The 288,358-nt window shown below is 40.7% G+C and overlaps 1 protein-coding gene across 1 annotated transcript; it reads left to right on the forward strand.

The window, feature by feature from the left end:
* The first annotated feature begins 216,932 nt into the window (after nucleotides 1-216,932).
* On the forward strand, nucleotides 216,933-221,933 carry LOC139199112 (protein phosphatase 1 regulatory subunit 29-like). The gene is made up of 4 exons (XM_070828128.1): nucleotides 216,933-217,136; nucleotides 218,198-218,347; nucleotides 218,929-219,908; nucleotides 220,373-221,933. The coding sequence occupies exons 1-4, from the start codon at nucleotides 216,933-216,935 to the stop codon at nucleotides 221,931-221,933; spliced, it is 2,895 nt and encodes a 964-aa protein (XP_070684229.1).
* The last annotated feature ends 66,425 nt before the right edge of the window (nucleotides 221,934-288,358 follow it).

Below are 288,358 nucleotides of genomic sequence, written 5' to 3' on the forward strand. Positions count from 1 at the left end.
GTGAGTATTATTCATCTAATGACACGAAGCCATCGTGTTTGAGTGATTATAAGCGCGGCTGGATGTTTGTTTGTTGATGATGTGTTGCTAAGTTAGTGAGTTGCTGGTTGTCTTTTTGACCATGTTAGCTGTGCTGTCATTATATTAGCTACGTGGCTACGCTAGTTACGGCCTGCTTAATGCCTGGATACTGTTGTGATGTGTGTATTTGATCAACAATGCTGCTTATTAATGCAGATATTTTTCACTGTATTGTAACTGCAGTTTGACAAGATTCCCAGTAAGCTTTATGGGATTTCTTCATCTGTGTCCTGAAGTTTTTTAGGAGTGTTTGGAAACAGTCCATGACGTTGTACTTCATGAAATGGCCACCAAGAAAACAGCCAAACCTGAGAAATCTTATTAAGTCTCTCTTTTGAGAATCCCAAATGATTTTAAGAGCTAATCTGACTTCAGTGTGCATGGTTGTAGTACTTGTTGTGAAAAGTAGTGTTTCACTGTAAGGCTTCATACTTCACCTCTCCTCCTGCCAGGCTTCACTCTTTTTGACCAAGTTAGAATCTCGTGGCTTCATTTGGCAACAGACAAATGGAGGTAAATTCAAGCTTTCTAAACATTCATCTGGAAACCTGACCAACACCACAGATCGGCACAGTATCCCGAAGAATTACGTCCATTTTGAATGACTCTGCACCTCATGATGTACCTTGAGTGCCAGTCGAGTAGTGAGCTCCTTATGTAACAAGGTGGAAGGAAGTGGCTGCTGTGCTATGGAATCCGATTTGTTTCAAAAGTTTCAAGCAAAACTTATTAAAAGTCAATCAAAATAAATGGATTTTTAAAGTTTTTAAAGTTTTTTTTAGTTTTTTAAAAAACAGCATACAGTGATTAGTACTTACTTTAATCTTGAAGCAGTTGCTTGTACGCCCCCCTATGCTTCCTCTTCATGCATGCCTTGCATGGCGAATGAAAGACTCTTTCTCCCGCTTGGTGATTAGAAAAAGGTCAAAAGACTTTATAGATCCCCAGGAGTCAATTCAAGCAAACAGGGGAACAACCTCAAAAACTCAACAGCCAATAGGAACGCGCCCTTGAAAGAGCCCGCCCACATGATAGGGTTGTGTCAAAACTCAAACAAAGAATCTGGCAGCACCAACGAAAAAGCCAGAAGTGTAACCAAAAGAGAGAGAGGGCGAGAGCAAAACTACATCCTTGAACAAAATAAAAGACAGAGTTATTTGTTTTCAAGAGACATTTTTTATTTTGAAGGTTATAATTTTTTGCTTGAGTTCATTTTTTTCTCTCTCAAATCCATTTATTTTGATTGACTTTTAATAAGTTTTGCTTGAAACTTTTGAAACAAATCTGATTCCATACTATGCCACACCTTCACCATTGGTATTTGTTGCTGTCACTATAATATGTCATATATCTTTCCCCTTACTAATACCAGCAGTGCCATGTACAGGTAGAAAGCAAGACAAATGTCGGCATTGGACATAAATGCATTTTGTCTTTGACTGTATTCCGAAATGTGTAATGGTACAATGAGGGAAGAAAACCAACAAATGAAACTAGAACCATAAGATATCGCAAGATTGTTTGATTGACAGGTATTCTTTGGGTAGTGCCGTGTAAAACGCATCACACCATTAAGCACTGAAATACAGTAAAACACAATGAAGTGACAGCTACTTCATACTGCATTGTGTTTTTTTTGCTACTGTTATGTGCTTAATCAGCAATGATTTCTTTAGTCGGCTCACTTTTAATTTACATTTCTAATTACGCCATCTCCATAATTAATCCAATATGCAGTTTAATGAAGTTATGCAAATTAGAATAAGTGGTGGATAATTTGTCCGATGGTTTTGGATTCTAGTGTACTCAAATAGTAAACACTGATTCCATTTTGCAGACAGTGTGTTGGAGAAACTTACGATAACATGTGATACGGAAAATTTGGTGCAACTCGTGTTTTTTTTTTTTAAACAAATCAAAACCTGAAAGAAGAAAAAATAAAAAAAGAGGTGACTTAATTTGAATATTTTAGCTCAAAGGTGTGCGTCAGTCACCGAGAAGAAAGATGAGCCAAATAAAGCCATCAGCTGTCGTCAGGACTCTTTGAAGTGAAGGGGGACGAACATACATCTTCGTCTAATGATAACACACATGCACACACACACGACCAGTTTCCCCTGGGGATGCTGTGTTTATTGTCTACATTCTCATCTAATGATGGTTTGTGTATTGCTGATGCCAAATCAACAAGCTGAATACATTATTTACTTGCAAACAATCTCACAAACATAGTGCAAAACCTCTCACCAATAACAAAACTTCATTTGGTTGGATGACTTTTGTCTATTCCCTAAAAGCTGCATTAGCTGAAAATAGACCAGTAAACTTGGTGTCACTCTTCTCTTAACATTCATCTCTGTGACGTGGTCCGGCTGGAATTTAAAATTATTATGCAAAGAGATTTTTATGTAATCAGAAGTAATGTGTGATAGATGTGCTCTGCGGCTGAAACACCAGGTGCTTTGTAACTGTCAGTGTATTGGGAATGAATTAAACTGCCGTTATATACCAGATTAATGATTTCTCTCAGAGTAAGAAATGAAACTGAAAACAATAAGGGTAATGTATTCGCTCCTCAGCTATTAAAGATAAAGGAGTTCTGTCAATTTGTAATTATGATTGCTGTCCATCATTTTGATATTTTGGTTGCCAAAGGAACATTCGTAATGAGTTTTGTGTCCCACTGCCATCCTTCGGCCTACAATGCATGTACATGCTGAGTGGTATAATATGGACATACATGCTTTTAATGCCATAGCACGTTCACCTAATGCATTTTGAGTACAGTCCACTTCCGTGTCCACCTCCACGACCCTGAAAAGGATCAAGCAGATATAGGAAAATGAATGGACGTCATAGTACACGTGCAGGAGAATGTTTTTTTCTTGTAAATGCAGCTTGTGTGCGAACCCTCTGCTTTATCTGTGACTTGCAGCAAAGTCACGGTTCTGTTGAAGCCGCCTTACTGACTGCCAAATTTACTTCACAGTTAACGGGAGAAATACCTTCGATAATATTAAATAATGCACTCTGCTCACTGAGTACAAATTAGAATGGTGTTCGTATGTTTACTGGTGCTGCAGTTAGTTGGTGATGACTGTGTCAGGACGGAGGAGGGAAACATTACCTTTTATTGGCCACTAATACGGAAATGTTTTGTGGTAATGGCTTTTTATAAATGCCCACAAACCAGGAGCAAATTAAACATTTTAAATTGTTCACACTCTCTCGAGTGAAATAAAAAAAAAAAGCCTAAATGCTTCTAAATTTAGAAAAGATGTTTGCTTGTTTGTAGCTGCTTGTTGAAGTTTTTCAGGGTTTTACATCCTCATACGAATAAACCATGTCAGAGACAGAAAGCCGATGGAATGATAGTGTTGCTCTGTGCCTGCTGGATTTGTAAACTGGCCAATGTGTCTTAACAAGTTGACCACAACAACTGTTTTGTCTAAATGTGAAAGTGTCAATACTTGTTGCAAGTGGCCACTTCGGGTCACGTTCACGCACACAGAGTACAAAGAAAATGCTAGTGTTGCATTACATGTGTGGACTTCTTCTCTGAAGCGTTAGAGAGAGAGAGTTGGTTTGGGATTACTAACTCAAAACAGTGGATTTCATATTTTAGGAAACATTATGATCAGTTTCAGGTTCACACTTGTATCTCTTTCACAATGTAAGACTACGGGAAAAAGAGTTTTGGGGCCCAAATGACGCCAAATGGCCATTGTCTTTAAAGCCTGGTGCACTTCCCAATGCGTTTCCCCATCTCTTCGATTGGCCAAGAAACATGCTAATGCTGTACGAAGCCATATGATCAACAGATACCTGCGTGTGACATCACAAGCGAGGCCAAAAACTAAACAGAGCGTTTTTTACACATATTTACGGAAAAGGGAGGAAGAAAGAAAGAGAGTAGACACACCGGAGATGCATGTTTATGTTGAAAAAACCATTAAAAAGTGCATAATTGCATAGTAAAATAAGAAGTGTTGTGCTCAGTTGACTGTGTTACAAAGTGAGATTAACTGGATAACAGAGTTCACCTGAAGTTTACCATTAAAACAGAGCTTTTCACAGGGGTCCATCACTATGGTAACCTATTCTGTATGTTAGGCCATGTTAATTTGAGAGGATTACATCAAATTATGTGAACAGCCCACATGGTGACCGATGGAAAAAATGGAGTCGTCATTGAAGTTCAGAAGTTCTGTATTTAGAAGCAATTAGGAGCAAAAGAATGACTTTGCTTTCCATGATAATAGTCAGAGACAGACTGTAAGAAATGTTGGAAGCAGACCCATTAGCTCATACTGGTTTTAAAATAGGGCTTCTAACAAACACCAGGAAGTTATTGACCACAATTATCAATAATGAATGGCTGCATAGTAATTGTGGAAATGCTTTTATTCGAGGCAGGATTCCCGACAGTGGTGGATTCAGCCTCCACTGTTTTAAACTCATATTTCATCCCAGCAGATCAGGGGAACGTGAGGCAACTTTGAGAATGAAAAACCTTCACTGACTGAGATGATGCCCACTTGCAGCACCTTCATTTACAAAATGTGTCTGAAAAGTAGCAAGGGGAGTCCAAGCAGCACTTCAGTAAGAGAAGAATGAGAAAAAAATAAGGCATCTATTTATGACCTACTACCAGCACTTGTACAATTTTATCATTGCATTATTCTCTGATGTCTTTGCCTCTCACTCTTCTATTGACAGACCCTGCGATGACCTAGTTTCCCCACAGGGACTGACACTTATTTTATATCAAATATCCTCTTGATCTATCGATTCTACAAGCTGAAGGTATTTGGTGGTACATATATCTCTATAAAACCATAAATATTACTCCACACAGGCTGTGGGAAAGCAGTTTGTATCTCAGCTGCTAGATCAGCTCCTTTTAGCAGATTTCTACAAGTTGAGAGGCTCGTGAGAACATTTTTGGTACAACTTTTGTGTTACCTTACGTTTAGTAAAGCACTTTTTACTATGTTAGACAAACAAATGTGTGTCGCCTGATGTGCAGGGATGGCTCAACAAAAAACGCAACACTCTTGGGCAGAGTCAGCAGTGTAACCTGGAAGTTAAACTACTAAATGTCTCAGGAGTCAACGGGAGCTTTGGAAAAATGTTCGTTATTTTGCATGTAAAAAGTTGTTTCTAATTTGCTTTTTTGGAATCGACTGTTTTTGGTTCAACCTGACTACCAACCAAGGCGTCTTTCTCATCTCTCCCTACCAACTCCAGCTTTCTGTACTTTTACGAGAGCCACTTGGCTGAGCTGGCATCATTGTCACCTCCACAGAGGCCAGCCATCTCCAGCCTCCTCGCCTCCCTGTCTGCACCTCTTGCTGGGTTTAAGAGTTTAAAAAACACTTCAGTGACTCTCACTTACTCTCCCCCAGAGCAGGCGAGGAGATTGTCTGTAGATCTTTCAGGCAGACACAAATCGGGCAAACTGCAGCGAGGCAAAATAAGAGAATTATCTCTTGCTGGTATTTTTGCGAGGTGGATTTCGAGGAGGTGAGCAGGAGATTGCAGCATGTTTAATCTGTGGCTGACTGTGTTTGAGGCGCTTGGCTTGAGAATGTGTATTTTCAACTTTCATTCATCCATTCTTGGTCTTTCCCAGGGACTCTTTTGCTCTTGTCTTGATATTTATACAGATATACATAACAGGTTAGTCAAATATTGGGCCTGCTTTTCAAAATAAAATACATCTCAAACTGTTGACAAGAATCTCCAAATCCAATTTTATCATCCAAAAGTTTGGGATCTTCTTATTGTCTTTTGGGGATTACAACTACAGACTGTAACTCTGTTACCGCTGTATAATTCTCTTCATCTGTGTCTCTATGCTCACCATTGGCTGTAGAGCAACTTCTAACAAAAACAACACGAGTTGGAGCAAAAGTGTTTGATCAGTTGGCCGAAGCTGCTCGAGTATGGCTCGGTGTGTCAGTACTCGGGCAATACATGTGTCGGCTGCATCTTTTGATCGAGGTGTCCCTTGAAATGGAACACAGCCATTTGCAGCTCTGATCTTCCCAGAGCAGCCACAATCCAACTGGTGGTCAGAGGACAGTTGCAAGGGAGGAAATGTGGTTACTCAATCTTGTAAACTGTCACATTTCCTGAGGTGATGCAACGATTCCAGCCAGTCAGTCAGTTTTGATTGTTTATTGCAAGTGCATCCACTTACAAAAATCTAACTCTATGGGTGTCGGCCAGGGCTGTTTGAAATTAACCTGAGTTACGTTTCAAGTCGGTCGAGACAAATTCTAGCCCCGTCTCAAGTCTTGTCAAAGCAAGTGTAAGTCACGCGTGTGCTATTTGTTCTGGTGTAACTTTTTCTTTTTTTAAACTAACTTTTTTTACCTGAATGTGCATCTATCAGTTTGTGTGAATGTGTGTGTGTGTGTGTGTAGTAATCCCCGGTGGTGTGCAGACTGTTGTGCTCTATTCAATAGTGGCTGAGTCCAGTTCATTTCTCTAGCTGTCTATTTGCAGGGCAGTCAATGAGGTGCACTCCCAACCGTCTCAGTGTCCCAAACACCTAACCTTGTCATCCATCTACCTGACACACACTCCTGTCTTTTTTTTTAAAACCTTCATTTATCCAGGGAGGGTTTGCTGAGCCTGCATCCTGCTTTCCAGCTACACCCTGTTACACACCCACCCAGGTCAGGTATTCCCTGTCTGAGAGCTCTCTCAGATTTTGCTTGACTGAACTGGGCCCGTGTAGTGATGAGGGCGAGTATGAGGGCATTCATTACAATATGCACTTATGTCTTAAACTACCCACTGAGCCTTTCGGCAGCAGAATGTATAATGCAGCTCAGAATGCTGAGGAAAAAACAAGACCAGGAAAGTTGCAGTGTTGCATTTGGAGTCAGAAGGAAAACCAGGGATTGTGATGTTGGCAATCACGAGTATTTGTAATTATGTTTTGGGTCAAATGGGACATAATGGTGTCATGAGCAGAGATTGGGACGGACATTGTGGAGAATCAGATGTAGAGAAGGGAATGTGTTGCAGCAACTAGAAGGTGGAAATTAAAGGTGTGGAGTGGGGAGGGATGGAGTAGTGACAGGAATAGTGATCCTGAAGCACAAGTTGAAAGAAGTTATCACAGAGAACAAAACACGAGGAACTAACTTCACACGAACATCTAGAGGATAAACTCAAAGAAGGAGCCGGGGACGTGAATCTACCAGAGCAGTTGCATCAATGATCTGGCGATGAGTGGAAGGAGGGCCGGGACAGAAATAGCGATGAGCTAATGGACGGCAGGTGTGTGAGCAGAAGGAGATGCCGAGCTCAATGAAACCAGGTTTGCGGGTAGACTTGGAGACCGGAGCTGGCAGACTGAGGAGTGCAGTAACAACACACTACCACAATGAATGAATGAATGAAGAAAGAAAAATGCTGAACTTGTATGAGATGGTGGTGAGGTTTTTTTCCCTGCTCATTCACAAGATGCCAACGTTCTGATTTTAGTATAATGATGACAATGACTAGATCAGTACTGGATTAGCTTTAAGCTAACTCTGGTACGTCAAATAAGTAACATTTATGTTCAATATTGTACATGGTTCCTTACAAATAAAATAAATAGAATGGAAATGATTATAATCCTTGAAAACGACGCATCATATCTCTCAACTGTGAAAACTAACAACCCAGATTTGAGCAGACTTGATTGGTCCTCCTCATGCCCAAATCACAATGAGCTAAACAACAGTAACACGTGTCCTAACTTGACATTTACATTGAGAATCTTGGCATTTGAGTAGAAGCAGTGACAACTGTAACACACTCAGTAGCAAACAGGGAGTGTTTGTGGCAGCAGTTTTAACTTTCCAGTTGGGATTTAAATGCTAAATCATGGTGGTAAAGTGCTGGTGACATATATCCAGCCATCCGTCCATCCATTATTTTAGCAATTCTCGCTTATCCTAGTGGCTGGAGCCAAATTCCCGGTTGACATTGGGCGAGACGCAGAGTACACATTGGACAGGTTGCCATTTGATCACAAGGCTGACACATATAGCCGAGCAACCATTCACACATAAGGGCTATTTCGAGTCGCCAATTTAACCCAACCTGCATGTTTCATGTTTGTGGAATGAGGGAGGAAGCCACAGCACGCACAAGAAAACCCACGCAGGCACGTGGAGAGCATGCAAACTTCACACAGAGAGGCTTCAGCCACCTGGCACGTTCAAGCCCAGAACCTTCTTGTGCTACAATCCTAACCACCGCGTGTGTTACTTCTTTTTTTAAGACTCTGCCAGGTTGACAGGTTGTAAGGTCACTTTTGAGGCTGTAGATTGTGGTATTGTTGTTATTGTACAGGTGTCGCTGTTTGTGTCTGACTCATGTATACAACAATTTCAACAGCACTAGAAGGCAAAGTGTGTATGTACTAAAAACCACTTACTTCTTCCCCAGGCCTCTGATAGATTTTTGCACATGTCCCCGTGCTTGTATAGGGTGCAGACACTGAGGTAATCCTCACTGATGGAAAAACAGTCACTCTCACAAAGCCCTCTGTCTGCCCGCTGAGCGTGTGATGAGATAGCGAAGAGATTGCCAGGGATATTTGGAAAATTTTCCTCCACTTTGACAAAGAAAGGACACCAAGGAGTACATACAAAGAAATAAAGGTGACAGGTGGCTCTTGCTACAGTCTGACACCACTGGAAAAATTACTCATTTAGCACTACAGTCGTCCCATATGCGACACTGGAGGTCAGGCTGTGATGTTTCATTTACCACATGGGATATCTTGGGTGATATCTCCAGCAGCACTGCTCTGTGGAAGTCGCCTGGAAGTTCGGTAAACTTTGGTACTGTTCTGCAAAATCTGAAAAATTAGACTTCTTTGCTCTTTTTAGATTCAAATGTCTCATCGGCTGCAGGATAGATTGGGATGAAGATCCTCTTTTTCCTCTGGTTTTCACTCATTTGGTGAAATACAATAACATCTGAGGGACCGGCCCAAAGTTTTGTACAGACGGTTTCTAGACTTGTAATGACTTTGGTGATCTCTTTGACTCTTTTGGTTCACAGTGAAATCTCTCAACAACCACTGGATGGTCATCATAGATTGGGTGCATACATGCACATGCACATGCATAGTTAACCTTTTGAATATTATCTGCTGACATTGGGCATGTTAGCATTGTCACCGATAGCAGGCTCATGTTAACATTTAACTAAAAGCACCTCTGTGCCTAAGTGCTGCCTCACAGAGCTGCTAGCATGTCTCTGGACAGTAAGTGCTGCACCTCATTACCCCCAAAAGTATTCCCATTCCAGCCCAATGCACGTCACACAAAGCATTAAAATAAAACATCAGCTCATCGAGCTTCCCCTTTACATCTCCATTCTGGTCTAAACATCAGTCAAAAATATCACATACAAGGACGAGCATAAAAAAGGAAGAACAAGGAACAGAAATTAATGAGATCACTGTCATCCTATAATCCTTCTGCTGCATTTCCCAGTGCTCCATCTCTTAGATATACTTCAGAGAGACACATATTTACAAGGATAAAACTAAAACATGGTGTGTTTAATACGGATAAATGCATTAAAAAAATTAGAAGACGGAGAACAAAACCAAGACAAAAAAGGAGAGGTGGTGGGAGTGAGTGTTGTTATTTAGTTAAATGCATATGGATTTATTTGTATTTTTTCTAACTCAGACATGATACTACTGACAACAATGGACTGACTTTGTCAAAACCTGGAGGGGTGGTGGGATGATGCATTGTGTTATGGCCTCTTGCTTTTAAAAATAATTCGAGATCATGCATTTTGACCTCGTTAACAGCCTTGAGAGGCCGTAATAACTTCAAGTGGCTGTCTGATTTGAATAAAGCTTGGAGGGATGATGGATCTTGTTGTTCTTCAGCCCAAGGGGTTGATGCATAATCTGTGTGGGACGAGATGTTTACATACTGAACATCTATCTATCTATCTATCTATCTATCTATCTATCTATCTATCTATCTATCTATCTATCTATCTATCTATCTATCTATCTATCTATCTATCTATCTATCTATCTATCTATCTATCTATCTATCTATCTATCTATCTATCTATCTAGAAATCATCATGTATTATTGATGATCATTTCCATCTAGCAAAGAGCCCTAAAGAAAGTAGAGAAAAACAAGCCTGGTGCACACAGCGACAGCACGAGACGGAGCAAAGAGGATTTTATAAATCACACTCCCATGGTACTTCATTCAGCCTTCTCTCATTGGGTCAAAGGTCAACTTAACATCTCTCCAGTGCTTAACTTTGGCGTGATGCGGCCAATGAAAACCCTTTCCCTATCACGGTTCACTAAACGCCCACATTTATTGTGCTTACAGGGCAAAGGGCAAACGTGTGGCGGGCAGGAAGACTTTTAAATGCATTAGATGCTGCAGAGAACCATCTCTATCAGCGACGCCAGAGCAGTTGATAAAAGTAAGAAATCCAAAGCCCACAAGACAACTTCGAGCCACCGATCAAACCAAGAATGGTAATGGATAAGGACCACGGCTTGATTTAACAATTTAAACAGAAAGAATGTGAAGTAAATAAGTAAACAGCCCAGAGAGAGGAGAGAGAGAGAGACTTTCCTTAAACAAACATAGACACGCACATATGGACAAAGCCAGACATAAAAAGAAAAAAGACACCGTCCCTTTACATTAAAATGGTGTTTATTTAAGTGTAGCTCTGCTCTGTGCCCAAATTTATATTCCCCTAAAATACGGGATCGCAGTGCATCTCTGCCTCAATTTCACAGCAGAGAGGAACATAATGAAATCTCCTCTATTTATGTGGATGGTTTCTCTGTTGCTGCTTCTTTCAAATTGTGAAACAACTGTTTAAAATCATTTCACGGAATTACAAAGAACGAAATGAGCTCACCTAGTTGCCTTGCAATGAACAGAGATCAGAATGTTTTGTGATCTAATTATTGGAAATCACAAGCGTGCATTAAGTCGGCAAGAGGATAAACATTCGGGACTACACGTGCGATGTATGCACACATTATACTGTCTGACGTTTATATATATATATATATATATATATATATATAACATATATTCAGCTCTGTCTTATTCTAATATGCTCATCCAGACTGAGATGGAGGAAACATAAATCCAACATCATGTCTACCTGAATCACATTCACTGTTAGTATCTAATGTCGTCACTCTGCATGTACGCACACAGCTGCTGTATTCAGCGAGCTGAACACACTCCAGTAAAGGTTCAGGGTTCCATAAACAAAGACACTAGTAGTACATTAAAGAGACTGAATATTTATAACTCCCATGAGTCAAAGTAAAGAGTAACTGAACAGTTAGCTACAGTGTGTAGAAATGTTGATTAGCAGCACATTAGACCTAAAAAAAAAACAAACAGGTAGTCTGATAATTTGCAGTAAAACTAAATGAACAACAATCACAAAACAGCTATGATAAACAGTCTCTACTTGTTCAGCGCCTTTCTAGTCTTTTCGACCACTCCAAGTGCTTTTACATCACATTCATATTCTCTCGTCATTCTTACAGGAGGAATGGTTGGAAAGTTGGATGATCACTGATGGATTTTTTTCACGCTCAAGGACACTGTGACATGTGGAGCGGATCAATCTTCTGATTGATGGACGACGATCCACAGCCACGTGATCCGTCGGTATTCTAATAAAAGAGCGCCTACAGATTGTGCTCCAACAAAAGTATTTTTTGGAGTAAATAAAAGCCTGTCAGTTAAACTGCAAACTGCAGTTGTTGGCAGAAATCTTTGACACCACAGACCACAGCCTGCTTCCTGCGCCCCACTTCTTGTTAGGTTTGGGGAAAGTTTGTGCTTTGTTGATATTGGAAAACTCAGCTCATGCCTCAAGTCGTCATTGACTTTTTCAGTCAGACCATGATCTAAATATAGCTATAGCTATAGATCCTAAAATATAGCAAGTACTTTCAGTTGTCTAAATATAACCGTTTTAAACATTCATCGTGCTTTAATTGCCAAGAGTAGATACTGCAAATGAAGCTCTAACTAATGTTATGTGAGCCTAAAACTTGAGAGGCAGATGTTATTTCACACTTTATATACATGTGCTATATATTATTGCAGCCACTGTGTGTTTTGGACAACATATTGTAGTCTACAGGATACCAAGTTCTCAAAATCAGGCACAAAAATGTCACAAAAACTATGAAATCTGGGACATTTTTGACACTGGTTCTTGTTTATTTAATGCATTATTCAACATTCTTAAACAAATGCCCTGAAGACCTAAATACCTCCGTGGAGAATGGACTGTACTTCTCTTATTTCTATGGATCACTGGCTAAACGTAGAAGATGTAGCAGAACTTTGAGATGTTTCCAGCAGCTAGTTTGAAGCAGCAAAAGTTTATAAAACTCCAGCAAAATAAGACACGTACATGTACACACCATCTTAAATGTAGGTCCTGAGTCTGTTTTCCTCTTGCTGTAGCACTCACTGTTTGTATGTTTTAACATTTTAATTATCTGTAGTTAGTATTCAGCATCTGAAAAAGAACATAGAAACATTAACATTAGGTCTTATTGTCATCACACCAGTGAATTTAAGAGTATTCTCTGTTCATTATTGCCTTTTTGCATCCGAATCTTGTTACATTTTGATCTTTCGTGTTGATTTCCTGTTGTTTCACTAGTTTCCAGAATTCATCCTGAGTACAGGCTATCTATCTATGGCTTTATAAGATGTGTTAAAAAGTAAATGAACACTTCCAATAGACCTTTCTCAACTCTGTCCGTCTTTGAGCATGTTTCATGCGTCAGCCCACAGCTACCATATGGGCCGGCGCCCCATCCCTCTCCTCCACTCTGCTTTCATTTATCAGCACTCAGACAGGAAGTGCTGGGAAATTGCCCCCATCACTAGACAAATGTAGAGGCCATGAAACTCCTCTCCAGCCTTATTGCTCACCTAAAACAAACAAATGTAAGGCAATTACACTCCAATTAGTCCATATATCATGACAGATGGGTCCACATAAAAGCCAAATTTAAACTGTAACAAGTAGTGAAGCTGACACACGGAGCAGGGCCCACTGAATGCTGCAGGTGCTGCGCAAAATTACAGTTGTGTGCAGGGTTCACCATTCATTTTATGTCTTGCAGTGTTCTTTTGTGTTTTTTTTTTTATGTTTTAAGGTCAACAACCAGCAGACGAGTTCATGGAAGACATGTTTTTCATTAACCTTCCTCTGATTGCCCATTACTCGCTGTCTAGTAAGCCTCCAGATTTTTGTGGTCTTTAATTTGTGCTGATGACTGCCTTATTGCCTAAAACGTTCACATTTTAAAGATGCATTTAGGAAATCCTGTTATCTTCACACCAAGCCAGCTGTTGTCCGTGTTCTACACCAGTTACGAGCAAGACAAAATCTTGTTGCACCGAGTAAACAGCAATTCTTGACTCAATTCTTGAAAACAGAATAATGTCCCAGATTGTGTTGTTAGTTTTTGAGGTGAAAACAAACAAACAAACAAAGATTTACTTATTTGGGGAATCTATTTTCATTCTTCCGAATTACACCGAATCTGGGCCTTTTTGCCACAGAGATGCATAGGACTCGTTTATTGGACATAGATTTAGTGACCTTTAATTAAGTCAGGCTGGAGTTGCAGTAAATAACAAAATACACTTGGGGCAAATAAACTTATTTGATTCAACCAAATAAGAACACATTAGTGCAAAGAGTGCAGGGCAAGTTTTGATAATTCACTCAGTTTAGGTGAAGGTCTGCTCACCCAAATGACTAAAACTGTCCACGGTGAGGATTTAACCTGAATATGTGCAACACCGTCTCTGACAAAATACTTAATCGCTGTAGTGGGGTTGCAGCAATTACTGGACTGAAGAGTCTGGGATATAAAATTAACTAATGACTCCTCACTGACTCTGCGTACACCGTTGCTAGCTCTCATGAAGTCCAGAGCAACTAGCAATCCAATTCGAGAGTATTACTTAATAATCCCCGCTCTCAGTGTCAGCTGGATGACCTGGTGGGAAGCTCAGGAGAGCTCTTGGTGCAGGCAACGTGGAGGAAAGTTCAATAATACTCATTTGCATACACTTCCAACATTGTGATGACACAAAGCCGGTTGAATATCCCTTTAATTTGTTCTTGTTTATGGCAGTTGTGATTAAATAAGCTTTATCAGGAGCATGTGCCATCTGAGCACACTGTCAACTAAAATATTAAGGCTCTTAAAATTAGAGTTTAAAATCACAGGATCGGTTGTTTGACAGGGTCACAACAGCAGCTAATGATGATAATTAGACTTAGTGGTTGATTTTGCACTTCAGGTTCAAATCACCTAACAGTTTTGTAATTGCAAAAACAACTTTCATGCAGAGTCTTTAGGGCTTTAGAGGCCCTGAGGACCTAATGTCCCTGGGCAGCTGCCCACTTTGCCTGGTTGGTAATCCAGCTTTGTTTGCAGCAGAAACATCACACACAGAGAACTAAGAACCGGGGAAACAGAACCCAAAGTATCTGCGTGTCTTCCAGCGGAGATAAATGGAGAAAATGTCTTTTTTTTTTTTTCTGGCATGTGTTATCTAACTGAGCTGATTGTTCTCCATCAACATGCTGAGTTCAAATTAGCGCAGTTTTACAATGGCGACAATTCGCTGTTAATAATTAGCTCCCTGTGATTAAAAGTGTGATGGTATTCAGTAAAGTGTCGCTGCTACAGGACGACTTCATGATGAGGAGGAGAGGAGTGAGTGAAGGGGGGTGTGGAGGAGAGGAGTAAGTGGGGGGGGGGGTGTGGAGGTGAGGTGCTCCATCACTGGGTTAGGACACTGGGGGAAAGAAAATGACTGACCTCTCTCTCTTTGCCCCAAAATACTCATGCACAAATTACGCAGGACCAAATCAATACCCCATGCTGACCGGCAATGACGTCAGCTGCACAGCTGGATCTCCCCCTTTTCTCTAAGTGCCTGTCTTTGCTTGTGTGTGTGTGTGTGTGGGTGAGATAGAGGGACAGATAGAGAGAGCTTGCCTCCCTGCCCCATCGCACGGGCGCGCACTTTTGAGGCGCGTTGCTACGTGCTCAGATTGGGAAGCAGCTGCGCGCGGCTGTGTGGGAAGGCAATAAGTTGCACGAGTGATGGAGGAGGTTATGGAGGGGGGGGGGGGGGGGGGGGGGGGGGAGATATAGACCGGCGAGTGGCTTCCCATTTTCCCCGGAACTAAACATTATGTAATTACCACCTCTGGAGACACGAGCACCCTCCCATGATTCTTAATATCTCCAGATTGGAGCCAATAGGACGCTCTGCTTTCATCTACAAGTGCCGGTGTGGTTAGATGAAGCCAGACACGGAGCTGTAAGTCTATATAAAAGAGACCTGAAGCTGGTGTAAAAGTAAAAGCAGAGATATATATAAATATATATATATAATACACATAAGACAGGAGGAGCTTATTATGATGATGTGCACAGAGATAAAAATAGCACAATTAACACAAGGTCGCCAGAAACTCTACTGAGAATCACAGATGCATGAAGTCCCGGTGGGAATATCCTGTGATATTTAAATCGGGCTTGCTTTGGCATTTCCAACAAGCTCACCAGACATTTTTCAAATCCTGATCTCTGATGAAAATGTAACGCAAAGGCGTTTTTATTTTCCCTTTCAGTGCGTCCTGCAGGTTTCTGTCACTCATATGAAATCGGGAGCGGCTGTTGCCCCGATTCAACATCTCCCCTCTGTCGGACTGAGCCACCCCCCCCCCCCCCCCACACACACACACACACCCACCCACCCACCACTCTCTGTCTCTCTCTCTCTCTTCCATCAGCCCGCCTCTGTCTCTCGTCCCTCCTCTTGCGTACCCTCTCTCTCTCTCTCTCTCTCTCTCTCTCTCTCTCTCTCTCTCTGCTGGAACGCACGGACCTCCGCCGCTGTCCAGGGATAATACTCTCGCTTTCTCCGCCTGTGCCGCTGCAGAACGGACCGTAAAGCTGCACGCCGCTTCTTTCCTCCTGCCAGACCGAGATCCGGTACGAGGTAAGACAAGTCACCCCTCGCCGTGCTGTGTCCAAGCTGCGCTCAGCTGTCAGTGCTTGGTGAGGTGATGGGTGATGGGTGGTGGTGGTGGTTGTGGGGGGGAGAGTGGGCTGCTGCACTTGTGTGGGATCACTGACACACGCATGCTGCCACGTTGAGTGGTTGTGGTCCGTGGATCTCAAGGAGATGTGGTGTAACACTCACCTGGTCCTCCTCCAGCAGCTCAGCCACCGGGAGAGTCTGTCCCGGATCGTTGTTGTGGAGGGTCCACTCCTCGTGCTCCTCATGTACTCCTCCTTTGAGTAGAGGGTGAAGTGAGGAGAGAAAAAGGAAGGGGAAGAGAGGAAGGGTGGAGAACTGAGCAAATTGTTGCTGGCGCGACTTATTGACTAGTGGAGCCCTCCACCCTCAGTAGATGGCTAAAGGGCACTTTTCTAATTATCGCTGCACAGCGTGTATCTTCTTTTACATCGTGGTGGGCAGGACAGCTGTTGGGGTGATCAGGCGGACCCCCCCGGTCTGTAGCAGCCGCCTGCGGATCAGGAGATCCCGGGCTGATGCGCCCGGAGTGGGAAGGTGGTGCTGGAGTTGCTCGGTGCCAAACACGGAGGAGGCAGCTGCTGCTTGTGTGTGTGCGCGCAGCGGTGATCTCTGCATGGGTGTGTGTGTGTGTGTGTGTGTGTGTGTGTGTGTGTAGTCAATGCCATCATCACAGAGTCGTGTGTGTTGAGAGAGAGAGAGAGAGACAGGCTGAGATAGTGTGCAGCAGAGATCGATGGAAAAAAGCTTCGTGCGTATGTTGCGCGCGCGCGCACATGAGTGCCTGTGTGCGAGTTATCAATTTCCATATCAAAGTGGTTGTTTCGATAAATTTTGCATTAGTAAGGCTGGGGGAGAGAGAGCAAGGCTGTTTGGTCTCTTTTAATCCTCCAACACAAACCTCATTCGGCAGCAGCAGCGTGCGCGTTTGGAGACGAGAGAATAGAAAAGAGAGATGAGAGAGACATGGAAAGAGAGATAGAGGGCAGATGAGAAAGCTAAAGAGGAGAGGGGGGTGAGAGAGATGAGAGAGAGAGAGAGGGAGAGATGGCGTCTTACACCAGCGCTTTCTGGCAGTGGTTTGATTTATCGCCTCTCCAATGCGCACTGACGCACAAAGCTGCGGGTCCCCCGCTCCTACTCGCTGTCATCTCACCGACTGATCAGGATTATCTCGGACTGACGGTCGTCCACCCATCTGGCCACCGGGAACACACCCTCACACAGACAAGAGACCCCGTTACAGCCCTCCACCTCCGCCCCACCTCCCCAGTTATTACCGGGCAGCCCCACAGACCAAACACACGGTCAGACGTGACGGATGGTTGCCGCCGTGAAAGCAATCATGACTGATGCGCTGTGACAAGCGAGCCAATGGACATCCAGCCTTGATGTGTTTTGATCCCAATGAGATTTCCTCTCCGCCTCCCAGCCGCGAACACAAGTTAGATAAATTGGTTTATGCATCTCATTGTGATGGTCCGTGCATGACTCACTTGGCCGTGCAGTGCCGTGCCGTGCCGGGATAGTGGAGGCCAGAGAAGCGCTGCAAGCTGCTGGAATGAGCGCCAAGTTATATTGGGCTCTTAGGAAACATTAGGACAGGACAGGACTGAGCTCTACTGTTTATCATCATCATCATCACATCTGTTTTGTTCATCCTCTTCATCACCATCATCACTTATACCTGCTCACCACCATCTTTATCATTTCTAATGTTATCATATCATCATCATCATCATCATCGTCTCTTCTGTTTTTATCACCTTCCTCACAATCATCCATCTTTATTGGTATCTCTGTTATCATCGACACCACCAGCACCACAATCTTCATCTTTATTACTGCCACCATCATCATCATCATCATCACCACTATCAATGTCAAAATGTCAAGATGGATTTCTACACTGATATCTTCATCATCATCATCATCATCATCAGGATTGCTTTCATCATTGGCATTCTCCTTCTCTTTCTCCTCCTCGTCCTCTTCTTCTTCTTCATCTTCTCCTTCTCCATTATCACTGTAACCATCATCATCATCATCATCACCATTTTATCAATATCAAAGCTGCCTCTTTTCTATATGACCATCACATCACACTGTTCCCCACCCCTTTGTGTTCCGTGTAAACACACCCCTACATCTGCCTTCAGGATCACGATCATCACCCTTTTGGGCTCATAAAAAGATTCTGATTAGATTTAAACTTGTGGACATTTCATGTTCCTTCAAAGCAGACCTCCGCTGCTCTCTAGCGATGTTAGATTCACGAACAAATTGCTCCTGTGAGTGGCTCTTCAAGAGTAACGAGTTAACTCGATTCGGAGGTAGCGAACCAAAAGAGTTTGTGAGTCAGTTCAGTGGCGGCAGGCGAACGAAACGAACCGATCCTCTCATTAGTGCTGCTCCGCTCTCCTACGCGGCTTTGAAATACGACAAAGTATCAGCAGGCAGAAGTCTATTAATGCCCATGGGCCTGAGATCTCGGTCATAGATCTTCTGTGGGGGCCACAGGTGAACAGGTCTTAGGCTGGAGTCAGACACGTGTAGATGCTCACACACACACATGTGCGAACACACTCTCACACACACATGTTGGCAAAAATGCAACTGTATTCAACACAGGTTTAACTACAGCAGGTTTGTTACCATGGTTTTAGGCTGGCCTGCACTGAAATAACCCACCAAAAAGAATATAAATCAATACGAACATATGAAATTTTACTCTCCAATAATGTGTCTTATCATAACTGTGAAGCTACAATGTGGTGCTGAAGGGAATGAGCAATGGATTGAATATAGGGTCCCCTAAGGGCCACAGCTGGTCCAATGAAAATGTGAGAAGGGTGGGATCAGAGAAACAAGAATTAAAAAAGAGATGGATAGGAAGGGAGAGGAAGAGGGGAGGAAGAGGGGAGATGAGAGGGGAGAAGCTGAGAGCGCACTGTGGAACGCTGTAAGACCTGCAGATAGAGCGTTCAAAGCCAAATTCAATACTTAATACTAAAAACAAAACAAAGCTGCCAAAACCAGTGTGCTAATACGTATCACTGATGGACAGAGACTTAGAATTGGCACTTAAATAAAGGGGACCCTGGGAAAATTCCTTTTGAAGTGACACAAAGTCCTATTATGTGGACTAAAGGAGAAAAACCAGCATGCAATTTGTGGCCACTTTGAGGCTGTGGTCTTTAGCGTGGTCAATAAAGACATTCAGGAATGGGTTCTATCTGTGATCTGTTTGCAATATCAGTAAGTATCATTAAATGAAAAGATTCATTTTGGTGTGGTGAGTAACTTTTAAAGCAATTAGCATCAGCTCAGCTTAATGTAACTACAGTTTAGCACATGGAGCTCATACATGCTATAGAAAGAATAATCACGTCTGATGTGTCTGGATATCAAGCTGTGATGATTTCTGGCTTTAACAGCAAAGTGTTATTCAACATGAGCAGCCAAGCAGTTAGCTACAGAGCGAACGCAGCATTTTAAAAAGGCTGTTTATGTTCTGCATTCGTAGCTCCTGCGCTTACGCTTTTATTTCTTTCCTACATCTCTGTCCTTTAGAAAACAGCCTCGCTTTTCTGGTCCACTTTTCTTTGTCTCGATATCAAAAGGTGTAGTTAAAGTGGTTGCCGTGTTTAGCTGTTATTAATCCAAGCTGAAGACTTTCTGCTGCTGCTCTCCACCAGCAAACGTCCAGCATCAAGTGTTTGCTTAAGAGGAAAGAACAGAAAGTGTTGGCTTAGTCATGAGTTACATGATTGCCAGTATATGCCTCAATAGAAATCTAGATTTGGACAGTTTTCTGCTTTGATGTCAGCAGACCACAGTTTTAAATGAACCACTGAAGGCTGAAAACACTAAAAAACCCAGTAATTTAAATGTATTTCTTAAAGAGCAGTGGATGGCTTCACTCAGGTGGTTTGCAAACACTTTGGTACAACTTGTAAGCCACCATCTTACAGATGCAACGCAGGGCTCGATAACTCACACGAGCATGAGCACAGATAAATAGCCTTCAGCGGGCCACCATCACTAATCAGGAGAAGAGCTGAAGGGCGAATCAATATTGATTTCACTCCTCACCTCCAACAAGCTGCAATGTCTGACCAGAACAGAAATGGAACTGGACTCGTGAACACATGTAAACTACGCTGTTGCAATGTTTGGGATAAATCTGGCACATCTGGCACAGTATGAACAGAAGGAGAGGCTTTCATACAGCGGTGGCAACATCAGCCTAAAATGACGGTCAAGTTTATTCTGTCTGTGAATCCAGATGTCAAACAATGTCTTTCTCCCTGAAATCAAAGTTACTTTTCAAGTGCTTGGACACATCTTCCCTCTCACCAACCTTTAAAAGGTGGGTTGGACAAACCTATTTACATATTACAACATAAACCGAAGGACTGAGCTTAAGAAACAGTTTTTTGAAGCAAGGCGTGTTGTTGTAGTTAAAAGTGAACTTTACAGGAGGTTGTAGTTGTTTGAATCAAGTTTTATTGGAACTATTTCTTTGGTAGAAAGTAATTCCAATAAAAACTATTGACAGAGAGGTTTTTCAGTGCCGTAACTGAGATTTGATTGACCTTCATTACACTGGAGACCAAAACTATCTGGGTGGTTGGATACAAGATGAGACGCTCTAAATGGGAAAACATGTTTTTATATGATTCTAGTGAACTTAACCCTTTAAGTGGTCAAAACGTCGCCACTTTCACACCAATACACACACACATTATAAATAAAGAAGTCCTTCCTGAGCTGTTAACCTGCATTTCTGCCTGCATGCTGGGATCAACTGCGGCACCCCTGATCTTTGGGAGGAATATGTGGAAATAGAAAATGGAATGAGAGATGGAAAAGATGACGAGTAGAAATGATTAATAATGAACTTTCCTGTCCTTTTGTGAGCGTATGACGTGTGTGTGTGTGTGTGTGTGTGTGTGTGAAAGCCAGTGTGTGAATCTGGAAAATGACACTTCTCTATCTGTATAGTAGTCTGTGTTTTCCTCATTTTCATTCGTCTCCTCTGTTTCCCTCAACACAAATTTCAGAAGGATGGAGAGAGTAATGGAGGACGGTGAGGGAGAATGATGTTTTCCAATGTTAACTCGGCTGTTTGTCTGCAACAATAATGCCAGCAACAGGGAGGACAAATCTTATCACCTCCCAAATGTTTATTTTCTGCCATTGTGAAATGCCAGACTGTGGCTGGTGGTGATAAGTTAGTAAAGAAAAAAACATTTGGCTGCTTCTTTTTTTTTTTTTTTAGATGAATACAAAAAGGAGGAGAGGGGAGATGGGAAGTGAGGAAGAGGGATACCCTTAGGGAAGGAGAGAAAGAGTTTCAGCCTTGTAGAGTTGTTATAAGGTGGTGTTGGTATTCACAAACTGCTACGGGCCTCTGTGGAGATCTGGAGATTATTATACAGAATCTGAACAATAAGCATGGCTGTCTCAGAAAAGATGTGTTCACACGGGAACTGGATGGATCTGTAACCCACTTACAGTTAGGCTGATGGCCAGTAGAAATGTTAGAGGCTACAAAAGTAGGAATTTGAATGGAGCTCATCAGTTTGAATGAACCAAAGTAGAAAATCTTGAAAGGGTTTGTTGAGAAAGTCACTCCGACGCATTCTTTTCCTTCTATATTCATCACTGTAGTGCCGCTAAGCAAGGCACTTCACCACTAAATGCCTGTGGCTGAGCTGGAATGCTGCCATATATGAATATATAGTGCTTTATAATTATGACAGAGGGTGTTACTGTACAAAGCTTTTGTTCTGTTTAGTGCTGAAGGCAAATTGTTGGACTAAATGACACATGGAGATAATTATACATGATTTAATTACATGAAATCAGTTCATGAGTTCTGAAATCATGTACACTTACATCAGTTAACTGAATAATCCTCCACAATTCACCAGCAGCTTGGTCAAAGTCCTGTAGATTGTCGCAGCCACGGCTGCTCTCCTGTAGGATTTATTGCCCGTATCTGTCTAAGTCCTGTAGATTTCATACTTTCTATATTACACATGCCATTTTAAGAGATACAGGGGACATAAAATGTAGTGTTCAAACCACACATAAATTCACAGTATATGGTTAGGATATATAATATCTGTGGAGTGTGTCAACATCACACAGACAGCATGACTCCTGAGTAAGTATTATAAATAAAACACTTGAAATAGACGATAGATGATTAATAAAAGACCATGAAATGCTGTTAAAACTCTGAGTTAAGATTATATCTGTCAAAATGTAAGACACTTCTCTCAGCTACATAACTCCTTAAACCTGAAGCAGCTTTAACAGTCCAAACTCATTTTAAATCATTAAACAACCTAATTTACTCCCTAAAAGTTAAAAAGCAAGTCCTGATCGTTTTAAATGCTCCTCATTATATTCTCATATTCATGATTATATGGTTGAGCTAAATTAAAGGGATATTGAAGTTGTCTGTCCTCAAAGATGAAACAATTGAATTGGCTATTTTAATTTGTATAAACAAAGTTTATAAATTTAAAATTAAGTACATTTTAAAGCGAAAGTGTTTTTTTAAATTGAAATTCGACTGGTCGCTCTCACGTTGTGTCGTACAGTGATACAGCAGGTGTGTATTTCACAGTATCCTGCACACTGCAGTTTGGGATGGAGATGGCCAAGAAATCTTTAATGTTCTTCATTCTAGGTGTGTCGTACAGAATAGCCTGCAGAAAGACTGAAAGTTTTCCGCTGTGAGTTCCTCTCAGGGTAAAACTTGTTTATGGCGACGGCAGCTGAATCCATTGGGAGTTGATGATGTGTTGAATAAAGTCGTTTCTTGGCTTCTGGACTCTTCACTTTTTCTTCGACGTACACACAAACACATGCACACCACCTCTCTGTTCTGTTTTTTTTTTTTTCAGTAATGCTGTTTTGTACAGTTTATTTCGTTGACTGAAACTTGGTAATCTTCTGTTGCCTTGGGTACTGATTGAAAAACTGAAAGAAAAAAGTTGAAGCAAATGAAAAACAGATAAAAATGCAAATCACAGCAGACTAATAAAATGAAAGGACCTGCATTTAGAGCTGAAGAAAAGCAATTTGGAATAAGTAACTTATTCTCATTCAGTCTTTGCACCCAAAACCTTTTTTTTTACACACCTTGTTTGTTCTCACTTTGTTGTAGGTTTCAGAGCACACAAAACACATCCAGCCTGTTTAGAAATCCCTATTACTGGAATTATCTTGCATCTGTTCTGAATTAGTATTTTCTTGACTCCTATACAGTTTTGAAACACAAAGCGTTTGTGTCTCAGACGGCCCCGAGTAACATCTGATGCTGGAAAGACAGAAGAACTAGAGTTTTAATGATAATTCGGCTCGGTGATGAAGTCAAAGGAGCAGTACAGGTTCTGCAAGAGTGCTGTGAAAAATGTGAAATGCTTTAAAGAACAAGATTTCTATTTTTCTTCATAGAATACCTTAATTCTCTTTGCCTAATGTTCAAGACCTTTCAAGCACATCTGAAGTGGTATGAATCTGTCTCTGCCAAGCACAGGCCTACTTCTCTTTTTTTCTGTAGATTAGTTAAATGATTTTCTTTCAGGACGGCAAAGAAGCAGACTAAACATGTCAACAACAAATTTAGATAGATAGAAGACAGGGGCAGAGGTAGAGTTCATGTTTTTATCTATACAAGTGCTTCAAAAGTGCTGAATTCGCGAAGAAGTGCCCACAAGTGCATTTCACTGCGCCTATCCTGCAAGTCTGACAAAGTATCTTCAACAGAAATGTTGTGTCTCTCAGCCAGCGAGTTAGAAGGCAAGTTCCTGTAATTTCTGTAGTCTGATGAGAGAGCAAAACTAGATTTTCCCCAAACGATCCTTTTTGAAGCTGCAGCCAAAGCACATCAGTTGTTCAACAAAGTAAGCGGCACAAAGTGGGACTTTTTCCGTGGTTACAAAGCACAAAGCAAAGCATTTCTTTACAGGAGTGGGTTGCCCAACGAGTCTCTAAATTCCCTCTCAGAACCTCACATGCCTGTAGATCCCCAAAAGCCCCACTGGAAAGTGGCACTAATCGCTTTTTACTTTTATCTCTGTATTCTCCCATCTTTAGTCCTGCGCCCAGGTACACTCAGCGGGGCAGCAGCTTGGATGTTTAAATATGGAGGACTTTAAGTGCGTCTGCAGTGATACAGCTTGCTTGAAAGTGCGCTTTTCCACACCTTAGATCTTAAAAAATTCAGGTTGATGTGGCGCACTGGTGTGTGTGTCACAGTCTCAGGTCGTGTTTATCAAATGTCTCAGACTCAGGAACAACAACGTACTGCAGAGTGGCTTTAAGCTGTCACAATGCAGAAAACGTGATTCTTGCCAGAGAGTCTGTTTGAGTACTCCTGTGAGAAATGCTTCAGCTCTGCTCCTTTGCCATGTTTCCCACGTCTTTGCGGCCGCTTTTCATTGAGGCAGATCAACAAAAAAAACAAGCCCCTCTTACCACAGACTACAGAATTCTTATGTTTGGCATTTTGGCCGTTGCCATCTTGGTATTGAAACCAGAAGTGACGTTCAACTCTGTGAAGATCCTGCCTCAGATTGGTTAGGTTTAGGCATGACCCATCTCTGACTGGTTAGCCTAAAGCATGTCCTGCTTTATCATCTGTTGTACTCAAACTAGGAATTTACAAAATTAATATCATGTATCGAAGGAGACTTCAAACCAACAATCGAGACCCTAAACTCATTAGGATAATGTTTGAGGTAATAAATCAAGCGAGAAGTTGGATCATTTTCTCATAGACCTCCACACTTTTTGGAGCCAATGGAGTCACCCCCTGCTGGTCATTATAAATAATGCAGTTCTTCTTCTATACAGTCTAACTCGTGTGGTCTTGTGTCCTAATATAATAATACAATTATCCACAATGCTTCTAGATGACCAATGATTTGAAAGTAATTCCAAACAGTGACGTTCAGAGATTATCTAAAGGGCACCAGTAAGAATTTAAAAAAGGCAATTTGGCAAACGAGCTTAAACGTAAGTAGCACTTTTGCTCAGAAGGTCAAAAGAGAGGTTGTTGCACTCTGATTCCAAATGTCCTGGCATTAACATACATGTTTCCTTATCCAGATAATATATTCAGATCACATGTTAATGCCAGGTGTAAATGAAGTGAAGTCTAAGGCACTTAAGGGCTTGGGTGAATGACGCTTGAGATGTTTTGCATAAATTGATTCCACAAATGACTTATACAATGTCAGTAGAAGCATTAGAGTTTCCTCTACTTCTAAATAACGTCTACTATGATTATCATACTACTTCTACAACTGTTGGTTCTAAAGTAACAGCTCATCTAACTCTTTTTTTTTAGTTTATTTGATTACCCTTGCTATTGTGTTTATGTTGACTTATTCACTTAATACATGCCTCTCTTTGTCTTGTAGTTCATAGTCTTCTCTTTCGGGGTGAAATGTTTTTAGTCATTTCACATGCACATGTTGTATTTTCTGTTTTCTTTTGTGTCTTTCTTTTTTTCTGCTTACTTTTAGAAACATCTAAATCAATAGTTCGGAAAATCCAGTCAGCACACATGTAAAGACTGGACTGGCAAATAATTCAAGTTATCCTTTCGAATCCCACAATGCATGATTATCTTTTCTCCTGTTCAAGCAAGGATTAGCCCAATGAATTATTATTATTATTATAATATGCTAAAAAGAAACATCATGTCTGCACACTGAAAGCTCTGCTAAAAACTTTTCAGTTCGTACACTTTTGCTCTTCGGTGCAAACAACTACATTTCATTTACTATTCATTCCTCTCATTCAGACAAATGCTCGCCTGCAGGCAGACCTGAGCAGATACAGTGCTGTGTAATTACATTTTGAATAGCTGAAGAACAGGAGGCGTACTTTATTTATCTGATCGTAGTCTGGCTCAGTGGATGTTTTACAGAGAAAAACAATTCCCGCTTTCCTCACAAGAGCTTGTTGAGAGTGAAACATGATTGGCCTTTACTTGAACTGTCTGATCTTAGTACACAGTGATTGGATGATTCACAGGAAAACACCAGTTTCCAGTTTGACTCTTCAGCTTGTGGATAACAAAGTCTCATTAGTTTCCACCCCGTTTATGTGTTTGCCACGTCATATTTTGGCCATACATTTTGACCAGTCACTTCTTTTGCGCTAATTGGGTTAAAATGTGTTCCAATTCTAGGTGGCAGTCACAAGACAATAACCTCTGATATATGCCACACACACTGGTCACTTCTTCTTGAAAAAGAATAAAGTCAGGAAAGAATTTGAGAGAAATGTAATCAGTTTTTTCTCTTCTGCTGTCACAGTGCTAAAACGAACCAAGTAGAAAAGGTCTGGCTACGGAAGACTAACCTTATCTTGCAAATGAAGTGTCTACCACTGTTCAGCTCTGTGTGAAGATAACTCAGGAACCATTTCCTTTACTGCTCCTCACTCTAATTCAGACAGATACTGTTAAGCCTGCAGGGACACCTGGAAAAGATTGTAACTAATTACCTGTCGAACACTTCAAAAATCAAAATGAGCGATGTGTCCGCATTTGAAGCTATTTATGTGTCTGGTAATAAATGGATCATGACTACCTCAGGCATTTGACATGAGATGGGAAGCAGGTGAGAAGCCTTGTGTGTAATGACATACATCACGGAAGCCTTTACAAGTGGTGCTCCTTGATTTCATGGTACTGTATTTTTTACTGTGCTACCTGCACTGATCTCAATTTTGTATCTGCATTTTTTTTTTCCCGCTGCAGCAGTGGCCCAATTTCCCAACAGAGATCATTAAACATTCATTCGATCAAATCTAAGAACCATGTAAGCCAGAATTGGACATTTTCTGCTAAGCCACTGAACTTCTTGTGGTATATTCTATCCAAATTATTTAGGGTGTTGATGTCTTGTGTCTTCTGAGTGTAATTAAGGATAGACGCATGCTGCTCCACTGGGGCCTGTGGCCTTAAAGACTTCATGTTCACATACAAAGAGTGTAGTGATTCCTACAGTAACAGTTCTCATTTCATTGATCAGAAGGAAGCATCTCTATGTGGTAAACCATCTGTACTGCCTCGCTCTTGGTTACGGTGACGGTGCCTGTGGTAAATATGGGGCAATGTAATTTAGAGTTTCGTTATGGTAATGAGAGGACAGAAGGAGATCATTTTCATTTGTGTGTTATCAGAGCCGGCTCTTGGCATAGGCCATATAGGCGGTCGCCTAGAGTGCCACCTGCTGGAGGGGCGATGCTGCAAGCCCTGAAAAAACCAAAAAAAAAACAATTAAAACAATAAATAAAATAAGATAAATAACAGTAATAATTTGCATCCTGACTGGCGCCCTTTCCTCGTGCTCTGTCTGTCTGTTCCTCGTGCCCACCCGTCACCTTTTGACAGACGTCAACAACTTATATTTGTCATCATGAAAAGGCCAAGCCCAAGCCCTCAGGTGCGAAAAAGAGGTCCCAGTGTAGAGGTGTGTCGTCTTTTCTAACTTTAAAAAAAAATGCTGTTTGACTTTTCATCTGTGCAGCTAAAGGCTAAGTTGAAATAAAGCAAAGTTGCCTAATAGTTCTACTGTAGCTACTGCAGCTACTGTGGAACTATATAATTCTAGTGCAACCTCTTTTATTTTAGTAATGCATCATCACAACTAGATAATGATTCATGTTATGTTGAACACATCCAGTAGTAGTCTGTCTGCTGCAGCTCCATGTTTTGCTTGGACTGTACATCCTAGTTTTATGTTGTCTTGTTTGCACACTCTGCTTCTATAAGGCCCGTTGTTACCAAGTATTCACTGACCGTAGCACCATCTCCATTTATGTTGTTGAAAACAGATTTGGGACTGACTTTGAGTTAAACCTACACTGCAACTTTTGTATTCTGTTTTTATATTATATTGCACTATTTTGTATTGTTTGAACGTAGCACCTTTTTATTGTTCACATTGTGGGAGCTGTCAGGACTTTCTAAATATTTGCACAAAACCTGAACAGGAACTCTGGTTTTATTTCATTATTTTTTTATTGTTATTTTATGTTATTGTAGTGTGTGTTTGTTTGTGCGTTGGTGTGTTAACAATTAAATCTTTAAGGTCTGTCATACGGCTGTTGTCCATTAATGACTGGGGTGGAGTGTGCGTGCGGAGGGGTGGGGGCGCCAAACCATAATCTCGCTATAGGGCACCAAAATGGCTAGAGCCGGCTCAGTGTGTTATATTAGTGACCTTATAGGGACATTTAGCTGTTCTCACGCTCGCATTATGGGGATCACCCATCATCACCCATCTGGGGGCAAACAGTGTAATCCTCACATTTTAAGGTTGAGAATGGGTTATGAGCTAAAGCCGACATTAAGTTCTGGTTGAGTTTAGAAAGAATTGGGTTAGACAAAGGGCATATAGTTAAGGTTAAGGCAGCCTACAGGAAATTAATGCAAGCCTTCACAATCAATATGTCCTTGTGAGCACATAGCATCCTTCATATTGACAAAAACGTGTGTGTGTGTGTGTGTGTGTGTGTGTGTGCGTGCGCACAATGGGTTGGCGAGAGAGTAATTATAGCCAAAGCAAATCTATAAATATGAATTTCGTTTAGATTTAACAGAGGTGTAAACCAGACTTTAAAATGAGCCAATTTATTTAGGGGGCCTGAGGGGCCTAAATGTGAGTTTGTTAACACTGAGATAGTGTACTGAGTTAAGTTATCTGACAAGTTGGCATACGTGCTGAAATATGGAAATTCAATGCAGAGTAATCTTTGTCGAAATTCAATCTGAATGAAAAGTAGTTGTGGAGCTGCGTGGCTCAGTAGAGCCTAAATGGACTCATCGTGAGAGGATTACAGCTTGAGACGTAAAGGTAGAAAGGACATTGCGGGATATATTGCACAACACCAAGCTTATTGGATGCAGATTATCTAGGGGGTTCAGGGTTTCTGTGCCAACCTGTTGAAGCTCATTACTCGGCTGAGTCACTGCCAACTGTGATTTTGATTTGAGCAAAGCTGCTACGCACAACATCAGCATCATTATGAGCATAATGTACAATACAGTCTGTACTGTGGTTGAAAATCGCTGGTGTGCAGCTTTGTGTCCGATGTGCTGTTGTACTGTTCCTCTGTTGCTGATTTATACAAGTTATGGTAATTGATCATGTGGCCTTATCACCTGTCTGTGTTGGCCCGTTGTTTTTAAGTATAATGTTCATTAATCCCAACACATTGTCTTTAAACACCGAAACATCATTCTTTGGATTACACAGCTGAAGGGAGCCATCACGGATGTCAGCCACCACTGCCCAAGTTCAAATGACCTCAACCCAATATCCAACCCCTCTGCAAAGCACAAAAAATCTGCAGTTTGACGACTGTCTTTCATTTCTGTAGGGCTGGATATTTTGACAATTTAACTTCCAGTTTTAGAGCAGATTTTACTTACTTTCAAATGTCAAAATGAAACCTCCACCGTAAATGTCAGTTTTTGGTGTCAGAATTGAAGAACAAAGGGCTTTCCTCTACTGCTGGTATTTTGCAATGAGTTCACGAATCAAACAGATAGAAATCCATCGTAGAGAAAGTAGACAGAGAAATATCTAACACTGGACCAAACGTTTGGAGTGAAAATGGAGACTGCTATCATGGTTATGTCCTTCTGTCTACAAACCGGTTAGCTGATTGGTTGATTAGAATAATTTCTGTTGAAAACAAGTTCACCAATCCACTGCGAAGACTTCATTGAAAGTCATGCTACATGGTCAAACGTATGAGGACGCCTAAACATTACACCCTTTTTTAACATCTCATTCCAAAATGATCGGCAATAATCATCTACTAAAACTATAACTCCACTCTACTGGGAAGGCTTCACACATTATGGAGCCAGGCTCCCTGGGTTGCAGTCGGCAGGTCAGTCAGTTAGTCCAAAGGTGTTAAATGGGGCTGAGTTCAGGCCGGTCAAGTTCTTCTACACCATCGGGAATAAAAGGTTAAAATAAAATTGTGTACTAACTTTCTGAAAGTGAATAAAACCTAAAGAAAATAAGATTTAAGCATTTTGAAATTCCAAAATTATTCTTTACCTGTGACACTTTTTACTTTCTTGTTGTTTTTCAATAATATCATACTGCTAATCTGTTAGTCACACTCCTATTGTTAGTGCTGTAGTCACTGCTAGTATGTTGGTTACTGTTTGTGTTGTCTAACCCTAACCCTAGCCTGGGTCTGTTCGAGGTTTCTTCCCGTTAAAGGGGAGTTCTTCCTCCACTGTTGCTCAGTATAATATAATATCTGATGCTGCTCATGTGGGAATTCTTGAATCCTTAATTTTGAATTCATGAATCGTTGGGTCTCTCTCTAATTAAAGAGTTTGGTCTAGACCTGCTCTTCATGTAAAGCGTCTTGAGATAACGCTGTTGTGAATTGGCGCTATATAAATAAAGATTGATTGATTGATTTCTTTAGCTCAACATACAGAAGTGGCTTTAAACACCAAGCAGTCACGCACTCTCACTTACACCAAGGCACTATGACAAGGCTCAAGAAAGCAGAGAGGGAATTCATAAAAAACTCTTTCATAGAAAAATACACTCTTTGCAACGCAGTTAGCTATTGAGTTTAAGTGACCTTGACAGGTGACTCTGTGTAATTCACATCTCACCTTCCTTGTCTGTGGTTTAATTCAGTCGACGGGTAGCTCAGAGCGAAAGCATGAAGGAATCCAGAAATGCTTTCACTCTGCCTTTTTACTGAAGAATGAAGCGATGGAGTGCTGAAAGGGACTGTTTACATGTGTGTGGGACTGTGTGAACATGCGTGTGTGTGTGTGTGTGTGTGTGTGTGTGTGTGTGTGTGTGTGTGCATGTGTGTGCATTAGATAATGATTCCCTGTCTATTCTGTCAGGATGTTATCTCCTCAAATGGGCCTTTTCTTCGTTGTGGTGCATTTAAAGCTCTCAGGTACAATCAGCCTGATACACCATAACTCATGACATGTCTGTGCATGTGTGTGTGTGTGTGTGTGTGTGTGTGTGTGTGTGTGTGTGTGTGTGTGTGTGTGTGTAGCCCTAATGAGACACAGCAGGCTAATTCCTAAGCAGGAAGTTGATGATGCAAAGGGATAGGAGACCAAAACTCTGCTCAACAAATCCCAAAGCCCAAAAATACATCAAAATTTGCAGCATCTCTCTGTCTTTTTCTTTCTTTTTAATCTATTTCTGCGTGTGTCTATGTGAGAAGCCATGAATGTTTACCAAAGCCGTTCATTCTTCTGATCTGTACTTGGCCTCACCTCAGCTCAGCAGGTGTCTCAGCCGGTCTGAACATGCTTCTCGATACATCTCAGCTGCAGAAACATCTCTGCTGTTATAATTCAGCAGACAAAGATCGGCTTAGCGATGAGATTGCTTTTTAGAGGTTGGGTCCCTGAGTGTTTATATTCTCTGCAGAGCTAGATAATCACCATGGTTGACTAACTCAGGCACATTGGCAGTTATCATGAATGTGCTCACACTGCTGCCTGATGTCATACTCAATCTGAAAGTAATAAATAACCCGTGATTTCCATAGGAATGAATTTCAGTCGTACTGCTACACTATTATTAAATGATGGAACACAGTGGGGATGCATCATGCACCCTAATCAAGAAAGCATTTGGGGTTTTTGATGTTCTAAAAATGCAGATTTGACTAAATCGAAAATAAACAGGTTTTTAAAATGAACTGCGGGAGCTTCTTACTTTGTACCCACAAATTCACGCTACTGCAACAATTCGACTATGAGACTGACAGTAGGCTAAAGCTCCTTGGATTGAATTGGCGAATCGTTTTGATTATTTGGGGCCACACCAAATAAGGTGTTCTCACACCTTGCTGACCAGGCACGTAGTGGTTTGAAGTTTGAGGACTTCATTATTCCTGTCACATCCTGACAGATCTGTATCGCTTTATACTGATGGCACCAAAATGGATGAAAGAGGTGAAAGATCTAATGCTGCAAAAACCATCTTGTTTTGGAATATTCATTAAATTGCCAGTTTGACACCAGTTGCACATCAGACACTATGTGACTGTGACTCAAGAGAGTATTGGAACAAACAAAACAAGTGAAATCTTACCTACTTAAAGTATGGCATAGGTATTGACATACCAACGCCTATTTTTGGGATTCAAGGGTTTACTGGGAATTGTGTTAAAAGCAAAAACTGACCAGTGTCTGGTTCTATGCTTATGCGTGTGATAGTTTAAAGAAGGCACTCAACAAGGAAAATCACCTCCAAATTTAATTTCCAAATGAACTTGTTTTTATTGAACTTTGTCTTGATAATGAGAGACAACAGCTAAATCTGCTGTTGTCAGCTGAGTGAAGCTGCTCTGGGCATCAAAACCTGAACACTGCGGAGTGAAGGTAAGCTGTGTGGTTGGAGAAACCCAAGTTCCATTTATATCAGATTAGAATTTGGAGAAAGTGGCCATGAAACACACTGTTTGGTAGCAATTCGTAGGTAACAGTAGTTAGTAGTACTCAGTGGCACACATTGAGGCACCAGTGAGCTCCATGCTGCTGGTTGGATGGTCGAACAGTGTCTGGAAACCTCCTCCTCTACAATTTTCTTTGTCCGACGATAACTCTCAATTTATAAAAGCAACAATCCGACAAGCATGCCCACAGATGTTTGAGAAAAATAAGCAGGGTTGGAGTTTCTCACTCAAGCTCCCTGTTTTCATTCTTTACGCCACTTACACTACGACTACTCCGACAATCCATCACTGTGAATGCCTTACAGGAAAGATTGTTCAAAAGTGTGCACCATTATTCTCAGGTGTAAACAACTGTTACATCTCACTCTGGTCTATGATGGCAGGGTTACCGGCTTGGTTAGCCAGCACGTCATATGAGCTTGTTCCTTTTTTCCTTTGGGCCACTCATACCCAGTGAAAGAAGGTTTACATGGCATGGCATTACTAGACTTAATTGGTTACAGTTTAGAAAGACTAGGAGAAAGCTACATAGAACATCACGATAAGTTCAGCCAGTTGGCACAAGGAGGTCAGAGGCTTAGTGTCAGCTTTAGTAAGGTAGACAGCAATTAGGGTTATTGACAGTGGATAAAGAGAGAGGACAGGATCCAGTATTGACTGTGTGTATTTGTGTGTGTGTGTGTGCTTGCTTGTGTTTAGTATTGTGTGACAGTTATTTTATTTGTCATGGTAGTAAATATTGAATCGCAGCTTTGCCGCTGTATATAGCATCCTGTGTGCATCTAACCATACACACACCTGTGAGTACAGTTTATAGTTTCTTGCATTTGTGTGCATTCGCTGACTCAAACTCAGGCATCAAACTCACCGGCACAGTTTCCTGTGACCTCGACTATTTCATGCGACATTTTCTGTTACAAACGCGCAATTAATCTATTTTTTAAAACCCCATTTTTAGCCGTCTGGGTTTGTCTTCACGTTGTTTTCTTCTCCAGTTTGAAAGGTGTGGAGCCTTGCTTTCATTCCAGCTACTTGTCAAGAGTGAGTGTGGAGTGTTTATCAGACCAAAACAGTCTCCTGTCATTTACTTAAAAGCCAAATCCATCATCCAAAAATAAGCTGAAGTCTGTCCTCCATTGGGAACTGACACATGAGAATGAGAACTGCTTTTTATGGTGAAATTATCCGACAGAGCTGTCGATCAAGAAGGAAGATGATGTGTGAGAGCTTAAGATGAGTTGAGAATGTTCTTTTAATCTTGACATGATTAAAGTAAAAACGTACTTACATAAAAAAGCGTGGTGGGATTTAGTTAAATATAAACTATAAAACTCATTGTAGCTTTACACAACAGCTTTTTTATATCAATGAGTCATTTATTTTGAATAGTGAGTCTTAAAAGTCCTCCATCGAGGTGTAGGTCAGCTGGAAGGCACTAATTGTTGGCTTGGCGGACTGATCCCAGGCTCACTTTCCTTGAGCAAAACACTGAACTCATAAATGCACCAGGTATATGAAGGGGAAAGAAATTAGTTTAGTAGTTGAGTTTAAATGTTCTTACTCCATTGGAGGATTTTTGCCACTTTGTAAAAGAACAGTAGACATTCACAGCTCAATAATTTACTTGAAAAGATGATTTGTGCACTGTGCCCTTGGTAATCAAAGCTGAAGAAAGACGTGGGAAGGATTTTATTTTGTCAATTCAGAGTAAAACCTATATTCAAGAGAGAACTGACCACTCTCTCAGCATTATATTGTATTATCTATGGAGGAAATGTTATAGCAATACGGGAGTCAAAACCGACACGCTCACAAAGCCAAAGGCTGAGTGAACTAATAGGAGTGGAAATCAAATTAAAGAATGGTTGTCATGGACAAATTACACTTTGTTTTCTTTAATCCCATTTCACATATCATAAAAACTGTTTTATTGTACGTAGTGACATCCCCTTACTTTTTAGAATTAATCTATCTACATAGCATCACTGACACAAAGCTCGTTGGACTCATTTTTAAAGTTTTAAGTCAAGCACACTGAATTTGTAAAATCCATGTGAGGTTTGATATGGATATCCTAGCGCCACATTGGGAGGTGGTTTATGGATTTTGATCATTTTCTCAGTTTCCTCGCTGTGAACTAAATTAGCTCAGTGCTGAACACACCACTGCCTCAAGAAACCACAAAATGGTGCCTCGTTTCTGCTGCTTTTATCCAGTTCCTCAGCCAAGCCGACCGCTTTAGTGGTTTGGACTGGACTGCTGGGGAAGTAAGGTTCAATGTGAAGCCTGGTTTCTGCTTTTTGCCCACAGGTTCCCTCGCTGAGGCTGAGAAAGCAGCAACTTTCCTCTTCACTATCGGCTGCCGCTGTGGCACTTTGACACAAAATGGCGCCCTGTCATGCAGCGTTCACACGTTTACCAACAGCTAACAGTTTCAGTGTTAAATCCTGCTAGGACTGTGATAGACATGACAGCCACTGGAGGTAGAGGTCTGGACAGACACAACACCGTGACCCAAACACTGACCACACCAGGCCCCCCCACAGCCCTGAACCAAAGATAGACAGAGGAAGGAATAATACACACTTGCTATAATGTCTATTAGGATTATACAGAATAACGCTAAAACACAACAGCCTTCAAATAGTCAATGAACTGTTACATGTTTAGTGGCAGCTTCAATGCAAATATTTCCATCAACTACCCACACATGGCACTACATAATCTAATAATAATAATAATTATAAACCATCTGCCTCATCTGTTGATCTATATCATATCGTTCCTGTACCACAGTTTTTAAACATGAAACACATCCCTGTGTTTTTTCCTTGTCTATCAGTAAGAAATGACTTCTAACCCTGGCATTGGATGGATGAATGTCTCTAGTGGACAGATCTCACAAGGTCAGAATGCACAACACTGAAGCCTTCATTCAATCATCAAGGTTTTAGAGAATCTCCCCCTTTAGCAGGTTTTCGTCTTACTTTCAGCATTGATTACTGCTGGAGCTTATCACCCTGGCTAATGCAACAAACGGCCTGTTATCTGTCTCTCTTTCTCTTGCTGCTGGACACAACAGTTGTTACAATGGACAAAGATAATAATTGCAGCCAGAGAGCGAGTGAATGAGCAAGACGGAAACAATTACTAATGAATTGCATTTGATAATATCCACATCTGAATCAGACTTGAGCGTTAGGCTGTACGCAACAACAAGCCTGACCTGAAACCTGAAATCAGCTGGGGTCAGACGGGAAAACTGAGAACTGTTCTAGACTGTAACACAATCAGTGTTTATACTGGCTTTGAAAATGTTTTACGAGGAGGAGTCTGCTGAGCCTCGGGGGAAACACTTAACTACTGGAGCTTTCAACCACATCTCATGGTCCTTATCAGCGGCTTAAGCTTGGTCACTTATCATGGAGATGTGAATGAAGTTCCAAACTTACTGTAAGTCGGCGATGACAGCAAGGCAAAGTCCCTCCGATGATGAGGAAGTGGTTGAAAGCTCCAGAGAAGGTTTGAGTAAAGATCATTATGTCAACGTCATTACGTCTGTAACTACCACAGAATCATGCGTCTATGGGCTGCATGTAGGGAAGTATGCACGGGGGGGGTTACTCAGGGTTGTTTGTTGGGTTGGTTCTTTTATACTTTTATGTCGTACTTGTAGTAGTTTAGTTTGTTTTGTTGTTGTTGTTGTTGGAATCGATCTCCTGACTGACGCTCAGGTCTGCAGGACTCATCGAGATCCCGATCGAGCGTCTCCATCCTCCAGCTGTACTTCTTTTGTTACTGATGCTAATCCAGAAAAAAAAACCATCTATTGCTTCTCTTTAGCTATGCCCTCTCTCAGCCCCTTCTGTCTTCACCGGGCCTCAGGATGGAGTAACTCCCGTTTTGCTCCACCCACTGAGGTTTAACTCATCGAGCTTATCTCTGCCTCCAGACAAGCTCTGCCTCTAAAGTTTGTTGAATTCAAACCCCGGCGTGTGGCATACGTGCGAGTGTGCCTGCACGCACACAAACAAACAAACACTGACATATGGAATCATTTTCCTGATTGCAGTTCATTCTGCCATCTTCCACTCTTTGTTTGCTAAAATCCACAGTAGCCTATATTCTGGAAGAGGCTTCCGCTGTTCTTGGCAATCAGCAAACTGGCTCCATTTAGGAAGTGATATTCCACCACAGCTTGTGCCTCCAGGTGCCAATCAGTGATTTAGCTGAGCAGTGGGCAAAATAGTCTATCACGGTCATGGAGAAGCCAAGTGGTAATCATCTCTGACAGCATCTGATCCGGGTCGGCTGAACGTCATCCAGCATTCATAGTGAGTTAGACCAAATTCTCATCAGCTATTTTAGGCATTAAGTTTTGTTTATTTTACACATACATCCCAAACAGAGTTTTAAGTCCAAGTAGAAATATAAACTGTGTGAGTAGGGCCACGATTATGTCCACAGTGTCATGATTAAATGCATGGAATTAATAAGAAATGAGCTGAATGAAGTCAAATGAATAAAATAGGGTAACATGAGTCACTTCATACCTGTAATCTTGCAGAGGCTGTATGTCTGTTTCCATAGTAACGCTTACTTTACACCAGTAGAGTCACGACCTCCACCTGCGTATTCGATGTAGTGACGCTAAAGTAAAGAGCATTACTTTATTCCTATGATCTCAGTACCCGGCCGCTGACAGCACTGTTTCATTTTCTGTCTCCACCTCAAGAACTTGATACTTTTTATGACTCTCTGTGGTTATTTGAGACACCTGCATGAGTTCAAGGAGACAATTCAAGGAGGAGATTAGATCAATATTCAGACTGTATCAGCACTCAATCTCCATTTTTCTGATTTCTTAGCAGCTCTCGTAGACAAAAGAGACGAATCTGGAGAATCTGAAGGGTACTCTTCACAAATGATTATAATTCTGATCTAGGTATTATGCTTGTCGATCACAGACAGTCCGTGGTCTGCAAAAATCAAGGCAGGTTACCACGGGCAGTCTACGTACACTATGGTGTGCTGGGGTCCAGGATTCATATTCTCTTTGCTCACTCTTTGCTTTTAATGAATCTTAATGCAATTTTATCCTCCAAGATCGTTTACAGTGGAAATCTTGACTCATTGTGTTGTGCTGTACATCATTAATCTGCTAAAGTCCAGACAGAAATGTCTCAACAACTGTTTGATGGATGACATTTTGTACCCACGTCCATGTCCCTCTCAGGATGAATAATAATAATAATAATAACATGTGATGACAGATCCTCTGACTATTCAGCTGATCATCATCAGGTCAGATTTTTGATCTTAAATACAAACACAACTGTACTTTGCGTCTAGTGATTAGCAAATATCAGCATACTAACATACCATAATTAAGATGGTGAACAATGAAAACCCTGTTAACACTGCTAACCTCAGCATGATGACACTGTTACTGTGAGCATACTGATGTTAGAGCTTCGCTCAAAGCACCACTGTACCTACAGCTTCACTGCCACTATAGCAGGGCTGTAGACTCCTGGGCCTGTATGAAGTTATTTTTAGGATTTCAAAAGACTTGATTCTATTTCTCACTCATCTTCAGATACCGAGCATGGTCATTACTACCTTCAATAAGGAGTTCAACAGGTGCAGTGTGTAGAGAGGTCCTGCTTTCTTTCTTTCTCTTTCTTTCTCCTCAGTAAATTAAGTCAGGATTGGTCTAATTTCAAGACTTTGACCCCTGTTTCCCCTCAAACACAGAAAGTATACCACACCATAAGGTTATTGTGCAAAGGGATCATCCGACAGAAGACAGGGTCAGATGTATTTGTTATGCTGCCGGTGAGTGGAGGATCGAGCTGTGTTGAAAACACCTAGAGGGCAGTGGAGTTTATTATATTTTTGGAGCTGTCCATGGTGCTGAACAAGGATCAAGGCAAGCCGAAGCCCGTCAGCAGATCTGTGCTCTGAATACCACAATGCTACATAGAAATAGACAGAAAAAGAAATAGAAAAGAAAGAAAGTACTTTTTCATCCAGGCCTTCTCTTTAGCTCTATCCACAGGTTGTAATTTGATGTGTATTGGAGCACACTGTTGAATAGTATCAACAATTTCGTTGTATTTTCTCTGTTTTGGCTTCTCTGAAAATAAGTAATTTCTTTACAGTGTCATACAATGTGGCTCATTCCTGAGGCAAATTCTTAAGACTGTGATTTATTTAGTTCTGTGTGTTGCTGAACAGAATAAAGAGTTTGGTAAGTTGGCGAGCTCTCACGTTCAAGGAAAATTGCTCGAGGCTGGATGACGTCAGTTTGTGTGCTTTTGGAAGTGTTTGTAGCCAGCTGGGGACTTTTTCATGGTCAAACAGATTTAGTTTGGAGGTCTCTGTGTTTCAGGTGTATCCCTCTGCTATTTACTTTTCATCTCAAGAAGCTATTTAAAGTAAAAGTGTCTTTTCTACACATATTTTATCAACGCCTCTTTACTAGGGAGGTGTTAGTAGGGAGGGTGGTGGGTTTTCAGAACATTTACATTTAACATTTTGCTCTGAAACTATAAAAATACTGTCTAGAATGTATATAAAGAGTGAAGAGCAGTGGAAATAGCATTAGTGATTAGAAAAGTCTGACATTTTTATTTATTATTCATTTTCTGTGAGGATAAAGCCCAGTTTAAGAGCCACAGAGCCAACTTAGATAGGGACCATCCATTCAAAGCACAAGTCCAATGTTTTCATTTAATGTCCGATTCCCAGGCCTGTCTATGTGGAGTCAGTATATGTTCTGCTCATAGATGCCCTGCTTTCCACCCACAGTCCAAACACACTCCAACTCAGGTGGACTTGAGACTTCTAACTAGCCCACGGGGATGATTGTGAATGTCTGCATGTCTGTGTTAGCGCTGTGATGGACTGGTGGCCTGTCCAAAGTGTCTCTCTGCATTTCACCAAATAGGCTTTAGCTGCCCAAGACCCTTAAAAAAAAAAGAATAAGTTGGAAGAGAGTATGAATAAATGGAGGGTGATGTTTTGAAAAGTTTCCCAGCGAAGTGGAGCGTTCACAGCTGAGTGTGAATGTGTCTCTGTCCGAGGTGCTGAAAATCTTCACGGCCAGATGAGCTCAGCTTTGCAGACATCTGTCCACGGTGCTGAAATCTGGCAATGAGCTCTCAGCCACGAGCCGCTCAGCCACAGATGTGACCGGTCACAGCATGAACATGGAAGTCATAAAGGCCTGCATTTAAAAAAAAAAATACTCTTTAAGAAGAACTGAAACTTTTTGGCAATTAAAGTGTGACTTTAGCTCTTTACAGCGACAGTAAAAATGTTCTACATCGTGTGCTGAACGCTGTTATTGTATTAGATAATCTATGCGCTGCTGTTATGATATTTCTGTAAAGGAGACTTTGCCAGCTGCCATTACTAACATGGCAGGAAGGTGACTCTATTATTATAACTAGACATTCATATTTGTAAATCAAAGCAAAAATGCTTTGCTTTGGAGTTGAGTAGATATAATCTATAGTAAATGGGTTAAAATAGAGAAAACTACTGGCATGGTCATTTAATGTAATAACCCTTTTGGAGTCATATGATTCAAAGTAAACAAAAAATGACATTCAAGCAAATGAGCTAAAAAATTGGGTTTCAGCGGTTTTTCAATAAGCACGGCTCATTTTCAATTCGTCAACATCCACTGATGTGTTTGTGAGACCGGACGCCCCTGCCTGCTCTTATAACGAAAAAGCCCTGTGGATAAATGCATCAGTGAAATGCCTAAAGAAGGTTAATGTTCCAATGCATTTCTTTATCCTGTGACGGCCCAAATCTTCCAACGCAATCTCAACCATTACAACCACGTCCCCGACGGAAGAGCGGCCCAGCGTTTTCACAGCCACTTTCCAAAAACATCCAGTTTAAATGCCGTTTCAATTATTCAAGGCCTTGCCTGGGAAGGATCTGTGGGGTATGTGTGTTTGTGTTTGTGGGGTTGATACATTTATGATGAAGGAAACAAATATTTCTGTCCTGTCGGGTTAAATCTTCCTGTCCTGTCCTCTCCTCTCCATCCTTTCTGCTTCTCTCAGCCTTTGTTCTAGTTTGAAGCACATTGGGTGCCACTGTTATCCATCTAAGGGCAGATATACTACCAGTGTGTGTGCACTTGTGTGTATATGAGTGTGTGATAAATGAGCAGGAACAATGCCTTAGACAGTAATTGTGGCTTTGTCTCAGACTTTGTGTTCTACACATGCACAAGTTTCTTTTGTTTGCATCTAGGCCTTTTAGTTTTTTTGCGTTTCCAAGTGAATGTGTGATGGTTTGCATCACTGCAACTGTGTGTCTGTGCGTGCGTGTGTGTGTGTGTCCATGCATGTGTGTGTGTTTGCATATAGCTGTGTCTACATGGCTGTATGCTCCTGCTCCATCTTCACTGTCTGTGAGTCCCTGCTAAATCACAGATAGCCATAGCGATACCGTTATTAAGGTGATCCTCATATTCTGCCAGATGCAGCTAATATCTGAAGTGTACCTTTGTGTGTGTGTGTGTTAATGTGTGTTAATGTGTGTGTGCAGTGCAAGTGATTTTGTTGAGGAACTACAGGGTCATAAATGCAGCCATTTTGCTTTCTTGGAGTGTGTGTATGGATGTGTGTTGTCTTGGGGAGGGCTTTAAGCACTTAAATTGAATTCTGTATTCTTTGCAAGTATGCTTCAGCCTAAATGAAGTGAAAGCACACACACACACACACACACACACACACACACACACACACACACACACACACACACACACACACACACACACACACACACACACACACACACACACACACACACACATATCGAAGTACTGACATGTTTTCTCAGTACTGCAAGATGGCAAATTTGTTGCTCCTGAATTCACATTCAGCAGGAGCGTGTGCTCAGCAGTGTGCGGCTTGCTAAATATTCAGTGCTAAACACTTTATTATTGGTCTGCTAGCTCATCTGTACCTGCCAAGGATGTACACATGAAAATCAACTGAGAAGAGTGAAGCTTTAGGCTCTGCTGAAGCCGCACTTGGCATTTAAAAGGAAAGCCTGCCCTGTCAGAGTGTTGAACAGCTGTTGAAATACCTGATGTCGTGTTTTCAGTTTTATTCATTTTGATTGTCTTATATTCTCTATTTTTTTCAAGCATTGTGTTACAAGTAAATAATTCTTTGGAGCAACTCGTCATCTGGGACTAGGTGGTGTTTTATTATCTTTATCACTGGTTCATTAAGGATTATTCTGTTGGCCCTTGCAACAATCGAAGCAGTGACTTTCCATCCGATGATAGTACATTTCTTAAAGACTTGATTGTTGACGCTTCTGCATGACGCTGTTCCTTACAGTGATGTGGTTATTTCAGGTCTGACAACAGCCCTCTTACATGTGGTTGAGTGCCTGTGAGACACACAGGGAGAATACAGGCATATTGTATAACCGTCACGACCAGACGCACACACAAAGAGACGGACTCAAATGCTCGACGGAAGGCAAACAGGTGGTGAAAAGGTGCAGTTTATCATTGAACAAGATCAACAAAGACAAGGCACCAAAAACAAACTCAATCCAAAAAAATACTTGAGACAAATACTAACACTGACACAAGATGATCTGGCACAGGACAGGGGAAGACGCAGACTATATACACACCAGGGAGGGGGGGCACAGGTGGAAAAGATCAGGGCGGGGCCTGAACGAGAGGGACAGCAAAACAGGAAATACAAAACACAGGAACTTTAACAAACAAAACAGTTGTACCACAGTAAGGGAACTCTGATTTGTTGCAGCTTATGTGTTTGTTGGTGTTAAATAGTCGGATGAGATCTTAGTGTTTTTGGTTTAAAATCAGGATTTTTGCTCCCGTTTGATAAGTCCGAAAAAGGACTGCATACTTACATTCTGTGACACTGTTTTGCCAACATGTGGCAAATGGGATATGGATATTGGTGATTTCCAATAAATCGTATAGGGATTCATAAAGATTGTTGAATGTTGAATGCTTTTTCAGTTTTTACCTGCGTACTTCAGCAAAGTGAACCCCCCACTGGATTCCCTTCTTTCTCTGCACCTGTCAAAGCTAAATCCAACATTTGCCGGCATTTTAATCAATGCGGCTCTCGGCTGCAAGATGCTCATCTGTCTCAACCAGTGACGTGTTTACTTTGGCTCTCAGCTGTTTGGATTCCTGCTGGGCAGGTGGAATTGAGGCTTTGCATGGGGATATCCACAAGAGCTGGTGGGAATCTACAATATGTGAGTGCTGTACAGTGCTGCAATCTGGGGTGATGGAGTCTTAGTGGAAGTTGCAGGTATGTTCACCCTCAGGGATTCATTTGATTAAACATTTTATGAGGCATCTAGCTTAATGAAGCTTTAACTATCTGTCATAAAAGGCATTTCTTTGGCAAAGAAGGAGCTTTATTTACTTGTGGAGGAGCCACGTTTTCACTCTCTCTATTTCAGTCTTGGCTTCTTTATCTCTGTCTTTCCATTTACTTCTTTTTCTTTCTTCTCTCTGTTCATTTGATTTGTCTTCCCTTCGTAGAGGACGATACTAACTGCTGTCTGACATTTACACTGTTTTGACAGGGACAACACCGAAGCACGCACACACACTAACACAAAACAACAACACCCAACACACAGAGCTGTCATGGTCTTATCTCAGGTATGTAATTGATAGAGACAAATTCAGAGCCATAGACGGACAACGTTAGTGACACTAAGGCAAGCGCACACACTGAATACAGAGTAGGTTTCACCTCTATGCCGGGGTGCGTGTGTTTATGTGTGTACTTCCTGACATCCTGCATTAAGCATGAGGCCAGGTCTTGGGCACACAGAGATGTGTGAGTCACACTGATTAGTCAGTCTTGCACCAGTCTGTGAATAAAGCCAAGCCTTTGCCTAGTTTGTATGCTGTGTGTGTGTGTGTGTGTGTGTGGGCTTGTGTATGATGGGCAGGTAGAGTATTAGCCTGCAAGGAGCTAGGTCCTTGTTAGCAGGCATCTGGCAGGTAGGTAGATCTAGAGTGACAGAAAGGTTCACGGCATTCACACACACACACACACACACACACACACACACACAGCATCTTATACTCCCTTGACTTTCTTGCTTGAATGCAGAACTAACATACTGACGGGTGGACATAGTCTAACCTATACGCATTCAAAGGTGTTGCTATGCTAGATGGATAGATAGATGTACTGGGATGTGAATCATTTTCATACGTTCCATCTTTCTGCTGGGATTTTACACATTTGTTTGTATTTATGATATTAGTATTGAATTAAATGAGACAAATCCAATGTAATGTTGCAGGGTCAGTCACATGCGGTGCAGAAGTGACAGGAGTCACACCCGACTGCAACACTGGAGAGCTTTTTAGCATCAGCATTGTTGCATTGTATTTATTATAGCTGTTAGCAGCTGTTTCTATGAAAAATGCTCTGATAAACCTGCTGTATACTATCTGCTGGCTGGTGAAGATAGCTGCATGTATAGTGAGAAAGAAGAGTGTCAAAGGTGAAGGTTATTAAATGATACCTCTGCCATGCAAACTATCTGTTTTTGTCACTAAAAATAACTTTACACCCTGATTTCAAGGTCTAATTATGACAGCGTATCCAGGAGTACAGTTTTGGCCATTCATGTGTGCATTAGCATTTATGCTGACAAGTGATGGTGCACTGCAGCGTTGACTTTTTTGCCTTTGAAGGAATGCAACAGTGGAACCAGATATTCACACATTATTTTGCTTGTGACACCATGCCATCTGTGCCCATTAGAAACTGCAACATTCCCTCGCAGGCCTCGCAGGAATAGTGGTGGAGGCAAGAGGGTGACCCAGCCAAGTTCTGTGTCTGAGTGTGAAGACTTCCCCTGGAGTTCAGTCTCACTGCCAGTGCCCTGTCTGGCTCTGCGTCTCCGTGGGCCTCAGAAGGAAAGACAATAAGGGACTTTGGAGACAGAAAAGCAGAAAAATGATGCAGTTTTCTGAACTTATTCTGCTTTTCTATTTGAAGAATATTGTGATGTAGTTTGGGATTGCCAAGCTGTTAATTCAAATCCTAGCAGACATCTATGTACATTGTATGCATCAGCATGAATGTTGGTGATGTTTACAGCAAAGTGTGGTACATAAATTATACTTACTAGAAGGCACCAAACGAAGGTACTAAAGGCAATACAAAGCACTCAAACCTGCATTAACTGATTTTTAAGCCACCTTTGGGCACAGCAACTACCTGCAAACTCAATATTGACATACAGTCATGTTATAAGGTTCAGTCTCATATGTCAAGTTGCTTATCCAGCAAAAATAAACAAGATTAGGATTTATCTGGAGTCTTGTTTGTGGCCACTTAATGAATACTTCAACATTCAATCCTATTTAGTCATTTAGCTTTAGCTGCTAAATCTCCACTACTGTATGTTTTTTTTGTTTTTTTGTTGTTGTTGCTGAGAACAGTTACCTACTGTGGCTGGAAATGAGTTTCATAAGAGCTGTGAGACCGAACTAAAAAAGTACAGTGCACAGAGTGGGTGATAATGTAACTACGACACCTATTACAGTGCACATAGTGATTTTTGATATAGAAAAAGTGATTACAGCAGCTACAGTCTAATGTAATAGTCCGTGTTGCTGTGTACAACACAGTCTACTTTGTCTCAGTGCGGAGCTAACAAACCAAAAGGTGAACATAAACCAACCAATACCACTGCATAGACCGATACCACTGCTTAGTTGGTGGTGTAACTACAAACTTGACATTGAATCAGGTTCCATACTCTCACTGTGTGATTTACTGTTGGGGATGTAGCTTGTTTATTTTAGATTTCCTGGGGCACCAGTGCTTTAGGGTATTTTTTTATACTTTCTGTTTTAGTCTTAAGCGCCCTCCACTTTCACAGCTGCATGTAGAATTTTAATGCGGGTGGCCACAAAGGAAAACTGAACCCCTAACCCTGGCGGTGTTAGAGACGTGCTCTATCAATTAAGCTACACCGAGAATAAAGCCCCCCGATCTCCGCCATTCAGTATGCTGCAAAACAGGTCGACATTCGGTTCTGTTTTAACAGGTGCTCTCGTCCTGTGGTTCAGATGTGGCTGCTTACATGTCAGTAGGTGACGTTTTGTGAGATAATTAATTCAACATCAGTCAGAAGGCCGGTCTCTGAAGGTCCGATGTAAAGGGAGGTACCCAGGTGCTAAAAAGTAGAGCCACAAACACCCCTTCCTTCTGTCAAGCCTGGTTTTTCACTGTTGGGATCATTTTATTTCTCATTTCTTTGTGAAAATGCATGACTGAAGCACAATTTCACTACTCAAACTCTGGTTTCATTACTATTATTTTAGTTGATATTATGTTTACATTGTGCTTACTTCTATATTAATCTGTGTTAAATAGAAATTACAAATTAACTTACACAAAGCAAACCTTGTGTGGGGGGGTATCCAGCGAGCTCTGGTTAGTTTCTCCAGCTTCTGACAAAGTATTATAATGGTACTCCTGAGTGTAACCATCTGTGTGTTTTGTTAACTTACCTACACAATGCACAGAAAGTGGGAGGAATGGTGGATCAGAAGAGGCTCACAGAGCTACATCGCCTGTTGTAATCAAATTAGTTTAATTAACTGCAATTTTGAAAGTTGGTTAATTGGAAGTAATTTAATTAAAAATGTCCAGCGGTCACATTTTTCCAGTTTCTCAAGTGTAAGGATCTGAAGTTTTTGTTTTATATCATTGTAAGTTGAATATCTTCCGTTTTTGAAGATGTTATCTTTTCACAAATTTTGTGACTCAAGGCTGAAAGGATTATTGATGGATCAATAGTTTAATCAGATAGTTGCAATCTTAAATTCGTGCTGTCACATTGCAGGATAAATGGTAACTCTCTTTTGTGTGCTTAGAAGGGGCTCAGCAAACTGCTCTCTACGGCAATCAAATAACAAGGTAGCAATATGAGCAACAATAGTTGTTTTGAGAGCTAGAAATCACTAGGAATTATCTGTCATCTGGATGGTTTGACAGGATAAATGAGAGTTTTACAGTGTATTTCTTCTCTGTGAAATGTTTGTCTGCACTTCTATTGCAGAGGTTGATGCAGGAAAAGGGGATTACAATTGGTGCCATTCTACTACAACAGTTAAATTTGATTTAGTCCAGAGAATGAGCAGCCAGATCTTTATGTCTTCATATGTTATCTGCCACTTCTGTCGCACCCTTATTGAAATATCTGTAATCATTTTGTCTTCCTACACAGCTTTGGCACAGTTGTAGCACTTTTATGGCTCTTAACTGTACTTCCTCTGTGCTTTCAATCCCCGTTCAATCAGCTTTGAATGTGTATACCATGGTTACCCTTCCTCTGTCCTCTGTCACACTCATAGTAGACTCTCACAACCAAGAAACTGCAAGTATGGATCCAAGGATTAGAAAACGTACGCCTCATATCTCTCACTTATCTCTCTCTCTTTTGAAACAGTATACATATGAATAGTCATACAGTGGAAACCATTTAAAGTGATCAAGGTTAGCGTGATAAACCTCTTATATGGATCAAAAATGTTGCTTATCGTAATCAAATTCATTCATTTGCGGCCTTTTTATATATGGCAACATATGGAAATATGATAAACAGTCATTCATAGCCAGGTCTATAGAACATGTGGAGAGAGAACACCACCTTGGCATCTAGTTTTTCCCACCATGACAACTGATTTCGCTGCTCTAGATCCCCTCGACATCCACGCAGATGTTTTGAGTTATTATATAATTATGGACTAATTTCTCAGGCTCCCAACGCTTGGAGCTATGATGGGAATTCGCTAAGGTCATAACTTTCACTCTCTCAAAGGTGTGACCAAATGTGCTGGAAAGCCACAGAGAGCTCAATCAGAAGCATACATACATATATACACACAGCCATCAGTGGTGCCTTCACACAAGCTTGAGAGCACCACACAAAGGCCTCCAGTTATTCATCTCTATGGCCCAATGGGAGAAACCCCCCCCCCCGCCAGTGAACAAAGCATTTCGCCATTCGGCCTATTCAGCTTTAAAAACTCCACACAGTCAGGTCAGTGGTCAGTGATTGTGTCGGGGTGTTTAAATAACATCCATTAGGTTAGCAGTGGATATTTTCCAGTCATTCAAAACTGCATGAATTCTCTTAAGTTTGAAATGTACATACTTCTCCATGTTTGTATATAGGAATCAAACATTACCTATAAAAGTAAGTTTGGCAGTTTTCACAGCTTGAAAGTTATGCTTCAGCTTGTGACGCTACAGTGACTTCCTGTCAACATAGCTGATTGGTTTTGATTGGACGGTGCTGCATATTTAGTTTCCTCTCAACCGCTTTGTATATGACATACGTTTCAAATGAAGCTGTACTACCCAAGACGTTTCTCAAGTTGTATTAACTTGTATGATATCAGCTAGTAGTTACAAAGAACCGTACACAAAAACGTAGTGACGGATTTATAAGTAGCTTGCTGAACCAAAGATAATGGATGACACTTGCAAGCCTCCTCAAGTTGCCCTCGAGCAAGACAGTGAACCCTAGATTGTATGATAGCTTGTTATCATTGAGTTGTGTGTGTGTGTGTGTGTGTGTGTGTGTGTGTGAATAGATGAATGTTGTAATGTTGTAAAAACAAAATAGCAGAAATGCACTCAGTGTAGTAAAGTGCAGGAAAAAACAAATCAAGTTAATAAAACATAGGCAAAATAATAAAAGGCAGAGAGCTGAAAACAAATAAGAATAGAAAATAAATGAAGTAAAATGACAAAACAAAGATCACGTCTTTTTGGTGAATTATGTTTTATGTTTTGGTCTCACAGCTGCAACAGCTCAGTCTCCTTCAGACTTTTTGTTCACTTTGGGAGGACGTCTAAGAGGCTTCAGACATCTTGAGGTACAGTACGGGGACTTCTGGGGGAGTTCAGTGATAAATGCTGGAGCTCTGCCATGGGAGTCCTTGTAGGTGATTAAAAAAGCAATCTTAAAATCAATTCTAAAACGTACTTGGAGCTGGTGTTACAAGGCTAACACAGGAGCAACACAAGCTGACTGTTGGGTCTTAGTTAAATACTATCTGCTCGCTCTTGTCTTGAATCTTAAACAAGATAAAGATCATTTAAAGATGCCCCCCCCCCCCACCAGTACTGCAGCCATCTAAGAGAGATGTGAGGAAGCCTCTGAGGTCTTTCTCTGTGCCTGTAAAGATAGACTCATATAGATCTTATACTGTGATACTGGACTGGAAAAGTGATTGCTTTTCTTTGGCCTTTGAGTGTTTTTAGCTCATTTCTTGTATTGGTTGCATTTGACTTTCTCCCATTGTGGAAACCACGTGTGAAAGATGTGATGGTGAGTTTTTTGTTTTGTTTTTTTTTAACATTTCATTGTGAAGGAGGTTTTTTCTACCCCAGGAAATGACACAGACATCACCTACTACATCTGCTGAGTCACTGCTATAAGTCAAAAATCCCATCAAGACTGGATAGATTATGGTCAGTTTGTGCAACAACCCGGGGAATTTCTTACTTACTTTCCCTACGAATGAAAATATTTTTCACACACACACACACACACACACACACACACACACATATTCTGGCATCATCAGCATGCATAAGCTAGGATCTGTATAGATCGCTTGAAATGCAAAATTGATGCAAGCGCACCCTCAGATGCCTACATGACTGTATTTGTAATTTGTCTTCACATTTGCAGCATGCCACTTCTAATACATCATGGCTTTTTTTCCTCTTCACTTTCTTTTTACTCACTCACACACACACACACACACACACACTCGCTGCACACACCTGTGTCACCCAGAACATCTGCCGTGTTACAATGTTCACTCTCTTATCCACGGAGCTGATGATAAATGTCTGATTCCATGGTTTGAGAGGCAGCACTGAGCCTTTTGGGAGGACATTGTGCGATTTAAAAAGCCGCAAGCCAAATAACAGGATGTAACACCTCATAATCTCTGACTCTATTTCAGTTTGGTTCACTTTGACATGATTTATTGGCATGAAAGTAAAGAATAATGCTGGCAAGACATCAGGGTAAAAAATGAAAATTTTCACACCATGTCCCCATTTCCCTTCTTGTTTTTGTGTGTGTGTGTGTTTATGTGCAAAAGAAAAAAAAAATCACTGACTCCGTCTAGCAGCTATCTGAATAAAGACTGAGTTCACTGGAGAGAGACAGGATGAGAATTGGTTTATGTGTGAAACTGAGACCATTTTTGTTTGTCATTCTATATGTGTGTGTGTGTGTGTGTGTGTTTATGACAGTAAGGGCAGAGAGCAGAAATTCCATTAACAGTATGACTTTGTGGAGGGAAAATGAAATAGTTTCTTAAAGGCCTTGTTATCGAGTCCAGCCGGACAATTACCATTTTCCTCCCAAAACTGCCTCCCAACATCCCTCCACCTTGCTGCCCCCTCTCTCTCTCCCCAGTTCCCTTCATCCGCTCTCTACCTCCATCCCAGTACCACCCCTTCCCTCCCCTCCTCCCTCTTTATTCTCGTTCAATTTAACTATAAGTATCCTCTCTCTCATCTTCTCAACTCTATCTCTTCCCTCCATTTTTCTGCTACACTTCCTCTCCTCTCCTCTCCTCCCAGTCTCCTCCCTTTGCTCCTCTCGCTCTCCACATTTGTCTTTCCCAACATTGCCCTTAATTTAATTTTCTGCACCATTAATACTAAGCTACGGCCTTATCGGTCTGATTTGCAGCCAACTCTGAAAGAAGAAGGCAAGTTTTATTTTCGGGGTCCTCTCCTTAAATCAAAATGGTGGCCCAGCAGGCTGATGGGAGGGAGAATCTGATGGATGATGGCACAGACAGAAAAAAATCGGCAAATATAAGCTTTGCCCAAAGGAGAGGACACACATATTCGTATACACTCGCTGACACTGCTAAGCAAGGTTCTGGCTGAAAAGAGCACTGGTAATTGACAGTGCAGGGTGCAACATCCATCCTTCCATGAACTCCCAACTACAGCCCGTCTATAACAACCTCTCCCTCGCCGAGCGACTGGCTTGGTTCTGCTGCTTTAACTGAAATGGGATTTCGTGATGGAGAGACAGACAGTAGATATCAAAAGCCTGCACATCAGTTTCCAGCGAAGGCAACTTCGATTCCTGCATTATTTGGAATATAAGTAGTCCAATTAAATCCAAAGTCCAATTTAAAAAGTTTTGCATACCCATCTTAGTGCTATATCATCCAACATGAGAAGTTTTAATGTGTAGTAACAGCAAAACTGGGCAGAAGTCTACAGTGGACTCACACATAGCGATGCCATGAAGCTATCATGCAAATTAAAAGCACATTAAAACACCAGAAAAATGTTGGGTGTTTTACGAAAGAGAGACAACTCTGCACTTCTTACATCCTACATACTAGTGTAAAACTTCTATGGCCAAGAAAGTTGATCACGGAGATTCATCCTTCCAATGGTGGACGTTTTTGATTATGTTTAACAGGCACAAACATTGTCAGATGTACCTCAGTATTTACATGTATATGTAATCCCCTTTCCTACGTTACATGTATTTACATTACGTCTAAACTTTGTAACGCTGTTACAAATATCGACTGACTGTCACCAGTAGAAATAAAAGTGACACTAACATGTTGGGTTACATGATAACGCTGACACTAACATGATAGGTTACATAGTAAAGCTGACACTAACATGTTAGGTTACATAGATAAGCTGACACTAACATGTTAGGTTGCATAGTAAAGCTGACACTAACATGTTAGGTTACATAGTTAAACTGACACTAACATGTTAGGTTACATAGATAAGCTGACACTAACATGTTAGGTTACATAGTTAAACTGACACTAACATGTTAGGTTACATAGATAAGCTGACACTAACATGTTAGGTTACATAGTTAAACTGACACTAACATGTTAGGTTACATAGTTAAACTGACACTAACATGTTAGGTTACATAGATAAGCTGACACTAACATGTTAGGTTACATAGATAAACTGACACTAACATGTTAGGTTACATGATAAAGCTGACACTAACATGTTAGGTTACATAGTTAAACTGACACTAACATGTTAGGTTACATAGTAAAGCTGACACTAACATGTTAGGTTACATAGTTAAGGTGACACTGACATGTTAGGTTACATAGTAAAGCTGACACTAACATGTTAGGTTACATAGTTAAGCTGACACTAACATGTTAGGTTACATAGTAAAGCTGACACCAACATGTTAGGTTACATAGTTAAGCTGACACTAACATGTTAGATTACATGATAACGCTGACACCAACATGTTAGGTTACATAGTTAAGCTGACACTGACATGTTAGGTTACATGATAAAGCTGACACTAACATGTTAGGTTACATAGTTAAGGTGACACTGACATGTTAGGTTACATAGTAAAGCTGACACTAACATGTTAGGTTACATAGTTAAGGTGACACTGACATGTTAGGTTACATAGTAAAGCTGACACTAACATGTTAGGTTACATAGTTAAGCTGACACTAACATGTTAGGTTACATAGTAAAGCTGACACTAACATGTTAGGTTACATAGTTAAGCTGACACTAACATGTTAGATTACATGATAACGCTGACACTAACATGTTAGGTTACATAGTTAAGCTGACACTAACATGTTAGGTTACATGATAAAGCTGACACTAACATGTTAGGTTACATAGTTAAGCTGACACTAACATGTTAGGTTACATAGTTAAGCTGACACTAACATGTTAGGTTACATAGTTAAGCTGACACTAACATGTTAGGTTACATAGTTAAGCTGACACTAACATGTTAGGTTACATAGTTAAACTGACACTTTGGGGCCTTTTTAGCTTCCTACTCATTCCAAAGTTCAAAAACTACAAGTTATGGCTTTAGAGGGATTTACATGCTCCAGCGGTTGCATGTTCAGTTTCAGTTTCAATTTTCCACCAGTGGCTATCAATGGCCTCTCCCACAGTGGATAGTGTAGACTACACACCAGAGAGCCCTCTTGGCCTGTCCCCATTTCCTATTTCCTGTTAGCCCACTATGCTTGACCTAAGTGAGTGTATCACAGTGTGATGGAGCACAGTGGGATATATGGGCCGAACTGCGTCTGCTGGCACGCTGCTGCTGCTCTTTGATGCTGCATTGTTGGTGTTGTGTCGTGACTGCCACAAAGGCTGTGGCCCACAGCAGCAGCGTTGCTCTCAGTAAATTCATGTTTTGCCTCAGAGGCATTAGAGATCGCAACAGAGAGGCTGGAATTGAGTTTACACATCATCAGCAATAAATGATGAGTCGAACCCTGAGACACAATTACACATGACTGCACAGCGACAGTTAAATAATGAACAAAGTCTCGGGAATGAATGTAACATGGTTAGAGTTTTACAAACAGCATTGCAGTCGACCCCCACTGAGATTCTTCCATCATTGAGAGAGTGGGATGGTTTACAACACAAGGCTGAGAGAAGAGGTGCGGCAGGGATTTGATCCCAGACCAGCAGGCTACATGTGGCTACAGAGGTAGTTGTCTAAACCTCCTGTTGTCATATTTCAGTACTAATTAATAGTAGTAATAGTAATAGTAGTAATTTCTCACCTACTGTAGATGCCACAATGCAGTTTAATACTGAATAGGCTGAAAAAACGAATATCGTTTTTCAGCTGTGTAATTGGATAGAGGACAGACAGCAAACCTGCCGGCATATTCTTGATGTGGTGTTTAGAGCGAGGTGTAATTTCTGCTGTTTGATTTCCCTCGTGTTTGTTATGGCTCCCCTTCTGGAATCCATTAGGGCCTCTGCAATCACCAATAACGTAGACAAACACACACAAACTAACAGACTCTGACATACACACACACTGTTTCCTTTACAGATTGTTGCTCACACTTCATCTTCCACTTAACCACAGCACTCCTCACCCCGCCCCTCTCCTTCCATCCCATTCCAGTGCCCAGAAATAATTGACATGCTCCAGCCGACCTGCTTATTAAATAAACAACACATCGCTCCAAAAGGGGCTGTCTCCGCCACTCGTGCTGGGTTTGGACACATGTGTTGTGACACCTTCAAGGTCCTATTAATCAGTCAGATGCAATTTGTTCAAAGGGTCTACAGTGTAAGTGGATGGTGTGTGTGTGTGTGTGTGTGTGTCGTCCCTGGTTAACGAGATTTATTCATAGTGTATACCGAGGTTTATTTACACCAACACCTAAGCTGTGTGATCCTCCTCATATTGCTTTATTGATGGAATAGATGTGCTGAACAAACTGAAATGTTGAGCGTAATGAATGCTCATTGTTTGGCTGTTCATTTCCATGTATGCAATGTTTTGGACACACCACCTGTGATGGGATTGTCCCCCTGACTTGCAGTCTAGCCTTGACATGGAAAACAGCAGAGAGCCACGCGTGTTTTTCACCCTCTTCTTATAAAACGAACGGCCCTGAAAACATATTTTCTGAATCAGGATCTTGTCACGAGTGATCGTTTCCCACATCAACACATTAATGTTTGCCAAACTTGAAAGTTTTCATCATTTCAATTAGGATGTACCTGCCTGTGGTCAATTAAATGTGATCAAACTGCACCAGCACAGTCTTAATATTTTTTTAACAGACATCAATGTGCTCAAAAATCATGGTCTCAAATCCAGCTAAATAAATTACAGTTTAACTCAATTGTGCATATAGTACTCTACTATTGCATTGTCATATCCATCCACTGTTCTAGTCTCGTCCTGGCCAAGGTTATGCATCCTTTATCAGCAAAACTGGGCAGGTGGGAGATTTAATCCCTCCAGCACCTGCTTGCCCCTCCCTGGGATTCTTTTCCCCAAATGATGATACCTCCAAAGAGTGGTGACCAGGAGGCATCATTACTCGGTGCCTGATCGACTTCGCTGGTTCTTCATGATATGAAAGAGCAGCAGCTCAATACCTAGTTTCTTTCAAATTGTGAATCATCTTTTCTTTTAAAAGGACTGGCATTGCTCATTGTGGTTTAGATTTAAACTGAAATCTGATTGAAGAAAATCTTAAAAAAGTGTACAATCTAATCTGAAAGGACGAGAAAATCACAAGTAGAGCAAGAAAAGATCTGACTAAAGCAAGTATTTCGTCATTTCGGCAGTATACGTCAGTGGAGCTGCTCAGTGGCCGGTAGATCAAAGCTGAGTTTATACTGGTCGGCTCGCAGGTGTGAACATGTGCAAGTGTGAGCACAAGGCACAGAAATCTGCTGAGCAGAACTCTTCTCAGTTAATAAATATTTTAAAAGTGTTGTGAGATTCTGCTGCAACATGCAGATTGAGGAAATGAAATCCATTAAATAGTACCTGAGAGGAAATTTGCCAACAGGTAAAAAAAAAACCTGTAATATAAACAACTTTGCTTTGTAGTTTTCATTTAGCTGAAGTTAAAACTTAATCTCCTGCATACATGACTCAAACTACAGCAACCAAAGCTGCAACCTTTAATTTTATAGCTTCACTAAGCAGATTAATTTATTTTAATTGCAGTTGAAATATCCAAAGGGAGACATGAAATCTGTGCTCTTCAGAATAATGAAGAATTCAGTATTTAGATGTGTTTTACACAGCCATATTGGATTCCCCACTCTGATTCTTAAAAGAAAAGCAAAGTTTCATAGACTCTGGTAGTCTGTTATCAAAGGTCATTAAGTGCCAGTGCTGTGGCGCCTCGCTGCCATTTCAGCTAATTAACTGAACATAATTGCACTCAGCGAGTGTGTAAAATTCATATAGCTGTCAGATGACTGTCGCATGCCTGACGCTGAGGAACGGTGGAGCAGATGGAAGCACAGACAGGATGATGGAGAGAGGGAACGAGGTCGAAAACAAAGGGGAGACAAGAGACGGACAAGGTGAAGGGGATACGCAGGGCGGGGTGGTGGGGCGATGACAGATAGATTGGAGGACAGAGACGGACAGATAGAGATGGAGAGAGAAGCAGCAAACCTTTTGTCCTGCTGCGGCGTCTGTGGACCAGGGGACAGCACTTTGAAGATGATGGAGGAGACGAAGGGAGAGAGTGGAGAGAGAGAGAGAGAGAGAGAGAGAGAGAGAGAGAGCGAGGCTGACCCTCACATGGCATGACACAGGCACAGTTACACAAATGTGTACAATAACTCACACATACGGCTGCAGAAGACATTACTGTACACCAAACACCATTTAAACATTCATAATGTTTATATAGGCCGCATGTCCTAATGTATGCACTCACACGCACGTACACAACCCTCATAATTACTATAATATCTCATATGCCCTTACTGCTGTATTAATTATGGTTTTAAACTAAATTATTTAGAAACACCATCTGGTTCAAATGTGTTTGTTGGTTTATGAAAATTTCCATTTTGTACACTGGGTATGTATTTGGTGCCATGCCTGGAGGTGGAGGTTAGTTTCAGCTGGGTCAGTAAATTCTTTTAAACACTGATTTTCTTTCATGAAAAAGAACATTTTATCTAATGCAGTTTGGTGCTCTTCACCTGTGTCCGCTAAGCTTTGAACTCCCACAGTGCTTTTACTGCTGTGTTGATGTTCACGTTCGTTTTCAGGCCTTTTGTTCTTTTCTTTTCACTGTGAGGTATCGCATTTCACATTTGTCGGTCCAAAGATGTCAGGACATGTTGCTTAAAAAGTCAGTTCTGTTATGTACAGCTACTTTTTATTCTATTTATCATAGTTTGAGGACCCATTTCACACTGAAGGTGTCAGTGTTACAGATTGGTTGTATTGAGTTAGAAAGACAGTAGCATTTATTTTTTGTAGGCAAGAAAGGCCTAATAAAAGATGCTGTTGAGCTGCATCATGGGAAGTGTAGGACCCACTACTTTTTGAAAGCATGAGGATGAAAAGTCAGAATTTACAGACCTCTGCTTGTTTTTTTTGGCGAGCGAGTGGTGTGACTCTAGGGTTGGTTTTAGCAGCTGGTTGTGATGTCCAGACTGAAATATCTCAATAACTATTGGATAGATTTCCATGATGTTTCACACAGACATCCATGGTCCCCTGAGGATTAACCTTATTGTCTGTAGTGATCCTCTGACTTTTCCCAATATTCTGACTTATTCAAGGTCCCAAGAGGGTCTAAACTCTAATAACTTTGTTTGTTTGTTTCCCCCCTGACTTTTCCCAGTACTTTGGTTTTATCACCAAAGTCCTGTAAAACCTGCATTCCTGCAAACTGTGCTTTTGTTTAGTTCTGCGTTTAGTATCTGCAGTGGACATCCATTAGGGGCATCAGCTGTGGTTACTAACAGGATATTTGTTTGACACAAGTTTGCCTCTAAACCACTTAGCAAATGTTACTCCTGGTGAAGACCCAATGCCAATTATGTCATTAAAATGAGATATTAGTCTGATTAAATAAGGGATGAGGAGAGCAGTGATTGGCCGAGGGGAGCGGAGAGACAGATCAGACCAGAGGAGGAGAGAATGGGGAGGAACCCAGAGGAGAGATAAATCCTGTTAAGGTGGTATTAACGTTCTTAAGCATACTGATAGCTGTGCATGTGTGTGTGTGTGTGTGTGTGTGTGTGTGTGTGTGTGTGTGTGTGTGTGTGTGTGAGAGAGAGAGAGAGAGAGACAGTGTCGCAGCGCTATAGGCTCATTAGGCTACAGGGGAGAATAGCTAAAAGGATTAGACCGACATGGATTATTCACGCATGAAATACTGGAACCAAGGAGTTAGAAAGAGAGAGAGAGAGAGAGAGAGAGGGAAAGAGGGAGATGGGCTGAATATATAAGAGAAGTTGAGAATATAAATATGTATGTCTAGGAATATATATGGAGGAGAGATGAAAAGAGGAAACAGCAGAGACGGACAGGGGAAAGAAGAGGAAGAGAGAGACAGACATAGAAGATGAGGTCTAAAATTTAAGATGGAGCTGGAGATTGAGAAATCTACCCGGGTGTAAGGTAATGAGGAAATAGAGATGGAGAGAGAGATAGAAAGGGAGAGAGGAGGATGACAGATTGCAATATAAACTCAAACAGAGAGACGAGACGGAGATGAGGTGGGAGATGGAAGTGGAGCAGCATGGGTAAAGAATCAGAAACGAGAGAGAGAAGACAACAGGAGCTGAGAGAAATGAGAAGAGAAGGAAGGAGGGGAAAAGAAAGGGAAGGATCAATAGAGAAGGAAATAATTGAACTGCAGATTACAGATGGACACTTCTGCATTCAGATGTGGTCTGACGACAAACCAGCTTGTTTCCAGTTCACCCAGACCTTTAAGTGTTTTCCAGCTTTTATTTAAACGGTTAAACAGTTGACAAAGAATCATATTACTCTATTTCATGTGTGGATACAGGAGGTTTATATTGCCCTGTACAACCTCATACTGTTAGTCAGCTGGATCCATATACTTATCATTTGTGTCATTATAATTTGTATGTACAGTGATTTTGTTGGTCTGCTCTGAATATCTGCTCTGAAGACGTCTCTTTGGGCTTTGGGAAACACTGATTGACACTTCTCACCATTTTCTGACATTTTATAGACCAAACAAGTAATTGGTTAATCAAGAACATAATCAACAGATTTCTCAACAAAGAAAAAAATCATTAGTTGAAGCCCTACAACAAACCTGCTCTATAGCTATTGGTCGATTTCAAAGTACCCCATTTAAATACTCCACTGATTCCCCGTTAGGTGAAATAACTCCCAGCTCCCAACATCACCACACTGATTTTCCACTCACAGCCTTACTGCTGATCGCTGGTAGAATGATATTCAGTCACAGATTAACACCAGTGTTGAGATGAAGCAGTGGCTGATTGTAATAAATCAAGAGCACATTGATTGGCTCCAAAGAGCCTAAGCGAGAAGGAGTGGATAGGTTTTATTTAAATTACTCATCTTCTCAAATCATGTCCGTCACTCAGATGATTACCAGGAATTGCCAGAACACAGTCACTATCCTCCACACACACATTGGTTATGATTAAAATCACAGACTAGTCCAGCGATTATGTCTTAGCCCAGAGGGAAGTTGGAATAAAAAAAAAATTCTCCATTGCATTTTAAATAAAACGAGAATACAGAAGTTTCACAAGTAACAAAGACATGTTTTGTTTGGTGAGATTTAGGAATCATCACTACACCTTGAGGAAAGATGTTTTTGCCATATTTGAACCGTGGTTTATGTCTGCCAGAAATGTTATTTTCTAAATAAAGTTAAAGCCCTGTGGGGAAAAATAATTAGAAATTTGATTTTCTAACTATTTCAGTACTTAGCTTTTGATGTCGAGATAAAAAAAACATGAAGTTATCTAATTAGGCCTGAATATTTGGTCCAAAATCAGCACAAAATCTGACTTTGCCAGGCAGCTGGATTTACGAGCTCGCCACCACTTGAATATCCATCTTGCCAGGATCCAGGTTATTTGCTTGTGGTTGAACCACAGTGGTTCAGACCAGTCAGCATAAGCTACAGGAAGGATTTATGTGTGACGACAGGGAGATGCAACTGTTTGTTCAAAAACAACAGTGGCAGCTGCTAAAGAGGTTAGCACAGATGCTGCTAAAGCATCAGTTATATCTGAACTGGAGAGGATTTCTTCTCTGAAAAAAGAGCAAGAACAACACTTCTCCCAAATGACTTTGACAAGAATTATAACTACGTCATAAAATTTGTTGATGGATCATCCAATTACCGGCCAAGTATTTTTTGCTAACGTGTCTGCCCCAGTTTCCAGAGACATCTCCCCAGATGTTTCTGTTCGACAAACCATCTGGAGTGCCAGGTTAGATAAAATTACTAGACAACGTAAAGCTCAGGTGCAAAGTATGTTTCTTTTCTATATCTATTAGAAGACCTAGATGAAGATCAGCAGAGTTAGGCTGAAAATCTGCACACATCTTGTAAAGATGAAGGCAGATTGTAATATTGTTAATTTTGTCTGGTGTTGATCAGATGATGAACTTGTTCTGTAATCCTGAGAGTCCACTATTTCCAAACCAAACATGGCTGAAGAGTAAATTCAGAATTGACAAAATGTCTTGCATGATTCTTTTGTTTATTCGTACCTTTTATTATCTCATCTCGGTCAGTGCCGTCCCTACCTTGCCTTTATCCCTGCCACTGGCTTAAAGTCCATTTTGACTGCTGCTGTGTCACAAGAAACTGTTCAGTCCAGTTTCCCCACAAACCATTTTACACCTCATGATTTGCACCCAATGCCAGCATTCAGATTCCATGCAAATAGTAGAGTGTCCTTTGTGTGTCACAGTGGAAAATAAAGGTGGATGGTGGATCTGCAGCACAACTGATTTATGCAGTATGGATAACTGTGGCACTGTGACTCCTGTCCACCATCTCAAAGTGTCATTGAGCCTGGCATTGAACCCCAAATCTTCTTGATGGCCAATGACAGCTTCCTATTATTGTGTGTGTGTGTGTGTGTGAAAATCCAGGCCATTCACCATGCAGTAGAGTGTGTGCTGCTTCACAGCTTGGGATGTCAGTGAAGCAACAGTCATTGAACTTAATCTGGGGTCTGCAGAACTGTCCAATATTGGTGTTCCTGAGTGGTGACAGAGTTGATCTGTCAGCTACCTTCCCCACCTCTTATTTACTGAGACTGAGTCTCTAACATGCTGTTGTCTGAAAAATACTACATTCTGGGGCTCCTCCAAACAGCAGGCCAACCAAAAAACGGACACACAGCGTAGTGACTGAAAAGAGAGGAGTTTGACCAAATTGTGTTTTCCCACTGATTTCAGCAAGCAAAGCTCAGGTCACACACCCTCCACACCCCAACGCCTGCTTGGCTTTAGTTTCTGCCGCAGTCGTGTGGCGCCATTGCCCTCTGGGACAAGAAAGCAGAAGTGTGGGAATAACTGTGTCACATCACGAAGCCAGTCAACACAGCTGTGGCTGAAATAAAAGGGGAATGGGAAGCGAGTGATCGGGGGTGAAGAATGAAGGTTTAGAGGAAGGGAATGGATAGATGGCCTGCATAAAAAGGGAGGACTAAAGAAGGAAAGAAAGAGAAGGGGAGGAAAAGAAAAGAGGAGGTGGATAGATGGGGGGAGGGTTTAAGACAGGGATCTATACTGTATATTGACATAAGATGATGGAGAACAGGGGAAGAAGACGGGTGAGGGAATAATGATTTCAATAAACGAAGGTGAGTGACATAAGGTGAGTGTATGGGTGAGGAAGGCAAATTGTGACACACACACACACACACACACGCAAACACACAGAAAATGAGTAAAGACGTGGTGGAATATTTGGAGAGAGCAGCCTGGGTTTGCCGTATGTCTGGCAGAGCGACACAGGCGTGTATAAAAGAGAGAGAGAGAGGGAGCATTTGCAGGAGTGTGTGCAACAGTGACATGCAAATATGTGATTGCTGATGTGGTTTTACATAGCTGCATGTGTGTGTGTGTGTGTGTGTGTACTCTATATGGACATTAGCATGTTTGCAGAGAGTGGCAGCTAATCTGTTTATGCAGTCAGAGCTCATCTGGCTCCAAAACCCACAAATAAATATTTAAGTCTGGCTTCTGCTGCTGCTGCTGTATAAAAAACACAAGAAGCAGCACTTTTTGCTCTCACTCAAATGTCACACAGCAGATGTGATGTGCATTTTTGTGTGTGTGTGTGTGTGTGTGTGTCTATAGCTCTGACTGTCTTGGTATCTGTATACTGTTTGCCTTTGGTCTTGTGTGTATACTGTATGCTGTTGTGTTTGTCTGTTTTGGTATGTGTGAGTACAGACTTGGCTTTGTGAATGTGTGTGTGTGTGTGTGTGTGTGTGTGTGTGTGTGTGTGTGTGTGTGTGTGTGTGTGAAGGCCATTTTAGGATTCAAGTTAGACTTAGGTTAAGGGTTGGGTACATTTTTTTTTTTTTTGGAGTTATGCACTTTTGAAGTATTCTGAACAAATAGTCCCAGGAACTAAATCTGTGTATGTAAAAAGCTGTAGTTTTCACATTCCTGTTGGTGTTTCCACCCAATTTGAAGAACCGTCAAGATTAGTTACATGAAGCCATTAGAGGATTAAAAAGACACAGCTCTGTGTGCAAGAAAATATCAGCTCACGAAAAGGAAAACACAGTCGTGATGTTGTTCTTTGTAATGTGTGTTGTTTGAATGGATGTTGGAGGGTGGGAAGGGAGAAAATGTGAGGGATCCGTCAGCAAAGTAGGGATCAACTGCTGGTTGAGTCGTTTTTCAGATTTAAAACAAAACCGCATTGAAACAATTAGTACGTTTTTTCTCCCACTTGCTTGTTAATTTTTTCTTTGGGCTTGTCTAGACTTCAAGGTGCCATCATAGTCCTGATGTTTAGCTCTTTGCTCACAGTCCCATCTAAATATGTTGCAGCAGTCTTTAGGTTTACGTCTGACCCGACATCTGTGTGGGGTTAACTGTTTGTTTCTTTGTTTTTAGTGAGGGTTTTTGTGTTTGATGCCTCTGCATACATTCACATATATCGATCACACCCCCCCCCCTGTATCATACACTGCGACACTCTCAGACGCTGCCTGTCTTACACATTTTACATTATCACTGCATTCATCCTCAGCCTCTTGTCACTTTTTCTGTCTCTGTGACTTCCAGTCACACACTTCCTCTATCGTTAAGCAGTCCACCTGACACATTTCGCTTTTAAAATAGCCTCAATAGCAGCTATGTTAGTTTCATATTATTTCACCATTATGAAAAACAAAACGTTAAACAGCAAAAAGCAAAGTATTTGCCTTTTGCCCAACTTTTAAACAGCACAACAATGCAAAAAGGCAATCAGAGTAACCCACTGCTGCTGCAATCATGCAGAAGGGAGCCCCCCAACAGCCAAGCTGCTTGCGGCGGAGTGCAGGGTGAGAAAAAGTGTTTACTGCCAAGGGGAGAAGAAGCACTATGCATGGCGATGTGTGCTTTGGCAAAGAAAGGAGCAGTTGGACTTCGAGGGGTAAAGCAGGGCTGCATTTTAATTTCTGTGTTTTGCTTGAATATAATCCAGCTCTATTAAATGTTGACACACTGCATGATAACAGTAGGTGGAAAGGACACTTTTGTGAAAAAAAATGTGGGTTTTCTTGATTCTTGTTGCAGTATATATCTGTATATCTACATCTATACTGCATATTCTGAGCCTAAATGTGTGTGACCACTGTGTCCCAGGGCCATCTCCCATGGGTGCCCATGGGTCCTCCTTGAGGTTAATTGTCAGAAACATCAAACTCACCCATCCCCAAACTGATGGGTCAGTTTTTCAATTTCCTTCCTAATTGGTTAGGTCAAGACGACATGGTGTGAAAGTGATTCCACATCAGCTCCTGGGGGGCATCACAGGGATCAAAGAACCCCCTCTGCATGCTATTGGCTTCTCATCTCTCAGGGTGATGCACCAGTTTGTGTGTGTGTGTGTGTGTGTGTGTGTGTGTGTGTGTGTGTGTGAAAGAGAGTATGGTCATGTGGAGGGGGTGAGGGTGGGGTGGGGGGGTGGATAAGAGAAGATTAGTCCTTGATGATCCCTGTGGGGGAACTGGGTCCTTGCATGAGACATTTAGAAAACAATACATCAAGGAAAAAAAAGCTAGGATTATACAAAACGTTTCAGCTGAAATGTTTTTACTTGTATACACACACACACACACACACACACACACACGCACACAATACATTTGCACATATATAGATTACACGTATAGAGAAATAATATAGATTACTCACCGCTACAAAGTAGTTATTTCGCCTCACAGACATCCAAAAAGTTTGTAGTTTATCATGGTTTATACCTCTCAATATAGAAAGAAAGACAGAAATGCATCTGGGCGAACCGTCTGTTGCAAAATCCAAACAGCCTCACTTGCTCAAAGGATCCCATTTAGATTGAAATGCCTCTAAATACCCCTCAGACAGCCATCCTCATCAATCTGACGCCATAATCATTATGACTGTAGAGTGGGAGGCTTTGATTCAACGAAATAGCTCCTTTTGTTTTCTGATGAAAAATAAGTAGATGGCCGTGACTTTAATATAGCAGATGAGTGATGGTTTCAAGTCAAGAACAAAACATGAGGAATGGTACCGCTAACCTTTCAGCTGGTAGGTTTGAGAGCCGCACAAATAATGCACAGCCCGATGGGAGCGCGGCCTCTTCACTTCTTCATTGGTTCATGTTGACCCAGGTTGTAGCTGGTGTTTCTGCGGGATACATCTTTTACAGGGGCTTTTTACTTTTTAATGCAACAGGCCCACTCCGTTCCCAGCAGTGCTGAGCCTAACATGTTTTTAACACTAAGGATTTAAAAATTAAAATTTGAAGGATTTATATATTTCTACAGTATTGCTTCCAGCTACAGAGAGAGGGAAAGAGAGAGAGAGAGAGAGAGAGAGAGAGAGAGAGAGAGAGAGAGAGAGGGAGTGTAATAGGTTGAAAATAAAATTGCATTGTGTTAAACACACCTCCTCAGGGTGCAACCTTTTAAATTGGGTCTAATTGCTTCCATGTACACAGGAGCTTTTGCTTGTTGTCAGAGACTTGAATATGATGTTTTTTACTCCTTATTATCTTTGATAACACGCAAAGCATTTAGAAGATTTTCTAAAACTGCGGGATACACTTCTTTTTCTACGTAGAAACCATTAGTAAAGAGTGAAAAGGTCAGTTTGAAACCCTTTCATAATCAAGTATGAGTTCACAAACCAGACGACTTAAGAACTAAAGTTAGCACCATTATCTCACCTCAGTACATTTAAATATAATTAGGGGTAAGATTTGGACACTGAGAATAAAGTAAAACACCTTATTGTTGATGCTATCAACCACCTAAGGTGGTCTCCCTCCTAAGGTTTGGTATCTCAGACTTGAGCTGCAGTAACTGACAGTGGTGTTTTGAAACTTGGGCTTTTGTGAGGAATCTCTTTAGTCTTTATAAAAAGCCCCAGTGGAGTCTGGTGTATTCACCTAGGCTTATGTTAAGCTTGGTGACATCATAGACTTTATGTCCCCACTCAGCTTCCTCCTGAGTGAATTTCTATTCAGCCAAGGTAAATTGGAAACACCTGTGTGGGTGTGAGGGGCCCTTGATGTTAAAAGGAAAATCAGGTGTGCATGTAGTCTTTCTAAAAATCAATGTAAACCTTTCTGCCCTACATCACAACGGCTGGAATGGGAGTAAGCCCAATAACAATGAGACCTAAGAGAAGAAACTGTTAAACTGCAGTAAACACTTGAACCCTACAGACAGCATCAGACTTTTCATGTTAAGGATGTCAATGCCAACACATGAGGAACTTGAAGACAATGAACTATGGAGGTAAACACAGTTTTACAGCAGCAAAATCATCAACGACACTCCAGAGCTTATTTTTTTTTTTAGCAGCTATTAGCTGAAATATTTAGTTAAATAAACAGCCTGTAATTATATGGAAACCAGTTTCACAAAAAGGATTAGTCACATATCTTTAAAATAGCATTCATAAGCCCACAGAGTAAATTAGCCTCTTGCTGTGAGCCATACAGTAGGATGCAGTTTGTTGCTGCAGTCTGAACAGGGAGAAAAAAAAAAAAAATCATTTCTGCTGGGAAATCACACAGCAAAACTTTTCAGCAATAAATGTGTCCTTATTTGATCTTGGACTCATGAGTAACATTTGAGGGATTAAGTTTTGCTTTCTTGTACAAGTAAACTGAAAATGAAGCAGAAGAAACCTGAGGAACTGTGTGGATGAGAGAGTGGAAACCTGTTGGGCTTGGAAGAAACGTCTTGCCTTCAAATATAACAGAGAGGTATAGTGAACAAGTAAAGTGGGATATATAACAATACTGACCAAAAAACTCAACGTGGCAATTGTCACATTCACACACTGAGCATCTGTAGTGGCTTCATCTTAAGAGTGTTAATAGAATCTGATGGTGGCATTAGAACTTGTATCAGTATTCAAACACACACATATTATAATCACCTAATCAAGTGTCCTCTCGTCTGGCTAGCATCCTTAACAAGCTCTCTCCATTGCTAATCAGCTAATTATGACGCCATTATAATCAGCCCGACTCTGGCTTACTGCAGACGAGATGCTAGATTAGCACGGTAAACAAAATATGCCGGATGCGGAGGAAGGGAGGGCAGGAGGACGTCGGTGAGTTCAAGGAAGGGGAAGGAAATGAGGAGGAGGGAGGAGAGGTGGAGAAAGTTAGCTCTGCAGGCAGGTTTGGAACTAATTAAGGCAGAGATTGCATGTTAATACCGGGTGTAAGTAGAATATGGAGAGACAATCAATCATATGATCGTTATCATCATCTCCTGATTCACATGCAAACACAGACCTTGTTAGCTCTCTCTTGCCTTTTTTATATCCAGCACCATTAACCTTTCCTTGCTCTCACGATCAGGCCACCTAGCGAATGCTAAATCTGCTTACATCCTTGAGTTGCGCAGCAACAAGAATCACCCAACACTTTTTGCTCCCATCGACCTATTACTTCACAGGTAATATACATATCCTGATTGGACACTCTGGTCATGTCTGGCTGACAAAACTCAATAATCCAGCCACCTCTTCACGCCTAAAGCTACACCTTCCTTACCAATCATCATCTCTTCGATCCTCCTCCTTTTGTTTATCCCTTTAGCTTTTCATGCCCCTCGCTCCCCTCTGCCCTCCTCCCATCCGTATCACACCACTTCTCGCTTATTGCTTTGTTTTCCACCCCCCTTTCTCGCATTTTCTGTCCTGGTAGGTTCCATCAATTTTTAATATCGCTGCTGGTATTGGACGTGTCATCAGCCTAGCAGTAGCCTCAGCGTTTGGCCCTGCCACCAAAGCCTGTTGGTTTTTACAGATGTCAAGGCTTTGGTTTTGTTTGATTTGCGTCATGCAGCAGAGACCTCACTCCGAGCCGCTGCGGGGTCACAAAGCTATGCATCGTAGGAAGTTGTTACACTGAGGAAAGCAGTTTTACGGCTCTGGTGATTCCCTCTGATATTTTTGACTTATCTCTATGAATGAAGCTTGTTGCTAAGCAATAAAAGTCCCTCAGCTCCATGGCTAGAGTTTAATCCGTTGTCCTGTGACATTAGGTCCTAGAGTATCATATTGAACAAAATAGGACTGCGGGGACATATTGGAATGATTTTCATGGGTAAAATGGGACATCTGTCATAGATGCATCGACCTGTTTGAGAGATTTTTCCAGGGGTGGAAACTTAAGCTGACTTAAGCAGAGAATAGCTGTAAATCTGATTGAAGTTCAAGTATGAAAGTGATTGCAAGAAAAAGTACTTAAATAATGAACAGTATTATGTGGTCATTATGTGGAATGTCCCCTTTTATAGTGATCGTAGTCCAGGTTGTACTATAGTGTAATTAAAAGAATGTACCATCTATTAAGCACCTGTTCAATGTTTTATAAAAACTGTGAAGTAACTAGAACTAGCAGACGTAAATAAATGTATTGGAGTACAAAATGTAGTGGAGAATACAGAAGAAAATACAAGTATTTCAGGGTCAGTTATTAAAAAATTCAAAAGTGTCCCAATCTCCCAAAGACAAAGTACCTAATAAAAGTATTTCCAGCATGGTCTGTGCCTTATCCGGTATATCAGGGGGAAAAATGTTGCTGTTGAATTTCTTTATGTAATTTTTCAGTGCTGTAAATATCACAAATTAAATTCCACAACCCCTAAACTGTCTGTGTGGTTAGATATCACCGATGGAGAGTAAGAAAATACAATATTTATTATAAATAACGTTCTTTCTTCACGCAGGACAGGAGTATACTAAAGTGGAAAGAGGAACTGGCAAAGACAAATACTTTTATGGACTTGAAGGTGGCCTCCACAAAACATTACTGGTGCTCTGCAAAACCCTCGTCTGTTGCACTGACCTCTCTCTTCCTATTGGGCCAATACAATGAAATGTTTACAGCCTTGTGTGTAAAGATACGGCCACGAGCTCGTCCATCGCTGAGACGAATCCATCTCCTGTGTGTGATGCTTCTTCTCTCTCCTCACAGTCACACAGAAGAACGAGGAAGGTATTTCATGAACCAAACCGCTCGGATCTCAAAAAACTTCATGAATTTTAAAGAATATTTATTGTTCATAAAATATTTGAAAAAACATCTTGCAGGCAACTATTGATTCCAGTGAATCCAGTATGAGAAATCCTATCATCAGTACTCTACAATGTGTAAAATGTTCAGTGTTTTATCAAGGACTCTCCACAAGCATCAACAGGAAGCCAGTCAGCACAGCAGTAAATAGTCCCGTCCTCACCCACACACACATTTGTAGCTACTTGTGGGAAGACTTGAACCTGAGCCGTCCTCACAAATCCTCACTCTCCTGATCTAACACTTTTGTCCTCACAAAGATATAAGTCCAATAACATGCACACACACACACACACACACGTGATTTATGAGATAACACAGCAGTGCAGGACCTCACTTGTTGAATGCAGTAGTATATTACCCTGCCCGGCAGTGCACATGCTGTAAACAACTGTCCTGTGACAGTAATACTGGCCATCTCAGTAATTTCAGGTCAGTTCATTTCCATTCTTCTTGTGAGTTTCCTCCAGTTCAATCCACAACCCTGTAGTTTTATATGAGCAGTGTTGCCAGAGTTCATCTGTACTAAAGCAGTGTGGACCTCGACCTCTGACAGTCAGTCAGCAATGGGATTTAAATACCATCTGAAGCATCTTATTACAAGGACAGTTTACATTTGCTTTGTTCCTTACAGTCACCACAGTAACACTTCATAATAATACTAATACTACTACACGAATGAAGCTAATGTGGAAAATATTTTACAAACTAACCATCTTACAGAGGTTTGTAGGTCACTCTATAACTTATGGAACTAATCTACTAATCTACTGTACAATACAATGTTTATATTTATAGTTGTACTGTGTAACAACATCGTTTATAAAGGAAGTTTATTGACTTGTCTAGACAGCATTGTAAACTACACTATTACAGTTATACTGTAACCAAATGAATGCCTTACAAACAGTGCATATTTGAATTCTAAGTAAATAAATGTCATCAGTAGAGGAACACATTTTCCCACCAAAAATATTATTTATACGATTATAATACGATGTATTTGCGTTACTGTGATCTGCTGTACAGTTATTTACCTCCTCTGATCCTGAGTCTGTTTTGAAACAGTTGCAAGCTCCAGTCCAAACAGTGACAGTGTTGGCCATATTGCCCATCAGTCTAGTCGGTCACAGTGTGTTGACTCATTGGCTGCAGCCTCCTGCCATGTTTGTCACGCCAGGACCGAGAGGACAAACAGTCTGTTGTTGGCTGATTGTTACTGTCGCTGGCCGGGTCCTCCTGGTTTACCCGAAGGTCAGTGAACTGCCAGGGGGGTGAGAAGGAGAACATGGGTGAGGTAATCTGATGGTGATGAATCACATTTGGCGCCAAAAAATGCCAGTGTCATCGTAATTGTGTTTGCGTGTGTGTTGATGTGGCGGCTGAAATTCTCCTGCGTCATGCCAAGAGAGGAAAACTGCATTTTGACAACTCACATTCCCACCTGCCACCCTCAACTCCCTCTCCTCTCACGTCCTTTCTCACTCTGTGATCTCCTCTCTCTCTCTCTCACTCACACACACACACACACACACACACAGGAATAAGTTTATCTCTCTGTGTTGGTGCTTTACATGCATTTAGTCCCAAAACATACCCCATATGTACTGAATGGACTCTCGATGATATGCTGTAGCTGTTTGGACATCAATCAAGCTGTTACTTTAAAAATGCCACCGGCAATTACACTTAACAAAGAAACAGGGAACTGTTTTTCCAAAAATAAAACGCCTGTTCTTATTCCTGAAGGTGATCGGAGATGTTTTCTTGACTCCGCAGGGACTGAGGGCTCATGTTGAGAATATATAACCATATCATGCACATTAAAAGCATAAGCTGCATTTATTTAAGCATCTGCACTCATAAATTCACTGCCAAGAGCAAAAACTTCTACTTTGCCACTTATCACTTCATGCATGTACATAATGGAGTCAACATATGCTCCGCCCCTACATACACACACTTAAAAAATCCCATGCACACACACACACACACACACACACACACACACACACACACAGAGGCTGCTCAGCAGGACATGTGCTGACACTTTTCCCTGGGGCCCACGAACTGCACACATGCATATATACACAAATACATATATCACATTTACATTTAGCTGATGCTTTCATTTGCAGTCACTTACAATGAGCACAGGTACACACACACAGTTCCAGACAGTGACGCAAAGAAACATACACACACACACACACACACACACACACATATAAACACAAGTGACCCTTGGGTGGGCCTGCCTTTTCCCTCAACGCCCTCCTCGGTGTCCCCAGGTGGCACATCTGAGCCGGCATGCCAGTATGTTTGTGCCACTTCTGTGTGAGACAAGATATTAGTCCAGAATGTGTGTGTGTGTATGAATGAGGAAGGAAATGCTGCGGCTGGAAGTGGTAAACAAGAATAGAACAGTTGGTTCACTGATACTTTTTTGTTATTTTGGGAGCTTTCATGGTACTATTTATGTGACGGTCAAAGGCAGATCTCTCACCTTCTGCACACTAACTGCTGGCCTCCATTTTCCTGAAGCGTGATGCAGTGCGGCAGAAAAGCCCCAAACTCAGGAGAGATACAGCGATTAACTGTGCCCGTCTTGGAGTAACCTGTGTTTGCTTCGGTCCACACTCAGTGGGTGACGGCGGTGTTTACCCTGCATGTCGTCAAGGACTCTGGGGCTCTGCAGAGCGAGAGGGCAATAGTGTGATGCAATGTAATGCAATGCGTTGTCACACAGCACAGGGGCTATAATGCACTGCGATGAAACATCAATAACAACGAATGCATTATACCAATGGAGTAGGAGTCAAACTAAAGTGGAAAATAAGTGTTTTGCCAGTCACAGTCTGCAGCTATTTGCTGAATTTGTGATAAAAACCTCTGTTTGCCCCTCAGAAACAGATCTAATCTATTTAATTATGATGGTCATGTGATCACAGTCTGAGGTGAACTAGTTTAACTATATTATGTTTAGTGAAACATTTTAGACATATAGCATTTCCACTAAATGAAAGCTACAATTGTTTCAATCTTTCTTTTTGATCACAACAATAACAGCTGACCATATACAGTATTTGTGTTACAAAATGTTTTAATTACATTATAACACAATTTACACAATTTTATCTTCCCATTAAAGTGGAATTCTATTAAGTTCAGTTTACTCGTTCAAACTACTACTCAGTATCATGAAAACAGTTATAAAGTCTCCAGTGGCTCTGGAGGGAGCTTTAAATCTAAAGAAATAACACTGATGGTGTTATGATGTTGTTGATAATTGTTGCTCTTATACATCCCCTGCACACCAACCTCCTCCTAATGTGTTTTGATACTGTTGACTTTACCAAGATCTTCATCTACTGTCCATAGATGTGTTTACTAAAGGGGAGTTTGAGCTTCCTATTTAACACATTGCTGTAATCAATTCCTTAATGTGAAAGTACCTCTGAATGAAATTTGGTTGTGTTAAAAATGCAGCTCTCAGCAAGCACCACTTGTTACAGATGAACAGCAAATTATTGTTGGTATTAACATCAGCTCAGCAGGTGTGTAACCTCTTGTTGCAGTGCAAACAAATTACTCAGAAAACCTATTAACATAACAGCGCTCACGACAAGAGAAAGTGATCCAGCGCAACATGGAAAATCAGCGCAAAAACAGAGACGGCAACAGGAAAGCATGATAAACAACACAACACTCTACCAGGCCTATATTACACAAAATGATGTTGCAAACTATGTGCAAAGTTCAGCATTGTAATATCATGGTTCTAAATTCATGAAATAAACTGGGCAGATACACTGATTGCAGCATTACAACATTGATTTCTGAGTATAACTTGGAAAGAATAAGAGTAAACAAAAACAAGATAAAATTAGATGCGGTTTATTTGCTCCTGCATGACCAAGACAAGTGAAATGATTCCAGGAACTAAGTCCAATTAACTACAAGCAGAATTAAATGGTAAGATTAATCCAACAAATGCACTGCTGTTCAGTGATGAAGTGGTAAGCATTGTCTGCATCAATTACCTTGTAAGGAAGGAAAGAGGAAAGCGGGCTTATTAACATAGCAAGCAGCAATTTTCAGGTACCGAGCAGGATATCTGTTCCCTAAAATACCTGGCGACTGTGCGCTCTCTTCCAAATAAACGTCAGTAAATCCACCGCCAACTATTATCTGTCCGTTATGTGGCTGTCCTAAGAGGACTAGTGGATTAAGGCCATTTATGATAGCACCGCTCCAATTTCACCCCCCACAAAACTTTTCTGTCACTTCCCCAAACTCACCCAAATCCAGTTTTCTGACTCCCATTTAAAATTGGAGAAGGTGTCCAGGGTGATATTAAAAGGCGCTATCTGTGTTTAATGTATCAATATATATTTATTAAAAAAGCTTGAGGGGGGAAATTGAATCTTTCCGTGTTGTATGCCAAGAAACGTTAAATAAAACTTCTCAGAAACCAGTGCTGTATGAAATCCATCACATAACGAGATGCAGCTACATAAAAAGTTTGAAACCCACACTGAAGGCTCATTTTAAAGCCTCGTAATGTCAATTTTGTAACTTATTATACGGAAGCGTCAGCCCTGGCTGTCCTTCACACGGAGTATTTAACTGAACTCTGTGATTTGATACAAGATATTACAAAATGTTTCTCAACCCAGAGCGTTGAGCACTGCTGTGGCCCAAATGATCTTAGCAGTGGGAAAATTGAAATGGAGGAAATGGACTCTCCAAGAATACAGGCCTAAATAAGCAGTCTGGTAATTTACAATAAACCTCAACAGGGTATCATTCATTGTGATTGTTGGTAAAAATGGTGTGGCAAATAACAACCATTGGCAGCAATGAAGCCCCCCCATAATCACATCACACAGATCCCTCCAGAGTGTAATGGCTTTCATGTAATGGTTATTGACACAAGTGCACTAACTGAAAGATTTCCTTAAAGTAGTATGAAAGCATAACAAAGAAAAGAAACCGTCAAACAGTATTATGTCTTATCAGCTGCCTGGTTACCACATGGGTTGCCACAGCAACCAATGTCACACTGATAGCATGTGTTTCTTGGGAATTTATGACAGGGCTAGGATGGATCTTCACACAGTGGTATAGCTGAAATAACTGGCTGCATAAAGTCTGTTCATTTCCAGATATTACCTGGAATAAACAACTAAAGAGAATGTAACTGGAGCTTCTGCTAATTAATCTGCTAGTTTAGTAGAGTACAGTAGATCAGAGTACAGTAGAGTAGAGTAAACTTTACTGTTCCATTTGTCTTGGGCACAGTGTTACAGTCTGTTGCTGCACATAAGAAACATCACAAAGGCATGAGAGGCATTTGGTACAATGCTTCACATGAAACATCTTAAGATGAAGCTCTTTTGTATCTATTCTACATTGCTCTACTGCGTTGCAAGGTTTAGCATGATGGAGGCTAGAACAAGAGATAGCTTCAAGCGTTTTGATTTGCACTCAGGCACACTGAATCTCCCTCTTGATGGCACAGGTTCACATTCATAGAAGAGAGTCTTGAATATTGAGAGTCTGCAATGATTTTTGTTGCTTTTTTCATGGCTGCCTACGCGTACAGACCCTGCATGGGCTCCTATTCTTTCTTCCTTATTTACCTTCAAAGCTGTTTTGGCAATGCTGACAAGCCTGGTTTTCAGTTGCACCTTTGCCAAACCATGCTGTATTTCCATATCTAATGATACTCTTTAAGATTGCCTGGAAGGACATCAGCGTGATCTGCCTTCATGCTCCATATAGCCTCGATTGCAGCATATTACAGGCATTTTCCAGCAAAGGGGAGTCTGTGTGGACATCTAAATGTTTACAAGGACACCGTGGTCAGTCACAAGCCTTCAGTCAAAAACCATCTCCTGTGTTTTGGTGACATTTAGAATGAGATGGTTGGTGTCACACAAATTGCTAAAAGGTGTCTGTCTAATCGTGGCACACAGAAGGGTCATTGTCTCTAAATCACAGTACCATCAGCAAACCCTTCCTGCAGTCATTAGAGTCATTAGTGTACAAGTAGTAGTATAGGTGATACCACACGACCTTATGGGACCCCTCATTTGCTTGTTTGGTCTCCTACGGCATCACATTGACCTTCACTTGCTGTATCCTAATAAAAGAATAAATAGAAGAATCTAATCAGCATAGTGTTAACACTCGTGTCCATGCACAGTCTAAAAGTCAACTAAAATCAATAAATACAATTCGAGCGTAGGCTTTTGTGTTTTCCAGGTGCTTGGAGATGAAGTGCGAAATGCTGAGGATGGCGTCTTTAGTGCTGCGCTCATGCTTTTAGGCAATTGACATGTATCTAACATCTACTTGACTTTCTTAAGCGGAGACAGGGACACTACAAAATTCTCAAAATACTTAATGATAAAGAAGGTCAGTGCTACAGGACGAAAAAAATCATTATTCACTGTAGCAAAGTGCTTTTTAGGCACTAGTGTTGTGATTGACTTCCTCCACAAAGCTGGGACAGCATGAGTGTCTAAGGGCCGTTGAAATATGGGACACCATGCTGATGTCAATTCCTCTGGACAGCTTTTGAGCAAAAAGGCTGGCAGCCCATCTGGGCCTATGTATTTATCACTGCACACCCCACTGAAAAGGCACTAAACACTGGATGGGTCCACTTCCAGTCAGCAGGTAGTGTCACTCAGAGAGAAGAGACTGCTTGTTTGTGTCCCAAAATCTTTTAGCTTTTGAGGTTTGAGACCTCTGTTCCATCATTTGCCCGTGTTATTCCTTCACTTCTGTAAAGGGTTCTTTTTGAACTATTGGCTATTCTTCCTATTTATGCAGTCCTTAACTTTGTAGTATAGAGCTTCTTGTAAGAATAGAAGACAGCATCCTTTTTGGCAGCCACACCGTTGACAAAGGATTTTGTGTCATCGGTCATGGTAACAGTAGCTTGACCAAGCTTCTTGCACATGGAATACAGACCAGTTTGTCGCTAGTCGCAAGACTGACTTACCAAGTGGATTAAATGTGTATGTGAGAGATGCATAGATATAGCAATCAGTAAAGACACTCTCTCAGTAAATTTGGGAAGCCAAGTGTGTTCTGCACTCTACCTTGATATTACAGATCCCTCATGCTGAGCAATGGTGGCTTAAATGATCGGAACACATCTTCCATATGTCACCAGTTAGTGAAACTGACTCACAAGCAGTTCACTGATTGGATAACGGGTGCTGGCCACCGTTACGAGAAGCGAAGCGTATCATTGGGTGGGCCAACCCCATTAAGCACAGGTCATCCAGATGAATGATTAAAAAGGCGGAAGGGTTCTCTGGCCAATCAGCAGACAATCAGCCTTTTAATTGAGTATTATGCAAATCATGCATCATGGATGCATCAAAACAACAGCATGAAAGTGGTGCCTGGGGTGAGTGTGGGTAGAGGTGCGTGAGTGTGCATGTGCATCCGTGGTCCATGTAGGTGTAACTGTGCAACAGTAGAAAGAACCTGGAGATAATAGGTATTGTATTTCAACCCCACGTGCCATGGATTATTCCTTGTGACACAATAGGCACTGCAGACAGGGAGAGGGGCTGAATACATTCAACAAAAGCATGGTAGATGATTTAGACTTCACAGAGACAATCAGCTGTTTCCCCCAGTTCCCACTCTTTGTGCTACGCTAAGCTAACCAGCTGCTGGCTGCAGCCTTGTATTCATGGACAGATGCACTGCACTGTATTGATATTCTCATCTAACCCTCAATATGTCAAACTTTTGTTTCAACACTTTAGATTAACACTTTTATGAAAGTATTTGTAGGACAAACCGAGGCAGGTCTGTAATAATTTGCCTTCAGATAATTAATATTGATAACATGTCATATCTTATGTCATTATCTGACTCCTAGTCCTCCTTCCCCTGTTGTTGTGTTGATGTTGCTGCAATGCCTAAACTCAGCAATTTACTTTATGAATAAAGTGTCAGCTACCAGAATAGAAACTACGAGCACTGAAAAAGCGTGCAACTGCACTAGAGCACAATTTTCATTTACTGTTTTGGTTTTTCTTTTTATCATTTTGGTGATCCTTTAATCTAGCATTATTCAGCAAAAAAATACTTAAATTAATTCATGTCTTTCCAGTCTCCAACTCTAACAACTACTTACCATGTCTAACTTTTCTCAGCTTTCAAGGTTTTTAGTCATCCATAGGTGAGTCTTTCACCCATATTAATGGGCTTCCATGCTGATCAAGTCCCTCTGGATGAGACCAGGAGCAAAAAATGATGAACTGGCACATTGATGACTACGATGTGAAAAAGAAACTCTTAAGGAAGGAAAGAAAGCCCCTACTTGTCCACTGCAGCCTTTGTGCTTGGCAAGTCTCCTGCTGTCCCACAGAGAGGGTGCTGTGCTCCCTCCCTTGTCCATGTTTGGTCAACTGGTGCCTTTCCTTCCATTGGTACCACATCATTAAAATCTTTTCCAGAGGCTCCCAACACACCCAGCAGGCCTCTGAAAGCCCAGCTGCTCTGGCCGCCATATATCAGTGGGAGAGCTGAGACTCAGGGCAAGAAGACCCAGAATACAAAAGGTATACAGCTGTAAAAAGTACACTTCCAACAGACCCTGGTGTCATTGGAAAGTTTGTATTGCACTTCTTCTTTTGTGTTTATCTCTTGCTGTCATCTTCTTAGGCGATTTGTTTTCTGCAAGGCATATTATAGGAAACCTTCTTTACTAAAACTATATTTTTAGTAAAGGAAACAGACTTGATGTGAGCAAAAATTTGAACTGAAATCAAGTTACCAAAATAGATAAAGTGTTTTCATTGAGGACCAAGAAGGTCATGGGCCCCAGACTACTTGAATTTACTTACTTTATAATAGAAGTAAAAAGGGCGTTTTAAAGGCATAATGGCCTTCTGTATCCCATGTAAGAAAACCTCACATTCTCTGTTCTGATGTGCCCATTGAGCTATTTAAGACCTCAAGATTACAGTTCTGAATAAAGAATATATACTTAACCTGGCGTACACATGCGTGGACATCACATTTTGGGTTATATTACCATAGTAGTTAATTCTGCTTAGCTGGGGCCGTATGGACATGTATGTGGGCAAAATTGTTGATATTTCATATTGTTTTTTGCACCGTGATTTTCAAAACATGTTCAAAATATGTTTTGTATGTGTTATAAATACATGCAAAAGCAGTCAGGAAAAAAAAACTGCTATGTTCAGGGTGGAGATAAAGAGTTTTGCACAAAGGTGACTTTATTGTGTTTTCTGGAAATTAAGACCGATTGTCCACATATGTAGACATAATGTTTCACTAAAACTACACCATGTAAAAAGATGATGCTTAGGTTTTATACTTATCAGGGTCCAATAAGCTCAAATAGCAAGGAGAAATAAAAAATGCATATCAAACAAGAGCTCGGGACTTAAGAGGTTAAAAAGTGCCTCTTGAATGAAGCAGCGGCTTTTTAATCAATAAGAGCTTAAAACAAGTTTATCAAACTTGCCCCACAGTCACATAATGTGTTTGTAGAGTATCAGTCCGTCAGAATCAGTATCTCAAACGGAGCAGACACCTGTCCAGAACAACTGCAGTAGTTCATTCTCTGGATCTTAAAATGCTCAGTATAAAGAGACAACCCATAATCAATGACTTTTATTGACCTCTATTAGCAACAGAGCAGTTGCAGTTGGCAGGTTATTGTCATTGGCAGGCTACTGGTTACAGCCTCCAACTGAACCCAATAAACAGACCAGAACAGACCAGTGAATCAGAATGACTAATTATAGACAATATCTCATGATAAATTCATGCTGTGAAATCCCTTAATTGGCAGCCTCTTTCATCACTTTTGACTGAGAAACACATTCCTTATGGCTCAAACAGCAAGTATGTCATTCGGGAGAGAAGGAGGGGTCTTTAAATTTCTTGTGGTTCCACCTCTGAGCTCCTGCATGGGTCCCTCCTACTCCGCACTGCAAGGGCTGCCATATGCTTTTTGACACTTGGTTTATGGTTTTGTTGTTGTTGTTGTTTTTGTCCACTGTGGTATTTATATTCTATTCGCCCACCGTATCCTGCCCCCCCCCCCACTGACACCTTGGCCTGTTATGTGGGGTTTCCATGCCAACTCCCACCCCAGGCAGCAGCCCTAATTGGCCGGCAAACATGTTGTGGTGATTTATAAGAAGCAAGAAAAAAGCCCATACGGGACTGATAACAAAAAAGAAAGCCATTTATCCACACACTTTAGCTTAATTAGTGAAGACACAAACAAAATGCGGTGTACAGATATGAAATGGCTTAATGGTCATTTGCACAAATCCATTTTAGTTTATCATCTCCCACTTATATTAATGCACCCCATTTGGCTCATTCTTCATTAATCCATGTCTTGTGGCTTCACTTTTTAGATTATGCATGCGAGTGTGTGTGTGTGTGTGTGTGTGTGTGTGTATACGTGTGGCTGAGAAGAACTACATGTAACTCCATGCACACACACATTTAATTGGCATACTGCTTTCATGCAAGCTGTGATCCCAAGTACTTTGCAGTGAACATGCGCAAAAGTTAACCTTGATAGCATCAACTTTAAGCAAAATGAGATCCAGCAGCAACTTGTGGACACTAATTAATTGCATTTATCTGAGTTATTAAAACTAAGTCAATTTTGGGGAGAATTTTAGAGTCTGCGCTTCACCATGTTTGATCAGTCCCCAGCAGCCAAATGCAGGGTACATATTCATTAGGCACACTTGGCACACCTCCAGGATATGAATTTTGTGTGTGTGTGTGTGTGTGTGTGTGTGTGTGTGTGTGCGGTTTGTGTGCAAGTAGAGTTTCCTTGAAGACTTTGAAGGTTATTGTCATACTTTCTTATCTCTGTTAACCAAGAAAGAAGAGAAGGAGTTGCAAACTTCCGTCCTTGATACTCTGCAGTTAGTTAAATGAGTAGTTCAACATTTTGGGAAGGCTTTAATTTGCTGTCTTATTTGAGATATGAAGGTCAATAGCGATCAGTTTGTTTAGTACAGAGGCGGAGTCACGCTTACGGTAGCTTAGCATAGACAGTGGAAGCAATTTCTTTATTCAAAGTGAATAGATAAACATGGCTACAGCACCAGTAACTAGATGTCTTCCTCTTACATAAAGATTTGTGATTTTAGATGGAATTCCATGTTGAATCTATGGACATTTCCCAAATTATTGTAATATTCCTTTAATATTATACAAAAAGATTGGTATTGTTTCAAAACTAGTCAAACCAAATGACAACATTGTGTTGGTTAGTGTAAACAGAACTACTGCAGTTATGTCAGCAGCGATATTACTGGCTAGCTAGATTTGGTAGGACTGATTGGAAATTTAGGTTTCAAGCCTAAATGACTGACCTGAAACAAGGTAATGTAATGTTTTAACATGAAATAAGACATTTTGGAGAGAATTTATCACATTTTGTTTTTGGGAAACCTTTCTGAACCTTGTTGTTCAGATGGATGAGCAGGACAACCATTCATTACACGGTTGTGTCCTCTTGTCTATAGGTGAAACTGTCCATTGTGTGTGTATGTGGAAGAAGGGAATGAAAAAGGTATGGACAATTAGAGATAGACCTCTTAATTTTCTCAACTTTGTATATTTTTCTCATATTTTTGTAAGTCACCTCTGTTTTCTCATCTGCTTCCAAAGTGTTGTTAATGGAAACTAAAATTATTCACCATTTTTCTTGATCATTCTGGCATATAATACAATTCATTGCAATGTATACATCAGGCAAACCACCACAATTTGATTCATGCCATTATTTCCATCAAGACTTTTATTTAAAATTTTACTTTATTCCAGTAAGTTAGTAGTAGTTTGGTGAAACCTAAAACAATAATCTAATAATACTGGCTGCACTGTAGGCCAACATACATTACCCTTAGTGTTGAAGCTGCCCACTGATATGCTGTAGATGCATTAATCACAATAATTTTTGCTAAGAGAGACAATGGTAGGGCACTCTTACACATGCCTGGCTGTGGTTTGTCACTGTCAGATTGATCTCATCCATAGATTAACCATAGTGCTATGTCAGGACCAATTAAGGAAGGGTAAGATAAACCCCCTGATGGAGAGTCAGCTGGGATCAATGGAAGTGAATACATGGGCGAACCTCATTGGATCACAAGACTCTGGTAGGATCTTGATACGTTGATCCAGGGTTTCCTTGGGAGTGATGTAGATTTAGGAGACGTGAAAAAGGTAGGCGGTGAAAAACAGGGAGAACACGTAGCAGATATAAAAGCAAAGTAAAGAAGAGTAAAGAGACAAGTAGGGTGGAAGAAGAGATGGGAGAAAGCTGAAAAGTCCATAAAAGTGAAACACTACTAAAAGAGAGGTTTTGATTGATCTCAGTCTTTGTATTATCTGTTCATTCCCCCTTCAAACAAACACAACAGCTGAGAGCTGATTCAATTTTGATGAATTTTAAAGAATGCTGCATTTCACCAAATTTTTTTTGATTTCCAAGACTCAGGATGCTTCACTTACAAGTGAAAATGTGGTTTCTTGATTGGAACAGGAATGGGACAGCATCTTTTGTACTCAGCATTATGTGAACAACCGCCTCTTGGAGCGAGAATACACAGCATATGCAAAGAGCACAAAGAAAAGAAGGACGGGCAGTGGAGAGAAAACTGGTGAATTCAAAATGAACCGTGCTGATAATCTCCCAGCTGCTGAGACAATTTTTGAACTGAGACTTGGGCTTTCCACTAACAGAGCAAGAAGAGAGGAAAAGAAGAGCGGGGAAAAGCTGTAGAGAGAATACAAAGACAGAAATGAAACAGAGCGACAATAGGAGCAAGCCAAGTGGAGTGAAAAGTGGTTGTGAATTCAAAGCGAGCATGCTGGTAATCTCCCCGGTGATGCGCTGTGCAGCACTTGCACTTGTTAGTCGCTTTGGATAAAAGCCTCTCGCTAAATAAATGTAATGTAATGCAATTATGGGTTGGGACCGTGTTTTTTTTTTTTTTTGAGAAAATGAACAGAGTGGGTTAATACCCCAAAAACAGTATAGAGCAGAGAGAGGAGATGGAAGAAGATGGTAGAAAGCAGATACTCAGACTGAAAGTGAAACAGTCGGGTAGAGGAGTGAAGTTAGGCCTACCTCTCTCCATCTGTCCTGTCTTTGCGTTTGTGCTGTATTTTTAATCCCTGTCTTGTCCCTCCGCCCTGTAACCTCTCTCTTTCTCTGCTCTAAAATGCTTATACATTACCAAACAGGCTCAGAATAAAAATCCCCTTCTTCTCCCTCCCTGCTTCCCTCCTACTTTACATCAGGGGTGCGTCGGCTGCTTTAAATCCTTCTTTTTATCCTGTTGAGTCATCTGTTTTGATGTGCTCCGAGGTCGCCAAAATGGCTGTAAATGTGCCTTCCCCTCAGCACAACCGCCACCTTCGTCAGCCTCCGTCTCTCCTCCATTTCTCCGTCTTAACCAAAGAAAATCTCCCCCCCTGTCCTCTCCCGTGTTTCTTTTGTCCCTCCATCATCAATCCAGGCTGTTGGCAGCCGATCCTATGATTATGAAGCAGAGCTAAATAGGCAGTGATGGTGTGATGGTTAATGGTGTCGGGTTGAGGTAGTTTTTTTTTATGGAGGGGGTGGAGCGGAGAACAAGGGGAAGCTGTTGGGCTGACTCGCAATTTGGCTCATTCAGATGCTGTGGAAATCCGTTCACAGTGATATATGATGCGGCTGCATATAAATGAATGTATGTTGGAGTATTCAGGATCTTCTAATGGCACCAAGGGAGTAGTTCTATAAAGATGGTGCAGTGGTCACTGCCACATTTAGTCCACATGCACTCTGTATGATAATTCTTCCTACTTTTCCAAGCGCAGTGAACAGTGGCCTCATAACTCCACAGATACACTCCAGTGAAATAACCCAGAAGCCGTAAAGATGATACAAGGCTCGTAACGCACCATTAAAGCACATGCTTCAATTTGCAACGTCTAAACAACTCCGATAAAGGACAGTTATCACACACACTGATGTTTTCAAGGCTCGATTAATGACTTGTAGAAAATGGATCCACTGGAATAATTGCTCAGAGCTCAAGACAACTGCAATCATGCTTTGTTTTGCTTCTACTCCAAGACAACTATTACATTTCACAGATAAAGACTATTTGAGTGCCTCCCGGTACCTCTAAGAGAGGAATTAGGGTGTTCAGGAATGATTGCATAACGTAAAGTAAATAGAGCTGATAGGCTAATTCACATAACATCACATTTTATTTGAGCGCCAGATGAGAAAGCTCCTTAATAAAGCACCTTTTTAAGTCTAAGTCGCAGAGATTGAATGTTCTGCTTTAGATTTTTAGAATAAACGCAATTATGTAGTTAGCTGTTAGCTGGTTGATTCACAAAAAGAACAACTATTTCTGAGTGCAGCATATCCCAGGTTTGCTCTGGTACACACTGCTTTCAGGAAAAAGCCACAGCCTTGCATATTAAGTCCGACTCTTCTAAAGGTTTTTGTGTTTTCCTGCCTCCTCTGCTTTTATAGATCACCAAAATAACTGCCAGCAATCAAAGTGGACGGTATTACAGCTTTAATGGTGTTAAATGCTCACTTGAGCACTGTGTCACAAAGTTTAACTTGCTTTAAGGAGGTTGGACGGTGACTAACACGTTTTGCTTTGGGAGCTTGACTCGGCTACTGGTGATACTACCAACTATAGATGTTTGCTGCCCTGAAACTTCCCGTCCTTCACTGTCCTTCTGTATTGTTGTAAGAATTTGCAGGCTAAGTGTAAAAAATGCCACAAATTCTGTGATGTTGAGACAATATGGATGTGACAACCTTGAAGCTGCAGATTAAGGAGAAAGCTTGAAGTCGGTATTTTTCATTTCAAACCTAATGGTCCAGTAGCACAGCGATAAAACAGTGAAAAATGTGCCTTTGTCAAACACTGTATTACACATCAGATTTTCTCTCTTTAAAAAAAATATGATGTGTATAATGTGTGTCCCTTTTTTATGCAATGCAAAATGAGCAGATGAGTTTTTTTCCCCACTTGTGTCACTTGTTCCAACACTGTTCTTTCAACGCCGCAGGAGCGGTTCTGCTGGATGGACAGGTGGCTGTGAGGACAACATTAGCCACGACAAAAATTGTAACGGCTGCTGTTCGGATTGGATGGAAGGACGCTGCTTTAGCACAGCAGCTGATGTGTTGCGTCTGGTGTGAAGTCAGGGTTGGTCTTGCTTAGCAGCTCATATTTCTCTAGACAGGGCTGACTAAGCATGCTTACTCATTCACAAGTGGCAAGTGAATATTTCCACTCGAGCGACTGGCTGGATTAAGTGCTTTTCTCAAAGGAGAACATTTGTAATCGACTTTTCCCAAGCCGATTTTCTTCGTGATGTTTGTTTAAGTGATAACTGAGTGTCTTGTGTGCACAGCCAAGTTTGTCATCGATTTGGGTGATGATGTTAGTGTTGCATCCGTGTGGATTTGTGTGTGCTCCTGTTAATCAGCATGTGGGTGTGGCTTTGTCCTGATTGACAGACCAACTAGCACAGAGCTGTCAGGCTGGAGGAATTTAAGCAGGCGGGTTGGAGTGGTGCACCGTGGGTAGTGGCAGTAGCAGTGGGTTCTGGCTGTGTGGCGGTCACCCAAATGTCATCCACACACCCACTCAGACAAAGACAACAGGAGATTGGTAGGTACGAGCAGAGAGAGAGAGAGAGAGAGAGAGGAGAGAGAAGATTTGTTTTCAAAAAATCAGTATGAACAGGGGAGACAGGGTGGCGAGGAGTGGGTGCAAAGAAAAGGAAGAAGAAGAAGAAATGGTCATTAGGAGGAAAGAAAGTCATGAGACTGCAGAGAGATGAGAGAAACAGTGAAGAAAAGCTGCACGACTCAGGCGTAGATGAAAGGAAAAGGGAGATAGTCCGGACCAGCGGGGAGGAGGAGAAAGCAGTTAGTGTGTGCATTAAGGAGATGCAATATGGTTGGCAGTGAGCAGAAGAGAAAAAGTGGATTAAAATAAGAAAAAATTAGAGAAAAAGACTATATGGTTGCCAGGGACAACAGACTAATGGGAAACATGCAGTCACCTACTCAACCCCCCTCCTCTCTTTGTGGATCTGTGTTTGATCCTCCTTCACCTTTTTAAAGTCTCTCTCTCCTCCTCCTCCACCTCCTCCTCAAAGCATCGCTTGTTATCTGTTAATGCCCTCAGTCTCCTTCCCTACCTGCATTTACGTGTGAGCTCATACTGCATACGAGGTCATGAAACTGTGTGTGTGCTGGTCTCACAGCCTGTTTACCTCCTCCACTCGCTGCCAGATCTCGATCCTACCAGCTGTTTTTCTTACTCTGTTACTTCCTCTCATCTTCCTCTAACTTCCTTCTCTCTCATTACCACCCTAGGTTTCATGTTCTTTTCCTTGTCTCTTCTAAGTGAACCTGAAGGGATTAGAGGGAGTTTAAATAATAATTCTTAGTGCAGTGTTAATATCGCCAATGAAATATTGACCAAAAGCACAAGAACATACATATACAGTATGTTTTTGTGCTTTTGGTCAATATTTTATTGGCGATATTAACACTTCTGAGTTAGCTGCTGAGATCTTACAAAGCGGCAGAATCACTTCAAAGAACGGGCAGATTGGGCAGAAACAGGAGCAGTGGGATCCAGCAAACTCCAGATTACAAATCAATGCTGACACACAGTATTTTTATGTGCAAAGCCAATGTATTCTAAGTTTTCACCATCTGCAGTAACTGCTTGTGACAGTTATGGCAGATTAAAGTGGAGGAACGATCATGGTTACAGGAAATACAATGCATCCAGCTCCTGTATTAATGGTAGAGGATGGAAATTCATTTTCTTTATCATATAAAAATGTGTACTGCCATTGGATGGAAGCTATGTTACCAGATCTTGACAATTATTACCATAACAAACTAATAAAATACATAAATAAAGTGAATCTGAAATGCTAAAACAGTAAACGTAAAGTCCAGATCATAAGAGTATCACAAAATATTAAAAAACAAACATATTAAGACTGAAAAAACTTACATTACATGTTATTTTGTATTCAGTATTTCAGTCTCATGAAAACATTTCTACACTTGGTGGTCTCACCAGTTGCGCGTCGCCAAATGAAATAAAACACGAGGATTCAGCCCACATTATGCCATTTGATTATCAGCTTCCAGAAGCCGAGATGCCACCAATCTGAGCCACGTAACAGCCACTTAGGAGGCGCCTAAGGAGCCACTCATTTGCTCTGATTTAATTCACTGACAGTTAAAGCAAACCAGCAGGGACTACATTTTATAACAAGCAATTGTAAGAATTTGTGAATTGCAATTGCTTGTAAAAAAACATTCTCTGATCAGAGACAGCATTTGGTTGCCAGGTACAGTAACACACAACTTCAGCTTCTTTTGCACAGGCAAAAATCACTTTTATTTTGCACATGCACAGACGTAATGCCTAACCTCTCCGTGGTGAATTATTTAATACCTCTCTGTGTGGATCCATCTTCATTTCAGTCAGTCTAACGGGCTGCCCTCACTTCTAAATTCTCCTACTCTTCATTCATCCCCAGACCCCATTTACCTTTTCCCTCCTTGTCCTTCACTTTCCACCCTCCCTTCCATCCCTGCCGTATCTCACCGTTTCTCTCCTGCTCTCTCTGTCGCTTGATGGATTATGGCCTCAAGCTTACTGTTGGACACTGCAGTGGATCAAAACATAATTTTCACTCATCTGTTTTGGCCTGAATCTACACTGTCTCCATCTCCGCCCTTTTCTGCTCTAGTTCGGAGAAATCGAGCCGGGTTTCCTGTCACCTCTCTCTCTTATTACCAGCTTCTTTTAATTTAAATGTAAACTTCCTGTAGAGTCGGGGCCGTGATTCAGCTGTGTTTGCTGCTCAAATTACTTTTTTTTCCACACGACACATCACTCACCAGATTTTTTTTCCTTTGCTCCCTTCCACCCTGTGCTTTGATATTCCTGTTTATGCCACCTCCATAACTCTCAAGACCACCATCTTATGAGGCTATAGCCAGTAACCTCCTGTTTCTGACATTTAACTTTATTATTCTCTCCATCTGCCAAACGGATCCTCCCTCTGATCTCTTCCTCTCTTCTTTCCTCACTACCTCTGACCCTCTCTCGTCTAACCTTTACTTAAAGCCAGCAGAGCACGTAGATGGAGGAAAAAGATATTCAGCTATGTTCTCTCTTGAAACCATTTAACATCTCGAATGCTGATGTGGCCCCGCCCATTTCATACCGGATGAGTTGGCGCTGACCCGTGCCAGTGTGTGCTCTGACATTTGAAGTGGCCAAGCGTGTTTCTGCTTTCTTTTCCCAGCTGATGTATGCATTAGCATAACATGGGCCGGTGGTTTTCCCATTCCTTTTGTTTTATTTTTCCCAGCTTGGTTTGACACGTGAGATCAACAGATCAGTGAAAGCTGGGCCAAGTGCGGTTCAGTCCGGACCAGTCGCTGTTGTTTAGAGATTCTACACACTAACCTCAGTTGTCTCAGCAAAATGCCCCAAAACAGCAGCATATGTTCACATCAAGTTCCCTTCTGTTAATTTTTCTGCACAATTTGCTGCAAAAGTTGGACGAGAAAAGCCAATTTCAGTGGATTTTCATTCCAGGTTTCAAAATTTCATTGTGTTCTCACATGATTTTAAAGCATTAGCACTAGTGACGTGATTATAATCTACAGTTTGTTTTCCATTTATTTAGCTGTTTATATTTTAATGTGTTTCTTTTCGACTGAAAGTAAAAAGAAAAAACAAAAATCTGCATATGTTGGTGGAAATGATAAATTACAACCTTAAATTTTTGTCCTGCTTAAAATGGGGGAAGCGGTAAAGGTGAAGCTGTCTTCTCTGTCTGTTTATCTGTCAAACACAGTACCTGCATACATAATCAGACATGATCTGCTTATAATCGGGTATGAAATTGGCTAATAAATGTTAGGAATATTAGATATTATTTGATCAAACACAATTTTTCAGGAATAGGGCGCTTGGTATGCGCACCTAATCATGGCTGTCTGGTTAATTTCAGTTTTGCATTGATTTGATCTTTATCTCCGTCTGTCACTAACTTTCTCCTTGCATGTTTCTCTGACTCTAATGCAATGTAAAGTTTATTAACCCTCTCTTTTCTCCCTCTCCCCTTTAGCTGTATTCTGAGATTTCCTGCCTGTGGAGAAAGAACCAGTTGCTGGGACAACATCTGGTTCCCTGCTTGAGTGGACACAGGGAAATCAGATGCAATTGGACCTCAACGCGCCGTGTAGACCACCAACGAGACGTCGACATCTTCTGGGGAAATACCACAGAAGACTTATTTAAAAAGGACACATTGTTGATACATCTCAAGAACATCACAGTCATACATTCAAATCCAGTCCCATCCAGAACCAGGAGGCTCAGCCGGCGCTCTACCCAGCCTGTCCTCAAACGGGCAGGATTTCTCTCCCTTCCTCTCTCTGGAGTTCAGTTAAACCACAAAAGCAGAGGTGAGTCAAATTCACACTGTTCTTTCCAGTATGAAAACCTCTTACTTTCTAGTGTAGAACGCATTTCTGATGTTTAATGTCATTTTGACGCCTATTCAATTCTAGTGAGGCATGGTGTTTCTAATAAGTCCAGTGCTTTGGGCAGGGTTTGACAGGGCAGCCAGCCCGTGCTGACGGCTCACCCACTGAAGCTCTTTTCAGAAAGAGCACTTGACAGTGCCCAGTGGCATTTTAGTGTGAAAAGCAGAGGCATGTGAAGGATTTTTTTTCTTAAATGGTACGACCAATTCTGGCCAAACCAGCCTGCCCGGCAAAGCGGGATGTCTGTTGCCATAGCAGCAGGTGCTGTTCTATATGCATGACTGGACTGTGATTTTGGGGAAGTGTGCTGGACTGAGCTGAGTGAGAAAAAGCTGCGGAAGACTTCTTAGACTTAATATATTTCCTGGTCCTGTCACTTTGTTGGAAACGGGTCGGTGGCTGTGGCTCTGTGTCAGGGTCATGTTAAAGTTTTTTTGCTGCCTTGATGGATGATGATGAAATTTGCTGACTTTTAGAGTAACCACTGCAATGCCAATATTATGTTTTAGCAGCAACCCATATACCGTAGTTATTTTGGTTTTGCTTGAGCATCCTCCGTGTCCTCTACGACATGTCCCACTTTTGATTTCATGCTAAAACCTCTACAGCTGACAGTGTTCTTGTTTTGAAGACATTACTGGGTTGAAATCCTTTATCGCAAATGTAGGCCCTGTCCTAGTTCTGACAGGAGGGAAACTGGGCTTTATCTTACGTGCATAACAACAACCTCAGGATTACACAGATATTAGTTTGCTATTCACTTTGCTAACAACTTTGGTGTATGTGATGGAGCATTTCATATTAGCTCAAATCAAAATCAGCTGTGTTATTGTTTTCTTTCAATATTCTACCTAGATTCATATATAATATAGGTAATATAATATACTCCTGTATAATATTATAAGCTGAGCAGCTACGTAAAACCTCCATTTTCTTTACTTTCCAAACAGCAAGGAGTTGGGCAGTAAGCATGTGTACATATTTGACACGCAGAGTCACACAGTTCTTGAAACTTTTTCTCATTGTGAGAAAAGAGCATATATGTCTTTAGTTAGTTTTTAGTGATCAGCCCAATCACAGACCTCTGTGGCCCAATGCCAGTTGCCTCCTCTGTCTCCAAATGTGATATTTGTCACCATGAAAGTATGTTTGAATAAGCAGTCAAAGTACAGACAAACTGCGAAGCTGTGTGAGAGATTCATGTAGTACTACACGAAGCAGATTATTACTCACACACCCTTATTTTGGCAAAGTACGTAGTATGCAGCTACAGTGTGTATTTGCAGTTGAAAGAGAGATAATATCGGCAGTATAATCGCTCGATCAACCCACAAACACTCATTAAGGCTCATTATGGACATTTGGCAGATCATTTGGGAATGAAAAAGGCATTTCTATAAACAGTGTTTTTTGTGTGTAAGATTCCTTTAAATGTCAAATCTTTTAAATAGTTACAGAAAATGTATTTTTTTAATTGTGCTGTTGGCCATGTACTTTCAGATTTGACATTTCTGATTTTTTTATTGATTTATAATGATAATACCTATGATAATTAAAAAGAAAGAAAGAAAGAAAGAAAGCATACCACAAGTTTGCTTGGAAATATGGTTAGTTATATCATTTTACACATCTTATACGTGCAATATATCCTGGACTTTGTAATGCTTCCTATATGGATTACAAATCATATGTGAAACTGCAGTTTACAATCTGCATTTTAAAATTTGTGAATATGTTTAATATTCAACTACTTTGAAAAGCTTACGTTGTCTTTTCTTTCTCAGAAAGCTTATCTGCTGAAAAACCTTCCAGCCTGCTTTGAATTCACTTATTCACTGTCGTTTAATGAATGCCCTCCTAATTTAACAGTTTAGAAACTCATTAAGATCAAAACACCTAGTATAAAGACTCCTGCAGGTATATACCCAACGCTACTCTGGCTGTACATGTTTTAATGATGTCCTGTCCTAATGGTGTTTTGATCTTTTACTGGGACGACACAAATACTCAACACGCCATCACATGTAATGCTCAGCATTGTTCAAAGTGGCGACAGGTTTCTCTGAGATCAGACTCATCAGGTTTTGGTGTTAATGGATCAAGATGGCTTGCTACTGTGGAGCCCCAAAATACATTTCAAGTCCTTTCATAGCACTGAAATGTGTTTCACTTTCTGTTACAGACATTGCGGCAACCAACAGAAGTGTAATGAGGACCTAAACTTGATCAAACATACGTGTAGGCTGATCTGGCACTCAGGATAGCTGCAGCTTAATTAATTGGAATAATACACATTCTTCCATACTAACAAGCTGCATGTTTAAACTCTCTTTGTTGATCTGTTGATACTGATCATCTGTTTCATATGTTTTCCTAGAAAGCACAATGCTCCCAGGGTTTATACAATAAGTACCTGCAGTATGGCTCATGCTTAGTCATTTTCATGCTTCTCATTTTCTATTGATGCAGAAATAATTGTGTGGTTCATGGTTATAGTACGAGTTCAAAGAAATACCTATTTGATGACTGGTTCTAATATGTGAATGACGGCTGCTTTACTCCAAAAGGCTAAATGATTGTTGCATTTCAAGTGGGACTTGAGAGTTGTGTCCTCCGTATGGAAGAATGGGTACCAAATATAATGGGCATTCAAGTGCTTCAACTTGTTGCTGGGCAACTGATGATAAACTTTTTATTATTTAAAGTGGATTATATTACCATTTTTTCAACTTCATGTTAAGGAACAAAAACAGTAATTGTCAAGGGTGACAGTTTTTCTAAGCTTTACTGTAAATCCCAATGTGTGAAGAGAATTACAAAGTCGTGAATCAGCAGTAGTTCATTCTTAATATTTCAAGACGAATTCCAATTGAATCTTTTGATATATTTTGTAATATCAAATTTAGCTTCGTACCAATACGGCAATCCTCACAGCTATGAATGCTTTTTTTTGGCAAATGTATGGCATTTAGACTCCATTCATTGGGGTTTTGCCTCAGTCAATGAGATCTTTTTTAGCCTGAGCAGCTCAGTCTCTTAGAAATGTTGCTGTGACTAAATCCTTCCCAGCTTCTTTCCCTTAAGAGGTTGTTGAAATATGTTGGCTGAACATTGCCCTTTGGACAGACTAGAGACAACAGGAGTTTACATTTCCATGGCCCAGTTGGCATCTTCTTGACTGTGTTATTCACAATAACTGCAGTCCAGAGTATTCTCCTGGTGATTTTTCACATGCAAAGCCTGTTTTTTTTTTCATTATCGCATTCTCTGTGGTAATTTGTGCTCTCTGCAGAACTGAAATCATAGCACATCTCTCAGCTAGTGACTGCACAGTGGAGCCTGTATCTGCTTGGAAGCATATAAATCAATTTTATGTTTTTGAACTCTTGCATAATTTGGTTCATGCAGCCTACTGTACATAAGATTCCATGGTATCTGTACCTTTTATTGTACTTCACTTCACTTACGGCATAACAAATTTAGTATATAGCCAAATTACATTCATAAATCATTCTGTTTTGAGTTATCCTGCTTTGTGACACCCAGTTTATGTGGTGAAACTTGGACTGAGGTGGTATTTTTATGGCTTTTAATAATCTAAGTGTTAATTAATGAATTTATAATAGTATAAATTCATTTGAGTCCAAAATGTGTGGGTACTGAGATCAACAAGACAAAATGGAGACGACAGGAGAGCTCATACACCAGAGACTCATTTGGGTTCATGAAACATTTGGGTGTTGTAATGTATCATGTGGATATTATAACAAGACACAAGCCAAGATTTACTGTCTCATTAAGTGAGATGAGACTACTTGGCGTGGGTAATAAATTCAGTAAAATTCATGGTAGAGACATTTAGTTGAAAAACAAAAAAACAACCCAAACCCTAATAGAGTCGCTCACCCCACGCATCCATGTGTGAGCTGCAGGCCAAATGAGTGTGATCAGGCCTGTCTGTTAGTATGCAGTGTGTTTATGTGATGCTGACGTGACTTGATTAAACGGTTTATCTTCCTGGAGCCAGAGGTTAGTTCTCAGTGTTCACCTTGGGCAACTCACAGCACATCGATTTTATTTTTTATCTATCGGAGTTTATCTGTGTGTGTGTGAGAGCAAATCTGGATGCGTTTACATTGACTGAACGCTATAACTGTTACGCTTCGCTAGCTAAGTACGATATGTGTGTGTCAAGGTGAGAGCTTGGGCGGCCGCGAAGTGACTTTGTGAGTTGTGAGTGAAAATCTGCATTTGCATGTGTCCTTGATGTTCTCGGTTTATTGGACAAAACATGGGTGTGCTGTTCCTGTGGTGTGTGTGAAGGTATTGGTTAATCTGTGGTGTGGTCTGTAGTGTGTGTGTGTTTAGTGTGTGAACACTATGATTATAACATCTAAGAAATAGAAAGTGTTGTTGTGTGTGTGTGTGTGTGAAGTCAAGACCACCCCTCAAAGCCTTGCTGTTCACTTCACATCTTCCTGATCACCATGGTGATAGCTCAGTCTGACGGCGCTGCTGAATTTGGGGAGACATAACTGGAGTTTGCTGATAAGGACTATGAGTGTGTGTGTACGTATCCATGCTTCTGTGCAAAAGTCTGCAAAAGTAGAGCATATTTCTCCCTTCCACTTTCTTTATCAGCGACTTTTCCTCTGATTTGTCGGCTTTTCTGTGTTTCTCCACTTTGCATTCTGCCTCATTTTGGAGTAATACATCTTAATCTTTAAGTGCTACTATTTGTCTCAAGTTGAATGATAGCTTTAGGAACCTCTCAGTGATATAATGTCACTAAAAAACAGTTGAGGGACCTATGAGTAATATATCTTTAAGTTGAATGGAAGTCTTAGAGACCTTTGGGTAATGCATCTTCACTTCACTGATTGATTAACAAATCAGCTAATTTGACTAAGAAATCAATCAAAGCAGTGAAGGATTGCATCCACTTAATTGGAATACGCTGTGGATCTCAGATCAACTTAAGGACACAGGAAAGGAAGCTAGACGCAATCATGATGCTTGCTCTCTCTGCCTTTGAATTTCATTGTTAGTTCATTTCTCTGTATATATATGTGTGTGTGTATGTGTGTGTGTATGTGTGTATTGGTTAGGCTCCGGCATTCATCATTGGCTGCTTCTAACGTTGGCGATACATCATTTTATGCTTATCTGTCGTAAGTGTTGCGAGTCACACTGAATAAAAGCAGATGCTAAATGTATAAACTGCACATTTTGTGTGTGTGTGTGTTTGCTTTAAATGCCAGCGTCTGGAGAGCGGTGGTCCAGGATTTGACTAGGCATGCTCAACAGTAAGCCCCCAGGAGGTCGCACTAATCTGTTTCATCACCTCTTCATCCCACTATCCCACAATACATCCAGTTTTTGTTTTTTTTCTCCTCTCCTTTCTGCCAGCCTGGAGTGCCAGGTTCTACCATGGCTTTTCGAACACAGGGAGGGGCTGTGGAAAGCTGCCAAACACTTCCCATGCATCATTCTTGCACACACACAAACAGACACACACACATTTGTCATGGGCCAAATTTCATCAGAAGGCTCTGCTCGCTTGGCTAGCTCACTTCACTTGGGATGTTCCCTTCTCCTCCGGCCCCTTGTGGCGAAGCCCAGGTGGAATCGGGGGGCTACAGCTCAGCCACCCTGCAATCGACTCTCACATCCTGGGTACCCTTATGCCATGTGGAGCGCCTGTTGGGATGGAAGTAAGGCGGTAAGGAGGGAGATAGATCTGTGTGCATTAGCCATGCTAATCTCATTAGTGCTGCCATGATTGAATCCTGTAGGAATCTGCTGCCTTTGCCAGGAGAGATGGAGTAGTTTGTATATTATTAAAAGGCTGCTCTGTTGCAGTGGAGATTGGGAAAGGGGAGATATAGATAGACAGAGAGAGACAGGCCAGCAGAGTGAGGAGTGAATGAGGCACATAGGTACACTGGAAGAGAACCATGTTGAAATGCCAGTAAAGGAGGAGACAGTGAAAGAGATTAAAAAAAAAAGAGAGAAAAAAGTGATGTAACCTGCCTCTACAACAAAACTGTCTAAAACAAAAAAAGGCAGTGAGTGACAACAGGGGCAAGTGAGAGAAACTGATAAAACAGTGAATGGATGTAATAGAGTAACAGACATCATCTCTAATTGCTCAATTACCGCAGCAACAGCTAATACCACTCTTAACATCATGTTACAGTCTGCACAAGAGCAGCAAACAACATGCTCAACCAAAATTAAACAACATAATGTTGCACAATAACACAAACAGCCTTATCAGTGAAGAAGGGAAGCAGGACTGAATGAATACACTACTAGCTGGCAACAAGCACAAAAAATCATAGCAGAAAAATGTGAAATGGAAGAAAAAAAAACACCAGCACACAGCTGATGCTTACACATATGAGGCATAAAATAAGATATGAAAGACAGGAGAGTATTATTAGCTTTCAGACCTTGAGACCAAATGAAAAGAGGCAGAAGAGGACGGAACCAAAATGTGGTTTGTCAGATGAAGCTGAATTCAAAATAAACATGAGAAAAAAGGAATTACTGAAATTATTTAATTGAGGGATTTCTATTACCCCTTAGGAGACCTTGTCTCCCTATATTTATTTATATTTATAAGTTAACTCTCTCAGTGTTTTTTTCTCTGCTCCTCATGTTTTATCTTTCCCCCTGCCTCCCCTGTCACTTTATGGCAGTTCTGCCCTTTTACAGCCTCCCATGTGGAACCACAGTACAAGATATTTTTTGAAGCCTCACTAGACAGCGTCCTTGTATACTTGTGACTGTCCAAACAAGACCTTAACCTCCCCCTCCTCCCCCCCTCCCCTTTCACTCTCATCCATCCTTTCCAGGCTGTGAGAGTGTTGTCATCTTCAAAACAACCTTCCTCCTCTTTCTTCCCTCTCTTCTGTTGGTCATCATCCTCTTTTTTTTCTCTTTTATAACTGACCTTCCTCCTCAACCCTCTCATATTTTTTCTCCATCCATTTTCTTTGGTTTTTTTTTCCCTCGCTCCTCTCTAATTTGTTCCCTGTGTACCTCCCCATCCCCGTCTCTTCTCTGCCTCTCCCTGAGGAGTTTCATCCTGTTTTTGCTGCTGCTCCACTGGCTTCTAACCGTTGAGTTTTGGAAGCATCGTCTAAGCAGGCAGACTGTTGTTTTAGCGTCTATGGTTCGTTGGTGTCTGGAACCCCGACAGCTTTGCTTACTGTGAGACTCAGAGAAGTTTTGTGCATTTGTGTGTGTTTGTGTGTCTCTGTGGGATTTATTGAGTTTCTAAAGTGTCACTTTACCAAGTGTTTCCTCTGTCTGTTGTGATACATCTAATTAAAGACTAAAAGTAAAAAATCTCTTGACAAGAACTACTAATGTTTGCCTGGCTGCTTAAATTCTGCTTCCCCTTAACGCCCCCCCCTTTTAATCCATGCATTGCACATTATTTAAGAAAAAAAAAGCACAGCTTCTGGACAATTTTTAATGGGAAGTTTGCATATATACTGTATTTAATGCCAGGGCTGAGCTAGTGGACCCAAGTGTGCACACAGATCAAAGCAGCGGGTGAAGTTTTGGGTAGTTTATTACAGTTCAGAGTCCAGGGGTTGGATGAGGAAGCTCTCAGGTGGTGAAGCAGAAACAGCAGAGGCCAATGAGGGCCGTGGGGGGGGGGGGCTGAACAGGTAGTCTGGAGTCAGCGGCAGGAAGACGGGTCTTCTGTAGGACAAAGAAACATGAATTTGCAGAGGCAAACATACTCGTAAACAAGTTCATCAAGAGCTGGCTGGAACGTGACTGTGAACGATGCAGCAGCGTTGTTGAGTCCGTGCAGGTCTTTTAAATGCACAACTAATGAGAGGCAGCTGGGACCCAACTACTGTGCAGCTGTCTTGAATCGTGCAATCAAGGAGAGGGGGAGAGAGGGAGAGACACACCCCCACCCAAAGCGGGGCCAGAGGGTGTGACATATACTTAATTTACCAAATTTAACTACTACATCAGAGTTTTATAACTTGAAGTCAAATTGCAGTGTGAATTTAGGGTACAGCATATGTGAGTAAAACATTTTTCTTATTTTATTTAGTTTTTATTTTAGTTTTTTTGCTCAAACATGCTGCTGTTTTCCCCTGTGAATGTTATCAATATTTCTCACTCACACCACTTTTCTCTCTAGGATATGTTTCATCACGACTTTATAAATACAGATATTGATACCGTCACTGCTGATCTCGACTCTACTCCTATCAGTACTCTTGATAAGAGACTAAACCAGAGGCACTAGTGCTCATGCTCTGCCGTTTATTCATTTTTATGCCTCCACGCTGGCGACAGTCGTGGCAGGAGGCATTCTGTTTTTCAGGTTGTCCGCCCCATTAAAGTGATGGCGATATCTCAGGAACACCGAAAGGGAACTTCTACAAATTTGGCACAAATGTCCACTTGTGGACAAAGTGATTAGATTATGGTGGTGAGAGGTCAAAGGTCAAGGTCACTCTAACCTAACGTCGGTCTCGTTGCTGCGAACACGATAGCTCAGGAATGCCTGGTGGGAATTTAGTTACAACGGGCACAAAAATCCTCTCGGATTCAAGGATGAAGTGATGACATTTTGTTGACTGTTTTGTTTTAGAGTGATCATGTATTCATTAAAGAGAGTTCTACTCTCTATTTAGCATTGCACTCCTATAATCTATACAACTTTTTTCATGTACGCCGTAGTACTCCTTGAGAGCTGTAAATAGACTTTGACGTCTTTTTGACCTGCCTGCTAGCTTCGCCCTATTGGACTCTTTTTTTCTGTTAATTAATGCAAGCTTGTCAACCTCCCACCTTCCATTCAGAGTCCCCTGTCTCTTCCTGCCTGAGTGTCTGCGTAAGGTCCAATTTAACCCCTGTCCCAGCACCATTGTCAGGTCAAATTGTAGCTTTGTCCGATACTTTGACTTTAAAATGCCATAGTTTTCATTCTGTTCTTTTCTCCTCATTGTTCTGTCCCCCTTCCCTCTTTTCCTGTCTGTCCTCTTAGATGTCTGTATATTTCTCTTGCACTTCCTCTTCACCCCTCATCTGTTTCAGTTTTCTTTTTCTCCCTGCCGGCTCTGCACTCTTGGCATGTCTAGCTCTTTGTTTATTTGCTTATCCGTGTTGTCTTGTCAGAATCATCATCCAAATTGCTTTAATGCCAAAGACATGTGACACAAGCCAGGACTTTGCCCTGGTGGACTGGTGCCACGCTGTTCAACAGACCTTTCTCAGATCTGTCTGATTCCTCCTCTCGTCACACTTCTCGTCTTTTCTTTTCCTTTTCATTTTCTTTCATTTCCATGGTCCTCGATCTCCTGACTCCTTCGCCCTTACCACTTTACATTGTCTCTTTTCATTTACCTCACTTTGTTGCACAGATGACCTTTTGTTATGTCCCAGACCTGCTGCCTCCCTTTCTCTTTTCCTTCACTTGTCTCATGATTTCATTTCTCTCTTTCTGTTTTCTGTCCCAGGTGCATTGTTTCATATCTTCTTTGTTTTGTTATCTTTCAGAGGTCAGTGCACGGCCCCATATGCTTATCCGAGGGTCGCAATCTCATAAATATGGGGCTGTGGTGAGCCCCCCTGTCTTTTAAGACTTGGCCTCCCAAACCTTTGGTTTTCCCAAAAGTCAAAGATAAAGGGGATGTCACTTTTCACTTTCCTATGCTTTATTTCAGATTTATGATGTTGGATGGCATTTTAGAGATCACTAGAGACGGAGTGCTGTCCTTTTCTTGTCCCGTCTGTGTCCTCATCTACTGTTCCCGTGTCGAATTTCACAAGAGTTGCCAAAATATAACAAATCAAAATAGATAACACACCTTGACTTTATTCTTCAAGATTTCAAAACATACCGATGATCACACACACATTTATAATGACCTTAAGTAATATTTGCCAACATCCTCATGTAAATGAATATCTACTTAGTTTCTCTACAGTCATTTGGATTATTCTGTAAAGTCACATAGTTTAAAAAAAAGAATGTAATCATCTAGGTTTCTGCCTTATTATCCATCATCATAAACTACTAGTGCCAAAATAAAGCATCATCCTTTGCCTTGGAGAACAAAATTTTCCTTCAGTAGTTCATGGCTGTTTCGTACATTGGAGCCATCATCTTGTTGGGTACATGTTGTGGGACAAGATTTTTTTAAAATCTAGTCTGACAGTGATTCTGGCAACAGCCAATGCTAATGGAAGTTTATGTCAAGAAGGAGAAAATTAAATGAGAAAAGGAAATGTCAAAAGCTATTTTTATCTTTATTTATTTATATATAGCGCCAATTCACAACAGCGTTATCTCAAGATGCTTTACATAAAGAGCAGATTCTTTAATTAGAGAGAGACCCAACGATTCAGGAATTCAACATTAAGGATTCAAGAATTCCCACATGAGCAGCATCAGATGTTATATTGAGCAACAGTGGAGGAAGAACTCCCCTTTAACGGGAAGAAACCTCGAACAGACCCAGGATCAATGTGGGCGACTTCTGTAGGGGTCCACAGAGAGAGAGAGAGAGAGAGAGACAGACAGACAGACAACACAAACAGCAACCAACGTACTAACAGTGACTATAGCACTAGCAATAGGAATGTGACTAAAAGATTAGCAGTATGATATTATTGAATCACCATTGTACAAAAAAACCCTAAATGTCAGTTTTACCACTCCTTATGTGTGGTGGGGCAAATGATGTATCAATAAAGATCAAACCTATGGCCAGTTCACAAAAAGTAGGTCTTACCCACCAAGGAAAAAATGTTCTTAGAGCAACAAGATCTTACGTGTTTCAGGGATGTCTGTGGATTCTTCTTCATTCCTTTCCATCTACATTATTGGTCTCCACCTCACTTTTGAACCTTTTTACTGAATGCATTTTTTTCTACCTCAATATCTTTGCTCTCTATCTTTCCATCATGTCTCTCACATCTTGTTTCTTCTTCTCTTTATTTTCCTGCTGTTTCACGACTGTCATTTCTCACTCTCTCCTCCCTTTTTCCCCTCTTCTCCTCATTTTATTTCTATTTTCTCTCTGACTGGTTGGTGATTCATTCATCCAGCCAAGTATTAATTCACGTCAGCGTAATGATTCACCCAGAATGCCCTCTCTTTCTCCCTCCGTCTTTGCTCTTATTCCATCCCTATCTCATTTCAGAGCATGCTTATAACTCATATCTGAGCAACTAATCATTGCAACACCACAACCCTTGTTGTCTTTCCACTTTTCCCACCTGTGTGTGTGTGTATTCTATCCTTTTTCATGGCAAATCTGGAGGTAGTTAACTATGGCAGTATGAAACCTAGTGTTATGGTAATTACGTCTGCAGTAACGTCTAAGGAGAAGTGTAGTGAAAGATGAACTCATGTAAACAAGGTTTACCAGTTAAAAAAATGTACATGTGTGACTTAATGTTGCCTTTGGTGGCTATATTGCAAGAATGCTGATGCAGAGGCAAAGTCTGTCACACTACAAAGACATTGTTTTCTATTTATGACATTCTTTTACAACAAAACAATACTTTTTAAGGCCAAAAATGAAAAAACAATATGATGTAGCTTTATTGTTTTGATGCATTGTTAGGAACAGAAGCCTCAGTCTGAGAATAGGTGACACAAAAGACACAATTCTGTTGTCATTTTTAAAACAGAAAATAGATGTTACAAAAGATGCTGTATTATCTGTTCATCAAAATGACATACTGCTGTCTAAGCAAAAAGTCACTCACAGTCATAACACTGAAAAATAACAGTAAAGTTGAACAGGTGTTGTTCCAACAGACCCCTACATCACAGCTGGTCTCTTTCACTGTGAAACCAGCCTGGTGTTTTACTTTCCATGTGATTTCCTACTTCAATGACTTCACTGTGGAGCGAAAGGTTTTGAACATCTGAATATTCTGATTGAGTCAAAGCCACAGAAACAGATTTCTCTTCATTAGGAACAAGATTGAAAAATGTCGTGAGCAGAAGACCTTTGTTTGAAGTCTACACACAATGACTGCACTTGTGCTAAAAGTCAAATCTTGTTTAGTTTAAAGAGAGAACTGCATAAAAATAATCAGAAATCAATAAAAGTTAAGTGAATGCATTAAGTGAGGTTGACATACATCAAATCAGTGGGGAAAAATCTTATGTTTATTTTGGTAGAAATCATTCTTATGATGGTCATTGATTGGACATCAGAATAGATTGTGTCAGTCTGATGCCCACTCACGGTAGTGCACAGTTATAGAAAACCAGCATAGAGACATGTAAAGGAAAATAATAACACTTTTCTTTACATTTTTCATAGCATGTGCACACAGCAGAGCAAGTCAGGTCCCCAAAGGAGAAATTATGTTTCCACATACGTGTTTGTTTTTATGTGTCCATCATGCATGCCTCCAGAACATAGATGCATTAACATAAAACAGCATACAACACACATTTGTAGAGAATACATAGTGTGATATTGTGATAAGCGAGCCATGGCAGAGGGAATAAAGCTTCTGCTGAAACGTGACTTTTCCATCTGAGTGTCCAGCATCTGCGTCCATATGGGAGTAGAGTGAAAAATGGGTTGAATGAGGTGTCCAGGGTCATGTGGTATGCTGAGTGCCATACGAACAATGTCTCTGTTACTGAGATCTTGTAGGAGGAAAAATCTGTCTAGAAATAAGTCTGATAACACAAGGCACACACAATAGACGCGGTGTCTGACCAAAACATGCAGAATTCTTGGAAACTCCAGAGGAGTTTCACAAGAGTATTCATAGCAAATTCCTGACAGGACAAGATAACTTAAGTTAGGAGCAGAACAGCACACACACACTCTGCAGTAACAGAAGGATATGCACACAATTTACTGGAATACTACACACACACACAAATTGAAGTAACAGGATGTCACACACATACAATTCACCAGAATAACCACGCCAACACACACCAAGTGAACACGCCCAATGCAACACACACACACACACACACCGAGCAAATGATGCAGTATTAAAGTATAAAGGCCCCTGAATGGAGTTGTACTGTTGTACCTAATAAAATTCCCAGAGGCTGCTGAAGTGGTGTCCGGCTGATTCCTTTGATTTTCCACAACAACCTGAGATGTTGGGCGTTCGGAGACCAGTGACTCTGAAAGCAGTGTGTGTAATATAGCACTGTTCATGTTAAAACCCAAATAGATGGTATTCTGGAGTATTGTGACTTGAATTATGCTTTTGTAGAGCAGTAACACATGATCAGCGGCAACGGAGAGTGCTTTGAGTTTGAGAGTGGGATTTTTTTGCTGGCAGCATTCACTGATGTTAGCGGTGTGTGTTTTTGCCCAGTGTGACTTCACTGGGTCGGGTCGCAGTAGCAACAGGTCAAGCAGGGCGCTCCAGACGTCCTTCTCCTGAGCAAAGCCTTCCAGTTCCTCCTGGGGGATCTCGAGGCATTTTAGATGAGATATGTAATCCCTCCAGCTAGTTCTGGGTGTGCCCCAGGGTCTCCTCTCGGTGGGACGGCAGGTAACCCTCAAAGGGAGGCGTACAGGAGGCATCCTGACCAGATGCCCCAACCACCTCAAGTGGCTCCTCTCAATGTGAAGGAGCAACGGCTCAACTCCAAGCCCCTCCCGAATGTCTGAACTACTCACCCTATCTCTGCGGTTGAGCCCAGACACCCTATGGAGGAAACTCATTTCGGTCACTTGTATCTGCGATCTTGTTCTTTCGGTCATTACCCAGAGTTCACGACCGTAGGTGACAGCTGGAACGTAAATCGACTGGTTAATCAAGAGCTTTGCCTTCGGGCTCAGCTCATTTACTCATCTGCTAAGTTTTTATGTATCTTAAAATGTGTTCATATGATATGACGGCCCAAGACACAGAAGGGGTGGATGTACTTTTAGAAATACCTGAGCTCAGAGCAATGTTAGTTGATTAGTTAGATCTCCGGTGTTTGCATATTAATCATGTCCTCTTGCTGTGGGCTAATAGCTCCTGAAGTTCCTGGCATATGTCCAGGTGCATAAACTAAACCTCATTGAACTCATGCCCCACGTTGACTAAATGCATCGCTGCGTGCATCAAGTCACATGTGAGATTATGACTGGCACATTTTAACAAAGTTTTCAGGTGAATTTCCCAGAACTTATAACAAAATATCAGGTTGTGCAGAAGGAGACTGGCATGCCCTTCTTATTATTCAGACATTTCAAAATAATCATAGCAGGATGTTGCTAAAGTCAGCCACTTTTTATTGGTGGAACATGAGCTGCTAAAGTACAGAAAGAGGTGGTGAGACTAGACAATACACAATAATACATTAAGGCACGGTAGTGTGTTATTTCCTCACAATGAAAATGGCAAACCTGCTCCTCTATATCCGTCTTGTCTGCCCTGTATTTTATATATTTTTCTCCACATCCCTTTGCTCCATTTCTCATTTCGCTCTTGCTGTGGAGCTCATTCTGTCTCCCTTTCCTCAAGTCGCCTCATCCTCCTCCTTCAGGGTCACTGCCATCCATCCAACAAGCAGCAGACTTTTCTTGTCATGGTTGCCCCAGAGAGAGAGAGGGGGAGAGAGCTTGTACACCCGGCCAGACTCCCCACGGCACAGAGTGTGGAGGCTGGGGACGATGGATATACGCGTTATGAGGATGTTTGGGTGGTGTGTGTGAGAGTGTGTGTAGGCACTCCTGAACTCCTTTAGGCTAGAATGTCGCATCTGTAAAATGACAAATCACACTTATCACCTTAGCAGAATCATTAAAAAGAGCTGGAGGCTTTGGGATGTCTGCGGCAGAGACAGAGAGAGACAGCGGTTAATGGAGATATAGCGCTTGTTTATACATCCACGCGGAAACGTTCATGTGAGCGCATATTTAGATATTAAAATGTGTCAGCCAAAGGTGGATCTTCGAAAGACACTACATTTATGCAATGCGTCGCACTATGTGTGAGGAATCCATTTGATCTGAACAAGGCAACAGGTCTACAGCTTTAAACATTTATTTTGTAGAGCACAATTAGCCAACAGTTTAACATCTGGTGAGCAGATATTCTAGCTTGTCAATCTGTTGAGTGGGGTTGAGGGGAAAAACACGTAGGAAACAGGTGGCAGAAGGAGAAGACAAAGCTGTAAGTGTAAATAAAATATCTGTGCTGCGTCTGTGTTTGATAAACTGTTATGCATATTGTTGTGTTGCTCAGTGAGTGTGGGACTGATACAGCCAGAGGCCTGACAGGCTGTCACAGTAGAGCTGTGTTTGAGTTATCTGGCTTTGCTAAACCCAACAGTAATGATCCAAGATGGCTGAACTCACACAGATGGTTTTCAGTGCTGGATTTATCCAAATAAAAGCATACTCGCTTTGTTTTTCAATCACATCCACTAAAATCAGCATATTTAATCTAAAACCATACCAAACTATGGATTTCTCAATCAGCTCCATAAGGTACAGAATGATTTGTTAATAGGTGTTTGCAACAGCGAGGATGTCCCCACCACCCACAAGCTGTTTTTTACTGAAGTCATGGCAGAGATAATAGTGAAAACAATACAAAATTCCCTGTTTGGGATTATTATTATTTTCTGAAAGTGCATCCTACACAGTACACATCCAATATGTTCACTACCGTTCAGCATACTTTTGTGTGAATAAACAGTGGTGTGTCAGAGGCACTGCTCAGTGCGTAGGCATCTCATCACTTCCTTTGAGCCTCTCAAGAACGCTGACCTTGCAAACTGAAGTCTCACACTTACACTTATATTGAAGTGTTGTTGACATTACCCTGGAGCTGCCTTGGTTGCTGTCCACCATTGTCTGTTATGCTTTCGCTGCTTTGCATTGTGGGATATTGAAGCCACTGATACCGACAAGCTGAAGGACCTTGATGAAGCACTTAGCTGTCTTTGCAAACATAGAGTGCCAGAAAAAGACTGCACTTTATTGAAGAAAAATCCAACTGTAGTTTATTTAAGTACTTTTGGAGTATTTTGCACACAAGCAGAAAATAATAATATAAAAATAATAATACACCATCAAACCAAATATCAATACAAAAAGAAGCAAGCAGATAACGGGGTCCAATTACATTTGTGAATGCATCTGCATCTTTCATTGCAACAATGAAATGATTGTCGTAAAACGAGTAGAAAACCACTTTAATGTTGTCTACTTAAATCGTTTTTTAGGATGTGTTAACAAAATCTTACTTTTTAGTCTCCAGGGCTGTAGAGTAGTGAAAAATGAGTGCTTACTGTTGGCGGGATCACAGCTGTAATCTGGCCATATTAAGCATGTTACGGCCAATTGTCATGTCTGCTGTGACCATGACCACGTAAGGACCATCTTAAAGATGAGAGAATGCATCCCAAGAGGCTTATCCCGTAAACAATAACATGGGTTCTGAATAAAAGGAGAGACACGGAGGTTCTTTTGAAATGAACATTCTCATTAACAAGATATTGAATACTTGAAAATACAAAAATAATGTAAATCAGTGGCATACATGAATGGATTTATAAAGATGTAGAAAAGTAGAAGGGACAAAGAAACACACACACATGAAAGCTCCTACAGTGCTTGGAGCTGTAGGCCCCGTTACACTGCCCACCACTGACTGGATAATGGTGAGAAGTAGGGCACAGACACTCAAGCAGGCGAGATGGTCATCACAATAACAGACTGAGTGCACCCATATTAAATATTTATGCATTCACAGTATGATCTGGTACTTTTAATAAAAGTGAGGGTGACATGTAACCGAGGAAAAGGTCAACATTTCCAGCCCCTAACCCACAGTGTTAGAGAAGTGTAGCATGTTATCTTGAGAGACAGATTCATAAAACATGCATTTTGTTATTTTGCAGTGTGGAGACTCACTGGTGTCCATTTTGAGTTTCGACCTTTAGATTTACTACACACAAGTGCAGGACTGTTGCAGTAAAATACCAGACGCAGTGCAGTATGAAAGATATTGCAGAAATTGACCAGAGGCGGGAGATTTTTGCAAATAAAACTGAACGTTGCTAGAATGTGCCGTCATTATCCTCCAAAACATACAAAAGATAAAAGAGTGGCTGAATGGTCTGCCTCCAAGCTTTTTTTTTTTTCAAGCTATTGAGAAATGTCTGTGGAGGAGAATATCAATAGAGACACTTCTAACAAACCTTTTTATGGCCTTTACCTCCAAGAAAACTAAATCATTCTTGGGGCAAAGACAAACAATTTGGCAGTTTGCTTATTTAGCTTATAGGCGCTAACAACTGGTTATTGCTTGACACATAGCAGTGAAGTGCTCTGGATTAAAAATAAAAACACAGCATGGAACATAACATGGAAGTGTTTCCATTTTCCACAAGCCGAAAACATGTGGCCATGTTTGGGCAGAGTTAGGAACAGCTGACCAGTGATGTAACCCAACCACAGCTGATCATATCATCATTGTTTTTGCCTTTAACAACCTTGTCTACCTTGTTGCTCTGGCATTGTCAGTAGGCCCAGTGTCTCTGGACTACAGCGGACATATCCTGGCTCTGATCATTCTGTATTTTAGTCTCAACCCAAAGGAATGATGCATTTAATCAGGAGACGGGATGAAACTGTTCTACTCTGAAGGGGTTAAAAAAATGAGCATGTTTGGTATTCATGTGTGTGTTTCTGCACCGTCTTGGTCAGAACATTTTACTATCATCTTACTGAAACTACACAGTACACGCCTGATAATGACCTGGCCCGAAGAGATGAATAGAACTGAGAGACATGAAAGTGGTTAAAGATGGCAGGCTATGATTGGTCAGGGTCCAACAAGTAGCCTGTAGCCAACAAGCCTGCTGATATGGTTCTCTGGTTCCTGTGGGTCCTGGTCCTGGCCCTGCTGATGTGGTTCTCTGGTTCCTGTGGGTCCTGGTCCTGGTCCTGCTGATGTGGTTCCCTGGTTCCTATGGATCCTGGTCCTGGTCCTGCTGATGTGGTTCTCCATCAGCCAATGGATGTGCGTCTGTCCAAGGCTACAGCCTGTCCGTCCTTGGGAGCTGGATCTCTCCTTCACTGTGGTGCTCCCGGAGGTTTCTCTTTTCCCACTGGGTTTTTGGAGTTTTTCCTTCCCGAAGAAGGAGGGTCATAAAGGGCAGGTGATGCCTCGGACTGATCCATCGGACTGATCCATTGGCCTCATCGACTGCTGGACTCTTTATTAGATTGTTTGTTCGCTTACACTTCTTGTTTATTTCAGTGAACTTTGTAAAGCACTGTGAGACACTCTGTTGTGATATTGAGCTATACAAATAAATTGAATTGAATTGAAACAAGTAGCGACGATCTCAAAAGACAAAGACACTGTGTAGTCTGATCCTGGTTTAAGGCCTCATAACGTCAGAGGGCTCCCAACCTGAAACCTCTTCTTTGCCCCTTTGTGTGCAATAATAAAATGCATTCTTTGCTCCAGGTGTGGACTCTTCCCCCATGTACTAATGGAAATTCTGTTCTTCTCTCTATAGAAAGAAGCTAAATCCCGATTTAACGTCACAGATTCTCGCTGAGAACTGAGTTGTTACACCAGATAAAGTAATCTGCCACGGAAGAGAACGAGTGTGTCCAGACATACAAATATGAGCTTAGACAAAATGCGTGATATTATAGCACTCATTTTTAATTTCAAAGATGTTTGAACTTTTATTTTTGTGTGACAGACCAACAACAAAATATAATACAAATACAGTATATTATCTATCAGATGAATTAGCTATACATCTAGGAAATAATCAGCATAACAGGATGTAGAAGTCATGCAGTTCATCAAGAAAGTTACTGGACACATTCTGTAATGACGGTGAGCAGCTCCTGCTTGATTACTGCATGACGTATCATCGTCGAATGCATGAATAAATACATATCATGAACTCCTGTGGCTTAATATTTATAAATGGTCAAAGCCAAGTTAGTTTTATGGGATTACAGAACATTCACCATTCAGTCACCGTCAGTTCATTAACCCGGGGACGCATGAACGTAATTACCTGTCATCAAATTAGAGTGAAACATAACTCCTCCTCTTCATGCACAAAGGATGCAGCAAATGTTACCATATTATTGCATCTGAACTGACAGTTTTACTGTCACAGTGTCATACTTTGCAGTTCCTGTGCCTGACTGGTAAGATTGTCCACCTCCTGCGTGTTGTTGTCTGCTTGACAGGAAAAGATGAGAGTCTGGAAACAGGCATTGTGAAAAAATATGCGGACAGAGGGAGAAGGGGATAAAGGTTTATAGAGATAGGTGGAGATAGAGGCAGGGGAAGAGGGGTGAGGGAGAGAAAGTGAGGGAGAGATGTCCAGTAAATTGGTGAAGAAGATCAGCCATCCAGATCTAATATGGACTGTGAGTCACTGGGCTCACCAGGCGCAGCCTATCACCTACAACACAACAAACACTGGATTATTGGTGTGCGTAGATATGTGTGTAGACATATGCGTGTGTTTGTGTGTGTGTTATTATCTCTTGGTGCAAGACAAGCTCACTCTGTGCCACGCTGACTTTAATGCCTGCAGACCGTGTGGTGGATGGAGAGCTGGAGAAACTTGGGCTTTTTGAAGTTATATGTTCTTCAACAAGGTTTTGTATCTCACAACAAAATGGCAAGAAAAGCAATTAAAGCGGTATAACCTTCCACGCCTCCCCGCTATCGCACGCTCACACCCATACATTCTGTGATAACATAAGTGGGCACTCCATACTGAAATCCATACAGTTAGCCCCAATATCACAACTGACATTTAAATACCAACGTGATATTGTACATATTGGATTTCTGGATTACAGCAATATGTGATGGAAACATCTATGTAGTATAAAGGGTAGGTCGCATGACTTGACGTTTATACAGTTTATTAAACCTGTTGATCGATTGAGAACATGTTACCTGGTAAAACACTAAACAGAAGTTAGTATTAAGAAGAAAGAAAAAACGGAGAAGAGAAAAATAGACTACCTTAAAATAATATTTTTACATTTTTAGTTAGATAACTACCACTGCGACTGTGTTAACATGTTAAATGCGCTTTTAAACATGATGGATACATTTCGTGGCATCATTTTAGTAGCATGGGAATGAATGGATTCATGTTTTCTTTTTTACAAAACATGTATATGAAGACAAGGTGTTTGCTTTATAGTAGAATCCATCACATGTAATAGTATTAAAATATGTTGTGGCATCAGCTGTTTGGCTGCCAGCTGACTAGCAGCGACCATTGATGCCCATGCAGGTGTACAGCGTGGCCGCTCTAACCTCACACTTGTCATTTTTCATTAATATGCAGCAGCTCCCTCCACAACCCTCACATTCTCCATTTCTCGTGAATGTAGACTTTTGCATTTTTGATTTTAAATTATTAAGAGTTTTCCATGCAGAATTCTCATCGCTGCTGGGATCACTTTGAATTAGAACCTTTTTGACTGCTAATTTCACTGTGTTGAGCAGACGTTACTGGGATTTCATGGCTATGCTGTCTGGCCCAGAGGAACAAACTGCTGTGTCGACTCTGATGGAAGGAAGTCACTCAAAATAAAGCTATTTTAAATCATTAAAAACGTCAGGGATGAGAAACGTCTTCTTACTTGTTAGGTAATAGCTGATTTTGACCTTTTCATGACAGCTGTTGATGATTACAAAAAGGATGAAAGAACATTTCTCATCCTCTGAATCGTCGCTGGCATGTGATTCACCAGACAGAAGCGTCCATCACTCTTGACTTCCAACCTTTTTTTTTTTATTCTGTCTTTGTGAGCTTTCATGATGGATTTCCAAATTTCAAGATTCCAGTGAATCAGATAATGTACTCTGTGTTTACCCCATCATCTAGTGAGTGCGACTACACAAGTATTTTCTGAGGACTTTAAGGCTGAGCAGCTCTCGCCAGATGTGGTTTGAACACACTTCATGTCTGAAGCAATCTGTGGGGAGGCAGAAATCATCCCTCCCAGCATTGCAGCGGGGTCTAAAAAAGACCTATTACCTTCACCACCATTTTCCTGCTGCTTTGAATTTATTTCTTAAATTGTGAGAGAGGGTAGCACACAGTTTGTGCATGTGTGTGTGTGTGTGTGTCCGTGAGGGAGCAAGCAAGATGAGGAAATGCACCAACACAATCCTTAAAGAAAACATTCAAAAGTACATCAGAAAGAGGAAAAGAAAAAAAAAAAACACCCAAACATGCCTTTTTAAAGATCCATCACCGACTCTTAATGATCTTTCTCCGTTTTTCTCCCCCATACTCCTTCTTCTTTCTGTCAGATTTCATCAGCTGGCCCTCCCTCGGTCGGACTCTTGCTTTCAGATTACACTACTCCCCAAAGGCCAGTCCCTCCACTATCATCTCCCTCTGTTTATCCCCCACTCTTGTCTGCCTTCTCCTCTCATGGGGACCAAAGTCTTTCCCCCCGTCCTGTCATCTCAGGCCCCCATCTCCTCTTTCTTTTCCTCCTTCCTGCCCCCAAAGACCAGACCCATGCTGCAGCCCTCTGCTGCTCCTCGTCCCAAAAATAAGAAAGTTCAAATAGAATTTAGTTTGATAAAGTTTAATAAAACTTATGGAAACTGGGCCAATGCAGCAGTTAATTAAGGGACCGAAGAAGATAGTTTGTAGCAAAACATGGAGAATTAAAGCCTACATAGGTAAAGATTATTGATTATTAGTTTTGCTCTGTACACACACTTTTAAAGCCCCCTTAAACGTGCAATAGCAAGACTGAGATTAAGGTGACGTGTTGTCACATAGGGAAGAGTTCAGGGTGGATGATTGGGACAAGAAAACATCCTACTGTAGCATCCTCTCTCTCTCTCTCTCTCTCTCTCTCTCTCTCTCTCTCTCTCTCTCTCTCTCTCTCTCTCTCTCTCTCTCTCTCTCTCTCCCCCCTCTCTCTCTCTCAGGTCAAAAATCAAGCTGCTCCATTTAGCTCTCCCCTCAGCGGCCTGGAGCACTTCAGTTGTGTTGAATGGATATCCAGTGTTTTTCTGTTGCATTCGTCTTTCGGGTTCCTGTGTTTTTGAATTCGCATGTATTCTTAGCAATGTTTGCTGTTAATACATTTGTTGTTGCTTTCTGTTCTGCAGCACGTTTTTTTCATTTGCATCAAATCTCCGTTGTCACATTTGTTTTAGCCCGTTGACAACCATGATAGAAAATGTGTCGGCCTAGAGGGAATATATTTCCTAGCTTAATTTGCAGGAATTGTTGTTTGGGGACGTTTGTCTCCACTTCTGGGAGTTTTATTCCAGCTCTGTTTGTCAAATAAGGAGCAAACTATATCTAAACTGCATCTAAAATTGTAAAAGTTCTTCCTTCCCTTTGACAAATGATTTCACGGCACGTTCGCAAAAAAGATTAAACTAACCTTTAAAATGTTCAAATATTCCTCTCTGCTTCTCTTCTCTTATCGGTTTCTCCTTCTCACCCTGTCATCTCCTCCTTTCTCCCCTCTTCCTTCCTTCTATATCAATTCTCCTCACAGCTGCTCTTGAGTTTCTCCACTCTTGTCTCTTCCCCCATCCTTTTATCCCCCTCCCCTCCTCGCCTCATACCCCCTTCTCTTCGTTCTCATCCTCTTCCCTATTTTCCTCTCACCCCTTCCTTCATTTTCCCACTCTCTCCGCTAACTCCATCTTGCATGAGAGGAAAAAAAAAAAAGCTCCAGAGATGGGAAAAGTGCAGTGAGATGGTCAGTGATAAATGGGCAGAAGGGTAGTGGGAGGGAGACGGACATTACAATAGAAAAAGAAAGAGAGAGGGTTTCCATTTGGTGTCTCATTTAGCCCACTGGTGTGTTCTTGCTGCCTCAGCCTTTAGGGCCCGTTAATGACCAGCATTAATGAAGCTCCCTATCTTCATTATAGACACACACACACAGACAATGGACACATGGATGGACAAAAACACATTTGTGTGCTGGAGCTTTTACCTCTCTCTCTGTCTCTCTCTCTCACTCTCTCTCACTCCAAGAGAACCAGGCGCTCTTAGAGACTTAGAGAGAGACTTAGAGACTTCTTTATAGTAATATCGAGTAATATCGAACATGATGATTGCGATCAGGACAAGAAAAACTGGAAGCAAGTCTGAGCAGCAGTCTGGTATTCATGGTGTGTATGTGCTGAATTCACTGCTTCCATAAGAGATACAGCCATCCGTGCTATTACTGAAATTTATGATTGATGAGAAAAGGTAACATTTTGATTTTGAAAAAAATATGAAACTCATATTTTCAGAGTGCCATTTGCAGGCAAAACACTTTGTACCTGTGTGTGTAAACCTCTGGTCTTGGCTCCAAGGTTGAACAGCACGTGTTCACTGCTGCCCAGAGGAAGAGAAGCATCCTTTGTTCTTTTCTGTAATGGGTACCGCGGGGAGTGGAAAGGCGAAGGAAAACAGAGGGGAAGGAAGAAGCTAGGAATCCTAAAAACATGAATTTATGGAAGACAGAGGGAGAAAATGATGGAGGGACGGAGAGTGGGAGGATGATTGATTGAAGATTTGGAGAGGCTAAGATGGAGAAAAGCAAGAAAGACAGAGAGAGAGAGAGAGAGAGTCTTTAATCTTAGACATGGATATGGACTGGAAACCAGCTTAGTGCTGGTTCCATATTTGTCCAACCCTGTCACTTAAAAATTATTCGACTACTCAGCATTAATGATTTATGTTTAGAGGCATCAGCCAGTGCCAAGGCAGGAAGAAGAGTGAAAAGGAAAGGATGTGGAGGTCCGGATGTTGCATGCACAAATTGGCATTTGCTTCTAACACTAGCGGTTTGACTTTGTGCCTTGAGTTAAAAAGTTCTTTTACAAGTGAGACCTTCAACCAAGACAGGATCAAATAACAGCATCAAACACATGACGGAACAAAAACATCAAATCACAGCAGCAACATGCAATGATTTAGGAAGCTAGGCAGACTAAGGGATGAGCAGCACAGTTTCCATCCATCCATCCATCCCACCATCCATCCATCAGCAGGTGCTTTCAGCTGAGCAACCTGTTTTGTCATTCTGTCAATCTCCCCTCTGTTCAATTTAATGGCGCTGCACACACCTACAAATCTCTTCTTTTTAAAAATCCGAATTAAAATGCATCCAAAATTGGAGGAAACAAGCAATTTGTGGAAGCATTTTAAATGAGGTGTTTCCGCTCTTTTATGTAATGTGGGAAAAACAGAGGAAACTGTTGCCAAACATATTTCCATGATCAGTCGAGGAGAGGTAAGACTTGATGAATTAGACGCAACTATGAAAATTGTTGGTCAGGCACATATAAAGAATACAAACTAATTTACACCTCCTACTAGCTGCAACAGTAACCAACAGTGCATCAGCCTGGAAAGAAACAGGTAATGTAGAAATACGCAGTTAGGACCAAATGAAATCCCTACAGTCCCTTAGAGGCATAATAAGCAAAACAAACAGAAAGAAAAAGGTAAACGGGTACTAGATCATAGAGAGAGGTAAAGAACAAAGTTAAGGGGGTGAATTTTAGAGCAAAAAAAGAAATAAAAGGGAAGCAGTAACAAAGAGGCAGCAGGCTAATGGAAAAAAGACTGAAGTAATGAGGGAATATGGCCAGAAGCAGCAAATGGAAGGAAAGACTCAGAGTGGTTGATGGAGAGGAAAGGGAAAGGTTTAGACTCACTGAAACCTGGATAATTAGCCTGAGAGGCCTGTGAGTCTTCCCTTAAATCACCATACTATGCCTTATTAGCTCAATAGGGCTCCCTTTAGATCCCTGCAGCACAGACACACATCTCACATCTGACTGCTCACAAAAACAGTACAGTTCTCAAACACACTTTACAGTTGGTGGACCAATGAATCCCAAGGTTCCTGTGCAATCCTTCAGCCCAGTGCATGGACGGGTCGAACAAAGGGCGTTGTTGAACCACAAACAACATACAACGTGTGAGATTGCTTTGAAAAGTAGCACAACTATCTGCTAAATGAAACCAGAGGGATGCACTGCACAGTTTTCATCCATCCATCCATCCATGGCAAGGAAACACCCTCAACATGTGACCAGTCCATCAAGTTTTCAGTCCTTACACTAATGAAAGAGCATTTTTGCATTTACTGAAGTGCTATCATTGTTGAACATGTTTGTGTGTGGAGATATATTAAACGTACTTTCAAACAGTCAATGTAAATGAGGAGAATGATTAATATCCATCAGGGACAGACACGTTTTATGAAAGATATGAATCACTTTCCTCTGACAAAAGGTGTACCGTTTTTGATTAATATTTTACTGATCCTTTGGACGCAAGCCTCAGGGAAAATCTACTGGATTTAAGAGGCTCATGGCTGTTACGGTAGTTCTACAGTACAATTAGTGCATAGCATTGGCTATCCATTGGGTAATGAATGAATGAATATAATATTTTGTTCAGTGTTCTTGCACAAATAGTAGAGGAATACTTTTCTAGGATATCTGATTGAGTAGCTATCACAGGATAAGGGACCTGATGTAATCATGATATGATATTACAATTATAAATAAGGTTTGGTCAAGTGTGAAGCATTAAGAGTGACTTCGGATTCATAATAACACAGCGGTCTTGGGTGAGTTTGAAGCCACCGCCAATGTTGCCACTTAAATTTATTTACTGCAGGTTAATGCAAAACAGTTGAGCGTTACCTTTGTTTGTCATAGTTAGAATTCAGGTGGTCAGAAATATGATGCTTTGGTCTGCAAGTAAGAATGCAAGCAAAGGAAGGAAAATATCAAAACAGAAATGAATGTTGAAGTAATACCATTATAAAAATGAGAGAGGTGCTTCTAATATACTATGCATTTCCAAAAAAATGTTGGATGTGATATCATAATATGTAATGTTCCATGGTTTGTATTGACACTAATTTTGCTACGCTGATGATACATCTCTTCCCAAATGAGTGTAGAAGCAATTAGGTGCCAAATAGTTGAGCCAAGTGAGAAAAAGCCAAGTTGTAAAGCTTCATAGAAAACCTGGTTGCTAAACTTTTTTCCCCTACTTTTGCAGCATAAGAAATTCAATTATGTATACGAACAGGCGATGCTCCCTAATGAGTATGCTTCCAAATTACATCCATGGATGTGCTTAGAGTAACCTTTTTAAGAGAATCCATTTAATGGTGGAAGCCGTGTGCTGTGTACGGGGGTCACCACAAAGGAAGGCTGCCATTTCAAATCCCAAACAAGATGGGAGGCAATTAAAAAGTAAATGTAAATGAGAGACACTCTCTTCCCCTTCAGCTGCTAATTGTCCCAGCAGGGCTTTGCAGTGTTCACCAGTAGAAGACTGGACTTTCAGGTTCCCAACTGGGAGTAAGGGTAATTTTTTCCTTTTTTCTTCCAAGACACTTATACGGCCATGTTGATGCTGGATTTCACTTTAATCCATTGAAACCTGTCAAAAGCCATCTTGTTATTCTAAATGAACATTAACCTTTCGTGGTTAATCACTTCATAGAAACCTCTGAAATCAAGAGGAAGCAGATTTCCAGTAGCCTGTAGAGTGACATAGATGTTTTTTAATGCAGGTGTTAAGTTGTCTTCAAGAGAACATACACAATACAACCCTTACCATGAATCAAGAGATCAAACACACATGAGCAATAAAATGCATTGCCTGGCCATAGAAACAAGGTAGTTAAGTTTAAATGTTTGAGTACTTCACCACAACATCTTGAAGAGAGTGATTAGAGAGCTGTAGCTGGAAAACATTTCAACGAAGGCGGGCTGTCATTCTAATTGCACATGGGAAACAAGTGAGGCAATTACTGTCAATAAAAAAAGAATATCAACACAATGCCTAAAAAATGTTACAGCTTAAGATTTACCTTCACAAATTTCAGGGCTCGTACCAGTGCCCCATCTTGCTTTTTAGCCTAGTGGCATCCCCCTCTTTCCCTCAATTCCTGTCATGTCTGTGTCACAGTTTTCAGTATGCACTGCAGGTCAGACGAGGCTGTAACTGAATTGCCTCTTGTCCTAGTCTCCATCCTGTCGCACATTTCTATTTTTCTGTTTTACTAGACTCTCTGTTAGAGGTGTTTTCCAGTGATTTAGTGCTCCGCTTCCAAGAAGAATAGTAAAAATGGTTCCAGCAGAGCCAAGTGACTTTTATTCAATGAATTTAGCTCCAAAAACAAAAAAATGCAACAAATTCTGTTTTCAGATACTCTATGAAGACACATCTTGATACAACTACTGTGCCCTGGCTGGCAGCAAAGCACCTTTCAGTCAAACTCAGGGAGAGTCAGTGTCCACAAAGCAGTGGGCGGGTGCTATGCACTATGGAAACACTCAGTTGCCATAGCAAGACAGCATCTCCATAACCCGGTTCAAAGCATTTAAGAGCTATTAGCAGTAGAAATGTGTGTGTGTGTGTGTGTGTGTGTGTGTGTATATGAGTGTTTGTAAGAGTGAATGTGTGCACAGAGAGATAAAGACAGGAGTGGTGGGATCGAGACATAAATGGCTTCACAGAGAAAGATTTCATTTAACATATCAGGGCATCAAAGGTCACTTTTAACTTGCTTCTCTTGTAGCATACAGGAGTGTGTGGACGTGTACAGTTGGATTGCACTGGCTGGCAACATGTTTGGGGTATTATAGTGACATAAAAGTCACATGAATTCCTTTATGACTACTCAGACTGAGGTCACCTAGACCTGTATCTGATTTAGGATGACACATGAAAGACAGAATCAGCCAAATCAGAATTGAAAATATCAGGTATTCCAGGTGATTTGTGCCATTCACACTGTTAAATTATTTGAGAGTGAAAAAAACAGATTTGGGCCACTTTTGCCTGCAGCCTGAAGAGGCCTCAGAGACTTCTGTTATCCATTTATGGTAGAATGCATAAACTCAGCAGGTTCTGAATGATCCCAAATCGGCTTTTCTTGCTTTGTGACCTGATGAACGAGGACAGCACATCTTTATCTGCTCGCAGTACAGAGCAAGTGAAAAGCGCCCTGCGTGACAGTGCGTCTCACGACTGATATCAGTCTGCCTTATTGTGTCTCACCATGTAGCTCTACAATGTGGATGTGTGTGCAAGTTTATTTTCAAGTGTGCATGAGCACATTATTATTCCCCTTATGCTGCACTTGCCATATGCCTGATTACCCTCCAATCTCCTTTGTATGTCAGGGTGACACACCATACACAAACACATACACTTCATTTGTGTTTGGCTCCCTCCTTTCTGAGACCCTCATCCTCACTCAATCACTCTGTCTTTCTTATCCTTTATCTCACTTCAATTTTTCATCACTGTGTTCCTCCCTCTTTTTGCCTCTTCATGTCTATCTTGGCCCACCTCTCTTTCTCCCTCGCTCTCTCCTGCTTTCTGTCTGTGTCACGTCTATCATTCTGCCTTTCTCCCTAAAAAGCACTCCCTCGCCGTCTGGAAAGAAATCCGGATGTATACGTGTAATGAGAAAGTTTAAGTCCCTCAAAGAGGATTGTACCATAGCGTGTACAAAGCTAATCTCTCACACTGTGAATGTGTGAGTGTGTCAGTGCATATGTATCTATGTGTTTGTGTGTGTGTGTATTTCAGTGTGCATGCAACAAATTCCTGTTTGTCCTCCAGCTGTTTCATCTATGATTTAGCAGTGTTTACATTTTTGTCATCAATGTCTCGACCAGAGATGAAATTCTATCTGTGATGTATTTTATTTTTCCAAAATAGCAATTGCAAGGTTCCTATGCTATACTTTTGTTTTTATCATGCGTGGTTGATGTTTCTGTGTTTCATGTAACTGTAAATGCGGTGTTGTATGGTGTTTGTGCCAGATATAGTTCTGAGAAATTAATAAGAAAAGTTCTACTTAAGCATCACTGGATCATTTTTTCCATACAATCATTCATTTGTGGTTTGATCCAATCTCATTCCCGACCAGTTGTGTTGCATGTGGACACAGACTTCCAATTGGTTTCCTGGGGGAACCAGAGGTATTCCCTGGTCGGATGGGATACGTTGCGTCTCAAAGAGATCCTGCATCTGCCATGAGGTCTCCTCCCAGTTGTACATGCCTAGAAAACCTCCAGAGGATAAAACCCCAATCAGGTGACCACAGCTGCGAAACTGCTGCCTCTCAATGCGAAGGAGAAGCTCTTGTGGATGTCCAGACTCCTCACTTTGTCGCCAATTTAAGAGAAAGAAACAAATCTTCGCCACTTGTATCCATGACGTTATTCTTTCATTACACAAAGCTTATGACTATGTGATTGATCTGATGTACGGCAGATCGACTAGTTAACCGAGAGCTTTTCTTTCAGGCTCGGTTTCCTCTTCACAACAGTGAGTTCTCAACAGTGTGGTACAATTACAGCAACACTGCAGATGCTACACCAATCAATCCGTCGATCTTCTGATCCATTTTGACCTTGTTTGTGAACAAGGCCTTGAAATCGGCTATTTAACACGGGCAGCAACTATCTTCCAAACTCAAGTTTGCAAAGTACGATGGCAGCACTGATCGTTAACCCTGCCACTTCACCAATGACTGCAAACCATCCAAGTATGTGCTGAAGGTCTTGGTCTGATGAAGCCACCAGAACTATGTGTAATACAAACATGCAGTTCAAATTCAAATAGGTTTTGTGCTAACCTCAATGTTCGTGGGCAAAAACAGATTTTAGATTCCATCCTTATGTTCCAGCATGAAGTTAAAACTTGCCTCGACAATGAACAGTGAACATCCCACGTTTTTCCATAATTTCTCATTTCTCATCCTCCCCTCACCCATTTCAATTACTTGCACCTGCTCTACCCATGTCCTCTTAACACATCTCCATTTCAACAAAACAACCATTTATATTCATGAATATTTCAGAGAATGATCTATTTGTTCCATCTCTTGCCACGATGTTGTTTCTGACCCCTGCACTTCTCACAAATGATTCTTTGTAACGTTGGCAGTGAATATATTTAAGCAGATTCTGTTGTTCCTCTTATTGTAAGCCACTCTACACTCTACAGCCTCAGCTTAATAACAAAAATGTAATGTGATCTAGGTCAGGCGCTGTTGTCACATTGATTTGAGGCAATTTATGCATGAAATCCATTTTCTGTTTTGCACCACCTGTGGTCAGTAGGGTTCCCTTCATTTCATAATTGGTTTAAACTTGTTTAGGCATATATTTTTAAAATTGATTGGAAACAAGAAACATGATATTACTTTTAAATCTTTAAAGCTTCTGTGCTCGGGTTAATATGTGAATTCCAAAAACAGGAGCCTTTCCCCTGCACTTTCCCACTGTTTCCAACATTTTTGAACTTTCACAAAAACACATGCAGCAAGACTTTAAGTAATACCTACGACAAATTCTGCACCATACCATATCTAGGGGTGTTTTTTTTGTCTTGTTTTTTTGTTTTTGCCCCACTGCCCCTATTATCTCTCTCTTCAAAACAGATAGAGCCAGCCATTATTTCTTTGTGACACACATTGTATGAATACTTTGACTTTCATCTGCAAAACCAACAGTTAATGTGTACGTTGTTGTGTATTGAAAGCTATATTTGCATATGCGTTTGTATGTTTTCTCAGTATACAGAGTTTTGATACTGTATATGGACGACAAGTGTGAATAGATATATTACCAGATGTTTTTTCTCCTCCAGAAATTACACATATGCTACTATCATATTTGCTACTTGTGGTTTGAAGGGAAATACCATTTCTGCCAGAAACAGTCGGTCGTAAGGAGATGGTTGGGTTGGATGGTGGGCGTAGATCACACATCATACAGTCTTGCCTTGTGCCTCAAGTCACCATTTTTTTTAAAAATATTTTACCAAAACCACAAACATTCTCAACCAAATACTTTTAGTTGCCAGAACAACAAAAAAAAATACCAAAATCGCTTTGCATTTCTAACAAAGAATATTTGCTGTTGCAAATTAAAAGCATAGCCTTAATCTCTAGGAGACACGTTTGACCCCAAGCACTGTCATCACCCCCTTTTCTCAGTGTCATAAATCACACACACAGATGTCACACATAATGAATTGAGACTGTCCTCCCAAGAAGAGCAATAGCATCAGTTGTTTCTGCCTCAAGTGCCTCAAGCCAGCCAAAGATCGGAACAAAACACGGGAGACAGCTGCTCCTTTCCCATTTTCAAACGGCCGTTCCAATCATCAGCAGATTGTATAGTGTGTGTTCTGTAGCATTTTCCTCCCTGGAGTCCATTTCTATGTTCTTCATCAGGAGTTGGCATACTGTATGAACCCTGGAGTTCCGCCTTTGTTGTCAGTTTTCTTGAGAAAACAGTGTACAGAAACAAAAAATGGAAATACAGGTGAGGAGACATTTCAAAAGACCCTTACAATTCTTGGTGAAGTAACAACTGTTTTACACATCAGACAACTGCATTTGAAAGCTGCACTTAAAATAATGCTCTCACATTTCTCCATAACTGAAGTTTGAGTTTGAGCAAAACGTGAGAAATGAGTCACCTCTCCGTTCTTCATCATACGCGTTCACGAAACCAGTCTGAGGAATCAAACTGGTGCCCTTTAGAGTAACACCATCCACGTCATCATTATTCTCTCTCACGCTGTTCTCCCTCCTGTATTCCTTGTTGAGGTTGTGAGTGGTTGCTTCCCAAAGACTTCCAATTACCATCCCTCCAAATAAATTAAAAGTCATCTGTCGTGCCAAATAGCCAATTAGTGTGACTGGAAGCTCTGACCCAATGAAAGAGCACTGGCCTCGCGAGTAATGGGGTTGTGATGGGAAACGACTTGAGGGCTGCGGAGAGGTCAACACCCCTCGGGCACTCAGGTTTGCTCCTGAGAGTTACTTTCTAACAGTTAAGACTTGAAATGTATAGAGACAGAGTGCCTAGTTAATGTGTGTGTGTGGGAATGTGTGTGTAAAGGTCGGGACTAAAGGAGGTGCACTATTACTCTCATGAGCTTTGTATGTTTGCAAAGTTAAATAATGAGTTAGATACTTTAAATGCTAGTTCAAAATGCACCGTGTACGTTGAATGTGTGGTTGTTTTCACAGTATGTGTGTTTGGGGTGTATATATAGCAAAGTTGACACAGTGTCAAAACTAAATTAATACAAAACCAGTGTTTTGAGTCGAACTCAATGACAAATCAAAGTCAAAATCCAAAAAAACAATTTTGGGTAAATTGAGCTGACAGGTCTCTATTCTTCACGACTTTCAAGAAGTGTGTGTGTGTGTAGGAGATAAATAATTCTTCATCACCAGTCAGTGCACACTCTACTATTCTCCTCAGTATGTTTTTCTGTCATGATAATGAGTTTTTAAAAAAAACAACTTTTGAATGCTCACTTTAGATTAGTTTCATGGTCGTGCCCATCCTTTTCATTCTGCTCATTCGCTGCTGTCTCACTTTTTTTTTTAAATTATTTTTATATTTGTCTTTTATCTCTCTCTCTTTCTCTCCTTGTCATTGCTTCCTTTTCTTTTCTTCAACATTTTCATATCTTCCATCACATTGGTCAAAGGAAAGATTTTCGTAAATGTAAGTTTTGTTACCAAGCAACAAGGCTACTGCCTGTGGTTACACTTTGTGCACGGTGTTCACAGTTATTGTGTGCACATGTTTATGGATATGTTCATGAGTCAAAGCTCATGAATTTTGTTTGTTAATAATTTGAATACATGCATCAGAGCTGTCCATGTACAGTTTGTGCACACATAAAGCCTGCATGTTGGATGTTGATGTTGTTATGGCTTGTCCTGCTAATTGGGTGCCCAGCAGAGGTAATGACTTCAGAGGGATGAAAGACTAGCTGTGCATCTCCGGACTGTAGGGGGAACAGCGATTAGACTGATTTTCACACAATTAATGGAACGGTGTCTACCAGCTGTGGCTGATGAAGGAAACATCATAAGAGGATAGAGACAAGAGACTAAAGACACAGATTTTGAGAGCTAAATGGAAAGATACAAGTAGTTTCGTCTTAATGAGGGCAGAGAAATCACCATATACATTTTAGTGGTGTTTGTGCGTGCTTATGCTTCTACTTTGTGAGGACTAGACAGTTATGAGAATTAAACTAAATCAGTTATTTCTGTGTAACCACATGTTTATCCATTATGTTGATGGCCAACCCCAAACTGTCGAAATAGAAATTGTTGTGTAAAAAATGAAAAGAGCAAGAGTTCAAACCCTGGCCAATCAACGCATTCATTGGGCGTGAATATCAGGGACAGTGGTCTCCACAATCAGAAGGGCATGATGGGAGGGGATCTCCAAAGCTATCTGACCATCTGACAGGCATTTCTGAGGAAGCAAACTGTCAGCTTTAGGGTTCTGGTCATGGATTACGTGAAAGAGAATCCTCATAAGTAATGCAGAAATATATAGTTCAATGTGTGAAAGGAGAGGCAGCTCCAAATTGTATGAAAGACGTGTAGAAACAGGAATCTCTGAGAAAAGTAGAGTGAGAGCAGGGGCACCTCGACTGGTTGTGCATGATCTGATTTGACTAAAATTTGAATATTAGAGTGTAAATTTTAGCATACAGAGATATGTGTGTGTGTGTGTGTGTGTGTAAACCTCATTACAATTCCCACCTTTACTTTCCACCTCCTGACTTGTGCAAGAGACCAAAGCAGCAAAGATAAATTGCTGATCCCAAACTGGCACAGACTTTGTCTGTAGCCAGGCAAACCTTTCTCTTTCTCCGTCTCTAACGTTTTTTTTTTTCCATAATCTTCTCCTCTGTTGTTCTATTTTTATTCTGTTTCATTATACCTATTTTTATCCATCTCCCCAATCCCTCAAATTCTTCAGGTGCTCTTTAAGGAGTCTTATACCTTGATCAGACTGAACACTCTATTCTGATTGGCTGCTGGGTGTCCATTAAAAAGTGATACAGGACACCTACTCAGTAGATCAAGTGAAATCTAATGCACTGACTACTTTAAATAAGTAACCATAGAGACAGTGACACAGTTAAAGCCTCGGTTTACCATTTATTGTAACACCTTAACAAGCTAAATAGTGAGTGTCATCCTTCAGGTCCTCATCCTCTCCACACCGCAGGACGGCGACTGTAACTCATCAGCTGCAGGAAGTACACTGCCCCTCTGAACTCACTCAAACTTTGCATCACACCATCACTCTCTGATTGCATTTGTGAACAGTTCAAACTTAGATGTTGTTCATGTGAGTGAGACCCGATTTGCCAGTGGTCTGGGGCTTCAGAAACTGTGGGTGAGTGGAAAATCAGGACTACAATCCTGTAGTTCCTGTAGCGTGAACTTAGCATAAGCAGTCATCTCACAGCTCACATTCAACTCACTACTTCAGCCTGCAGAGGACAGTAGCTAATGGTACACATGGAAAATCTTGATATTGGTTTGTGGATGGTGACGTGGCAGGTTAGCTAGCTAGTCGTGTTGTTAAACATACCGTCAAACTATATGTACTATATATAATAATGAATATTATTGATTATCTTGCTAGCATAACGTTAGCTTTCTGGCTTACAGCTGAGCCAAAGAGTTCTGAGAGCTGAGTGAACTACAAATGCCTCCTGTTGCCAAGTGGTATCTAAGGATTGTCCTGTTTACCACAGTTGTAAACAATATTTCTGCTGCATTAGAACCACGTGGTACTGATTGTTACCAGGTATGAGTCAAACGCTCAGGTGTTAACTGGGAAATAGAGTTATGGGTTTTGAAACGATTTAGATTTTGATTGTAAAAAGCACACAAAATATTAATTGATATATATATTTTAATTTAACTAATTGTTGTTTTTAGTAAATGTACCATGCAGCCTCGGCTGTGCAATAGATGGTTTTCTGCCTCCACGTCGTCCATTAATTCCTGCTAATGGACACCCTACTGGACATTATCCCTTACTTAATGTCCTTCGCTGCTCATCTTTCTTATCCTCCTTATTATTTCTTATTCTCCTTCCCACATTGCCATCCATTCATTATATCTTTTTCACAAACATTGACTTTTTTTCTCATCATTTCCGTCACTTTGCCTCAATCCTTCTCTTCTTCCTCCGAACACTGAGCTGCTTTCTCTTCTTCTATTTCCATCCCTCCATTCCTCTTTCCAACGAAGCTGTTATTCCCCTCCCCTTTCCATCTTTTCCCTCTCCGCTCCTCTTCTGGCATATTTCCCAAGGTCTCTCTGTCGGCTCCCTCTGGACAGAGAGTCATGCTCTGGACACAAGGTAAAAAGGAGCGGAAGAAAAATTAGGGGAGACCGACTGAGCTGTGGAGGGGGAGTGAAGTCACGATTGGAACGGGGAATGGGGAGGAGGGGGTGGGATGGATGGAGGGAGAGGAGAGGAGAGGAGGTGGAGGCTTATTGAGGGAGGCTGATGGAAAAAGAGAGGTAGAAGGAGAGTAAAGAGAAGATCAGAGAGATACAAAGTGGCAGAAAGGACAGGAGAGGAAGAGATAGAATTGAAGGTAAAAGGAAGGGCAGATGAAGACAGGGTGCAGGGAGAAGATGGACAGACAAAAGGTAAAGGCCCTTAAAAGATGGGCAGATTGGAAGGAGAGGGAGACAAGGTGGAACAAAAACGTATGTGAAGTAAGTAGCGGAGATAAAAAGAGCAAAGAAATGGAGTGAAAACAAAGAAAAGAGGAGGATGACTGACATAGAGCAGAGGTGGCTAGGCTGAGCTGGACTGCTTGTGGCATATTACAGACAACCAAATACACTCTGTTTTCAATTGTCTTGCAGGGTATTGATCCACTCATCAGCGATGGTTTCACTGGGTCACTGGTTCTTATTACGTCTAACAGATCTCATCAACATCGCTACAAACTGGTCCTTGCATCACGCTCTTATAAGCTGCCCTCCTCCTCACTCTTGTTCAATCACACATTCGGTTTATGGTTTAGAGCTAAATTACCCATCCACAGTCTACACACGGGCCTTATTAACCTGGGGGTCCTCAGCTCGCAAGGCGTGGGATGATCTGTGTCATCGTCTTACAAGCAGCCTCGTATAATCATCTAGCAGGCCTCTGAATATTTATTTGACACCGTTTGAATCGTCGTCACAGCCGTAGTTGTCAACCACTTAATACTTCACTGTTTCATACAATATGAGTTACAATGTTGTGTAACATAAAATACAGCATTTTGGCTCCATCTTTGGGTATTATCCTCACCAAGCAATGATTTTGGCATCCAGACAATGCCCAGAATAAAACATTATTAATCCAAAATCAGAAGAAACACCAAAATTGGGAACAACATGATGCGACACCACTTAATAAGCAGATGTGGGTGAAAACAGTATCCAACATGTCATTTTTCCTGTACTTCATAATTCCCACTATCTGTATTGCCTCAAAAAAAAAAGTTTTCTCATGTGATGACAATGATACACCGTGTGATCGATGCTAATGGAGATGCTGCATAGATCCACATAAATCTTACATTCATGCAAAGGAGGAGGACCATGGAGACACATAGCACATAGCGCCATGATTTCTCCTCTTAAGCACCTTGTGTTTTTGTGCATCACTGGAGCTTTGGTACCATTAATTACAGGCAACATTTTCAGAGTCTCAGAGTGTTTATGGGGCAAAGGTGTTGGTCGTTTCACTGATCCAGGCAATGACAGATGGTGGCTAGGTTAAAGATCCTTTTGCATCTCACAGCAGCCAGCTTGCCTTTTTATAGACTTTCCATGTGAAAATGGCTGCCATTACACAGTGCATCGTGGGCCAATTCACCCAAAGCGCCAATGACATCTGTCCCTACAAATGAACACATATTGCTGCTGTCCTGGGCAAAAGATCTAGCTGCAAAATGTTGTGTGGCAGAGTTGAGATGTGGGATTGTAACTAGTGTACATGGCTTGGAAAATTTGGCCGGGCATCTGGGAACCACTGAGATACGCAAAGGATCCCAGTTACTCCTAAGTTGTTCACTATGTACACTGCACGACTATGTTCATAGAGAGCAGATGCTCACATTGGATAAAACTTAACTAATGGCGTATGAGTAAAATCCCATGATATGTTAAGATTCTGGCCCACAATCTAATTGTTCACTTTTTAATCATTTTAATTTTCCATTTAGGGCCATGGCTGGGTACCACATGGCTCTTTATACCGTGTTTGGCTGTAAATGAGTTCTGATCCTGTACACCTAATTAACCCCTGTAGGCAGGATTGGTTGTGTTCTCGTGGTACTGATTAGACACTTTGCAAGCAGTAACTAATCACCAGAAAAATACATGATTTAGAGATGTCTGATTCTTTTGTGTTGTAGGTTAGATTAATTTAAAAAAAATCATTGTTTCAGGGCAGCAGTGGTCTCAAAGGTATGGATCCTCAATCCACAGATGATGGAAGTGCCTTCTTAACAATGTACCTTCCTGTTTACACAAGCAAATGCTACTGTTGATGAGATGCTCTGGGGTTTACTGCTATCTGCCACCTATTGTTAAGTTTATGTGTCTGTTTGTCAGCCTGGTGAAATCAAAATGGAGGTTGTCATTGACCTTTGACCTAGCTGTGAATGGTTTTCCAATGGTTTCAATCAATGTGAAGCGACAAACAGATGGCACACCATTTATGGTTTGAACCATTTTCATAGTCTCTTGTGTTTAAGACCCCATGAATGCTTAGCTGCTTAGCTGCTGTTAATTTAGTCCACTTACTGTAAACCTGCTTCTGATTAGATGCTTTAATGAAAACCAGCAGGTATCCGACCCAAGATCATTACCCTCTGGTGGAGCCCTGAAGATGAAATAAAAAATCAACCGTGCTCTTCTAGAAAGCACCTTAAGTTCAAACCTACAAACATCAGGCTATACCCAATAATTTTAAGACACATATGTTATCCCTCTATGTTAACCTTGCTTGGCTCAATAATTGACCATTTGTGTTTATGCATAGTATATCAGCTGTTTTACAGTTGTTAGTTTTATGATAACTTTATCAGAAAGGCCCCTTGAGAATGCTCCAGACCCTCTGTACTGGGAGTCTAGCTCTGTCCGTGATTGCCATGTACAGATATTGCTAAAAAAAGATTGCAATGGGTGTTAAAATCTAACCTAGAAAATAAATTCAGTGAAACAGTTTTTTCCTTTAATTGAAACGGCGAGAGAGAGGAAAGAAGGAGAGTGACAAGGAGGAAGATGATTCAGGCACAGATAAAGATAGGAAGATAACGATGTTTACTTTTGTACTTGGTATTGCATGTTTTGCTTTCCATTTATGCTTCAAACAGAAATTATGAGTGCTTCTAAATCTGAATCAAAGTTAGATCAGGAAGAGCAGGGAGACAGATGAAGATACTGGAGCGTGGGGAGGTAATATTAAACAGAACAGAGAGAAGGTAAAGGACCGATATGTTCAGAAAGAGCGACAACAAAGAATTCCATGTTAATTTTAGTTAAATTCCTGTATTAGTCTATTAGTCATCTGTTAATAACTCTCTTGAATTTGAATATACATTGTGCACAACAATGCTTGATTAACATACTTGTCCTGCCATGTCAGTGCAGCAGAATGAATGAAATAAAATCCAGAGAGCAATGTGACACTGACAGTTACTGACACACACACACACACACACACACACACACACACAATGGCACAGTCATGCCGGTTAAAATTATACTAGTTCATTATTTCCTTATTTCAATCAATTGCGTATTTCAGCAGTACCTTTCATCAAACATGCACTTCAATAGAGCAAAGTGGATTGAGTCAAATTGAATTGACAGACAGAGAGACGGAGAGAGGCAGAGAGATAGAGGAAAAAGCGGGGTGAAAGAAGAACAAAATGGCATGAAGGGGGAGTCAGGTGGAGAGTCAGTAAATTGGCGAGAAACAAAGGAATGTGAGGAGAAAAGTGATAAAACCTGCGCTGTAAAAATGTTTAATGAGAGAGACACAGGCGTGAGAAGCACATGAGAGAGAGAGAGAGATGATGGCAGAGGTATACTTGGAGGAAAGCTGTTCTGTCAGATATGATCAAAAGAGTCTTTATAAGATGGGTTTGAAGGGAGAGTCATGCAGCAAGACACAACATCCCTCTCAGCAAAGGGAGAAAGCAAAATGGAGCGAACACGAAAAATCTGTAAAACACAATTTAAAGAAGTTCCTCTCTCAGCCTGCATCTCCTCTAATCTACCCATCTCAATCGCTTTCTGTTTTCCTTTCTCTGTTTTAGTCTCTCTGGTTCTCTCTTCCTGTCACCATCATAGTCTCAGAAGCTTCTTTTCCCCCTATCTGTAGCCAGCCAACCTGCTCTGCTTCACTCCCCTCTGCTCTATGGGGGGATAAAAATTAATTCCAACTCCCATTAGAAAAACAAGCTTTTGGATGGTAATCAAGATAAATCTGGGCTGGGGCGACGATATCAGCGGAGAATCTTGATTGTTCACTGAGCACTTAGGAGCCAGGAGAGTGTTTGAAAATAGAGATGAGGCGCTCCCAAACTTCTTATCTTGTTTCTGTGTGAAAAGTGGAAGGAAGCATCCACCTGTGACGATAGTTGGGGATTACAGGGACAGAATCCTAATGGGACAAATTACACAGAGAAGTGATAAGAAGGCACACTGATACTGGAAGGCGCCAAGTCATGTTGCATTCATAAGACAGAGTCCAAATGGTACATTTTTGATCACAGTTTGTTTTGTTGTCCTAGCCGAAGCAGTAAAGTTCACCTTTGTTGTTTTTTTACGCTTGATTTAACAGAATCCATCAAGCTGAGAGGAGTTTACTGAATCAAAATTATCTTTAACCAAATTAGCTGCTTTTGCATTAGATCCTTCTTTGTCAAAATGACAGAGCACGAGTCTTTAATGATCAATCATAATATGATAACTTTGTTGGTTGTTGAGCTAATAAGCGAAGAAACAGTGCTTATAAAAGCAGAACTTTGTACTGAACTGGATGTAAAAGTTCGAACCAGCAACACTGACTGACATTTTGAGTCCATAACATCAGAGGCAGCGTTGTGACTTCACTGTATTATGAAAGGTGATGCAATCTATCAGCTGTCGAACATTATGTGGTTTAAGCTGTCATTGTTTGTGACGATGGGTTGCTTTAAGGAGTACTAGGGACAGGTAAATATCAGAGACAGCACCATGAGCAGATGATTTATTTTCACTATCTTCACAGAAAGGAACTATACAGCCAACACATCTATAATTGCTGCCAATTTTCATCCTTCATTATTGGACACTGAGGTTTTGGCAAACACATTATTATACATTTCCATTTGTGTTCAGCCATAACAAGCCATTCCATTACACATCAATGTGGATTGCATTTCAGTAACTATGCTTTATTTTAAGTACATATTGCAATGCAGTCATTAAAATGCTGCTGAAATGGCAGTTAGATGTATCCCAGACATCTGAAAAAGTTCACTTCTCAACCAACCAAATGAAGCGTTGTGATAACCTAGACGTCCATTGAGCTTCAACTCTCTGGATGAATTACTGGGATGTAACAGGGTCGGACTCATCTCTGGTTGGTACAAATGGCGTCCTGCTTTCCTGCCACTCAATGCAGGTTGGCACAAACAGCATACGCCATTTCATGTGCAGAATTTAGACTGACAGAGCGAAAACTCCGCCCACGGTCGAGACACTGTGCTGGTCTGGTTTTGTGGATTGCAGCCATTAACACAAAGTCTGTAAACAAAGGTCACATGGACTCACAAGTCACTCATTTATTGAACAGAGGTTTGTTAACCTGTCATCCTGCTTGCTTTGACATTTCCACAGTGAGGGGGAGTCAAACTCAATCTAATTCCATTTCTTGTAACTCAAGCTAAGCATGAGTGACTTACAAGCACTGTTCCTCAGGATGTGTGAACCAGCGAAGAACACAGAAGGGAAAAAATGAAAATCAGCAGCAATCCAGATTTTAGATTACCCTCAGTTGACTTTGTTTGAAGCTGAATTTGAAGCTGTTTTATGCTCCCTGAGCATGAAGTGCTGCTTGCTATTTCATGTTACCATTAAGCACATCACTTTATTTAATAAGAACGTGAGCACAAACAGAATATGTAGCTCTGTTTTAAAACATTGTGCCCATCGATCCAGATGAACAGTATCAAAAAGATAAAGGCATAGGAATATGACTAAACATCAAACATGCTCTGATGGTCAATGTGGTCCTGAAGCCAACATGAAAACACTTTCCTGTGAGCTAAGTTTGTGCAATACCCTTATATTTAGGAGCTGACCAGTGTGACCATAGCTTTCTATTTGATGCTAATGAGCAGGTCCAGTGGAGTTTAGGAAAGGGAAGACAGATTTCAGTTTTTTTTCTTACTGTTTACTGCCTTAAAGTTTGCCAGCTGGTATTCAACCTGTGGGCAGTTGGGCAATGGTCCAAGGTACCGTAATAAAGATGATCAATTTAACAGCTTGTACTTCCTTGTCTTTGTTATTCAAAATAAACTGCTGTTGTTGCTTACATAAACATTAAATAAATGATGTCCTGTGAAGCCATGGATTTTCCCTCAGACAAACCCTCTTTTTGGTGTTTTGTGCGATTTTCAAAACTGGTATTAATGCCATTATTGAGTTATCAATCATAGATAATATGGCTAAATGGATATTAGTATGCAAATCTTTCACAGTATTCATTCAATTTGAGTAATTGGGTTGTTTTGTAAAGACAAAGTTGGACCATGACTGATGGGAGTTTTTGGAGTTGTAGCCTGAATCCCATTTCTCTGACAAGCCTCCTCAGATCACCCCAACAGAGGATGGCTGACATTCCACCATCCATCTTCCCTCTGTACATCTGCAGTCCTCCTCCTTTCCACTCTATAAAGAAGGCAGCAAACATACATCATCGTGCAGTGCAGTGTGTGAACATATAGTGTGAAGTCAAACTTTTAAGTTCTGGGTTTTGTGATGAATGAGCGTGCCGGTCTTTTGGGGACTGTGTCCCACTATTTATGACCAAACTCAGGACCCATTTATTCAGCACTGCCTGTAGTATATTTCAACTCCCCTCTCATCAATGACTATTTTCTTTTTTCTGCTGCAGGTGTACTTCGCTGGTGGCCAGCCCAGGTGTTGCCAAATGCTGTTATACCCAGGTGTGCACACAGGTGAGCTCATGCACACGCATATTTATACCTACAGCACAAATGCTCTTGAGTAACACAATAATTTGCATCTAATCTAATAACAGACATCAAATCTAGAAAGGAATCAGTTATGTAACCCACACAAGAACCTGCGCAATAAAAGCAAAGTGTCTAAAAATGAATATTCTCAGCTAATTTCGATAAATGATTGTTTACTTTTAGGAGAAGGCTACTTAGATTTCATTCATGTGACCTTGGCCTGCTGCCTGGGTCTGTAATTATACCACTAATTATGGGGGCTCCTGCTGAATTCAGTTTAACCAAAGAGGAAACAGCTTTTAAAAAAGCATTAGGTCAACTTTGACATCTTTTGGCATCCACTATTGCAACAACAGCAACTTCTTTTGTCAGCGGTTATTTTGAGTGGCCTGTAATTGACCTAAGCAGCACTGTTACATTTTTACATTGAGAAGAGTGATCTAGCTGGTAGGCCTGAGCTGAGTCCATCATATGCAGGGTCTGATCTGGATACGGAAACCATGCCAAGCGCAAGTTGTGACTGTCGTTGTAGGGAAGCCCCAATATGACAAAAGCCAGATGTCACACAACTTTCCATGTAGAAGCTCTGTTGGAAGAAAATCTACTTCAGAGGGCAAATGTAAGCAGCTCCTAATAAGCCACGAGTTCTTCTTCCAAAGCAGTAGTGAAAGTGAAATATTTAAACAGCTTGCAAGGTAATAACTGATTCCTGGAATTACTCAACAAACCTATCAAACTCCCACAGATACTGTATGTGCTGTATACTGTGGGGGAGTAACAATCTTGCTAATATCCAGGAGTTAAAGTGGGATTTAGGCAGTGAGGTGTATAATCATTCAAAGCGAATGTGGTGATACTACAGAGCATAATCAGCCTTTCGTTTATATTGACGAGTGCCCCCTTACAACAGCCTACCATGCATCAAACCAAAAGATCATTACACTAGACTGTTTCATGGTTTGCACAGTTGGGCAATATTTTCACTATTTTTTTAATGAAATGAAAAGTTTGATATCCATGATGATATCATTATATCAATACACCAGAATGAGTCTCATTCATTAGTCATATTTAGACAGCCAAGGCCCACAGACCACTATAGATCTCATGGTGCAATGTTGATTTCCAAATAGAGAAGAATTGTGGGCTTGATTTTATACGACAAATACAATCAGTGAAATTTTTAGCCAAACTTCCAGAATTTGCCAATTTCTGTGCCATTTATCTTCCTCAAAGACAAACAGCTTTGACTTTTCAGTCATCTTCTAAGCACAAATTTTGGTTAAAGGGATGCTGAGTATGTTGAAATACTATGCAAGTGCGTTTAATAATCTTAACACAGCCAGCAGCAGCAGCTGGTAGTTGTGTGAAGATTTGTTCCAACAGAGCTGTCTGGAATATCTGTTGACTGCTATTTACAGATAAAGTAGCCAACATTAGTGCTGCAGTACCAGTTAAGTGCCAGCTACAGCAATATGTCAAATAAGCAATGAATTGAAGAGCTTACGATTCACAAGTTACTGACTTGTTGATTTTGATGATTCCATATCAAATTGCTGAAGATTTTGATGGTAATTGTTCAGAAAGTCTCTGTTCAAAACATTTGTAAAATCTTGCAAATCAAAGTTGTTATTGTGCTTTTCGTATTTGTTGGTTTTAGACGGCTGCTAACCGTTGTCCATAGTACCATCCTTATGCATCTGGGTGTGGAGACACCATGGTGGGCTTCCCGACCACTGAGCTTGTACACAGATGGAAGAAATGCCACTAATTCAGTACTGGGCGGAGTTAACCTGCATTTTGTCAGTGCCTAACATGAATAAAATGGCAGAAAAAGACTGTAAAAATACGCTTCAGGTCACAACTATGTGCATAAAGCGTGAGTGAAAAGCAAACCATTACACAGCTGGTGTAGACAGCTGTCTTGATTAACTAAAGTTTCTTAATGCTCCTTTGAACAATGGGCGAGTTTCTTGGTTTGGTTTTAGTAAAGTTGTTCCTGACCATTGCTACTTGACTTGTAGGCTTGTAATTTTCCCCTGTTTCCCAGTGTGTCCATCACCTCTCCGCTGTCTCCTCCAGGCAATATACAGCTTTTCTTACCCCTTCACTCTTCTTTGTTTCATTTTCTTGATCCACCTCCTCCATGGTCTCTACATTCCCTCTCTTTTCCCATTTTTCAGTCTTATTTGAATTTTGCCTCCTGAAAACCATCGCCCCGTCTCTTTTAACTTTCTACTCCTGTCTTTTTTTAAACTTCTTTAGTCTAACAGACTCTTCTCTTCTCTTATTCTCCTTTTTGTATTTCTTCCCCTTTCTGTCTATTGGCCTCAATCACTTTTGAAGTGGAAATGTCCTCAACAGGAATCTTTCGCAAATGGATTGGTGGGGATTGTCATAATCACAGCTGCTGAGAGAAAAGTAGATGTACACGAGAAAAAAAAAAGTATTACTGAGGGTATACTGTGATTAACGTACAACAATTAACAATAGTCATTGTCAGTCCATTACTTTCCATCTTGCAATAATCCAGTTGACTGAGACACTAGATAATCATTATCTTGTTTTAATATGATGCATGCCTGTGAGGAGCACATATAGACACATGTTCATACACAACAGAGTTATCTTTTCTGAGCAGCAGTTTATAAACACTGTTGTCCTTTTGGTGTTTCTAACAAATAGTGCTATTTGCGTCACATTTTAGTCAAGTAAGCAACAAGTAAGCAAGACAGACACACCTAGTATTGGAGGTACTTCTGGAGGTAGCCCAGAAGTAGTCAGCCAATGGTGGTCCAATATGCACGTATGATGTGGGAAGATTGTGACAGATAGCCCCTGTTGAAGAAAATGTGTATTTATGGTGTTTTTGTACTTGGGAATCTGACTGCAGAGGATGTGCTATTGGGGTTGCTCCATTTAATAGCATAAACTGTCCACCAAATCTGTTTTTGAGTTATCTTTCTGACAAGCAGACAAACAAACAGTGCCAAAAAGATACTGAGGAGGTAATAAGTTGTTTTGGAAAAAGGTGACATAAACAAGTGGAAATTAAATGGCTACCATCCCTTGAGCAGATACTGTACGAAGGAAGTGCCAAGCTGACACCAAGTACAATTCTGCTGTGGTCATTGGTGGATCAGTGCAGCACAGGTTCCTCAGAAAATCAGGGATTGATGGACACAGAGGCGGAAAGGAAGACAAGTGAAGATGTCTGGCCAAGTATCTGATGTGTAGCTTTGGGAATCAGAAAAAGAGGATAAAAGGATAAGTGATCAGAGCTAACACTTTCCAGATGTATAGGGACATCAAAAATTGGGGAGAGAGAGTCTGGACGGTGTAGAACTGGAAAAGATGCACATAATGAACCCAGCCCTCATGGAAAGACTGAGCCAAGGGAGGAAAGAGTAAGGTAGAGGCAGTATATTGAATGAGAATTATCGTCCTGTTGTCTTTGCAAACAAGTGGGCCTATAAAGCCTTTTGAGATGAAACACTATGATTCGAGGCTCTAACGTTAGCTAAGTGCATAAACATGAACCGGACTTAGCTGCAGCTGTGGCCCTTTGGCTAATGTAACAGTTAGTAGAAGGCTAATCTATTAACACCCACTCATTGCTGGTCTTCATAAAAAACATAACAAACCACTGCAACACATTTGGATATCTCAGAATAAGGAAACTGGCAAAGTTCTGTTTAGCTCTGAAACTCTTTGTTGGTCCTGACACATGTTATATTGAGTTTATTGTCAGCCTCTCTTTTAGACTCTTTTTGATAAAAGTCCATCCTCCTTTTTTGGGCTGCTTTGCAGGGTGGGGAGTTGTTGCTGATGCTGGAATAACAGCTTTTTCTGCAGGATATTCTGCCATGAAATCAGGCTTTCTGCATTTGTAGCACTGTCAATAGGAACGCCCTCTGCCTGAAAGGATCTGTTATTGGCCGAAGTCTCTCATCACAGGCTAGATTTTCTAAAGCCTGAAAACAGATCTCCAGTTTCCTCTCAAACCACTTGAATTAAACTATGCTGAAAGATCGTTATTATGGAATATTTGCCTAATTATGCCAAAAATATACTGCCTACCCCAGCTTTAATGAGTCTAATCAATTAGCATTTTATTTGAACCTACAGTACTCTCATATCAGCTGGTTTTATCTTTAACAACAGGGCATTTCAAGCTCAAGTATGTTGTCATAGCATAAATAGATTTTACAATGCACTGTTTAGCAGTGCATCACCGCAGCCTCTGCAAGCTAGTAAAGAAACTCATTTTCATAAAGAGAATTACAAGCAAATAAAGTAGCTGTGAAGATTTATAGTATGAGTACATTTTTGCAATACAGCTTCTACTTTGTTTTATTAATTATATAAATAAAAAGCCAAAATGACTTTTACCGCAAAATGGTTTTAGCCAGTTTTAACATTGGAGCATTAAGTACTTTGCTGCCAATTACTGAATTTGCTCTTGAAGACTATAAAAGCTTCTATAATAGAATTCTCATCAGCTAAACATACAGTGGCTTTTGTAACTGCCAATTAGAGAGGCTCTGCAGGAAGCAAAAGTTTTACATTTAACTCCTGCAACAGAATCTATCTGTCTGGAAGTGCCCTTGAGCAGAAACCTCAAACACGGGGAACAGGGGGAAAACAAGTAAGTAAAATAATCAAATTCCGATGATTCACAATAAATATAATATGCCGACTGAAAGATGATGAGCTTGTAGTTCATTTGTGGGGAGTATAGTGGTTTGACATTGATTTACCACCCTCTGCAACCTGGTGATAGAAAGACTGAGGTGTAACATGGTAGCTGGAGATGAAGGGAGGGAAAAAAGGAGTGAGAGAAGATAGCGAGGGGGTGGACTGTCTGTTCTGTCCTCCCTCTTATCGTTGGGTAAAATTTATACAGTCTATAGTGTGTAACGTCTGAACCAAACAGAGTAGAGAAGGGAGGATAGATGGAGATTAGAGAGGGGAAGATGAAGGAGATGCGACAAGAAGCGGGTGTGAGGGGATAGACGGTCGAGAAAAGTCAAGAAAGAGCAGAGCCGTGAAAGATTTGTGGCTGCAATGAGGCGTGAAGCCACAGCAGAGGAGGAGAGAGAGAAAGAGAGAGTGATGTAGAGAGAGGCTGAGGATGACTTGAAAGAGTCAGAGATAGAGAACAAACGTGAGGGACACAGAGACTGAGGCAGAGGGGATAAAGGGATGAGAGGAGAGCGGAGGAGCGAGAAGCGAGGGGGATTGAGGAATGTGTGAAGTCAAAAGCTGCTGAAAAGTGTTGCAAAGTTACGTAACGCAACCTTACTCCTTTCCTAACAGGGGGATTGTTGAAAATGTAGTAAATTGGGTACATTAACAGTGTGTTTTCACCTACCGCTGGTAGGATGTTTTTTTAAGGCTCATGTTGCGCAGCAACGCTGAGATTAGATTTTTCTGTTCACCTACCCAACAAGAGCACCACTGCTGCTGCCTGAGAAAATGAAAAATTAAGAAACTGCCCAATGTAAAGCATAAGAATAAGATTCAGTTTTTCTGATATAACAAATTAATGCGAATCAAAATGGTCTGAGAGTTAAAGAAACAACCATTCACATGGTCAGTGGCATCTATTAGAGGCATGTTTTAGAAAAAGCTTACTATCTATTCACTCATAAATCAGGTCATCATATCAAAGCTAAACACAGATACTCTCATAAACATGGTGACAATGTGCCCTTTGACAGGTTGCATCGGACAGGAAGAGTGTCACCAGCTGGCCACTGGAGACTCTTTGACTGGTGCTTATTAGTTTCGCCTGTGTTTGGGATTTGGTTTGGGATTGACATTTGAAAAATACATTTTGAAACAGCAAATGCAAAGCAGTTGTTCGGACATTCAGTTAAATGTACAGAGAGGGATTTTGTCTGTTGGTAACACAGTGATTACTGTCTCTTGTGGTTTTCAGAATAGTTCAGAAGTTGCGACAAGTTGTTGATGTTTTCAGAAATGGCAGAAGACATGCAGATTAAATATTGGTTCAATGGTAAATTAATGTGTTGTAATTTTAATTTGTCACCTTTGTTTGTCTTATTTCTTGTTCCTCCCCATGGCATTGAGATACAACATAAGTCAGCATTTGTTTGGAAAAAAGCAAAGAATGACAAAAGAACAACGAGGAGTGTTTTGGCAACCACGTTGCCCAACAGCATTGTGCATTGCCAAGTACACTGTGTACAGAATTTCCCATGTTGTGACCACGAGCTTACGAGTTTCATTTGAAGGCAGCAATATTAACAACCCCATAGTCCCCCAGGTTTCACCTTGTTACGAGTGTTGATTGTGTGGGTGTGTGCTTGATTGACATCCCCATCACTCTCCTCTTGCACCTGTTACTGCATGGTTACAGCAGAAAGTGGAACACTGAAATATACCTGTTTCATAGGAGGTATTTTAGCATGTCAGTGCAGGAAAAGCCTGTGTGTGATTTATTCCATTATGTCTACATCTTATTCTCTTATGCCCTGGTCTAGGCCTTTTTTTACAGATGTCATTTCAACATGTTACATTAAGAAAAGTGTAGATAAATGAATAATTGAATAAACTGCTTCATTTTCAGGGTCCTGGTATTGTGCAGGCGTAATACTGTGACACTTCAATAGAATAGCACCATCATTAACGTAATAGTAACACCTTTGCTCTTCAGATTATGACAAGTTAAAAGGTCTTCGGAACATTGTTTATTTTATGAGGTCAACCTTAGCTTTTCCCACTGTGACGAGTCAACATGTCTGCTGTAAAAAGGTTTTTCAATTGCATGCCCTCATTAAGTAGGGGGTGTTAAAAGCTCGATAACTTGACTTGACAGTTTAACTATTAACTATTAACTGCAGTGGCTAACGGTGGTTATTGTTAGAGCAGAGCATGGTTATATACACTACATACTTCACAGCTTCTTCCTGATCTGTCAGTTGCTTTTAATGATCAGCACTTTCAAGATGGTTTGCAGTTGGTCAGTAAATACCTTGATTTCAGTCCAACATTTTGCTGGCATTAATGCCTTTGGGTTGGAGAGTTTATAACATTTATCTTTCTTATTGAGTTTGGTGATGCTGGGTAATTGCAAATACAGCTCTGTCCAATTTTAACCCAAGCAGATCAAATCAAGCCATTTAACTGAACTGTGTGGGTGTGTGGTTGGTCTTTAACATATTACCACCAATCATCTGCAAAAATGTGAATAATGAAGCCTAGACATGAACTTTCCAGTATAAAAACTGTGTAAAAAAAGCTTGAGCACTTATTTCAAATTGTGCCATGTGCCAATCATCTAAATCAAATATTATATTGATTCATACCCCTACACATGGTGCACATAGTGGCATTCATGCATAAATACAGTAGACATAGGTCCAGAAAAAAAGAAAAGAAAAAAACAACAACAAACATCCGAGCTTCTTGAAATCATGTCCCTGCTTTAGAATCTCCAGCAGTCTCACTTTAAATGAAGTGGTGCTCATGATGCGGGACAAGGAGTCATACTTTTAATATAAACACATTGTGAGTGCATGGTAACCATCCTAATCAGATCCCAAGCTGCAATGAAAACAATTTACAAAACACTGAGTGAGCTGAATACTTTATGTGACAGCTTTCTAGTTAAGGACATTACAATAAATTGGATGGAATGTTCTGATGTTTGTCTGATTATGTTGTATGAACAGATTATGTTTCTCAAATGGCCTGCTTGTAATTCATCATGATGGGCTTAAAGTATGCAGGCTGTTTGTTGTTGTATTTTCATGTGTGTGTGTGTGTTGGGTGGGTGATAATAGCAAAGCAGAGAAGACAGTAGTTTATGCCACCATGCCTGTGCAGACATTTGCTAGATTGGTGGAAAGTGGCCTTTGTGTGTTTATCTTCAAGTGCATGAATGTGTGTGTGTGTGTGTGTGTGTGTGTGTGTGTGTGTGTGTGTGTGTGTGTGTGTTGTGTGGGCTGATGTGCCAACATGTGACAGCAGCTGTGAGTGAAACACTGCAAGTAAGTCGCTGCTGTGAAATCTGTCTCTGTGGGGGGTTCTTCAAGTTCCTTTTTCTCCTCTTCCCTGCTCCACATCTCCCCCCGTGCATACATATTGCACTCTCCCACATTCAATATGGTTGAATATGTCCTCCTGATATCTATGTATGTATTCCATTTCATGATAGCAGTGCCAAATATTCATTGCATATGCTTCTGTTACTTGTGATGAGGTTGTCACGGTGAGCTTTTGTTATTCCTGTTATCTCTTCTATATGAGTTATTCATCTGGAGAAGACTTGAGGCAGGAAATGCCCGCCCCCTGTTCTCTATAAGAGCCTCTCTGTATCTTTACAAGATTTACATCTTGAACCCACTGACTATTTATATAAATGTAGGCTGCTCCTCCCTCACTGCACGCATCAACAAAAGCGTCACATGTCATATATTGGTACCTTTGTGCAGTAGACACAAAACCCAAAGTATTTATCTGAGCCAAAAGAAATCCATTGTTGGTGCCATTATACAGATGTCATATCGTAATGCTTAGCGTATTCCAAAGAAGGAGACACCACAGGGACGAAATTAAGGGTCACATGACTGCGAGGGTTGCAGAAGTCTGAGCTGTGCAGCATTAGCAAGTAATCAAAGGGTTAGAAAGCAATAAAATGCTTTGAATATGAAGCAGCTGGCACGGCGGGTTAGCTCATACCAGCAATATAAAACACCAGTGATTGCCTGTTATGAGATTTTATAGAGAGATTATTCTGTTTGGGTATTAGAATTTACAAGAGAAGTAATCACATAAGTTGAGCTCCATATATCTGTGCTAATGCACCTGTGTATAACTGAAATATGAAGGCTGTCAAATTAATTCTTACATGTGGATCTCAAAATATGATCATGTAGACATCAGTAAGAGACGGAGGTTCCCACCTTTGGGGTGAGAGGAAAAAAATGTCTTCAAGAATCTGAAGCAAGCCCACTTACCCTGCCTAGCACTTATTAATAAACATGACCTGGATGACTATGAATGTTTACACACATATAATAAGGTATGGTTAAGGTCAAAGAAAGGGCTAACAAACTATGGTTAACATAGCAAACAGCACATCATATGGAGACTCCATGAAGTCACTGTGCCTGGTCATAAAACCGTTTGAACATACGCCAATCTGTCATTTTGATGCTTTGGTTTTTGTGCAGATTTAACAAACAAGCTACTCAAGGTCAATGAATCAAGGTATGGCTAAGAAAAGTGTTGACCTCTGACCTCCACTTGTTGCATAAAATCAAAGGAATCAGCCGGACACCACTTCAGCAGCCTTGGGGAATTTTATTAATTACAACACAGCTTCACAAAACACTTCAGCTCCAACATCAATTCCAATTCCAAAGATCTGATCAACTTCAGGGGCTTTTATACTTTAACACTGCGTCATCTACCCAGTGTGTGTGTGTGTGTATCGTATTGCATATCCTGTTATTCCAAATTGTATGTGTGTAGTATTCCAGTAAATTGTGTGCCTATCCTTCTGTTACTGCAGAGTGTGTGTGTGTGGTGTTATGGTAACTTGTGTGTAATTCTGCTGTTTTGCTCAGACATCATGTGTATTGTGTGTGCGTTGTATTATCAGACTTATTTTCCTCCTACACACTTGGTTACTACTGGTGGCGATGAAATTATTCCACACATAGCTGTAAAAAAGGACTTGATGATTCTGATGTGGGATATCAAACTGGTTTAACACTGCATCAGTGAGAGCAATATTTCATTTTGAAACCCAGTAGTGGGACCATCTACTAAAAGTGGTGATAAAACAAGAATTAGAATTATAGCTTCTGCATTTCCAAACACAGTGCATCAGTGTTGCCACTGGTCAGATGAGCACATTTTCACTGTCAAGGATAAAACCCTTTCACATTAGCTGCTGTCTGTAGCTTGTTTGGACACGTTGGAAGCACGAAAATCACAAGAAAATGACCAAATCAACAAAATCTAATCAGCTAAGGCAAAACGCTCTGCATCTGACATGCTTCTGAAACACTCCCAGTTGGTTTTACAACCACACCGAGGACAGAGCAAGCCGCAACACGATCCAGACGTTCCCGGTGGGTTTTCGAGGTCAGAGTGGAACAAGGGTGAACTCTGATCGGTGAATGATGCTCCCTACTGCCACAATGGCTATTTCGGTGAAGGGACATGCTTTTCCTGCTATTGTGATGTGAATATTTTACTGTGCACTGCAATGTGATCCATTGCAGCTTATTTCCATTTGCAGTCTACACAAAAGTAAAGTTGTAAAACACAGAAAACAGAAAAAAAACACATCCAGGCAGTTTGAAATAAAGCTGACTATAGCTAGGACAGTTTATTTTCCACATTAGCTCTTTATTTCACTCATTCATCATTTATAATGTTTGTCGTGTTCTTCCCTCTGTTTATATTTTTGATACGATTTAGTTGTCTACCATTCATGACTCCACTTTGTTCGAGTTGGGATGCCTTACTGAACCCAGAGGAGTTTTTATCTTTCATGTTTGTTTTATCAGTTTTCTAAAAGTAAATACACTCAAGTCTAAACTCAAAGGATTTGAAGCTGTAAGGGTGACAGCATCAGAGCAGGGTCATTGTGGGAGAGATACGACAGTAATGTAGTCAGCAAAATGAGAAATAGCTTAATAAAAAGCAAGGCGATAGAAAGAGAGAGAGAGAAAGAGCAGGAGGAGGAGGAGAGAGAAGGAAACTTGGCAGGTGCTGCAGTGTCTGCATCAGTAACCAAGGGGAATGCGGTGTTATTGATTAGCCCGTTACAATATCAATCAACCACGCTGCTAATTTACTAATGACATCTTTAATGTTGGGTAATAATATCAAGAGAGGGCACTTCTGCTTCACTTTCACTGGAACCCTCCCCCAACGCCCCAGTTTTAGTAAGCTTTTTGATGATGCATTAGACAAATACAGAGAGGCAGGATCAGTATCACTTGCATATAACTAAGAGTTTTTGAGTCATGAAAATGAATCTCTTTGAGTAAAGAAAATAATCAAAAGCGTTCCTGGATTTTTTTTTTTTCCGCCAGGCTCTGCAACTAGATATGCTGTACGCTGAATATGGCCGTCTCAAAACATAATAAACTGAACAATACTTTTCACTGAATCTGTGATAGAGTGCAATGCCAAAACGTGTAGTAGCACTGCTTTTGTCATCGCTTTTGAAGCTATAACTTTCCTCATCAAATAAGTTTATTATAGCAGCTTGCACTCCCAGCGAAGACGGAGCAATCTGTGTTCCAATTTTGGGGATTTATGGTTTTCTTTGAATGCAGTCATTTAACTCTCAACTACATGTGTGCTGTCCTATGAAGACACCTATCAAACACGTGTATGACTATCCCATCCCAAAATGGTTAACCTATCCACTGAAACATATGTGAATCTGTAGTCCAGCTATGATAAACAGATGAAACAGTCACAGGTGCCTCTATGAATACCATCTCCTGACAGTCTTTTATACATGTGTTTATACATCTCACAGTAGAGTAAAAACATGTACATGTCATGTACATGTCAATTTCCTCTCCAAATTCACAATATCAGCACTGTGCACAACCAGATAGATGGGCAAGGCACATTTCAAAGTCACGAAAATCCCCAAGATGTTGTAGAACTGCTTGTGACACTTCAAAGATTGACGCCATAATATCAGATCTCTCTAATGGGAGGCTTTTAGGAGAATAACTTGTCCCAATTGTCTTTCATCCCAGGCAAATATCCAACCAATCTAGTCCTTCTAAAGGATAATGTATTTCTTAAATGACACACTTACCAAGCCGTAATGGACTCAAGTTGAACACAGGCTGTGTTGCAACATCCATCCTTGATCCAAGGTGAGCAGAGCTGCCTTATAGCAGAGCAGATACAGATGTCAAGAGGTAAATAACAGGCAACGACGGGTCAAGAAAGAACAATAAGAGAAAGCTGCATGTTTCTGTGGATTACCTTCCAAGAAGCTGCATGTTCTGTCTAAGGAGCTTAACCTCTTATTTCTGATAGTATTCCATCACAAAAGTATAAATTACCATCAAACCAAATGCTCACAGATATTTAAAAGAGTTGCAATGATACTGCTCGGAGTGATAGCTTAAGTTTCAATTACAAAATGAAGAGGAACCAAACCCCCCAGTGGCTTTATACCTTCAAGGAGGGCTATGTTTAACGCTATCCATAATCCCATAAATGGTTAAAAGTGCCTAATCCCTGTCATAGTAAGGCCTTTATGTGGCTGTTTAAACTTGCTGTTCGCTTAGAAAGAAATCTCAGCGGTGACACGCCTAACCGGATTAGACAGCGCAGCGTGTGCAGAAAGACATAATACTGCTGCAAGGTAATAGAGATGCTACATCCAGAGCTCCCATAGGCGCCACTACACATGTTCTGTGGGCATGACACTTTGTGTGCACATGTGTGTGTGTGTGTGTGTGCAGGACTAATAAAGTGATAGAGACACACTACAGACTTACCCAGTGGTATCAGCAGATATACTGTGTGCGTTTCCACTGGTGACAAATGATGTCTTTTAAATGCGTTCGTATTCGGCTGCAGGGATCCATGAAGAGAGACAGTGTGTGTGCTGGTGTGTGATTATGTGCGTATTCCCAGCATGGTTTCTGCTGCTGAGAAATGTGTATGTCCCTGCGTTTTCTTGTGTGTGTGTGTGTGTATTTGACTATTTGAGTGGATTCCCCACAATGCTATGAAATGTAGCCTGTGTGTGTGTGTGTGTGTGAGACTTAGGCTGTGTGTTTTTGTGCTTCAGAGTTGTTAATTCTGTGTGTTGGAGTGTATGTACGTGCTGCATTGGTGTTTATGCCTGTGTGTTTTTTCGGGTTTGCTTTCCCAGCATGGTTCCTTGTTCTCAGAAATATGCATCTGTGTGTTTTCATGTGTGTGTGTGGAGCTGAGCAAGGCTAAATGGATTCCCTCCATCTTAACAGAGCTGGAACCACGGGGTTAATGAGCAAGTGATGTTCAGATGATGCCAGAGTACTCTTACTACATTCATCACTTTGTAAACCAGCAGTGCAGCAACGCGATATGCAAATATACATGAATTTTGGTATTTTTGAAAGAACCAGTTTGATTTTCAGACTATGAGAGGGAGAAGATTTTCACCAGGAAATGAAAGCACTGATTTTGATGTTTGTTTGAACACTTAAAACAACCTGTTCTCATGTTTCCTAACAAGCGGCTTCTTGTGGCTATGGGAATAAAGATTGTTGCCCCTAAATATCAAATAGAAGCAGTGATGTGACAGTGTACCACAAAACCACATTGGGAGGACGTAGGATGGATGAATGACACAAGAGACCACATTCTACATCCCATTAACTACAAACTGTCAATGTGGTTTACCACAATGACCACAATCATTACCTAACTTTAGTTGTACACCTGATGATTTCACCAACATTATCTCAGCTTGGGCTTGGAGACAACCTGCCTGTAACAAAGACACGTTGTCTCCAAGCTCAAGCTGTTTGTGTGGACGTTGGAGTTTACCAGGCAGGGCGGGTCTGAAGAAAAATGATATCAAGTTGGGAATGTAGTATCCAGTGTTCTGGAGCTTGACCCATTCAAGGGACTAAAAGTCAAGAGTGTTGACCATTCAGTTTCTTTTGACTCTCAATGTTATCAAAATGCAACACTAAATCTTCATTATCAAAGCCAGTGACAAACAACCGATGTTCTTGTTAAGTTTGGAGAACTTGGTCCTGGTCCTGGTCCTGCTGATGTGGTTCCCCATCAGCCAATGGATGTGCGTCTGTCCAAGGCTACAGCCTGTCCGTCCTTGGGAGCTGGATCTCTCCTTCACTGTGGGCTTTTTGAGTTTTTCCTCCCCGAAGAAGGAGGGTCACAGGTGATGCCTCGGACTGATCCATCGGACCGATCCATTGGCCTCATCGACTGCTGGACTCTTTATTAGATTGTTTGTTCGCTTACACTTGTTTATTTCAGTGAACTTTGTAAAGCACTGTGAGACACTCTGTTGTGATATTGGGCTATACAAAATAAATTGAATTGAAAGAACATCCTTCTTTTGGAAAAGACCTTGATTCTGTCAGCGGCTTTTCAGTTAAGATTAACCCTAACCCAGGTAAAAGTAAGGGGCTGAGGAGTACATTATATACTAATGCATAGAAACACAAAGATACTATTGTATGTGTTGGTGTACATACATGCGAGTGCACCATTAATCTAAATGTGTTTCAGCACGTATGGGATGGAGAACCACTTGGAGATGAACAGAAAGCCAGTCTGTTTGTGTTACTGTACAGATGTGTTAGCACTATACAGGGGCCGAGGCCTCCTTTCATAACATTTATCTGATGAATGTAGGAAAGATGAAACCCATGAGTCTTTCTTTCCTCTCTTCTTTCTTTTCCCTTCTTCATCTCTAGCGCTCTCTCTCTTTCTCTCTTTATCGAGTGACCGCAGAGAGGAAATCTTCTCTTATCCTGTAACAATGCCTTGTATTTTCAGACCACCACGCCACCCTTTCACATGACGATCACCTCGCTAATTACAGATCATTCCCTTTAAAGTTGCCTGGGCTCACGAGGGGGGGTGGAGCAGTGAGGGAGGGAGAGAGGGAGAGATACAGAGTGAGAGAGCGAGAGACAGAGAGGCAAGGCCAGTGTAAAAATGAGTCCTATTCCCACTATAAGCCAATCTGGTGTAATGGGCTCCCACATGGAGCGGGGATGACTCGCCCACTTTTAATGACTCTGCTACATCAAACATTGCAGCTGCCAAGAAGCAGCACAGAGATTTCATCCTCCTTCTCTCCTCGCTCTGCTCTTGTCATTCCTCACTTTGCTCCTTATCTTCTCCCTCCCTCTCATGCGCATCACCATCTTGGAGGAGAAAAGAGCGTCGGAGTGAGGGAAAGGGCGATAAAGAAGGGGAAGGAGGGAGATACAGCGGAGGAAGAAAGAGGAAGAGAGTCTTACAGGGCTTCATCTCTTTCGGCCCTTGCTGCATTAATGTTTTATCCACACATGGGATTTTTTTATGTCAATCAGTCACTAAATATGAGCCCTTGAGGTCAGCTCTTGACTCATCACTATTTCATTATTGTGCCTCTATGTCTCCGTCCCTCACCACTCCCTCCATTTGCTCTCTCCGACACGTTCTAGTCCTCCACTCCACTCTCTACATCGTCTTTCTCTTTCATTCATTACATACCTTTTCCATTTACCTGTTATCTTCCTCTGCACCTTTTCAATTTATACATAAAAACCCAGAATTTGACAAAAAACATTTCAAGTAAGTCTGTAAACTCATTGGAAAAGTTGACATTGAAAAAGAAAAGATGCAATAAAGTCTGAGTGCAACAGATTGTTCAAATACACTTTGATACTGTGAAACCTGCTTCTCCCTTTTCTACAAAGTGGCCATGCCTTGCTGCACAAAAAACAAAATCAAAAGAGTAGGAGTGTAAACGGGCCAGTATACTCCATCACAAGTGCTGGTCGAATGGCTTCGGAAAAACCCTTCTTTGTCACTTGCTCCCTCCTTCTATTCACTGACACTTTCTAGTTTCTCACTTGCTTTTTCTCCCATCACCTTTCTCTTTCAGTCACACAAGTCACACACAAAAAATTTTCAATTTGAGAAAAAAAATATTTCAAAAATGTTTTCTTGGCGGAGGTGAAAAAGACGGCTTATTGAAAAAGACAGTTGGGCTGATGCAAGCAGACATTCAGTACCAGCTTCTCCTTTTTCCATAGGAAGTGTGAAGGTCTCGCTGCCTCCAGAAGCGCAAAAGACAGAGCATCAAAAGAAGGAGGGTCATAAAGGGCAGGTGATGCCTCGGACTGATCCACCGGACTGATCCTTTGGCCTCATCGCCTGCTGGACTCTTTATTAGATTGTTTGTTCGCTTACACTTCTTGTTTATTTCAGTGAACTTTGTAAAGCACTATGAGACACTCTGTTGTGATATTGGGCTATACAAATAAAATTGAATTGAATTGAATTGAATTGAAAAGACAAGGAGTGTAAGGGCCCTGGCTCTAGACAACAGGGGCCCTAGCAAAGATATTCTTTGGAGACCCTCCTTACTTTGCCTCGACCTGAGAACTATGACCTAATGAATATAATGATATACAACTATATAAAATATGGTTTTAAGAGGGCAACATGACCAAGCCAATACAGTGTGCATAATCCTTGGAAGACAATAATGCACAAACCACACATTTGTAGTAACTGTGCCTTCATTCAACAGATAGTCATTAAGAGTTACACCCTCAGACCTTAAATCAGAGATCTCAGCAACATACTCCAGTAAACTGTCTGTACATAATATATCTGTGTATATTATACTATTATCTACTATCTGCTGTCTGTAATTTCCCCAATAAGATGATTCACCAATTGCCTTTTAGCAGCTGCATCACGTTGTACTGCTGGAAATGACTGCGACCACTCTACACAACGCCCCAAAGTCACACTACATTTCAACTGCTCTCTCTGCTCTGCTCCGCTTAAAATAGGCACCTTGTCAATATTTGACAGACAGACAGAGCAGATCGAGCCGGGCAAGAAGGCAGACACATAAATGGTGTAAAGTATCCAGTCAGTTTTCAAAATAAAATACCCTATTCAGTCTCCCAAACATTCGCAGGGCCCTATGCAATTACGTATCAGCGCTCCCCACTTCCTGTTGTGCTGGCCTTGTTATTTTCTTCTGAGGAAGACGTGGCTAGTTCAGAGCCCTAGATGACTACACGTCAACACTCTACTATAATAATCTATTCCAGGTTATTTGGCTTTGACTGAAATATGATAAGACGGTATGTGGCTTTATATACAATAAAAAAAAAAGCTTTGATGCACATCATATGCCACCAGTTTGTACAATTAAATGCCCTCAAGCATCACAGGAACCTGTTGCTTGGTTAATGATGTCATTTTATCAAATCCTCTTTCTCATCCTCATATGTGAATTTCGCCTGGGGATGAACATTTATCAATCCGTACCTATCTGATTATGTTCACAAAAGAGGAATTGACGGGAAAAAAAGAAGCACTGATTCCCTCATTTTTTTTGTACCACAATTCAATTAATAAAAACAGAACTGTCGTCGCTGCAGCCTTGCCATCCTGCTCTCTGCATGTTCTTCTCCATCAGTATCACTGGCTAAGCATATTGCTTTCTCCCTGACACAATCCGTTGGCACTGTCTCTCCATCCTTCTCGCCGCGTGTTGCTTTTGTCTGCTATAATAACCCGCTCCATCTCAATTTACCAGCTATGCAGCCTATTGGAGACCCCGACTATGTTTGGTAGCGTTTCTCTGTTTCCCCCCTTCTGTGTTGAATCCACTGTTTCATTCCTCATCTCTTTTTTCTTGGTTGTACAGAAATATACAGACTCACATTTGCCCCGTGGCTGGCCGCTTGCATACCATCTCGAGTCCACATGTTATTATCTTAATACCTTCCCCTGGACCTTCCATCGAAAACCGTCAATAAGCCTCCCAAGCGCCTGCTGAATTTCTCGGAGATCCTGTTCAAAATTGAATCATGTGTTATCAGCCTTCTACATTCACAGAAAAACGATTCACAATGAAATTACAAAAAAGATCAGAGGCCAAGATGAAGTACACTAAAGCCATCAACAGAAATCAATTCGATAAAAAGTTAATTAAAAGGTCACAGTGAAACAGATTAAAAGATAACAAATTAACCAAGTGATTAATTGAGGAGAACATAAACAGCATCATTGACCATGTGTCCCCTAAATAACACCGGCTGAATGTGTTACTTCTCAACTACAAATTACTGCTATCATTAAGTAACACAGCTAATGTAGACGTGTTTAGTTTTTCTTAGCATTTTAGCTGGGTGCCATTTATTGTATTCATGAATTACACACTGATTTTTACACAGTCTCCCACAGTCTGACACCTTTGCTGTGTGAGAAGGGAAAGCACTCCACTAGTTCACAACAGATTTACATGTCATGATTTCTGTAAATCTGTACCAGTTGTTGCTAGACTGTGGCACATACCGTGTTAGATTGATTATCTTTAGAGCTGTAAAGAATCTATTGGATGTTTCCACTGAACACCTTGGTCAGGTCTGTCTAAACAAAATTAAACTAAAGGTGTTGTATTTGTAACAAAAGGGGATGCAGGGATTTTTGGAGACCGTCTTCCCAAGCAAGTGCCCCAAAGCAGCATATGTTTACCGGACGTTCATCGACATGGGAACAAATGAACAAAACGTTCAGCACAGTTTAAAAGCTGAAGCTTCAGTTTCACTGGCGGTTTCACTCGGGACATGAACCCCAGTCTCCTGGGTCCAAGTCCAGTGTTGTGCAACTTTCCATTGGCCAAAATGGAGGGATTACTTTTACACTGGAGACAAGTGCAATCAGGTCAGACATGAAATCAGTTTGGTCTAGTTACCAAAGGTTTTTAATAAGTAGATCTCTACTTTATAAACAGTCACTGAAGTGAAGTGACTGTAACTGAAGTGACAAAATGATGCAACAAATGGCTCAAGTGTATTTTCTTTACGATTTTGTGAATTTTAAAATTACAATTTGGGCCCATGTTGAGTCTTTCATCTTCCATATTGTATTTCTAATCCCAAGCCACAAAATGTACGACTGTCAGCTTTGTTTTGTGTTTTGTAAACTAAATTAAATGAAGTTATTTCTAACTATCAAGTGGCTTCTTCAAAGTTACGCACCCATGGGGACTAAACGTGGTTTTTGTTGGAGCAAAGGGAGTTGTACAAATGTAGACCATACCACAGAGACTAAAGTTAATTTCCATTCTCACCACTTCAACGCTCATGATAGAACAGACAGAGGCGAAGTGAGCTGGAGCGTCAGTGTTGCCAGCAGCAGAAGGTTGGACTGGGCAGGTCCCGGGTGTGAATGGTTAGTCGCGGCATGAATATAAAGCAGAAGAGTCCTAATAAAAAAAATATGTGCTCAGCAAAATCCTTCCCTGCGTAAATAAGGATGAGAAAGAACAAAAGATGAGTGAGTAAAGAAGAGAAATAAAGTGTTGGAGAGAGTTTTCTGTTAAGGGAAAGTTGTTTTATTCATCAGTTCTGGTGTTATTTTGGCCATCGTTTGCTCTAAAGGTATTTTCCCATCAACTTAATTGCTCTGATTTGACGACACTCTTTGCACCCTTATCACACGCAACCTGTCGGTGTTTGTTGTATTTTGTTGTGTACACATGCCCAGTTTAACCGTACCATTTTAACTACTGTTGAAGTAAAAACAAAGATACATGCTAATGGCCTAAAAACAAAGGCACTAAAGGTACTCTTCCAGCACTTAGGAGTCAACGCAGGCCTAATATGAACACTAATATGAACACTTTCAATATTCTGCATTGTTTCAGCCAGCTCAGTCATTTCAGCTCCGCAGCGAGCATGCAAATGATCCCATATTGATTACAACACAGTGTTATTGCAGTACTTGCACTAAGCATTATGCACAGTAGAAGGCTTGCAATTTCTGCTTTTGCAATTTGTACCTACCTGTGTTTATGAATGTGTGAGTGTCCATTAATCTAGGTTGGCGTTAACAGGGAAGCTGCTTGGAGATGCAGGATGCATCCATAAAGCAAACCTGAGTCTCATTAGGGCGACAGCACAGAGACGACATTACTCACACCTCGCTCAACCCCTGTCTTTTCTCTCACTGTCTTCCATCTCATTTCCATTTTTATCCCCTGTTTCCGTCAGCTCTTCTTCACACATCCTTCCCGTCAGACACCATCCTCTCTGTCTTTTCCTTTCCTCTCACCCTCTCTCTTTCTCACTCGCTCCGTCACCGTGTTTGACTTTCCTCATTTTCTTTTGATCACCTTTTCCTCTCCACACGCTGCAATCTCTGTCACAGCCTGCCCTCCCTCTCTGTCATCTTGCTCTAGGCGTATGGCACAGGGATGGCATTACTCAAACCCCTCCGTCAGCCGGCTCTTCCTCTCTCCTCGTTCCCTTTATGTTGCTCGATCCCACTCTGCTCTCTATTTTCCACACAGGATCATTATAGTTATTTACCACTCTTGTTTGATGCTACCTGGCTCACTCTTTCTATCTCTGCTCCCGTCTTTGCCTCTATTTATCTCATTAGCGTAGGCAGAACTCTCGGCATGACGTCATCTTCCTCAACACTCCTGCTTCCTTTATCCTATCATCCTCATGTCTTTTCTCTGCTCTCTGCTCTACCTTCTCATTTCCTGTTCTCCAATCTTTCCCTTCCCCCACTCCTCCTCTCCATTTTCCTCTCATCTATTTGCCATCGCCCTCTTCATTTCCTCTCTTCTATTCTACCCTCTTTTCCGTCCTCCTTTAATCTTTTATTTACTCTCCCTTTCTCTACCCCCCCCCACTTCTTTTGTCTTCTCCCTTTTCCTTTCACTTTCATATCCTCCTCTTCTTCTCTTCCTCTCACCATCTCTTCATTTGACCCTCCTCTTTGGTCCTTTTGACCTTGCTGCTTTTCTCCTCATAGACTTCTCTTCCTCTCTCCTCTCTCCTTACTTTCCTTTTCTCCCCCTCTTCTCTTTTACTCCCCTTTTCTCTCCTTACACTTCCGTTTCCTCTCCTCTCCAGTGAAGCATTGTCTGCTCTGATTACCTCTCCTCTTTTCTCCTCATTTCCTCCTCTTCCTCCCTCTATTCTTTTTGTTTGTTTTTCTGCCATCTCTCCTCCTGCGTTTTCCTCTCCCATCTGTTCAAACCCCTGCTCTAATCATTTTGCTTGACAGCTTCTCTCTCCCTCACTCATGCTGTTGCCCTTTGAAATCCCACCCCTTCATTCTTTTATCTGTTGGGACATGTCCATCACTTTGCCATCAATTTATTTATTCTCTTTCTGTGCTTTCATCCTCCTCCAGTGCTCTCAACCTTCACCTGCACATCTCATGTTCAGACCTCGTACTCTCTATTTACTTCCTTGTGTGACCATTGTGTCCACATCCCTTTTTTCTCCTTTCCCTTGCTTCCTTGCTCCTCATCCGACTGGCAAATATCTGATCTCGGAACAGAGCTGTTTATGTCACAAAAAGATTGAACCCTCAGGATGAAGGACATTCCTATGGGTACGGCAAGCTAGCCGCGGTGGACAGCGAACCAATCATTGTTTGGTGAATTCAGCTGTCGTTGCAGTTTGTTCAGGTTACTGCAGCCCCTGGGTTTTCGTGCCCTTCCATTCTACTCCTGGGTTTGATAAAAAAAGATGATGTGGGAAAGTCTTTGAGAAGCAAAGGCTTCAAAAATGTCAAAGCTTAGTGGTTTTTAAAAACCTAAAGTATATTTAAAGGTCAAATTTAGCTTTAGTAATTGTCTTACTTTTTTATTTGACATTGTTTAGTTCCACTAGCTAAACCTCAGTGAAAATATACCACACTACTTCAGGTTTGGTTTGTTAAAAGAGTAAAAAGTTTGACATTTTGCCGTATTTGCTGCAGAGAGATAGATTAGGGGAATGATATCACTGTGGTGTTTGTTTGATATGAAGTTACAGCCCCGACTCTGTCAGCTTGGCTCAGCTTGTTTAAGACACACAAAATCGTATAAAAACAACAAGTCGTGGTATTCACACTGACTTCCTGGGGTCTCTACTGGCTGCCTGGCAACATACGTGACCATGACAACAATCCTGGAAGTTGTTGCGTCTGGCTAGGAAATAGTTCCAGCACGTAACTGCTGTGAAACCACAACTTGTTATTTTTACACTTTAGCAGGCAAAAATACATCACATCTGCAATTTTGAGTTAAGGAGGCTGCACATCAAAGTGTCAGTTTTTAATGTGGTTCCACTGTAGGGTCACACCGCTGAGTCAAGATCGTTGACTGAGATGGACGACAAGTCTCCGCTTGCACCCAGTCATGGATTAGAGTTGGCTTTCAATTATGACGTTTAACCCCCTTTTAATGGCATGCAATAACTATTTTAAAACCAAAGTGATCAGAGGAATGAACATTTGACCACATTTCAGCATGATGAGAACTTCCTGGAATGACAGAAACCATCTTTAGGAGAAATAAATTTAGCGAGTGCTTTGATTTTTTTTTGAGTTTGGCCCACGTCCCATCCGCTAACATTGAAGGGCACGAGCTTCATGATCTATAATGCAGCAAGCCACCATGATGTTGTGGCTTCACTTTCTGGGAGTTGTCATCCATCTTAATGCAGAATCTAATAGAAACTTGTATCAGTCATACATTAATATGTGACACTATCTCGGTGCTCTGCCCAGGCCTGAAAATGGACCCAAACCCAGTCAAAATGTGTAAAGCTCAGGCTTGGCCTTAGTTACAGTGCTGTAATCTAATCTGTGCATGGGCAATCTACTTCTTGATTTAAAGCCAAATGCTCTCCAGAGATGTTATTAGGATAGGGGTTTTAATCCATCAATAACTCCTGTTCTCAAAAGAATGCCACATTCTTTGAGTAAATGTGTGTCAGCAAAATCCTCGATAATCTCATGAGGGATTTTGATATAGGTCACTTTGTGAACATCCTATCATGAAGTGATTGATGTAGCTCTGAAAAAAGAAACATGTGTTCATCGGTCTCTCAACGGGATTCTCCTTTCACGTCTGAGGGGTGTTTTAAATTAGCCTTTTAAGCATATTATACATCTCTCCCTCAAGTCTTTGTCAGCATTGCTGTGTTAACTGATGAATAAGTGAACATGGTGGTAATAGCCAGCGTCTTCAGGATAGATGTGTAATGTGGTTATGCTGACAAATGGTTGAAAGAGAGCATTTCGATTAGACGAGAGAATAACATGTATAAAAAGTATAGATGGTACTATGTGACTGTACAGATGTTGACTGTATGTACAGATGGTACATGGTTAATAGCCCATTTTAAGTACATTTAAAGGGTACATCAGTGTAATACTGGTCCAATGTTGTTGATGAGCGGAATACTGGCAGCCTCAATGTTAAGAGTCCTTATGGCCCAAGGCTTCTCCTGAGCATCTCAGCACAGGGGCTTATGACTGTGTCCATATGACTTATGACAGTCATTTGCCTGACTGCAGCGGTTGGTTGTTGCTGGGGTGCTTAAATAACTCTCTTGGTTCTACAGTGCCTGGTGCAGACGTCCTGCAGGTCGGGTAATGTGCCTCTGGTGATGTGCTTGGCTCTAAATAATGCAAATGTAAAAGGTCTTTTGAAAGGGGGTCACAATCGTGAACAGCCCAAAGTGTCGGAGATGATTGATTGCTTATTGTGCCTCCTTCAGCGAGGTGTTGGTTTGTGAAGTCCACGTCAGGTCCTCAGTCATGTAGCACCTGAGGACATCTAAAGTAGCACACCCTCTCCTCAAAGACCCCATCAAACCATAGGAGGTCATGTTGCTCTGTTGCTTTCTTGTGAAATCTATTATTTGTGTTGCTGGCGTTGGCAACAATTTTTGCCCGCCTGGCAAGTCTCTCAAGTTGTGAGAGACTTGGCAATGCAAAAATCATTAGGCTTCACCCCAATTATGATGCCTAATTATCAGCTTACATCATAGATCTTTCTTAAAATATTGTGTTAAGATTACATTTGAACACACTTCACACCAATAAACAGTATCTGAATTGGATTTTCCCTAAAAAATGGAAGAATCTTCAGGAAATTAGCACAATAATACCCTAATGCAGCAGCCATGAGAGAATAGTGTATAAACACCCTGTGCACACATGGACAAACACAATTACTCCACAGAGACTTACAGGTGAACAGGTACAGCAGGTATAATGAACAATGAATATATAATGAACACTGTTGCTGTTCATTATATGGCTAGAGGCTACTCAATTAAAAGAAAAAAGTTCTCCCCTTGTTTTTCTGCCCTGTCGGATCTTTTTGTATTTAATAGGGCCTATTTTAACCCACAGTGTGCTTGTTAGAGTTCAGTCAATCTGGATCCATCCAATCGTACGTGCCCTTCTTCGGATTTTGTCTTCTTCCTTTCCACTCTGTTATCTCGCTCCACTGGTTAAGCTTTGATCATGGTGGAGAATAAATTGCACCTCTCTTTGTGCCTAAAACAATGTTTAATAGCCTTGAATTGCTGCTGCTTGCATAGAAACCATTGCAGTGCTTCCTGTCGTTTTTGCTAACAACGCATGACTGCGTTGAAGTGCTTCAGCTGAAATCACAGGGGATCGCTTAACATGCCTAAGCAAGTAACGAGTCATACCAATTTCCTTTGCTCCTGTGCAAATACAGAATTGATCTGAGAAAAGTTTTACACAGATTAAGGGGGGATTGCCTAGCTGGGGGAGAATACACCTGTGGTTCCACTTTATCTGCTAATAATGAACTATTTTGTGAGGGACTTTTCCTGGACAGAAACACTTTGTTTGATAGATTGTGTGTGTGTGTGTGTGTGTGTTTCAAAGGAAATCTGAAAAAATGAAGTAATGAAGTAATTATGAAGATGTGACTAAGATGTTAAAAGACACTTTGATTTTACCAATTCTCTGCAGCATTTACAGTATATTGAAAAAAAAAAACCAGATCACTCTGTATGTTTATATAAACACTACATTCTATCCTATCAGACAATATCTTATATATATTACAACAAATGTACTTCTGTTAAATAACGTTATTATTCCTCTGAACCATATTGACATCATTTAAAAATATACTGGTACTTGTTGCAACTTCTTTCCTTGGTCACCATGGATACAGTAGCACAGACACAACATACAGGTGTGTATGTGAGTGTGGACCACATCAAAGCTCGCCATGCTGCTGAAATAAGTCACGACCATCACCCCTCGCCATCTGCTGTCCCACCTCTCAGACACCAGCCAGACTGCCAGTCTGTCAGTATGTGTGAATATAAAGGGCGATCAAGCCTCCACAGCAGCAAAGCTTAACTAATGGTCAAATAACTTCTTAACACCATCTCTTGGAAACTTGGCTATATAGAAGAATGCTTCATGGTCTGCGCTGCTGTTTGTGCATAACTGGCCTATTGACAGCATTGTTAAAAGGTGTAATCAGGGGATGAAAAAGCAGTTAGTTACAGAAATCAGCTCTGACCATATTCTGGTCAGATCATCATTTCTTTCTTAGCATTTTGGGAGCAAAGTGCTCCGATGAATGTCATCAAAAAACATCATGTAGCTCATTCTGTGTTCTCTGGATCTGACTGGAAAACTTTATCTTTTGAACACAGTTGGAGCTTCTTTGGTGTTCTGTTGTAGATACCCACGGGGAAGGTTTTGATTCATAGCTCAGCGTCGGATTTCATGCGCTGACAGCACCACTGCAACGCTAGACAGATGCATTGTACTGTATTAGACTGTGACGTGCTTTCATTCACACGGCACACAGTGACTGCGTTTACATTGTGTCATTTATGGTGGGAATCCCACCTTGTTTCTTCACTGACAAATCTGTGTGGTCGCTAAATAAAAGAGAGCGGTGACAGTAGTGAGCAGAACGTTTGCAGGTTGCTGAGCTAGATATATGTAACTGAGAAGATACCTGAGCCTAATTCCCCACTTGCTTCATTTTGTTCTTACTCTAAGCAGTCTCTGCTGTCAGAAACAGAAGAAAACCGAAGCAGCACAAGTTCACCACTCACAGTTCTTGTTGTCTCCACGTAGTGATTCTGCATTGCATCCTTGATGGTTATGTTCTTGGTTCTGTTGCTATGAAATAATCTCTGCTTTATATTAGCATCTTCTTACAATACTAAATTAAGACAACCAATGAGGAAAAATTCATAATATGTAATAATAAGCATGACCCAATGATTCAGGAATTCAAAATTAAGGATTCGAGAATCCCCACATGAGCAGCATCAGATATTATATTAGGCAACAGTGGCAGGAGAAACTCCCCTTTAATGGGAAGAAACCTCGATATGCAATACAAAGGGCCCTTCTGTTTCATTAACACCATTTCCCTCCATCTTTTATTCCACTTTTTGTTCGTTTCGTTTGGGGTATCTGCCATCTCTGCAGTGATTTACAATGATTTACATGTCAGTCACTTGTGAAATTGTCCGAAAAGTCTCCTCCTCAAAGCCGCCTTGTGAACAAAGTCACAGTCCTGCTCTTTTCCGAGCTATTAGCTGATTGTGCAGGTATTGGTGATGCTCATGCCGATAGCAGGTTTTGCTTCTCCTCGACACAGTCAAGCAGACAGATTGGTGTAGGTGATGAAGGGTGGTGCTTGGAAATGGCATATACGGCTTATGGAGAGATGCATTCACCCAAACCTCATCAACACAAATTGATTAGTACGAGGAAATGCATTGATTAGGGGAGATGTGTGATGGCACACACACACACACACATACATACATAAATACAAACTGCCCATAAAGACACTCACATCTATAAACGCACCACATGTAAGCAATGCAAGCATGCACACGAACACACACAAGAATTGCAAGCACACACAACCTATTCAGTCAGATGGCAGGTAAACTTGAGCTGTCAGTGATTATGGGTAAGTCAATGTTTTTTTTTTTTTATATCAATACTTGTTCCCTCTGGAAAAATCACTGAACCAAAACAACCACCTCTAATACTCTATTATTTCCCCTGAGGATGTGAAGTAGCAGTGCATTCCCAGACAGATACATGCTCTGCTTGGTATGACATAAGAGCACTAAAGGTAGGACATTAGATGATGTGTGATATAGAGCACCACAGGAGGTCTTTCCTACCTGTGGCACTCAGACTGTATAATTCCTCCTCCTTCTGCAGGAGGGATACTTAAGGACTCAATCAATCATGTGCTATATCATCAATAGTGTCAAAGGTTTACTGTTTACCCACAATTTCACTTTATTTATCCACTTCTTGTTTACATTCTGTATATTTTATTTAATTTGTTTGGCACTATTTCTCTGCATTTCACTTAGACACTTTACACTTTTACACTTTGTATTTTGTATTTTGTATTGTTGTGTCAACTTTGTACTGTACTCTGGCAAAGTAATTTCCTTCGGGATCAATTAAGTTGATCTTATCTTATCTTACATGTGTTTAGGAAGTCAGAGATTTTACTTGTAAATGCACACAATTTAACATTAACCTGGTGGTTAACCGAGACCATCCAAAACCTGAAAGTCCCGATGTTGAACCCTACAATACACAGTGTGAGGACATTTCCACACTGCCTTTAGCAAGGTCCTGAGCTACAAGTTTGAATTGTTATCACCACTAAACAACAAAAATGGATTACTAATGATTTTTAAGCCACTTGTGTTTTGTGCTGGCAGACCTCTTGCTGATATTCTGCGAATAATTGCTTTGTGTTCCAGGTAAAAATATCTATTTCTTTAATTGGGCTACTGATGTCTTGGTTGGGGTTCACGTTTGAAATTTGGCAGGATCAGTTGGGTCCGGTCCCAAAGCTTCATGCCCATGCAGACCTCGAGTGCTGCGCCAGAACCGTTATTACCGTTTGTGTTCAGTGTGATTTTTCCAGACTGCAGCCAAAGTTTTTAAAACCCCCTGTTTACATGATCAGGAGGAGTAAGTAGGCATTATAGTAATACAAGAGTATTATGAGTGATACCATTTTTAACAGCCCATCGATGTTAACAAATTTGAGTCGTTGAGCATTTCTTAGTAACAGAATAAGTGATGATTTGTCGGGTGAATTAGCACCAGTGTTTACCCAGTATGTGACAAATGGAGGATTAGACATATAAACTCAGTCACAGATGGGCATAACATGGTAGCCTGTCAAATATGAACTGCATTTTACTGTATAAAATCTATAAATTGTGGCTCTTGCTCTTGTGTTTCACCACTCCTACTTAACCTTTTTTGAGTATTCTGATACATAAGGTGGACAGAGGACCGAGCCACTTCAAACACTCAATGATAAATGGCTAGTTTGGCAGTTTGACTCCAGCTCAGCTAAATTATGCTCAAAGCCGTAAGTATAAATAAAGAATTCTGATTTGTTCATTTATTTATTTATTTATGAAGTTTGGGCATTGGAGGACCTCTGGGAGCTTAAAAGGAAACTTTACATCTGTTAGTCTCTTTCTAGCATTTCAAACACTGCCATGTCCCATGCCAGCTAGAAAATATTGATTCTGAAGAGCAAAGGTTTACTGTTCATGTAAATGAAATCCCTCTATGTCTGTTGTCATGCGTGTTTCTTTCCAATCCTCATTTCTATAGCAGCGCTTGAATTCATATCCATGAAGTGTACCGTGCAGCCTCCAACCTTTTCCTATGTGACCCACTCAGAGAAGAAAGCAGAGTCAGAAATATCCACATGCATATCATCAACGTGTCTGTCAAACATGCAGCGAGAAAGGTTTGATAGGGGTTACAGGAGCTGCTTGGAGAGAGGACGGTGTGTGTCATTACTCAGCTGGTACTTCTGCCTATTGTGCTCACTGCGGATGAGGACTCCTTGCAGCATAAAGAGGAGATGTGGGTGGCTGTGTATCGGCCTGTTTGATGGACAACAAAATGAATAAGGTAGAGGATGTGGTGAAGAGAGAGAGAGGCAGAGAAGGAGAAGTGATTGGTTATTCAGTTAGAAACCCACACACACATTCACAGAGAAGGAGGAGAAACTGAAGTTTTTGGTGTTTGGAAAAAATCAATAAACAGTGCTATGAAAAATGAAGTTGTTTCCCAGAAAATTCAGTTTCTTCTTTTTATTCCTCAGACAATAGACCTTTTCTTGAGGATGATGAAATTACATTTTGAGCAATTTTGAAACACAGATATGTCTTGCACTAGAAATCATTAATTTTTTGGATTGTGATCGCTCAATATCTGACAGCACCCTGACAGAACACAACAGAGCCTGGAAGCACCAATAGGTCACGCATTTATATCCCCGATGACAGTGTCAACGACATCCGTGACTCCTGCTGTAGCGTCCGTCAGCAAGGTGTTGACCCCTTTCTTGTTTCTGATGAGAACAGAGACGGTCTTAAAATGTAAAACTACAAACTACGAATAAAACTGCTGAGTCACATTACACATAAGTTGCTCTCTAAAATGAAAATAAAGTTTACACAAGGGTTTTTAAGCTCCTGCCAGTCTTAGTGTAACCAACTAAAATGCGTAGAGAAGTTATTTGTCTGGGTTCATCGGCTAAATCCGAATTAAGACTGAAGTAGTTATTTAAAGGATTTAGACACGAGCCAGATTCGTGGAACAAATTAAGACCAACTTTGTGTTAGAGAAAAAATATTTTTATATTACGGCGTCTAATCTGTGTTACTTGAGAAGAGAAGAAAGTCGAAATTGGTTCACTTTCGATTGCAGTGTGAATGCAGCATATGAGGAAAGGATTAGATTAGCACGGTGGAACCACTCACACAAAAGGATTTGATCGATCTATCTATCTATCTATCTATCTATCTATCTGGATCAGGATCAGGATCAGGATCAGGATCAGGCACTTCAAATCAGTATTTGATCGACAGAAAACGCGAACCCCAGTAAGATCCTACAGTACTTGGCATTTTTCAAAATACTGTCATTCACAGTGGTTTCCTGTATTTTTGTCAGGTCACAGAGACACCAGACTGTGAGAGGAAGGAAATATTTATAGCATAACTTTCAGCATGATCCGTTTGTGCTGTCCCTACAAGCCGTGTTTATCCTGGAAAGTGCAGTGATGCAGGTACTGAGAAACCTGCCTCAGTTTTGACACCCTTTTTTTTTTTTTCCAGGCTGAAGGCCTCGTAGAGTGTGGTAGTTCTTAACTTGTCTGCCTAGCTGTCTCCAACTGCCTGAAATGTATACTCAGAGCTCAGCCACTTCCCCTTTACTCCATGTTTTATCTCACAGTCACAGTACGGAAGGGCAGGGATACATTTGTGATATATGCAGCCACAAACTTATGCTCACACAGTCTGTCACATGTACACACACATGCACACACAGATCAGGATTTAATGCGCTCTGACATTGGTGGCGACATAAATCATAAATGCAGAGAGCTATTAGCTGGCCAGTAGCTGTCTGACCTCAAGTCGAGATGGCTGTGTGGTAATGTGTGGGTGAACAGACACAAATGAGACTGAACAGAGTGCGATTTAACAAGGCAGCACAGTACCAAAACAAACAGTTATTGTCAGTTCATTATTTGCAAGGTTAAGGAGGCAGGTCCTCCAAACTTAATCAGTAATGCCTGATGAATGTTAAAAATACAGAGTCACAGAGAAGCTGCTCTGGAAGCGGACAGTCACCGTCATAATGACTTCTCCAGGGTCCTCCCCTAAAGAAGTCAGCTGTCAGACTGGGGTGAGAGATGGATGGTGGAAATTTTCTGCAATATGCTAAAGTACATCTTGTTTTTGTGAAATGTGTCACATAGTGAGACAAAAAAAAAAAAAAAAACCAGGGACAGAAAGTTCCACTTGAAGAAGTTAAGAGAGAATTTCTCTGCTCAATATGAGCAGAAGACAGACTGGTTACCTTAATTTAACATAATTATTCTGATTTTATTCATATACATGTTCAAACACTTAATATATTATTGTTGTTACTGTTGCTACTGTTGGATTTGAGTATGGATTGTGGGTATTTTAACTAATTTAACATTCTATGTGTATTTGCTTGGTCTGAATCATCCCGTAAAAAGAGATGTTAAATCTTGCATTATCATTATGTTACAATAATGTTATTAAACTGTTGAGCCCCAGGACTTAGAGTGCTCCTTGTTTAATTTCCTGTCTGGTAGTTCATTGCACTTGAATTAACATTTTGTGTCAGAAATGTAAGATTGTGCCTGATTAGTCTCCAGATTCAGTTCCAAGGCTGCAGCTGTAGATCAAAGGTCACTTTATCTACATGTTTGGTTATTAATATGTTTGACTTATGGCATCTAACGTCCAAAAGATCTTGGCTAGATAAAAATCCAGGGAGGTTATCAACTGGGTGGTCAAGAGAGCTGATTTGCAAGAGGGGAACAGATTGAATGCCCCTAGATGAGATGGATGGAGACTGCTGGATTAGCCAAACAGCACAACAATGTTCTGCACAAAGCCAGTGTAAACAGCTGACAAAATGATAAGTTGATTTTTCTCGGTAAAGGGGCGGTGGGGGTCGAGCAGACATAACAACGCCACTGATCCGAGAGAAGTAGTGCAAGTTACTTAGGGCCTTCATTATGAGTGAGGGTAAGATGGAGCGTGGCATCAGTGGTTGAATTAGTACTGCATCAGCTGTAATTTGTGAGCGTTGTACCAGACTGTCATGTGGAAGAGGGAGCTGAGCCTGGAGGTGAAGCTTTCAATTTACTGGTTGAACCTCTGGCCATGAGTTGAATTAGATCATTGATAAAAATGGCCGAATTTAGTTTCTTTTGCAGAGTGCCTTAGCCTCGGAGATAGAGCGAGGAGCTCTGGACATCTGGAGGGAACTTTGCTGCTTCCTCACATCATAAGGAGCCATTTGATGTAGCTTGGGTATCTGATTGAGATGCCTCCTTGATAACTCCCTGTGGATCCATTCTGGGCATGTCCATCTGGGAGGAGAACCTGGGGCACACACATAGAAGTGTAGGAGGATTTACATATCCTATGTGGGGAAACTGGATGAATGGCTTTTCATTTCCAGAAACATGAACACAACCACTTCCAAAAGTAAAGAAAATGTAATCATAGTCTTCAGCTGATGGTCCAGTGCGTTGCTCAAAAATAATTGTCATTCATTATACACTGAGCATAACTTAGACTCCTTTGTTTATACGCAGTATAGACACATATAAACTCTTTCGTTTCAACCCCTCTATCCTTTGGGCTGCCTACAACACAAAGCTTGTCACTACTGATAGGCTATGGCAGTATAATTCATCTGGAATCATCCAACACTGACAGCTGAATGTGTTAAATTGGCTGCAGAGAACTAGTCCCTATGGATTCTGCTGTTTCTCAGTGTAAGTTCAATGTCTAACTTGGAAATGCTGCGGCAGAATCTCTCCTCTCACTCTCTAATTAGGCCGTGATTATGATATGCAGTGGCTGTAATTGAAAGTGTCAACCATTTTTTCCAATATGAGCACAGTGACACTCTTTTTGAGCCTTTCTTGAATGTAATGACTGGAAATACTCCAAATATGTGTTGATGGCGCTGCTAAAAGCACACAGCTTTTGATAGACCTGACCCTTTGGATTGGTGGTTGTATGCAACAACAAATACACACGAGCAGCATCATAGCGTGTGAGTACACTCATACATCTAGACTGCCAGGAGATGATTTATGGCCTGGAGCTGCCTGCTGTAAAATATGTAGCAAATCTCACTGAAAGCAATGCATTGGCCCAGCAGCCAAACACCGGGTTTGTGTGGAAGGGAGCATAGTGCAATGAGGAGTAGAAGCTGATAAGAAGGCACAATATTTGAGTCTTTTTCTTAGTGAAAGGGAGAATGAGAGGAAAGATTTGAAATTTGGCTGCTCATAAAAGAAAAAAGAAATTAAAAAAAATGCATATTTGGCTACTGAGCAGCTGAATCACTCAATGTTGTGTCAATGCCTTGCTTAAAGGCATCAGAGCTGTTCTACCTGTCAGAATCAGCCCATTATTTGAACCCTTGGATGCTATGACACAATATCCATTTTTATACATGGAATTAAACGCATACGATTCCAACAGAAGTCATTATATATATCGAGAGATGAACAGGTAGAAGTGGAGAGGACAGAATATTCAGACAATGTGACTCTAAACCTCATGTTCGTAAAGAGAAAGGAAACTTTGAAAAGGGGTAGAACAAGACTGGAGCACAAGTCAAAGGAATGGACAGGGTGTGTTTGTATAGGCCGACATCACACACAGTCCTGCAGGTTGCAGTGCAGCAGCAGCCTAATAAGGAAGGAGAGGAGGCAACAAATGAGGAAAAAGAGAGGACGGTCAAGAAAGGTAAAAAAAATGAGTCTAAAAACATATGAGAAAAAAAATGCCAGAGGCTGTGGAGTTTAATGTAGTCTGTACCTCTAAAGGAGAGACACTGTCTGGTACAAGAGGACGGGAGCAGGGGAAGGTCAGAAAAAGATGTGGTGAAAAACAGAGCGGCGACAAAACGAATGAAGAGGCCGAGGACTTCAATACACTATTAGTGCTGAGTAGAGACTCTTGTCAGAGAGAACAGGAGAGACATGAACTATACGGGCTATTTGTTGCTAGGACAGAGTGAGTGGGCTCCATTTACCTGTCAAACAATACACACACACTCCAAAAAAAAAAAGAGTATAACCTTACTTTTACAAAAAGAAAAAGAATCGGGGAATGAGGGCCTGTTTCACAAAGTGTGAGCACAGCTTGGACCAGGTGCAGACTCATAAACTATTACATACTAGTCTCCACTAATGTAATGTATTTAGTGGCCTTGTTTGTGTTTGCTGCTACCCTCCTTTCTCGACTCGGTTCCGACTGCATTCTCTGCTCTTCTCCCATGTCAGACTATTATATATTCAAGATGCTCCAACTACAAGCACATCTTGCTTGCTCACAACAAGGTGAAGACGTGTCTCTGAACTCCACCTGAACTAGACGACCCGTTGTGACTGGTGCTGGCCTCGGGGTTTTTGTGCTAGATCCCAGAAATTTGTCAAGGCCCGTCAAACTTTGTAAAGGATAATGGAGACTATAAGAACCACAGGGATGACAAATGATGGCTGCGACGTGCAAACCTCAGGTAAATCTGAAATCCGACAAGGCTCTGGCATCTTTCTGGGAGCTGATACTTTCAAGAATTCGATCAAATCAAGAAAATTATCAAATACAGTTATACCAGTGATTAAATTAAAATTAAAAGCAGTTTCTTCCATCTACATGTTGTGCTAAAATGATGGACTTGCAGAAGAAAAGCGTTTCCATTTCATTTGTACGTCTTACTGCCTACTGTAGTGGGAGCAGAGCCAATACACAGTAAATTCACACAGCACAGTGACACAAAGATGCACAGACATTCGAGCACACACCCTGGCAGCAGACCTTGGTGTCTCAGGGTGAGAAGGTACATTTACTCAGTGAGGGTGCTGAGCCGAAACAGTGGAAGAACTGCTGCCCTGAGGGAAATACACTGCTGGCTTCCCTTCTACACTGCAGCAGTGATTAATGTGTGTGTGTTTTCAGCTGGTGTGTGTGACTGTGATCATCACAGTGGAGGATGAGTGTGTGTGTGTGCATTGCAGGGGGTGACTGGCGGTGACTCATTTGATCCTTGAGATTTTTGAACGATACAGCCAAAGCAGTGGTTTCTTAGGGGGGGGGGGGGGGGGGACGTGTTTTTTCCCCCCTTGCATCCATCATTCTGCCTTGTAGCTCTGTCAAATCTGCAGCTTCAAATCATACCCGTTCATCTTGTCACCTCTGTCTTTCTACCCCACTTCTTCCCCACCTCTTCTTCTCCTCCATTTCATTCTTTCATTGACCCAAGAATCGTCTCTCCACTCTCCTGTGGTCTCCTCTCCTGCTTGCCCTCATTGATTCAAGCTTTAAACTTTCACTCTCACTCACTTACCCAGGTGGTGAAGTTGAATTACAGTCATTACCTTGCTGTTTCTCTACACACTCTCTCTGCACCTGTCTTGGCTTTTCTCCTCTGTACTCACTCTCTAGGTGGGCCAGGACACCGAAGTGTGCCGGTACACTGCTATTTATTGTACATATCAGGAGGTGGTGGAGGGATCGTGAGGTCAGAGCTGCTTGTTGTCATTATTGTAACCCATCACCGAGCATGTCTCGCCCTCTTCACCCATAGGGAGAATCTGTCTTCAGCCAGCAGTGCTACACAAATGCTTTGAGGATAAATTGTTTGTGAGCTGCTGTTGCCATGTGACTAAAACCTCCATAAACTTAGAGAACAATCCTCCAGTCATCTAATTTTGACGCTATCTCTCCTTAAATGGACTGAAGTGAGGATCCCAGAGCGGAAATAATGTAAATGTGGATGTTTATCTCCTTCTGCGTGGTTATTATATCTGAGGAGATTTTCTGCTTCTGAGGTTTACTGTTGATGGGATTAAAAGTGTCTTCAGAGTGTCTTGGATGAATTAATGCTCTACTTTTATGTTTTTATAAAATCTTATCTCCTCAGTTGTAGATTAGATGTCAGGTGGGAAGAAAATCTAAAGCTCTCTGTCTTCATGGCGAATCGATTGTTCAGGCAAAATCTGGAGAAAACCACATTGCAGAAGTGTTGTGTGTTTGTGGCTACAGCTGTTGTTATGTGGCCGTTTTTTCATACTCCACAACCAAACACATTAGAAATTTAATGGACATGGTGCCATTAGGGTTTTAAATGGACTGAATCAAACACAGGCCTGATAAATGTCTGTAGCACAAAGCTCTGAAAAAAATGAGTCAGACTGGAGAGTGTGGGCGCCTTCCTAGAACATCTTGGAGACAGTTTGAAGGGAAACATAGATGTCAGATTAAAAGTTACACTGTAGTGATATACAGTGACTTGTCATAAGAAATGAACAAGCATTCATATATATATATAGATGTGAGGCTATATACTGTATGTAAAGTATCTTTGTCGTTTAGAATGAATAATATAATAATATCAACATTGATTATATGAAAATTGTGTTATTAAATGACCAGGTGCAACGTAACCACAGTTTAACCAATTTTCAAGCAGGACTCTGATGCTTAATTAACCCCAAATTTGAATTTTAATCCAATTTTGTCTCTTCATTTTCCATTACTGCCTGACACTTTAATCAGAATCTCACAACAGGGAGCAATGTTTAGGTGCACGGGGAGAAAACAGTGGTAACAAAGATCTGCTTAACCCGATCTGTTCCTTTTAAGAGACCTTGGGATTTTTAATAAAAATCTGTGAAAGGCAAAAGCTGAATCTCAATATACATATAAAGTATCTAATTTAATTTGGTCTATGCACACAAGCGAAGAAAGGCCTGTTTTAAACCCACTGCAGGCACATCTGTTGCCAGGTCTGTGTCTCCTTCATGAGCCTCACATCAATTATAGAGCCAGATATTCATCAAAGGGGAAATTTTGGCCGTGTCTTCGAATCTTTAAGTCTAGTTATAAATTGGGCTCCTGTCTGAGTGTGCTAAAGGATTAAGGTTAAGAGATAAATGTCAGAGGGAGGCTCTGATAAGTAAAGTTATACAGATTGTGTGCATGTGTTTGTGTGTTGATCGCTCATTGAAGGATGAAACAAACCCATAGCTCTGTGGGGGTTCAGCAGACTATGAGCTTGACACAGTAGGAGTCATCTGCTGGTGTCTATATGATGTTTGCCGCTGTGGGAGGTATTCTAAAGCCAAACTTGTTTCACATGTTTACAGTTAAGTCAAAGGGTTTAGTTTGTCTCAACAAACTGGAGGATACCTTTGAAATGAACGAAAGACACTGACACCAGAGACCCACAGCATTTCATCAAAAGTGTAACTCTGAAAAGTGGATTACTTGTTGTATCCATCCATCCATTTTCTATACCGCTTATCCGTCAGGGTCGCGGGGGAGCTGGAGCCTATCCCAGCTGACTCTCGGGCGAGAGGCGGAGTACATCCTGGACTGGTCGCCAATCGCAGGGCCACATACAGACAGACAGACAACCACTCTCACACTCACACCTACGGGCAATTTTAGAGTTATCAATTAACCTAAGAAAGGATTCAAACCCAGGACCTTCTTGCTGTGAGGCAACAGTGCTAACCACAGCACCACCATGCTGCCCCTTACTTGTTGTATGCGTAGTATAAATAATATCAAGGTTGAAAACAGAAACATGTCCAGGGACCAGTGGTGAGAAGAAATGAGTGCTTGCCCACTTTGTCGCACATTGTGAAAGAATTATAATTCCAGACAAATATTGGAGGCCAATTTAGTGTGTAAAAAAAGTTAACAAGTTAAACAAGTCTGAGGGTTTGAAGGATGCTAAGGCATTAACTATGAACTGTGGACATTTCAGTCAGTGAGTGATGTATTGATCACTTCAGCTAATGTCAGTAACCAGCTGTTTTCAATACATTTGTTACTGTACTACACTCTGACAGCAGCAACAGTGGAAGTGTAAAGTAATGTCTGAAGTGCTGTTGCTCACAGGCGTTAACATGATCCTTGAGTTTGTTTGTTTTTTTGCGCCACAGGTGAGGACATCACCCATGAAGCCTGGATCATTGGTAGAAGTAGACAGCTTTAAGTACGCCTGTTTACAACTGGTGTTAAAATATGTCTCCACATGCGTCTCAGCTGACCGACTGTGATCGCATCTCATTTCCCCGCTCTGTATGCAAATAGACACGTACATCATGCATAAAAACAGTTATGAAAGACTGTGAATAATGTCTTCTTCTATTTCAACAATGGCTGTGCCACAAAATCACAGCATCATACTCTGATCAAGGTTGTTATCTTTAATGTCACAATCCAAATCACATCCATAATGTTAACTACTCTAATAGAGCACAGGGCAAGGTTTTGGTGGGCAGGTATGTGGAGAACAGACATGCGGGGCTCAGTGGGGGTTATTCTGCACATTCTGGTCACCTTTTAGTTGTGATTGTAAGATAAATTTAGCCTTAATATCAGCGTACCATTCGTTAAAGGCAGAGGATGTAATGTGAGTCGGCGGCCCAGGACACATTTGTGTACACACTGAGATGAGAATACAACCACATGCAGCCCAGACCACCTCTGAATGTGGTCATAGTGATCGGATCTTAACGTGTCTTGGGTGCATTCACACCTGTACTCATAGGTGCCCACTTCAATGCCGGGTCTAAAGAGGACCTTACACTGATGTGGTGCTTGGTAGTTGAAGTGTTACCACATGCGACAGGCAAACAAAGAAGTGATCAAGGTAATATCTGGTCTGCCTGGATGTTCTGCTCCAAGGAGCTAATGTGATAAAGATGCTTTTTTTTTGTGAGGAGAGCTGATGAGCATCGAAACAGAGAAACAGATTATTGGTGCATCCTGAAAAGTTGGAAATGTGCATCTCGTTTAATGAGCGTGTTTGACTGATAGGATAACTTGTTGATCATTATAATTCACATGACTCAAAATACATTTGGAAACACAAATTAGGCAACATAAACATTTGTCAGTTCATGTCACGAAGTCAGTTATAGCATTTAATCAATATTACCTATCAAAACAACCTCAATAGCACTTTTAATTTTCACATTTCACACTGTGCTGAAGAGAAGTAATGGCCTAAAGTGCTCCTGTCAAATTAGCTTAAAGCCGGACTTTGTTTGAGAACAGGTCAGCAATTTACATAATTAGAGTCTATGAGACAGTAACGTCAAGCTCAATAAAAAGTCTCTTTCATGCGTAAAGATTTACTGAAGCTTTGTCCACTTAAAAAGGACAAATATCCCCATCCACTAATGAACTGAATTTTAAATGTCACCCTACGACTTGCTAAAGTATCTACCAAGGTACTGGACTGCATCATATTTCACAGGTGTTTTAACGTGTCCTTATGTTCTCGTCTCAAAAGCTGCTATACAAGTTCTATTTTAAAATCTTCAGTCAAGCTTGGTTTCGCTCTTGTTTTTTGACTTTCAGTTTCTTTCATCCAGTTCATTGTTTATTTGTCATCTTGACTTCTCTTAAGTTTGTAGTTATTGAGGTGGAATTATTTTTATATCCTCTCCACATTTTTTGTTTTATTTTCTGTCTCATTACTTATTATTTCTTTTTTATCACCACATAAATAAACACTAAAGTGAGCAGAGCTCCCTGAGTTGTCCTTCCCGAAGACTTGAAGCATGTCTGCTAAGTGCAGTACACCCCTTTTTTTCTTTTTGTTTAGTTTCTATGGTGGGATTGCTTTTGAAAATGCTGTGATAGTACCTGAGGTGCTGGTGTGTGAAGGAGCAGTAGGGTGTCCATTGGACTGCGGATAACGGGGTATGATCTAAAGCATCACCTTACTGATCTGGGCTGCTCCGTACCTCAACCATAGTCTGGCTGCATCAGTTGTTTCCCCTCCTGCTGCGAAAATTATCTTTGTGTCTCCTTTCAGCTGCGGGCTGAATAGCAGAATAACAGCAAAACACTTGTTGTGTTCACCCTTTTCAGCACGGAGGTTAGATACAGAAGCCAACAAGAGCCAAGTGTGTGAATGTGGCCAAGGAAAATGTGTGATGTTGGACTTCTGTTCCTGCAAAAAATGTTTGCCAGTTCTAGGTTTTATTTCTTCACCTGAATACAAACAAAGCAGGATTCGTCTCACCTACCTTGACCTTGGCAAACATGAAAGTTTGAGGTGAAAATATGCCCTTAGACAGAAAATACTAAAAAGGCTGTCATAGTGATGCTTCCTGTACCCTTTGGTGGTTGTGGAAATATAAAAAAACAAATACTACAGGGTCAGACATTGCTATTATCATCTAGTATTTATGTTATGTTGATTGTTGTTAAGAAGAAATCATAGTGTTGCCATATTGTGTTGAAATATTATAATGCCAACGCACTTATGTAAAATCACAGATGGTAAATGTCTTGTTTATCATGTAGGTTGCAGTTGTTGTTGTCACCCTGCATGGAGAAGGTGTGCATATGGTTGAAACAGAGAATAACACTGATATTAACCCAATTCTAACTTTGACTTAATGCCTTTAACAGCACTTTGTCCTAAACATGTCCTCACTTTCTAAAACTCTCATTACTTTTAAGGGCTAAAGTTGGACCTTGCAAAGACACACTCACACACCCACAACTACACACTAGCATCTCATAGTCTTGATTAGCGATCTTACACGAGTAGCTATGTCAAGGTCAAAATAGAATGGCAGTAATTGTAACAGATCACCTGCCAATAAAAGCAGCAGTTCAGCAGGTTGAACACTTGAAAGGTCTGAAGAAAAAGGTGTGTGTGTGTGTGTGTGTGTGTGTGTGTGTGTGTGTGTGTGTGTGTGTGTATCAGTGTGTGTTTATCTGTGTGGTTCCTCTCCATTCATTTCCATTCATCTTGTGTTCGCTGAAATCGTCGCTGTGTCAAACTCACATCTAACTTCAGCGAAGACAAATGAACTGAGCATTTACTTCCACTCAGTCTCTCTGATGAATGACCTGACAGATGGTTGTTGATTGATGGCTAATCAGTGATTCCAATAGACTCATTCATTCCCAACGTCCTTCTCCGATAAGGTGTCCTGTTCCAAGGCTAATGTTCAGGACGATAAATTGAGTGACTAAATCCCCAACTTTGAACAGAAGTCTACAAACACTACAAACATGGAGATTTAAACTCCTTGTGGAAGCAATGATTTATCATTTTATCCTTCATTTGTGCATATTTTGGGTGTAAATTGATGCATATTTTACTTATAACTCAAATTAGGAATTTATAATTGGAACAAAATTGAACAATTTCAAAATGGGTGGAATGCAACATATAGAAATGTTGCTGGGATCATGTCATTTTTTCAACAAACAATAAATTATGACGCGATAATCACATGGAAATTCTGCTCACGGTGGCTTTAAGATGAGGAAAATAAAGTCAAAGCAAGGAGCAAACTCTTTGTTGACATGTCAAAGTCTGTGATCAGAGGACAATTCAGTCGTTTTTTGTGAACCGCACAAATAATGTTCACACCTATCAGACCTAGAGTCATCACCCTGCAGGCTTCAGCTGCTTTATGCTCTTAAAGCGTTTACACATGAACTGATGTTTCATGGTACAAGTCACTGCGACACTTTAACTTACTTTTCAACCGTGAATTTCATTCTGCTTCTGTTCTGCTTCCAGTAGAAACACTTAAATTAGCACCTCAACTACTTTTAATGCTTACACTTACATTTGAAGTGCTGAACGAAGCTGAGGTTCCAGTTTGGCTGCCATTCAGTGTCTTTATATTTTAATTACCACTTAAATTTCAACTGTTTCAGCATTTCTACTATTTCAAAGTTCTCTGCAGCAAGCACGTTTTTTTTTTTTAAATGTTCCTCTTATAGTTAAAAAACATACTTCTTCTAGATTTATTTCTATTATAGCTCTGTTTTGTGTAATTCCTGTAATGTTGCTGCATCGTTCCAAATGCAGGAGATAAACAACTAAGGCTATGTCTGAGAGGACAAGAGTAACTACAACTACAAACCCTCATCCTGAATAATGGACAACAGAGGAACACACATGCTGTCAGCCTTTTTTGCCCTCATGATATATGTCACACTGATCCTATTACATTGATTCATACTGGGGAGCAGCACGTTGCTGCTGCAGTGTCACACTGAGCAGTCTGATGGTGCTTGTTTAGGAAAGTAACAGTCAAGATTACAAATTCATTTTCCTTCCCTAGAGCCTCTCAGCATGCCTCGAAGGCCGACCAACGGTCTTTACGTCACTGGCTCAACGTACCGCCAACCCCCCCCAACTCTTTTCAGCTTGAACTGACATGTTCCTGATAATGAACAACATTGGGCTGTTTTGCTAAATGTCACGGGGTATTTTTAAGCTGCTGGTTCTCTTATGTGAGCTGAATTTGTTATGAGAAAATCTGTTTGCTCGTCACCACAGCTTTATATTTTCATGTGATATCTCTATAATTGTGTCTTGCTGCTTTATTCCTCCATGTAAAGCCGGCCCAGCTGCTTCGTTTGCTACTTAGCTCTCTTTGATGTAGACAAATGCACCAATCAGGGACACTCTCTTCTAATTATCCTCCACTCACCATTCTGTGTCAGGCAGGGACCTGCCCCTTCTTCCATGGATCACACTGATGGTTGATTCAACTTGTTCTTTTTTTTTTTCTTTTCTGTTTATTGAAGGCTTTCATCGCTGACGACTGGCAGACGATCTGAGGACATCAAATTTGAGGTAATTATACCCATTGTGATGTGTCCTGTAGACGCACAGACTGATGCATGAAGATAACACACCTGTATTACATAGAGGCACACTTCAGGACTACAGTTTGTCCACCTAAAGGACGTGTTGTACCATCTATGGGAGTTCTGCTTCAGAGTCACATTACGTTTCCACGATGCACAATAACTGACAGAGATATTCTGGAGGGGAAAATGACCGTCCTGCACACTTGGAAATCATCAGGTCAGCTCCCACAGTAGCCAGAGCGTCCATCTTTGTCAGTGTGTCCTTGACCAATACACATGGGGGCCCTGCAGAGGGGTGTACGACGGAGCGAGATTAATGGATTAGCGACGTATGTCGAGCCTAAACCCAGAGTTTTCAATGTCACAAAGGTGGCTTTCTTTTAACCTAGCTAGATCACCATAGTAACTTGTGCTGCACACCTAACATGCACAAAGAAGCATGTTTGGTGAAGGAGTCAGCCCTAAAGAGTGCCACACTTTCACCAACTCTTGTCCTGACAATAGTTTCTATGAGCAGTGTAGATTCTCAATCTTTATTTATTTATTCTCAGCCAAGGCAACATGTTGTATATGCAAACTGTATACTTTTCTATGTACATTCAGTTGGTGATGCAGAAGATCTGTAACATTAGCACACATACTGAGAAATTGTACGCAGCATATCATCCACTGACTAAAGAAATGATGAAGGCACAGCAGTCATGGACAACTTTTGGATTATGTCTTTCGCTTGGTTTCTAATAAGCCGTCAAGTCCATGTTTCACTGCTGATCTATTGGTATTCATCACAGATAATATTCAATCAATACAGCTCATTTCACTTTCATTTGGATTAAAAACTAAAGTGATTTTCAGAATCAGATCTAAATGCACTTCTTGAGTGTAATTTTCAAATGTACTGTATCAGATTTAAAGTTTAGGAGCTCTAGACTGTACAGCTGCCATGTTAGAAATAAACAGGAGGCAATGGAAATACATCAAGTGGTAAAGTAAGTATATGAACTTACTCTGCCAGCCTTCCTCTTTTGCCTTATTTTCATTAGCAGTTTTTATATTCTTCATAGCTCTTCATTATAATGACTCGTTGCTGATGAAATAGGTAACACGCAATCTGTCCATTTTGTGCAGAAAGAAGCTTTAATGACACCTCAAATGCCCCCTGTTATGGGCACACGTACAGAGCTTGAAGAAGAAAACCTGTGTTAACAAAAAGTGCTGATAACCACCTTGATGATACCTTTTTATCTCTGACTGGCTTTTTGAGGTGTGTCGAGGCAGCTAATGCAAAGAAAGCTCGACTACGTCAAACATGTCTCATTGTAAACCTCTCAGCTGTGAGCGCGCTGATCCTGCAGTCTGTTTGACAGCATTAATAATTAGCTTATGAGAGTTATTACTTAAGGCCGTAACATGCAGCCTTTTCCAAATTAAGACAACAGACAAGTGACATGCCTTCATTACTGCTCATAAAGCTCATAAATGCTCATAAATATAAATATATCTAAGGATGTCACAGGTCAGTTGGAGCATTTTCACAGATTCTATGAAATATACAAATATTTAACTATAATTATGAATTACATTGTTAATTTTTCCTAATTGTTTATAAGAGTATTTTATTTTTTATGCAGCTATTTCATCACAAAATAAACCTTCATGAAAAACACCTTTCAAATAAGTAACTCAGGATATGCTCTACATATCTCATCTATTAAAATGCTGTTTCACTCCTATAACTATAAGTTATAATGTAGACCTGTGACATTAATGTAAACTGGAGGATTACGTTGTGATATTATATCTGAATAGCTCGTGTTGGATGGAAGTTTTATTTTTAGCAGGACAAGAACCCCCCTGAACCAATGCCCAAATAACTGACCATATGCTGGAAATGTCAGATTCAGCACGCTTCACTGATGCCACATCTTACTAAAATGCTATAAAAAAAAAAAAGCCCACTTCTGCTGTTTTGCAACCTGAAGGTGGTTGTGTGGTCAATGATTCACCACTGCAAACCATCTGAATGTATGTATGCAAGATTAGAACATTTTCACTGAAATGTCTGTCTGTCTAGAATTTACACATTGCAATCAGACTGTTAGACAATAATCCAATTGCAAGTTGCTTTAGAGCTTTGGCTTCTGTGTTTGTGTGTTTAAAAGGAACATTGGAGGTGATTGTGCATTTGTTTTACATGCATTTTGTTTATCTGTGTGAGCAAGTTGTACGAAACTGAAACTCACAGAAATAGAAATTACATCAAGTCTAAATAGACACCAGAGCATTTTTCTCAATGCTTCTTGGCAATGTCCATTGACGAAAACAAACCTAAAGCAATACTTTCTGAAAATCGCTCAGGTTTGCATCCACAGATGAAGATAGAATTTCAATTTTGGCACACTGATACACTGTAGTGATACACTGTATGAGTGTATAGTACACATACTGCACAGTAAAGACGTTTCAACTGTTGCACCCAGTCAAACTGGAAACCGGATAAGTTTGAGTAATATCCAGCAACTTGTTATTTATTTTATTTATTATTTATTTTATTTCAATAATAACTATTGAGCTGAACATTTGCAGACAAATCCTGTGAAGGCAAAAGGATTAAAGGACAAAGGCCATATTGGCCTTAGTATTTGACTGACAAGTGATCTTAGGGGAGTTAAGAACAATGTTGCCAGAATGAAAGAAGCGAGAATCTCACAGACTTTAAATGTCAAAGACACAAACGAAAATGAGGCACAATGACCCCTCGCCCTTCCAATAATAGATATGTAGCATTTTGGAGAGAGCCTCTTTATACATTGATCTCTATAATTTTCTTTCCCCTTGAAGCAGTAACAGCATTCGTCACCTGGGCTGACAGGCTGTCGTTGTCATATTCCCTGGTGTGACAGACGTGTGGATCGGCGCCCAGTGTGTCACTCTCAGTAGGCAGCTGACTACCATTGATCTGCCGCTATTGAGCCACAATTGCGCTAATTAGTGTAGGTTTGAAACATCATCCAAACTGAACAGGAGAGAGAAAGAGAGAGAGAGAGAGAGAGAGAGCTAGAAAGAAGGGTTGCAACAAGATGATTAGCTGTCATGAAATTAGAAGAGATGAAGGAAACTAAAGTTACTTATAACCGATAGTTACTGTAAAACATGCATGTAACTGCATATAAACACAAAATCCATTTCCATGTTCATGCAAACAGATGTGCAGAAACACATGCAAGTCGGCTATGCACTACAATACCACAGTTACACACATACATGCACACACACACACACACTTGTACTTTGGAAGTAAGACAAGTCAGCAAGATTTGAGTAAGTTAAGGAGAGGAGAGAAGGGAGAGCAAAGATGGGAGAGGGCAATTTACTTGTCGTGCTGCTGTCATCCTGCCAAGGCAACTCGGAAATTTGCTTCATCTATATTTAGCAACAAAAGATAGCAAGAACCTAATGCAAACACGGACAGAGCCACATTCACACTCTCTCACACACACACACACACACACACACACACTCCTTCGCAGAGCCGTGATTTGCAGCAGACCCATGATCAAAACAGCATGGTCAGCTGTATCTGTACACACACACACACACAGTGGCTCGATGTTGACAGTTAGGTCTGAAGTGGATGGTGCTCATTAGGTGGGGTTGCAGATTGGTTTCTATTTATAGCCAACAGCAGGCAGCGGGCTCAGCAGTAGCAGCAGCAGCAGCAGCATGGATGTGTTTGAAGTAGCACAGGCCTCCGGTGGGCCATGCTAACGAGATGCACCCAGAGCTGATCGCTCCCCAAGCTGCAGGAGTTCAACTCTGATAGTTAGCATGGTGTGTGTAAGTACGATTGGGGTCAGTTATTTATAGCATAGTTTTATTTGACATGGCTTAGGCTGTAGGATGTGGGGTGGGTCAAGCAGTCTGGCAGTCTGCTACCTTCTTTTCATTCACACAAGTACAGCTACCTCTGAACAGGAAGCACAAGTGTCTCAGACCTTTCAAATATTCTGGAAATTTCCCTCTACAGCTTTATCCTTGAATTTAACTCAAGAAGTCCCTGAGTGACAGCTTCTAAACATCCTGGTGCAGTCATGTGACCCAGTGTCAATTTCCAAAATGGTGGTTAAAACCTGTGAAACAACTAATTAATTTTAAATAGCTTGTTTTTGTTATCAAAAGGTAAGTTTCAAACAACTTAACACTTCTAATACTTACAATGAACCTGTCCTTGACCGTATTTTATGAAAAAGTTGATATGAAACAACTTTGAAAAATACTCCTGTGACATATACTTAACATTTCAGATCTTGGACAGTCGGGGTAATATCTCAAAAATAAGTTCAGAAATGTGTTCCTTCTTAGTCTTTAGTTTTATATCCCCCATCATTTTACTTAAGGGACAAAAGGGTCAGAGCTCTTATGGGTTAAAAAACACGGTGAACATTATTCATAGTTTTCCTCCTGGAGCACCAGTTCGGCTTTATGCCTGCCAGTCACCTCAGCCTCAGGCTAGACGGCACTTTTAAGATTGTCAACTCCTCAAGATGAGTGACAAGTGTTGGGTTAGAAGAGTTGGGACTGGAGCTTGAACTTCAAACTGAAAGAGATGAAGGTGTGACTATCAAAACTCTGAGCTGCTGAGTCAAGGTGAAAAGTTGCACACCAGTTAAACATTGCTTCAGCAGCTAAAGAATACAGGGGAGAAACAAAAATATGAGCATCATAAAAGGGTTGTGAGCATATCAGAATAGAACGTTTATACACAAGTAATGTTGTTGGCATGTGATATACTCAGATATCTTGTTAAAACTAACTAGAAGCAGACTAATAATCCTTCTATGAGAGAAATGTTGAAGCTCAAACACACCCTTTGTCCAGATGACTAGAATTACTTTATTTGTCATTTCTTTTCGCTGCCTCGTCTTCACTTTTCACACTCTTGGCACCAGGGTTTTGACATCCACATTGCAGCCAGTGTTGACACCCAGAGGCGACAAGCCTCTATGGTATTACCTGTTGACAGGAACATCAACTTCATAAACCAGGGAAGAGGTTTTTTTTTTTCAGTTAACAAAAAAAAAAAAGTATACTGAATGGAGGCAAATGCAGACAAGCGCTTGTTAATCTTGTCAAAACTAAGAGAAGAAATGGAAAATGCTTTTATGCCAAGGAGCTTTATATTTTTAAGATTCAAAAAGTGGTACTAAAGAGTTAGATGTCATATTTAATCATTTGCGCTTTCTCTTTGTAAGAATTCTTTTTGTAAGCTTTACTATCACTTGTCATCTTTGTCTGAATATATCCGATCCGAATGAAATAATTACAGAAGACAATATTTATTCCCCCCTGCTTCCATTTTTCACAACCATCATCATGTGTATAGACTTTAGTTACACCAGATACTGACTGTCTGTGTGAATGCATCCATTCACTTGCTCAAGTAGCCACATACACACTTAGCAATGCCGTTGGCTGTTCTGCACTGATGCTAATTAATTTGTTTTGAGAGGGGAAAAGACAATGTTTTATTCTCCAAACTGATATTTCTCCAAATTTGTAGAATTATGTGAAGAGTCCACATACTTGTTTAATCCCTACAGCTATACAGAATATCCATTTTGTACAGTATCTTTTTCATATCATTAAATGTCTCTAAAAAGTATGATAATGACGATAGTTCTGGAGTCTAAAGTTTGAAAAGTGGCCTTATGACAGCTGAAGTCCACAGGCTGAGAACATGTCCAGGGGGTAATAGATAAAATGCAGCATTAACTACATTTTTATTTGACTTTTACTGTAATAAACCGGAATAGTCTCTTGAGGTCTTAACACTCATAGCAAGGCTGTTTAGTGTCCAACAGTAAACGCCGTGGGTGTAGTGGGCAGCTGCCAACTCAGTCAACTGTCCCTGGATCAATGAAAGATGATGAAGTTTGTTGGTCGTGGTGTCATGTTACACTCCTTCTTTTTTCCCTTTTTAAAAAGCACAACAATTTACAACTTAGTCAGATTTATTGCCAGACATTTATTCCTTCGAATCGCTAAAAAACAGTCTACAGCTGCTTGAGCAGCTCTGTAAAGCTGCACTTAGGCACAGTGGGCTTTGAGTTAAAGTCTGATGTCGGCATGCCAACATGCTCACAATGATAATGCTAGAATGCTGATGTTCAGCAGATGTAATGCTCGCTACGACAACGACTACGTCACGCACCGTTATAGATTGAAAGCATTGTGACCCTCGGATCTTCAACATGTCAAAAAACACTAATTAAAATTAAAGTCAGCTGCTGTATTCATATTTGAAACTCTGTATGTCTCAGACAACAATAAGTTTTCTCCCAACTCTTCACAAACTGGTTGGCTGCAATCTGCACCATATTGGAGGGAAAATAGAGAAAAATAGAGCCTGAAATATGGCAGGATCACCAAATTTGTCACAATTTACACTGTGAGGAACATTAATGTCTGTAACAAATTCCATGTCAATCCATCAAATAGTTGTGAAGACATTTCAGTTAAAACCACAAATCAACCACACTCATAGTACCCCTAGAGGAAAATTCAGGGGATGAGCAAAGTCATTAGGACTGATCCTCTGGGAAGCATCAATGTCTGTGGCAAATTTTGTGCAAATCCATTTTGTAGCTGTTAAAATATTTCACAGGATGAACACACCTGCTGGGGGCACTAGAGAAAAGGTTAGGAGGACTGCCAAACGTCATTTTATATTTCCTCAGGTAAAAAAAGGTGACGTCTTCGACACGAATAGGCTATCGGTTCAAACATTACTTCAACATATCACGTATATTCATGATCCTTTAAATGTAAATGTATGTTCTCTGACACATCATAGATTTCTACGCAGTAAAACTAGATGGATAGATCTTTTCATTGCGACTTGACTTGAATATCAAATCCTATGATAGCACACCTGTGGCATCACAAGTGTTAACTGTTAACAGCAGTGTCTCGCTTCAGTGACTCACTTGCACCGAGCACTTGCGCTGAAGTACCTGAGCTTGAGTGCTCTTATTTTTGGACCCATCATGAGATCTGTCAGAGTTTTCTGGGTGATGGGCCATTGTATGCACAGTGCTGTTTTATCAGAGCATTGTTAGTCCGGGTAAAAGACTGAACATGATAGAGTGAAAGCTTTTGTCCCAGTGTCTTATTTTGTTGGCGCCTGGGGTATCTTGACGTCAGTAAGAGCTGGAATCCAGCACGGTAACACTGACGTCTTAATCAGCACGATTCCACGATTTTCTCTCTACACTTGTTTTTCCTTTCCTCACAATGGCTTTTTATTTCTCTTCTCCTCTAGGCTTCCCTTTCAACATCCACATCCATAATGTTCAATATTTAAGTCATCTTTTTAACCCTCTCCCCTGCATTCTCCGCCCACCCAGTCATCTCAGTCATTTTTTATCCTTTCCTGAGGTTCGTCTCCTCCTCAGTCACCACTCTCCCTCTTGACCTAGTTGGTATCAACATAAATCATCCACTGTGTAGAAACTCTAGATCTGATACAGAGCTAGAAACCAGATAAGAGTGTAGAATTTACAAGGTATTAAAGTTTCCCCCTTCTCCTCCTATTGCACTTACCCTCATCTCTCCAGGACTTGTTAATCCCTGCTCTCCCTCCAAGGCTGATAAGAAATAGGATAGGGGGAGTGGATAAGAGAGGATAAGGCTATACACTACACCTTTGCACTGCAATTGCTCACGACATATAGAACAAGTGGATAAGGTTAGACAGTTTTCATGAAGGAAAGAAGAGGAAAGAGTCAAGGTCAGAGAAAAATAAATTCTAAGAATCTGATCTATTTCTTAATTATCTAATAAATTGATTGAAGTTTATGATTTGATATTTCAAATGTTTACATCTTACTTGCAGTTCCATAATTGAACCTACTTTTACACTAAAACAACTGGAATCACAAATCATTACAGAATCTTTTTTTTTTCTTCCACTTATAAGCTTTTAAATTAGATTTCAATGACATTTCAGTTGTTTCCAATGCATATGTTGGCTCAGGTGAGGAGAGGGGTGGAATATAAAGTTGAAAGCTCCAGAGTAAGCTAGTGAGTGCTACTTAATGAGGACATTTTATCAAAACATTGTTCCTAAAGTCAAGAATGAACCTCAACACTGAAATAACAAAAACATATTGAGCTCATTATCATTAGTGTATGCTCGTGTACACTTCTGCTATACAGTGATGTCAGGTGATAATAACAAATTTTATAGCATCCAATGAGCAGGGATTCAGAGCATCTGCACCAAAATAAACACTAGAAAATTGAACAGGAAAAAAACAGACTATTTTTGTTCTGTTTGGAAGGGTCACTTTGCTGTGACTATGAATATCATACATTAGCTCTCTAATTAGCTCCACAAAGCAACTATATACGCATAATATGAAGCCACAAAAAGAAGCAGTGGTCTCTTCCTCGCCTGCATTTTGGATTATCGTCAAATCAAATTTTCAGTTTATTGTCACACTTTCTATACTCACTCTGCACTAGAATTGGTGGAGCACTGACAGTTAGCTCAACCTGTTTGGCTTCCAGCAGCTCTCACTCTGTTCTGCTCTCTGGTGCTGCTGTTGCCAAGAGGGATTGCTGGGTGGTATCAGTGGCTGCCTGAGCCTCGGCCTCAGTTTGTGTTTTTTCAGAGGTTGACTCGTACAAATCCACATGCTGTAAAATGTAAAGCAATTCATGCTGTCCAAAGTTTGTTTGATCTGGGCAGCTGTTTTCCAAAATACATTTCTGAGCTCTACTATCAGATTGAGCTTTGAAGTAGTCATGAAGAGATGGAGAGCAGAATACACAATCTCAGCCAAGAAATCAATATTTAAACCACCATCTCCCTGTACGTCTTCCACTATTCACTGACGTCAACATATGTCCGACAGCAAAAATAAGGAAGGGATGAAGAAGCTCTTTGACCAGCACATGGACGTTTTAAGTTCTGACTAAATTTGGAAGGAAAGTTTTTCTTTTTGAAAGACAAAGGTAAAAACAGGAAGCGATTGGGTGAAATACATGAAAAAAAAAAACACACAAACATGAATGCAACTGTACAGTATCTGTATTTGCTGTCTTAGTCCTCCCTTCTGTCCCCTGCTTTCCATCATTGCCTCTTCCAAGCACTGCCTGCAGACACACGCTGCCCTACTTTAGTACAAGTCATATCCCTGCTCCAGAAACAGCCAGAATGAGCGCCACAGGGCAGAGGGAAGAAAACACAGCTTTTCTGTTGCCTTGCAGCACTGTGTTTAGACAAGGAGTCAGGCAGAAGATCTATTCTGTGTCACCAGTCCTGCTGGAAGGATTTGGGACAGTTTACTGTGTAAATATGCCTCTGGTCTTTGAGTGTTGCCTCACTCTTGTATGTGGAATGTGTTGTCCACTCACAGTTTGTTTGTTTTTAGCTAATTCGAAGAGGTGAAGTTTTTAATCAAGCAAAAATACAAATGTCATATCAAGTCCTGACCATTTTCTGTAGGCTTTTGTTCAGTTACAAAGGCTAAAGTAACACCAGTGTGTGCAGTGTTATATGATAACTGTAATTTAAGCTGCTTCTGACATTGTTTTGATGCAGCATTGTGTTCAGGAGGGAGAGACGAGAGAATTTATGTGAAGGGAAACAAGAATAGAAAGAAAGAAATAATACAAAATAAGGTAAGAAGTACGACTGGAGGACTAACTTCAAGTAATCAGGGGTGGAAAAAGGTGAGATGGGGAAGCAAAAGAAGGAAATAAATCTATTGATGATGATGATGATGATAGGATGATAATACTCTGAGTGTGAACACTGCGGTGTGGGGCGGCTGCCAGTATTCCATGGATTTCCAACTTGCAACCAAACCTTGGCTCAGAGACTACACAATCATTGCCTTGTTTTACAGTTACACTCAAATTATTCACCCCGTATTTGAAATTAGTTGTATTGGCAAAATGTACACATTTACAGTCATTCAGCTGTGTTTAATGAACAACTTGAAATAGTTCAATACAACTAACATTACAGGTGGTTTATCTGGATTCAACATAATATGCCACTTTCAATGACTATTGCAGTCTCAGAATTATTCACTCCCATCAGATACTGGCTCAAGCACACCTGATGCAACTAATTAAAGGCCTCATTAGTTGCATCAGGTGTGCTTGAGACAGAAAACTTTAATAAATACCCGGACTAGCAAGGGGTTTGTTCACAGTGACGTTTGGTTGCATGTCAGAAATATGGGTAAGACAAGAAAATTGTCCAAAAAGTTAAGAGAGGAGATCATTGCCATGCACAAACAAGGAAAAAGACACAAGAAGATAGCAAAGGCACTGAATGTTCCTAGAGATATTGTTGGATAGTAGTTCACAAGTTCAAAGCTGAAGGAATACTGGCTTCACTCCCTCGAGGTAGCAGAGAGAGGAAGCCATCAACAGCTGATTCCTGAGGAGGCAGGTGGCCAAAAACCCTAGAATGACCCTCAAAAGACCTGCAGCAAGACTTGGTGGCAGCAGGCAGTGAGGTTTTAGTTTCTATAGTAAGATGCACACTAAGCGCTGAAGGCCTTCATGCCTTAACTGCAAGACGTACACCACTACTGACCCAAAACACAAGACAAGTTGGCTCCAATATGTCTGAAACCATATAAATAAGCCACAGACGTTTTGGGATTCTGGTCTGTGGAGCAGTGAAACAAAAATGGAACTTTTCGGGTCTCTGGATCAGCAGTATGTCTGGAGGAGGAAGAATGGGGCACACAGTGAAAAGAACACCCTGCCTACAGTGAAACATGGTGGTGGCACAGTGATGAAGGCGGTTGCAGCAGGCAAACCCAAGAATATTAGAGAGCTGGAGGCTATCGCCCATGAGCAATGGGCTAAGATTCCTCAGGAACGCTGTCAGAACCTGGCGTCTGGCTATGCATCATGTTTGCAGCAGGTCACAACAGCAAAATGGTGCTCTACTAAGTACTGAAGATGCTTGTCAAGAAGGGAATGAATCATTTTGAGACTGTAGTAGTCATTAAACAGGCATATTGTGTTGAATTCGGAGAAACCACCTGTAATGTTAGTTGTGTTGAGCTATTTCAATTGTTGTTCATTGAACACAGCTGAAAGTTTGTAAATTTTGCCAAAACACCTAATTTGCAAAGGAGGTTGACTAATTTTGAGTGCAACTGTATAAGTGTCATAAAGTGCCATTGTCTGGAGAGGCTGCTGCTGAAAAGTGCGAGTTTCATTTCATGCACGCACACATAAACACGGCTATCGTTTTCGGGTTGCAGTTTATGAACCTATTGGGGCCTACATAGTTGTATTTCACTCACACTTTCATCGGTCACAAAGTTAATGAACACAGCCCTGGAAGTGGCTGGCAAGCAATCCACAGACAGACAGATGCACTGCCCAGCTAGGTTCGGAGGACAGACACACTAGAGAGGGATACATTGCAAGCTGGCAAATCAACGTAACACTGTTATATAATACTGTTATTTGCTGGCATCAAATGTTTAGAAGAGAAAACACACACAAAAAAGAGTGTCGTTCCCTGCAATTCACTCTCTCTGTATATTTTTTAATCTTTTCATGTCTAAAAGTATAGGCCTCATCTTTTCATCAAAACTGTAAACTTTGACACTCACTTTAACCAAGAGGGGGTGGGACCCTCACTATTTCACAGGGCCCTATGCAACTTTTGTAATGAGCATATAAAGCGGACCTGCACATGAAGAGCAGCCAGTGGCTTTTCAGAATCAAAAAGGAAAAAAGGTTATAAACAAATAAAAGCCAGGGGGAAAGCCAAAGGTTTCCTCCTGTGAGATTATTCTTGCGGGAGAGATGACTAAATGGAAGAGAGAAAGAAGAAATGGAAATAGACAGAGAAAGGAGTTATAAAAAGGAATGCAAAGAAAGGGGGACAAACAGAAGCACTGAAGGTGGCATAAAAAGGCCAATAGAGAAGAGAACGTGGCATCAGTCAGAAATGTCAGTTGCCATTGTGTAAAATACCAAGAGACTAGGAAAGAAAGTGGGATGGACAGAGGGAAAGGAAGGGTGCTGAAGGAAAAGAGAGGAAACAGACTGTGGAGGAGGAAGGGAATTTAAGTGAAAATAGTGTTAGATTGATAGAGAAAAAGGAAATACTGACAATGATATGATGTGAAGTTGAGAGAACGGAGAGGATTGATGGAGGAAAACAGATAAGAAGAGCAAAGTGAGAGACAGAAAAGAGATGAAGGGAGAGGGAAAGGATAAAAGGAAGAAAAGAGGTGGATATAAAAAAAGGTCAGTGAGCAGCTGAGAAACAGATTAAAATGTCAGGGAGGAGAATGTAGAAAGGAGAGAGCACCTCTCTGCAACCCAGAAATTCAAAATCACCTTCAGTCACTTTTTTTTTTTTAGGATGAGAGAGGGTGAGGAAGGGGGAGTAAAGAGGTGGAAGAAAAAAATGAGATGAGGAAAATCAAGCAGCATGGAAGTGAAAAAATAGGAAAGACCATGAAAAAGTGTACGTACAGTACACATGTGTGTTTTCATGAAACAGCCATTTTAAGGCTGTTATAAATCATCGTGGCATCATTACAGTAGATTCTCAGGAGTGCACCAACAACCCAATCAGACCTCCACAGCATCCCTGCAGGCACATTGGCCATAACACACACACACACACACACACACACACACACACACACACACACACACACACACACACACACACAATTACCAATTACACACAATGTTCTTGCAGGGAATAATAACTACAGACAATGTTGCCTAAGCTACTTGAAAAGTCTAGTCGTACGAGCTACCATGGAACTGCAGCAAAGGCAAAAGCAATACAGTCTTTTTAAAATGCAATTTTAAAAAAGAAACGTGTTAAAAAGGAATAGTTTGGATTAAATGGAGTGGGGCCGTGTGAGGTACTTATCCAGAAAAAAAAACAGTGACAGTGTTAGTGAGTGAACGTCGAGCAGCTACAGATACTTCACAAGAGTTGGTGGAGACCAAAAGCTGAGCTAAAATGGACAAAAAGTAGTTGTGGGACTGTGTAGCAAAAAGTTGCTAAGTGAATGTAAATAACATGTTCAAAATACCAAAACAACCATTTTAATTCAATTAAAGAATGAAGTTAAATAAAGAACTTGCTTCTTTGAAGTCATGAAATTGGTTTTGCTTTAAATATTCTCTTCCGTCTCATGTGTTGATCATATTAAATAAGGATATAAACACAGATGGATTGCAAACTCTCTCTGACTCTTAAACTTTTGCTCTTTAGCCTCCACAGCTGCTGCCCACATTTCCTCTTCTTCAGTAAACTAATTGTTGCATCTGTCAGCTTGCATTAACTTCTCACTACACAACTGGCAGATAGAATGACAGGCTGAAAAAAAACAAATGCCCAACTACAACTGCTAGACGTGCCCCCTGCTTTTTCATTTTATTAACTCCGCATTAAATCTTGTTGGGGGGAAAAAAGAGTGTCTTTTGGAAACTTCAACCCAACTTCATAGTATTTATAATTGTAGCAAAGCCTTTAATTGAAACGTACTTCAGTAAAACCCCCTAGTTCATCTTCTTGGTTCAACTGTTTACTGAAGCTTTCTTATTTTAAATGCAAAACAGCAAACAAGATCAACAACCAGTGTGCTTTCAAGATCCCACAGCTTCAATTAACGATCTAATGAGCACATGCTGCATGGGTTACATTTCAACCAATCAGAAGCCAGGGCTGACTGCACTCACCACTGGTCCCAATAAAGCACACTGAAATGAAACCATAGATCTTCTTGTTTTTAGCTAATCTGCTCGTCAGCAGATCTAACACATGGCAAATAATTTGCTATAAATCAAGAAGATATATTATCTGACTACATATAGTCAGATAATTGTTATTATAACTATAAAGGTTTGAGGAAATCAATCATTCATGGAATTCCATAGATTAACATTAAACTGCTCTCTTACTTCCTAAAACTGTGAATTCTCTGTTGGAAGTTTAGTTTTTGAAAATGTTTCAGGTGCTGTTTAAATTAGAATCATTGAAAATATAACTTCGCAGATTATGTGTTGTTGTTTTTTTTTTAGTTTCTTTCTCTCCCTACTCCATCTGTCTTTGCTTGCTCTCCCTCCCCCTCACTCTCTCAAGGGCAGCTACAAACACAGGTAAACACATGTACTGTGAGCCACTACGGGGTTTGACTGCCATGCCGCCTATGCTGGGTATTCTCAGGTGGCACACTGGAATGGATGCAAACATGTTACACTCCAGAGCTTTTCACACTTCTACCACTTTGTCCGAGGTGAGAGAGGGGGAAAAGGGAAAAGTTGAGAAGTGATCGGGGAGGGAAATAACTGAAACAACACAGAGTGAAGGTAAATCTGTTAGACGGTCACACTGACATCTGACAATGTAACAGTACCCCAGTGTCACATTTTCACATGTGGTTGCTATTGGGTGAAAACCTTGTTTCTTCAGAATGTCTTCTGTTCAAGACATATCTCCTGAGACCAGATGATGTTCGGTTAAAATATAACCTTTCATAGTTTTAAAGGTGCTGATTTTATCTGCAGCATTGTATGTACATTTCAGTTAGTTGGTTGACAAACATTTCTTGTCTTTGGTGACCAAAGTTTTCACCCTCAGAGGCTGAAATTTGCCATGGAGGACAAGCCTGAGTGTGCTAAGGTGTGTTTGTGTTCACGTCAATTGGCTAAAAGGGGACATGCCAGTGCCACATGCCACTTAACTTAGCAGAAAGTCGTTTTTCTTTTGGCCAAATATAGTAAGAATAGTAGAATTTCACAAGCGAATGAGTACACAGTAGTTTGCATCACAACAATACACTTTGAATTACTCCAAAAGATTAAAGATTATCTTGATTATCTTGGGTGCAATGTCCAATGTACATCTCTGGGCACCTAAAAACAGACATGAGCAAACATGTGCAGTGTAGAGCCAACAGTTTGCAGGAGTTACTTCCATCCACTCGCCATAGCGAGTAATTTCACTGATTAGTTCCCGTCTTGTACTTGAGGGAGTACTCATCAGTGAAATCACCTGGTGGAGTGAAAACCTGCAGACTAATGGCCTTCCATATCTGCTGTGGTTTACAAACAGTACATGTTGCATTACTTTAAAATCAGTATCCTGCAACCCGTTCTCTTTTTTAGGTGACAGGCGACAGACTTCATTGAAACTGCATTTTTTAAGTTTTACAGATTTTTGCTTTGCTTTGTGCCTTACTAATTAACTTTGAAATATTTTTGTTTGGATTCATTCATTTAATAGTTTTTATCAATGGTGGAATGGTTGCACTCCATATTTATTTGGATGTTTTTTTTTGCCTGCATTTCCACAATGTGGATCAGTCCTGATTGTTAATTGCAGACACCTGATCAGTATAAAGCCCTGCAGCTCAGTAGCCCTCGAGGACTGGCTGGAAGCAGTATGCAACACCTCACATGGGCTTACAAATGTAGCATGAGCCAGGTGGAAAAAGTTCCCAACTCCCTCTTGAATGATATTGTCTAGATTGCCTACATGTTTGATCAGAGAGCACTAGATTCGCTCACTTCTTTCTGTCATCAGTTTACCCGAGAGCTTACTAGTGACAGAGGCCCTCATTAGCAGACACTTGTGCACTGTATACAGGAAAAGACCAAAGTGCTTCCAAACAGCAAAATCATTTATTTTAGCCTCATTAAGCCAAGGTCCAAGCCTGTTATCTCAAATCTGATTATGCACCTATCCCTGCTGACTATTAGAAAGTAAGGTAATCGGGTTGAGTAATAAGATTAAAAATAAAGGGACTTTGTTTTCACAAATGCTTCTATCAAGTCACCAGTGGCGTAAAAATGCTTTGAAAAATGTCCCTTTTTCATCAAGATAAATGAGGTTCTGACACCTTTTTCAACTGGAACATCTGTGCAAAGTCTCCTTTAAGTGCTACATATATATATATCAGAGGAAAATATGACATTTTAATGAATGTAGAGAATATTTCAAAACACACTTGCCTCAGTCTTCAGTATGATGAGAGTTGTATGTAGAGGTACGAATGCCCAAAACTCAATGAATGCAACCTCTGACAGATAACCAGCTGACAAGCTTATTTGAGGCTTCTATGGTTCACTGCAGGTGAAAGATTTAAAGCCTCAAAACCCGAGCGCTCACAGAAGAAGGCAATATCCTGAATAAGGTCTGAGCCACATTTTCTCTCACTCTTGTAGACAAGATTTATTTGAACCCGCTATGAGATTTTAAATGAATTCACCTGAATCTGTCAGTCGGGTTCTGAGCATCGCATTGTGGCTCATCATGATTGACTGTTAGTGGTTTGTTTTGATTTTCTGACAGCGGATCTTGTAAATACAGTGGCCTTCAGCAGTCGACTGTCAATTCTCAGAAATGGATGGCAAGGCTCCTGAAATCAAACAAAGTTTAGGGTGACGGCATCAAAGCCTCGACTTGACACTCCTCGGCCTGCTTTCCACCGCAAGTGTCTGATTTTACTGGCTTACCAGTGATGTTAAATAACCTGGCAATAACCGGTATCTCATGCTACCCAACCTCCGACTGGATGTCGTCACCCTGTTCTTAAGGGGGGAGCCAAGACACCTGTGAAGGAATCCCATTTCAGCTGCAATCTCTTTCTTTTGTTCAATACATAGCCATTTCTATAGATACATGCAACCAATCACTATCCAGTCATGAACTGGCTTGTTAATCTAGAGCTCCTCCTAAAGGCAGGGTGCTTGGTTGAGCTACTAATACATTTATTTTATTGTATTTGCTCTGCTTGCTTGTTTTTTTTTAACTCATTTGATTATGTTTGTACTTGTTCTATTGTGGTGTTTAAATGATGGGTCTTAAAACAATATTCACATGCCTATATGTACCTTTAAGCTGTTTGTGCTTGCAATAATTGTTCCTCCTGTTCACACCATGCTGGCCATTATAATTTTCCTTCCTGGTGTACTTAAAATGGAAGTGATGGGAAACAAAACCTGCAGAACTCGAAAAAGAATAGCTGTATTGATGCAGTTTCAGTGAATGTCATAGAAACTGAGGTGTGTGTGTGTGTGTGTGTGCGCATGTGTGTAAATTAATCTACAAGTGCCTGTGCCTTCCTTTGTTTGTGTGTGTGTCTGTGTGCAGGCAGGCGAGCCCTTGAAGGGTGGCTGAACAGATGGATGCGTGGGTGACTGAATTGTAAATATGGAAAACGACAGAGATACATGGAGATTTAATAGGCTACTGAGATAGATGGATAAACAGATGTTTAGTTCACTGCAGAAATGATAAATGGATGGATGGATGAATGGAGGGACAGGCAGTTTGGATGTGTGATTTGAGTTTGTGTGAAATCTAAAGTGGTGTACTTGTGTGTATGTATGTGAACGTCTGTCGGCCTCGTGAAAAAAAGTATAAATCCACAAAAGGGTATAAAACATCATGCACAATGTCAAGCCCCATAACTTAAGAATATTATCATCCATAGAAACACACTGAAATTAATGTCATCAATACTGGCGTTTTAACTATCCTCTAATAAATAACTTAATTAGAGTAAATTGAGTTAATGGAACTTGACATTTATTGTGTCTGAGCTTATGCCATGAGTTAAAAACTCAAATTTGCCATAAAGCTGATAAAGGGTTTGCTCATAACACTCTGGTTTTGCTGACTGGTCAGTACAGAGCGACCCATCAACAATTGTATGATGCACAAGATTATACAAAGTCATCAACAATGAGCTCATCTGCTAACAAAATCACTACCATACAAGAAGTCCTATCCAGCCTTCTACATTTGTGTGTTCACACAACTAATTTGACAGGTTTTACAAACCTGTTTGAGTTTAGAGTGATCAGGAAAATGTCGTTGGTTGGATCACTGTTGGCTTGTTTCTAAATCTTCTCTCTCAAAGTTCTTGAGCTGTTTTTGGCGGAGGCAGTGGTTAGGGCTGTTGCCTCAAAGAAAGAAGGTTCAAGGTTCAAACCGGTTGCTGAATTATGACCTTTATGTGTGAAGTTTGCATGCTCTTCCCGTGCTTGTGTCAGTTCTTTCTGGGTACTCTGGCTTCCGCCCACAATGCAAAGAGATTGGGATTAGGTTAATTGGTGTCTAAATTCTAAATTGCCCGTAGGCGCGAATGTGAGTGGTTGTCTGTGTCTATATTTTGGCCTTGTGACGGACTGGAAACCAGTTCAGGGTGTACTCCGCCTCTGGCCTAATGTCGGCCGGCTCCAGCCCTGACACTGAAGGATAAGCGGTATAGACAATGGATGGATGGACATTTTTGGCAGCTTCTGACAACTTGCACATGGGAAAAAGTCAGCTATTGAATATATTGCTCCTCTGTAGGAATGAATCAAATTTGTGCCATGCCTGTTCTGAAAATGCTGTCTTTCTAAATGTAGCCACAATTGTAGTAGTACATGGTGGTGTTGTTGTTTTAATTTGAATCCCACATGGAGTCAGATCAGATCACTGTGAATCCAACCACCCGATGGAGCCCATTAGATTTCTGAAAGCAGCATTTCACTAACAAAGACCACACCAACAAAGTTGTCGATTTCGAAAGTTTTATTAAATGATGTGGAAGTTTGGCTGAGTTGAGGTAGGTAGGATGGATGGAGGATTGAGGGATGAAGGGGAGAGGGCAGGAGGATAGGGGAAGGGATTGAATTGGTGGTCTGTTGGATGGAGTAAGTAGAAGGAGCGTGTTGGCTGGCAACATGAAGACTGGAGTGAACCAGGTGTCGAGACTCTGGGTGGGGGAGCCGTCTCTTCTCGTCTTCTAGTGCTTCGAGTACCCAGAGTAAAGTTCAGGAGATATTCGGGATCGGAAAAGGATTTGGCGAAAGTGATGGTGGAACCAGAATCATGTTGCTACTTTACCAATTTCTGAGATAAACAGAGAGTCTTGGGGGGAGGCTTGACTGGCTAGTCTTGAGTTTAGGTAGTCTCGTATGGGTTTATATGGACTGAGCGCAACCGGGGTCGCTGAAAAGCAGGGATGGTGTCAGATGGAGGAGAGGTTAGCTCATCTTCGAAGGGATCGCTGTCTGTTCCATAGTAGCAGTGAGTGATGGCGGTACGAGTTCGTAGCTGGTCATCTGAATACAGACTCAGAGGGGGAAGAAGCAGATATGTGGAGCTTAAATACTTTGCTACGGAAATGAGGAGGGATTGAAGCGTGGTCGTTGTTCCTGAACCTAGTTATAAAACTTAATTTAGTGTAGTGACGACTGGCTACATTCAAATGTTTTTTCTCTTAAGATTATTCAAAATGAATTATAAAACATCTGGCTCAGAAAATCACACTAGAAACTCCCTGTGATATCCCCTATTAACTACTTTTAGATTAATTTGACTCAAAACTACATTATTTACCAATCATGTAGTATCAGCCTGCTTTTATTTTAAAGACTATATGAACACTAAATACAGCTCTTTGTGTGCATCTGGTGATTTCAGAAAATGTCACTGTCACAGCTTCTATTTTGAAAGGAGTAGATGACCATTCACTTCCATGTCCTGCACAGTTTGTTTTTGTGCTCAAAGGTTTCAGACTGCCAAAAACGAATGCGAGCAGCAGTGATCATTACTAGCCTGAGAATCTCTAATGCCATTACAAATGTACTATTTGTCTCACATGCTCAAATAATTTGTTATGATCATGATTACATCCTCCCTCATGCACTCCATTCCTGTTTGCTTTCTCATGTTGACTTGCAGACCAGGTGATGCTGAGAATTTGCTTTTGCTGTCAACACACTTCCATAAGCAGAAACAGACACAGGGAGGGATGGAGAATAATGAATGAAGATGAAATAGCAGAGTTTAGGTGTGCTTTCTGTATAAAAGAATACAAAGATACATGAAAATGTTGGAGCAAAGTTGGCAACAGAGTGAGAAGAATGAAGATCAGAGTCCCACCTCTGAAAATAAATTGAATGTTCAGGATTTACTGTGAAAAACCACCAGCGAGAAGTAACACACCTGGAATCACACAGTAAACTTTTTATTATTATTGTATTTGACTTGTCACTTGCTTGATTTTAATCTGGGAAAATATGTTGAATTCATGACATCCCTGTTATAAGGAATTGGATGCTCTTTTTTTGTCACAACCACGTTGTGTGGGATTCATCTGACAGGATGCTTTTGAGAGGAAAATATTGGCTTCTGGACTTCTAAAACAAACACTGTGATTCAGCATGTGTATTTGCACATGGATTTGTATTTCCAATAATGTGAAATTCTGCACACACAGACTCCCAGCAGCTAATTCACATCTACTTTAATACGCTCGATACAAGGACACACAAGGCCTAATGAATTTCACCCCTTCCTGCCACATCGGACATTTCATGAACATACAGAATTAGAGGGTCACTGAGAGGCTAGATGTCAGAATGGCTGTACCGGCATGCAATCCCAAGCATAAGCACATCTTCAGTTCAGCTATCGCATCCTATTACTCTACTAGGAGAAGGCATTCATTCCAACAGTTCTGCTGTCTGCTTTCAACAGTATTTTTCTGTTAATCTTTTTGGATCCTAGGAGGGCTTGCTGTGAGTTGTTTCATAACTATTGCCTTTCTTTGACACCTTTTTGGACATATACACAGCAGAAAGCTGCCCAGATCTAACGCTGAATTATGGTTTAGCAGAGTGACTTCCTCTATTCCCTCCGGCAGATTTTATGTATCATCTATTTCTGCAACCATCATATTTTAAAACTTCACTGTCAAGATTGAAATTGCTGTATTTTTATTTTATTTATTTTTTTCTTTTGATAACAGATGAGTTGTGCTTTCTTCTATCGCTGGAAGAGGCAATTGACACACACATGCTGCACTACTGTATGATCTTTCAAACCACAGTAAAAAATCATGCCTGCGTGTTCCTTTCAACAGTCAGATTTGTGCTTCTAAAAGTGATGACTGACATCAGCGATAAGCCGGGCTGCATGTGACGGCTGAGAGCTTCGGTATGTGGCCACTGCAGGGAACAGAAGCAGCTGATAGAGGAAGGGATGGTAAGAGAGATTAAATAGATGAGAGCCCACAACAGAAAAAGGATTTGTAGTGTATGTAGTTACACAAATATGCATTGATGCATAAAAAATACAAAAAAAAAGAACATGCATTCCCACAAACCCACAAACTAATTCCTCCATCCAGTCGGTAATTGGCCAGCAGGATGGTGATAGGCACTTGTACTGGAGGAGGTTTTGTTCTGATTAGTTTGATAGCCACATCAAATCAGTTCTCAATTAGTGTGCCAGGCTCCTAAATATGTCTGAAAGCTGGATATGGAAACAAAGAAAAAAAAAAAACAGAAGATGGGGTGGACTTGCCCCTACATAAAGAATTCTGAGATCACTTTTGGCCTCTTATTTTGGCTTGATAAAGTTCCCTTTTACAGCATTGGAGAAAACATTGTTTGAATGACAGCTGTAACCTTGCGCTGCTTTCAGTGAAGAGCCAGATGGCAACTTGTGCAGTCAGGTTCAAGCTAATTATTCTAACTACTCTTTACAGTACATGCCAACATGAAAGAGTCTAATTGGGCAAAATAAGTGAAAACATCTGCGTAGGTGGATTTTGCTTGTAGGGGGTTTTAAAGTTGTGATTCTCTTCAAATCAAACCCTGTTTTTTATAATATGTATAGTTGGCTTTTTTTTTTAACTTGTCACATCATTTTTACATACTTCACATGGGGGGGCACATGAAAGTTTGCATGCATATAATCCAGCATTAGTTTTTTATTTTGTCTCCTATAAATGCTAATGAAAACTAGACATTTCCTACCTGTGGTGCTTCACATAAAAGGCATTCAAATAGAGAATCTCATGGCAGCTTTTATTGTGAGGAAGTCACAATACATCAGTCAATACATCAACAAGTTACAATGAACATTTCACATTCCACTTACCATTAGAAGAATGTATAGTGGTGACCACTGTTTTTTTCCTGAAACACTGATTTAAAAAGGTGAAACGGCCACAGACCAGAGGAGGATCTGGTTCCCTCCCACTGAGCCTGCTGCTGCACCTGTTTTGAATAAGGTTAATTGGTTGATTGATTGGAGCAGGTCGAAACCAGAAAGAGTAGAGCAGGAAATGTAAAAATTCCTGGCTCAGGAGTTTCCTGTTATTAGTCTATACTAAAGGTGTTCTCCGAGCACATCCATTCGTCTTACAAAATGTGGCAATATTTAGTCCAATAAGCAGCAGTGAACAACCATCAATCTATTGTCCTTAACCTATTTATTCAAAGTAATGCATGAGTAAATGCAACCTCCAACACACATATAGTGCCAACAGACCCTAACAAACTCACAATCAAAACTCACAAGAGAAATGTGTGACAATGTTGGAATAACCTGTGATCTATTTTGAGGCTGGCAGAATCATTTTCCAAAATATCTGCTGCCACAGTAGTAAAGACTAAGGATTCACTTGCTGCCACAAAGCTAAGTTTCTTTTTCTCCCCCTGTATTTATTCTTTTTGCAAGCTAAATTCTAAATTGTTTACTCATCGATTTTCAAAGAGAAGATTCGAAAATACCTTCAACGGGTCTTTGTTAAGACCTTAGTCTGCTTCACCTAGAATCAAAAATCATAACTGCACCTTTGGCTGTTGTTGCTGCAAACAAAAGTAAGAACTTAGCCATTTAGATTATTGATATGAAAATGTTTAGCTGTGTCTGGTAAATTGGACAGGAATGGAGAGATGGAAGGTGAGAGTGAAGAATCGAGGAAAAAGTTGTTCTTTATTAGTCCTTCTGTCTTCCTTACGATTTGTCATCCCTTATCTTGGGAAGCCTTAAGTCTACATCTAGCGACACCAACTCTCAACCTCTGTTACCTCAGCTCGTTCATCTTGCACAATAATGAGAAAGGGGAGCACCGTCACGCACCAAGCCCAGATCTCAGTTGGGTAGGGCATCTTCACTTGTCCCTCTTTCTGTTATCTTTCTTACAACAGAACCCATCTCTCTGTTCGTCTGACTCTCTCCCAAGTGTCATGTTCACCTTAATCCAATTTACAGTTTGATAAGATCTGCAGAAGATGAAAGTGATGGCCCAAGTCGGTTTTGGCAATTGCCAAGGAAAGGTTAACCACCCTACCAGCTCTTCTCTATATCAGCCTCTATTAAATCCTTAACTCTTCTTTCTCATCCTTCCTCTTTTTCTGGGAGGCTAAACTTTGCGTTTCCTTCTTTCTTTTGTCAACCTCCTTTATAATATATCTTGTATCACCCTGCTACCCACAGCCTTTTAATAGCTTATTTCTCCCTCATACTGGCCATCATCCTCTTATAGAGTATTACTATAATTTTTCCATCCTTTCATTCTCATTGTCTGTCTCTGAGACTAATCTTTTGCATTTCTTCTGCTTTTCTTTTTCCTCATCAGTCTATTTGACTGTATTCTTTGTGTTTTATAGTGCTTATGTTGTTTTTCTAGTGTTCTTGTTTATTTTTATCTCATGTGAAAACATGTGCGGGTATGACAGTAAAGATCCTTGAATCCTTCTTTGACTGTCCGTTTCGTTCTAGAGCCATCCAATTACTCTCACTTTCTAACAGCCTCTTTTTCTTAGTCTTCTTAGCCCTATCTGTTACACTCTTTCTATCGGTTTTGCTGTGGCAGAGCTGGCCCTGGCTAGTCGAGCATTCAGAAGTCAATCTCAATCTGCTGAAGGCAGGCCACACCCCGGGGGATTTGCAGAAAGGCGACCAGGGTTGGTTCATTTTGGATGAAGCTGTTCATGGCCAGTCTCAGATGTCTTGCAATTGAGAAGAGATTGCAGATAAATGAGAGCACAGCTAAATTTAAGCACAGGGCTCCATCTTGGTGATGATTGAACATTTTGACATGCAAGAAGAGCTCAGACAAGCAGTCTTAGGATTTACATTTTGCATAGACTTGAAGATTTTTTCATAATTCTATGGCTATGAACTATACATTTGGTTATGTGTATGTGTGATGTCCCTGAAAAGTGAAGTGCCTCTGCTGTATTGGCAACCATGGTGATCCAGACACTAAAAAAACAGCCAAGACTGAGAATAGCTACCATCTTCTGTTGTATGGTTTAAAACCAACAGCCTTGGGGATGTTGAGGCTCATGGAAGACATCTTAACCTATGAGCTACAACTGTATTGATTGGTTGACTGACCGAGAAAAATGGCTCTTCAGGACTGAGCCAAGTAGTATTGCACTCTCCACATGCTGAATGCGTTTTCCATACACCTGTAGAGTTAAAGTTAAAATTGCAGTGTTAGTTGTATGTTAGGTTATCAAAATGCACCCAAAAGACACACGTGTGTTTTGTAATTATTGTTTTTTTTTAGATTCAGTTGCACTTTGGCATTGTGAAATAAACAGATCAAACACAAAAATGTACCAGGGATGAAGATGCAGACTGCATCTGAGGCTGCGTGTCATTCGGAAACCTTGGCATTATAACAATGAACAGTTTCACTACTGTACAAAATAAGTTTGTAAATTACATTGACTATTAAAATTCCATAGAACAAAACTCAAACTGAGAGAAAGTTGCTGCAGTGTATGTCTGTTCTCTATCGTCACTCCCTGTCTTTTGTCTTTATTCACTGATGTGGCTAGTTTGTGATTTCGATGCCTGCTAATGAGCGTCATTTGAGCTGCTGTCTGCTTATCGCTCTGAGAATATTCATTACGCCAACATGAATATTCAACACTGTCCTCTATCCTTAGAGCACTTGGATTATTGATAGGCTGCTCATTGGGTTTTCTCTTTCTAGTGTGACAGCTTCATAACAGCCTTACCTGAGCTCCCTGATAGATGAGAAAAACAGCTGAGAGAAACAGAGCGATTGGTTTACAGGAGCAGCACAAAGGTGTGGTGTGTGCAGAGACTGTCCTGAAGTGAAGTTCACAGCTTCTGTTCCCTTTAAGGTATATCCATGAACAACTGACCCTTCCCATGGTTTTGTTTTTATGTATATTAAATGTTGTAATCCACCCAGAACTACAGCTGACAGCTACAGGCTTTAATTTTATTTCTACTTTCGGTTGTGTAATTGTTCCCCCTGAGGAGACATTTTTGCTGCAGTATTTAGCTCACAAGATAAATTATGAATCAGCCAAGTGAAATGCCCTTTACACAGTTTAATGATCCTTTATAAATATAAGAATTACTCTCATTCTCTGTCAGTATGAATGGATTTGGAGTATTGTCCACCTGTTGCCTCAGGCAGTGTCTTTACGTGAGCTATTTGCTCGTACCTTCAGTAGCTGGTCGGCTTTGAAGATTTCATGCTGGCTGGATTAGATTTTAAACCTGTGACTGTTCAATCTATGATTCACTGTCAGAGCTCTGGGGCATATGAGTGGAAATTGTGTGTGCATGCTTATGTGTGTAGCTCATGCCTGTATTTGTGCATATGTGAGATCATGTGTGTTTATGAACACATTTTTTTGTGTTGATGAAAACATAAATAAGAATTTGTCATGCAGACAAAGTCTCATTCTGTTGTACATGCAAGTGGTGAATCACTGCCACAGTAATGATGGTGCTTGATGTGATAGCTTGGCTCTTGTATATAGCAACATCCACATCCAGTAAGATTATTTGTTCACAGCACTGGAAACCAAGAGTACTTCTACAAATTTTAAGCATATATTATGGAAAATACGCGCTCTGGACACATAAACGGCAACACGCATGCATGGAGAAATATAGATTTTTAAGATTTGTTGCAATGGTGTGTGACTATATCTGAGGGAATCTAACATTTTTAGATCACGCATTGCAGGGAGGGGTAGATATAAATGATAGATGCTTTAATCTTCCATCACAGGGTTTACTCTTTTAGATCATCCCCATTTCAAAGTTAAGAGAATTAAGAGAAAATTATCCAGTTTTAAGGATGTTTAATGGTACCCTCCTATACACTAGAGAATAACTCTGTGTATGTGACTTTACTGAGCACGCTCGGCAGTGCAAAAACGTTATGTAATGTATTTGAGGAAGTATTTATTTTGAAGTGTGCGAGGTTTTTGAAAGTGTGAAAGTGTAATATCAACTGTGTAACTGCAAGTAAACTCAAACAGCTGATTTAAAATCTCAAATTAATGATTGTCAGATAGTTTCCAGAACAAATACTCCACATTTTCATGATTGGGGTACTGCTGGATTAAAATAACAAGTTAAAAGGCTTCAGTATGTGAAAAAAAAAATGCAAGAAATTGGCGTAAATTGTAGAAGAATAACATGGGTATAGTTGTTGACATGCTTGTCCCATTGTGCTTCCTACTCAACCCTCAGCTGTGATTTTTAGGAATCAGATGTGCAGTGAAAATCTTCCCCCGGTGCTCTGACATTTGAATGGCTGGTTTAGAAAGCGTAATGCCACCTAAAGCAATCTCCAGCCTCTCAGCTGGTGTGTCCTAGAATACAAACTTACACTCAGCCGTACACACACCTGACCTCTTGGCACAAAAACGGCAAAAATATACACAAGATGTCTCAATGCATAAAACACACACTGACAGATGCAAAACAGACATAAGCAGGCATAAATCATGCACAGACACACACAGTTGTCCTCTGATAATACTGTACCAACCACACATATTCATACATGTGCTAATAAAGCCCTATTCACACCCATCTCATACACAATTATACATGATCTTATTGTACAGAACACAATATCACAGATGCAACCACATGCACACTGTGTATAATTTACCAGTGATCTAAAATTGTATGATTTATTTATCATTCTTTCATTCAATTTAGGCATCACCAGTTCAGAATTACAACCAACATTTCCTGGAGACAAATGGAACCATATTGCAAATATGACCAACACACAATATCCTCGGAAATTGCTCTATTGCTTTAGCAGTTGTTAATGGCTGTCAGACTATGAGCCGTTTAAGAGGAGTGAGGAGTCATCAGTCAATGACGTTATAGAAATAATCAAAGACACGACCAAGTGCATGATCAAATCTAGGTTCACTCCTAGCAGGAAGCAGGAAAAACAATCTTCTAAACCAAAGTAATTTAGGCATGAAGTTATTTTCGAGGAGTCACTTTTGGACTGCTGTCATTGGAGGTCCTTGTCCCTCTCACCAAATGTTTAGGTTAATGTTGACTAAGTTTTCATTTATGCACTGTATGCATCAGTGGACGGCGATGAAAGAGCAAAAAGTTCAACATAAATCATAACAGTGCGCACAAGAAAACAGCTGATCAAAAATAAACTGTTGTGTTCTGCATGGAAGAAAGATAAGATAACTTTTTTTTTGTCTCTGGCTTGGTTGTATCATTTTATGCCAAAACACTGAATGCAACGTTCAGTGTTTTGGCATAAAATGAGAAGCCATTTGTTCGATCGACCATTTCATGTGGAAATTGTTATTTTAAAAATTTTATGGTGATTGAATTTCCTCCTCAGCTTTTCAGAATTACACTTTATGCATGTACAATATTCTTGTAAATGTCAGTTCATGTGTACAGGCAGGAGCTCCCAGAATGCACTGGGATATACACAGGAGCACACACACGATACATACATTTACATATATGGTGGGTTAAACAGGAACACAATCACACACACGCAGGAAAAGAAAAAAACACACTTACAGATGTGCACATCAGCTTGAAATGCTTTCTTAGGCATCATATATGCCTTGACCCCCACCCACACACATACCCCCCCGGGCCTGTCACCATATTCATGATGACCAGTGTAAGTAATGCAAATCAGTGTTGATGGTGCAATTTGCATCTTAGAGATTGATCAGTAGCCTACACACACACACACTTATGCGCATACAGAGAACACACACATATTCATATATCCATTAGTCATCACCAGTATTATACAGAGAAACACACCTTGATATGGTAAATAGACTGGTAAAGCACCTTCCTTGTCTTTTCTTGTGCTATAACACAACAATCCCATTCACACTTTCACACACTGATGGGAGGTTTTCAGTTCTAGCCCTTTAATCAACCATTATCAGTCAAACCCACTTGTTTCTTTTTTTTTCAACATACTTTGAGACTAAATGATGATAATTAGGAATGTCCTGATTAATTTTTTTGTCTCTCATTCTCATCTGAGTTATGTAATATTGAGTATTTGCTAATGATGATGATTTTGATTGAAATATGTTTTCATGATCTTATATAACTGTCTTACTTATCTCAAAGTAGACCTACACTGATGTCAGTGAGGTAATTTGGATATGTTTGATAGCTGAATAGCACTTTGAATGAAATAAAATGCACCACACACCTCAGTGGCTATGTCCTATACTGTTTTTTTTTATATATTTGTGAGGAGTCTGGACCTGATGGCTGGAGCAGATTTGCACATCTTCTCTTCCACAACAGCCTCAAATAGATCAAAGTAGTGAACATGAAGGCAGGTTTCACTCAATATAGCACTGGTGTATGGTCCATATGAGAAATATTATAGAGGGACAGGCTTCTGAATCTAATATTCTACAGGGATTCATACACATTTATTAATCTAAATACTCAAACTCAGACATATGTATACCAGTATTAAATGCACAAATGAATATGAGGATATGAGGATATCCGTTTGCTGTGCATATTAACATGCCACTTTATTTATTAGTGTCTTACATGAATGAACTGGTTTATTTTACTGGGCTACTGAACAGAACAATCCTCTGAGGGAGAGCAGAGATAGAGAAAAGGAAAGTCAGATGTAGAAGACAACAGTTATTAAACCTGACTTCTCTCAGACCACAACAACTATGCATGATTTTGTGCATAAGAAAGTGCGCATTAGTTTAAAAATGACTTTTATTAAATAAAAATTCAGAGCAACGATACCAGAGGAGGCAAAACTAATCTTCGCCTGGGAAAAATATTTCCACACATACTATCCATATTACCCTCTTGCACATACCTTTCACATATCCACCCGCCCACACACAGATAACTAACCAATCAAACATCAAACAGTCAATCAGAAACTCAGAGCCTATAGTTCATCTCCTCCAATTCTCCACACAACCAAGAAGGTCTAGAGGTTATCAGTGAGTTTATAATAAGCATGTTCTCCCCTTAGTCGAGCAGCCAACTGTCCCTGCGTGTCCATGATAGCATCTGTCCATCCCTGGTCTCTATCTATTTTTGATCAATCTTTTAGCTGTTTCTAATGGACAATTAATTAATCCCGAACAAATCCTAATCCAAAACTGTGTTTCTTGGAAAATGAAGACTATTATTAACGGATTTCTCTGTAAGTTTGACAACAGCTGTGTGGCCCCAGAAATGTCTCCTCTGACCTCCTCACCAGGGACAGATGAGGGAGCCAAGAATGGGCAATCCTGCAATTAGGGTGCCCCGGTGGCCTTGGGGGATTTAAGGCACCAATCACGAATTGCAGCATCCGCTTGCATATGGCCGACGGCTTTTGGTTGCATGCTATTTGCTAACTTTCTCTTCTCATTTCCTGTCATCTCTCAACTGTTTGACGAGGCACAAATTGCCATTGCCAAAGAACCAAGTACATTGCGAGTGTGTTAAGGAAGGTGCAGTTACAAATTGTGTTATCAGATTTGAAAGCAGGTATTAGATTATCACTTTTGCTCAATCTTGTTAAGACTCCATTTGTTATTAATTCAGTTTAGTCAGCAGAGTACAATCCATTCATGTACAACCCTCCACTAAAGGATGACTATCTACCTCTCAATGAGTGCCTCACAAAGGAATCACCTGCATATATTAGAGGAAAGGGGCCGAAACCATTAGTCCATTTTTTCCTCCCTACGAAAAATTTTGGTTTGACACCTTACTGCAGCTATGATACAACAGTACAGTTTACAGTTTTTTTTCCCAGCTAAATTAGGCCAGTAGACATGGGAGCCCGTCATCCACTGTCCCTTCTCAACAGTAGGAGTGACATTCATCTGGGAAAATGTTCTCTTGATCACCTTCCCATTGGCCAACCAGAACATGCTCTTCCAAAGCATGGGACAGGCAAAACCTGAAGTTGGTGGCACCCCTCAGCATGTCTCTGGGAATAAGATGTACAGCAGTGGTTCTTCAAAGATTCCCATCCCAGGTTTGATGTGAGATGCATGTGTCACCTGAGTATCAGACTTATGAAGTGGTCCAGTCTGGTCTGCCTCATGTGACTGCAGGAGCAGCTGTTCATTCTTTCCCACATGGTCAGCTTTCCTCAGGAGTAGCTGTACCGTCAAACAGGCCTGGACCTGATTAGAAGTCCATCCAGGATTCTGTCTTTAAGCCTGGTCTACCCTCTGACACTTGATAGGATTTGGTATTCGTTAGTTTATCAATACCAATTCCTCTTACTGAAGCAGAACTTGGATCCATATGAACCTGGCTCCAAATTAGATTTGAGTTGATTTGATTCATACACAAGTGATAGCACTGTAATTCTTCACTCTCACTACCAAGCACCCTCTAATCTCTGTCAGTAATCAAGACATCTCTTTTGCTGTCAGGTCTGTTTTAAATATAATAGGGATGATCAGTAAAAAATAGTTATCAGATGAATACATACATATGACAGGCGCACTGTGAGGGTCTGTGGGGTTTACTGAAGTGGAAGGGATAGCTCTGGTCTGTCATAGTGTGAACATATGTAACCTATAACCCACAAGGCAGAAACTGCAAGGTTGTTCTCTGGAAACACCAACCAAAAAGCATGCTGTCTTAACAATGAACGGGATTTAACTTGGAACCATTTCTTAATACTTATCTTAAGATAAAGGTGAGCTGCTAAGATCCAGTGATGTTGCCCTTTTGGAAACAAACTAAGCCCCTGTCACACATGCTGTGTCTGTGTTCAGGAACATTTCCTGCATGGGGTCATGTCTGAATGGGAGCAGGATTGATTGATTGATATTCAGCAAAAGTTGTACAGTCAATTTCCCACTTTGAAAATCAGTAACATTTCAGGGAAAGTGCTGCCGTAGCTGTGTTGTCAATGAAAGCAGTACATTGCAGGGACAAGCACGTACAGGGTTACATCTGTCTGACTAAAGGCACTTCCACGTGACACGAGCAAACCAATCCCAAGACTCCTCTAATAATCCACCCATCCATCCGTCGTCTATACTGCTTATCCTTCGCCCAGGACTGGTCTCCAGTCAATCACAGTCCACCGATGATATATTTGAATCTGCAACTTGTTTACAATTTCCTTGCCAATGCTTTCAAAGATGATTTGATAATAAACAAACAATACAAGCTCATGAATATAAGAACACTGGCACCGCACAGAAAACAGCTGTGTTCCTCCTCCTGCTCCTCTTTCTCATCCTCCTCCTGCCTCTTCTTCTTCTTCTTCTTTGTCATGATTACTGGCAGTGGGCAAACAAGATTAGAGGTGCTGCACACTACAGCTAAACTAAGCTACACTTGATGGTGTACCCACCACAGAATAGCATAAACAAACCATGTCGTAGAATGTAGTCAATTAAGTTCTTCTCTAACAAATATTTGTACCAAGTTTAGTTCACAACCTTTCATTCCTCTCCCACCCCATCTGAGAGTGCTCTGCAGACTAACAAGTTGCCTCCCCACTCTCTGTTGCCCCACTGACAAGTCTTCAGTCTTTCTCCAGTTTTGCATTGGCAGATGAGTCTTTTTTCTTACGCACCCAGACTATCAATTAAACCCTGAAGGAAGGGAGAAGGAGAAGAAGAGTGTAAGGAAAGTGTACATATTATTACCCGCTTAAGTCTGTGAGAAAAGGTAATGTAAGAGAGCTGCACTTTACTGTATTTGTGTAACAGACAAACAGGGAGAGAATAGATTGAGCTAAGTGATGGATACAGAGGTGTATAAGGCAGAAGACCAACAAACAACAATGTAAAACACTTCAGAAACAATAGAAAGTCAAGAAAGAAGGGTAACGGTTGCTTGAAAGCAAAACTGCTCAACTCTTGATGGTCCAATGGGAGGAGAGATGAGGGGAGAAGAGGTAGAAGATATCTTGACATTAAAGCAAAGAGAAGAAAGCTTTCAGGAGGAGCTGTGGAGAAAAGAGAACAATGTAGAGAGAGGAGGAGGAACAGTAGAACAGAGGAGTTGTCACGAATCACGGGGCTGAGAAAGTGAGGGAAGATGCTTTCATGGAAGCTGTCGAGGGATGAAGGGAAAAAAAAAAGAAGAGAAGAGAAGGCATTGTGAATCACAGGGTCAAGATGAGAGGAGAGAGGGAGGTGCTAGAGAAGTGAATAAAGTATGAGCGAGGAGCGGTAGAGTCGAGGCAGAGATAATAGGAGTGGCTTTTTTGGAACCTTTGAGGGAATCAAAGAAAGAGAGGAGGAGAAGAAGTCATGAATTGTGAAACTAAGATGCAGATGGAGGGTAATTAGGGAAGGTGTAGAGGGATGAGAGAAAGGCAAAAAGGAGGAGAAGACATCTTCAGGCCAAGATGAAGGATGAAGAGAACTGAAAAGGAGGAGGAGGATTGAATCTTGAGGCCAAGATGAAGAACACTGAGGCGTTTATGAAAAAATACAAAAGAGACAGAAAGAGGAGAGAAAAACAGAGATGACCTAAAATGAACTAAAACCACTGGAGTTATATAATATATATTACAAACAAGACTCTCCTAAAGGAACTACAATCCTGTTTAGTTAACCACTTAGCTTCATTAGTTAATTAACTTCACACACGGCCTTCATCCAGTTTTTTGAGGATTCATCTTGAGGAAGCTTGACAAAAGATTTAAGATGTATTTGTTTACCATGTCATTCTGGCGTCCTCAAACGATGTATTGTGATGATTTTTGCCCTCATCAGGTCAAAAGTCATTCAGTATTTTGGCTTATGAGCAAACACACAACTAATGAAGTTCCCATCAGCTGTGTTTTGACAGTTTTCCAAATAGAAATAACACAAAGTCTGCTTGTCTGCCTCGCTCTGTACCTTTTCTCTCCTGCAGTCATTTTCCCATTTAAATCTGCTGGCATGATAAAAATAGGCTCTGTAATGCTGAAAAGGTTTACAATCACTAAAACAACAGAGCATGCAGATTTTCTTCGCCTCAGCTGCCAATAAGCATAGCCTGTAGTCAGATGTGACCTGTGTCTTATCATCACATTGGAGGTCTTGACTTCTGCAGTGCAGTGACGCTTAATTTGGTTTCCTATGCACACCCCACCTGAAACATGGATACACAATCTCCTGCAACCTTGATGTTATGAATCTGTGGGTCAAAGATTGTCCACTTTTACACTATTTACCTAACCACCTTCTGGGCACCCATACCCTTTTGCAGTAACGCAGCAAAATACACTGCAGCATGCGCAGTGCTCTGTAAGTCTATTTCCTAATGTAAAGTTAATTCCTAATACATGCTTAAAGAATGAAAAAAACAGAAAATCTATTGTTTGAAGAGTTTGCAAGGGTGGTCATAGAGTGGAGTGGTGCTTGAAGTTTACAGAAACTCACAGCAAAATAATTAGGAGTCACAGGATTTAAGTGCACAATGTCTGAAAGGATCTTCAAAGCAGATGGGCACAACCAGGGTTTGGCAAAGGATGACAAGAAATCATTTGAATGAGTTTTTAATAGACACCCACTACATCTAGTATTTGTCATTTTTAAACAATGGTTTGCACAGTAGACATTCTTCCTGTTTTAATCAGAGGAACATACATTTCTTATGAGGCCAAACAGGCAACTCGGACACTGATGGTTACGTTTTTAACGATAATAAGTCACACAAATGAAGACATTTGTGCACACAGTATCATATATGATATTCCCAAACCGATTCCATCACATTGCTTTCTTTCTCCTACATGGATGTGACCATCTGGGATCTGGGTGCACAATGTTTCAAAACTCGAATAGGAATAAAACTATTTTTCATGGTGCAGCTATATTTGTAACAGCTGCTTGCAAGAAGAGAGACAATCAGAGATCAGTCAGTTTGTCACAAAGTATAAAGCTTTTGTCAAATCACATCTGTTTCTGCAGCAAAGACCATGATCTGATTTATTTTTTCACCACAAAAAAGGACTCAGAAAGAAAATACACTTTTAAAGCATTTTTTTGTGAAAGAGAAAGTATCCCCAAAATCCTCACTGAACATGGCCCAACTCTGAATAGGGAACCAAAATAAATATTTCAAAGAAGACCTTCAAATGTGTGTGTATGCTGGAGGACAGTCACCTTCAAACACTTGATGCACATTTGACAGTGGGGATGTACAATTTCATTTAAACACACATGCTGTTGGACTTCTTCAGTCACATTTTCATTAACTGAGACAGTCCAGCATCCTGTTTGTGTTGTTGAAGATGGGAATCTGACAGAAAACTGTGTCCAAATAGAAGCTGCCAATGTCCCCAACATGCCAAACATATGCGAAGAAGCACAAGATCTCACGGCACACCTTCTGCCTGACGCACTCCACTCACTCTCAGGCTGATTTTGCTGCTGGTCTTTTTACTTTTTTGTTCAGGTCATGTGTGCAGACATTCATTTTTCGATTTGTCTCTCTTCATATCTGCTTACTTATTGCCCTTTGTTTCTTGTTCACATAAATGCATGTGCATGCATACACACTTTTCTTGCTCATTTTGTCTTCATTCTCTTCCCAGTAAAGCTGCATAATCATATGAGATCAAAGCCTGGATTGCAGTATGCTGCATTAATAATATTTTCAGGCTTACACATCTCCTATGTCCTGTCACTCATTTATTTCCTTCTTATTGATACCTATTTTCTTTTATTAAATTCATTATTTATCCTAGAATTCAGCTGAGCACTGACTCATTTTTACCTAAATTTCTCTTGTATTCAATTAGAAGCTGTGAGGTGCAATCACCTCGGCCCAGGTGGTGCATTTTGAACAGGGACTGTTGAGTAAAGGTCCAGTTTTGAGTGCAAAAGACCCTGCCTGCAGTACAACAAAAATAGGCTCCTGTTGTGTCCGTTTCTAGACCTGTAAAACTGCAGGTGCGAGGCGTGATCTTGTCTTTCTCTTGTTAGTGATGGCTCATGGCTTTTTGTGAAATCAAGTTATAGAGCAACTTATAGAACATGTGGTAAACAATTGCTGAGCAAAGAACCTGTATAAGACAAAGTACACTGATCACATGGAATAATATTACTGAAAGAATTATTAAATAAATAATACAAAAAGAGTCTTAAAACCACATTTAAGAAAAGGCCTTAAAGGAAGTTAAAAGAGATATGTTAATGGATAATGGGGGAAAAACATTATGTACTTTAGCCACCTTGGTGTGGTCTGTCTGGCCCTCAGTGGTGCAGTCCCAGGTCACAAAGGCCAATAAGAGGGAGATACTGTAGAGTCTCTCCTGTTGGCACCAGTGAGGCGTCTTCTAGTAGAGCTGCCAGGAAGACACAACTGATTAACTTCATAAAGAGAGTTATAAAATTCAAGACAGAGAGAGATAAAAGCATGTAAAACTGTACCAAGATCCCTAATGAGAGAAGATTTTAAATTCTGCTATGAACCCACAATAGCAATAGCCACAACTGTGTCATTTTATAGCTGAATCAAAGATGACATTTTGGTATGTGTAACAGATGGAGACTGATGGAAACTTCTCTCATTTCGTTGAACATCTTTTTAGACATTCAGTATTTAAAATCTTCAAGGCAATCAAAGCAGCCCTAAAACATCAGGCATCACCCAGACTCAAAGGAAGAGTCTTGTTTTCTTATAGATAGAACAAGGCAGGAGTGCATACACACACACACACACACATATATATATATAAATATATGTGTATGAGCGAGAGAGAATAAAATGAAGCCAATATATCGAAAACCCCCACTCCCACTATAAAGCCTCCCTCTCTATCTCTTCCACTAATTCATCTCAGACAGATGTAGTCTTGTGAGGAATGATATGTTTGCATTTGTCGCTGCCTCACGTTTAGCAGGACAAGACAAAATACCTCAGTCTGTTTAAATGCAATTATGGTGACTGATGACTCTCCAACATGCACCCCATCGTGTCTCAGCGTGTATCACTGTCTCCCAGTTTATCTACACGTGCCTCTCTCTCTCTCCTTTCTGTGCTTGTGTGTGTACGAAGGAATCGAAGTGAATATCTAGCTGTGCGTGTACCTGCTGATTTGATTGTATGTGCCCACTTCTTCCCGATGATTTTGATCTGTCGTTGTGCGACAGACCAACGCCATCACTTCGATTTCCTCTGTCCCTGGACAACTTGATTTGTGACACTTTGTGAGAGAATGATCAGTCCTATGGTGCAATCATCTGCTGCAAAAGTGATGATTTTGCTGACAGACTGAGGCCGGTGTCAGAATGCTCTACTTACTTGTACACAGTATGTTATTAGATGACAATAGCGCAAACAGTCATGGATATTTTGTGTCGCCTTTCCTTTCTACAATGCTTCCGAAAATTTGACAGATATTTTCAAGTAAATCTATGTATGTAAATGTATTTTAAATGACTCTAATAGTAGTAGAATAGTAATGTCATAGCTTGAGGTATAAAACAGCTTTTCAGAACAATAGTAAACAAGTATACATTAAGTGATAATATATGAATATACAAATACACAAAAGCAATATATACAGTACATTAAGGTGTATCAGAGGAGGAGAAGCGAGGTTATGATGTCTCATATGTGCATATTGTGCAAATACACCCAGTGCAATTAGATAAATACAGAATACAAATATTCATAGTGTGCAGCACAGTATCAAAGAACAATATGCAATATGTGCAAAGCACAGGGAATGGAGGACATAAAGAAACTGTGTTGGATGACATATTCTCAGTGTGTGTACTGGGGTGTAAGTGGCTGATATGAAGTGAAAACATAGTTTGTTTTAAGCATTTAAACAAATTACCAATGTATCATTTTGAGGACAGTCTCTTTATAACTTTTTTATAAGTGGTTAAGTGGCTGACAATTTTTTATTCATTTTGGCGATCTGGCCCTTTTGCATTGGCAGCCATCAACTTTTCAGCATATGTCAACACCAAACGGTGCAGAAATTCAATATACTCATAAATAAACTACTCCTGAGCCAGACACTGGGCCCTGAGCTGGGCCCAGTTGCCAGCGAAGAAGAGGATGGCACTTACACTGGACAGCTTCCATGTGTGAATATGTACATATGTGCGACCATTCCTTCCTTCTGGTATCACTGCCAAAAAAACAAAACCACAAAAACAAAACAAAGAAAATAGCTAGAAGCAGTTCATAATGGAGTTATTGAATGTAACAGTGTTATATTTCCATGTCCTTTCCTCCCTGGATTGAACAGGATTGGGGTTTGCAGGAAAATCTATTTTTCTTTCAACTTCCCTGATTAATAAAGGTTAAAAACTGCTGTCTACCATCATCCTCTACGTCCTCATCCTTATCTCTCCTTTCCATGTAAAGGTCAACCTCGAAAAGGAGATTCAAATCCCAGTTGGATTAACCTGTAGGAATGATTGAGAGGAGGAATTAATACTGTGGAATTAATTAACGCTTCAATCCCTCCTCTATTCTTCTGTTTCTCTCGTCTGTGATCCCTTTTCTGTCTTTCTCACTCTTTCTCTGACTCTCCTTTCCTCATTCTATTTCTTACTCTCTCTGCCTCCCTCATGGGCAAGGAAGTGCTGCTCCCATAGAGGGCTGTTATTTCAACATACCTGCCGAGTAGAGCTGGAGGGGCGAGCTTCTGCATGGGCTCTAAAAGTAATTAAGACACAGAGGTATAGCAGACGTGTACACGCACACACTCAAGGGCACGTATTGTACTCGCATGAGCAAAGACAGTCACATAATGGTAATCATTCTGTACATTTGGATTTAATGCTTTCACTACCACAATGGAGAATCTGATTAGTTGCATACTTACATACATACAGTATAAAAATCAAAAGACAGGCCTCCGAATGGTTCGATAGGACTCGAACCTTCACTGTTCATAGAAAAAATTGAGGTTTATTTGGCGAAACCAGGGCATTGTTTCTGAAAAGATAAATTCCTGTTGGATTTGTTGAATGTCAGTTTCTGTGAGCAGCATAAACAAATTCCATTTGGACTGGAGGCAGAAATCAGAGACAGATAAGTCAGGACTTATTACAGTATCAGACTGCATGATATTTTTATCTCCGGAGATGCTCACTGTGTCAGATCATCACGGCCATAAATTCTTGCTGTGACTCCTCCGAGTCGTGGCAGACTACATGTTGCACGATGAAGTTGATCTTGGTTCACATACATCAGAAAGACAAGGGCAGCCCTTTGACAGTAAACAGGAAAGACCAGCCAACATTTGCCTTTTGAAAAATATTATGAAACCCATTTTGTCCTCACAAAGATAGAAGTAAAAGAGCTCAAAAAGACATTGTACAGTGGGATGAAATGGGCTCTGCCTGCAGTATGTTCTCTCACTCATACAAAGTCATTGAGAAGAATGGCCTTGGGCATGCCTCTGGGTTAACTTTATGAGAACACAACTAAGCATAGCTGAGCCTCATCCAGAGAAACAGCGGGAAACATCAGACTAAAATGGACTCTCACTGGGGGCCATGGTAATCTAACAAGCCCAAACAACATCAGTGTTTCGGATTAAGAGTGAGCGAGGAGCCGTAGAAACTGCAGCCTAGCACAAGCTGGAGCTTTTCCTCAAGAGCCAGATCAGATATTCTTTACTCATGTGAAAAGTAAAAAGACAGCTTCAATGACCCCCTGCTCTCGTTTCTCGTACTGTATGTATATAACTTTCCGTGCTGAACATTCATGCCTGCCTCTGGGGGCTGCTGAAAGTTGCTCTAGGAAATTCAGGAAATAGATGGATTAGGGAATAGATGTAAATGAGGCAGGTTAAGTTTGAGTGGGTAAGTCAATTAAGTAAATTGGACATCATTGCAAAATTGGTGGTTTAATTGTCCATCCAAGGGCTTAACGTGTAAATTCATTGGGATTATTTCGTTTCTGCAGAAACTAATTGCACAGATTCCACAGCAACATTTGTAGACCATCCACAGTAGCCTTAGCACTGACTAAACTGTAGTGTAATGTGTCTTAAATATCTTGGAAAGTGCAAAATAGAAGAAGAAGAATTAACACAATATGTTTTGAGTCCTCACCACTACGGTGGGTAGACTTGTTGCAATGCCTTTAATTCAATTTAATCTTTAACAGTTAACACAAGTGGTTGCATATAGAACTGAACCTAAAAGTCCACTGTCTGTAATGCTGTATTGTCCTGTGGAGCTCCACAGTTTATATTCGCAAAACCCAGCTAGCTTCAGCAAGTGGCTGAAAGCACTCAGCATCTCAAAACTTCATCTCTGGTCTGCTCTCCCTGTGGGAGTTTGTGTGGTAGACAGCAACAGATGTTACATAAACTCGAAACAAAAGTTGAGGGAATTCACATGTACAGGAAAGTACTAGAGGAAGAGAGTCGGGATATGTTGAGCTGAGATGGAGGAGAGAGTGGGTCAGAGAGAGAGGAAATGAAAGAGAAGCAGGAATAAAATTGATTAAAGTTTCTATTGTATTGGTTGTAAACGACATTTTCTCTCTGTGGTAATTAAATCCAGTATTAGAATGAAATAACAAAGACACAATGGTTTAAAATAAAATGAACCTGCAATATTATTGCTTAGTGCAGTTACTGTTTACTTTTTGTAGATGCCAAATCTGTTCTTTACTGTTAATTGTACAAAGAATTGATTTTTTCTTGCTTTCAAAAAAAGGAAAACACATTTTCTACTTTCCATTTGTGAGCAATGACTGATGACCATCCATTGCCAAAAGTTAGTTATTATTCTTGAGTCTCAAAATATACTGAGCATTCAAACTAAGGAAAAGAACAACATGTTATTGCAAAAGAAAAAGAGAGCTGGGGGACAATGCAAACAAGGGGGGAGGGAGAAAACCTGGATAAACATTTAGTGAAAGAAAAAATAACGTAATGCATATACAGAGAGAGCAACAAAAAGACATTAACCTGACAAGACACGGAAGGAGCTTGACTGTTTGCATAGGATCTGAAAGAACAGTGTAGCAGCTTCATAAGAGGGTTGAAAGGAAAATGGCAAAGAGAAGTGAGCGAGAAAAATGGATTTGAAGGAACAGTGCTGCAGCTTTGAAGGTAAAGCAGGACGGCTGGCTGGTGGGCAGGCTGGGATGCATAGATAGTGCTAATAGGCATAATTCTTAGCTCCGCTTCCACTGGTACCTGGCAGGATGACCGACTAGCCAACTGACTGGCTGGTTGGCGGATTGACCTGCTGTCTGGCTGGCTGGCTAAGAATTTGATTGGCTGGCTGTAGGCCCTGCTGACTGAAGGACTGGACTGGTTGGCTGACAAACTGAGAAACTGGCTCTCTGTCTGTCTGACTGACTGGAGGACTGATGACGGATAACCTGGATGAATGGCTAGGGTATGTTGGATTTCTGAATCATTGGGTGACACTTGACTGGTTCACTGGCAAAACTGGACAATCTGTTTGGTGTCATGTTCCTTAGCACTCCCTTCTATCTGTACTGTTTCTGTTTCTGACTCCTGTCTATCTGTCTTTTGTTCTTTCTCACTCAGTGGAAAGCGTCATGACCTGGTGTCCAGCGTACCTTGTTACTGTCCTTTCCTCAACTCTTGCTGTTCAGGATTTAAGTGAACACCACCACAACACCCACAGACCAAGTTTACTCATGAGGCTACTGTATTGACTTCTATTCTTTTCTATAGTTATATTAACCATAACAGCTACATTTTTACTCCCAACCATTACCCTAACTTTAATCTAAGCCAATTCCAAGTGTAAAACCACATCTATATAGTTCTTAATACTCAATTAAATGGTTAATGTTTTGATGAGAGTCCATACATTGTGACCCTTGTCCAATTTTCCCCTTACAATTGCAGTTGCAGAAGCATTAGGTGTTATTTAGCACTCACAATAACACCTTTAAAGTAAATGCTGCAATTCCACATTACATTTAATCAATATGGTGATTTTTGTGTATTTTTCTGCTTTTAGTTCATCTTAGACTCACTTGGGAAACTTAATATAGTCATCCCTATTTTCTGTTAGATTGTGCTGTCAATCAGGCCCCCACAATAGCTGTGTCATGAATGGAACGAGTGGATAGAGTTCTGTTAGTATGAATAAGAAAAGGAAGGTGGCAATGAGGAAGCAAGTGAACAAATCAAACTACAGTATATATCTCTACAAAGGTTTGCACGTCATTAGAATGTAGATGGCAGTCAGTCCTCTGTTTCAGTTCCCTATACTTTGCTAATATTAGCTGAAATCATTCACCCTTGGGCTGAAAATGGAGAATCCAATTACAGTATTTGAATGCAAAAAAATGTGTGATTCTTTAATCATTTGAAAGGTAACTGTGACTCATAAATTCCTATCCGTTCTAGCTGAAAGCGAAATTAAATGCGAGTTTTAAGATACAGAAGATGGCTGGTATGTTAAAAGGTATTTCTGGCATGCATTTCCTGTTATTCCTAACGTTGTGGGAACAGTCAAAAAGGGCAGACACTGGAGCCAGTGCAGCCATTCAGTGATGAATCAGTGAACTGTTGCTGTACCAGTAATCTGCCTAATATCTGCCTTGTAATGCCTAATGCATCCCTGGTAATGTCAATGTATGTATGTGCACCATTTTGGTCCAAAACTTGTAGGATCGTCAAATTTTTGTACAGAAATTCATGCTTCCAAACAATGAATCCCATTGATTACCTCACTTTTCCTTTAGTGTCATCATGAGATTGGAATTTATAGCTTCACCAGATGTTGGCACTAGATAAAACGTTGAAAAACGAATGGCATTTCCCATCAGTCTCAGCCTTGATAATTACCTGCCAACATGTTAAAGTAAGATGGTAGATGGTGGTAACAACAAGGCGTCTGCTTAGCATCAGCATGTTAGTACTGTCACTGTGCTGTTAATGCATGTTAGCATTAAGCTCAAAGCACTGCTTTGCCAAAGTACAGGCTCACAGACAGCTGGCGTGGCTGTAGCTGTCCGGTTAAAGAGCACGCATCCTCGGGTTAATTTACTGAGATCAGTAAAATGTTCCACAAAACATCAAAAAGCTAATAATAGAAGCACTATTGTTCTGCTTCAGTGCAACTGAATAGACTGTTATATATTTTGGCAATTAGTGGGACTTACAGTTTACTATATAGTTTGATGTTTGAACTTTCTTTTCATGTTGAAGAGAGAAGAAGAAACTTTGATGCTAGCCACTCATTGGAGTGATGTTTTCGCACCGACTCGCTTTCCAACACCGACATGTCAATCATAAACAGTGCCTTTGAGGTTTTTGATATTATTTTCTGAAGATGATATTGTGGTTTTTGTGCAAGTGGATATGTATGTTCCACCACAGAGGTCATTAACAATTGACAATATAAAGCTTTTAATGTTGTATCAGTTGTTGATCGAATGTGGAAAAAGACATATAGTCATAAAACATTGCATGTCATTACTTTCCACACCACTCTAAGATCTGTAAAATCCTATGTCACCCTATGATGCTCTAATTAGGACAACATATATGCAATACACACTAATTTGTGTCAGGGGTTCGCAGCCCCTCCTGGTCTTACTCTGGGAACTTTCCATTTGCTTCAGTGACCTGACATCATTAGTGTTGTTTGTCAGATGCAAAGCTTTAATTAAAGCCCAGCTATCAGGGACAACAATTAAACACAAAGAGAGTCTGGTTTGGAGAAGAAAGGGTGGGGGAAAATAGGGCTGTCTCTTCCTCTGGCTTCTTGTCAAAATAAAACCAATGGCAAGAAAGTGATAAAAGCAGCGACGAAAGGATGTGATAGCACACAAAAGGTGTCAGGTTGTGTTTTGGCGATGAAGCATATTCATTTGTGTTTCTAGTTGAAAGGCAGCAGAGATAAGCAGGCTTAAAACAATGCAAGCATAAAAAGAAAAGGAGGAGATGGAAGTAGACAGACGGATAAAAAGAAATACAGATACAGACAGAGATGGAGAGAGAGAGACAGGAGACTGACCTGACCCAGATGATGAGATAGACTAGAGTAGTGCAGTGAGGATCATTACAGCATTATAAATAAAAAATAATGTGCTGATCTTAGTTGCTGTGACTGGACTCGGCAGTAAACAACTAGCTTTCAAATACGTTTTGAGTGATTCGTCTTTCATGTTTGTGGAACACAGTAAATACCATGTCAGGCTAGCAGTCATGTCGTATTGGATATGCTGTAAAAGTTCTCCTGACAAGGAAAAACATCCCAACGCTATTCACAAGCAAGCCAGTATTATTATATGGTCTCCAAAATCTTAAATTGCAGAAGTGTGCCTGATACCCTTATTAAAACAAGGATTGTATCACTACATTATGACACCAGGGCTGTCTTCAAAGAGTGAGAAGAGAAGGAGTTCAGAAACAGGATACAGTGGGTGTCTGTATCAGTGTGAGTGTGATTATAATCAATGTCCAAATTGTTGTTTGATAAATAATTCAGTTTGCTTGCTTCTTTTCATCACAATGTGCTCTAAAGTAATGCCCACATTCACACACATGCTCTACTTTTGCAGTTAAATCTGTGGAAGGACTGCTGAGGCTTCAAAGCTGAATTGCATAACAAATGATTGATTAACAATTTTTCATGATTATCTGGGAAAGAAAAGATGTTACTTTAGGTGTTGTTCTACGGTGCTGAAGTTGTAACTTGCTTTCTTGTGGCTGTTTTATTTTACACAGATGTAAGGATGACAACTGTGCTGGGTCAAAGGCAAAATTGAAGGCCTGTGGTGGAGGAATTGAATTGTCAATATCAATTTCATGGAACAATTTGAAGAGAGGACTGAGAGCTGCTCGGGGTGTGGTGGAACAGAAATGAGAAGTGACTGGGAGGCTAACTGAGGTGCAATTCTGGGCAAAGGAGGAGGAGGAAGAGGTAGTGGAGGACAGGCTATTAGTGATGGGCCAGTTTAACAGAACCACCCAAAGTTGGCTTCCATTACTCCTGAGTAGATTGGGTTACACATTGGTTCATTTTCTTCGCAGCAGGTTATATTTTCTTCGTCTGTACTGAGGGGAATTTATTAGACAGAGAGAGGTGGAGAGAGAGAAAATGACTCACTTGTTTTTACTATCAATTTCCTGTCATTCATGTCGTGGCTAGATAACTTTTCCCTGGGAGGGAATCAAAACTTTGGGAACAAATTAAAAGAGTCAGAGCTGTGGTGATGAGATACATAATATTTTATGCTGGATTAGAGCCTAATCCATGGTTAATCCCCCGAGAAAGGTAAATAGCTAAATGTCAGCTACTATCCTGTTAAAACATGCAAATTACAACAACCCTCCTCTGTTTTCCACTTAGCCCATCTTCCTGTTTTCATCCCTATATAACTGCAGCTATTACATTTTTATTGTTTCATTATGTGCCTCAAAGTTGAAATAATAGAACTGCAGCTGCAAACTGACGAACCTTGTAAACAATGACAAAAACACCAAAGAAGGACACGATTGCTTTCGTTGTCTTGGCAATTTCCATTCCTATTGGTGCATCATATGGTAATGTCTGAACGGAAGAGCTGCAATTTGTTATCATATGAAACTGTTATTTTCATGATCATGAATAATTACAGAACATGAAAAGCCTTGTTTCATTTTAAAAGTCAAAATATATTTCTCGGGGCTTTATTAAGACTTAATGAAATAATCATGGCAGTTAAAGGATTTATTATTGCGGTGCATTACCTCGAAGGGATTGGGTAGCATGGGTATTAGATTCATATACCTGTTTTTTTCTCACTGCTTTTAGAAATGAGACCTAAACTCAATTAATTCAAAATCATCTGGGTATATGTGAACTGCATTACAATTTTCTGCCTACTCTTAATCATTTTGTCATTATCACTATTAATGGTAATATTCTCCCCTTTCTCCCACCCCCCCCTCCCTTCCCCTCATCTGCCTCTCCTCCCCCCTCTTTCTCTCTCTCTCTGTCATATAGGCTTTCTGCCTTTCTCTGAGAGGTACTATTCCCTCATCTGTCTTGTCAAGACGTACGTTTGTCAGGGGCCATGAGTAGCTGCTGGGGTGACAGTCTCCAAAACCCTTTGACGTGGAACACCTAAAATGGGGACAGAACTTGCTGCCATGCTGCAAGCTCAGCTCTAATCACCGTGAAGACGCCCTTCTGTTCACCTTTCTCTCTACTTAGATTTGGCCTGCTTGCCTCTGACCTGCACCCTTCCTGATTGCAACTGCTGCTCGCTGCCTTCCCTTCAACTCCCGTCTTTCCGTCCCTTCAACTGAGGCGACCTAAAACATTTATAATTCAAACCATGGCCAGAAGACTCCGATTGTCCTCCTTGTCTCCGTCCCTGTTTCTCTCCTTCCTGCTCCCTGCACTGTTGCTCGTCCACCTGCCTGGCATGGTGAAAGGGGACTGCTGGCTGATAGAGGGGGATAAAGGCTACGTTTGGCTGGCTATCTGCAGTCAGAACCAGCCGCCATACGAGACCATCCCCCAGCACATCAACAGCACGGTCAGTATGAACTTATCTATTAGTATACTTTTTATACCACCACAGCCACCTCTATTAAACTGCATGCCTTCATGCACTCTGAGCAGTAATGGTGTCAGCTAAAGAGCACATGTCACTGATTGTGACATAGACTTTTGCAAAGCTGCAAGTGGATCAAATCTTGTTCAGTCAGTATAATGATTGTGGCTTATTGTGATACTCTGATTGTTGTGATTAATATTGTTAATACAGTAAACATAATGTAATTCAATAGGTTTTAGATTCTAAAAATTAATTTTGCATATTCATCGGCAAATATAGTAGTAAATTAATGTGTCTAATGATAGTGACAATAGCAGCAACAATTGCTAAATTGTAATGTGTCTGTGATATTATCAAAGCAAATTATGGCTAAACAGGTTAAGTTGAAACAGGTTTTTGAAATTGTTAGCCACCTAACTACGATTGCCTGGCACAGCTAACTGTATATAAAGTTGTGCAGCATCCCTGGATGAAACTCAGGGCCACACTTTACCCTCCAAATGGCGTCTTGTTCTTGAAGTTAGGTCTTGCTCTAACTTTGTGTTATGGCAAAAACTATTCTAGACACTATTCTAGATACACCTACCATATAATTCCAACATGGTTAAACAAGTTGATTTAGCTTTGTGGTCATTAATTTATGTAGTGGCTTGCTGTTCTCTACATTTTGAATTACAAATGCCAAATAGTATGTGTAACCATCTGCAGTTTGCTAAGTAAATTAGTCAAACTGAAATACTTTAAGATACAATAATTTATGAAAGCACCCAGTGGTAATGTGCAACTACATTTAATTCCTAGCATCAACATTTATCTCTGCTGGAGACCTCAGGAGAAATGCTAAGCTGCTTGCAAACAGTCTGCATGTAAATAAAGACAACTTTTAATTAATTGTATGGTTTAATTACTCAGACAGCAAACTTCTGTGCTTGAAAGTGCAATACGCCCTTAGCAACAATTTTTTTTTTTTTTTTTTTTTTGTGATTGTTGAAAGGTACGATGCATCACCTGAAAGTCATCTGCTGTCTTGTCTCCCCTAGGTTCATGACCTGAGGCTGAATGAGAACAAACTTAAGGCTGTGCTCTTTTCCTCCATGTTTCGCTTCACAAACCTTACTGACCTTAATCTTACCAAGAACGAGATCAGCTACATCGAGGATGGGGCGTTTGCTGGACAGGCCAACTTACAGGTCTGCAGCTAAGAACAGAAATGTTTTTTTTTCATTGTTTGTTTGTATTTAATTTAAGTTTCTCCCATTTACATATCCTTACTTGTATAGAAAGATAAGAAAGGGCAAGGGATTTAACAAATTATCCCTAATTCCCTTCAGAAGAGCCCCTACCACTTAACATTTCACTATGTCACAATACCCACATATTGTTGGGCTAAATGAAACAAACACAAAATAATCTTCTTAAACTTTGCTCATGCATCGGGGAAAATAAACTGACTAACTGAATGAGTGTATAAGTTGTGTGTGTTCTCTAATTTGTATGTCATTTTTTATTACACAATGCAGTACAATATTTTGAACAACTTGAACTAAGAATATTTTCTGAAATGATCAAGCCAAAAACTCAACCTTTTCTTAAATGACTGTTGAAAACTTTCCAAACTTGCACAGTTATTGAAATGAAACTGACTGATTAGTGTGTATCTCACTGAAGTATATTGATAAAATAGCACATGTACCAAATCATTAACAATTAGTTTTGTCATGTCATGTTTTGATCAAAAATTTCAAGGGGCTCCTCTCCTTTTCTGTCTCAGGTTCTCCAGTTGGGCTACAACAAGATCACCAACCTGACTGAGGGCATGTTGAGAGGTCTGGGTAGAATGCAGTGCCTCTTCTTGCAACACAACCTCATTGAGGTCATAGCCAACAATGCCTTCTGGGAGTGCCCCAGCCTCAGCAGTCTGGATTTATCTTCCAATAAGTTGGCCCGATTTGACCCGTCTACCTTCACTGGTCTCAACAGACTGATGGTGTGTGAACTTGCAGGAAACCCATTCCACTGTGGTTGTGATCTCTACAGCTTTCTCACCTGGTTGGAGGCGTTTAACAATGTCACCCATACCTATGACCGCCTCCAGTGTGAAACTCCTTTAGAAATGACTGGTTATCCACTTCTGAGCCCAGTGCCCGGGCATGGAAGAAATGCCCATTACATTCTTTATTCCATGTGCGGCAGCCGTGAGACCGTCCAACCACCAGAACAAGATGGCTCAGGGATGGGTTTCGATAACCCAGACCAGGGTCTGTACCACCAGCCAACCATATCGTCGACTGCGGACCACACCTATAGCCATCAGATTTCTATGAAGCTTCAAATTGTCTCCCTCTACTCCGCCTCTCTAATAGTGCAGATTCCACGACCATATAGTAAGATGTACATCCTCTCCCGGCACAACCACACTTTAGCTACAGACATCATGCCCCTTAAAAACAAGAAGGAGACAGTCAATGTGGACAAGCTGAAACCACACACAAACTACACCTTTTGTGTGGCTTCTGTAAGCAAATCTCAGCGCTACAACCACACCTGTCTGTCCTTTACCACACGAGCTGTGGGAACAGACGACCAGCGAACCAATCCATCTACAACTACCCACTACATCATGACCATTTTGGGATGTCTTTTTGGCATGGTCATTGTACTTGGATTTGTCTATTACTGTCTCAGACGTCGGCGCATTCAGGAGGAAAAGCAAAAAGCTATAAGCGTGAAGAAAACCATTCTGGAGATGAGGTACAAGATAATTAAATTCCTAAAAGCCACATTGGAACCCTTTGTTATGACAATGAACTGTTAAAGAGCCACTACACAAATAGTAACTGCATGTGGGACTACTTTATGTGTGCCTTCGGTATGATCTCTTAATAACAATTTATGCTGTGGACATTTGTTTATTAGCCATTGAATTCCTAACAAGACACAATTATTCTAATTACAAACAATAACACAATTTTCCAACAATACACTTTATTGAGACTTTGGGTCTATTGAGACTATATTTATTTTTTATTTGAGGTTTAATTAAAACAGCGAGGATTCCAGCATCAATGTCATCACTGACAGGACCTAATAGAACAAATTAACTAAACAAAATTTTGTAATGATGCTGTTTAGGATAATATAATATGATATTGAAAATGAAAATTGTATATTAGAGCAAACTATATTTGCTCTAAAGAAAATCTGTCATTCTTCAGGTATGGCCCAGAGGCAGCTGCAGCAGTGGCCAATGACCCAGGTGCCATGCAGCGTCTCCAGGAACAGGCTCATCACCAGCATCACCATTCAGGAGGAGCAGGAGGGAAGTTGCCCCCATCTGCCTCCTCTAGCACAGGCATGCTCCATGGCTCAGCCAACACTAGTTCTTCTCGTCTCTCTACCTTGCCACAGGTGGAAAAAATGGCCACTGCCTTCTCTGAAGCAATGGGTGGCAAGGGCAACTATATGGATGTGAGGACGGCAGGAGTGGCAGTGGAAGGCAGGGAGGGAGTGGTGGCAACTGGAGGAGCAGGGCTAGGAGGGGAAGTAGTTGTGGATATACGAGGTGGGGCTGAGAATGGGACAGAGGTTGGGGAGGATTCGGATGATGATGGCCATGGCTCGGCATCAGAGATCTCCACCATTGCCAAGGAAGTGGACAAGGTCAATCAGATCATCAACAACTGCATTGATGCCCTGAAGCTGGATGCCTCTACTAATGTTGTGACCACAGCTGACAATGCTGTGTCCTCCTCCCAGCCTCCAACTTGCATCGTATCCCTCCCCCGCAACCTCCTTCCCCTCTCGCCAGGCCACCTTGGAGATCAGATTATGGCCTCATCCCCAAAGGTGCATCCAAAGTCTCATCCCCAACCTCACCCCCAGCCTCATCCTCAGCCACATCCTCAGCCTCATCCTCAGATACATCAGCAGCCACATCCACCTTCTATGGCCCCAGTCCCCCTTGTCATGCCCTTGTCTGAGCGGCCGGGCATAAGCGGTGGGGGATTCCTCTCTCCTCCGTACCGTGACCCACCCCCAGCCAACGCAGTGCGGCCCCTTCAGAGGCAGTTGAGTGCTGACACTGCTGTCGTGAAGAACCGCTGTGGTGCCCCTGCTGGGGGATCTGTCAAGAGCACCAGGGTGTTCAGTGTGGATATCCCTGAGCAGCGCAATGATCCTCCCAAGTACCCATCAGAAAAAGGTAGCCCTGGCAGTTGTGGTGGAGGGAGTGGAAGTGGAGGAGGTGGGGGTTGTAACGGGAACGGAATGGGAAACCTAAATGGTGGTGGGGTGAGTGTGAATGGGGGTGGGATGGGGTGTAATAATGGGGGTGGAGGTGGAGGCGGGGTGGTCGGCCCTGGACAGCAGCAGCACCACTTGGAGGTTCAGCCAGACTACCACAGCTCTGAGCACCGCCACTCCTTTCCTGCGCTCTACTATGAGGGTGGCAACGACTCGCCCTCACCGGCCCAAAAGGCCTCATTCCTCAAGCCACTGGGTCGTACCAAGAGGGATGCCACAGCTACCTACTCCCAGCTCTCGCCTTCTCGTCACCACAACTACAACTCTGGCTATTCCTCCAGTCCAGAGTATTCATCTGAGAGCACACTGCGGATCTGGGAGCGATTCCGGCCTTACAAGAAAAGTCCCAGAGAGGAGGCATCCTATATAGCTGCAGGCCACGCCCTGCGTAAGAAGGTGCAGTTTGCGAAGGACGAGGACCTTCATGATATTTTGGACTACTGGAAGGGGGTTTCTGCCCAGCAGAAACTGTGAGCTGAAGAAACAAAGTGAAATGCTGTAAAGAAGAGTGCGAGGTTGGATGCCAACAGCAGACCAATAAAGGGGACAGACATTAATGTGGGAAGACAGATAATGATGTTTCCTCTGAGGTGCCCAGTGACATAATCATTCTCCTGCTGGATCCAGGTTTAAGAGGTATTCTCTTTAGGTAATTTTTTTTTCATTGACATTTTAACAGATTGTTTCTGAGGTTGGCTGTTTTTACCACAATATGGAGTGATAATTAACAAGAATCAAGCTGTTCATCAGACTACCTCATACTAGGCACTTTGGTCCTTGCAGGCTTCCATAGACTCACTAATGAGCAAAGCAAAGGTGGTGACAACCAAGTATCTTCTACCTCATTACTGGCACACTGTAGCTCAGCTATCGCACTAGAAGCAGCCCCATTCATGACTTAAGCCCCATCCCTCTTTTCTCTAATCCCATCAAACCACCATTCACAAAACAATCATTCCATGCACCGCCAACACCTGCTCTCCTATAAAAGCATCATTTAGGGGGATAATGAGGAAGCAGGATGAGGAATTAGGTGCGTTTGTTTTAGAGTAGCATGAATCTCGCTCTTTGAGGGAGGACATTAAGTGATACTTATCAGGCTAATTGTTCTTCCTGGCAATTAGCCAGTGTAAGAATAGGTCAGGGAGGCTGTGTGTTGAGCATGCTTATCGATTCGAAACACCTAACTACATATGTTCAACGGTGTGCAGGCATGTTTGTGCATGCTGGTATACGTCATTGTATGTGGGTGGGAGAATGGGGTTGGGCTGGGGCTGAGTCGTCCATTATTCTCAGTCTCCACCATGGTATTAAAGTGGATAGCTTAGTGGAGATACTTTGCATATAGATACCAACCCAGTTGGGGAATTTGTGTGTGTATGTGTGCGTGTGTGCGTATATTAAGATGAGTGCTTGGCCCAGCCTGCCTGGTTATCTAGATATCATGAATTAAACGCTTTCAAGACCTGCAGGCATTTTTGTCTCCTAGCCCCGTTTCTTATTTACAGGTGTAGCATATTTCTTTTGATAAGAGAACCTATGAGGTAGGAAATTTACATTTCAATAGTGGGACTGATGCAGGAATTACTTTAAGGTGGGTTATGCAGGTTGGCAAGACAGCTGTTAGCTATATTAAAGAACATGGTAATCACATTGAGGAATGCAGGGAGATTGAGAGCAGGTGAGAGGTGTGCTGCATCTCATTTTGAACATGCTAGTGTTAAGGATACGTTAAAGGATTCATGTCAACTCAAGGCGAGGCTGCATAGAAACTTAAAATAAAATGGATATCAAGTAGTGTGAAGTTCCTAAGGACATACTCTGCCTCAGACTGGATGAGTCTCCACTGAGTCTACATGACCCTGCTCTGCTCTGGCTAGGGGCTTGCAACGGACCAAAGTGCCTTTGGGAGGTAGAATTTCACAAAATTCAATTTCTATATATCATATTTGCTTTTCATTTCCGATATGATTTATATAGAATAATGTAGTCCCAACGAGCAACAAAGTAACTCCTTTGGTTTCATTTGGTTTATTTTTATTGAGGGTTTGAAGTTATGTGCACTACAATAATCTTTTCAAACAAATAGGAGCAAGGCTTGGTATTGTTACAGACCAAATGAGGTATTTTGATGTGAGACAGATGTTTTATCACTTCATTAAAGCACAGACAATTCTGAGATTCAAGAGGGACAAATACTGATTATTCTGGCCACACAATGACACATCCATATAGATTATCTTTATGCTCTCCCTCTGCATCAACATCCACGCTGTCAAAATATTAATTTCAGTTGGCCATCTTTGTTTATTTTTCTGCTCACACTTCCTACCACTGGTATCCTGACCTCTTTCTCTACTGTGATTCGTCTCAATTAAAAAGGTATAAATTCTGTTTTAAAATGTCTAATTGATTAATTCCCCTCCATGTTTTTTTCCCCTGACCGCCACCTCTGTCCAACTTAATGGGGTAAATTAATGAGTAATTTGCGGAGGTTGATGTTGTACCATCGTCTGAGGTCAGAAGGGCGTGCTGATATTATTAACTCTGCCAGACTGGGAGCCTGATTGAAATTAATGATGGCTGTCTTTGTCTGTCTATCTTCTTTTATGTCCCTGCCTCCGTCATCAGATGTTTACCGTGTTACACCTCTCTCTGTTGCCTCTAACTCTTGCAGACAGAAAGGGCCCACAGAGAAGGAGTATGAAAAACTAAGGTCAGATTTATGCTTCACCAGAACTGTGCAGGTTATGAGCAGCCCACGGTGAGCTAGCCTGGGATCTAACTTCCTGGGCATTATTCTTTCTGTTTTGAGTCTGATCGGTCAGGAAGGACTATTCTGTCAGGCCTGGAAGTTATACATTCCTATTTTGTTTTTCACTGAGTTAACCCCGGTGTCATCAGTTTGACAGGGCTTGAATTCCCCCACTGTTGGAGGTGTGAGGTTGATGGTGAGAGCGGACAGTGGCATTTACTCTTTGACCTGTAAAGATCTATGTCTACAGAATGGGCTCTATTCAAAAGGTCAGCCAGGAGATGAATCTGTTGTGAAGTAACAGAAGAATATGTCCGTGTGCATTAAGATCATGCCTTATTAGAGTGTACTGTTTCAGTAAATAGTCTACTTCTTGAGTAGAAAGTAGTTCCAGCAAAACTTCAGAGTAAGGCCTGCCACCATTTGTAACCACAAAAAATTGGAATATTTCAGTGTTATGACAAATACAATTCCCTCAACATCCATTGTATTGGTGTAGTGGCAGAAATCTCAAAAATGTGGGCAAAACAAAGAAAACCATCTGCTAGAGACTTCGATGGGTAAATGAGAAAATATATTTGTAATTTGGGTGAACCAACCCAATTACGCTGTAAAGATCTACCCACTGCTTTTCATATTCCATTGTGTTTCATATTGAGTAATGACTTTCCCTTTGACCTCTCTATGTCATTTGTGGCAGCCAATCCAATAGACCCAGTAGCATTCACAATGGGATGTCAAATGTGCATCATTACTCTGCTATCAGATCAATACAACTTAATTTGGGCGGGTGGGACCAAATAAAAAACACAGAGTAAATTCCCCTGGGCACTCAGTTGGACAGTCTCCATTTTTATAAAGGGCCCAGTTTTCTATTTTAGCCTATTGTTCAAATTCCATTGGCAGCTCCCCTATGTGTTAGGTCCAAGGAATCACCAATCAATTAGTTTTAGATTAGTACTACAGGCTATGCGGTGGTGGAAGCTTTTTAAAAATAATGGCTTCATTTGGAAGTATGGGGAAAATCGAGCTACCTCCATATACCCTCAAGGCCTTACCCTCGATGTAAGGAATAACATTAGCTCAGTTATTCATAAGCACAGTGTGTCCGATTGTCATAATTTACACTGAAGATCATTAATCATTTCTGTCCAGTGTTCTGAGTTGAACTTTCATGGTTTTATTTAAAGCTACATATTTAGTTCTCGTCTTCCCTGTTTCTACAAAGCACATATTACTACAATAATATTTTCCAGTTTTAACATACATTCCATCTACAGTGGCCAAGCCTTGCTCCTCTTCTTCAATTAGTAAATTTTCTGTCTTTCTTTTAGTATGTATTCATGTACAAAAGTTATTTTCACTTCACAGCATGGCTTTTGATCTCCCTCCGTTACAATGACAAATTTCAAAAGAATGATCAAATGATGGGTGTCTGATTCCAGTCCTTAGGGGCCAGAATCCACAAGTCGAGACTGACGGATGTACAGATACAGTACCGTAGGGACTGCCTGTTTTTAATTGGCAAGGATAGAGAGAAAACACACAATGATGAATCAATTTGAAGGAATCGCGGACAGTCTTAGACTTGCACAAGAAAAAATAGCAGGGAACAATTGAGATGGCGCTTCGTGTGGCAATCTCAGAGGAGTACAGTCAAACCCCCTCTCTCCAGAGCTGTGAATACCAGAGATCCATTCGAATTGGTAATCAGGCATGGTGTCTGCTCTGAACAAAATAATAAAACCTTGAACTTCCAAGTTGAGTCACAGAGAGTCTCTGTGTCAAGAAATTTGAGTCAAGGTCAAGAGTATGGTCTTTGTGATTAAAAGGTACTTTGGGAAGAACAGCTCCGGTGAGTAGGTTTCATGTTTTTTTTATTAATTTAAGAACTAAAGGGATAGTTTCTATATGGCTTGAACTAATTCATGGGGATTTTAAACTGTTCTAGACAATAATCCTCATTGCCTCCAGGACACATTGCTACACAGGTTTGGTATCTCTTATCAGTTTTGAAGTTGGAGTTTATTGGAAGACACAAATCAATAGTCCCTTCGGAGTTGTAGATGTTCTCAATATGAACCTCTAGCAGGGAAACGCTACACGTGCAATGCTTCCATGGGGATGGCAGTGAGGTCTCTCTGCCCCTGTTTAATAAAACTTTTTTGAATCCATACAATAAGGTCTGTGGTGAGAACATGTTTTAGTGTTGTAAACATTGAAACATTGTACAGATAGAAGCCGGAGTAAACCCAGAAGCATTCTTCTTCCTGTCCCCTAATGCCCCTTTTCTCCTTCGCCATTAACAAGTTAATGGAACATAAGATCCAGTGCTTTGAATATAACTTTTGGTCACATCTCCTGGAGTTTAATATCACTTTAGAAAATGGGAGTCTTGGGACGGAAGTTAAGCGATAAAGGGAATTCAAGTAAGGGTCCCTGGAATTCAATCTCCAACTTTCCCCAAGTACATTGATCCCCCCTTACAGACCTGTGTATTCTGCTAAACAGAATAATATATTTATGTTGTATACATGTAAAATATAATACCTTTTTACATCAGATACATTTCAGAAGCTGCAGTTTGGTGCAATTTGAAGATAAGTATTTTTGTGCTATAGTGTGACAGGGTGGGACAGTCCTGCTTTCCACTACTGGGCTAAAAGAGGCTAGCCAGGACTTAATTCACAGTTCATTACAACTATTTCATGCAAAACCTTATCTTACAGTCTGCTTCTCAGCTATCAGCATTTCTGTAACATAATCCATATAGTTTATTTCTTTTCAACACAATAACAGAAATGGTAGAAACAAAACAGCCCCCTGAGTTTATAGTGGTGTGGCAATGCCATGCTTGTATGCATTTATGCATGTGTGCAGAGCTGGTGTACTGTGGAGGTACTGTATCTTTCTGTGTCACTGTCATGAATCTTGATAGGCAGAGCCAAAAGTCCAGGAGGCTTCTTTGCATTGTTTTGAAAGCCTTCACCTCAAGCTGTATAGAAATGCTGCCTTCTTGGACTGGCAGACACTGGCATAACCTAGATCCTTTGATTGACAGAGGTTGCTGGAGGCAATACGCAAACTTGAATAAAATACGACTTGAAAGGCTCAGTTCAGAACACAAAAATCCTCCCTTCAAGAAGTAATATTTTGTCAGACTGAGTGAAGTTCAACTAAAGCTCAACGAACAAAGAGATTTCGGCCGAGGTGCTTAAATATAATGAAATATTATGATCTGAAATATACAAACTCAATGACACTAGCTTGGCTAGTTTGAGAACCAAACTAACCATATAAGCTCCTAACCTGGCCTGTCATTCTGTTAGCATTAATGTTATGGTCATGAATGAAACAATAGTCATTGTCTACCTCTGCCAAGGAGTATATGTTTTCAGCTCTTTTTATTTCAGTATCTGACTGTCAAAAACGTATCGATAGATTAAAGTGACATTTGGAGGAAGATTAGATTGTGGCAATGAACATGTGGTTACTTTTTGGCAAAGATTCAGGACTTTTTAAATTATTTCTTAAAACTTCTTTTTAAATATTCTTATTTTGTAATGAGTTTTTCACGAGATTTACAGATTCTAATGAAACAGTTTATTTCTTGTTTTCTATTACTAACAATGCAGATTTTAAGTATTTCACAGCCTTGGCAGAGTTATGAACTCAATGAGTATTTTCTAGTCTGTAATTTAAATTAAAGACAACACAAAACTGCTCTGAAACTCTGTTACACTTTGGCTCTGCCAAAATTTCTTTCTTTTTGTTCCTTCAGATATGCTCTGCCCCTGAGTGATATACCGATCTGAAAGCTACACATGGAATTCAACCCTTAATCCCGTATCCTCTAAGACCAGCTAAATTGACCTTGGCCCTGGCTAGTTTTACTGGCTCTAAAGAGGAAGCAGGACTGTGGTTTAACTGCAAACAATGCTGTCTGTCTGCTGTTGAAGTTGAAGTCGTTAATTTGTTGATTCATTTGCGGGTTGACTTGATCCGTTGATCATTTGACACAGCGTCAACTGAATGAGAGACTGATCGAGGGAGTTCCCTTGTGAATCCAACACACAACAAAAGTGGAGAAGTTTCTACCGGTGGCCAACTGTGACAAACACACACTCACACACAACCGCACACACACAGACACTAATGTAGAGAATCAATGAATATACTGTACGTGTTTGAATAGATTAGAGTTACACTATATGGACATGAAATGTGAGAACACATGCAACATATATTATATAACATACATAACACACAGATAAAAACACACACACACACACACACACAAACACACATATGCAGATTAACACCTATACACACACACAAAACATACCATATTCACACTTTGCCCACACAAAATATGGACTGAATATTTTTATCCAAGTTTACAGACACAAATGGTCTTAAAAAGTGCCAAACTGGCAGTTTTACTGTATGTGCAGTGGAACCAAACATCTGTAGAAATGAACTTAGTGTCTTTACAGGCCTGAGAGCCAAAGTGTGTTTCTTTTGTTTGTCCTTGTTGTTCTATATTTACTTCTCTGTATTATTTATCTATTCCTTTTCTCAACTGTTTCTATTTCTAATGTTATAGTTCTCTGTTCTGGTATCTGTTCTAATCTGTTATCATTGTGTATAATGGAATGAAACTGCTTATTGTGAATGTCACATTCGGAGTTCCATGGATCCTTCTGATCTGTCTGACTTTATTAGTGACATGTGTTCAATTACATATTACAATTTCCCCACAGCCGAAGAAGCCCTTTGCCTTGCAGACACCTTATATGATAAGATACAAAGATTAACAGAGAGCACAATTTTTAATCAACTTGAACCATATTTATATGTGAATATTTAAGATTAGATTCAGCTTTTGGTCATTCATAGCTTTTACGTCTTTGTAGATAGTAGATTTTGAGATATTTTTGGTATTCAGCTTTGTAAATACAGGCACATCCATCTACACACACACCCTGAGAGCTGTGTTGAGGAGCTGATAATATGCCTGTCACCACTGGCCTTTTCAAGGATCTTGTTTTTCAGACCCTCTTAAGGGGAGGCAGAGAAAAAACAGCAGGGATGTTTGAGTGTGTCCTTTTTAAGATAGAACTGGTAGAAATTAGTATTATCCTGTGCTTGTGTGTGTGTGTGTGTGTGTGTGTGTGTGTGTGTGTGTGTGTGTGTTCTGTCTGTACTTCTCAGTGCTTCTGTACTTTACTGTGTGTGTGTGTGACAGTATGCAAGTGTGTACACACATCTTATCAGCTTTCACATAACCTGTTGTGTCTGACAGTTCAGCTCTGCATGAGTGCATCCTCAACATGAGACCGGGTAGCATTCATAATGGTGTGAGTAAGAGTGTGTGTGTGTGTGTGTGTGTGTGTGTGTGAGAATGTGTGCTTGAGGGATTTTGTTATGAATGTCCAGTCTGTCGAGGGAGAGATGGCTGAGGCTGGGTATCTGAGGCATTTTCAATTAATCTGCCTTTCAGCCTACTCACTAGCTTGCTGTCACTCTCTCTCTCTTTCTCACACACACACAAACACACTCTCTCGCTCTGTCACACAAACATAAATTGTAATTGCATGCTGCCCATTTCATGCACACTTCAGTTGCACATAAACGCTCAGAATACAAACAATCAGCCAAACACATGGATTTCACGTCTCACACAAGTACTGATTGTAATAACACACTGTCATGCCTGCAAACTCACTGTTCACCACCACAATGTCTCTCATACTACAATTCAATGCTTATTCAAGCATACACCATACTAAACTCACATCGCTGACATCTAGTCATCCTCCTGGTTGACTGATTTCCTTTTCTTCCTTTTCTGCAAAGCTTCCACTCTTGACCCTCCTAATCAACAGGGAGTTGCCTGATTAGCATTAACGTAGCGGGTTAGCTTTCACTCTGACAACAACTCCTGCCCTATGGACGAGACGGGGACAAAATAATCCCAAACGTACCTTGGTTAAGTAAAAGGGAGACTTTTAATTTTGTCTTTTAAGCCCTGGTGTTGCAGCTAGTCTGTTAACTGACTCCGGGTTCGGTGACTCAACAGAAAAAGAGGTGGAGAGGAGAGAAAGAGACGGAGAATACAGACAGCAATTAAAAAGAGAAAAAAGTGACAGTCTCCTTCAAAATATGGTGACACAAAAGAAAAAAAGTAGGCAAGGGAGATGGTTTAGAGAAGCTTATCTAGTGGCTCTGACACAAGTCCACAAAGTAAACTGCAGGACTTCAGGAACCGTGTGATGAGATGCTCATCTTAATCTCCTACCATTAAATCCCTGTGTGTGTGTGAATGACCTTGACACACAGTACTGCAGGAGAGGCATGATTGTAGATAGTCTGCAGGTTGGCTGGGAGCTGACTGTCAAACGCGTCCTTGAGCAAGGCATTAAAGCCTAAAACATTTCTGATGCACCGACATGCAGCTCCCAGATGTGCGTTCACTTATCATGAAAACATACATGTAAAGTATACGACTTTTTAAGGCTCTCAGACTCTTAAGAAAGGGTACTGTCATTTCTGAAGACAACTGGGCAGTGTAGTTTTAATCAAAAGTTATTATTTTAGCAGTGGATTAGTACGCTATTACTCTATTGAATATTCAATGCAGGAGGATGGTGTATGTAGGATCTAAGCTACAGAGGAATTAGGTATATCAGTCTTTAGAGTTGTTAGAACAAACGGGTAATTGTTTTGGTTTCTTCATTGAAATGGATGATGATAAGAAAAAATGAACAACACAGTCTGAAATAGAAGCTGGTTATATAAACGGGGTTGGGGGTGATTAAAAAACACACAAGTGTATAACAATGGCCATCCTAACAAATTCTGTATGCTGTGCATTTCTGTAGCATTAATTCCATCATAACAACAAAGACACGCCACACGAGAAAATGTTGAGTTTGCATTATCGCACCACTCGAAAAACATCAACAAAGAAATATGCTAGATATTAGGTCAATACTTAAAGAGGAAATTAGATAAAAAAGTCTAACAACCATGATGAGTCCGCTACAGTGTACTACAGTTGCGCTGATCTGTCATCTGGTGTTTAATCAGAGAACCAGTGCAAATTCTGCACAATAGCCCCCAGCCCTCAGTGTGCTGCTGCTAATATATCAGAGTTTCATTACTGCCTCTTCGCATTAGCTGATGACTTAATTTTGCACAATGAGAAAATGAATTTAGGTAAGTGCTGACTCAAGCTTCAACATTTCTGAGTTGTGTCTATTTACAATGACACAGGATTGAATGTTGCTGATTCCAGTGCAGCATGTAAAAGGCCTGTAGCTTTACCTCGGCTGTAGTGGGAGTGGGCAACGGCTTTTCTGACAGCTGGTCCATTCTGAGTGATATCGTCAACTCTGTCCAGCTGTGCGTTACGTTTTAAAAGGCACTGCAGTGTGTTCAGATATTAACAGCTCATTTCTAATTGGGTATCATCAATTGTTTGAATCAGTAAATGACCATATGCAGAGTCCTGATGCGCAGCCTCTCGTGTTCTTTCTTTGAATAACAATGCCTTGTTTGATATATTGTTGTGGTAAAATAATAGCAACATGAACAAATAACAATTCCAAGCCAAATCCCCATTAGCTGGAGGGATATCCATGTGGTGAAAACTTCAAGCACATCCCAAAATGGCAACAGAAAGACAGTATTATCCAACGCCACCCTCATTCAGTCCCAGCTGAGTGTAGCACAGCAAATTAAAATACTAACAGTAGTGGAAATCAGCAGCAGTACGCCACCCTTGTTCCATGAGCGTCACTTAAATAACAATTGCTTTGGCAATTACTAACTCGGGAACATGATCTGAGGGAAATGTGTTTATGCTTTTGGTCGCTCCCTGGGGTGAACCAACACTGTAAATTTAATAACAGGCATCCCGCTAGAGAGAGTAGCGGAAGGCAGCTACAGACCGAGCAGTTCTTGGGTCTACAAAGCATGTGAGATGTTTGGAAGCTTAGGTTATTGTTCAGCAGAGGAGTGCTGTGACTGTCCCGTATCCTGTAATTTGTCTCATTTTCTTCTATATTAGTATCCTGTATTTCCCCGAATTACTTTTTTACACCTGTCACAGAAATTGCCTGCATTTGTATTCATTTGGTATTCACAGTATGTGTGGGTGAAAGCTACAATAAGTATGCTGATAGGGATGCAACAACAGTAGGAGAGCTGGAGTTTCCAGTTAAACAAAAGTGAGATAAAATATGTGCTCCTTCTGTAATATCTCTCTCTCTCGGTGCACAGAGGTGGTTTGTGAATGTCCAGTGTGATCAATCAATCAATCTGACTTTTTTTTTGACACATCTTGTCTTAAAAATTTTAATTTAGTTACCATATGATAATCTAAGAGGTTTCTCCATTCACAACATTTGGCTTTTTGCTGTGTGATCAAGTGCCTGGCTCGTTTTTTCACTTAACTTTATTTTATGAAAGCACAGTCATTTCTTCTGATGGCAAGAAAGTTTTTAATTCTGGCGAGCGGGGGGACCGGCCTCGGTTATGAAATTCTTCTGAGAGCCTGATGTTGAATGTTGTTGAATGCAAAATGGCTGTTCTTAAAAGGGGCCCTCGCTCTTAGATTATGGGCACTGACCAAACTCCACTGTAGCTGAATAGATCATAACATCACGTGTGTTGATTAAAGCAGAGATATTACTTCTCCGTCCCTCACAGAGCCGTGGGTCAGTGGTTCAGCGTGATGTCACACTGTGGCCCCCGGTTGCCGAGCAATCGATTACAGGCAGCAGCAGTGGTTGCCGGAGGCGACGGGTGGAACAGTCAAGGTTGCTAGGTAGCAGATAAGAACACAGGCTCTCATTAATTGCCTTCTGCCGCCGTGGCGGGGTATGTACACGATGGTGAATATTGCCGCCGGATGCAAGCACACACAGTTACACACACCCAATTACACATACAGTATACTTACTGCTGCACACACACATCTATTACTTTAATGACCTTTCTACGCCAGCATGTATCAATTGGACTACATGAGATGAAGAATCCGAGTGGAGATAGAGAATAAGGAAGACAAGAGGGTAGGGGTTACAAAGAAAGGATAAAAAGTAATGGAAATCTATAAGAGAAAAAAACATATTTACATTTCTATTTTACTGAGGGAAAATTAGTGGATTTTTCCTTTTGTGGGACAAAAGTATGATGCAACATCCCTCTGGAATTTGGTGCATGCTCCACATGCCTTGTTTATGATCACAGTATAACACAGCGTGCTTTCAAAAAGTAAGAATATTTGAAGATTTTCTTCCTCCTGTCTGGTGTCGACCTGTCTGGACAGCCATGAAAATCTCAGATCAAAACCTCAAAGAGGTAAACATCAAATATTTCATGCCCTCGAACCTTGTCTCATTGAAATCTGTTTCCTGAGCGATGAAATGTGAACATCATTATTTTTTACAGTTGATAGCTGATTCGGACAATTTTCTAGAAGACTGGAGCCTCTAGGCAGTGATGTCATCCCCATCAGCTGCAGTCAGAGACATAATCTGCATGCTCCTCTGACAGCCGCGCTTTGAATCGTTTGATTTGCTAAGACAATGCTCGCGTTTTTTGTGCTGACTTTTATCAAAGTCGCACTGTGAAAAACAATGCAACACCGCTGCCGCTTTTTATTTGCACAGGGCTCATTGCAGCAAGCAACAGTATTTATCTGTCTTTTGTTAAATCCCTATTATGTGAAAGGCAGCCTGATTAAATAGGCAATCCCCTTAAGTATAAACCTGCCAGATTAAATGCAAATTGTTATACTGGCAATTCCTTCAGTTATAAACCACCTGATTAAAAGTGGAACACTGTGCACCTGCCTCGTTAACTGTCCATCAGTGTGCGGTAAAAGTTACAGGCGACAGTTTTCCCGAGCTTCTCTTGTTGACCCCCGTCAAGTTCCGACATGTTGAAAATGAACCTTCGGTTTGTGGCCCTGACATCGCTTGTTAAGGATACAGTTGACTCACATAACTCAGCGTTACTTTGATTCTGGATAAAACCTTTTAGCTTGAGATGAGACAAAGAACGAAGTCGTGTTTTTGGCTTACAGACTGAGCACACTGTGAACCGATATAAACCGGCAAGGTTTTGCTTGAGCGATGTTGTATGGCTCACTGTTTTTCTGCCTGTCTCAGTTCCTCGACTTGACTTAATCTCACTTTATTCCTACTGTTTCAGAGTCGATGATGCCAGTGTGAAAAGAAATGTGAATATTTAAGCAGGAAAACACAGATATTGTGGTATAGGCTGAGACAAGGTGATAGAGAGACGAAGCTTTTAGATTGAAACCCTAACGCGGAACGAAAGAAAGTTTAAAGTCAGGCTACTGAACTTCAGCTGATGGAAAGTTGAGGAGAGATTAATGAAAATGGGGCAGAGGTGTGCAAGGTGTGCTTGAAACGTTCATGCACTTAAGTACAAATAAGTGTCATCCAACCATGTCATGAAATTCATATCTTTATTCACACCAAGCATGTTTGGAGATCTGTTTCAGCCTAATTTTCCAGATAAGGAAAAAAATTCAGATTCAGGTGGCCCCCAATACTGGCATCCAAGAAAACAAACAGTATTGCATCATCGTGGAAGAGATCAGGGAGTAAAAAAATGAGGAGGCAGTGACCAAGGAATGGTAGAGAGAGATAAAATGAGGAAAAAGACGCAGGAAAAGTGAAGAGAAAGAAAGAAAAGAAGTTGGGGAGGGCAGAATGATTGCAAAAGGAGATGGAAATGAGTAGCATCAGAGTTAGGGCTGTACGCTTGGGAATCACTCCTCTAAGATAAGTGAAGCAGAGGGAGTGGAAGAGTGGAAGAGGGGAAGAAAATAAGAGAGAAAATGACTGGAGGAGAGAGCAAAAGGAGGTGACTTAAAGGATATCCTGTTGGATATCTGCTTTGAGATTATTACAAACAGGAAGTAAGTGAACAGAGGGTTATGAAAAGCTGCACCCGCAAAGGCTGACAATCCTGTTTTTATCATTTCTGAACAAGAGCACAGCAGAGCAGCAAAATCTACAATACACGAATGTCAGGAACAGGAGGGAAAGCAGAGTGGAGGAGGACTGTTGGCTGGTCCCTTAAAGATTAGGGACAGATACAGTCTGAGTATCTTGGCTCCTAAATGGGCCTGAGGAGAACACCGTGAACTTTAGATCCTGTGCGATTGACAGACTTATGGCACGTCGTTTCCAGTGCTTCCCCTTATCACTGCTGTCATTCCCCGTCGGCTGCCATCTACGACAAGAGAGATTGATTTATATGAAACGTTCACAGCCACTTGAACGTTGAACAGTGTCCATTTTGCTGCTCTCTATCTACACAAAGGCTCTGAAGGCCAGCTCTGTTGGGGCCTGATCTGGACAAACTGTCCAACAAAGGATGTTGAATGTAACCATTCTGGCAGCAACAAAGAAAAGACATAACATAAAACATACCATAGAATTAAAGTATAAAGTCATAGGATTTTTTGAAAAGACATGACACTGAACACACTGAAGCTTTTGATGATTGATGCTGTCAAAATAAAAGAAATGACTGATTCCACAGATTAATCCTTTAAATTCCACTGCACAGTAGGAGGTGGGGGGGACAGAACATCAAAGATATGGACAGACAAGAAAGGAAGCATTCATTGCGTGTAGTGTATTATGAAATACGATAGAGGCGGCTATAGCACACTTAGCATGCAGAGAGGTGGTGGGTGAAGGCAGAGAGAGGGAGAGCCGGACACTTATTTGGAGACAGATGGAATGAGATTTTCCTGAAATGGTTCTGAGTAGCGCTTGGACGAGCATCAACCTCCCTCACTTTCGTTCTCTCCCCCTTCCTCTAAATGCCCGTCTCATCCCTCTCTCTCTCTCTCTCTCTCTCTCTCATTGTCTCTCCATCCCATTTCTCTACTACTCCTCCCATCCCCCCACCGTGTGACAATGACACCGTGTTCCTGGAGTTTCAGAATGTGTCTGGCATCTCTAAGGGGATGAGGAAATGTGTTTGTGTTTGTGTGTGTCCGTAGAAACAACAGGAACACATGGACTGATCATGCATGCAGTTCACTCTTACCCTGCCATATAAACTGACATATTTTTCCCCAAGTGCACAAAAAAAGACATATGCCATACTCTCTTTATTGCTTGCACACAGATTGTATGTCAGTTAGTCTTTTAATGTGTGTAATGTGCGTGTCGTGGACGGGATGTACCATGCATGTTTGTGTGTGTGTGTGCAGTCCAAGCCGTGTGTGGGCGTTTCACTTGATCAATGGTCCTCCCCTCCACCCTGACACGAGGCTTGTTTTGAGAGCCACTTACCCAGATTGAGCTAAATGAACGCACAGAGAAAGAGCGGGTGGGACAGAGGGAGGAGAGAGGCTCGGGAGAGTAAACGCTGATAAAACCGCAGGGCGGCGTGCTGTGGGCTGCAGGCCGATCCATCAATAGAGGTTCTTTAGGGGCAGGAGAGAGACAGGTAGCTGAGTGATGTCTTCAAAACACGATGTAAACACACACCCTTGTTCATTAGAGACTGAGATATAAACAGACTCATTGAAGGTTATTCAAACTGTTTACACAGTTTAGTCCCTCCAAATTATTAATGCCTGGTTAATTTTAGCCAGCTAAAACTAATTGTTTGAGGTCAGGGAAAGATTCATACACTTTACTTTTATATCCATTTACACTTAAATTCATCTTACTTGTATTTATAATAGTTATTTAGTATTTATTTATATATGTGTAGTTTTACTTTTCTTATCTGTTTCTTTATTGCACAACATTATTGCTTTTACTGTTTTATCTTGATACAGTTCTGGCTTTATCATATCAGTTGTTATTGAAAAACAATTCTGCTTTTAGTTTGGTTTAAAATATTGTGCCAATATAGCAACTGACATAGTGAGTTACGTTGTCTACATATAGACAGACACAGTAAAAACACAGTATGCCTGGAAAATAAGGGAAGGATAGTTGAGGATATACAGAAAAAGGGTGAACTACACACATATCTTACTGTATAACAACCATTGTATTGCTTGATTAAAAGCCACCAGACTCCATTGACAAAAATACTTATTTTACCTTGCAAAACACAGGAGTTGCTGGTCTACTGATTAGTTATTAGTTATTTTGTGTGTTATTGTGTGACTTTGGTGTTTTATTGGTCCAATTTTGTACCTACCAGTTATTTTGAGCTAAAAAGTATGTAAACATTCGACCCAACCAAAATTATCCTACAATCACACGTCACTTGTCAGGATTTGATCTCTCAGCTGTCCTCTGGTATCCCACTGCAATTCTCACTGTGATGTTCTCACTGTGACCTCTGCCTCTGACAAACTGTGAAATTATATTTTAGCGACCTGACCTTTAGCATAACAGAAAGCCACGATGATAGTGTCTGAAATATGTTTGTACTAAAGGCGAACACCGGCTTGCTGCATGTAATCAACATGAAATTGTGAGAGTATGTGCATAAAATTGGGAATGCAGTACAGACGAGGGGGCATGACATCTTTGTTATTATTGGAATAATCATCTGTTTGGAGAAAAGCATTTGATTTTTTCTTTTTTTTTTAACAGTCACAGCCAGTCATTATCCCATTGCTGCGTCATAAAGACGACAAACAGTCATATGTAACTTCAGCGTATCCTCAGATCACTAAAATTCTCCTCTCTGTTCCTTTGAACTGAAACTTTGGTGAACATGTTTGTGCTGAGGAGCTTTTTTGATTTTAAAACCCAGAGGAACCATCATTAAGTTTCAAAGCAGCTTAGTTGGCGTCTTAGGCGTATCAATCAGACAAGATAATGTTGTAGTTCTGGTGGTTTTAGGAGTATGAAATGATGGTAATTTCTTGAAATATGAAGACAAAATGCACACATTTTCTCAATTTTAATTCTGTGATGACTGCTTGCTTTCTTCTTGGGAGGGAAGAGGCCTCTTCCAGTATTAAATGCAGCCACACAATCGACTCAGGTCAGGTTCCATTTCAGTTTTAGTTTTTTTCAGGTTTGGAAGCAATACACAGTCTTGATATAGGATTTATACATTTTGATTCTCACATCTGCCCAGCTGTGACTCAATGTTCCCAACCAATTTGAAACAGGGGCATCTTTCTAACCGAGCATTATGTTACATTAACTACATACAGTACTTTGTTAAATGACTCGTCTCCACAGTTACAGTAGATTCCTCTCCAACAGAAAACACTTAAATGCTTCTCAGAAGGCAATGACTTCAATGTGCTTCATGACCTACTGTGTGATCTTTACCGTACAAGACTCATCAGTCCTTTTAGCCCACATCTCCAGCTGTTGCCATGGCAATAGCCCCAGGTGGCATGCTGTTGGACTCAACAAATCCACCACATTTTCTCACGCAGCTAAGTTATCGCCCCATCTCAATTAGTAGCCAACAATCGGAACACTCTGAAGTGATCATTTGCCGAATGAGCCAATCAACACATTTCCCGCCCTTCGTCTAAGGGGAGAACTGTCTCTGTGTGCCAGCTATTCACTGCTAATTCTGCCTTGTGAGTGACCAAGATAGACGCTAGCTCTCCCCCGCTGTTCCCCAGCAGTATCACACTCCAGTCGTCCTTTCGCCTCCCCCTCATTTCCTCTCTTGTGCGCTTTGGCGTTGCACTCCATTACTGTTCCTTCAACTTCAGCATTGCAAATCAATGCCAGTGTAATGTACTGTCATTTTAAACACAAGAAATGTTACATTTCCTTTTTTTTTTTTTTAGAATGAATTCAATATCTGTACAGTTCACCAGCAGTAGTTTACAGTTTTCATTGAAGCCATTTCAGAGTGGGTAAATTATAACTTCCTGTTGATGCCCATCACAGCAACCTACATACCACCATCTAAAACTAAATCTTCAGTAACTGGTGTGCACAACAGGTCTTTTGGCTCTTTGGGTTCTTTTGATCCAGTTCATTTGATCAATGAACTTGACAAATCCCCTTGACAAATGGGAATTCATCTGGTTCCTAGCAAACTTATCAGTTCAGGGTGAGAACACAAAATAGATTAATTAGGGGTTTTATGAGCATGGATTTGGATTTGAAATATACTTGATTGCTTATTAGGAAAACCTTCATGGACCGGAACTAAAAAGCAACAGTCTTTTTTGTTTGCAGCCCATAATTATCAAACTATCAACAAGTTCTTACACTTAAACAATGAAATAGGTTGTCACTGCCTTCCAAAATGACTCACGTGAGAATTTTCTGATTCACTGTCCTTGCAGTTAATGTATAGCTCTGTAGACTCTTTGCATGCTAAACTATCTATCCCAACCTCCTCGCTGTAGCTTTTACTGTATTCTTAAAAAGTCGCAAAAGACAATACCAACCGTCGGCTACAAACACAGCATAAAATCATAAAGGACAACACAATAAGTGACGTCTTTCTCCACTGATTAGAAACGTTCATGTCAGCAAAGGGGAGCACCTGTCAGTCATCTGTCCAATGGAAAATCAGTTTGGGCTGCTTTTACTTTCAAGCAATGTCTGTTGAAATGTGTCAAACCACAATGAAGAAAGCTTTGAGCTTAGAAAGTGACGTTACTCACCGTGACAACACATAACTACTTCATGTATTCCATTGATTGTAAATTTTGCTTTTCCTTCCTTATTCGTATGACTTTTCCACTTGTAATTTCTGCTGTTAATCAGCTTAGAGGAAAGAATCACAAACCAAATGTGCTCTTTCTGGTTGAAGTGGGGATGTGACTGGCACAATACAGCAGCAAGAGAGGGTCAACAGGACACAGAGGGAAAGAGAGAGATTTTTAATCAGCCAAATGATGATGGTAGTTGGGTGTGTGGATGATGGGGGGCTATTAGAGGCAGTCACATTATATTAATGGTGTGTGCATTGCACGTGTGTGTGTGTGTGTGTGTGTGGATGTATGTTATGTATAATTGCCCTAATCATGATAACTGTCTGTAACCTCACGTGAGAGCCATTTTATGTGTAAGTCTGTATAGGCCTGCAGCTTTTTACTCATTGTACTGTGACTTTGGTGTGACCTCTTATGAGTAACTGAGGAGTAACACACACACACACACACACACACACACACAGACACGCACCAGGTGAGAGAATCATAGAGCACAATAGAGTGGCCTTGCCATGGGAAACAGCAACAGTATATTGAGACACACACACACACACACACACACACAAACAGACACACTTGACATGCACACTCGACACTATGCCTTGTCGGCTGTTTGTCTGCCTTTATTAACATCAGAGTCTCTGTGAACAGATTTAGCAGTGTTAACCATCCGACACACAGCCAAATGTTTTGGCTGTTTGTTCACCCAGTGAGGCTGTTAAAGTTGGGGGAGTGTTAACATATTTAATACTCACAAGTGGGCAGACATGAGAGGAAAAAAAACAAACAAACTCTAGAGTCCTTTCTTTGATATTTGTCTAAAATTAACCAGAAGTAGGAAGCCTCTGTGGGTATTGTTTCTGTCTTCAGTGTAGCACAACCAAGAGAAGAGAAAGAGGTGAGAAGTAACCATGACAGATTACAGTTTTTACATTGTTAGCCAACTTCACGCAAGTTTACTGAGGTCAGTCTATCTATCAAACACTTTAAAATTCACTCTAAATTGCCATTAAACCTGCTGGGATATGCATGATCCCCAGAGGATCATTTTGTTTTCAGTGACTCTTGATCTTTCCTCTGGTGTCATCATAATGCCCAAATTTCTACCTGTGAAGAAGAAATGTCCAAGTGTAACAAACCCAGTCAGATGAGCAGATTGATGTTTAAATTCCACGAGTACATTCATGCTCCCCAGATGTTGAACCCTTAAGATTTTGAACAATCCAATACTTTTCCTCAAGCACCTCCCTCACAGTCATAATGGTATAGGCGGTTTGGCATTATATTTACAGATCACAGTCGTGCACCCAAGTGGATAAACCCTCTGCCTGTCAACGAAAAACCACCCTCAGGACAAAGTTTATATTTTTAGGAAAAGTAAACTTGTCTTAATTTCCTATGGTGTAGTGTGCTGAACACTGTCAACACAACTGGTGAAACATAATTGTTTTGTCATCAGAGGTGAATCGTTCAGTCATTCAGTAGTGTCTCCTATCTCTGCATATCTTAGTTTAAAATGAAACTTCTAGTATTACATCATTATTTTCCAGCATCGCCTTACATCAGCCGCACACTTTGACATTCAGTTTTATTTCTGTTTATCAAATAGACAATTCTCTCTTTATAGAAAACCTCAACCCAGAAACATGACTTTTTTCTGTGTTAATGAGCTCAGCATGAAAGAACATTGAAAATATTGCATTACATCTGATACACACAAACAAACAATGAGCAACTGCCAGTTTCATCAGCTGAAGATGTGACCATTTGGTTTTGTCCTTTTCTTTCCTTTGCTGCACATTTTAGTTGCTGTGGCTTGATTCTAGACTCAGAACTCACCTGATTACTGTTGATTATAAATTTGGACCTCCAAAATATTATCAATTCTGAAAGCATTTCCTGAAGTTATGATGTGCACCCCCTGGGCTTTAAACAGGTAGTTTAATGTTTGTCCTGCTCATTCATTTGGCCAAATTCCTTCCTCTAACATTTACTGTGTCCCTCATTCTTACGAGCTGTCATGAGGCTCGAACAGGTCTTGTGGGATGTACGTTTAGCTTTATTGAACTTTCTTTCTTCATGACTCTCTCTGTTGTCTACTACCTGTCACACCTACAGAAAATGTGCCAACATACCCTAAAAACACTGGTGAAAACCCAATTTCACACAAATGGAATTACCTTTTACCTGCGAGCACAGAAAAAACGGAAAGAAAATGTACGATAAATCCTGTTTATTATAACTCAAGTGTAACAAAAAGTTATATATTGTGTTTCTCAATTTTTGTCCAAAAGATATAAAAGACACAAAAGAACATGCAGTACTGATAACATGTGTTTCCATACTTGTGTTTCTTCTCCTTATAGTTATATTACCAGTGAGCAAACTCATTAACACTGATACAACAGTCACAGTCAACACTGATAACATCTTTCTTCTCTTTAATGTGCCTGTTGTTATTAGTTTAGCTTGTTATGCGAAGTGACAGATCAGAAGGAAACCATGACGCTGAAGTGTGACATGCATAGAGATGGATGAAATTCAGACAATGAGCTGAAAAGTGAATATCATTTGTCTTCTCTGTACTGCCCCCACTAACACACTGCTGAATTGTAATGTTCATAGACTCAAATCAGCAGCGGTAGCTATTTCTATCCAGCCTATGTTTTTTTTGTTTTTTTTGTTCACTGTTATTTGCTTTATTTTGTGTACTTTGCCCTATTTCTGGTGTGATTTTTACAGCAGTTTGGTTGCCTGTTTGGGAGGAGGTGTAAACTAAACGAAGGAGGCAAACAAACAAGATAAATCTGTGAATTTTGTACAAACTGTAAGAACAAATGACTGTTTTTCTACTGAGCCTGTTATCTCTATATGTTTCTTTGGTGGAGGGGAGGGGGAGAAGAGAGGGATGATGCTCTGTGTGTCGAGGGTGGTGGGGGATGTGGGGAACAAGGGACACGATTTTTCTGTAAGTGGTCGGGGACTGTGCAATGATTACTTGTAATTATTAAGAGAATCCAGAGTATAGAGGTGGAAAAAATGTCCCTTATGACAAATGAAATAAAGTGTTATATTTGCATGATTTCCTGTATTTTCATGGAGCAAATATTTATGGTTGTGTATATATTGAGTAGATGTACGTCACATTAATAACTGTTTAATTATGAAAATGAACTGTCACTTTCTTCTGTGAATATAAATATACAGTTTTCTTAGCTCTTTAATTACTAACTTAGCCGTTGCTGAATGTTTCTTGTTTGCACTCTTAGTTATCACACTCACGTCACTCCTGTCACATCCCTACACTATCTGATCTTTCCATCAACAAATGTGATATCTGTGATAATCCCAAACCATGCAGCACTCTTTCAAAGTATATTTATCCTCCGAGGCACTGGAAAAGCCTGTTCCTCTGAGCTTTCAAATAACACCCTAACAAATCCCCCTTTCAACCCTCTCCCATGAGAAACAGATTTACATTTCTGAATCAAAGCTTCAAATGCCACCTCCTCACAGAAAAAAACTCTGAACACATTATACCAGACATTTTCCTTTAAAATGGCTGCCACAGGGGAGGAGTCCTTCCTCGACGTCATTCAGCTCCTGCATCCTAAGTGGAAATGTGGTAAACAAATTAGCCTGATGACCATGGAAGGTGAACGACAAGCCTGAACAGGAGGGTTTTGATATGAAAGAGGATTGACTCCAGCATGTGGAACAAGTCGAAGTATAGGTGAACTAGTCTGATATCAGTATCTGTTTTAACCATCAAATTTATATGCTTTTCTATGGACAAAACTTCCACTCACTTAATCTGCTTACATTTCACAATAACAACAATAGGTAGCAAATGGCTCATTCAACCTCAAATACATCATAAGCCCACCAAGAGGACAGTTGTGTTTCAGTGGAGAAAGGTATCCTTCGTCCTGATGATTGAAAATGTAGTGTCAGTTAACATTGCACTGCTTTATTGCAAAAGTTGAGCCATTTACTCTTAAACAAGGTAAGACTGATTGGAGCAGAGGTAGACTCACAGTGGTGCCTCAAAGACCTAGCAACCAGGTGTATAGCACCAAGTTCTACATGTATTGTTACCTTAACAGATGGGGCAAATGATGAAGTTGATCAGTCAAAGCAAACTATTGGCCATCCTTCTCCACCAGCACGTTCCCGGCCCACCAGCAACCTAGAATAGACAGCAGTCGTGACTGAAACGTTGTTTATATCTGCTTCTGGAGAACACAGAGTAATGTGCTGATAAAGCACCATTTTGTATTGATACTTCTGCACCAGTTAAGACATACCGCACCAACGGTGGCCACACTTGTTTAATTGCCTTCATAAAGAATTAAAACTGGCCTATGATTGGAAACTGCACTATAAAAAGAAAAAATCGAATTCTCCTAAGGACTCCCCCCAAAAATGGACTGCTCTACTGTCATCAAGCAAAAGCTAAATGTGTTGAATATGCGGCTTATGTACTCCAGCAATTTGAAATGCACTTTAAACAGGCACAGTTTTGTTTCGCTGGCGTGAAGCTGCCTGTGGTGGAAACGACACCGGTGGCCTGCAGCATTAAACAGAGATGGGCTGGTAGATGCGAGCACTTGACTCTGCCCTCCTCCTTGATGGAAACTCATTGTGTTCTGACCTTTAAGTTCCCTCGATATCTCCCTCCATGTCTCTCTTGCTGTTTTCCTCCCTCCTGCTATCTCGCTGTGAGGGCCGGGGACTTGACAGCTGATTTAAAGCACTGCAGCGGCACCAACGTTTTGTTTAATGATTTCCCTCCTCTCCTATCTCTCTTTCTTAGCCGACTCTGTTAATATGTTCTGTCTTTCACCTCTGATTCTCTCTCTCTCTCTCTCTCTCTCTCTCTCTCTCTCTCTCTCTCTCTCTCTCTCAATTTTAATGCTGCCTATCTCCCTCCCTCTCTCCATTGTTTTAATGAGAGTGAAAGATGGAGCGTGAGAGTCGCATATCAGTATGCAAACCGTCCACCCCCTCTCTCAGCAGAAACCTGCTATCTGGGCCACAGAAACAATGGCAGCTCAGGGCGATGGGACTAAGGATTGGAGACACAGGCAGTCCACTGACATTTCATATCAGTTCCTCACAAAATGACAGAAAATGAGAAAGAAGGAAACAGAGGGAGAGCGGTACTGTCACAGAGCGATTTAGAGCTATGTCATATTGCATTTAATTCCTGCTTTTCTTGCCATTCCTGACATACCCAGTATCGTTTTGTTGATTTACATAAATCACCATTCCATTACAAAAAAAAGTTTTAGGGCAATGCTTGGGTTATAATAAGTCCTGTGTCTGAATGTGACCCAGGATGTTTTTATATGAACTGAGGTGGCATGTTTACATGGGCTTACATTGGCCTTTTTTCATCCATCTGCTCAGTGCAGGTCCCATGTGGGGACAAGCCCATATCAGGAGTGCATTAATGGGACCAAGGCAGGCCATGAGTGGGGTGCTCCATTTTCATCCTCTGACTTTAGATTGGGACAGCGCAGGATAAATGTGCAGCTGTCACAGGCCCCAGATGGGATGCATGTTTTGGTAGCCATGTGAGTAAAGCATGTCACTCAGGGTGATAATTGTGATATATAATACATTTTTTGTGAATTTATTTCCACTCATTATTGAACCCATATAGGAAATTAGACGTAAAAACCAGAACTTCCAGTATTTTTTATAACACAAATTACTAAAACTAAGTAACTAATATATTTAACTGTATATTCAATATTTCTGCTTTAAATGAACACCATTTCCCACATATCCTACAACACTGCAGGAAAAGCATCAATGAGTCAAGTCCATTCATTAGTCCAAGTTCATTATTCTAATCCCAGTTGCTGTATAAATGCCAGTTCGTCTTAGAACAGTCTTTCATCTGAGACATGCAGGGCAGTGAGCCCTCAGGACCAGGATTGGGAAACACTCTCTTGGAATATGGACAGTAAGCCCAAGGAACTTGTTTCCTTATCACAAAAGACTGATGGAACAGTTTAAGTGGAACAGAACATGACCCTTGTGTGCTCCCTATACGCTCCAGATAGAGCACCTGCATCTTCTTCCACATACCGTTTACAGTATTTATCTCTTCCCATCGTCTCTCCTTATCTAACATTTGATTTGGGTCCACAAAATGTGTCCAATTTAAGCCCATTCCTGTTTCTGTATTCATGTGTGCATCAGCCAACAAAGTAGTAGACCATGTAGAGGTATAAATGAAAGGCAACTATGTTTGCTGTTTAATTCTTTGATGTTGTATCACTCGTTTTTTAGTTCATAAATTCAGGACAGACACTTAACATTGCATAAAACGAGGCTGCAAGATGGTGCAAATTTTCTATCTGAAGAGGAGCTTTCGTGCAGGTAAGATGTTGATTTCTCCATCCACTAAGTGCCCTCTGGACAGAAAACAATGTTAAATATTCTGTTTCTTGTATTATCTATTTGGTAAACATTCATTCGTTGTACTTGCAACATCTCAAATTAATTCTAAATGTTGAAGTTCTAATTTTTCCTGCGATTGCCATTTGCACTGTTTATATTGAGCTACATCTGCACACTGCAATTCAAACCAACACTTCAGTTCAACTCGCTGAAGCAGTGAATACTGTGAGCACTTCTCTAAACACACCAAGGGCTCAGGCCTTTCAGGGGCAGCAGTCCTTTCCCTTAAAAGTCTAAAGGTATTCACCCTCCAGGTAACTGTCTGCAATGACTATATTTTGCTGTGTCTGGGTTTCCTTCTTGGTCTGGCACAAATTGGTCCTTTAATAGCCCCCTTCAGAGAGATAACAACACCCTTAAGAGGGATAGGGAGCCAAACAACTTCAATCATGTATCCTTACACTGTCATCATCGCGCCATCTGTGAAAAATATAGTCTCCAAGACTTGGTTTGCACAGCAGGACGCAGACAGAGCATGTCCATCACTGACAATTCCTATGACATGACCTGTCATTTATTTGCTGTTAGGGACTGTGTGTTGTCTTTTAATTCAGTACACTGACCTCATTGACCCACACATGATTCCACAGGGAAACAGTTGTGCAAAGTGATGGCAGGATGGTGTTCAATTTAAAAATGAGCAACTTGTTCAGTTCTTATTGATGTAACACACTACAGCAGGTGAAAGCAACATAAAGAAATCCTACCCAGTAATTTCGTTTCATTTGTCTGGAAGGAGACACAAACGCTCCCAGCTGCAGACATTTGATTAGTTTTAAAGTTGTCATTCATTTTCTACTGCTTTTCCTCAACAATAATAATTTCAAAACAGCTTCAGCGCTCGTTGCCATAATTGTTAGTACAATACTGTATAATCTTTCATTTTGTAATTTCTGCACAAAAGATCTATCCTTTATATTTGCAATAAATTTTCATTGAGAAAAGCCCATTTTCAATTGACTCTCCTCTTTATTCTCGGGTACAATTTTATGAAGAGCTGTAAATGTGCTGAGAATGTCATTTAGAGAGTGTAAAAGATAATGTGTGGTCCTATTACGTGTTGATTATTCGTCCATTAAAGGCCAAGCATTGTTTTATTTGATGAAATATACAGACACATCACCTCGCTGGCTCTCTTAAAGTGAACCGTGTCAGTCTCATTTTATGTGAAGTGCATACCTGTTCATTTACAATGCTGTGTCAGCAGCTATAAAACCAGACACTGAAACATTTAATGTGGTCATCCTTCCACAATGACCACACACACAAGACTGCTGTCTGAAAATTGCCTCCAGTGTGAAAATAGGCAAATATGAAGTGTGTCGTTTCAAGATCCATCCCAGGAAATGAGCTGCACTTTCTCTCACTCGGTCAGTTATTGGTATGAAAAGAGGTCATTTTTGCATAATACAAAGATGTTATATTTTTAGTTTATTTTAGGACCTTAGCCTTAGAAGTGCCCACCCATCGTGAAATGCATGAAAATATCGAGCCACATATCAAATACTGAGCTTGGATTTTTAGCACTTGATATTGGACGATTATGCAACTTCTTAAAGATGTATTTTATGGAGCATTATATAGCCCCAGTAAAGGGATGACAGGAAACAAAGGCAAAAGGGAGACATGACTCTAAACAAAGAGCCCCAGTTAAACCAGAGACGCTGCGGTTCATGGCTCCCATCTTAACCCTTGAGCCACAGGGACACCTCAGCCCAAAATGTAAAAATTAGTCATTCAAGTCTGTGCATCACAACTGCAGAATACATAAGGCATGTTCACAGCAAGGGAACGTAATCCTGGTGACTTCTTTTATCTTTAAGTAGGCTACATTTTGCTAATAATATTCCTATACTTTTACTTTTATTAGTATAAAATTGAATGCAGAATGTTTAATCTGATGCTATTATAGTGATTTTTGGCCACATGGATGCAGTGAAACAAGCTGTAAACACAATATTGACATACAACTTTATTAAAATTGATACGGCAAACATATTTATCAGGTGGCAGGGTCAAACAACTCCAAATAAATGCCATTGTTGCGCTACATCTGCTAATTGTGTAAATGTTTAAAACTCCCGAGAGGTGAGAAGAACTGTGGAAGTGAGCGATAATTCTCTCTTCGTCCAACATTATAATTGCCTCCTTTCACATTACAGATAATCATTTGATTTGATCATTTTGCATGTGCATTGTGATATTTATACTTTCATTCGTGTAAAAGGTGTGAAGATTCCTTCCAACAGGGGTCTGAACATAAACTGAGTCAGTCAAGTCAATAACACCCACCAGGGTGGCCGTCCTGCTGGTGAAAACACAGTAGCAGCTTGGATGCAGCAGGGAAGTGTCAACGTGTTACTGGTCAGTTTTCTTGGTACTGACAGTCGCTCTGTCACCCAGGGAACAAGTTTTGGAACAGGTGTTTGTCTGGCTGTGCAGGGTTGGTAGTAACCTCTCTGCCTGCTTTCATCACCTAACCGTGATGCAGTGCTTTAAATGACAGCAGCTGACAGGTAATAACCGGCCAGCGACGTGGGCAGCAGCAGAGCTCGTCCTGCTAATGACAGGAGGCAGAGGAGGAGCTGCGGGAATTAGTCTTGTCCAAAAATCCTCACAAAGTCACATTAGATTATGCATTATTGTCGTTTATTATTAATTTTAAAACAATGTATGTGCATCACACCCCTATCCAAATACTTTCAGGACTATTTTGTTCCATGAAGAGTCTCCAGCATGCTGCAGCATGCCATGATGTGTGCTTCCAACTTTGTTGGACCTTGAACAAGGGCTCTGTTATGTTTAAACAAGAAAAGTCCTTCCCCAAACGACTCCAACAATCTATAAAGGTCAATAAAGACAAAGAGTTTTGTGTCGAACTTGACCTCCACCACATCCGGCTGGAATGCTGACTGCGAGCCAGGCCTTATCATCCAACATCAGTGGCCGACTTCACTGACGCTCTTGTGGCTAAATTGGAGCAAAGCCAAGGTCCACAGTCTGGTGGACTTCCCAGCAGAGCGCAGGCTGTTAGAATAATTCGCCAGTACTCATAGTTATGAAACGAGGTGTTCAACAATCACAAATGGGTGTAATATTCAGATCCACACACTTTTGGTTACACAGTGTAGCTTCTGTGTGTGTTTGTACATGTGTAAGCACAGTGACAAGGATGTGCACACACGGCAACAAATATCTCACCGGTAAAGCTGCATTTTGAATTATATGACATACTTTAATCTTCCACCCACATCAGCCACACACTCTCTTTCTCTTTCTCTCACTCTCTCACTAATTCATTCACTCACACACACACACACACACACATCCATAGCAATTAATTACTTATTGGTACAGTCATTGATTTGGTTGTCCGTTCAATTCAGCACACAAATGCTACACACACACACACACACACACACACACTTGCAGAGACGCACAAGCAGTCAGAGAGCAAGGATTAATCAGAACTTTGACCCAAACACTAATTGCAGACACAGCAGTATTTCCTGCTGATTTGTTATCTCTTTATTGTGCAAAGTCTGTTCTTTTACCCTGAAACACGGCTTTCCGTGCTGAGAGAGAGAGAGAGAGAGAGAGAGAGAGAGAGAGAGAGGTTCAGTGAGAGTAATACCAATCAGGGGAAATCAGTTTGGAGTACATCCTCCCATCCTTCACTTCTGTCCCCTTTACTCCTCTCCTCTTATCTCTCCTTTTATTATGTTCACCCTGCACTCTCCAACTCTTCCTCATCCTGACTCCAGTGTACCTGCAATTTCCTCTCCTTTCTCTCCTCCTCTGCCCAATTCTGCCCCCGACTCCTCTCATCCCTTAACAGTGAGTGTGTTTCATAGAGTTAAGTGTTCATAGAGACTCTTGTGTAGTGGAGACCTTGGACAAGAATCATCCTGCATCACATGGTTGAAATGTTACTGACATACTTTCCATTTGGTTAAAAGTTTTTAAGCTGTCATGGTATGGTTCATATGCACTACCATAGGCACCACAGCCTCCACTATTACGTGATGGCTAAGCACCAGATTTTTTAACTTAGCTGCAAGGATTTGCTCCCACTCAGCCACAAGAGCATTAGAGAGGTCCAGCACAGTTGGACCAATAAGACTTGGCTCGCAAAAATATTAGTTTATTACAAAGGCTCTGGATGGGGTTTAGGTCAAGTTTTTCAACAGTAAACCATGTTGAAACAGGAGAGGGCATTTTACAAGCTGCTGCATGAAGTCAAAAGGAAACTAGTTTAAAACAAGGATGGTTCTTTGGCAGTTATTCCAGGTTCTTTCCACAGATGGTTCTTCAGAGGTTCTCTATGAGCTTCCCAGCGTAGTTTGCTATGTAGCACCTTTAAATATAGGTACTATATTGCACCAGAAATGGTTCTTGAGCCAAAGAGATACTTTTACTGCTATTTGGCACCATTTTTGTTTAGTGTTTGTAGCATTAATATTCATTTTAACTGGAATTAAAAGCCTTTGTGCAAACCATAAAAAACAGGGCAAAAAGTAAAAACTAAGTCAAAACCAGGTCAAACCACAGTGAGAGGCCTGCTGCACAGTTGCTTTATATTGCTGTCATGGCTGCACTCTGTTTTGTCTTGTCGACTGTATGTGGACTCTAGAAACAAACTCAACAGCTAAAGCAAAAAAGGGCTATGAAAGGAATTTTATTTCTATTTCATTTCATTTGATATGTGTTGTTTTATTTTATCTTATGGAGAATATATAGATATGTATCTCTCTCTCTCTCTCTATATATATATATATATATACATATATATATATATAGAGAGAGAGAGGTAACTAGGATAACTAATCTAGATTAGCAGATTAGCAACAAATACCATATTGTCTGATTCCACAACACATCTGCAACATACAACTACCATGACTTCATAACATGTCTATCTGTTACAGTCTGCCTCGCCAGCCTGAAAAGTTTTTTTTTTTCCCTCAACTTCGATGTCTCTCTACTTTCAGTGATCCGCCTTTCTAGGGCAGTATAAATATTATATGGATCACTGAAATATATCTCGCTATGTTCAGTCTAGACTCGACGGCTGGATAGTGAGTTATTTGCATGTTGAGGAATGTGTGAAAGAAAAGGCTGTATTCATGCTACTGCATACGTTTATTTTCATTTCCTTTGACATTTTAGATGCCCCAGTTCAGAATACAATCAAAATAGCTTTGGGACAAAGGCCAAAAGAGGCAGAAAAACAACACACACGGGATCTCTTTTTAGCCATTTGTGCTGACAAAGAAAACTCCTCACATGGCTCAAAACTTGGACAAGCTGGAAGTTTCCACGAGTCTCTCTGCCGGAGAAGGAAGCCCATGTTCAGAAACAAGCCAGGGAAATATTCTGCTTTAGGATGTTTTGCTTCAGTGTTCAAAAATACACTCTGGGACACTGCTACATTCGACGGTTACTCATAAAACTAAAGTGCCTGAAATGTACACATGCTTTGAGTTCTTCTCACTTGCACTTTCACACTGCTGAAATGCCCATATCTTCAGACAATCTTCTCTTCAATGCTGAAATAACTCTTTTTTTATATTTTCTGGATTGAAACAAAGTAGATGAAAAAGGACATCGTTTTCTGTGACAGCTGCAATCTGTTGAATACAGGCTGAAGAATCGCAGGGGAGCAGTCCTGGTTGTTTACAAGACATGAAGTACACGGTTATACATTGCTAATACACCTAGTTAGAATTAGTTATTCCCTGTAACATGATACTCATAGAATGAACAAAATAGCACTTTATGCACTTGTAAATCACAATCAGTGATAACATCTTTTGTTTTGAATTTTATTGTTAGGGCAGTGAAGTAGCAGTATCTTACAAAGAAAAGAAAAAAAGAAACAGACTGATTCTTTGAGCGATTTTATGGGCCAGCGGGAATCCTGCAACAATGGAGCTCCTGAAGTCAGACCTAGCCCAAAGTCTGTCTTTTTGCATCAAACACTTAAACCCCTGTGGGCCTGAAAAGTGGCAGTTAAAAGTAGAGTCATGTTTATCCCTCATTGGAAAAAAAAAAAAAAAAGAGCGTGGTGAGCTGGACTTCGTGTCACTTAAAATAGATAATAGTGATAAGTTTGAAAAGTTTTGCAGTGGTCTTGTGCGTCAATGCGCTCAGTATGTTTCAGTCACATTTTCGCCTTGAATACAACAGTTTCAATGTTTTTTATTTTCATATTCAACTAGTTTTATCTTAGAAAGGACACAACACAGCAAATATACAGACAACACCAACAACAACAGCGTGACACGCAAAGTGTTGAGGATGCAGTGTCCGTGTTGATCTATTCACAGTGAAAAATGTAATGCTATTAGAATCAATTGTAACGGACATGAAGACTAAAGAAAAATGACAATGTTTACTATAAAATGATAATAAATGATGACAAAAACATAATTTCGTAGTCCCATTAGAGCCGGTAGGTGTAGAAAGGGAAAATGTCAGATCCTGTGGCAATAAGATAAAATGGTTGAAAGCAACAGGTAGACAGCACAAATGTTCTCATTTAAAGGATGCTTTAATCACATAAAAGTGCAGCGCATAGTTTGATTAGATTTGAATGTTAAATGTCACTCTGAGCGTCTACATTACGGCAACGACATGTGATGAAAGAGCGCTTAAATCAAACACCTTCCCTCACTTTAAACAACCCATGTAGATTATGCTGCTTGAGTTGCAATTACATATCATTTACAATCAAACTATTATCTGGAAGCAGGGTGAGGAAACAGAAATCAAATCCCACATTTGCATCCACTGAAACACAAAAGCAGTCTCTTTGGAGCAGACTCTCTCCATTATGCAAATATAGTTCATACCATTTAACAAGATTTCATTATACAAACAGTCTTTAGGCTGGAAATGCAAATACTTAAAATACAAACATGCAGCTACAGAAACACAAACACACACACACACACACACAGAGGAAAAAACTATCACCTCCTTCTTTCGCTCACAAACCTTCAGCTCATCCCATTTTCATATCCCCTTCCTTCTTTAGTCGCCTCCTGTGAGTTTTGTCCCGTGAGTTTTGTCCTCTCTCTCTCTCTCTGGGTCAGAAGACGAAGCCTAATTGGTGTTTGGCCGCATCAGCGGCGCGGCAGCAGACAGTTCGACCTGCCCTGAGCCCCGCTGGAATGAACCTACCAATTAACTTCTTATTATCCTGACAAAGGGATGTTTTTCTTTAGATGTGTGTGTGTGTGTGTGTGTTTGTGTGTGTGTGTGTGTTGTGCAGTGTGGACTCAGGCTGTATGAGGGGCAGTGGGGGAAAAGGAAAAAAAGCACCAGCTGCATGCAGTGGGACAGAAAGTCATGATGCATTTATAAAGAAACAACCTGATCAAGATTGAATCATTTATTATCTAACTCAGATTTAAATTTCAAGATTAATACTATAACTATCGATAAATACTACTACTGTTGTAGCATGTTTGTAGCACCTATGTTTTCTCCACTGGAAGGGCTTTGATCATGTGAACAAGCGTGTGTGTGTGTCTGGCGGGTGGTGGCAGTTACATTCACAGCAGGAAACACCTAATTATAAAAAAGCAATGGAGTGTTGTTTAAATAGCAAATGGGATTTTCTCTCTGATGGAAGTTGGAAATGGGTGATAATGTCCGTGTGTGTACCTGTGTGTGCATGAGAATGTGTGTTTGGATATAAGGATGGATGACAGAGTATTTGCGCACCCATGAGAATGTATGTGTTGTCTGTGTGAGAGCGTGATCAGGACGCTTGTATGTAACGCTGCGTGTAAATCAGCCTGTCCACTAAAGCTGTCAGATCCTCTTTCTGAGGTCAGGCCCATCCATCTCAATTTTCCCCTCCCACCCGTACTTCCTTGTTCCTCTGAAGGAAGCATTATAGTTTATTCAGTGTTTACTGGCGTAGGTAGGCTGATTGTAGTGTTTGTGTCTTGGCTATTGTTCAAATTCACATCACTGAAACTCTGTTTGATGTAATAAAGTTCAACAGCAATACAAACTGCATCCTCCAAAATGATCCTAAATCCCCTCCCTCTAAAAATGTTTACCAACTGAACACTACAACCTTCATGAAGGGACGATTTATTGTGTGCAAGCTGCACCTTATAACTGGCAACTGAGTGTATCCTAAGAAATAAATCAGGTAAGCTGATGTGGTTTATGCGCCAAGTTAAATTCAAATGATACCAAATTTGGATCCGTCTGCCCGTCATGCTGGACCAGCGACCAAAAGTGCCATAAAGGTCCACTGGTGCGCACTGCAGAGGAAAAGTTAACATTTCAGATGCCACCTCAGCAGTTTTGTTCTGTAACTTGTTTCATTCAAAATGTGCTCAGGCATCAATTACCTCAAACTTTTCTGCTCGCTTGCAGCTGATTTGACATTTCAAGTCATGTACAAAGACAGCTTTGGGATTCAGTTCATTTGTCTAAGTTTTAAATTCCACCTCCTGACAAATACAAAAATGGCATCTTTTTATTTGAATCTCTAACGTAGAAAACTATTCTGTCAGTGCTGTACAAACCTGACCTCACTACTCTAGCTGTATCTACACATTTCACCATATTTGCATTTAAAAATCTAGAATATATGTTCCCCCCTCTGTCAATCTAGCAGACATCATGACATCATGGAGATCTTATATTCCTTACAACAATTTGGCAGTAGCCCAAAACATCAGAGCAATAATAAAAGAGTCAATAATAAAATGACAGTGGCTGATATTCTAATTATTTCCTGCTTTTATGAATTTTAATCCCGTCTGAATGAGGTATTTTTCTCTTTTGACTTCTCCTCTGTCCATCAGTTCTCATTTGCTTGCTTCTTCTCGATTTGGCAAGTCTTTAACTTCACGTCTTTTTGTACTGTCCCTCTGCCTCCGTCTGATGTTTCTCTGACTTGATCTACCTTCAGTACCCTTTAAACCCTGATGTAATCTTTTTTGTTGTTTGTTCCCCCCTTTCTCCTTTTTATTCAAGCATACGTTCTTCCTTCTTTGCTTCAGTGTCTCTTTTGCTCTGTCCTGCTCTTTCACTGCAGTCCTTCCTTGCTGTGTCTCTTTTCTGTTCTACCTCTCTCCGTCTATCTTTCCTTTTACATGTCTGTCTCTCTCCCCGTCTCTGACCTCTGCATGTCCATCTCCATTAGTTTTCCTGCAGCCCTTCCTTCTTAATCTCATGCACTTTTTTGCTCCCATCAGAGCTGACCTGACAGCGTAGTCCTTCAGTGCCTCAGTCTTTTCTCTCTCATCTCATATCAGACTCTTTTTACTCTTCCTTTCCTTGTTTTTCCTTTCTTTTTGTTCTTCTGCCCTTCCAGTACATACAACTACAACTAACATCTCATTTTGTGGTTATACCAACCTGTTCAATGTCTCTTATCTTTTCTTCAAATGAAAAATAACACCAATCCAAATAACTATATATCTATATCATAATATCTATTTGCCACAACTGTGGCTTCCAAGTGTTTGACAGTTTACACTTCCAGGATGGCCTTTGTAAGGTCAACAGTTGTGGCATATCTTGTTATCACGAAGGAATGGATTTTCTGACATGTTTGCAGCCTTTATTGGCACTGACGAAGCTCTCAGAGGAGTACTTAGACAAAAAAGAAAGATAAAAGGAGACTACTGGATAATTTTGTCCATAGAGTCCTGAAGATTTTCGACTCTCACTGATCTATTGATATCTGAATATATGAGTGAATGTAAAGAATGACACATCGGCTGCAAGTACTGCAAGGGAAGCTCATTTTCAGCAGCCACGGCTTTCCACCATTTACTGTGGGTGAAAACAAATGTATAATTTCTAGGAAAGCAAAGGAAGGTCCCACCATCAAACCACTGATTGGTTAGGTTTAGGCAGAAGGGGTCACATAGTCAATATTAGGGTAAGAGTATTGGGGTCAGGCCAATTAGAGGCAGACAAGGAGCAGGACAATCACACCTGTGACCGCTCCTGTGATTGTCTGCTCTGCCCTGATCCTTTCCACCTGTGCTCCCCTCTCTGGTGTGTATATTGTCTGTGTTTTCCCCTGTCCTGTGTCAGATCATCTTGTGGGAAGCGTTCCTGCAATCTAAGTCAGTGTTGAGGGTTTTGAATCTACTCAGGTAGTGTTAGTAGCAAGTATTTTTATGATTGTGTCTGTCTGTTGGTGCCTTGTCTTTGTTGTGCTTGTACAAAAGTAAACCGCACCTTTTTAATATCTGTTTGCCTCGTGTCGAGCATTTTAGTCTGTCTTCTTTTTCATTCACAAGCCAAACAAGTGGTCATACCTTATTAGTTATTTGGCCAAAAAAGAGGAGAAACCCCACAATATATAACACTAAATGTGAAAAAAAATTAGAATATCAAGTCTTCAGAAAAAAAACATTCACTTCTTTCTTGCTCTTCTCCAAGCCTCATTATGAGGGGGTGAGTCACAGAATGAAAGTCGAGTTTTGAATATTAGAAGATTAGGAGGAGATACTCAGTTATAACCTTATAATGAGAGAAGGAACAATTCATATTGCAGCCGTGAGCTAAATGAGCCCAGTGCGCTGAATCAAAGGCTAAAGGCCAGGGAAGCTCTAACCTCATTTAATAAACTCACATGATATCTGCATTAACCAGTAGGACCTCAGGTTTGTGATTCTGCTGCTCAAGGATTGTAATATTTGAAAGTCAAGGTAGATTGTCTGGTGGAAATTAAACAAAAAAAGCCACAGAATATTGCACCACTGCAGGTAATGAAAAAGCGGCAATGAGACAATGACCCTATTAAGATAATATATTGGTGAGCATTTTAAATGTCAACAGTATTATGTAAATGTTACATACCAGCATGGTAAGATAAGAGTGCCTGATTCCAATACATCTTTAAATGGAAAAGATGTATTCTACATAAACACTGATAGTAACACCATGCACCATTATTAAAAGATAAGAAGATGATGAGCTCATTCTAACAGTGGTGTGATTTAAATACAGACAGTTTGATATGGATGAAGAGTTTCTGTGGATCAATCAAATCAATTATATTTACATTGGAATTTGTGACTACTTGTAAGATTCAAGATTCAAGATTCAAAGTGTTTATTGTCAAGTGTACAGTGCAGAAACGGGTTTCCCTGTACAATGAAAATCTTACTTTGCCATCCACACTGAATGCCAAAGAGTAAAAAAAAAGAAGAGGATAGAATAAAATATAAAAACATATAAATATAAACTACTATTGCTAATTTCATTTTTTGTAAATGAAAGTTGTGGCTTGTAGGGACATTTCATAACATCGTTTTGGATTTGCTGGATTTGTAAAAAGGCAACCGTTTGCCAACAATAGCCAATGGATATTTAAGAGCAGCGTCCTTTGACTCACAACCTCTGATATTTGTGCAGCGGACGGGAGAGTCTGGAGCAGTTTCACCAGAGAGGAAGTGAACGTCCTTGTGCAGGTAGCACAGAGGTGACCCAGGTTCCAATACTCATAATCCTGGACATCAAACTTGGTAATGTGAAGTTCAGGGTGACCCACCAAACTATAAATTGCGATCCACAACCACAAGATAGAAAATTACATGTGCAGATGTACACTCTAATCCTAATATAATAAATATGAACTCCTTATCATATATCATTGACACTGTCATATAAGGAGTAGGATTAGAAGGGATTACAGACCCTCATTGAGAGTGAGGTTTTGAGTGGAGTCTGCATGTTATTTCAGTCTGTGTTGGTTTCATCTAAGCTCTCCAGCATTTAACAGTCTGAAGACAAGCTTGTTCGGTAGATTGCAGGCCGTCTGTGGGCGTGAATGTGAGTGTGATTGGTTGTCTGTATGCATGTTTTGCCAACCTGCTGAAGAACAGGCTCCAGGCATCGTGTCACCACATCTGCACCTCAAAAATGTGACACAATTGGTCAAGTAGGGAAATGTGGAGGATGTGATGATATCAAAAACTCACAGTACAATAATATCATGATAAAAAGTCTGCACATTCAGCCCAAAACAGTGGCTCCTGGGCCATAATTGTGACTTCAACATTTAAACCCCTCAAATTCAGGCATATTATCAATAACAACAAATAATGCAGTCAGCACAGTTGTCAATAGAAGCTTCCTCTGACCTGTTGATGATTCCTACAGAACAGCACCTTGCACCCGTTCACACAGGCCGACTGAAACTTTGACCATTTGTTTAAATGCTGTATTCTCTACACCCGAGCACGGTGGCATATCAGCAGTGATAAACTGCAGTGAGAGGCTGCCTGAAGGAGGAATCGTCCTCCAGTCTTGTTTTTATGTCGTTCGGGTGATGCCCCATTGTAAATGACGTTTTGGAACAGTTTCCGCTGACACACCCGACTTTAGCTGAACAATGTCTGACACTAATTGTTGTTCATTTTGACTGTTTCTAATGGGGCTGAGCCAACTAGCATGCTACAGCTCATAGACAACAGCTGGTGCCCTGACAAATCTTTTGGAGCAAAACTCACGCAGTTCTGCGCATATGAAGGCTTGTGAAAGGAAGTACCGCGATAGATTTCACAGTCCTACAACAACATTAATGAATTTCTTAGCGCAATATTGCAAAAATTACCATTTCGTTACATCACTAGTAGGGACACACTTGACCAGTGCTCAACAAGAAGCCTTTTCTAATCTTCCCACCTCTGTATTCAATCATTCGACTAAGAGGAGGGGGCGTTGTGCATGAGGATGATAGTATGTCTACTGATTATTGGGTGTCTGGTGGGCTAATAATGGGAGTGGTAACCAGAGTGAGCATCCATAGTAGCTAAGAAGTGATGAATGAATAGGTAATAAAATCTTGCATCAAGTATTAATGAACTCCCTTGTTATAAATCACCTGTGAGGCTGTGTGCTCGCCTGTTTGTGTGTGTTCTGTGTGTGTGTGTGTGTGTGGTGAGGGAGAGCTCTCTTCATGAATAATGAACATTCAATTCTCACCTCGACCAGGGATTTCACACCTTTCAAACTCAAGGGAGGGTTGTGTGTATCCCATTTTTCATCTGTACTTCTCACAGACACAGAGTTTTTTTTGACAGGTGTGTGTGTGCATGTGTGTGTGTGTGTGTGTGTGTGTGTGTGAGAGAGAGAGAGAGAGATGGAGAGAGACATTGCACGAGTAATAGAGAAGGAATGGGATAGAAAAAAATTGCGCAAAAGTGAAATCAGTCTTGGTCAGAGTCATTATGAATTCATGTGCGTGCTCGTGTTTGTGCAGTACACGTGCGAGCCTCTAACTATGCGTCACTCTGAAGCATTGCATTATTCAGACGGCGAGTAAGAGGCGGGCTGAGCCGTTACCTACATCATGCTCTTACGATTATGTTTGGATTTGCGTCAGAATGATGGATTCCCAAATGAAAAAGTGTCTTTCCCTCATTTCAACTTGTTTCTCCTGCCTGAGGAGAGAAATGTACACTGCTGCCTGCCACGCCGGGGAGGCCTATTATGGAATCAACCACTGCTGTTAAGAGCCTGCCAGGGGATCTGAGACCATGCTCATTATGTCATTTACTTTAAATAGCTTTTATTCTTTCTCTGTACATCACTCTCTGCTCCCTCTACCCCCTACCTGCTTTTCTTTTCTCTGTCTTGTTATCATCTTGTCAGTCCGTCCATGTCTGTCTGTAGCAATGCAGCTAATTGGTGCCATGTTACTGTTGACATGTTAAAATATAATCTGCTTGTGTTAGAACAATTACTGCTTTATTGATTACTCTTTTCGACAGAAAGAAATTGATAAAAACATCTATAACCGTGTATTAAGTCATGTATCAGACTAAAATGTCAAGTATTTGCTGGTTTCAGCTTTTCAAAAGTGCGGACTAACTCCTTTCTAGTATCATAATATTATGAATCAAATATCTTAAGGTTTTGGGATGTTTCAGATTAAACAACTATTTGAACAAATAAACAAAAATGATGTTCTAGTCTCTGGTCATGTAAATAAAGCTCAGCATTCAATTAATCTTTCATGCTTACACTTTTTTATATTATTTTTCTTTCCCACTTCCAAATAAATCTGTCTGAGGGGAAACCACATCTCTACATCTCTCACTTCCAACTTGTCATCAGGACCATCTGTCAACTGGATCACTTTAAAGGGGGATCCTGGTCTACATCACATCTATACAGCTCTTGAATTTAAACTCTCTTTCACTCCTTCACCACCACTGTCTAGACTCCATTGGGGTGATGACTAGCATGACTACCCCTCTTAAAAATGATGACCTCATGTTAATCTAATCACTAAAAACTTCTGATTTCTCTTAATTTCCTATTGTCCACATTATATCTTATGAATATTCTTAATTACTCTTGAACCCACTTTTTCAAATAGTCTTAATAGTCTCTGCACAAGAGAAGAAGCATGTCTAAAGCTTCTTCTTGACAATAATGGTGCTTTCAGAAAAGGTGTGGTACAATTGACTGTCATATTTTAAGTGGAATGTGACATGCCTGGGTCATTTTAATCCCCCTCATGCTGAGGTCTGGTGTTTCACACTGCTCCTGAGTTTGGCGCTGGAGGGCGCGTCATTTCTAGATCGCATTAGATGATTGATGAGCTCTGTGAGGAAACTAGATTCTTGCAGTAGCAAGATAATGTGATTTGGTATTGGAGAGGATGCACACAAATAAGCACACAAATAAAATAAACAATAGAAGAGTGGTGCCAAGGAAAATAGAGAAAATGGTGGAAAACGGTGATTGTAGAAGATGTTGCAACTCGTGTAACAATATTACAGAGCTTCTTGAAAAGTGCTTTAGCAGTTTTGCAGAGATGTGTGACACATTGTCAGGCATCTGGATTGCAATTGTCTTCAGGGAAATTTTAAGAAATAGCCTCTGTGGTTCTGTGGACAATCACCATGATAGACAAGAACATAAACATTTCCCATTTAGATGAAGAATGAAGAAATAACTTTCCAAAGTCACGATTTTGAGCGTAACATGAAACGACTGTGAGGATGTATTTTTCTGTTTCCTTATTAAAGTTAAAGCACTCTGTGCTTGTAAAGCTCTCTGATCCTATCTTGCTCCTTTCCCAGCTGCTGCACACTTGTGTCTCACACTTGTGTGCAACATCCACAACTCAAAAGAGTGAGTTCAGTTTACACAGCCTTAAGATTATCAGGAGACCTCTGTTTACTCTGAAATACAAGTTTAGAATGCTTATTATTTTTATAATACTTCATAAATATTATTGATTTAATTTTTCAAAATGTAGATTTGCAGATTCCCCTAATTGTATTTGTCCTAATAGACATTACACAATGGTTTAACAAACACAGGAAAGAGGCCATGTGATTGGAAACCACCCCTTATGGCACCTAAACAACATTGCCTCCTAATTAAAACAGCCTAATTGAATTGCTCTTATAATGGCACTGTGAGGCACTGTAACCCACCAACATCTCATATTTTGCACCCTTATAGTCACTAGAGAAAGCTAACATACCCTAACCTCCTAGTAACCACCATTAGCTAGCACATTAGCTATTAACCCCATGCTGAAGTAAATAGCTGAAGCAACACAGCCTGCAGCATTCGGTGGCTAAGTGGTAATAATGGGACTTAACATAATGAAGTCGATGATAGTTAAGCTGTGCAGACAATATGCTGTTTTACATTGCTGTAATAAACATGAAGGTATGAGTGTTCAAAACACACCACTATAAAAGAAGCAGCTGCAGCGTAGAATATTAAAAAGTCCACTCATTTATTAATGGATTTCAGCATGCCTACCAAACATACAAAGGCATCCCAAGACACCACCACGACAAAAAGGAAGAAAAGTTTGTTTGTATTTTTCAGATAGAATATTACAAGGTTGCATCAGTCTTGCAAGAGCTGCTTTAGAAGGAAATTCTGTGTTCACTCACAAAGAAGCTCTATATGTGACAGCTCCTCTTCTTTTAAGTGTAAAAAAACTGAAAGCACGAGGGGCAGTTCCAGTGAAGCACTTTAATCAGTAAAACAATCAATCCAACAGTGTTAATTAATCCTGTAATCTAAAGCTATATGTGCTTAATTGGTTCCTGTGATAACGAGAGAGCTCCTTGCAAAAAAGCCTCAGTTAGTAGTCATGCTCTGTATACTGTGCACTGAAAATGATCCTTGAGGGACTTTACTCACTAGTGCAACATTATTTGGCAGTACTCAAAGTCAGCTTTACAACCAAAGGGAGGAGCAATTCTCCTGGGTATAATGAATTATGTACACACACTAGCTACCTCTTCGAACAACCCTCGAGATTTGAGCTCGGCCTATCAATACAAAGTCATGATGTTTCAAAATTTTTATTTCAGAACACCAGAGCCTAATTGGCAATTTATCCAAACTAAGTTCAGGACCCTCCTTGTTGTCATGGGAATTTTCTTAAAAAAAAAATTATTACACCACAAGGAATTTCATACTTTTGATATAATGGAATTGAATGATATCAGATTCCCTGTACCGGTGAATAATTCAACATTTTACAACAGAATAAGTAGGATAACCTATTTCCATGGGGCTTATCAAACAGTTTGAAGTATTCTCCAAGCCCTACACCAGCTGTAACAACTCCTCTGAGACTCATGTGAGGGTAGGGGGGGCGGGATAAAGTGGAAAAAGGTGTCAGCCTTCACTGTCCAGCTCAACACTGGTGACAGCTGGCCTGTAGTTTGTATGTAATTAGGTAACAACATACAGTAAACAAGTTACAGAGGAACTAAATTCTAATAGATTAGTAATGATTAGCTCCTAAATAACTGTGAATTGTAGATTTTATAGCACATAATGATGAGTTACTAGAGAACAGACTGGGAGATACTATATTAATGAATCATTAGTTAGTGATTATTTTATAAGTGTCTGAATCAGAGCAACTCTAAACAACTGCCAAAAAAAGATTGCCTTGGTAGCCAAATGGTTACAGCGGATTCACTCAGGCCACAAACTCACTAGGTTGCCAACTCTAACATGAGTTTTTCAGTGTAGTCTTTACATCTGTATTCAAGAGTAAGGTCTTTATACAAAGAGTCAATTGGTCCCTCTGCAAAGAAAGAGAGTGGAGAGGTAGGAGGCCATGAAAGTGTCTCTCTGTAAATCAATGGGACACATAGCACAGAGAGGCGCAAGCATTTCTTGGAAACTAATCAGAGTACAAGTAATAGATGCATGGGTAGTGTGTGTGTGTGAGTGTGAGAGAGAGAGTGGATATGTCTGAACTACAGCTCATGGCTGCTGCAGTAGCTTGAGGATAATCTATAATGAAAAAATAATTGGTCATGTGGAAAAAAATTGATTTTTCACCTCTCTGTTCAGCTGTAATGGCTACAGCAAGGTATACCTTTATGTTGGTCTGCTCTTTGTAATTGCATGCAAGTAAGAGTAAGCTGAGTGTGTGTGATTATGAATGTAGAATCTATGCTAATTTTCCTGATTCTCTATATGTGTGATTGCATATAAGTATCTGTTTTATCATACAAATGTGTGACTTTATGTGTGTGTATATGTGATCACATGCGAGTAGGCGTGTACATCCAGAAGAAAGGTAATTGCTCCGTGCTTAATTCCTCCCTCCATCCGTCCATATAGGAGCTCAGTCCAACAGAGGAAGAAGGGCGGCTGGTGTGAGGAGTCGTTTGTCAGCCATGTTGAAATGTTCCTAATTGGATTTCCTTGGCAGCAGTCTAGGATGGCAGGGAGGGGAGTAGCAGAGAGTGAGAGAAAAATGAGACAAGTTCATTTCGTCTCCTTGAGATGCATGGCTCTTGTTTAGTCACACGGATTCAAATAAAAGACCTCAAACTAGAAAAAGTCGGCTTGTATGATACGATACATTCATGTGAACATCATACGTGAAATGACTTATCAGCTATTGGATGGATCATTACAAATTTCTATGCAAATTTTCATGGCAATCCATCTTATAGTTGATAGCAGGTTAGCACTGTTGTCTCACAGCAAGAAGGTTCCAGGTTCGAATCCACCGGCGACAGGTTTGTGGTTTGAAGATTGAACCTTTATGTATTGAGTTTGCATGTTCTCCCTGTGTTTGCACGGGTTCTCTGCGGGTACTCGGTCTTCCTCCCACAGTCCAAAGACATGCAAGTTAGGTTCATTGGTGACTCTAAACTGCCTGATGGTGTGAATGTGAATGTGAATGGTTGTCTGTCTCTATGTCTCAGCCCTGTGACTGACTGGTGACCAGTCCAGGGTGTACCCCACCTCTTGCCCAACGTCAGCTGGGATCGGCTTCAGCCCCACATGACCCTCAGGGATAAGTGGTATAGACAATGGATGGATAGATGTTTGAGTCTTGACCAAAGTGGTGGACAAAGAGGCCAACTAACTGACATGGCAGGCATTGCCATTGGTAGAGCCACAGTGCTCACGGGGCTGAAAACATGGGGCACTGCAGTGGTACTTACAGGAGCCAAGAGGAAGATTTGAAGTCCAGTGTTGGTCATTCATTCAGGAGTTTTAACACTTATCTGACACAAAATGAACGGTGTCAACCTAATCATCGGGGGGGAGACTAACCGTTCACATTCATTCACAGTTTCAGGTTCAGTATCTTGCCCAAGGATACATTGACATGCCAATTCTCCAATTAGCACATGACTCACTCTATCACTGAGCCACAGCAGCACCTTGGCTGATGAAGGTGCAGCTTTGCAGAAAAAGTTAAGCCAGGTAACTGTGTTTTTATTCCCCTCGACAGAGTGGATGTAATGAAATGCATGAGGAAGCCACTTTTTTGAAGCAGTCCTATCTGAATGCGACCTAATTTCAATTTCTTCTCTGACCACAGTGTTGCTGATTTCATCACCGTAGACATACTTGCATCTTAATTGCTTGTGTGTGGCTTTTGGCTCTAGTTCAGATAAAGAAAACTGCAAATCCCATCTCAAAATGCCTCTGGTCATTTAATATATCAGCGTTCGTGACTGTGAATATATTTGTCCCCTGTAGAACTTTAAGGAGCAATGAGAACTAAACAAACCTATACTGTTCTGGGCACTGTATGATTCTCGCTGATGATTTCTCTCTCTCTCTCTCTCTCTCTCCCTCTCTCTCTCTCTCTGCAGCCCATATAACATCCTCCAATGTTTTTTTACCATTCAGATCAATGTCAAGGCCAAAGCCAAAGGGCAGACAGCGCAAGTACAAACAAACAAGACGATCCAACACAGACGGGCAGCCAGACAGATTAACAGCACCAGCATAATTAGCTCCTAAAGCTATGTGTGTTGTTTTATTATGCCTGCCACTGGTCAAGAAAGCACACAGCAAACTGCTGAGAGAAAGGTATTAAGGTAAAATGGCTTGCCAGTCATCTGGGTATTACTGTTATTGCTGTCTGAGGAGCTGATGAGAATTACTGAGTATCTTTGGTTGTAGGAAAGATTCTTCTTTTCTCTCTTGGTTTCACAGACAATGACAATTTAATACATACTATTTTAATATTTTTTTAAGGACAGGTGATGTGTGTTGAAGAGCTTAGAGTACAAACAATAATAAAAGAGAATGTAACAGTAAAGTGTAGCAGCACTTATTACAGTTTATTCAAGTCTGGACGCATGATGAACTAATTCTAACACTAATAATCCAGATGAGCAGTCCAACTAAGTGTCTTTTCAAATTACAGCTTGTTCTATGTCACCATGTCTCAGAAACGTAGTTCAGAAGCTGGAATATGTGTGTATATACATGCGTTCTTATGAATATCTACATAAGAATATGACTATCAAGAGGCAACACAAGAGAAACTATGTTTACAGGGTTATTCTGCTTTATTACAACGAGGATCTTACCCTTAAAAATTAGAAGGCTGATGATCAAATAGGCTCCAAACAAGCCTCTAAGCGATGTATTTGAAAGAGAAGCCAAGACGAACTTTAAAATGTTTACTAAAATTGTATGATCACAAAATAGCAATCACAGTTTATTCAGTTTTCCAGAGCATACTGACAGAACATAATCTTTTATTATGAGATAAGATGAGAAGATCCAAGGCCAGTAGCACAGCTTGTCCTACACTGTTGAGCACCCTTTTCAGTTTGTCTCCATGTTTGTGGTCTGCAAGGTTGTTTTTTTATCCATGCTGACAATGGTACAGCTTTACCATGACAGACAGATGAGCACAGACAGATGTAATCCCAAGGGGAAAGACGAAGAACTAAAAGAAAGAATATAACAAGCGTAAATATATTTGCCCAAACAAATGTGAATGAAATTCCTGAGATGTTGGAGTTATTAGGATCTATTTCCAGTGTTGAGAAACAGCATAAAGGAGGCAGTATGCATACTGATGAAACTCTCTGGAGGTCTGCGCTTTATTCAGAGCTCCCACTCATATTTGATCACCATCTGAAATCAAAAGCACATCTCTGAAGCAGATTATTTATTTGACTATCAGCTCACATGTAGGTGGATGGAGTTTATGGAAATGTGAAATGCAAAAGCCACCATTGTCAGTGGGTTACATATGTTAATACTTAAAATACTTGTTAATACGTAAAACAGCTGATGTAGTCGATCTCCATGTGCTATAATGCAAAATAACTCCATTTAACAGTATTTCTTGTGCCCCCTTTGCTCTCTCTGCTACAGATAATTTAGAGGAGTATTCTTAAAGTATTATATTATAAATCAATGCAATATTTTACTTGGTTCAATGTCTCATTTTCCAGTCTTTGTACATGTCTAAGGAACCAAGTTTGGCAGCATCATTTTCTCCATTTCAGGGCTGTTGTGAGTATAGTCTGCATATGTTTGTGATCTAATTTGAAAAATAAATAATGAGTGAAATTCACATGTAGAGTGCACTATAATTCCAGAGAGAGAATGGTGCAATAGATTGCACTCATATTGCCATCACCACACCCTGGGAACGTGAGCCTTGAGACTTTTTGATTAACATTCCCAGTGTGACACAGAAATATTGTAGATGCATTTCATATCTATCCCCAGTCATTTCTCACTTCTGTCTTTTTGCATTGACCATATCTGTTCATAAATTTGTTATGGACAATGGAAGCTGCTATTTTATATTATATTATTTATATTTATATGAAACAGTTTCACAGACCAAAAAAGAAAGAAAAACAAACCGTTTTGTCCTACTAACAGATTAAATGTGCCCGTCTAACATCACCACTTTATCAAGCCCCTGGGCATCTGATATTAACGCACAAGGCACCCGGTCGCAGTTCCACCAGGTATAGGCACCAAAACTATTTGGTTTAGAAAAAGATGATGGTTTGAGTCAATAACAAATATATTAGTAATATAAGTTTTACTTTTAGCTCCACATGTAGCACAAGCTTTCTTGCTCTTTCTATATTGGCCTTTAATGTCTCATACAGACACTAAGGGTGCCTTGTTCGTCTGTAACGATAATCATGAACTCAGACATGAGAAGGAACAAACATCTTCATTCAGTAAAACATATCAATGGTTAAAAATGCCAACCAGATGCTGCAGACTGTGTACTAAAAATACATATTGCATGTCTAAGTGTTGCATTAGCTTCAGTCATCACAATAAGAAAACACATGTTCCCTACAGTATTGTGAAAGGTTTATCGCCTCTGTTTGTACCTCTCTTCAGCTCCTCCAGGACGAATGAGGTTCAACTTGTTGAATGTGTGCTTATATAGCTGCACAAGCAGGTTCCACTGGACCTGACCTCTCCTCTTGACTTCAGTAGCCACTGGCCAGCGTGGGATTAAAGGCCAAATGAGCGAAATGATGGAAAATGGGAGAGGATCACAGAGCAGTTAAGCTCAGCATCATGAAAGAATGTCTTTCTAACTGACCCTCACTGTTTTCATCTGTTTATCTCTCGTTCTCTCTCTGTAGTTTTCATCTCATCCCATCACAGGAACTTCTATTTCTTTCTCCTCTCCCTTCTAAGACCAGTGGGTGATCAGTGTTGTTCCCGTGCATTTGTATTAATTGTTTTTGATTCATGCAGTGTTGTAATTGACAAGAATCTGAAAAACAAACACACTTTTGTCTCCTTGAAAGTAATTTAGAAATGTAAGTTTAAATCTGATTAATAAATTTGGCCTTATATATGTGCATGTTCTCCTCTGAAAGGACTGCTGAGGCTGAACTGATAATAAACGCCTTTGTCTTCTCAATCAGCTTCTACTTGTTCAGTAAAAAATGTACTTTTCTAACAAAGGTTTCTGTTGTCTGACCAGCAGGTGAAACATTTCTGTCACATTAAATGTTTCTATTAATGTATACAACATGTTTTAATATGTGTTTCTCAGCTGATAAACATCTTAACCAAACGATTGCTTGTGGCACACATGTCACAGCTCATCTGTGTACAAAAACGTGATCAGTGTCATTAATAAGTCCTTAAGTGCAGATTTTCCATCATGCCACTTTCCTGTTGGCCTCTCCATGGGTGATTATCGTCTGTCCGACATCCTCTCTTGAATCGGCACCAAGCTAATGACATGTTGTTGGGCTGAGTGCAGAGAGATAGCCACTTGAGTCTGAGTAGAGCAGGGTTTTCACAATAAGAGGCAGATGCTGTCATTTGCCATCCCCGTCTTTTCACACATGTCCTTATAATCCAGTGAAGTAGCAGGGATTTACGAGGGTTATAACACTGTGCTGAGTTTGATTGAGTTGGGTTTCAGCCTCAGTCACACTGACGGACATACACATGTATACTCACAAGCCTGGAAAATGCAATGTTAAATGGACTGCACGTGTATGGGGCCTATCTAGTCATTTTGACCACTCAATGCACTGTAACACTACATTCACAGCCATTTACATTCACCCATTCATACACTGATAGAGGGTTGCCAATCTACCATCAGGAGGAAACCACTCATTCACACACTGGAACACAGTTTCTGAAATAACTTGATGTCTAGTGTCTTGCCCAAGGACTGATTGGTGGATGGTCTATGCTGCTTGACGTTCACAATTTACGTTATAGATATTGATTTTTGAAGTTTTTCAGTTCTTTCATTTGCATCAAAGCCAGCTCACAGAATTCAGCAACCAGAGATGACAAAATACAATCACACATGGCCATGGCAGAGGGTAAAGGAGACTTTGGTATGGTGTTTATTACCACGCTACAGTACCTTGTTTAGCAAAGAGACTGAGTAATACTGACATATGCTGTCATTGTCTGGAAGAAAAAGAAGGTTGAAACACATCAAGACATCTGCTGTTACCTGTTGGAATCCACGCTGTGAATAAAGATAATGTTCTTTTGAAGTCTGAGGAGACCTCGTAATCGAATAATTCAGACTGCATAGCTGAGGCTTGTAAGGTACATCTTCACTCCTATAGGTATGACTTGGTTCAATAAAAACTTGGAGCACTGACTGCTTTAGGTGAGACAGCCGGTCAGGTGAGAGCTGCACCAGGTGAGAGCTGAGCCATTTGATCTCAGGTTTCATCAGATAAATGCACTGAGACAGCTCCAGTCTACATCCTCTTCAAAGCAAGCTGAGGTAGAATATATTATGAGGGAGAATGTTATCATGAAGCTATGAAGTTGTAGGTAAGAGCTAAGTCAGGTGAAAGTTGAGGCATTAAGTCTCAGATAACAATATCTGATAATATCTGATGCTTGCTCATGTGGGGAGTCTTGAATCCTTAATTTTGAATTCTTGAATCCAGACCTGCTCTTTATGGAAAACATCTTGAGATAAGGATGTTATGAACTGGCACTATTTAAATAAAGATTGATTGATTGATAACCATGCTGAAAAAGTCATCTGAGAATCTGGATTGTGGGCAGCGCAGTGGTTCGCACTGTTGTTTCTTGTTTCTGTTGTTTCCTACAGCAAGAAGGTTTCAGCTTCGAAGCCGCTGGTCCAATTCCCATTGGTGCCTCTAATATGCTCTTGGGTGTGGGTGTGAAAAGTTATCTGTCTCTGTGTGTCAGCCCTGTGATTGATTGCCAACCAGTCCAGGGTGGACCCCGCCTCTCGCCCAGTATCAGCTAGGATTGGCTACCGCCCCCCCAGCGACCCTTATGGATAAGCCATATTGATGATGGATGGATGGATTTTACCATAGTACGAATAAACAAGATGGTTTTGCAAGTTGTATATATAGTTGTATGTATATTATGTATTGCTGGTTGAGTAGACCTATAAAGCATAAATAACAAACAGTATGATTCAATTTAGATCTTCTTGTATTCTAATTCTTGAGACAATTGAAAGAAATTGTTGGAGTGAATATTGTGAAAAGTCTGTACAACATATAACGGTCCTACTTCCTAAAGAGCACTTTCCTTCTGACAGCTACCAAGAAATCCTAATTAACTCAATATGCACTTAATGCCATGTATGTAATGGTCTTCACGCTCTTTATGCACCCACCGACTTAGTGCTTCAGTACCAGCGCAGCGCACCCCTGAAGTAGTGGTTGTTCAGCTGATAATAGTGATATTATGTTTGCGAACAACACGGAACAGAGCCGTAAGATATGGTTCCCTTCAAAGATCTGCAATTCCCATCACTAGTTAACAAAAGACACCAGGAATGTGCTGCTGATCAGGAGGCATGAGTATTTCATTAAAAGAAAAAAAAAAGATAAATAAATTAAAGAAAAAAATCACTTCTGCTGGGTATTATCTGACAGTGAAAAGGCTGAAGGGGCTGCCGTTACATAGAAGACATGGGATGAATAACACTTAATTAATCCCAGAGTGAGCACATGATTCTCCTGCATAGCAACCATAAACTAATGACCAATAATTTAAAAATGGAAAGTAAATACAGATGCACCAAAGGGGGTTGACTTGCACTGTGTGGAAACTGAAATGAGCCCACAGTGTGTGCTATGTATCGTAACGTAATGTATTCCTCTTATATACTTATTTATACGAATGAGCTTTGAGGTTGGGTGATGGTGCAAACAGCGCTTGGTAAAAGAATGATGCTTCAAGGGCTGAATGAGTCAGAAACAGCTGTTACGCCATTGTAACATCTGGAGTGTTTCTGCTTTTTAACTGTACATCACAGTTACCATCGTAGCTGCCCAATAACAATGGTTCAGGTTGTAGAGAAGAGCTATTATCTTATTAAAGAGAGTGCTAATGAACTAGAACAATAACACAATTCACAACAAATATCACTTGAGTTATTCGTCTAGAGGTTTGGAATAACACTAACATCAGATTATTGTTGGTGTTGTTGGGTATGCCTTTGTAAAAAAAAAAAAAAAAAATGCACTGCTGCATTTCTTTACACACTTTTCAAAGCTGGAGGTCTTTGGTGTTTCACTGATCCACATCATGGTGTCATGTAAATTAATGATAAGGTCAGAAGTGTGGCCCAAACACAGCAGTGAAAGGTCATTTGTTCACTTTACTTCAATAAATTTAATGATGATACTTGCCCTGTCTCCCTTTCTCCCTGTTCAGCCACACAAGCTCTTCCAAGCTCCTGCATTTTCATCGACTTTTGCAGACTTTGGCTGTGCCTGAAATCACTACTCATAATTTAGATACTCGTTATGTGACACATATATATTTGCCCTGTGAAATGACTGCACTATTGTGTCTCTGGCATGTCCAACACTTTCTTGTAACAATCCCACAATTCAACAGTGTCACGTTTTAATTTCTGTTTTAGTTGATTTTCAGTTGTGATGTTCCCTGGTAGCCGCGTTAGTGACTCCTACTGGTTGGTTGAGACATGCTGGGGGAGGGAGACTGCACTGGTGAAACCTGTCATTCTCTGCTAAAAAATAAATAAGGTGGCTGGTGTACATTTGAAGAATCATCGCATAATCCCTGCTGTGTTCCAAGGTATAAAGTACACAAGGGAAATACCATTAGCTATGACTAAGCCAGGAGTGAAGATGACAAAAAACAAAAGGCATAACTAGAAATGGTGGATGTCTCAGAGGGACCGTGAGTGAAGTGCTGTGTAAAAACAGATGTGCATCGTTTCATGCAATGGCACAAGAAAGCAGGTCCCATGGTGGAAGTTACCCCACATGTTCCCATGGACATGTCTGGAAGATCGCCTGTCTCCGGCAACTACAAGCTCTCTCATAAATGACTCTTTGGCCATTATTACCCTCAGCGGAGTGTGGTGATAAGAGAAGTACGCATGAGAGCGGCTAACATGCTGTAATGATTCCTGAGGCATGATGGCGGAAAGATGGCTTCCTCAGGGGTTGTGCTACAAAACATGGATATCACATTATTGAGACAAGAGTCTGAGGAGGCTGCCTGGTTGTAAGTCCTCATCTGGGAAGGGGAGCTGGAGGAGGAAAAAACAAGGAGGGGAAGATGAAGGATTGAAAATGTGGGCAGCCAATCCATCAACAGAGAGTTTGTGAGTTTGTGTTTTGTGAGAGCCTATACCTGAATTTGTCTGTGTGTCTGTGTGTGTGTCTGTGTGTGTGTATGTGTGTGTGTTTTGTGGATGCATATCCTCTTAGGAGAAGAGAACTCTGGGAATAACTCTTGCAGGATGAAAAAAGAGAAGAGAGAGTAGGCTCAGAGGAGACAATTGGTAACAAACGACAGCAACCATTTGTGTATGTCTGTGTAAGCGTGCACATGCAGGAGTGTGTGTTCTTATGTGTGTCAGCGAGGCAGCTTATTCTCAACGGAGAAGAAAACTCAAAGGGGAGATTGAGAGGTAGAGACAAGAGAAAGCAATGCAGGTGATGGAAAATAGGATTGTGTGTGTGGGGGTGTGCGTATTTGTGGGAGGGTAAAGCCTCATAAGGAAAAGAACAGCCAGCAATGAAAAAATTAGACAAGACACATAGGAAAAGTAAGTAGTACAAAAGGTAGATAGAAATTAGAAGTCATGAACATATTTGTGTGAATATTTGCACGTGTGAGTGTTACGAAAGCATCTTGGCGGTACATTAATCATACATGAAACACTTCTACAAATATACACCGCCTCACTGTAATTCTAATTATCCATTCGAGGACGGCGACAACTCACCAGTTCGCCGCAGGGCTGAAATCAAAGACGACACAGGGAGAGAGAGGCAAGAGGAAGACAAAGTAATGGGTGAGCGAGGAAAAAAAAAGGCAGGCACGAAGAAGAAGAAGGCGAGGGAGAATCTCACAAAGAAAACAATGTGTTGGTTAAATGTTAATTAACCAGAGACAAAAAAGCAGCACACAGGGTACTGCATTATGAAAGCTAGGATGAAAAAAAGGGGAAGTACTGAGAAACAGGGGGAAATGACTGAGTGCGTTCGAAACAAATACATGAAGGTGTAGAGGAAGTGAGGGCTGCAGGGAGGCTTAAGTATTAACCTATTAACGCAGCAGGTTTGTTATGCTGTAAGCCTCTTAGGAAGACCTTTCCAAGCTGAGAGGCGGTGAGAATGTCAATTTAGGCACTTTCTCTGCTAGTAATTACGCTCTATCTCTGGGCTAACGGCTTATTTTGCATGCGGACAGACAAGGAAAAGAAATTAAAAAGAAAAGATATTCCAGCAGAGGACACACAGAGGAGAGAAAGGATTCTTACAGGCAACGGAGACACAGTGGCTGTCTAATTGGCTGACAATGTAAATGTGAGGATATGACTAGATAAACTGCTGTCACATTTTCCACATTATTCACCAGGACTTCAGTACTTTATGCTCTTAGCTGTTGCCTTTTTAAATAATATCACTTTTTGAAGCTTCACCAGCTATACTGAAGCACATGAAAGCACAAAACAGATCATTAAGGGCCTTTTTTTGTCTTGTAGTCTGCTGCTGAAGCAGATGTGCCTCTCCAAATCAAAATTGCAGACAAACGTAACGGCTATGCAATATTTTTAGGCGTGATGTGAAAAACGTTTTCAGCCTTCACTCGTTCAGAAAGCGGATTGAGTGTAAAAATAAAAAGACTTGAAACATAAAAACGGTGTTTGATGCATTTGTTTCACGTCCAGTTTTTGGTTTGAGATCAGAATGAACCAACATGAATCAAATTACAATTCAATGAGAATTCGATACAAGACATTCTTCAAACTGTATTTGGGTGGTTGTGCAAAAGGAAGGTAAGGTTATGTCAACCTTTGTGGCTGTTAGATAAATGTATGTTTGTCCATTTTAGTCTGCCAAAACTCATTATTCCAGCGTCTGTGTATTTGATTCAATATGCAATGGTGATTAAAAAGGCATTCCAGAGATTTAGCATAGTAAATGGACAAAATGTACACAGCAGAGGCCAAGTTATCCTGTCTTTTAGTCCCTTGCATTGGTTGAGCACCAAAAACACTGCATTTCCCATAATGCAACTCAATAGCAAGCACATACTTTTACTGTACAGGGAGAAGCCAAAGACAAATCTAACATCTTCCATTAGACCCTGCCTGGGAACCGTCTTTCACACTCCATCTCCATCTCACACTTACACACTGTTTTCACATTCAGAGTATTACTGTCCAATAAAATGATATTCATGTGTAAAGCTGATGGAGCGTCCCTTTAACTAGGGCATTTGTCGGCTTATCAATTCTAGTAATGTTATAACAATAGTTGAGAATTGTTATTTATTTCAAAGCTGACACGTACGCAATCAAATGACTTTATTGTAACCTCAAGATAATTCTTTTCATCTGTTTTTTTATTGGTGCATTATAACAATTGGTTGGTATAAAAACATACCTCCCAGTTTAGCATATCTTCACATATTCTCAGCCAGCCAGCTGCAGGGCTGACGGATGGTAATGCCCACCCATCAGTTCATCAAGACATAAAACATAAAATCCGATTTGGACATCCATAGTATTTAGGTAATGTATGTAATTTGATATTTGCATAATATCTCATTCGCGAGCTGACATGGAGAGAAGACAAGAAATAAAGTATTTAAGTAGTATTTTGATTCTATAATGATGGTGGTAAAGAGGGCTGTCTAATAGAAATGTCATTAATACATGAGTGCAATATTCAGATATGAACACATTCAAATGTATGCAGCTACATAGTGTTTTCCCTTTTTCCATTGATGACCTGATCAGAATTGCATCAAACTTGTTCCAAAAGGCTTCTTTCACTCTGGTGAAATGATACTGAAATTATGTATGTGGTGGATAAACACCCATAAACCTATAAATTATTGGAGGAAAAGGCTCCTTGTAACTTCAGGACTTCATGAACATCAGATTCAGACTTTGTCTTCAGTATCAAAAGTAATCAAAAAGTAGTAGTAGTAACTAATTGTTCTACCGCCCATGTTTACAGCAGAAACTAATGACCTAACATCCCAACCTAAACGCATTAATCGTATGAATATCTAAAAAAAAGATTCATTATTCCATTATTTATGTATGATTATGGGGTTTACAAATTTTACAAATCCATGCTTTGTTTTAATTTGATTGTAATCCCTGAGACGATTCATAAATGAGACTCCTGGTCTGTTCTTGTGTGACTGAACAGACCCCGGAAGCTCCTTGGAGGGCTCATCTATTTTTCAGAGTTAGATAAACCCGTCTGGTTCTGTCTTGTAAATATTTCATCTCGCCCTCATCGTGTTAACTCTCGGGACAGTTCCCCTCTCCTTTTTAAATCCGATTGTTTCCCCAGATTATGTTTTCTGGACTCTTTCTCTCTTTTACTAACTAAAACACACACGTATTCAGACACTCACTCACACATGCACGTGGTATCACAGTTTCTGTCTCACTTACAGCAGACCTGATGCATTTGCAAACGTGAAATAGACAAACAGTCAAATAGACAATTTAAGAATAGTGCATGCAACAACATCATCAGGTCACTGGCACAGTGGCCTTTTACTTAGAGAAACTCAGTGTGCTGCGTGTTTGGAAATATCCCTCCTACTGTTACCAGATTAACACACTAACACTTACACACATTACCCACTAAGTGGTTGTATTAATTGAATTGAAGGGTTTGAAAGATAAGACCAAAAAATGTTGTCGGCCTGTAGCAGTTTGTTAACCTTTCCAAAATATCCACATTTACTGCATCTGTGCTTCTTTCACTAAAGTACAGGATGACCTTGAGTTCCTCGTGTCCTGAATAGAGTCCGATTGGAGTGCGTCTTAAATGGTTGTAAATAATAATGTGCTCCGTCTGGATGCCTCTCACTAATATGAAAATCAGATTTGACCATATTTACTTTCAGATACGGAACTAAAATGCAGATCAACTGTTTTGGATGAGGTGTCTTGCTGTGATTATAGTTAGGAGGGATTCATCCTGACTGAAGTTCTGCATCTTATTAATTTCAATGAGGCCACTCTAGTGGCACAGTGGATGTGCAAATTCACATTCCCAATAGTGTCGTATTCTGTAGCACTGCAGCAGTCCTACTGTTTAGCTTGCAAACGTGAAGACGCAGACAGTACTTGCTGCTGTGAAATAAAACATCCAGTCTTCAATAAATAAAAGAAGCATGAACCGTGCAGTGTTTTTAACATTAGAAATGTTTTGTACAGTATGCTGTATTCTGACAGTTTGTTGCATTTTCTGTGTTATTTTCAGTTCATCAGCAGTCATGACCTCCACCTCCTTCCCTTTTGGCAAGTTTTCTGCCTTCTAGGGTCAAGCTTATACTTTTCAGCCCATACCAGTCCAGCCATTCTTCTTTAGCCATTCGCAAAATGACATAATCAGACTAACACGGGGTCGTATCAAGGATAACATGTAGAACACAGCCTCGAGAGGTGAGGGTGGTGGGAGTGAAGGGGTATTTATTTCACTGCTGCACCAGCACTGTGTGAAACAGTGTTGGAAAAGTGAATGTGGATCGCAGGCTGCACTCTGACAGTGATGCTATTTAACACAATCATCTGCCCTCAGGGCCAAAGGTCTGTCTGCATTATAGTGAAGTGGTGAGCGCAGGACAAGAGGAGTGTGTGTGTGTGTGTGTGTATGTGTGCATATTTACACACCAACCTTGCACACACATTTGTATATGTGTTTGTTAATAAATATGTATGTGTCCGCTGCGTATGAAAAATGTATCTGCTGTACCGTCTATCCCCTGCATTTATGTCCCACTGCATTGGTGAATGTGTTCATGAGTGCACAGCAACCTTACAATTAACTCTTCGATTCTGTGTGAAAGGACACTTCAATTCACTGAAAAGCAGGGGTCGGGCACAGTCAAGCTGGAGATGATTATTGTTGTGTGTCAATGGCTAAATACTGGTTCTCTCATCTATAAACGGTAAGGAGGTAATTAGCAGAGAGGCCATGGAATCATGGAGGAGGGAGGTGGAGTGTATGTATGTGTGTGCGTATGACATGAAGGGGAATCCTCATGAAAACAGAGAGGAATAGATTGAGCATATGCAAGATAAACACAAAAGCAGCAAAGAGAAGACGGAAAACGTTATTTTTAGTTTAACCTTGTGAGCTTTTGTGAGTCTCAGAGCTGATGCGGAGGGCAAATGGCTGCTGACAAACTGTCATGCATGTTTAGGAGCGCAGTCAAATATACAGTAAAAACACACATGCACATAAAGCCCGCTTATTCCTCACCTTCAACTATAAAAAAAGCAGAACAGAGGAGACTGTCTCTGGGGACTTCAGTCTTTGGTGTTTGAAACACAATTAGAAGGAGTACTCTAATTAAAGCTGCTATGGAAGTTACTTTGCCCTACCTGTATATTGAAGTGGGTCAGTGGGGGCTTTTCGTGCTCAACACAACACCTAAAGACTCTCACATTTTAATTAGATGTGGGGTTTTCAATTAGTTGCTGGAAGGGCGTGTGTGTTTATTCGTGTTTAAGCTGAGTCTTTGTGTGGAAGCGTACCAGAGAACAAATTGAAGAATTCCAACAAAAGCAAAGTAATCACATACATTTATCACCAGGAAACTCTTCGCAGGAAACGGTCAGCACACACACACACAGAGGAGCTTTTAACCCTCAGATCTAAACTATAATATATTCAAATTGGAATTTCACTGCCGTCAATATCTGTACGAGCTCATCGGCTTCATGAGATGAGCGTGATAGGATCTGACGTGAGTAATCAAACATAATCTGTCTCTCTTTCAACCTCTCCTCTTTTTTTTCATCTCAGCTAATCGCTTTCCACGTGCTTCCTTCTCGTGCTGCCATGTGAAAAAAGTAGTCAGCGCCACAGGACAGTGGGCAAGTGTGACACCTGAGGTGATTTCTAAAGAGAAAGAGGATCAATGAGCCGTTGGACCAGTGATCATTATGGAACAACACCGCATTGAACATAATTGCAGTTTGATTGATTCAAGTTCTTTCAGCAAAGTTTGTTTAACATACACTCCTGTGCATGTCGATACCTGCTGTTTTCAATACTGCATAACCATTAAGTTATGGCAGTGTTTTTAAGTGAAGGTAGACATAACCCATCACAAGAGACAGCAGCAGTGTTGTTAGTGTCCTTAACTGTCCTTAACTCAGTTGCAGTCCATTGACTTTCACCCTTTACTTTCAACAGTTTAACAATTATTAGCAGTTTGCAGTTTGATGTCTTTATATGCATGAAATGTTTTATGAATGTTTTAGAGGGAAAAAAAAACTATATTTTAGGTATAACAAGCCACAGCGGCAACACAAAAAGACAATATTATAAAAGTACTTTCTTGGTTAAGCAGAGCAAGGCTGATTGAGAAATTACATTAAAGACTCCAGAATCCAGCGCAGCATTTTCACTTTGTATGCTCTAATATGTTTCATACAGTCTTGTATACGAGACACGTAGCCAAAATGGTGGTTAGAATTAGAAATGCAATATACTATATCTCAAGCCACACCGGTCAGTGCAATAAAGGTTTCCCTTGATACAAGATAGTGCCCCACATAGCGAAATTAGTCTGTCCCAAATACAGGGCACACAGCCCAAATACAGAAATGAATTACGGTCCACAGGTGGTCCAGGTCAGGTAGGCAGAACATGGGCCATATCTGAGCCAACTGTTTGACCATAGATATCCCTAATCTGGCCCTGTGGTGGACCAGACTGAAGATGGTACCTAGGCCCCATATTATGATGTAATATTTGTGGCTTAGATGTGGCCATGTTATGGGACCGGATCTGGACTACCTGTGGACTGTAATTCATTGCTGTATTTGGGACGTGTCCAATGTTCTTACATGGATGGTGGAGCGTGGAGTTGCTATTTAGTGCCTGCTACTATTGTAGTACAGTTGAAAAGTTTAAATTGATTTTTGGTGCACAGAATGCAACGAAGGAGGAGGTGGTAAACATCTCTGTCCACATCTGTGCATACTTAGCCAGGCTAAATTAGCTTAGAAACAGAGATTCCCAACAGTTACATTCTCTTAGTTTTCTCCACCTCAGTGCTCATGCATGTGTGTCTTTGTGTGTGTGTGTGTGTGTGTGTGTGTGTGTGTGTGTGTGTGTGTGTATTTTGAATTACTATCTTAAACTGCTCAATTTGTTTAACATTGGAGGTTGCTGTTTGTGTGTTTGTGTACACAGAAGCCTGGTTCTTCCACATATAAGCACATATATCAGAGAGTATAAAGTGCCATCTCCTCCTCCTCTGAAGAATCGAGCTGCTCTAATACAGTTGCTAAGAGCCTTTAAGTCTATAATTATACCTGTGTGTACATGTAAGTATATATCAAGATCCCAGTTGGCAGGTCTTTGTGCACACGTGTAAAGGTGGGAGTATATTTTATGTCGCTGAAAGAGACAAACATTATGAAGCATGCCGTTAAAGCCTTGAGTTTGGCATGTTGGCTACGGCCATCTTAGTTTGGGAGCCAGAACTGGTGTTCATTCTGCGAAGACTTGCCGACCTCTGGTTTGTCACAAAGTAGTGGCCTTGGATGCTTTACTTTATCTCCTGTTTTAGTCTAAATGGGACTGTAATTTACAAATTGAACACTAAGCTGTGTTGATGAGGATGTAAAACTGGTGCTTGAGACCATAAACTAATTAGGTAAGTGTCTACTGAAGTAATACATCAAGTGAGAAGTAGGGTCATTTTCTCATGGACTTCTATTAAATCGTACCTCTTTTTGCAACCAGACCTGATGGCCTTTAGTAAGACTGCAGGTTTAAGGCACTAATGTAGCCTACTACCTTTCAGAACCTGAAGCTATGTCCACTTTCCTTTATAGTGTATGGCCTGTACCAACCATTACCACAGTGTCTCCTAATTACTAAGATTAGCAGGAGTTAACTTTTGTTCTTAGGTTACTACTCCAGTAAATTACACCAGCTAAATTTGCATAGCACATAGATATAGATAGATACAAGAAGGTGTGTTTGTGCAAAATGTAAAACTTGAATCAAAAACATGTATGTGTGTACACATTATAGCACATTCATTCAAATGTCAGCACCAGTTGACTCGTATTAGTATTAACAATGATGGGACAAATCTCTCAATATATCTTTTTATTTTTTGTGAGGTATATATGATAAAAGCCATAAAATAATTGCCCCAAAATAACTTTACTTCGAGGCAGAAAAGATATTGTATCATGCCAAGATCACGGTCATTGCCCGTGTGTGAGTGGGTGGGTGTTGAACGGGACGATCTTGTCATTACTACTTGCTGCTAATACATTTTGGCAGGAGAGACGAGTGAGGAGTCACACAGAGAGAAGAGGCTGAGTGAGAAGAAAGCAGAGGACCAAGAGAGAAATGAACAGAAAGTATGTAATGTTAAAAACAGAAAGACAAGACGACACGAGGAAGCAGAGAGGCACGGAATAGGAGGCTTGGAGAAAGAGCAGGGGAATCACAAAGGGAAAACAGAGAGAAAGTGCAATACATTCATTTTCAGGTGTTTTGTGATCATTTTTAGCCTCTTGGATGATGTGGATGATTCATTACAGCATCTAACCTGATACTCATGTACTACTGTTTGATGCTGTATGTATACTGTAAGCTACTTTCAGCTGCCATGTTTTTAAAGTTATTGTTGTCCAATGTTTGCACTAAAAATGTCTTACAATGCACATATTTAGGAAAGGGAAATGGCCCCGAACCCACCTTGCAAGATCAGTTTATGGACATCAGTATTTCTAAAGCACTGCATACAGCCCTGTATGCAAGATAGACATTATTATGCACTTGAGATCAGCAAGGCTACACTTATTCTTTTAGTGCACTTTGATGGGCAGTCAGGAGTTATTTCAATCCTCCTATTTCTTCAAATGAGGACAAATGTTTCCATGAGAAAAGCCAGAACACTCAGAGTGCAGTGGCAACCTTTTGAGAAATGGCTCGTGTCTGCAGCAAAGTCTGCGAGTGCAAAGAAAATGTCACGTAATTGAAAAGTGTTCAAAAGAAAAGTGCACTCTCTGTGTTGTGTGGCTTGTTTTGAAGGCAATTGACATGATTTCTTTACAGGGCTTTAACCAGACTTCTGCTGTATGTTAATTACTTGGCTTAAGCCTTCAATGGAGAGCAGCAAGAGGGACTCAGAACAGAAAGATAAAGGAAGAACACGGGCTAAGATGAAGGTGAGGAGGAGGGTAAGTCATGGTCAGGAGGACAAAGGTTGTATATTATTGTTTGCCAGGTTCAGGAAGTGAGGAAGTGGCTCTGGAGTCATTGAGTTGGTCCCCACCCTCAGATGTCAAAAACACAATGCAATCCGGCCTGCGAAATATTTTTTAATTTCATTTTTTTTTTTAATGATGCTTAAACCATTGTACACTACCCATCCATCCATCCATCCATTTTCAACCGCTTATCCGGGGTCGGGTCGCGGGGGCAGCAGTTTTAGCAGAGATGCCCAAACTTCCCAGGCCCCAGACACCTCCTCCAGCTCATCCGGTGGGACCCCAAGGCGTTCCCAAGCCAGCCGAGAGACGTAGTCCCTCCAGCGTGTCCTGGGTCTTCCCTCCGGTGGGACATGCCTGGAAAACCTCCCCAGGGAGGCGTCCAGGAGGCATCCGAAACAGATGCCTCAGCTGGCTCCTCTCGATGTGGAGGAGCAGCGGCTCTACTCCGAGCTCCTCCCGGATGGTCGAACTCCTCACCCTATCTCTAAGGGTGAGTCCGGCCACCCTGCGGAGGAAACTCATTTCGGCCGCTTGTATCCGAGATCTCGTTCTTTCGGTCATGACCCAAAGTTCATGACCATAGGTGAGGGTAGGAACGTAGATCGACCGGTAAATCGAGAGCTTTGCCTTTTGGCTCAGCTCCCTCTTCACCACGACGGACCGATACAGCGACCGCATTACTGCAGACGCTGCACCGATCCGCCGCAAAAAAAACACTACCCGTTCATTTCAAATTTAAAAAATAAATCATTCTACAATAACGTATTTTGACAAGGTAGCAAAAGTCAAAGGGCAAATGTGCTCCTGTCCTCACAGGTGTGCCATGACGGAGAGCAGGTGGCGCTGGTGCGTCACTGTTTGGCTGTGAGCCGTAAAAGTGTTGCTTTCCAAGGCAAAAAGATATCTTGTGTCCAGTGTCTTCCTGGAGTGAAGAGAGTGGAGCTTTGTTAGATTATTTCAATGAAGTTATTTTAGTTTTTTTTTTAAAAAAGCAAGAACAAAAGACCTGTGCTAGAAGTTGAAAACAACTGTTTGGAAAATGTTTCTAAACTGCAGTTTACGTTTTGTTTTGTTTGAAATGACAAATTATATATTGAACTTGCATTTTGTGGTGGCCCTCCTGTAAGATAACAGTGCTGTCAGTGGCCCCGAGCCAATTTGAGTTTGAGACCCCTGCTTTAAAACAATATACAATAACACAAACAAACTAACTGAGACCAGTAACTCAGATGTTCTGCAGGGTACCAGAATAATACACACATCAGTCTAGAGAGATTTCTCTGCCATTTTCCCTCTTTTTGTGGTCAACTACATTAAACTACCACGTGGAGTCTTTACACTAACTGGAGGTTTTGTTGTGTTATACTTCTATCATTCACAATCCATACATGGGTCAATGCTTACCTTCATTTTACACCGTTCATGCTGTCGTGATTAATGATAAATTAATTATTATTGACTATCAGTTGCATTAAAATGTATTTCCCCACATAATAATATGACTAATAACAATAATAATGATGATAATGATAATGTATTTGAATAGCACCTTTCATATAAGAAATACATCTCAAATGCGAGTGCTTCACATGAAATGGAAATAAAACAGACAAAAAAAAAACGATTTAAAACATGAACATCAGGAGAAATGCTGGCTACTTAATCAATCAATATACTTTATTAATCCCCGAGGGGAAATTCCGTTTACAGTGGGGGGGGGGGGGGGGGGGGAGTGGGGAGGAAAACAAAGTGATAAGATTAGTTTTTAGCTATCTTTTAAATATATTGTATGCTTTTCAACTTTATAGTTCAAATTATTGTCACAATTTGCCAAAGATGTCTCTGTCTTAAGATTTGTTTTCATAATATTACCTGCTGATCAGTAATGGTTGTTCATTTGCTACAGCGCTCATGTCATTTCTGTCTTAGGGTGAACCCTGTTTGCCTACTTTTCTTCCATTGTGGTTGCTGAACTCAGCAGCAGCTAAATTGCATATTACCGCCCACAGCCGAACATTTACTCTGAGCGGGACCTTGGTGTTACTGCATGCATCACAATCCAAGAACAATTTTCCCAAAATTGTTTCACACTATGTACAAATTCAGGCCTTGATTGCGAGCGATATTGCCTACCACCAGCTAACAATCACACACACAAAAAAACAATGGTATGAGCAATTATCCACAAGTATCCAACTATGAACATGGGCTCTAAAAACAGGTGGTTTATTGTTTAAGCAGACAAAAGGCTCAGTTTCCCTCATCACAGCCCAGGAAGGGAGCAGCCAGATGCAGGGTGTCCTCTGCCATGTTTTCAGGGCCATGCTTTTGTGCACATTTGAGAGACAGAGACGGCAAGAAAAGGAGCAACTTAAAGGCATTCATTCATTCTGACGTTTGTTTCCGTTCCTCCGCCAGCCTCAGTGGGCAACACCGCGAGCTAGTCGTCAAGGTAATCAATTTAATCGTGGCCCTCGTTGTGGCATGCTAACGCGCGTGTGGCTAAACGCACTTATATGTGATTCCAGAGGGCTGTGTAGGCCAACATGGCAGTTGTTGCTGAGCCGCATGTGGTAAATGGAGGTGTGAAATGTTTCCTGATGAATGACTGTGAGAGGATGGGGGAGGAGAGTGGCAAGTGTGATTCATGGAGCAACCTCATGTTGGCACTTTGGACTAACTTTGCAACCTTTTACAAATGTTTACTTGTGAGATATCTGCACAATGGATGAGCTGAGGTCTGTGTGTAGATGCTGTCATACATACATGTGCACACAAGCATGGCGTATTGTCAAAATTCCAAACTTTCAGCTGTGTTCAATGAACAAAATGGCACAACACAACTAATTCAACACAATATGCCACTTTTAATGACTACTGCAGTCTCAAAATTATCCAACCCCTTCTTGACAAGCCTCTTTAGTACATAGTATGGCACCCTTTTGCTGTTGTGACCTGAGGCAAGCATGATGCATAGGCATCCGCCAGCTTCTGACAGCGTTCCTGAGGAATTTTACCCCATTCTGCATCGTCAATAGCCTCTAGCTCTCTAATATTCTTGTGTTTATGTGCCTCAACCACCTTCTTCAAATCCCACCAGAGATTTTCTGTGGGATTCAAGTCAGGCAACTGTGACGGTCCAGGACATTTTCTGAAGCCAAGCCTTGGTGGACTTTGGATCATTGCCCTATTGGAAGGTCCAATGACATCCAAGCTCCAGCTTCCTCGCAAACAGCATAATGTTTTCTCCAAGGATTTCCTGGTACTTGATTGAACACATTTTGCCCTCCAAATGCTGCAGGTTTCCAGTGCCAGAAGAAGCAAAGCAGCCCCAGAGCATCACCGAGCCACCTCCATGCCTCGCTGTAGGCAGGGTGTTCTCTTCAGTCTCATTCTTTCCTCCTCCAGACATACTGTTGATCCATGAAACCAAAGTTCTAGTTTGTTTCATCGCTCCACAGAACAGAATCCCAAAACGTCTGTGGCTTATTTATATGGTTTTTAACATATTGGAGCCAACTTGTCTTGTGCTTTTGGGTCATTAGTGGTGTATGTCTTGCAGTTTGGGCATGGAGGCCTTCAGCGTTTAGTGTGCGCTTTACTGTAGAAAGTGAAACCTCAGTGCCTGCTGCAGATCTTAAGCAGTCACTCAAAGGTTTTTGGCCACCTACCTCCTCAGAATTCTGGTGGCAATGATTGCTAGCTTCCTCTTTCTGCTACATCCAGGTAGTGTAGCCAATGTTCCTTTAACTTGTGAACTATGCTTCCAACAGTATCTCTAGGTGTCTTTGCTATCTTTTTTGCATCCTTTTCTTGTTTGTGCATGGCAATGAGCTCTTGACTTACCCATATTTCTAACATGCAACCAAACATCACCATGAACAAACCCCAAGCTTGTCCGGGTATTTGATGTGTTCTACCTCAAGCACAACTGATGCAACTAATGAGGCTCTTGATTAGTTGCATCAGGTGTGTGTGACTGTAGCCATTAAAAGTGGCATTTTGTGAATTTGGAGAAACCACTTGTAATATTAGTTGTGTTGAACTATTTCAGTTATTGTTGTCTGAAATGTTTCTTGTACACAGATGGAAATTTGTAAATTTTGCCAATACACCTAATTTGCTGTTGGGGTTGGAAAATTATGAGTGCAACTGTATGTGCAAGGGCTAAATACTGGATATTGAGATGCTGCTTTTTATGCTGTCTATACTAACAAAACCTGGGATTTTTAGCATGTGCACGCTTTTGAGACTGTGTGTGCCTGTCTACACTGAAGACTATCATTTGTTCTGAAACAGTGACAGCTCAAACGAGCTGAACCGAACTTGAAATGCAGAAATTACAGTAATAAAACTGGATTCACTCTTTCAGCTGCTGCGGTTTTTTCCACTTACTTCTCAAGTCAAAATGTCAGCTTACAGTTCAGTTGTGTAGCAAAATAAAGTTTAGAGCAAAGGATCTATACCTGTGGGTCGGGCCCCTTCGGTCGCAGGATAAATCTCAGGGATCATGAAATGATTAACAGCAGAGGAAAGCAGAGTAAACATGTTTAGAGTAAATGACTCTGGTTGGGGTGAACATGCTGTTTGTAACTGGTGTTCCAAGTAGAAAAGGCTTTGCCATTCAAAAGAGTTGGGAACAACTGTTCTAGAAGTAGAAGAGTGGAGTACAAAATCTGTCAATGTGAACAATGCAGGTTGTTTACAAGTTGCTCAATCACACATGCACCCTCCATCCCAAAATCAGGGTGCAGTGCAGAATTCAACAGGTAGAGCATCAAGTGCAGAGGACAGAGGACATGCTAAGATCAATCAAATGATTCTGTGTGTTTTTGGAGAGGACACCTTGTATGAATGAATATGAATGAAGAACATGCAAAGATAAGAATACAGCTATGCTTATAATTAATTGTTCACAGTCTTCATCAAAGACGACTTCCTTTACGGTGAGTGAGAGAGAATTATTTTAAAGACACAGGAACACATAAAGACTAATTAGATGTGCATTTAGCGTTTGGGAGTGAAGGTGTGCACGGAAAAATCAATTCTGCTTATCCTCACACACACACAAACACACACACTTTCATATTTGGATGTATCTTAACTCTCATAATGCGTCGAAGCCCGTACACTAATCTTAACCTAAACCTCAAATTGGTTCTCAAAAAAAAAATAGCAGCACAAGAGCACATGGACACACACGCTGACATACTTTTTACCAGGCAAAACACAAGATTAAATCATATTTGCTACAGTCATTTCCTTTTGGCAACTTCAAAGGATATTCCATCCCCAAGCCTCTTTTTAAAATTTCGCCAAAGCCAAACAAACCTTGACAAAGCATGTCGAAAACTTGTAAAAAAAGACAGTGTGCCAAAAAAGACTTTTGATGTTGTTCAAATCCCTGGAGCTGTAAGTCCAAGACTCATAAATAAATACTGTGCTAAACTGTCGGCTCTCGGTGGGATACTTGTACCACCAGCAGCCGCCTCTTTGCTGCTGTTTGATGGCCAACTTAAGCCCGCTGATCGCAAGTTGTTTAGTCACAACGGTGGAGCAGAGATAGAGGCGGCACACTGCACCAGCTGAGCGGGATTGGCTGCTGGAAATCTAACAACAGCTATTCATACCTGATTTGACAGTTTGCACAATCCATCACGTTTCTCATTAGCCTATTAATACTGCAACAGGCACCTAGTGCGAGAAGAGTATATTTACATTAGTGACATTTAATCAGCATGATAGAAAAGGATGTTGTGCTCCTGATGTTCTGCTTCTACAACCTGTTTTATCAGCATTACGTGTGACTGATTTAGAAAATTATGTTGAAAGGAGCTGTGAAATGTTTTGCTGCCACAGTCGTTTATAATGTATTCCTATTGCCGTTTTTAGCTAATGTAGCTTCCTGAAATACTTTAACTAATACTTGTACAAACCGGATTTATTCTCTCATTCCCAAATAAATGCGCCTCTCAAAGTATCACCATCATATATGGATGTTATTGCATGTTTTGTTTTCATAACAACCAGGGTCACTTTAAAATGAGATTGATTTGATGTGAATAGTTGTTTCAAGGTGTATGATGGATTATATATACATGTATTTATATTCACGTATTTAAATTCACCTAGAAAAAACTATTAGATAATGATATATCAGCAAGGATGAGGAGGCTGAGTACGAGGCTGTGGGGGGTAATCGTGGCACATAGCACAAGCTGAATCATCAGTAGCTCAATGTGACAAAGACAAAGGAGCTTGTTGTGGATCTAAGGAGGGCCAAGGCTGCCGTGGCCCCTGTTTCCATCCAGGGGGTCCGTGTGGACATTGTGGAGGACATTGGAGTGCACAGTAACAATAAACTGGAGCTTGATAACACTGAAGCTCTCTACAAGAAGGGCCAGAGCCATCTGTATTTTCCGAGGAGGCTGACATCCTTGAACATCTGCTGAACAATGCCAGTAGACTCAACAAACTGATCCACAAGGCCGGTGACGTTG

The sequence above is a fragment of the Pempheris klunzingeri genome, chromosome 3, assembly GCF_042242105.1.
Source record: "Pempheris klunzingeri isolate RE-2024b chromosome 3, fPemKlu1.hap1, whole genome shotgun sequence".
Taxonomy (NCBI): domain Eukaryota; kingdom Metazoa; phylum Chordata; class Actinopteri; order Acropomatiformes; family Pempheridae; genus Pempheris; species Pempheris klunzingeri.

Coding starts and splice junctions, on each gene's coding strand:
- LOC139199112 (XM_070828128.1), top strand. CDS start 216,933: ATGGCCAGAAGACTCCGATTGTCCTCCTTGTCTCCGTCCCTGTTTCTC. Junction 217,137..218,197: donor CCCAGCACATCAACAGCACG/GTCAGTATGAAC, acceptor TGTCTCCCCTAG/GTTCATGACCTGAGGCTGAA. Junction 218,348..218,928: donor CTGGACAGGCCAACTTACAG/GTCTGCAGCTAA, acceptor TTTCTGTCTCAG/GTTCTCCAGTTGGGCTACAA.